This window comes from Salvia miltiorrhiza, chromosome 2 (genome assembly GCF_028751815.1).
Source record: "Salvia miltiorrhiza cultivar Shanhuang (shh) chromosome 2, IMPLAD_Smil_shh, whole genome shotgun sequence".
Classification (NCBI taxonomy): Eukaryota; Viridiplantae; Streptophyta; class Magnoliopsida; order Lamiales; family Lamiaceae; genus Salvia; species Salvia miltiorrhiza.
Window position 1 is genome coordinate 72,365,380 of NC_080388.1, and position 257,238 is coordinate 72,622,617.

The 257,238-nt window shown below is 35.7% G+C and overlaps 38 protein-coding genes and 2 long non-coding RNA genes across 67 annotated transcripts; 19 read left to right on the top strand and 21 right to left on the bottom strand.

Annotated features, from left to right (window-relative positions):
• Positions 1-5,398: 5,398 nt before the first annotated feature.
• On the bottom strand, positions 5,399-7,477 carry LOC131009068 (uncharacterized). 2 transcript variants are annotated; one of them, XM_057936266.1, is made up of 3 exons: positions 7,099-7,475; positions 5,785-6,461; positions 5,399-5,723 (listed from the first exon to the last, which is right to left on the bottom strand). In XM_057936266.1, the coding sequence occupies exons 1-2, from the start codon at positions 7,277-7,279 to the stop codon at positions 5,806-5,808; spliced, it is 837 nt and encodes a 278-aa protein (XP_057792249.1). In that variant the 5' UTR covers positions 7,280-7,475; the 3' UTR covers positions 5,399-5,723; positions 5,785-5,805. The 2 variants fall into 2 exon arrangements, with proteins under 2 accessions (XP_057792249.1, XP_057792248.1); XM_057936265.1 differs by having other exon boundaries at positions 5,404-6,461; positions 7,099-7,477.
• A 2,089-nt stretch (positions 7,478-9,566) lies between these two features.
• Positions 9,567-11,296, top strand: LOC131009069 (dormancy-associated protein homolog 3). Of its 2 annotated transcripts, none has more exons than XM_057936267.1 (3): positions 9,567-9,853; positions 10,204-10,368; positions 11,002-11,296. In XM_057936267.1, exons 1-3 carry the CDS (start codon positions 9,739-9,741, stop codon positions 11,106-11,108), a joined length of 387 nt encoding a protein of 128 aa, XP_057792250.1. In that variant the 5' UTR covers positions 9,567-9,738; the 3' UTR covers positions 11,109-11,296. The 2 variants fall into 2 exon arrangements, with proteins under 2 accessions (XP_057792250.1, XP_057792252.1); XM_057936269.1 differs by having other exon boundaries at positions 9,570-9,853; positions 11,005-11,296.
• Positions 11,297-13,091: 1,795 nt separating this feature from the next.
• On the top strand, positions 13,092-16,585 carry LOC131009070 (folate-binding protein 1). 2 transcript variants are annotated; one of them, XM_057936270.1, is made up of 5 exons: positions 13,092-13,399; positions 14,473-14,831; positions 15,120-15,442; positions 15,835-16,009; positions 16,241-16,585. In XM_057936270.1, the coding sequence occupies exons 1-4, from the start codon at positions 13,327-13,329 to the stop codon at positions 15,968-15,970; spliced, it is 891 nt and encodes a 296-aa protein (XP_057792253.1). In that variant the 5' UTR covers positions 13,092-13,326; the 3' UTR covers positions 15,971-16,009; positions 16,241-16,585. The 2 variants fall into 2 exon arrangements, with proteins under 2 accessions (XP_057792253.1, XP_057792254.1); XM_057936271.1 differs by having other exon boundaries at positions 13,130-13,399; positions 16,254-16,585.
• A 295-nt stretch (positions 16,586-16,880) lies between these two features.
• Positions 16,881-18,624, bottom strand: LOC131009071 (60S ribosomal protein L22-2-like). The gene is made up of 3 exons (XM_057936272.1): positions 18,481-18,624; positions 18,120-18,392; positions 16,881-17,198 (listed from the first exon to the last, which is right to left on the bottom strand). The coding sequence occupies exons 2-3, from the start codon at positions 18,368-18,370 to the stop codon at positions 17,054-17,056; spliced, it is 396 nt and encodes a 131-aa protein (XP_057792255.1). The 5' UTR covers positions 18,371-18,392; positions 18,481-18,624; the 3' UTR covers positions 16,881-17,053.
• An 840-nt stretch (positions 18,625-19,464) lies between these two features.
• On the top strand, positions 19,465-24,820 carry LOC131009073 (serine/arginine-rich splicing factor SR30). Of its 2 annotated transcripts, XR_009096392.1 has the most exons (15): positions 19,471-19,628; positions 19,899-19,987; positions 21,604-21,669; positions 21,792-21,866; positions 21,954-22,059; positions 22,138-22,184; positions 22,303-22,360; positions 22,484-22,533; positions 22,644-22,700; positions 22,764-22,873; positions 22,950-23,051; positions 23,813-23,943; positions 24,324-24,360; positions 24,505-24,588; positions 24,671-24,820. XR_009096392.1 is itself a non-coding variant. In XM_057936277.1 (14 exons), the coding sequence occupies exons 2-14, from the start codon at positions 19,904-19,906 to the stop codon at positions 24,683-24,685; spliced, it is 891 nt and encodes a 296-aa protein (XP_057792260.1). In that variant the 5' UTR covers positions 19,465-19,628; positions 19,899-19,903; the 3' UTR covers positions 24,686-24,820. The 2 variants fall into 2 exon arrangements, 1 of the variants encoding a protein (XP_057792260.1); XM_057936277.1 differs by lacking the exon at positions 23,813-23,943 and having other exon boundaries at positions 19,465-19,628.
• Positions 24,821-24,969: 149 nt separating this feature from the next.
• On the bottom strand, positions 24,970-29,843 carry LOC131009072 (E3 ubiquitin-protein ligase IPI1-like). 4 transcript variants are annotated; one of them, XM_057936276.1, is made up of 6 exons: positions 29,392-29,843; positions 27,538-27,707; positions 27,046-27,104; positions 26,233-26,252; positions 25,766-26,141; positions 24,970-25,658 (listed from the first exon to the last, which is right to left on the bottom strand). In XM_057936276.1, the coding sequence occupies exons 1-6, from the start codon at positions 29,552-29,554 to the stop codon at positions 25,193-25,195; spliced, it is 1,254 nt and encodes a 417-aa protein (XP_057792259.1). In that variant the 5' UTR covers positions 29,555-29,843; the 3' UTR covers positions 24,970-25,192. The 4 variants fall into 4 exon arrangements, with proteins under 4 accessions (XP_057792259.1, XP_057792257.1, XP_057792256.1 ...); XM_057936274.1 differs by having other exon boundaries at positions 26,227-26,252; XM_057936273.1 differs by having other exon boundaries at positions 26,227-26,252; positions 27,046-27,107; positions 29,392-29,823.
• Positions 29,844-32,700: 2,857 nt separating this feature from the next.
• Positions 32,701-35,795, top strand: LOC131009074 (serine/threonine-protein phosphatase PP1 isozyme 9-like). Its single transcript, XM_057936278.1, has 4 exons — positions 32,701-33,100; positions 34,032-34,591; positions 34,935-35,114; positions 35,266-35,795. Exons 1-4 carry the CDS (start codon positions 32,911-32,913, stop codon positions 35,287-35,289), a joined length of 954 nt encoding a protein of 317 aa, XP_057792261.1. The 5' UTR covers positions 32,701-32,910; the 3' UTR covers positions 35,290-35,795.
• Positions 35,796-38,919: 3,124 nt separating this feature from the next.
• On the bottom strand, positions 38,920-39,905 carry LOC131009075 (uncharacterized). Of its 2 annotated transcripts, none has more exons than XR_009096393.1 (2): positions 39,370-39,905; positions 38,920-39,243 (listed from the first exon to the last, which is right to left on the bottom strand). It is a non-coding gene; the product is annotated as an uncharacterized LOC131009075 (long non-coding RNA). The 2 variants fall into 2 exon arrangements; XR_009096394.1 differs by having other exon boundaries at positions 38,920-39,266.
• A 1,249-nt stretch (positions 39,906-41,154) lies between these two features.
• Positions 41,155-47,249, bottom strand: LOC131009076 (bidirectional sugar transporter SWEET17-like). Its single transcript, XM_057936279.1, has 6 exons — positions 47,030-47,249; positions 46,866-46,902; positions 46,584-46,794; positions 45,972-46,133; positions 45,345-45,464; positions 41,155-41,836 (listed from the first exon to the last, which is right to left on the bottom strand). Exons 1-6 carry the CDS (start codon positions 47,061-47,063, stop codon positions 41,681-41,683), a joined length of 720 nt encoding a protein of 239 aa, XP_057792262.1. The 5' UTR covers positions 47,064-47,249; the 3' UTR covers positions 41,155-41,680.
• Positions 47,250-56,535: 9,286 nt separating this feature from the next.
• Positions 56,536-62,860, bottom strand: LOC131009077 (F-box/LRR-repeat protein 3). Of its 2 annotated transcripts, XR_009096395.1 has the most exons (8): positions 61,967-62,860; positions 61,743-61,868; positions 60,894-60,998; positions 60,397-60,793; positions 60,133-60,262; positions 59,756-60,050; positions 57,744-59,446; positions 56,536-57,622 (listed from the first exon to the last, which is right to left on the bottom strand). XR_009096395.1 is itself a non-coding variant. In XM_057936280.1 (7 exons), the coding sequence occupies exons 1-7, from the start codon at positions 62,576-62,578 to the stop codon at positions 59,201-59,203; spliced, it is 1,911 nt and encodes a 636-aa protein (XP_057792263.1). In that variant the 5' UTR covers positions 62,579-62,860; the 3' UTR covers positions 56,536-59,200. The 2 variants fall into 2 exon arrangements, 1 of the variants encoding a protein (XP_057792263.1); XM_057936280.1 differs by having other exon boundaries at positions 56,536-59,446.
• Positions 62,861-64,749: 1,889 nt separating this feature from the next.
• On the top strand, positions 64,750-65,513 carry LOC131009956 (uncharacterized). The gene is made up of 2 exons (XM_057937352.1): positions 64,750-64,765; positions 64,816-65,513. Exons 1-2 carry the CDS (start codon positions 64,750-64,752, stop codon positions 65,511-65,513), a joined length of 714 nt encoding a protein of 237 aa, XP_057793335.1.
• Positions 65,514-67,355: 1,842 nt separating this feature from the next.
• Positions 67,356-68,890, bottom strand: LOC131009078 (protodermal factor 1). Its single transcript, XM_057936281.1, has 3 exons — positions 68,569-68,890; positions 68,057-68,498; positions 67,356-67,914 (listed from the first exon to the last, which is right to left on the bottom strand). The coding sequence occupies exons 1-3, from the start codon at positions 68,708-68,710 to the stop codon at positions 67,548-67,550; spliced, it is 951 nt and encodes a 316-aa protein (XP_057792264.1). The 5' UTR covers positions 68,711-68,890; the 3' UTR covers positions 67,356-67,547.
• Positions 68,891-86,008: 17,118 nt separating this feature from the next.
• Positions 86,009-89,943, bottom strand: LOC131009079 (phosphatidylglycerophosphate phosphatase 1, chloroplastic/mitochondrial-like). Of its 5 annotated transcripts, none has more exons than XR_009096396.1 (6): positions 89,058-89,900; positions 88,898-88,975; positions 88,670-88,743; positions 88,452-88,559; positions 86,622-87,396; positions 86,009-86,235 (listed from the first exon to the last, which is right to left on the bottom strand). XR_009096396.1 is itself a non-coding variant. In XM_057936283.1 (5 exons), the coding sequence occupies exons 1-5, from the start codon at positions 89,695-89,697 to the stop codon at positions 87,283-87,285; spliced, it is 1,014 nt and encodes a 337-aa protein (XP_057792266.1). In that variant the 5' UTR covers positions 89,698-89,943; the 3' UTR covers positions 86,009-87,282. The 5 variants fall into 5 exon arrangements, 3 of the variants coding, with proteins under 3 accessions (XP_057792266.1, XP_057792267.1, XP_057792265.1); XR_009096397.1 differs by lacking the exons at positions 86,009-86,235; positions 86,622-87,396 and adding exons at positions 87,431-87,785; positions 87,879-87,979; XM_057936283.1 differs by having other exon boundaries at positions 86,009-87,396; positions 89,058-89,943.
• A 3,564-nt stretch (positions 89,944-93,507) lies between these two features.
• Positions 93,508-95,025, top strand: LOC131009080 (xyloglucan endotransglucosylase protein 7-like). The gene is made up of 3 exons (XM_057936285.1): positions 93,508-93,977; positions 94,118-94,311; positions 94,408-95,025. Exons 1-3 carry the CDS (start codon positions 93,699-93,701, stop codon positions 94,799-94,801), a joined length of 867 nt encoding a protein of 288 aa, XP_057792268.1. The 5' UTR covers positions 93,508-93,698; the 3' UTR covers positions 94,802-95,025.
• A 6,646-nt stretch (positions 95,026-101,671) lies between these two features.
• LOC131009082 (xyloglucan endotransglucosylase/hydrolase protein 24-like) lies at positions 101,672-103,021 on the top strand. The gene is made up of 3 exons (XM_057936286.1): positions 101,672-102,041; positions 102,121-102,314; positions 102,399-103,021. The coding sequence occupies exons 1-3, from the start codon at positions 101,673-101,675 to the stop codon at positions 102,796-102,798; spliced, it is 963 nt and encodes a 320-aa protein (XP_057792269.1). The 5' UTR covers position 101,672; the 3' UTR covers positions 102,799-103,021.
• A 6,030-nt stretch (positions 103,022-109,051) lies between these two features.
• On the bottom strand, positions 109,052-110,605 carry LOC131009084 (uncharacterized). Its single transcript, XM_057936288.1, has 3 exons — positions 110,375-110,605; positions 110,179-110,286; positions 109,052-110,100 (listed from the first exon to the last, which is right to left on the bottom strand). Exons 1-3 carry the CDS (start codon positions 110,561-110,563, stop codon positions 109,717-109,719), a joined length of 681 nt encoding a protein of 226 aa, XP_057792271.1. The 5' UTR covers positions 110,564-110,605; the 3' UTR covers positions 109,052-109,716.
• A 2,061-nt stretch (positions 110,606-112,666) lies between these two features.
• Positions 112,667-114,215, bottom strand: LOC131009085 (uncharacterized). Its single transcript, XR_009096398.1, has 3 exons — positions 113,795-114,215; positions 113,632-113,685; positions 112,667-112,951 (listed from the first exon to the last, which is right to left on the bottom strand). It is a non-coding gene; the product is annotated as an uncharacterized LOC131009085 (long non-coding RNA).
• Positions 114,216-114,910: 695 nt separating this feature from the next.
• On the top strand, positions 114,911-116,941 carry LOC131009083 (xyloglucan endotransglucosylase/hydrolase protein 24-like). Its single transcript, XM_057936287.1, has 3 exons — positions 114,911-115,351; positions 115,442-115,635; positions 116,453-116,941. The coding sequence occupies exons 1-3, from the start codon at positions 115,022-115,024 to the stop codon at positions 116,808-116,810; spliced, it is 882 nt and encodes a 293-aa protein (XP_057792270.1). The 5' UTR covers positions 114,911-115,021; the 3' UTR covers positions 116,811-116,941.
• A 1,067-nt stretch (positions 116,942-118,008) lies between these two features.
• LOC131009957 (ATP-dependent DNA helicase PIF1-like) lies at positions 118,009-119,580 on the top strand. Its single transcript, XM_057937354.1, has one exon. It carries the CDS (start codon positions 118,009-118,011, stop codon positions 119,578-119,580), a length of 1,572 nt encoding a protein of 523 aa, XP_057793337.1.
• Positions 119,581-119,805: 225 nt separating this feature from the next.
• LOC131009086 (integrin-linked protein kinase 1-like) lies at positions 119,806-125,400 on the bottom strand. Its single transcript, XM_057936290.1, has 12 exons — positions 124,866-125,400; positions 124,027-124,101; positions 123,780-123,875; positions 123,426-123,511; positions 123,193-123,313; positions 122,926-123,005; positions 122,433-122,495; positions 122,193-122,311; positions 121,800-121,885; positions 121,118-121,239; positions 120,706-120,817; positions 119,806-120,251 (listed from the first exon to the last, which is right to left on the bottom strand). Exons 1-12 carry the CDS (start codon positions 125,184-125,186, stop codon positions 120,150-120,152), a joined length of 1,383 nt encoding a protein of 460 aa, XP_057792273.1. The 5' UTR covers positions 125,187-125,400; the 3' UTR covers positions 119,806-120,149.
• Positions 125,401-128,028: 2,628 nt separating this feature from the next.
• LOC131009087 (serine/threonine-protein phosphatase 5) lies at positions 128,029-135,511 on the top strand. 2 transcript variants are annotated; one of them, XM_057936291.1, is made up of 13 exons: positions 128,088-128,405; positions 128,545-128,714; positions 128,815-128,886; positions 129,819-129,969; positions 130,743-130,946; positions 131,766-131,874; positions 131,972-132,089; positions 132,598-132,745; positions 133,192-133,440; positions 134,092-134,217; positions 134,326-134,426; positions 134,892-134,966; positions 135,173-135,511. In XM_057936291.1, the coding sequence occupies exons 1-13, from the start codon at positions 128,321-128,323 to the stop codon at positions 135,230-135,232; spliced, it is 1,668 nt and encodes a 555-aa protein (XP_057792274.1). In that variant the 5' UTR covers positions 128,088-128,320; the 3' UTR covers positions 135,233-135,511. The 2 variants fall into 2 exon arrangements, with proteins under 2 accessions (XP_057792275.1, XP_057792274.1); XM_057936292.1 differs by lacking the exon at positions 130,743-130,946 and having other exon boundaries at positions 128,029-128,405.
• Positions 135,512-135,723: 212 nt separating this feature from the next.
• On the top strand, positions 135,724-137,717 carry LOC131009088 (receptor like protein 29). The gene has a single exon (XM_057936293.1). The coding sequence runs from the start codon at positions 136,143-136,145 to the stop codon at positions 137,514-137,516; it is 1,374 nt and encodes a 457-aa protein (XP_057792276.1). The 5' UTR covers positions 135,724-136,142; the 3' UTR covers positions 137,517-137,717.
• A 4,771-nt stretch (positions 137,718-142,488) lies between these two features.
• LOC131009958 (zinc finger BED domain-containing protein DAYSLEEPER-like) lies at positions 142,489-143,556 on the bottom strand. Its single transcript, XM_057937355.1, has 2 exons — positions 143,493-143,556; positions 142,489-143,025 (listed from the first exon to the last, which is right to left on the bottom strand). The coding sequence occupies exon 2, from the start codon at positions 143,020-143,022 to the stop codon at positions 142,489-142,491; it is 534 nt and encodes a 177-aa protein (XP_057793338.1). The 5' UTR covers positions 143,023-143,025; positions 143,493-143,556.
• Positions 143,557-145,877: 2,321 nt separating this feature from the next.
• On the top strand, positions 145,878-149,360 carry LOC131009089 (ubiquinone biosynthesis O-methyltransferase, mitochondrial). Of its 5 annotated transcripts, none has more exons than XM_057936295.1 (10): positions 145,878-146,208; positions 146,334-146,423; positions 146,577-146,655; positions 146,905-146,982; positions 147,472-147,552; positions 147,948-147,997; positions 148,214-148,394; positions 148,796-148,876; positions 148,964-149,076; positions 149,180-149,360. In XM_057936295.1, the coding sequence occupies exons 1-9, from the start codon at positions 145,964-145,966 to the stop codon at positions 149,069-149,071; spliced, it is 993 nt and encodes a 330-aa protein (XP_057792278.1). In that variant the 5' UTR covers positions 145,878-145,963; the 3' UTR covers positions 149,072-149,076; positions 149,180-149,360. The 5 variants fall into 5 exon arrangements, with proteins under 5 accessions (XP_057792278.1, XP_057792280.1, XP_057792277.1 ...); XM_057936297.1 differs by having other exon boundaries at positions 147,472-147,520; positions 148,245-148,394; XM_057936294.1 differs by having other exon boundaries at positions 145,896-146,208; positions 149,177-149,360.
• Positions 149,361-151,268: 1,908 nt separating this feature from the next.
• LOC131009090 (citrate synthase, glyoxysomal-like) lies at positions 151,269-155,880 on the top strand. Its single transcript, XM_057936299.1, has 13 exons — positions 151,269-151,732; positions 151,990-152,170; positions 152,537-152,622; positions 152,973-153,077; positions 153,402-153,464; positions 153,623-153,732; positions 153,944-154,063; positions 154,141-154,216; positions 154,380-154,453; positions 154,554-154,674; positions 154,912-155,009; positions 155,097-155,220; positions 155,542-155,880. Exons 1-13 carry the CDS (start codon positions 151,493-151,495, stop codon positions 155,671-155,673), a joined length of 1,530 nt encoding a protein of 509 aa, XP_057792282.1. The 5' UTR covers positions 151,269-151,492; the 3' UTR covers positions 155,674-155,880.
• Positions 155,881-156,375: 495 nt separating this feature from the next.
• On the bottom strand, positions 156,376-158,193 carry LOC131009091 (pentatricopeptide repeat-containing protein At2g01860). Its single transcript, XM_057936300.1, has one exon. The coding sequence runs from the start codon at positions 157,861-157,863 to the stop codon at positions 156,460-156,462; it is 1,404 nt and encodes a 467-aa protein (XP_057792283.1). The 5' UTR covers positions 157,864-158,193; the 3' UTR covers positions 156,376-156,459.
• A 934-nt stretch (positions 158,194-159,127) lies between these two features.
• On the bottom strand, positions 159,128-167,663 carry LOC131009092 (probable LRR receptor-like serine/threonine-protein kinase At1g07650). Of its 2 annotated transcripts, XM_057936301.1 has the most exons (24): positions 167,360-167,663; positions 167,083-167,254; positions 166,235-166,306; positions 166,048-166,116; positions 165,863-165,934; positions 165,613-165,684; positions 165,436-165,507; positions 165,161-165,232; positions 164,944-165,015; positions 164,795-164,866; positions 164,636-164,707; positions 164,361-164,432; positions 164,201-164,269; positions 163,885-163,950; positions 163,761-163,799; positions 163,586-163,644; positions 162,729-163,105; positions 162,426-162,621; positions 161,632-161,769; positions 161,049-161,167; positions 160,711-160,921; positions 160,381-160,621; positions 159,833-159,983; positions 159,128-159,662 (listed from the first exon to the last, which is right to left on the bottom strand). In XM_057936301.1, exons 1-24 carry the CDS (start codon positions 167,454-167,456, stop codon positions 159,285-159,287), a joined length of 3,030 nt encoding a protein of 1,009 aa, XP_057792284.1. In that variant the 5' UTR covers positions 167,457-167,663; the 3' UTR covers positions 159,128-159,284. The 2 variants fall into 2 exon arrangements, with proteins under 2 accessions (XP_057792284.1, XP_057792285.1); XM_057936302.1 differs by lacking the exons at positions 165,863-165,934; positions 166,048-166,116; positions 166,235-166,306; positions 167,083-167,254; positions 167,360-167,663 and having other exon boundaries at positions 165,436-165,481; positions 165,613-165,675.
• Positions 167,664-168,761: 1,098 nt separating this feature from the next.
• LOC131009093 (protein trichome birefringence-like 43) lies at positions 168,762-174,327 on the bottom strand. The gene is made up of 5 exons (XM_057936303.1): positions 173,885-174,327; positions 172,898-173,069; positions 172,637-172,812; positions 171,750-171,908; positions 168,762-169,205 (listed from the first exon to the last, which is right to left on the bottom strand). Exons 1-5 carry the CDS (start codon positions 174,136-174,138, stop codon positions 168,932-168,934), a joined length of 1,035 nt encoding a protein of 344 aa, XP_057792286.1. The 5' UTR covers positions 174,139-174,327; the 3' UTR covers positions 168,762-168,931.
• A 1,730-nt stretch (positions 174,328-176,057) lies between these two features.
• Positions 176,058-178,369, bottom strand: LOC131009095 (heat shock 22 kDa protein, chloroplastic-like). Of its 2 annotated transcripts, none has more exons than XM_057936308.1 (6): positions 178,118-178,368; positions 177,431-177,544; positions 177,118-177,346; positions 176,887-177,001; positions 176,616-176,777; positions 176,058-176,287 (listed from the first exon to the last, which is right to left on the bottom strand). In XM_057936308.1, exons 1-6 carry the CDS (start codon positions 178,214-178,216, stop codon positions 176,218-176,220), a joined length of 789 nt encoding a protein of 262 aa, XP_057792291.1. In that variant the 5' UTR covers positions 178,217-178,368; the 3' UTR covers positions 176,058-176,217. The 2 variants fall into 2 exon arrangements, 1 of the variants encoding a protein (XP_057792291.1); XR_009096399.1 differs by having other exon boundaries at positions 176,263-176,468; positions 176,510-176,777; positions 178,118-178,369.
• LOC131009094 (pentatricopeptide repeat-containing protein At4g33990-like) lies at positions 178,118-182,540 on the bottom strand. Of its 4 annotated transcripts, XM_057936307.1 has the most exons (4): positions 182,468-182,540; positions 181,189-181,964; positions 179,415-181,020; positions 178,118-178,256 (listed from the first exon to the last, which is right to left on the bottom strand). In XM_057936307.1, the coding sequence occupies exons 1-3, from the start codon at positions 182,473-182,475 to the stop codon at positions 179,513-179,515; spliced, it is 2,292 nt and encodes a 763-aa protein (XP_057792290.1). In that variant the 5' UTR covers positions 182,476-182,540; the 3' UTR covers positions 178,118-178,256; positions 179,415-179,512. The 4 variants fall into 4 exon arrangements, with proteins under 4 accessions (XP_057792290.1, XP_057792289.1, XP_057792287.1 ...); XM_057936306.1 differs by having other exon boundaries at positions 179,415-181,964; XM_057936304.1 differs by lacking the exon at positions 182,468-182,540 and having other exon boundaries at positions 179,415-181,999.
• Positions 182,541-183,092: 552 nt separating this feature from the next.
• Positions 183,093-185,381, top strand: LOC131009097 (heat stress transcription factor A-4a-like). The gene is made up of 2 exons (XM_057936309.1): positions 183,093-183,856; positions 184,180-185,381. The coding sequence occupies exons 1-2, from the start codon at positions 183,641-183,643 to the stop codon at positions 185,239-185,241; spliced, it is 1,278 nt and encodes a 425-aa protein (XP_057792292.1). The 5' UTR covers positions 183,093-183,640; the 3' UTR covers positions 185,242-185,381.
• A 1,305-nt stretch (positions 185,382-186,686) lies between these two features.
• Positions 186,687-194,594, top strand: LOC131009099 (probable sugar phosphate/phosphate translocator At1g06470). Of its 2 annotated transcripts, none has more exons than XM_057936311.1 (13): positions 186,687-186,991; positions 187,245-187,997; positions 188,109-188,275; positions 189,054-189,139; positions 189,793-189,842; positions 191,119-191,186; positions 192,002-192,102; positions 192,262-192,274; positions 192,415-192,599; positions 192,918-193,004; positions 193,237-193,331; positions 193,839-193,968; positions 194,272-194,594. In XM_057936311.1, the coding sequence occupies exons 2-12, from the start codon at positions 187,462-187,464 to the stop codon at positions 193,960-193,962; spliced, it is 1,512 nt and encodes a 503-aa protein (XP_057792294.1). In that variant the 5' UTR covers positions 186,687-186,991; positions 187,245-187,461; the 3' UTR covers positions 193,963-193,968; positions 194,272-194,594. The 2 variants fall into 2 exon arrangements, with proteins under 2 accessions (XP_057792294.1, XP_057792295.1); XM_057936312.1 differs by having other exon boundaries at positions 186,687-186,951.
• Positions 194,595-195,650: 1,056 nt separating this feature from the next.
• On the bottom strand, positions 195,651-197,978 carry LOC131009100 (magnesium transporter MRS2-4-like). 2 transcript variants are annotated; one of them, XM_057936314.1, is made up of 5 exons: positions 197,581-197,978; positions 196,946-197,316; positions 196,392-196,622; positions 195,887-196,190; positions 195,651-195,782 (listed from the first exon to the last, which is right to left on the bottom strand). In XM_057936314.1, exons 1-4 carry the CDS (start codon positions 197,906-197,908, stop codon positions 195,912-195,914), a joined length of 1,209 nt encoding a protein of 402 aa, XP_057792297.1. In that variant the 5' UTR covers positions 197,909-197,978; the 3' UTR covers positions 195,651-195,782; positions 195,887-195,911. The 2 variants fall into 2 exon arrangements, with proteins under 2 accessions (XP_057792297.1, XP_057792296.1); XM_057936313.1 differs by lacking the exon at positions 195,651-195,782 and having other exon boundaries at positions 195,810-196,190.
• A 7,096-nt stretch (positions 197,979-205,074) lies between these two features.
• LOC131009101 (magnesium transporter MRS2-4-like) lies at positions 205,075-208,190 on the bottom strand. Its single transcript, XM_057936315.1, has 5 exons — positions 207,946-208,190; positions 206,827-207,161; positions 206,207-206,577; positions 205,651-205,887; positions 205,075-205,445 (listed from the first exon to the last, which is right to left on the bottom strand). The coding sequence occupies exons 2-5, from the start codon at positions 207,119-207,121 to the stop codon at positions 205,167-205,169; spliced, it is 1,182 nt and encodes a 393-aa protein (XP_057792298.1). The 5' UTR covers positions 207,122-207,161; positions 207,946-208,190; the 3' UTR covers positions 205,075-205,166.
• Positions 208,191-210,414: 2,224 nt separating this feature from the next.
• LOC131009098 (cytochrome P450 CYP72A219-like) lies at positions 210,415-213,578 on the top strand. The gene is made up of 5 exons (XM_057936310.1): positions 210,415-210,732; positions 210,865-211,079; positions 211,161-211,405; positions 211,648-212,029; positions 212,910-213,578. Exons 1-5 carry the CDS (start codon positions 210,459-210,461, stop codon positions 213,336-213,338), a joined length of 1,545 nt encoding a protein of 514 aa, XP_057792293.1. The 5' UTR covers positions 210,415-210,458; the 3' UTR covers positions 213,339-213,578.
• Positions 213,579-215,681: 2,103 nt separating this feature from the next.
• On the top strand, positions 215,682-219,900 carry LOC131009102 (cytochrome P450 CYP72A219-like). Its single transcript, XM_057936316.1, has 5 exons — positions 215,682-215,988; positions 217,460-217,674; positions 217,742-217,986; positions 218,413-218,794; positions 219,356-219,900. Exons 1-5 carry the CDS (start codon positions 215,892-215,894, stop codon positions 219,770-219,772), a joined length of 1,356 nt encoding a protein of 451 aa, XP_057792299.1. The 5' UTR covers positions 215,682-215,891; the 3' UTR covers positions 219,773-219,900.
• Positions 219,901-220,770: 870 nt separating this feature from the next.
• LOC131009103 ((-)-isopiperitenol/(-)-carveol dehydrogenase, mitochondrial-like) lies at positions 220,771-221,565 on the top strand (the record flags this gene model as incomplete). The annotated part of the gene is given in 1 exon segment (XM_057936317.1): positions 220,771-221,565. A coding segment is annotated over 1 exon segment (795 nt), but the record flags the coding sequence as incomplete, so codon positions are not given.
• A 1,582-nt stretch (positions 221,566-223,147) lies between these two features.
• Positions 223,148-225,587, top strand: LOC131009105 (cytochrome P450 CYP72A219-like). Its single transcript, XM_057936319.1, has 5 exons — positions 223,148-223,584; positions 223,648-223,865; positions 224,294-224,538; positions 224,622-225,003; positions 225,078-225,587. The coding sequence occupies exons 1-5, from the start codon at positions 223,314-223,316 to the stop codon at positions 225,507-225,509; spliced, it is 1,548 nt and encodes a 515-aa protein (XP_057792302.1). The 5' UTR covers positions 223,148-223,313; the 3' UTR covers positions 225,510-225,587.
• Positions 225,588-225,670: 83 nt separating this feature from the next.
• On the bottom strand, positions 225,671-229,585 carry LOC131009104 (putative late blight resistance protein homolog R1B-16). 3 transcript variants are annotated; one of them, XR_009096401.1, is made up of 3 exons: positions 227,662-229,585; positions 226,436-227,180; positions 225,671-226,284 (listed from the first exon to the last, which is right to left on the bottom strand). XR_009096401.1 is itself a non-coding variant. In XM_057936318.1 (2 exons), the coding sequence occupies exons 1-2, from the start codon at positions 229,364-229,366 to the stop codon at positions 227,146-227,148; spliced, it is 1,740 nt and encodes a 579-aa protein (XP_057792301.1). In that variant the 5' UTR covers positions 229,367-229,585; the 3' UTR covers positions 225,671-227,145. The 3 variants fall into 3 exon arrangements, 1 of the variants encoding a protein (XP_057792301.1); XR_009096400.1 differs by having other exon boundaries at positions 227,641-229,585; XM_057936318.1 differs by having other exon boundaries at positions 225,671-227,180.
• Positions 229,586-232,477: 2,892 nt separating this feature from the next.
• LOC131009959 (uncharacterized) lies at positions 232,478-233,462 on the bottom strand. Its single transcript, XM_057937356.1, has 4 exons — positions 233,445-233,462; positions 232,953-233,231; positions 232,610-232,807; positions 232,478-232,546 (listed from the first exon to the last, which is right to left on the bottom strand). The coding sequence occupies exons 1-4, from the start codon at positions 233,460-233,462 to the stop codon at positions 232,478-232,480; spliced, it is 564 nt and encodes a 187-aa protein (XP_057793339.1).
• Positions 233,463-257,238: the final 23,776 nt, after the last annotated feature.

Consider the following 257,238-nt stretch of genomic DNA (forward strand, 5'->3'; position numbering starts at 1 on the left):
TATTCGCTAGATATTTAAATATATAATTCAAACTATCAGTCATTTTCAATTCTATTATGAAATATTAATTTTGACCAATTCATATTCAAACTATATATACAAAAAGCTATGCAAATCATTCCTCGTTCCAAACAATTTTTTTGGTAGGATTTGTTCATTTTCCCTAAACAAAAGAATAAAATGAGCTTTAATTTTTATGCAATTTATAATAGGGGTTATAGCCAAAAAATATACGAACTTTGATAAAAGTTGCAATTTTCACCTGAACTTTTAAATTGGCCAAAATATACCTGAACTTATATTTTTTGTTGTAAATTTCACCTCGACGGAGTTCAATCATTGCAAGTTCAGGTGAAATTTACAACAAAAAATATAAGTTCAGGTATATTTTGGCTAATTTGAAAGTTCAGGTGAAAATTGCAACTTTTATCAAAGTTCGTATATTTTTTGGCTATAATCCCTTTATAAAATTAATAACTTCAATAACCATTTTTGAGGTGTTAATTAAAATCAAAAGAAATGTATAAAATAAAAAGAGATAATGCTAATTAAGTGGGACTAAACGTGAGCTAGCAATGCCATGATTAGAGCCGGCAAAATCGACCCGGCCCGACGGGCCGGGCCGGCCCGCCCGTGTTTAGGGTTGGGCTGGGCTGTACAAAATATAGGCCCAAAAAAACCCGGGCCTAAAAAGCCCGCCCAGTGAGCCCGCCGGGCTGACCGGGCTTTGGGTTAAAAAGCCCGGGGTTTTCGGGCCTAAAAGCCCGCCCACTCTTTTATTTTTATTTTTTATTTTTTTTTGATATTATAGTATAATTTCTTACTTTCTTTCACTAAATTTCCCGTAAAGTCTCCTTACTCTCCTTTCATTCCAAGTCCAAAGTTCAAACTTCAAACAAAGTTCAAAGTTTAAACATTCTCACTAATTGATTAGCGATCATCTGTATATGGAGTCATAGACTATAGAGAGACAATGCAGTTTATATTTTAGTATTAAAAATTACAGAGTGCTATATATTTTTTACAGAGTGCAATCTTTTATATAGAGAGAGACTGAGTGCTATATATTTTTTAGATGCATTCAAATTAACTAATGCATTTGCTGTAATAATTTCTTGTAAAAAAGACATTAGATTTGCTGTAATATACTAACGATTAGACTTGGAAGTCAAAAATTAAAATTTGCTAATGAGTTGCTGCTAATGATTTCTTGATTTTTATACAATAAAATCATTAGCAAAATCAAAAATGTTAATTTGCTGTAATGAAATCAAAAATAGTTAATTAGACTTGCAAGTCAAAAAATATACTAATGAATTATTATTTGAATTTATTTTAGTTTATTTAATTTTTTGTAAAAAAATAGGATTTAGTGAAAAAAAATTAATGGGTGGGTTTGGCCCGACCGCCCGATGGCCCGGTCGAGGCTGGGCTGGGCTTGAAAATCGGAAGCCCGGTCGATTTCGGGCCGGGCCGACCCGGCCCGGTAAATCTCGAAAGCCCGCTGGGTCGGGCCGGGCCGGCCCGCCCGATTTGCCAGCTCTAGCCATGATTCATGAATGATACTTAGACACGTATCATATATTTTCTCTCTCTCTCTCTCTCTCTCTCTCTCTCTATATATATATATATATATATATATATCAGGATGGTGTCCATAATTTTGTGTGTGTCATGTTCCGCTATTATATTAATTACTTTAATAATATTTTTTATAAAAATCAATTTTATTATAATATAATTAATAATACTTAACTATTATTTCAAAAAATTGAAAAAGAAATTATAGCCTAACTTTGGATTTATGAACCCTAATAACGCATTATTAACTAATAAAAATAAAATCAAATAATAAAAAAACTATTGCATTTCCTAATTGAATGGAATAAATCCTGGTTAATGATACAAAATTAAATTAAGGAATATACAATTGAAATTGAGGAAAAAAAGATAAAAGAACCAAAAAAGAAATAATTGAAAGTGGGACGTCGTGCATTGGATGATCTGAAGTACTCCCTCCGTCCCATTTATCTTGGCACTTTCTAAAAAATAGTATGTAGACCTTACATTCTCTACACACATCAAATAAGTGGTTCCTACCCACTTTACACTCTTAACACCTTATTCTTAATCTTGTGATCAAAGCAAATGTGCCAAGATAAGTGGAAGGGAGAGAGTATATACCATATTAAATTACTAAACACCTTTTAAAAATAAAATAAAAAGATATAATATTTATCTCAAAATTTATTATATACACGCATGTCAAATATAGATATTTGTATTATTGTCTTTATCATCCTCATGTAATAGCTATATATATAAAAATCTATGTAGCTGTAGTTGTGGCTAGGCACAAACTAGTTAGATATAAAAATTTTGGATTCATTTAATTTATTTTTTAAATAAAAAATAGTCATTTTACTATATTATCTATATTTTTTTATCTTTTTATTTTTTTGTAATTTTTTATTTTTATTTTGAATAAAAATAATAAAGAATAGCTACAATATGAACAATACAATAAACTTACTAAACTTTTTTTTTTTGAAAAATATTGCTTAAATACTTTTTTCTATTTAACTAGTTTATATATATATGGCAAGTATACAAACTAAATAAATACAAAAATGTTCATAATATGCAATTAAATAAACACACAAAATGGAGCCCGTGACCCACTTTAACATAACATATATAAAAACAAAAAATATCTTATTATGCGAACCGCTCGCATACTCTGATAAAAAACTTATAAATATTTTAGTATGCAATAAAAAAATTATAAATATTTTATTAAAATATGTAAATGATCCGCACTATGCGAATGCCCGTACCCAAAAGAACTTTCTCTTTAAAAAATTATGCAATACGAACTCAATTACAACTCTATAACAAAGAATTAAGAGTCGGTAGATTTGTAACATTTATATATAGTACAACTTCATAATTAATAGCACAATATGTTGGGCACTGAGCATGTCTCCCCACAACGTATAACACAATAAAAGGATCATGAAATTATGGAACCTAAGATTCTAGTGTCTCACATTATTCGTGATTTTTTCCATATAAAGTCAACGACTCAATTATTTTTCTATATTATTACATATAGAGCTATTTTCATGCTACACATTAATAACTTGTTAGTTGAACTTCAAATTGTATTAGTAGTTATGTGGAATTATATGTCATAAATACTTTGCCTAACTCAGAATTGGATCATGGGGCATCTGGCATTAAAGATCCAATTTTTCTTTTACTGACCACTGATTAACTCCTTCTAAAATTGGTTTTGAAATTTTCTTATGATAATAAATTACACACCCAAAATTAGACTCGTATAATTAATTAAATATTTGTGAATACATACGTACCAATGGCACCACAAACACCTATGTACTAAATCAGTACATATAAATAATTTATTTCTATTGAATATTTAGGTAAAATGTTCCTTGAATTCTGATGAGGTGATATAATTTTAAATAGGTGCTTCAACTACTTATGTTGCCCTCTGGAAAAGTAATTAATGGCTTATAAAGTACAAACAAATTGTAAAAAAATAAAATAAATAAAGGCCATATATACCTCTATATATTTTACACTTGAAAATGATTTTAGGAACAACTACAATTCATATATATTTTCAGTTTATATTCTCAATGTCTTGATTAAGATTTTAGAATCTAACCAAAATATTAATTCCGTTTGTATCTCGATATTTTGAATTAAAAACATAATACCTAATGAAACCAAACCGAACCAATAATGTATAGATTTTCTTTAATTTTCTAGGATGTTAAAGTTATGCACATGATTCCTTTTATTTAGAATATTATTTTGTTCTTCATTTGTACTACCTAATTCAATATGATTGCATTTTTTTTCTCACAATGTTAATTTTTCATAAAGTTGTTTGCTATTATTGGGAATTCACATGTTAACTAAATTTTATTGATTTTTTTTAGAAAAATGAAGTGGCTGCGTGTGTATACATTAATGTTTGATTGAGTTAGGCACTCCAATAGTATGCCTTGAGAATAGGGAATGGGACTTTCAATAGATATTTATTTAAGAAAATTTAGCTAGTGAACTCTAGCATAGGCGTGGAGGAAACTGCTTTTAGTGTGTGTGTGTGTGGGTACATATATTGCCATATCTAATTGATTTATGAAATAATTATGCTTTCGAGCTTCAACTTAATCAATGCTTGAAACAAGTTGCTTTAATTCTACTAGGGTTGGTACTGACGAATAGGGGTGGAAAATCGGGTTGCGGGTATCGGGTATACCCTCACCCGTCCCGATACCCGCGCGGGTATCGGGTACCCGATACCCGCAAAATTCGGGTGGAGGGTCGGGTGCGGGTATCGCATCCTCAAAAATTGCGGGTAGAGGGTACCCTCGGGTATACCCGCGGATACCCGCATTACCCGCAAATAACATTATAAAATTAAAATTAAATAATTTTATTAGATTTTACTTTTAGGAATTAACCCCCAAATCCCCAAAACTCCTCCTAGCCCTATTTTTTCGTCTCTTTCTTATGGATAATTTTATTTATTATTTATTCGTCACAGGTTTTATGGATAATCGATGAAATAGAAAGGATATTTTCAATTTTTTTTGTGAAATGCGGGACAAAATACCCTCTCGCGGGACAAAATACCCTCCAACGGGACCAAAAACCCGCAAAATTACAATTAAAAAAAAATCGCGGGACTATGAGGGTACCCTCATACCCGCAGCGGGTATCCGCTGCGGGTATTCGGGTACCCGCATCGGGGAAGAGGATCGGGTGAGGGTGCCGTTTTCGGCAGTTTTCGTCCCGCGGGTAGGGTACCCACGGGTACCCGATTTTCCACCCCTACAGTGACGAAAGTCTATTTAAAATTGAAATTTCCCATTATATAGGTGAGAACTTGTAGAAACTTCCATTTTCGTAGTAGTACTATATAAGGATCGTTTACTTTGAAATATTAGCCTTAATAGACAAAATTAGCATAGGTAGTCCCTTATTTACTTAGATGAATTGAAACTTAGGGATATCACAGTCCTTTATTATTTCTATTACTTAAGCTAGTTTTGATTGATTCATATCTCTTTGAGAGATTGGAGCAATCCTACAGTCGAGGATAAAAATACTCAATCAGATATTTTGTCAATCCATGAAAATAGGTCATCGTTTGTCATTTTCATTATGAACCCATCACTTTTTAATTTGTGGGGCCCTTTCTCTCACTAACTCTCTAGTTTATAAAATTAATGGAGTCATTTTTTCACTCACTAAATATACAACTAATTTTTTCTTTAAATTTGTATTGTCCTGCTTCAAACATGTTTTCGTAAACGGAAGGAGCATATAATAAATGATAGAATAAATTTCGCGATTCAAGTAATGTAAACCAATCAAATGAAGCTTCAAAATATATTAAGTGATTGCAACTTTATCCTTATATATAATTAGCATTTTTTGCCTTTTGATTTTGAAAGTGAGTGAAAACTACATTTAACCATAGATTAACCTGGACATTTTTATCCACCTAAGCATCAAAACAATAGGTGGAAAATTAAAAAAATTGAAATACTTCCTCTTAGAAGACTAGTCTATCTTTGTGGATCGTTGCAATAAAACAATGTTTTGCACAAACAGGGAGAAGAGTTTGATGGCAGCAAGAAGATGACATACAACAAGGACACAGTTCATATCAACCAGCAAATCTGTGCAGGAAATTGAAGACATCATGTGATTTATAATACTGAGGAAACAAAAGAAATGAACCTGAACATTTAGATGTAAAAGTCACCCAAGTTTTTGTACTAATGAGAGGCCACAAACGAGCACGACGGCGTAGATGGTAAAGTCCATAGACACTGCTCCAAGAACCTTCTGCATTAGCAGCCCCAACTCCAGAGCTCTCCCCAGTTGATCAGCCAAATCATTTCCACCAGCAGTAGGCGCGCTACTCCTCCTCCTCCCCGTCCTTGAATCAATACCCCGTGCTCCCAGAATAAGGCGACCAAGGACAATGGTCATGTTCGTTAACAAAAGCAGATAGAAGGGTCTGAGAAGTATGATGCCTCGGAAGCCCCCTACAGGAAGCCCCATATATGACGCGATTACTAAAACAGCAGCTGCTATAGAGCAAAACATACGAGTATTCTCTGAAGCTGCAACAGCGGATCTAATCTGGCCGGGTGTAAACAAGCTATGATGGGTCTGCTCAAGTTGGCGATCTTGTGCAGGTCTGTTATCGGATGATGGGATTTGAGATGATTCTTCATTGGTATCATGTAAGGGCTCGAGTGATCTAGATGGACTGCTCCCAGCATTATAACTATTGAGTTGAGGAGGCTCCACCGCCAGATCAGAGACAGCGTGGTTCGGCCCTTGTTCTTGTACAGATTCTTCATTTGGTAGCAATGAATTAGAGGCTGCATCTTCATGTGGAGAAGAATCTGCGACATCATTATGCAAAAATCTGAGTAAGAGCAAATAAGCACTCAAAGACAAATCAGTAAGCCAAGTTGCAACTCCAATTTAGACATGGAGAAAGCATCAATATGCAAAAACATCAACATCATCATCATCAGTTTAAACCCTAGAAGCTGTTTCCAATTAATCTGATACAAAAACTGCCGGTCTATCTGTGCTTTAATTTCCATATGCAGCAGCTTACTTCGAAACAACACCGAAATCCATTGGTCTAGATATGAAAGTTTCGAATTCCAAAGAGTAACAACAATTATAAAAGGTTGCATCTACATAAATCAACTAAATACCATTCTACAAAAGGATTTTGTAAATCGCATTTCATTATTTTCATCAACTCTAAAAGGTGGAATAGAAAACAAGCCCAATCAATATGTACCAGAGGAAAACACGAACAAATTTAATACTACCAATAGAAAGACCCTAAATAAAAAAACAAAACAAACAAACCCAATCCAAAAGAAGAAATAAAAGTTGGGCGAAAAATTGCATCAATTTCCGGCTCAAAACAACTCATTCAAAATTAGCCAAAAAAAAAACTGAACTCGAAACAAGGTTAAACACTACCAATTATAGAGAAAAGGGAAAATTAGCGGGGGATACCAGTGGCCGGGATTTGGGCAGGGGAAGACGTGGAAGAAATGGATTGGTCGGGGTCTGGCGGCAGGGACTGGATGCGGCCAGAGATTAGGGCGAGGCGGTCGGATCCCCGCTCGATTATACGACGTCGCCGCGCCTCCCTGGCGACGTGGTTGGGTCCTCCTGTTGTTGCCGCCGTCGCCATGGATTCCGGTGACCTAATTGAACTCAGTTGACTAATTATTTACTATATTCAGAGAGATTGCGCAGCGGTGATCTACTTGACTAGTTTTCTCCTTTATTCTCTTGAGATGAGATGAAAAAAAAAAAAAAAAAAAAAAAAAAAAACATAATTTAGTTAGTTGTAAGTTGTAAGTTGTAACTCTTCCAAGTTTGGGAGCCCAATCATAGTTGGGCCTCCATCTTATTTGATGTTCTATTTAGACACGTTTTCATAAACTACCATAAATATCTCGATAACTCAAGTTCTACACAAATTGGAATATTTTCAGATGCATCATAGAGATGATGACAACTATATTCATAAGTTTTATTTAGCTGAGGCACCCACTTTTGTGTGGGGTAGTGGTCTCGTCTGTATGCACATAGTTTTTCCATCTTTATGTGATGTAGATGTCTCGTTTACGTACGAATTACTTATTTGATTATATAATAGATAATTCTTGTAATTTTTTTCAAAAAAAGAAAAAAGAAAAAGGAATACCATTTTTGCCTCTAAACACTAAACTTATTAGTTACTTATCACACGTACATGCCCAAAGGTTAATATTTGAGCTGCTCAGCCCAACTCGGCAACTCTAATCCACAAGGCAAAGTCACGGCGGCCCATTATGTTGGGGGCAACTGTGACACCCACAATTAAGGATGTTTTGGCTAAATTTATTTTAAGGAAATTATTAAATGTTTTTTAGAGCTTAGTTTGTCAAGAGTTAATAAGATAGTATAGTTTTCCAAATGTTTAAAAGTTACTATTAGTATTTGAATAATTGAGCTTATAAGTTAGAGAAAGAAAATCATTGTTAGAGAAAGAAAATAAAAAAAGGAAGAACTTGAAATTATATATGATGAAAATAATAAATTATAGTTAAATAATATTCGTAAAATAATTCCTCTAAAAAAATATTCGTAAAATAATTGTTGCATATAAAAAATTATGAAAAATAAGTTGGGAAAGAGCCGAAGACGAACTTATTTTTTGATGAGCTTATAAGCTATTGAAGCTTATTTTATAACTTATAAATTATTTATGAACGTATTTTATCAAACACTTTAAAGAAGCTTAACTTATAAGCTAGCTTAACACCTACTTGATAGATTGTACTCCCTTCGTCCCAAATCTTCTGTCTGAGCATCCCATTTATAATGTATCAATCCAAAAAAGAAAATAATTTACTTTATTTATTATTTTTATCTATTTTCTCATTTACTTTATATCTTTATACTTTTTCATCACTCTCTATCTCTATTTTCATACACTTTCTCTTTTACTTTATCTATATTTTTTTAATTTGCTTATTCCATTTTTTTGGGACTTTATTATTGGGACGGAGAGAGTGTATTGTTAGAATATACTCCTTCCGTCCCTGAAATAAGTTCATCTTTTTCCTTTTTGGGACGTCCCCCAAATAAGTTCCTCTTTTTTTCTTTCCATTTTTGGACAACTACCCCACCACTAATAATACTTTATTTATTCTTATTTTCACTTTTTCACCATTCTCAATACTAATTACTCCCTCCGTCCCAATAAAAGTGGCCACTTTTTTTTGGGCACGGAGATTAAGAAGGAGATTGTTATGTTTTAATTGAGTGTGACCCACCAAAATTAGTGAGTAATTTTTAGAAAGTGGCCTACAATTGTTGACCAAATTAGTGAGTAATTTTGGCATTTTTAGAAAGTGGCCTACAATTGTTGACCAAATTAGTGAGTAATTATTGACTTAATTAAAGTAAACTTTTGTCATTTTTAAAAAGTAGCCACTTTTAATGGGACACTCAAAAAGGAAATGTGGCCACTTTTTTTATTGGGACAGAGGGAGTATAACACTTTTTCACCTTTTCACTTTTTCACTTTTTCACTTTTTTCTCCACTATCAATACACTTTATCACTTTTTCTTAAAACCCGTGCCGTCTCCAAAGAGGAACTTATTTTGGGGACGGATGGAGTAAATAAATATTTAGAAGATTCCAAAACTTTTATTGGGAGGCTGACTATGCTGTTAGAATTTATGATTACAGACGAGTGAGGATAACGAGTCCAATTATTAGGGAGATTTTAGACTTAAAAGTCCTCTATAAGCGTTTTACTAGTCACCTCACGTGACATGCTCCACATTGGCTCATCAAATACCGCCACGTTGGCGCCTAGCATTCGGCACTTAAACATCTCGCATCGATCTTATCTACTCCTCACGTGATCGATCGACCGTCCACGTCGCATTTATATCCCCAGATCTGATCCAATGGCTGCCATCTCGTCCCAATCCAAAATATCTGCTCGACTTTTAACGCCTCCGCCCTTTTAAATAGCACCACCATCGCATCCTGGGTTTTAGCAGCCGGCCGAAAACCTCAGTCTCAGTGACTCGGTAGCTTGCAAGCTCTTCGTGCGCTTGATTTGCTAACTTGCGCTGTTCGTGCGAACCATGGGGTTGCTTGACCACCTCTGGGACGACACCGTCGCCGGTCCCCGGCCGGATAGCGGCCTCGGGAAACTGAGAAAACACTCCACTTTTAGCGCGCGATCCAACTCCGGCAAGGGTACGGATCTCTTGCTATCTTGCGCCGCGACTTCGAACATTCATCTATGATTCTCTAAGCACGCTGATAACTTGAACAATCTGATCGGCTTAATTATGCGCCTTTTAATCGTAATTTGGGTGATAAAATGAGCGGGAACTAGAAATAAACTATATATAGTGTTTTTTTTCGTTCGGATGTTTCATTTCGTAGCATCGATAACTTTTTTGTGTTAGCTAGGAAGTTTGTCAGCTTTCATTAGTTAATTTGTTGAGATTTGAGATTATGCGTGAATACTTAGTTTAATCCTTGGTTTTTTTTTTTGTTTTTTTCCTTCTTCTAAAATTTGATCGTGTTTTGATCTGAATCAGAAGTTGAGAACAGCAACATACAATCGTTGGGAGGGGAGGCTGCGGACGATGCAACTCGAGTGACGAGGAGCATAATGATTGTGAAGCCGCTGCAGGCGAGCCTGCAGAAAGATTCGCCGCCGGTTTCCCCCGCCGGAAGCACACCGCCGGTGTCCCCTTTTGGCGGTGAGCTCCTCGGATCAATTCCTTTTTTAGCTAGCTAGTACTAGTATTTATTGCTACACATTTTTAATTATGTCGATACTCAAAAATTCAATCGCTATATGGTCTCTCTAGAAGAATCCAACGAGGGTAAATAGGTCATTTGCAATCTAGGAGGGGTAATGTGGTCTTATGATAACTCAAAATTTTATGACAATAATAATAATAATAATAAGTTGATAATGCAAGGGCCCGACGTGTTGGTTGAGTTAGGTACAATCATTTGGTGTTATTATGAGTGGAGTCTTCGAGATAGTGACATTATTTATTTTGTGGAACATTACGTGTATCGCACTGCTTTGCTAAATAATAGCCCAGTCTATTATGTATATATGGTTAAACTTTATAGTATGTTTATTTTGAAATAAACCCTCTTATATTCATGCATACCACCTACTAAATAGAATATGTAACCTAAATCTTAATTATACTATTTATAGTAAATTAAACCATCACAGTTTCATCCTCTTATTCTCCTGCTATAATATATTTTTATAGTAAAAGATATCCGAGTTAAACAATTCACACTTTATCCCATACTTCATCGAACGAAAAACCCTTATGCTCATATGAATTAGTGATTATGGTGATTTGCAGGAGGAGGAAGAGAAGCATTCCGGTTCAGGCGGGGGTCGGGGTCGTTTTCATTTGAGAAGGCTAGTGGAGTGGGACCAAGGAGCCCTCCTCCTCCTTACGACCTCTGAGCTGAGCATGTTTGTTTGAGTGAGAGATGAATATCTGTGGAAAAAGTTTTGTATATATGTAATGTGGGGCGTGTGGAAAGCTAGCTAGCTTGTTTGATGCAACTATGGAGCTTATGAGTTTAGGTAGTCAGACTTCTTGTGCCTCTTGTTTGCGGATTTCCTCTTTTATATAAGCATATTTAGCAAAATCTGAATGCCACTTTTTGCCTAGCAATGGTTTGGTCGCATCAGATTCTATATATCGCATAACTAGTTTTTTGTTGCATTAATTGTTGAGTTAATCTTTGTCAGTTTGAGTCACTATCTCATCTTGTGAGGGTTTTTGATGTAGTTTTAGAATCTGTAGGTAATGTCATATCTCGATAATCCGGTGTTGGGATAATTAAATTTATTAGTGAAATCGTAGGTTCTAGAATAATTCGAACTGAAATCGTTGACATACCAAGTGTGAGCTAATCCCTCCATAATTTGTTTCAAACGATCACTTACCTACTGTGGGCATACATAATGTGTCCATCATGATGTGATAATTGTAATTATAGTAAGATAATTTTAATTAGAGTAAGATTTATTAAAATTGTCACATCAGTGGTGGACACGTTATGCTTGTCCATGGTGGGTAGGATCGGTTCTGTTATGTTCGACATGTAAATTTAATGGCAAGTTTAACCGGCATTTAGGATTTGCAAGTAATAAATGAGGGTTTGAACGGTGGAAAACTGTTATGAATTTACAGTTCCGTTTGGATTAAAAAAAGAAGAGCGCATCAGAAATTTTGTTGTGTCCCCAAAACTTCCTTCAATAATTGCATTAATTTTCTTTTGTTTTTTCTCTCTTTTTGTATATTCTCATTTATTTTCTTATTTTATTTTAAAAAATCTTGTAGTTCGATTAACAAGAAAATATTTAAAATATTATATATCCATAGATCATATGTAAAAATATTAATGAATTTAAAATTTGAAAATTAAAAACGTTTGAAGTTCAAACTAAATTACTTTTATCTCTCCTCTTTGAGTTAAAAATATTTCTTGCCTATCTTCTTTAATATATTTTTTTCTTCTTTTCTAATATTATTTTTTTGTTTTGTTTTATTTTTCTTTAGTTCCTTTTGGTTTATTTCTTTTGTTTATTTGCACGATTTTATTTTTCTGTTTGATTTTTATTGAATTATAATTGTGGAAGTATTTGTACTATTTTTTTGTTATATTTTTTAAAATTAATTACTTAAATACATATCAAAACGGTGGTAAACTACAACTTACTTAAATCACACGAGTTAACATAAAAGAATATATATTAATCACTACATAATCAAATTATAATGATTGTTAGTTGGTTGATTTTTATAAAACGAAATTCATTGTGATCGAAAAAGTTATTTTTCGAGTTACCCAAATTCATTCATACTTATCTATTTTCATACATTTTAATTTTATAAAAGACTATGTTTTCTTTCAATAAGACAATGCAAAAATAAAAAAGAAAATGACACCACTAACAAATTTGACTACTAATACAAATTTTATACGACAAATTAAACTATATATCTACATGAAACTTAATAAATATATGACCACAAGTAATCGTTTTGTTGATTTCCCTATTAAATACTTATATAAAGGATTGAGTAATTATAAAATATAAAGTGGACATTCTCGTAGGAGATCACCTTATCATACAATTTAATTAATGATTCATATCGCACATTTATTTAAAATTATCTTATACCTTTTAAAAAAAATGTTTATTTATTTATTTTATATTTGTTTCATACAATCACTATTTAAAATACCAAATTACTAAAAATTGAAAATTTTGATTCCTGCATCGCACACGATAGTTTTTATAGAAGTAATATAAAGCGAAATGCTCAGTGAAGAAAATACTAGTAATATAAATTTCAATTTCGATAGTTTTTAAGTTTTTATAAAATAAAAGCAGTATAAAGTGAAACGATTCGGTGAAGAAAATACTAGTAATATAAATTTCAGTTTCGATAATTTTTTGACAATTGACCAATTTAGGGTTTATTTTTAATTTTTAAGCAATAGTGACTATGATTATGACTGTATGAGGCAGTGAATTTTTCCCCAAATTCGAAAAACAACCAGTCAAGGCCATGGTCAGCTTGCACGATAGTCTCTTCGCGATTCCTTTGTAGTTTATGCCTCAAATTCAATACTGAACTCAAGAAAATAGATAATCGAATATTGTAATGAGGAGATTGCACCATTTCTGCATCTTCTTCTTCCTCAACTCCATCAATTTTTGGTTCCTCTGCGCCTATGGTGAGTGTTATTTTGCCCTTATTCGATCTTCACTTGATTTCAGGTGGTTGATTTTTTCTATGGAAATATGTACTTATGTTTGTGGAGCCTGTCGCGTTTAATGGCTATTGTTTTTATTCTGAAACGATGTGTGAAGTGCAAGTACGAATTATGTTTTCTGATTCAAGTTGTTCATCTGGTTCCCAAATCTCAATATAATGAAATTCTTAGGGATTGCGTGATTCGATGATGAGGCTCAAGATCGTTGATTTATGATATGCCTAGTTAGCTGTTATTATGTTGATTCTGTTGGGATGTAGTGTTAGCATATTGTTGCATCTGTGTACTAGAAGAGAGTGAATGCACTTCTTTCAAGAAAAAAAAAAAGGATGGAGAAATGGATAGAGTAGTTGGGTTTTAGGGTTTTAACTTCCAGCATTCAAAGATTGTAACATATAAGAATGCAATGATCCAAAAGCATATTAATTTTCTATATACGACATTACTTGTCGTATTTCCATGACGCGATCAATTTTCCTCCAGAATGTTGCTGTATTGTGAAAACGTGATAAGTTGCACGCTATCTTCTAAAATCGAAAGTGTACCATGCACTATTTATTTATCATTTGTCGTCTATGTAGTGGGAAGAGTCATGGCTAGTATTGAACACAATCTAGTACTTCTTTTGTGTTGGATAAAGATCACATGTTTGCCAGAGCAAGAGTAAATATCAGTGCATGAGGGTTGTCTCCTAAACCTGAGAGCTAAGAGAGATAATCAGATCCTTCAGCTCCTATGACTTATTAACATTATCATGAGAAAAATCAATTGATCAAATATTCTTTGTTGGTAAATGAGGCAAGATTAGGAAGTCTCCTGCATAAACAGAAGTCTCAATGAAGCAATGTATTGTTTGTTAAATATTTAAGGGGTTAAGAGACTCTAGAACAGTAACGTTAGATGAACATCGTCCAAGAATATAACCAGAAATTTTTTGTAGGGAAAATTATGTTTCTAAATGGAATGAAAAAACATCAAAAAGCTCAATTAATTATGTACAAGTGCATTATTAATTTGGGTTGATCTTGGTGCAGGTAAAACTAGTGAAGTTTGCATTTCTCCTGGTGGTCGATTCCCCCCATTTTCAAATGTAGGCAAGCCCCCCAAGAAAGCAAGCAAAGGTCCCAGAGATCTTACACTTTGCAGGGTTTTCCGCAAAAAGACATGCTGTGATGTAACTCAAACTCACCCTGCTTTGCTATCCATCAGGAGACTTGCATCATCTGGAGAAGCTAGCCAAGAGTGCTTGCAACTATGGGAATTCTTGGAATGTTCAATCTGCGACCCAAGGGTGGGGGTACAACGAGGACCTCCTAACATCTGTGCATCCTTTTGTGATAGGGTTTATGAAGCATGCTCAACAGCATACTTTGCTATGGATGGAAAGACACAGGTTTTTTTGTACTTTCAGTTATTTTACATTTTTTGCAATTTCCTCATACTCTGATCTATTATATGGGCCTATGCTTTGAAGTTATCCAAAATATAGTTAAACCTCTCATGCAAGAGCTCAGGGTGCTTTAGTGTTAGCTTGGCTTTGCTAAAAGTGATAGTATTAGTACACAATGTTGGTATATTGAACGATGGTTTGGGAATAATAGTACTATTTCGTTTTAAATGTTAACCTGGCTTTAATTTATAAATTTGAAGTAAATTTGCTGATTGGACAATCATTTTTCAGGTACTAGCACCATGCGGAGTAGGTGACTTTGTTTGTGGTAGAGCTTCAGAGTGGGTCTCTAATGGAACTGAGCTCTGCAATGCTGCAGGTTTCTCTGTCAAGCCTCTCGATGATCCTGAAGAATCATCATGCTATGGTGGGAAGGGTAGTCTCGATTATATTGCAAATTCCTGGAAATCTTCACGTTCCGAGATTGTACGCAGAGAACAGAAAACTGAGGTTGTCCAAGATTTTATGCAATTAATTGCTGATATGCCATTAAGCGAGAGAATTTCTTGGGCTGTTGGAGGAATGGTACTTACAGCTGGACTTCTGTTTGCAAGGTCAGCATTATTTTTAGGGATTTATTTATAATTTCTGCATATTTCTGAGACACCACACACACAAACTCTGAATCTTGAATGTAGCCCTTTAATGTTACATTAAGAATTCTAAAAGAATCTGCAATCATGAGTGGAATTACCTCATTCAGAAACGGAAGAAAAAAACAAACTTCCGCTGCTTCTAAAGCATCTTCAATTAGGTCAAAATACTGCATTCTTCCTTTAACCCTGATATCAACCTCATGCTAGTGTATTGGGATTGTAATGTCTTTTGTTCTTTATTGATGTAAAATTCTAGTAATACTGATACACATAAATAAATCAGTATTAGTCCTCCATAAGAATATTGAAGTATTATTATGCTGATCATATTAGTTCAACTGATGATGCAGTCGAAGGAAGACCACCGGTCAACGCCAGAAGCAAGCAGCCATCCAGCGCACGGCAATTGCAAGGAGACTAGGAACGAGGATTTCCCCTCCTGCATCCCCTGTTAGCCACGGAAACAGAAAGACTGTCGGAAAATGAGTGCAAAACATATCTGTATATACTTTTCCTTTGTTACAGGTGAGTAGGTTACACAACATGCCAGCCCATCCTTCTTCCTCTTTGCAATTTTGGCTATAGAACATATTCTAGATTTGTAATACCCCTTGTTTAGTCTCCTTTTGCAATGCTAATTTTCTTTCATCATACATGAACAACATCTTTCACTTCGGGTATTAGTAAGTGCTTAGTCAATATTCTACTTGCACGTTTTCTCAAGATTACATAGACTAAACATAGCTCATCTTTCAGTGCTCTTGAACAGGGCACTCATACTAACTGGAAGCGTGAGATCTACATTCGACTTTGCTGATTATTACATGACTTGAAGATCACCACCACCCTCCCGGTTTTAAAGAAATCATGTTCTGAAGCATGGAGGAGCTGTGTTTGAACAGCAGACCTATTTACTTGATTTGTAGGAAATGAGAGTGGCCCTAAAATGATCTTTGGTGTAATATGCTGAGCTTTGTTCAATAGATAATGTCTCGTGCCATTGTCGTAAACCAGCTAGACAAAGTAGAGTGTTGTGAGTGTTGTTTTAAAGTGACATTTAAGTGGATGATGCCCAAGTTAACGAAGTTTTGCTTTATGATCTTTTCTCTTCACAAACAATTCCTCTCTTGCTCTAAAATTTATGATAGCATGTAACAGTACCAATCAAGTTATGATTTTATAATACGTAATCAATTTTGGTTCTAAACGCTTCTTTAAAATGAATGATAGATTCTTATCCACAACAAGAAATTAGATTTTTGTTGCTGTGATATAATTACTTGATTGAGATACACAACAAAATGTCATTTACGTTGCCATTAAAAGCTAACCTCAACCAGCACAAACAAATAGAACAGATTGATAAGAACTTCAAAAGGTGCAGAAAAATTGTAAATGATCAAAACTTTGATGATACTCTACATTCCATTTCCAATCCAGGAATAACACTAGTTCTAGTAGTAAAATTGTTTAACCAAGATAAAAGAATGGGTTTGACGTCTGAAAGCCGAACTTTAAGCAAAAAAAAAACCCTTGGGAATAATGAGAAGGTTAAGCTTAACACTCCGATTAATCCTCCTCCTCAGCCTCATTCTCGGCAATGTTGAAGTATCTCAATTCATAGACACTTCGGTCAGTGTTCGAAGCTATCACCCGGAGCCAGTCCCGCACATTGTTCTTCTTTAGATATTTTTTTGTTAAATACTTCAGGTACCTGCAAAATGTAACCAAGCATTTATAGTGGTTAGAAGTTAGAACATAAAAGTAGACAATAGGACGAAGTCAAGTCTTCGGAAGGAAAAAATAATCCTTCAGAATACATTGTTTCTAAATCTATTTAATATGATAACTAACTATTAATCCTTCACACAGCTCCCAAAAGAACTCAAATCTATCCAACTAAAAAGAACCCAACCCCATAGTTTTTCGTTATCTCCACTCAGATTGTCACAGCAGACTTCCTGATCAGAATACATTTAGGAGTATTAAAGCATAATAACTCTCAGCCAGAAATATTAACACATCTCTCAGATAGCCAAATATACTACTTCTTCCATCCTGTAAAATAGTCTTTCCATTTTGGAAAGTCTACTGCTCCACAGCAAATCAATAAATATTACCCTCAATATATCAAATTTATTCCCCGAATTACCCAATAAGGAATCCAAACATCAGTCTATGTTAAGATATTTCACAGGTTGGCATCCAAAAACATTGGCAGCACTCAGACTATGATTAAAAGCTCACACACCATGAACTAAGAATAACTAAGATTCTCATTGTTTTGACCATGGTGTGGAGTTCATAGGCTATAGTTGTCTCAACAAAATCAAAATAACAGGATTCTAACTAAAATTATGGATCCTAAAAAGTGACCATACCACAATCTGTATTAATATATCAGAGAACAACGAGCATCTAATATCATAATAATATGCCTTGTAATGACCCACTTTGCCAGCACCCGATCCAGCAGGGGCGTTTAATATATCAGAAAACACTTCAATATTTCCAAGAACGACTAAACTCAAGACCATCTTATTCTGTCGAGGCGTTTCTATTAATCTAAGTCATTACACAAGCACATTCCTCGCCAAAAAAGTTGAACAAAGATTGTACACAAATAAAAATTTACCTTTTGGAGAAGGCGGTGGCGTCGGTGGCGGTGACGGAGATCTTTGTCTTGTCGCGGGTGACGGTGACGGAGTCGCCGAGGGCACCGGCCTTGCCGCCGACCTTGATGCGCTCCTGGAGGAATTTTTCCAGTGAGGCGATCTCCATAATCTTATCATCCACCGGCTTCTTGCAATCGATCACGAACGTCGTCGCCTTCTTCTTCCCTCCCCCTTTCTGGGCCCCGCCACTCCCTGCTCCTCCTTTACTCATCCTATCACCACCCAAACAACAACTGCATTTTCCAAAAATGAACAGTCTGAGCGAAAAGAAGACGCGAATCGTACAGAAAATAACAATCGAAAAAGGAAAAATGAGCTCACCTTTGATCGGAGCAGCGGCGACCACAGCGAGAATGATGACGATTGATAAATTAGGGTTTTATGTAGAGAGGTTTATGTGGGTGTGAGTTCTCAGTTGGGCCTAAATGCTTGGGCTGCGGGATGGAAGTAATTCTGTTGCTTCAATTTGATTTTTAGCCCTTTATAAAAAAAAATTGATTTTCAGCCCAATTCGTCTAAAAAAATTGAATTACCTGTGCAAATAAAAGCCCATATATTAAACATAAGGATATGTTTATTATCTTTGTTGATGCATTTTGTTTAAGTGTTAATTTCCTATAAATCATTGTACAATGCTTATTAATTTAATTTGTTGATACGAATTTTAAAATTGAGTGTGACAAATATACTTATTAATTTAATTTGATTTTTCTAGTTTTGGTACAAATTAAATTTAGGCTAAACTTATTATTGACATGTCAAGCCAAATTTTTTTATTTTAAGAGCATGTTGTTGCTCTAGTCGTGTCAACCAAGAATAATTATATACCACATTAATTATTCAATCAACAATGTGTGATAAAAAAAATTACTCACTCCATCCACTAATTGTTGGCCTATTTGTCTTTTTGGTCCGTCCATCAATTTATGTCCTATTTATTTTGGATAAATTTATATTCATATTTTAATCAAAATTGTGGGTCCCTTTAATAAATTGTGGCCTAATTGCATTGACTTTAATAAATTGTGGGTCCATTTCTCCACTCAACTAATAAAAATACACTTTTTCTTAAAACTCGTGTTTTGCCTCCTAGGTCAACAATTAGTGGACGGAGGGAGTACCATGTATTTAGTTAACAATGTCAACAATAAATTTTGTTAATAATTAAATTAAATTAATAAGTTAATAATTATTATAATAAAATATTAATTTTGAATTTTGATGAAAATGTAGTAATCTATGCACATTTAATAAAATAAAATAAAATAAAAAGAGAGGTGAGGTGTGAAACGATGACCTCATCAAATCAAGAAGAGGCCGTCACTCAATACATACAACTTTCGTCTCATTCCCCTTCACTCTCGAACATTCTACGCTTTCATACTCGCTCTCTACTATCTGCCTCCGTTGCTCAAAACCCAAAGATTTCTCCGTCTCTCTCATTTATATTTGATTCGATTATACGCAATGTAATTTCAATTGTTAACTCTTCTGCTGAAAGTTCTTTTTTTTTTGGGTGTTTGTGTGTGTATCCTGTCAATGTAATGCACATTGGTTACTCTTTAGAATTTGGTTCTTGATATCTTTGATGATGGAATTCAGTTTTAGACCTATCTTCCGGCGTTGAATTCAATTTATTGAAAATGATATTTGCTGCTTTCTAGGGTTCATGTGCAGTTGATATATGAGTGTTTGTGTATTTATGTATTTTAAGTTATGGATGTCTTCATCTTTTTCAGCAAAGATGGGCCGATCAAGCAGAACAATTTATGTCGGCAATCTTCCTGGTGATGTTCGCCAGAGTGAAGTTGAAGATATATTTTACAAGGTTTAGCTATATGTGATTGATTTTCTGATTGCATGTTTGGGTTTTTTCGATTTTGTTCGAGGGGACGGGTGGTGGACCAGTGGTGATAAGGGGACCAAGGGGTGTCATAAATGTTGGCCTTTTTTAATCAATATTATTCTAATATGTTGTTTGTTGTAGTCTCCTGTGGATTATATGTTAATATGTTATTATCTTGGGCAATTGCATTGCAGCCGTGGACAGTGAAACCATAAACTATGAAGTAGTAATGTAGCATTTCAGCTGATAAAATAGCTCTCATTTTCCATTGGGACCGATCGATTTTCTGTAGACAAGTTTAGCTGCTTTCATAAGGGTGTGACCTAATATAGGTTCATTGACCCTGGAGTTGCTTCTATCCAGTACTATTTTCTATTAAAGTCTGTGGTAACTCTTAAAACATTCTGAGAAGGTTCATGGAGTCTGAATTTCATTCCACCTAGTTCTTTGTCCTCTCTTTGCTTTCTTCCAAGCCTTAGAACATCCATGATTCTTCTACTGAAACAATTAAAATTGATTATCTAGCACTAAGGCTTATATTTTCTCCCTTTTAAAATCATGTGCAGTTTTGAAAGTACTTTGATCAACAAAGTGCTAAGTCATTTTTACTTTTTGTTCAAAGAACTTTTATGATTAAAAATCACCAGCTAACTTTCTCAGTTCAAAGAATGGTATAAATGAAAATAAATAATCAGTAAAATCCTTGTGATGTTATGTTTTGTTTTTGGATAGTATGTGGTGACTAAATGCTGACATTGTAGCAGAAATAAATTTTATAGCACACTAACGGGAAGTGTTTGGTATTGAAACCTTTTTTTTTTCCTTGTTTTTATATGAAAAGTTTCACCATAACATGTGCTTTGCTATGAGAGTTTTTGAATAACTTCTCAGAAACATTATTGCCAATTTCCATTACTTTGAATGCACAGTATGTGTAGAAGGAATGCGCTGAATCTATTTGAAACCTTAGTGTTTTCTTATAGCTGCCTCATGATAACATAATATGCTTGTCTATACATGTACCTCATATACATATTCAATTGTATGTAATATGTTGAAATGCATATTCACATGTTAGTGCAAATATGTTTATGCATATTTTCATTTATACTTATTCATAACAAATAGAAAAACTGTTTAATAGTATGTATATACTTTGCTCTGATAAAAGAATTATTTGCAAATGTTAGAAATAAAAATGCACATATAGTAGGTACATTCATTAACATCCCTACAAACTTTGCCCATCAAGATTATCCCCAAAAATTTTCTTTCACATCAACGTAGATCGTCTGATTTTTATTACATCACATCAAAAATTTATTTGTTACTACTTGTAACCTGAAAAGTATAATAGAGGTCAAGCAATGGCATCATTTATTTATTTTCTCTTCCCTTAAGAACCATTTCTGTTCCCTAAGTTATCACCAGTTGCTGGTCAAACCTCTGCTCTTCTCTTTGGATGCAATCAGCTGAAACATAGTCTCATGCTGGATTCTGGTTCATGATAATTAGTTGTTTGGATTATATTTTTTCATTGTTGGTTTGGTTTATGAATTTTTTTGTGCTTAATATTTATCTTTGCTTCTTTCCTCCAGTATGGGCCTATTGTTGATATAGATTTGAAAATGCCTCCAAGACCTCCTGGCTATGCTTTTGTTGAGGTAAGCACCATTTGGAGCCAGCAAACTAGCTCTAATCAGTTACTGGTATTCAGAAGATAGAACTTACCCATTTAGATGCTGGGCTGGTTTGTCAAAGATTCTCAAATGGTTTTGTCTTCCAGTTTGGAAGTTCTCGCGATGCTGATGATGCCATACGTGGCCGTGATGGTTACGATTTTGATGGATGTCGTTTACGGGTCAGTTATATACTAGTTCTATCATGATAAACTTGCTCGGTCATGTGCCTCATAACTTATCTTACGTCTGTCTTTCTGTCTATGCAGGTTGAGCTAGCTCATGGAGGGAGAGGATCATCATCATATGACCGTCACAGTAGCTACACCAGTGGAAGTAGTCGTGGTGGAGTTTCAAAGCGTTCTGACTATCGGGGTAATATCAGTTGCATAATAGTTCGCTTCAATTTTATTATTTCCTTGCTGACATCCAGTAACACTCTTGACGTTTCAGTGCTGGTCACTGGACTTCCTTCTTCTGCTTCTTGGCAAGACTTGAAGGTAATGTTTGCTTTTTCTTTCTCTTTTGTCTATCATTGTGTATCGACTCTCTCCTATAATTACAATTTACAAGTGTATATGCTAATGCTAGTATCTTATTTGCTGCTTATGATCTTAGGATCACATGCGTCGAGCTGGAGATGTTTGTTTCTCTCAAGTTTACCGTGATCGTGATGGTGAGAAATTATCTCTTCTAAAACTACTAGCTTTGCAGAACATGGGTTAAATGTTGCCAGATAAAAGTCATAACTTATGTGGTTGTGCTGGTGATGTGTACCTATATATTATAATGTATTCAGGCATGCGTGGAGTTGTTGACTATGCAAACTATGATGACATGAAATATGCGGTGGGTCTAATAACATCTCTGTTTACTTGCTCATTTTGGTAATTTTTTTAATCTTCTTCCCCCTTTATCTTTGCGGCCTATCTTTGTGATCTGTTGGTTTTCTTGTGTAGATAAGGAAGCTTGATGATTCTCTCTTCCGCAACCAATTTTCAAGGGCATATATAAGGGTGCGTTTGAAGAAGCTTCAGTTATGATTTTCTTTGCCGTTACTGATGCATCTTAACGTCTAGGTGGAGGAGTATGACAGGAGACGTAGTTACTCCAGGAGTCCTAGTAAGAGTCCTTACTCAAGAAGCAGAAGCATCTCTCGCAGCCCTGATTATCGGGACCGGAGTAGAAGGTTACTCTCTTTCATAATTTTGACATGTTATTTTGTACCCAAGTATTTATCTTTGCCTCCTAAATTTACCGTGCAGTGCTTCTCCAAGGATGAAAGGTTCTCATCGAGTTATGTCTAGATCTCGTTCAAGGTCTGTTGCATCCAAGTCAGAATCTGGGTCTCCTCGCTCTGTATCAAGGTATTGACTCATTTTGTAAGAGTCCAATTTAGCCTTTCTCCGCCAATACATAAGAATTGGTATCAACATGATGGATGTGAAATCAAATTAGTGTACAAATAGCTGGTTGATCAGACAAAAGGGGAGCGCTTTGATTATCTGTTTATAGAATATATGTAGCTACTACACAGATTGTAGATCATTTATATCAATAAGACAGTCAATTACACTGAGATGAATCAACTTCCTCCGTCCTGTAAGAGTGTATCACATTTTCCATTCGTCCGTCCCATAAGAGTGTATGACTTCCATTTTAGTACATGGCCCCACTTTATCTTTTTAACTACAACCACTCATTTCTACATAACCCCACAATCAATTCAACCATAACCACTGATTTCCACTCAACACATTATCTACCAACTTTTTCTTAAAACAACGTCATCCCATATGTGATACACTCTTACGGGACAGAGGGAGTATCTCTTTTTTACTTCCAAACCATCTATCTTTTTGGAAGAAAACACTGAAAAGAAATAAAAGAACTCCTGATGAGTGGGAAGTTTATGAGAAAATGGGTTTTATTAATTATTGGTTTGATTGTTGTTCAGTTTGGGGAGTTGAATTTAGATTTTTGTTTACATGTCTTTGCGATTTCCTCCCCGTCTGGTTCCATTGTGGTTCCAATCTTTTGAACTCAATGAAGAGGGTTTTGGTTAAAACGATATGTAGGGTTTAAGGATATGGTACTATGATTATGAAGACTGCCTTTTTGTTTCTAGATTTGGCTTTTCGTGGCGATCTGGGATTGCATGTTAGGGACTTGATGGCTTACGGTGCTCAGTTTCTTGCGACTCATTTCTTTCTGGCAATAAGCTGCAAGTTGATGAGCACCCGCAGCGAAACCCAGATGGTAAATTTCATTTTAGTATGCTATATTAACAAAAGCTGTGAGGAAAACTAAGTTGATGGATGAAATCTGGATTGCGTCCAGAACTTGACCTATTTGAGCTCGCGTTAGTTTTCTAGGTTGATGTGCATTAAATGGAAGTTGGATCAATGGGTAGAATTATTATCTAGATTTTCCTATTAGCATAAAGTAGGTGCTTCAGGATGGGGTAGTCTGTTCACTTATAAACTAGGGTGTGATGTTACGGCGCATGCTCAGTCAGGTGACATCTAAATACTTCCATATTACCTCACATTTTGAATGTGATAAATGCTTTTTGCTTGAGTTGAGGTTTAAAATGTTTCTCTCTGAAGTTTTGAATTTACCGTTCATAAAAATTGCAGATCCCCAAGGAAATCTAGTCCTGCAGCGTCACCCCCAGTACGTATAATTTCTACCACCTCATCATCTTTGTAATACAAAACCTTGAATAATTTTTCCCAACCCCCAAGCATCCCCAGCAAGATAGTTACTGGGAATGATCAATCATGGTTAGTATCCTTTTACTAACTTTTGATGGTGCAGCCCCATCAATCCGGGCATGGAAGTGCCAGTATGAGCCGGAGCCGGAGCCTCAGCAGGAGCATATCGAGATCAAGATCTAGATCGGTATCCTAATTTCCCCCGGATCAGTGTCTTTTTCGTCAGTTTGTGAATTATTGTGATCGTGTGTTAATTTTGTGGTTGGCAGGTGCATCCTGGTTGAACTGCATTTGTGGGGTAATGAATTTTGTATAGTTTTGTCAATGACTGGCAGCCGAATGTGTCTAGTTTTATCAAACAATGACTTGAAATGTGATGTTATTTATATCTTTAGCTACAATCGGATTGATTTGGTTCAGTCAGATTAATGGCGAAAATAGGCCTACCAGTAGTTCTATGACTCAAACAATGATTATATTTACCTTTTTTCATCCAAACTCTTCTGTCAACTTTTATCTCTTATGAAGTTTGTGATTCTTGACACAAGTTGATTGTGAAAATCCCAAATGATTTTAAGTGTCGAGAAACATGTGTTATTTACCTCAACGGCATAGAAACAAGAGGAAGCAAACTCCATCACACAAACTTGTGCAGTGCCGCACCCATCATAGTTTTAGACATTATAGACCGACTGTAGTAGCTCAAGCATATACGATTTAGGTTCTCAGTTTTCAGTTGTGAGCCACAGGCATCAGAGTTTCATGGCAACCATGATAATGCGATATCACGCTTAGGTTCGATTTTGAGATGGCATCCTCTCAGACCCATGCCTCTGCCGGAAATTGCTTGGTCTAACACCGGGATCGGACCCACCGGCTGAAGGGTGGTGGAAAGGCGCCCATATTGAATCCCTGTCAACCTGGTTCAAAGGAAAGCCGGCCTGCTGCTCGCGGTGGTCGCGCTCCCAACCGTGAAAGTGGTCGCGCTCGGCATCTTGAAAACTTCTTCCGGATGGGTTCGACGAAAAGAAGTAAAATCCACCAGAGTGATCCGATGATGAGGCAACTTGAGGCAAACCCCTATGGCTGCCGGATCTTCGTCCGCTGGAAACAAGAGAGGCGCGTGCCACTGGTGCACTACTGGATTGCTGGAAATACGCTTGAACGGGAGGAGGACGGTCACGGGGCCGAGCAACTGGACCGGGGTAAGGTGGAAGCACTGATGAAGTGATAGAGCTGGGAGCTCTACTAGCGGAGCTGTTACAAAACATGCCAATAAAATTTCAAATAGCATAAGCTGAGTTAACAAATTGATAAGAAATCCCAAGTTGATACCAAAATAAAAAAATTGATGAATAACTAACCTGTGACCAACAATGAAAGGATGCATGCCAGGTCTTGGAATATCAGAATTCCTAGCTGTCCTCTGAGTGACAGATGGAATAGGTGGTAGATCTGCACTACCAATTCGGTTGCTTGCGGCGAAATGAGAAGAGTGATCCCAATTGTTGTGATAATGGGCATCCATTGAAGGGAAAGCATACGAGTTCGGTACTTCACTTGGAGCAGACAGCCCACTCCAGTGATTACTAAAACTAGACCCATCAGATACATTCCCACTTGATGTGGAAGAAGATGGATGAATTGGCCCAAAATATGCAATATACGGACAAGGATGAGATGTAGAGGAGACGGGTGTATGTTCCGCAAAGATAGCATGATGTCCGAGAAGGTCATGATCTACAAAACAAATCAGCATCCTATTATTACAAACTTCAAAGTAAGCCTTAACAGAATAACAGTTACTTGAGGAATGAAATCTTACACGCACTTGATGGGAATTCTCCTTCACTGCAAATAAAAACAAATAACCAAAGCCTTGTTAGCTAAGTAGCTACACAGAAAAAGATTACAGATGAACTGACAGCCAACAAATGTAACATTAATGAAAAAGAGATGCAAAAGGTCAAAAATCCACAGAAAAATTGAGATTGAATAGTCTCTAGCATCTGCCATAATACTGGCACAATTTATTTGGATTGACAAGAATGAAGAAATGTTTAGTACGTCTGCAATGACATATTAAGATTATACATATCAGCATGTTCTAATTGTAGATAAATATTCCAACTACATGAGAAAGGGAGAACCATACTATATGCAATAGTAGGTGTGTTTAATATATGAAGATTTCCAGAACCTTTTTAAAATGCAGAACATATATAGCTGGCAGAAAATCGGCTGAAGGAAATTCTGCGAACACAAGCCTAACTGAAATAGATATAATTCACTAAAGGTTTCATAAAATCTAGTGCAGGCACAAATGTCACTCAAAAGATATGGTTATTCCAGCCACTAGTGATTTTAACATAGCAAAAGTTCATCATTCTCATAGCCAACAACCAACATGCTCTTTCAGGAACTATAAAATCATATTCCCGACTCCATAAAATCCAGTTATAGTACACTCATGTGCTACCAGTTCCCAGCTAGAACAAATAGCATAGATAACAAACATTCAAAAGAAAATGGAATCTAAAAGTGGTTAAAAAGGGGTACCACCTGTACTTGAACACCAAAAATAGACATACTTCAAAAGTTGAGAATTGTCAACAATTAACTCATAAGGTTAGAAGAGGCTTACTCAAAAGATGATGGAAGCCTAGTCAAACCACTGAAAGGACACCAGTGAACTCCAAACGACTGCTGAATCAAAGAAAACAAGATTACTTAAATATAAATTCTAAATCTGAATTTAAGACTAATCACTGTGGAGAACAAGTAAAAGTGGACAAAGGATAGAACTCAAATACACCACCACCATATTTTACAAGTCGCATAATCCAGCAAATTAGCACATTCAAATAATCCAAAAACATGCAAGAAGTTGATGGCATGCAACAATGTAATCATAGAGCTGATTACATGCAAAAACATATTCATAGAGATGATGAAACTAAAGAAGTATATCGCCCGTGATAGCACAGAGATAAAAAGCTCCAGACTATGCTACTTGAGATTCAAAGGGCTGAGCATTTACTTGACGAAGGACAATAAATGATAATTCGCAACAGCAAATATATATATATATATATATATATACCCTCACAATCATAAATCAAATTCCGAAAATTACCATTTCAGAATAACTTAGATCGTACAGATCCTCATCATGTGCCAAATCATCCATGCTAAACTCAGGCAACTGACGACCACCATTTGCATAAAGCCATTGTCCTTTCTCAATTTTCCGGCAGTTAGGGCACTGCATTGCCCCCTTTATGTTAAATGCTGAACCTATGCAATCTGCCAGATCACACACAATGAAATGAATATCAGCGGCGACATTCTGATTTTTGAAACACTCATCAATCTGAGTGTACATCTCATGCTTCACATGAGACTAGGAATAGGTGCCACACACACACACACACTCACAAAGGGAGAGAGAGAGAGAGAGGATGCAATGAGTTAAAAGAACCATTATTGTTGAAAAATGTTTTCAAAAGATGAAGTAAAAATGAAAGTGAGGCATGAAGCTTGTAGCAATCACAAGTAAGGAAATCAGAGCGGCCAGCAAGCACCTGAATTGTTTCCTGATCCGAAAAAACTCATTAAAATCATATAAATACAGGAGCTTCTCATGCTTTACCAAGCAACAGTTTAGAAGTATCTCCATTATTCTAAATTTTAGGCTACATTAATTAGAAGAGGACAAACAGGAATGACCATTTTCTATAATGTTCTGAAAGATGTCATACTGATGATATCAGGCAATATAATCATAAGTCTTACAAGGAAAATTACCCAAATAGTATAATAACGTAAGCTAGTGGTATTGTCAATTTACTACAATGTACATTATTGTTCAAATAGGTGTTTCAAACGAAATGAAAAACTTGTTTGGCGATAATCAAAAATATCTATATAAGGCATTTCATAACAAAATTTCTTTACAAATACTCGAAAAGAATGATAGGTAGAAAAATAAAATAACCAAGATTTCCTATTACTTATTCTTTGTTTGCTAAGGCCGTTTACAGCAATTATTTATCTCTATCTCTGTTCCATTGTCTAATCTAAATCCAAAATAGAGATTTTTCTCTATTTCATAGAAAACAAAGGTAAGACTTCAAGAGAAGGATTTATGCCTTAATCTTCGTAATAGGCAGATTCGTAGGAACAGCGTAAACCTTGCATCATATTCAATAATTTCGAGATCCAGCAATTGAACTGCATTACTTTAAACTCTCTATTACCATCATCACTCCATAGAGAAAGATTTAGTGTAGTCATCGGTATATACACACTTCAGTCACACCAAAACATATTAGTACATCCTAACCACCACTCTTCTTCGTAGACTATTAGTGATTAGTAGACAAATGAACATATAACGAATCATCCACCACCACGATCACTCCAATCCACAAGATGCCAATAATCATCAATTATAATATAAATCAATGAATAACACCATTATTCATCGGGGAGAGCCTTAGAATGAAAGGTACATTCAGGTGTCTCTGTATTACTTCGATAAATCTGAAATGCTAAATTACACCATGCAGTGGATTTCTACACAGCCCCAATTCTCTCTGCCTGATGCCAAGTAAGCTTTGTTTTTCAATTCAATATGTCATCGTCACGGCTAGTTTTCGGTCTATCCGAAGAACTGAAATTCACATGAGAACTTGACTGCCCAGTTCCTAAAACAGGTCAGCTAAACCCATGAAAGTAAACCCATCAAAGAATACTCCAAACTAACTGCATAATTATGTGCTCCTTTTTCCAAATTTCTAATATCAGCATCTTCTAAGATGATTTTCTCACCTAAACTAAATTAGAAATCAAGCGCTCTCCCAAAAATTATTTACACCAAAAAGCTAGGGGAAAAAAGAAGAAATTCAACAGTTGTAATGGAGTCAGGCAGATAAAAAGCGGTCAGATCTTAATCATCACGGAGCAAATTGCAAAATTCATCACCCACCGAGATGAAATTGATGGCCGCATTGAAGCTTCGCCCAAGATCTATCTCCGGCATCCGTCACCACATCCAAGCAAATCGAGCACGGCACTGCTGCGGCTGACGCCTTTCCTCCTCCGCCGCCACCATCCCCGTCGTCGAGAAGATCCGCATCGCCCAACCCCATAATTTGATATATTATAATCCGAAATTCGCAGAAAACACACCACTCTAATTCGATCTAGCAATCAACTGCTATCGCTAGCAATTTTTTTTTTGTTGAAATTAGATGAAGTTTGAACCAACTTATTAACGAATTCAGATGAAAATTAGATAGGAATTTGGAACAGGTTGTGAGACGTAAAGGAGATGAGGAGAAATTGTGAACCACTTTATTTTATGTTTTCTTCTTTGTTTCAATATTGTCGTAATATTTATCCCGTTAAATTTGGGAGTGACATACTTTTGTCTGTTTCGCGTTGTAAGAAAATGAATGAGGTCAATAAGCTCGGCGCTTTTACCAAACACACTAATTCTGTTGCCTCATAACTTCACCTAATATTTTGTTATGTCAACTCAATAAATTTTGCTTATTTCACTTGGAATTTAAAGTCATAGTCATAGAAACTACTTATATTAAAAAAAATAGAAATTAAATTATTAAAAAAAAATCTTAAAGTTTGTGAAAAAATTATTCCTCGGTCTCATTTACCATGGTCATTGCCATTTTAGATTGTGCCATTTCACGAAAAATTATGGACACCACCACTCTCTATTATTTTTATTCTTTGATTCATCTTCTTCTTAATAATCGTGCTAAAAAATAAATAATCATACCTAATGGGATGGTGGAAATACTAGACAAGTCATAAAAGTTTGTGAAAGTTAGGAGTGTGCACAGAACTTTTAGTCTTTTTATTCCATTTATAGTTGTTGAATACTTGAATGGATTGTCTAATTGTTGGATATGTTGAATTATATTTTATAATATAAATTTAGTATTTATTTGATAATTTGACCAATATTATATTGTTTTCATCCCATTTGGCTTCTCATATTTTTTCATTACGTACAGTATAATTTAACATATCTCCTTTTTGAATAACTACACTATAGTCGCCTAGTACTAGAAAATTTGGTTTCAATTTACTCCCTTCGTTCACAAAGATTGTGTGCTTATTACTATATTCATCCGTCCACAAAGATTGTGTGTGTTTTTTTTTAAATTTTTTTTATACTTTAAACCTCATTCATACTCAATATTTACAAAATATTCACTCTTTACTTTTACCATTTAGTGGGCCCAATACTATCATTTAACATTAAAATCATATCTTTTAATTTTTTATTAAAACACGTACCCTCCACTCCACCACACACTCTTTGTGGACGGATGAAGTATCATTTTATGTGTGTGGTGGGGGGGGGGAGGCTCACTTCATTTATAAACACTAACCCAAAATATAATATATTATTCTCAATACATCAACTTATTTCCATGTCACATATGATCCACCACTTTTATCTCTCTTTTTTCACTCATAATATATCCAACTACTTTTATTAAAACTCGGACCACTTTCTCTTAAGATTAATTATTTTTATAGTTATATATGTGTGAAATTAATGATCAAGATCTCAAAAATATACTCCCTCCGTTCCATGGATGTCCCATAAAGATAGTCCACTTTTTTAATTAATACTATATAAAAATATTTTTTATACTAAATTAACCTTATTTAATATACTTCACTTAAATGTGAAAATGATGTGTGAAAATAATAAATAAGGGTATAAAAGATAAAAACATAAAGATTAAATACATTTTCTTAATATGTGTGAAAAGTGGGAGGGGACTAAAATAGTGGGACGGAGATAGTATTTTTTTATTTAATGATCATTATTAGTTAGCTAAAATTTATATTAAAAATTTATAAATTTTTTAATATATATTATACGACTTCGACTTTTTTTCTGAATATATTTTATGTATCCATGAGGACGGTAGAAATGAGAGGGACTGACTAGTCTGATGAAGGGGTAATACTATTCATTTGAATGATCGTCTCAAACACACTTAAATTTATTATTTTTTTTATAATAAATTTGCAGCAAGAGTTTACATCAAATTTGATGAATTAGTTATTCCATTAAACTTTAGTGAATTTATTACTTCAATTTATACACATTACTCAACCAAATCACAATATTATTTTTTATAGAAGGATGGAGTATGATTTATGAGGAAGATGCAAAGCAGTTGAATGGTTCAAAAGAGGGGCAGAACGGGAAATTGTGTGGGTTGACTAAAATTGAGCGGAATCGCACAACAGCTCGTGGACTGCACGTGCCGCCCCTAATTCCTAATTTCCATTTTTTTGGTCAAACCGCGGTTGCCCATTTAAACTCTTTTCTTTAGCTGATTTTCCTTTTATTTTTACTTTTCTAAATCTTTAATGGATATGATTATTTATGCTGTCATTCTAACTTTTAAATGGAATAATGTATACGTGGTTGCTCGCATTCTTAATTTATCTCGGAAGCTATTGTTTTGTATACTTCTTGCATTCACAGAATCACAATAAGCGTGATGTAGAAGCAAAATAGATCCTGACATTTTAAGGGTTCTAGATGAAAATGAAAAAGATCCTTAAAAAAGAGAGATTTTAAGATATTTTTTTAAATAGAGTTAATACTATTGGACTTACTTTTTTTTGAGACCCTCCTAAATTTTAGAGGCTCTGGCTCATTACCCCTTTGACCTAATGAAAAGGTCCACTCTGTGTGGATATAAGTTTTGAAAATAAAAATAAAAAATATGTATATGAATTTATGTAATAATATTGATGAATATATGCTAATAAAAACCCAATTCTTCCATCGTGATAAAACTTCCAATCCACAAAATAAAGTTATAGAAAATAGGAACGCCACTAAAGTAGAGGCAATCAATTTAAAATAATATTCCCTCCGTCCCGCGAAGCATGATACAATTTCCTTTTTGGTCTGTCCCACGAAGAATGACACGTTTCTAAAAATGACAAAAAATTTACTCTTTATTCACATTTTCACTTTTTCACCTACCACACTTAACACACAAAATACCAATTTCTTAATTCTCGTGCCGAAAAGAAGTGTATCATGCTTCATGGGACGGAGGGAGTACTAGTATTATTTTATCCTTGTATTTTTTTAGTATAGTAGAGAAAATATTATTCTGGCATGTCTATAATTGATAAGAAAAACAAATTGCAACTGGGTAAAACATTTTAAGAAAAAGGGCAGAAATAATAATGAAAATAAAAAGAGTGAAATTGCAAAATAAAACGGGGAGAGCACTCATAATTGACAGGAAAATGTTAAATGCCCAAATTGACCGAACGATAATAGTAATCACTTTTCGATTATGCACGCACCAAACCAAATCCATTCTTGATTCTTCTCTCTCACATAACCCACCATCAATTTGAAATTTTGATGATAACCCTTTTTCATTTCTGCGCCTATCTAATCTGAGGGAGATTGAATTGAAATTCACCCAAAATGATGACAATAGAAGGAAATATGGATAAGGGGGTGTTGGATGACATAATTGGGCGGCTGTTGGAAGGCAAAGGAGGGAAACAGGTGCAGCTTTCGGAGGCGGAGATCCGCCAGCTCTGCGTCAACGCTCGCCAAATTTTCCTCTCCGAGCCCAACCTCCTTCAACTCCGCGCCCCTATTAGGATCTGCGGTCTCTCTCTTCTTTTTCCTCTTTTATGATCAAATTTTGCATGTATCTGGTGTTGGAATTCAATTGTAAAGTGGGGTTTTGGGCTTGCTTCATGCAATTCATTAATGATGATTCTTTTTATGCTGGATTTGTCAATATTTTTGATTGACATGCTAGACGTTTGATTATGGAGTAATTCTGTGACTTAGCTTTTGTTAGTAATGAAGAGGTAATTTAGTTTCTTATAGAAAGCCATTGACTAGGGATTGGTGGTGATCGTGATGATTTGGAAGAATTTATATGCAGTTTAAGGATTTCAGTTTGTTTCTACACGGTTAATGGTTTTGAGGAACTGTGTAAATCACTTTGCAATTTATAAGATCATTTGTAAAGGAAAAAGAAATCATCAGAGTGCGTAGCAGTCGTGTGCAAAATCAGTTATGCTAATTCATCAATATATGTTGTGTAAGTCATATGATTAGTTTGTTAAGATTTCTTCCCCTTATAAGACAGAAACTAGCAGTTTATGTTTCTGGACAGCCTCACCTAACTACTCATGTTAAACGTTTTTGTAAAGACAAGGATGAATGAAAAATAATTGCTAGTAACACCAATTGGGCTCTGGCCTCCACCCGTGTATGTCGGCTTTGGGTTTTTCAATGGTGATCACAATTAACTTGCCTTTTCCATGTCAAAATGTTCACTCTTTCCTTGCACATGATGGACATCATTCATTAATTGAACACATGCATTTTATTCTAGGAATGAGATTATGAACTGAATACGAGTCATGGACTTGGTGCATCAACTAAATTGAGAATGTCACTCTTAGTTGCTCAATATACTCAGCAGTCACACATAAACCATTATGTTTACAGTTGCGCCATATTAGTTGTTGCTCAATGCTTCTCAATTTTGCTTTATGCTGGTAAATGAAATAGCTTTCTTACAGGAGACATACATGGCCAGTACCAGGACCTATTAAGGCTCTTCGAATATGGTGGGTACCCTCCTGGCGCAAATTACCTATTTCTAGGAGATTATGTTGATCGAGGCAAGCAGAGTTTGGAAACAATATGCTTACTACTGGCTTACAAGATAAGGTATCCAGACAGAGTATACCTTTTAAGGGGAAACCATGAAGATGCCAAGATTAACCGTATTTATGGATTTTATGATGAATGTAAGAGGCGGTTCAATGTTCGGCTGTGGAAGATATTTACCGAGTGCTTTAATTGCTTGCCTGTCTCTGCCCTCATAGATGAAAAGATACTTTGCATGCATGGAGGACTTTCTCCTGACCTCAAACGATTGGACCAGATTAATGAGATTACTAGGCCGACTGACATTCCAGATAGTGGTCTCCTCTGTGATTTGCTTTGGTCTGATCCTGATCCTAGGATACGTGGTTGGACTGATAGTGATAGAGGTGTTTCATGTGTTTTTGGGGCAGATGTAGTTGCAGAATTCTTACAAAAAAATGATTTGGACCTCATTTGCCGCGGTCATCAGGTATAAGACTATCTATCTTCTTTAACTTTCAGGCTCTTTTTCTTTCTCGTCATTCTTGTATCTGTTAGTTGAAGTACTAGATGCACTGTAGATTTCGATAACGAAAGATATTGCAATGAAACATCATTGTTTGCCTATTATCGGCATTAAGCACATGTGCTCATAATTGGTTGTAAATGCTTACTCTCTTTTCCTTGGATATTGTTGGGCTTCTAGTTAATTACTCAAAACTAGATCATTGATTCTAAAGCCACTGGAAGTTTAACATATAGCTTAGAATTTTCTGTGTCACGCTGCTGTTAAAATGTTTTCCGAATGAAGATTTACCACATGCTAAATGCAGGTGGTGGAGGATGGGTATGAATTCTTTGCCAAAAGAAGACTGGTTACCATATTCTCCGCTCCAAATTATGGTGGAGAGTTTGACAACGTAGGTGCTCTTTTGAGTGTGGACGAATCACTAGTGTGCTCTTTTGAGATATTGAAACCCCTGTTAGTCAATCCAAAGATGCCTTTGAAAAAGGTACGATGATTCCTCTTCTCCCTATATATCCCAAAACACTTATAAACAACCTTATTTACATGCTTATACTGGGCAAAGAACTCTATTGACTTGGTTTCGAGGTCTTGAAGGTCTAGCTTTTGATAATTTCTTTCCGCATCTTTATTGGCAGCCCCCTAAAATTGGAGCGGCCTGATGCACCACGAAATGCATTTACAAGTTTGTTTCAGTGAATGGGTGGAACGTAAAGCTTGAATTTCTTTGTTGATAAGCTGTCTCGTGGACAATGTTTGATGCTCGTAGCTTAGAAAACTTGGAAGCCGGGAACTTGAGGAGAATCCGTTACCAACGTATTGCCAGGCAAAAGAGATCTGTAAACTGGAGGACCGAGCTGTTTCCCTTTCATCGAATTAGAACCCTCTTAGATTTGGGATAATTTAAAGCTTTGTGTTTGTTTACAACTTACTGCAAATGCTAATGTGATTTCTAGCATCATTTGTACATCCATTCTGACTACAGGTATGGGTCTTTGTTTGGTAGTCTGATCTTCAATGCAGCAATAGCAAGTTTATGTTCTCTAAACTTGGAAGAAGATGAAACAATTTCCCTTTTCCTGTGTTGCTTTCTGTTTAGATACTTTCCTAGTGAATATTTGTATATACATTTTTTTGCATTTAATATACAATACCATGGTGAACTCTCTCTTTTTTTTTTCTTCTCTCTCTTCCCCAATAGTTTCCTTTCTTTCTCTTGGAAAATCCATCCGATCGAGGTATTCGGTTTCCGATTCGGGTCGTTATAATGTTTATTTGGGCTCCATTCGATAGTTATATCACGCATACAAGTTTAAATAGATGGGTTACACTGAGTAAAATGAGGGTTATGTATAGAATCATTTTATTTAAATTTCTCAAATTCAGATAATGAAATAATGAATAGGGTGAGTCCGGAAACATTAAATTATTAAAATATATTTTTATAGGGTGAGTTTGAAATTCGAATGCTCACCCCTACTGTTTGATTTTGGACTACTTTTAGACTAAGGAAGGCTAATTGAGCTTTTTATTGTATGTGCTAAATTATTTTGACGCAAATTTTATCTCGTTCGAATTTGGGATGACCCGTGACGGATGAATATTCATTTTTCTTCGATTTTCTCTCTGACAAAATATTTTCTCTCTCTCACAAAAAATTCTCTCTCTAGTTTATAAGTTCAATTATCCAAACACTTTGACAACTTATAAGCTTTTAAAAATTACTCCCTCCGTCCCATTATTGAAGACCCACTTTCCTTATTGGGGTGTCCCAATAATAAAGACTCACTTCCAAATAAGGAAAGAATTAGACATTAAAATACACTAATTAATTTAACCTTAATTACACTATAAATAAGAAACAAAAAAAAAACCCTATCTTGTTTCCTACTCTCTCGGCCTCTCCGCCTCTCTCTCTCTCTCAAGTTCTCTCGGCCTCTCCGCCTCTCTCACTCTCTGAAACCCTAGGATTCCTCCGTCCTCAGCCTCCATCCGCGCCGCCCTCTTCTGAAACCTAAGATTCCGCCGTCCTCACTCTCTATCCGCGCCGCCCTCCTCCGAAACCCTAATCGGCCTCCGTCCTCAGCCTCCATCCGCGCCGCCCTCCTCCAAAACCCCAATCGGCCTCTCCGCCTCTCTCTGGAACCCTAGATCTATGCGTTTATGGCCGATAATAGCAGTTGGTTGGCATATTTGAACTCTGAATTCGTCCCCGATTCGGAGGACGAAGAATTCTTTCATAATATACCTCCGTTGCCGTCGCCGCCGTCTGGTTTTTTCTATGATGGGAGCGGCGGAGTCCAGGGTTCTGAGGAGTCCGCCGGTGGTGCTTTGATGGAGGATTCGAGGGTTCCAAGGAGTCCGAGCGGGAAGAGGTCGTCAGCGGCGACTGGTGGCTCCGGTGCTCCCCCTTGTTGCGAAGGATGGTCTATACCATGTTTCTGGGATTGAAAGGGTGAGATCTTTCTTTTTTGTTGCGATATTTGTGATCGTATATGCGTTGTTGGTATGAGGGGTGTGACCCTCTGTGTTGTTTCCATGAGTGCGATTGTGGTAAATTGACTGAATGCTGAGATGATGAAGTTGCTGCTCATTTTTTTTTCGAATTTGTGGTAGATGGACTGAATGAACTTTAGGTTTAATAAAAAATCAACCAAAATAAATAATCTGGATTAAAAAAAATTAATTAAATTAAATGAATTAAATTTTTCGAATTTTTTGGAAATTAAATTCAAAATTGAAGTAAAGCATTAATTAAATAGAAAGATTCCAAAATTAATCACCTACACTAATAGTGGTGGGCCACAACACTTTAACAACTAATTTACCTCTCCTTAATCTCCGTGCCCAAAAAACCTATGTCTTAAATAATGGGACGGAGGGAGTACATCTTATAAGCTCCAAGCTCTTTAAAATAAGCTTAGCCAAACACCCTCACTTGAACTTGAAGCCATTCAATTATTTTAGTTAGTTTACGTGTACTATCGATCCTATGATGGATGCTATGAACAACTTTGAAGATTGTAACTATCGATCCTATGACCGAAGCAGGATGCTCAATACCTTTAACCTGGAACAAATGTTTGTTTGGGACGTACTGATTCCAATCAGTGGCTTTCCTGTGATGAATCCAGCTGCTGCAACGAAGGAATACTTGAGGTCCCTTCAACCTAGGTCCCTTCAACCTCACATCGAATAGCTCTTGGAGTCAGCCGTGCTCCTCAAGTTACTGTACAAGACAGTCGAAGCAGAGAAGAATACTTGAGGCTGAGGTAGGAAATTATATCTGAGCTAATGATTACAACCAAAACTCCATTTCCAGTTTTTGTTTTTACATACATGAGGTTGAGGCAGGAAATACTATCTCAACTCATAACAATGTTTTAACATTTCTGGCAAGAGTAGAATAGCGATAACTCTGTGTCATGCTCACAAATGATAAAAGAAGCTATCACAGTCAGTTTTAATTTGGGGAAAAACGAGTCAAAAATTTAATAAATTTAAAGTTCATGTATTTATAACTATATTTTAAAGTTCATGTTAAATACTAAATAAAATAAAGTTCATGTATTTATAACTACGATTTAAAGTTCATGTATTTATACACTAATTACAAAGATGAAATTATATAGTTGAAGGCCTATCAAATGAACAATCAAGATCTTGACAAAATCTTTTTTTATCTAATGAACACTATTATCTATTTAAAATTTTCACCAAAATATCTAGATATTTTTTTCTTTTAAATTTTCTATTAGTGTAAAAATTGTTTTTGGAACTTTTAATTACTTTTTAAAGATCGGTATTTCACAACATATTTTTTGAGACGCCAATTAGTTGTAAATCCACAAACTATTAGTGAATTAATTTCAGTATTTTTTCAACTCTATAAAGTTGTAATGTCAATACATAATCTTAATCAATTCTGAAATTCGCATTGAATTTTAATTTTACCCAAATAAGAAATGACATAACAAAATTAAAGCAGATACAATAAACACATATTATATTAATAAATGGACAAATAAATTTGATCAAATTCAGCCAACAAACAATTAAAATTTCAAGTCAAAATAATAAATGATGTTGCCGGAAAAAAAAAAATTACAGTTGCAATTTAGGTGTAAAAATAATTTTATGTCATTCTATTATATAGATAAAATGAAATTTTAAATTGTAACATTATGAATAGGGTGAGAAAATTCTAACACATGATTTAAATAGAATTATTGTTGATATTATCATCGAATTCTTAAAAAAACAATAAATGAAAGATTTCCCAACATTTCAAATAAGGTCGTTTTATGAAAGAAATTGTGCATTAATAAACCGTAGTTTGTAAAAGAAACACAAGAGAACTAAACACACATAGTAAACTTGGGATGACAAAAACCGGTCTCCATCTCCGGAGTGGTAAGATCCATGTCCGCCGCCTTGGCCGCCTCGAGGACTCGACCAGTTAGGCCGACTCCGACGACCCCGGCTAACGTGCCGGCCGTGTTCGAAATCCCCATCACTACCTCTACATACCTCGGAGCCACATCCATGTGATTCACGGTAAATAGCTCTCCCCAGCGATAGGAACCCCAGTGCAATCGACGAGCAGAACATGGCCCCTGTTGGTGATTCTTGACATCATCTAATGATACCCAGTGGAAAATACAATCAAGGATAAGATCTAGATTTACAATTGATTCATGTGTAGAGATTACAAACACACAACAACAGTTAGAATAACTTACTTGTTGTGTAGCAAACAATCTTGTAGCAATTCTTCTAACAATCCTGCAGTTGAATCCACTACTATCATGTATCCACGCATATTGCAGATTCGATGCAGGAACAATTCCCGATGCATCATTCAATCACTAGGAAATCTCCGATTAAATTCTGTAGTGCTCTAAGTGTTTTCTTTCTTGTGTTTTCAATTGTCTGACAAAAGAAATATATTCCTATTATTATAGGAATAAACACACGCCTATTATTACCATAGGTAAATAGGCCAGACTTTTCTTTTGTCTTCAATTAATTAATTCAATAGTCCAACTATTTAATAATTAATAAAAGCTTATTAGAATATATTTAATATATCCTAATTTAGTCCATATATCTTTTCAATCTCTCACTTGGACTAGCATTATATTAAACACCAAGCACTATCTTTGCACCCTTGAGCGAATCAACTATACACATAAAGTGTGACCCTATAGGTCTCCATTATCGACGATAATCTGATTAAAGTCTACACAAAACTCCTAGACTGCGTTGTGTAGCGAACGCAATACTCATACCACATTCACAAAACATTTATTAAATAGAACAAAAGTGCCATAAATCCATTCAACACTTATAATTAAAATTTCTCAATAGACTATCTACATCAAAAAATATTTCATGAGAATTTCCTAGTCCTTTGATAAAGTTGATGAATAGCACTAAGAGCGTCCGCAATGGGCTTACCTGATAGCCTACTTGATAGTGGTTGTGTTATTGAGTAAGTAGTGTTGCATTGGGGTTACTTGATAGCCTACTTGATTTTTTTAGTTTTTAAAGAGGAGAGAGAAATTTTTAAAGAGGAGAAGAGAATTAAAAAAAAAAAAAAAAAGGAAATTACTCGTGCATACTCGAGTAGCACTCACCTGCAATGCCCTACTCAAGTGCACTACTATACTCGAGTAGGCACTCGAGTAATGCGTTAGTGATGCTCTAAGCAACAAGGAACATTACCACAACACTCTCATTAATCCCATCTAATCTTGCAACCCTTTGCTCCTAAGGTCTGTATTATTAAAATCTAGTTGGTGCTTGATTGATTAAAGCTTCATTGCAAATTTAAACATAGATGATAGATTTTAAAAGCCATCAACAATTGAAATAAGTTTTGAACAATTGAGTGCTTATTTTGACATAATTTATTTGCGGCTGATCAACTTGCCTCTAATCAACTCTGAGCGATTGTCTAACGGCTCAATAGTAGAGTAAAACCTTTTTTAAATAATACTTTATAAATTAATAATTTTTAAAACAAATAAATTTCTTAAAATAATAAGTTTCTGACTTGGACCAGTTCAAAAATAAAATCAAAATAGAAACATAATAAAATAGTACTTAGTAACTTTTTGAATGCCCCTTTATAAATTACTACATATATAGGTCTCATCAATATTATAAAATTCTAATTCTTAAAATATTACATTATGTATCATATAAGGCTTTAATTACACATTTGATTGGTCATAGATAATTTTTGGATACTGTTTAGATGATAAAAGCTTCTAGCCATAGTTGTGGTTTATAATCTTAAACTATTTTTGTATATTGATATGAGATTTATATAGTAATTTCATTATGTAACATACATGAATATATTTAATTAGCTATAATGTCTTAATTGATACATTAATATATATGTTTAATTAGTTACATTGAATTTGTAGATGCGTGAAAATATATCATTAGATACAATGAATTGGTAGAGACATGAAAATATTTATACAATGAATTGTTAAATACATGAATTTTGTTTTGCTGAATCTATTTAATTTAAATACAATAAGACATTATCTACTATGTGTTTTTACACACTTGATCTAAATAATAATTTCTGAAAATAAGAAAACACTCTATAAATTAATAAATTACTATTAATTTATCAATATATTAATATCTCTCTAAATTAATAAAATTATTAATCTATTAATTTCTAGAGGTTTTACTATAATTTTTGTGGATGATCGTTTCATAAGTTCACACGTTATACTCGGTATACTAGTCAAAGATTTTTTGTTGTGCACCATAAAATAAATTTTCTTCTATTAAACAAGAGCATATATATTTGTTTGTATATATACTTTTGACAAACCCACGACACACATTCGATCTTACAATCAATACAAAAATATGTATAGACAGCAAAATATACAAAAATATGGAATTTTAAAAGGGCACTCACATGAATTCTATTCTTCTACTCTCTTTCATCTCTCACATAACTATTTTTTAATAAAAAAAATAATAATAATGTCTGATTTTCTTAGAAATATAAAGTGGAACTCAACAGTTTGAAGAACGTGGAAGGAGGGATTCTTTGTGTGAAATTTGATTAGTATCAAAATCGGGTGGAAATTTATCTGAATTTTTAGGGTTTCTGTAAATGGCATAAAGCACCAGCTGCAGAGCTCCTAACACAAATCCTATTGAATTTGGAACCTGCATGCATCAACATATATAAAATTAATTATAATTACAATCATAATAATAATAATAATAATAATAATAATAATAATAATAATAATAATAATAATAATAATAATAATAATAATAATAATAATAATAATAGGATACTACAAAAAAATTATACTAGTGACATGAGCCTTGATAGCTATTATGTGTGTCATAAAAACTAATGGCGTATCATGATATAGCTAATCACTTAATTAGACTTTCAAATGCCACTAACTTTTATGACAAGAATATTAGCTACCAAGTCTCATGTCACTAATAGATTTTTTTTATGTAATGAATTTATTGATAGTATGTATTAATGTGCATATTTCACAGAGATTGATTATAGATAAGATTTATATTAATTCCATACTAGCTAGCTTTATAAGAAGAGAAAGTGGGATCAGTAGAATAACTGCAAAAGGCCTAAAGCAAAATGGTGAGAAATTATAGAGTTTTTTAAGTTGACAATTACTTTACATGATTTACATGATTGAGTACATGAATGATTGAGTATTTTTATCCTCAAAAATAGAATATTTCCAATCACATCTTTTTCATCCGATAAGAATTAAACAAATTTATCAAAGGCTTTAGGATATTCAAAAATTACAATCCATAAAAATAAACAAAAAAATTAGTCTTATTATTTTTATTTATCAAGATTAATCCTCCAAGTAAACGCCCCTAAACTTATCATCGTTTATGGTGAGCCATTTATATATGTAGTTATTGATATTGTGAACGACTTTTATCAAAATGTTAATTCAAATTTCCAATTATTCAGGACAATGATTATTTACTAGGCCCAATTTTCTTTGTACATATGCAGCAAAAAGTTTATTTTTCCATATGCTACCAAAATAATACTATATGATAGCTCTCTCTCTCTCACACACACACACTGATGATAGGGAAGTGCCGTGTTGAAGTCCTTATCATGCTAGCTGTGCTACCAGTCAATTTCAAGAACGATTTTAAAAAAAAACGTGATAGTTTAAGAGGTGGATTTTCAATCTCCAAACTATATATGGGTCCATCATTTTGTAATGCCATAGATTATGTTTCAAAATAATAGATATTGACACCAGCTAACACATTGGTGGGCTCACTTCATTTATGAAGTGCGTAAATAATAAGTAATCCCTCCGTTCTATTACTTTTGAGCACATAAATTAAAAAATGTGTAAAAAATAGATAAAGTGAGTTGATAAAAATTATTTAAATATTAGATATAGAGGAAGAATCTATTGTAAAAAAAATGAATGAGACATTTGTAATGAAACGCTCATTATGGAAAGTGGAACATTTATAATGGGACGGAGGGAGTATATATTATGAATCATTTTAAATTCTTAGAGTGTGAAGACATATGGCGAATTCATTTCTTTGATAAATAAATTTATGACTAAAGGTTTATAATTCAAAGGTTTTTTTTTAATTCACAACTTTTTTTATAATTAATTCATAATATTTCATAACAAATTTGTAGTATATCATGGGACTTGGACAATACATATAAATGAGTTTGAAGAAAAGGGCTTATGGGATTCAAATTCTAGACCTATCACATATTAGATTTTATTGTTCAAATATATCCTCGAAATGATACAAAAAAGAAAAAAAAAATTTCACTATCCTTACATCAAAAAATAGTATCACATGTTTAATTATTTATGGTTTATCTTCTCACTAATCATTGGTCGCAATATCGGATTCCATATCAGAAAGTTCAAATTAATTGTGCTGTGCAAAGTTAAATACTTTTTCCATACAATAAATCTATGCAGTCACATTGTGACCACCCACACATTAATATAATAAAGATAATTTTGATTTATTTAATTTATTTTTTTAAATAAAAATAAGATTTAGTTATTTTATTATATTTTCTACACTGTACTTATTTTTTAAATTTTTTTTTTGCATTTTTTATTTTTAATTTATTTTTTAATAAAAATAAAAAAGTTACCAAACAATTGCAAAAAAATAACTATAATGTAGAGAATATGATAAAATAATTAAATCTTATTTTTATTTTAAACAATAAATTAAATAAATTAAATAAATTAAATTATTTTCTACTTAGATAAATTATGGGTAGCCACAATATACCTGTTTAACATTTTATTCTTTATATTTTTAGCTTATACCCAATTGACGACTCCGTCAACTTCAAAATTTTCAATTACTACAGCAGTTAGATGGGGTTTGATTAATTAATTCTCATTTCCCCACCAATATCCATAGTGGGTCCTTCAAGATTATGTAAATCTATTATACCCAAAAAATTAATGTACTAATTAATTAGTGACCTAATATTTTTCCATTGATTTTTCCGCGGCAGAATCTCAGCCGTTGAGAAAAAGCCACTATGTAACATACATCCCCACCATGCTACACAAAAGTCAATTTCAATCAAATGGACAAGCTGCATCACTCATTGTTAATTACAATTTGCCAACACAAAATATTCTGTACATCCGGATTCACCCGTACTCAAATCCTAACCCGTATATTAATTCAAACTCGCATCCTAACACAAATCGTATAAATAATATTATTCAGCTATACAAATGACACTACTTATAATTGACACTATTCAATTATATAAATAATACTGTAACATTTTAAAATATTATAGTGTCATTTTCAATTTTATAGTGTTATTTAAAATATTATAGTATCATTTACAATTTTATATTGTTAATTACAGAAATTGTCATTTATATTTCTAAATAGTGTTATTTACAATGTTATAGAGTCATTTATACGCAAAATCATTTTTGTATAACAAAATAGGAGTCAGAGGATTTTTTAGGACAGTAACTTAGATTGATTTGGAAATTAGGACAATAACTTTTGAACTTGTAAAAATAGGACACTAATTTTTTTTAGAGTAAAAATAGGACACTAATTAATAAGCGTCGTAAAAATAGGACATTTTTCGGCCGATAATTGGCCGAAAAATGTCTTGCGGATGCAACATTTATTAATTAGTGTCCTACTTTACTCTTAAAAAAAATTAGTGTCCTATTTTTACAAGTCCGAAAGTTGTTGTCCTAATTTCCAAATCAATCTAAGTTACTGTCCTAAAAAACCCTCTAACTCACAAAATAGTGTCAATTACATGCAGTGTCATTTGTATAACCGAATAGTGTCATTCACACGATTTGAGGCAGGATGCGGGTCAGGATCTAAGTACGGGTCAACCCGGATGTACGGTACACCCGGGTATACCCAAGACCACCTCGTTAATTTTCTTATATAATATCGAATTATCACAATAATTACTCTTACCATTTAATAAATAAATTATGCAAGATCTTGTTCTACAAACCACACTCATATATTACCTAAATATGTAAATTAAGGTTTAGGATAAATTAACTAACTTACTTATTTACATACGCATGCATTTGTGAGATCTTGTACGTATATTTATAAATCGATATTGATATTGATAATTAAATATTAAAAGTAAAAGACTTACTCCAAGAAACCAGTCTCGCACAAGAACTGCGTAGAAAGTCCAAACCCCACCATTCAAGAAAAGGAAAAATGAGAGAAGAAACGGCATATACTCCGCACTCTTTGTCGTTACCACTGTTTTCTGCATCAATAAATTAATTAATATTCGTTAATTAATTACTATTAACATGGACGAAACATATAAATATAATTATATATCAATTTGAGATGTGACCTATGATCATATACAAAACTAGAACGATAAATTAATGTCTATATATATGCATAGATTAGCCTAATTAGACGTCTTTATTTAACTACTTTGTATGACAATATATAACCCAAAAGAAGTAGTATTAAATTATTGGAAGAAACTTCAAGAGGTGGGCTAGCTTATGAGGTGTACCATATATATTGTACGATGCTTATACGACATCCCAACTCCATAACATATCACGTTAATTTTTTAAGTTGTAGTACTATGCCATGTTCCACCATTCTCTCGATATTATTTGGATTTATATATATTTAAATTTAATTCAGAAAAAATATACTCCTTCAGTCCCAATTCAATAGACTGTAAGGCTTCGACACGGTGATAAAAGATCAATAATTTATAATAAAATATGAGAGAGAAAATCAATCTTACCACGGCTGAAAGAGGTGAAGCATACATGATGATATTGAGGCCTGAGCTTATCAATCCAATGGCATCAATCCTTAGCTCTCCATCCAAAAGGAAATAAGTGGCTACCAAAGCTGCTGCTAAAAACCCAACATCCAATATCCCCACTAGTATTGCTGTCCTAACCTACATATGTGCACACAATTCATATTATTTCCAACTTTCATCACTTAAATTAAACATATACAAAGGATTTATATGGGAAGGGCTAAAATAAAAGCATTTCTTAAGATATAAAATAAGAATTATTTTCAGCCCTTAGATCATCAAGATCTACGGTTAATTCGTAATTCTGTTGGATGAAATTATGGTCCTGAGTTCGAATCCCAAAAGTAGCAAAAATAAATATTTTATCCTTTTGTCATTTCTTTTTTTTCACTATCACTCTTTGAAGTGAAAAGAAGGAAATGAGAAAGAGTGATTCTCTTTTGTAGAAAACGAGGGTAAAAAAGAAGGGAGTAGAAAAAAAATTTGTTATCCCTCATTTTCTCATGATAGTATTACTATTTTTGTCTCGATTCAACAAGTTAGATTATCTCTCATATTTTATTATAAACAACGCGTTTCTTAACTCACCCGTTTGTTAGGAGGAGCGAAGAGAAGGAACAAGGCGACGTATATGATCTCGACGACGGCTCCGAAGCCGTTGACGGTGGCGACGAGGTAGCTGCCGGGCTTGATGATTCCATAGTAAGTCCAGAGAGCAGAATTGAGGAGCGTGCAAATGTAGGGAAGGCTCTCGAATTCCTCCGTCGACTTCTTCTTCACTATTCTCACAAAAGTCTTCCTGCAATTTTATTAATTATATATAATTAATATCTCATTAATTCATTCACATCGATCAACAGATAGACTTACGCCGGAGAAAGAAACATGAGAACTGAGATTACATTCCCTGCAGAAAAAGAACATGTGAATAATTAATCGAAAGTAAGTAAAAATAAATAAAAAAGAAGAGGAATTTAAATGAATAGAATGATTTAATTTTGTGAAGAAATGAATGAATGCATGAATTGTGTTACCTATGACGCCGATAAAGAAAATAAGTGCGTCCATTGTTTGGCGTGAGACGTGAAGAAGAGAGGAAGAAAACGATGAATATATATATATATATATAAGATGCCGTCGGCTGCTTTTGGTAGATATATATAGGAATAGGATGTTGTATTGTACCCTTCTTCTCAACTACCACAACAATATATTATTTCTGCCTTAATTTTTATGCTTCTTTTACTGTTTACTTTTCTGCTTTGCTTCATATATAGGATTCTAAAATATAACGCCACATGTGTATTTTTATTGAATCAAACGTGTTCTAATTAACTAGTGTGAACCTGCCTTTTCCTAATAGTTCTTTTACTAATAGTTCGTTTTGGTTATGAGTGTTTATGCCAGCGAATTGCAATACCAAATTTAATTTTTACCATCATGATAAAATGTATCAATTCTGAGGTTGGTGTACAAAATAAAATAAAATCGGCTAAAATGGGATAACTATATATTTTTATTGAGTTTTAATATATATATAGGGTTGAGTTCAACAGAGAATTATCTTTTTATTCATCATGAACAAATCTATATATTTTACGAACAGATCAACATAAGTAATGAACAGACGTATTTAGTAAAAATAGAGAAAAACTCGCCACCAACAGGATTCGAACCCGGGGCAAATTATTGTTCATGCGGTACATTAATTTGTTCAACAAAATTATAGATCTGTTCGTTTTTATTTTACGAATTCTCTCTGTTGAACCCTTCTCTCTATATATATATATATGAATTTATCTTAATATATTATTTAGAAAAGCTAGCTGCATGTTACTACACACCACTATGGCACTATCTCTTTGTTTGCTCTATACAGGTATTTCCTAAAAAAAAGTCTACATAAAGAGTTACTTTTGTCCCCATCTTCGTAAGTTTATGTTCTCCACTACCAAATAAAAAATTATATGCGTGCTACAAATTAATGCTAAAAAGAATATTATATTAACAATTAATTAGATAAATAATTGGAACATTTAATGGTAGTTAGAAACGCAAAGAAGGTACGTAGCTGTACGTGACCTGTGGGGCTTGAGTTGCATATTTATTTATTTAATATTACTATATAGCAACCACAAATTATTCATGCTATCACTTCAATTTAATTATGTCGACATGAAAGCATATGGTTCACGAGTTTTATTTTATCAATTGTCCGTTGGACATGACATTGTGCACATCACTCATATACTTTAATACAATATTTATAATATTATCAGAGTATTTAATATTTATAAATATTTTATTAAAATATATAATATATTCTAATAATATTATAAATATCTTTTAAAGTATATATGAATGGTAACCAATGGTTTAACCAGAAAAATTTGGAAAAAGATTATTATAGTTGAAAAGGGAAAAATATCTCGAATTAACGTAAATAATTTATGAGTTTTTTTTTTTTTTTAATATTCCAAATGGAAGAAAGGGTCCTATAGAAAAGCTGAACATATTTTTGTTTTATTATCAACTTGTGATTTTTTATATTTTTTTGTAAAAGTTTTTTGTCCACACCGTAACCACTTACCATTCTTAGGTAGAAATGAATAAAGTAATCTCGCTCCTTTGAATTGTTTAATGAATTTAGTTAACTACTTCACTATCGAAAATCAGCGGGGAAAATAAGACTTGACAATGAAAATTGAAAATAAATTGATAGCAGATGAAAATATAAGATAATCATTTATGAATTTTGATCGGAATCTCTACTTATCAAGGGAGTTTATTTGCCTTTTCAACCCTTTGATCGATCATTAAGGATTTTAAAATTGTTGCTATTTCAAAATATCTTCTCAGAATCTAGTTTCATTTATCTTTTACATAATGTGACGTTTCGTGTTTTACTCTATAAATAAATACACCCACATCAAAAATATATGTAGATTAAATCTATTAAATCCAGATCTATCATACAAATCAAACATTAATTTGGAATCAATTATATAATTATATACAAATATTAGTTTTTAAATATTTAAATATTAGTTTTTAAATATTTAAACATTAATTTGGAATCAATTATATAATTATATACAAATATTAGTTTTTAATTATATAATCTATTATAAATACTATATATAAATATATTCAAATATTAGTTTTTAAATATTTAAATATTTCTAAATTCTAACCATATACTCTCATATTGGTCAATTATAATTAATGACTTATTAATTAGGATCTTAATTCGATAGTAATTATCTAATTAGTTAGGTTAATATGTATTTCAGATAATATGGTTCGGATCGAATTGAATTTTAGGAAAATTTCAGATTTTTGGATCAGATCGGATTAGGCAAAAATCCGATTCGAAATCCAAATGCTCACCCTACTGTTTGATTTTGGACTACTTTTAAGGCTAATTGAGCTTTTTATTGCATGTGCTAAATTATTTTGACGCAAATTTTATCTCGTTCGAACTTGGGATGACCCGTGACTGATGGATATGCATTTTGGCGCACTTGAGAATAAATATCCACTTTATTTGAACTTGAAGCCATTTAATTATTTTAGTTAGTTTACGCGTACTACCTTCACTTCTAATTTTCTTTTTTGGATTATGATGAGGAATATTATGCCATGTTCTGTACAAACTATTTTTTTTAATCAAATTTATTTTAATTCAGTAGATCGAAGCAAAGCTTTATTGAAATTTGAAAGGGTGTCGTTGAAATTGTAAAATTTGACCACATATTTAAAGGTATTATATTTGGTAGAGAATTTAGCATAGAATTGTTGATTATCACTAATAAATATATTTTTTATTTTTATAAATAAGAATTTCATTCTTTCTCGTTTCTTCATTTCTTCTTTCCACTCAAGAAGGGATAAATTACCCCTCCATTCTTAGTGTGTCAAACTTTTAGAAAATGAGAGAAAAGATGTTGAAGGATTCATAGAAATTAAGATTTTATTATATATATAGTAGTCGCTCTTTTTTACCCTTAATATTTAGCCTTATTATTGAATATATACTATTAAAAGTTCTAAATATTGGAGGTGATTGAGGAAGTGGGTGTATGTATGAGAGGGGCAAAAATGAAAAGAAAAAACTTTATAGCACGGTTAGAAAAATCCACGTGTCAAAAATCTGGGGTTATGATCATATGAATCTCTCAACCCTCAACCCGCACAAAAATTTCCCTCGCCTTTTGTATTACCGTTAATTTTGAATAAAAATAACGATTAACCAAATTCATACTGCATTCCTAGATGCAATTGAAAGGATATATATACAGATTTTCTAACTGCCGTGCGAGAATTAGTTGTCAATTAGAGAGAGAGAGCAAGAAACAAGAATTCACAGTAATGAGGAGCGACGGAGAGAAGCTGATGATGAGGAACGGCGGAGAGCAGAGCGATGATAAGCTGAAGATCAGGAACGGCGGAGAGCCGAGAGACGATAAGCTGACGTTGAGCGGCGATGAAGACGCCATTACGGATTCTGAAGAAATTGTAGAGATTCCTGCGATGACATTGAAGTGAGTTTACCCATGCATCCATCATCTAAATTCTTGTTTCTTATATATTCAACCCCTTCTTTATCAGTATATATCTAAGTAAAATAATAATAATAATAATAATGAGAAATGTAATATAGCTTATGTCCTAATGAAACGGATGGCGCAAATGCAACACATAGTGGCCGAGAGTAATTTTAATTCATAATTGTGAACATTTTCTTGAAATTATGTGGAGTGAAGGACTCCAAGTGCAGATGGCTGAGAGTTGTGATATTTTCTTGAAATTTAATATATTCTAATGCTGAAGGTATCATGTGAAAACTATAATCTCCTTCTTCATTATCTGTTATAAACATTATTAAGGCTAGAATGGGAAGCTTAATACTCTTGGAACAGCTTGCTTTCCTGAAAAGATTGCTAATAAAATAATTCAGGCAACATACTGAAAGTGGAACACAGACTAATCTGCTTTCTTCAATAATATTCTCTAACACGACAAGCTATGCAGAATGCAAATCTCTTTATCTAGCTTTATAGTTGACTCACTGTGATGGTTTCAGTTGAAGAGTTGTCTGCATTTACATGTATAAGGTTTTGCGATAGCCTGATTGTTTGTTTCCTATGCTAAGGAAAATTTGCGGATAATAAGAAAGTTTATCTTAGAGTCAAATCTGTGTGTGTGTGTAATGTTAGAGTTCTAAAGTTGCTAGTATTTTGGTTTACAAGCTCAGAACAGAATGTAGAGGCTCATGAATAAAAAATCTTTGAGGCAACATCTTCCATTTATTCTTGATCATAATTGTCTTTAATGTAAGCACTGGAACTCTGGAAATAAAAAATACTTTCCTTTCATCCTATTAGTATCATTCATATAGATATATATATAATATACATATGCACCTGCTCATACTGTATGTATGTTTTTTGGTCGTGTCCTTGTGGTATCATCTAGTTGTAGAGTTACATTATTGATTGTGAGACACAAATATAATGGTACTTGTTGAATGTTAATAATAAGCTATCCGATCACATAAGCTAGATAGCTAGGCAGTCAAAGGGACTAGATGGTTTTTGCAAATAGGATTTGGAAAGATCAGTAATCAATATCTAAGTAAAATAATACTAATGATTTTTGATTTTTGCAAAGATCTGTAATCATTTCTTGAATATTTTTTTTTTTGCAGGAGAGGGCCTTCATCACTTCATACGTTTCGAAGCCGATCTCAACGGAATCAGCTGCACGAGCAGACTCCAATGAAAGTCGCTAAGGAAGAAACTGATCTGAGAGACCATGGTAAGGACTTCCCCTATATATACTAGTGTAGGGATCAACTAATTCAATGTATCCTTCTCAAAAAAAAAAAAAAAAAAACTAATTCAATGTATCTACACAGTACATGTATCTATCTATCTATCTATATATATATAAAAGCTCATCCAACTTCACAATTTTTTTCCCGCCCAAAACTAGAGTGTAATTTCTATACCAATCACTATATAGTCCTATATTAAATTTGGTAATTAACAATTAATTAAAGCATTAAATATGATAATTAGTTGATATCATAAATATGTCAATATTGACTAATTCATTCACAAATTAATAGTCGGTTATATGTATACACATGTATATGATCTAATACAGTACATAACATATGTATGTACATATCAATGTACTTATTTTTTGTGATTTATTTCATATAATATAGATAGTTTATAATTAGTACATAACATATGTATATTTATGATGATTTATATATATATTTTGTTTATGGTAATTAGTTCATACCTACAAATATTATAGTATAGTAAGTAATGATTCCTTCAAATATATTCATTGTCCATTATATATAATGTAAGAAAAATGAATTACATTACAACATGAAATATGATAATTTCTCACATAATTTCAAATTTTCAATTGTTCCATTAAAATTCTAATTTTTTTTTTGAAATATTTATACCAATTATATTTGATCTATAGATTCTAAAAGAATAGTTTTCTTTCTCAAGCAATAAATAACTTTTCTACTAATCTCTTTATCTTTATGTCAACACTAATCTTCTTATTTTATTCGTTAATTTTTCTACTAATATTCTTATTGTATGTAAAAGAAAACTATTCTCATAAATAATACTCCCTCCGTCCACTAATTGTTGACCTAGGAGGCAAAACACGGATTTTAAGAAAAAGTGTAGTGAGTGGAGAAAGGGACCCACAAAATATATTGTTTATTAGTTGAGTGGAGAAAAGGACCCACAAAGTGTATTGTTTATTAGTTGAGTGGAGAAAAAGTGTATTGTTTATTGGGACCCACCAATTAAAAAATTATAAAGACTTACTATAAATGGGTAGGACATAAATTGGTGGACGGACCAAAAAGGAAAGTAGGCCAACAATTAGTGGACGGAGGGAGTAAGTTATATTTTTTCTACCAAAATTAACTTACTAATTTTAGATTTTTTTTTTAGTTTGTCTTCATTTCGTCTACTCCAAATCATATTGGTATTTTTTTGTTATAAATTTTCTATTATTTTAATTAAAATATAGTTAATTTTGTATCTCTAAAATATAATAGTTATATAGATATAAACTATGAACCAAAGATTGGCTAAAATAAATTAAAAGTCACTTTAAGATATAAACTATGAACCATTTTTTTGCATTTAGATCATAAAGATCTACAGTGAATTCATCATTTTATTGGATGGTCCTGGCCCCTGGGTTCCAATCCCCTATGAGCCCCCTCCCCCCCCCCCCAAATTCATCACTTTTACTGCAAATGATCACTATCATTGCACCCCGTGCAATACACATGAAATATTTTCGTATTTTCATATCTATATATTGTAGGGGGTGAATCCAACAATTACGGAAGTGACGTCAGTCACGTCTGAATCGACGGGCACTAGCAACCTGAAACCACAAGCAACGTTAGAGCCCTCCGAAGAGCACCGGTGGGGGTGTCGATGGAAGGGCCTCCGACGCTCAAGTCAGTAAACTGATGGAAATATTAAGCGTAAGTAACGTAACGAAATAAATAAATGGTAAAGAGAAGACAATAATAAGTGATGTATCCGAAAGATCGGGGTGTCCCGAAAGTTGGATGAAAGCCAATGAGCGGTGTGGAATAAGGGACGACGGACGTCCGGGCTAGCGGGGCTAGTCGAGCGATCGGAACCTTTGAGAGTTGTGAGCGTGGAGGTGGAACGGAGAGAGCAGGAGATAACGGGAGTTAGTGATCGTGAGTGCAAGAATGAATGTCAGTGACGGCGGATCAAGGGGCGACGGACGTTCGGGCTGGCGGGGCTAGTCGGATGATCGGAACCCTAGAAAGTTGTAAGCGTGGAGGCGGAACGGAAGAGCGGGGAGATCGGGAATGAGAGATCGTGTGCGAGTGCAAGAGTAGATATGAGTGATTGTCCGTCCCTGATTGTGTTAGTGAATTAGTATATATAGGTTACGGGCCTGCAGGGAGGCGGCTAGGGTTAGGATTTACTGGAATGCTCCTTCAAACCCTAGCGGTTCCGATTTCTTAGGGAACGATCTTCCGTGACTCTCGTCTGACCTAGTCACCGATTAACTGTTGAGTTTAGGGTTTTTCCTAGTGGGTTCGCGTATTTCCCGCATATGGGCCTACTTTGAACCTTATGCCACGAATGTGGTATGGATCGCTTTACCGGGTTGGCCCGTTGGGCCGTATAGTTTCGGCTTATACGGATTTTTCCCATTACAAATTGTAGGGGGTGAATCCGACAATTACGGAAGTGACGTCAGTAACGTCTGGATCGATGGGCACTAGCAACCTGAAACCACAAGCAACGTTAGAGCCCTCCGAAGAGCACCGGTGGGGGTGTCGATGGAAGGGCCTCCGACACTCAAGTCAGTGAATCGATATGAATAATAACGTGAGTAACGTAATGACAATAATTAAACGATGGAGAGAAGATAGAAAAAGGATAGTAATAAGGGAGTTCTCCGACTTATCTGGATGATCCAGTAGTCAGAGGTAGAGCTAATGAGCGATATGGATCAAGGGGCGACGGACGTCGGGGCTAGCGGGGCCAGTCGGACGATCGAAACCCTAGAAAGTTGTAAGCGTGGAGGCGGAATGGAAGAGCGGGGATAGCGGGAGTAAGAGATCGTGTGTGAGTGCCAGAGTGAGAATGAATGATTGTCCGTCCCCCCTTATGTCAAATGGGCTGGTGTATATATATGTTATGGGCTCGTAGGGTGACGACTAGGGTTTCCAGAATATTCTTTGAAACTCTTACGGTTCCGACTACCCCGGAAACGACCTTTCATGTCTTCCTATTTTCCCTAGGTATCCAACAACTATTGACTCACGTATGGACTCGCTTCATTGGGTCGGCCCGTTGGGCCGCATAGTTTCGGGTTGCACGGATTCTGTCCATTACATATATATATATATATTATATATATTATATATATATAAGCACAATCATTTTCAAAAATAGTAAATTATTTTTTCCCGCCAAAAATCACTTTACTATTTTTAGAAATAATTATATTTTTAAATTTTAAATGGCATATCATATTTATGTATTGATAATTTTGGATCAACAATTAATAATTAATGTTACAATGGCATAACTCATGACAACACATTAATTTTAATATTTTAACTGAATGTTATTTCTATAGTGACATGTAATAAACTTAAGAAGATTTACTTATATACAATTAATAATATATTATGTTATATAAATGGTATATTCCATACAATATGTGTATATATATATATATATATATATATATATTTATCGATTTTAATCTATAATAGATAAGATATTATAGTCTATGAATGTTCATTAATTTAATCTAATATATATCTATAAAATAATAGTATAGAAGGGGCAAAAACATGCAAATATTCTAAATTATAATTGTTTAAACAAAATAACTCATAATGTCAATATTATATATATGTAATCAAAGTAGTTCATTAAAAGTAATTTGTCACTCACATACACAAACATAAAAGGAATAAATTTTCACCTTTAAAATTTTGAAGACATTATAGAGTAGTAGCTCTTAATCAAGACAAGTGATTTGCTACATTTGTTATCAACTTTATAATTTTTCAATGAAAAATACTAACTAAGATGTGAGTAGGATTAAAAAATTAGAATAAAATCAAATTCGTTATTACAATTTAAACTTATGAAAATGATCAATTTTTTTCATGAAGCGTCTATTTCTATATAAAAAGAAAGCAAAAATGTGAAAATGTCAATTCAAAATGATTTCACTTCATTGAATTTAAAGAAAAATAAATCATTTACTTTCTTAAAAAAAATCTTAAACTTTTATGTTATCTTATGTCATTTTTTTCTCATTCAATTTATATATTCCATTAAAAAATTAATTCATTTTAGCTTCAAATTTATCTTTAAAAAAATCATAAATTCACACGACAAAAGAGTATAAATTTTAGTGTGCTCAAAACAATCATCAAACTTCTTCTCATCTTTATTGTCCTGATACGCGTTAATTTAATTCTTTGATTCACTCTAGCATTAATGTATTGTCAAATGGAGTAATAAATATGGACATGTTAGGAATGTACTTGTATAATTTTCTTTTACAATGATTTTCTTAATCATTTTGCAGAATTCAATCAGCCTATATAAGTGGGACGAATGAAGTATTTTGAAAAAATTCAGAGTAGTATATGATGCATCAAATAATAAAAATTCTAGAAAATCTTTTTTACTACTATGCATAAATAAAGTTTTAGAAAAAAAATTATTTCTTAATAGAAACCTAAAATAAAAACAGATGAATATTTTGATGGATATTTTAACTAGCTAATAATGATAGTTGATAAAAATATGTTGTTAATTGATATTGGTCATTGATTTAACTTACATACAAGTATAAAAAGTCACCTTTATTTAAACAATTATAGTATTAGTGAGATCTCTCTTATATAAGTTTAAAAAATTATCAATATTATATTTTAAGTTATAAAAATATTAGTATAATATAAAAAGACATTCAACATTAAAAAGTATAGATTACTTATACTTTTAAATAATTTAGTTAAATAACTATTACCGGGCAACGCACCGAAGCAAAACTAGTTAGGATTAAATGAAATACATGGAACTTTGACAATAGATTCATGAATCTCAGCAAAAACATTAATCTTCAATACTCCTCCTTAATGTTTTTGCTGGTAATTTCATGCTTCTCTCTCAATAGTTGAAATTTTGATTTCGAAAGGCCTTTAGTGAATATGTCCGCCAACTGCTCCTCAATGCAGCAATACTTCAACTGGATCTCACCTCTTGCTTCCACTTCTCTAATATAGTGATACTTGATCGAGATGTGCTTAGTTCGACTGTGGTACACCGGATTCTTGGTGATCGCAATTGCTGACTTGTTGTCACAGTATAACTCTACCGAACCTTGCTTCTTCTCTCCCATGTCACTCAGAATTCTTTTCAACCAAACTGCTTGTTAATGTGTTTGCTTATATTTTTGAAATTGTTTTACTTTACTTGTAAATGTCTTTGCTATTTTCTAGCTGCTAGGAACAACGAGATCTTAGATGTGGTTATCGAATGGAGTGTCTATGGGTTTCCTTAGACCTCAAAATGCTTGACCACTTAGTCGCAAAGGAAGTGCTGCGGCGGGATTCATTCTTTACGAATACATATGATTTGAATAAAAGTATCAAGCACGGCAAAGTCGCGCTGGAACGGATGATAGATTCAATGAACAGCTTCGAAACTGTCCAAGAGTGTAACCATCGGTCCTATAACCGAAGCAGGATGCTCAATACCTTCAACCTGGATCAAGTGTTTGTTTGGGACGTACTGATTCCAAAGAGTGGCTTTCATGTGATGAATCCAGCTGCTGCAACGAAGGAATACCAGAGGTCCCTTCAACGTCACATCGAAGAGCTTACTGTACAAGACAGTCAAAGCAGAGAAGAATACGGACTTGTCCATGTGAACGACGTACGTGTTCGAGTCTGTGACAGCATAAGAAGCTGCAAAAACCTCCAGAACCAGAACTAGGAGGAAAATCCTTTGTGTCATTGCTGCTCCGGTAGGAAATGAACAAAATATCTGAATAAGCAAAGATTTTTAGCATCATGTCTTGAGCAATTTAAGGCATTCAAACAGATCATAGACAAATATTAAAGGAATTTCCCTTCTTTCTATGGTGCTGTTTATATAATTAACATACCTTGATTTAGCTGGTTATATTGTTGTAAGCAGCTAAGAATCACCAACCACAACATCAAGAATCTCACAGTTTTTGCAGTTCTTTGTCAGAAGCTTTGTGCTTACACTCATACTCTAAATGGAAAGAGACATTTATAGACGAGGCTAGTAAACTAAGGCGTGCGAACCTTATCTCTAATGCACGCCTCGTGTTATAACTAAAAGCTGCAGCAGTTTGAGGCCTTTGAAAGTGTTGACAGCAACTTTATCAAACACAATATCTTAATCATGCCTGTGAAAGGTAAGTGCTTACTAATTTTAGCATAATCAGGCATCCTAACTTCATCAAAAAGCAGCATTAAAAGAGATGGTTAGAAACAATGAAAGGCCTCTCGCAAGCATGCTATGTAGTGGTGATCTGATCAGTGGACAAAATGGACCAGCAGCCATCATACTAGCCTTGCTTCTACTTAAAGACACCCACGAGTTTCCTCATCAGTAGTTTTAATGGATCGAAAAGGCGATCCTCTCGATTGTTTTATGCTCTTTTTTCTTCCTCCTTTAGTAGTGAGGTTGGACCAGTCGACTTCAACTTCATCACCACTCCACAGTAGAGTTGGAAATTTGATCTTATGATTCTCGAGAAATGTCTCTCTGTTTTGCTGCTTAAAGGCTTTTCTGGCATTGAACAGTTTTTTGGTGGATGTTGTTTCATTTGTTCTTGCACAACGATGTTTGAGATCATCCTCATTAACTATAGTTAAAACACTAATCTACAACTCCTTAATTCCCGTGCCGAAACTACACGTGTCAAGATTTGTGGGACGGAGGGAGTATTTATTTATACAGAAATTTTAATTTCTTGTGCATATTTGACATGTGTCGTTTTCTAATTGTTTAATAAATCTACACAATCAAATATTAATTATATATCTATTTAATCTTGAAATTTTATACTATAATTCAATTCCAAAATATAAATAAAATATATAAGTCAATATTTAATTCTTAATTTCCATATGACATGATTTTATAGACTATAAATTTTAATTGCCTACAGTTACATAGCTTATACTCTAGCCATCCCTTAAAATATACTCCATATTTGTTGTTATTTTGATATGTCTCACAAAAAGCGTAGTTTTCAATTTTAAACATCACTTCGCCACAAAAGTGAGTATTTTTTTATTATAATAAAAGTGAGTATTTTTCTCCACTCATACCACATTCACAAAACATTTATTAAATAGAACAAAAGTGCCATAAATCCATTCAACATTTATAATTAAAATTTCTCAATAGAACTACGGACAAGTTTGGTTAGAAAAGTTTCCAAGAAATCAAGTAAATGGAGATGACGCCTTTCTGGCATTATTAATAGACTATCTACATCAAAAAATATTTCATGAGAATTTCCTAGTCCTTTGATAAAGTTGATGAATATCACTAAGCAACAAGTAACATTACACAACACTCTCATTAATCCCATCTAATCTTGCAACCCTTTGCTCCTAAGGTCTGTATTATTTCAGAGGAAAGCAGTCGCCTAAGAAAGGCGCGGAGCTTTACCTTTTTGAGGCACGTGCAGCCTGCTCTGAGGGCGAGCTCGAAACCATGTGCAGATACGTGGACAAGGTCCAGCAGCTTCGCGTCCTGCAGCCGAGTTAAGTTCCCCATTACCATGCACAGCCCCACGTCTGAGATCGCGCACCCACACACATTGATCTGCCACCATCAATTTTCAAATCAAGTATTGACATGAATTAACACTAATATATGTTAGAAAAAGGTGCTACCGCGAAAAACCATTGTTCAACTCTTTTGACATTTATTGAGCCCTCTAAAAAGAAAAGTTGATGTTGATACAAGTCCAATAAAGTCAAACCATTTTCTCACTTTAACCCAACTCAAACGCCATGGGGCCGAGCACTATCTTCATCACTCAAGATCGAAAGCATTACTACAATCCTACTCTTATATTTTAGCATCTTTGAATTTGCAACAAGTTATTACCAAGCATAAATAAGTACATACCTGTTGTAAATTCCTCGAGTAGTAAGCCAAGGCCCAAAATCCCGAGTCATCAATTTCCTCGCAATTTTTTAGATCCAATTCAGCTAATCTCCGGCAACCAGAAGCAAGCTTTGTCAAGCCGGTGGCAGTGATGTTTCGAAGAGCTCGCATCTCAAGGATGGAGAGTTCCTTTAGCGAGCTTAAATACTCCATCCCTTTGTCAGTGACTCCATCACAGTATGACAAATTTAGTGCCTTCAGTTTTTTGCAACCATGCGATATAGCAGCTAAGCCTCCATCACCTATTCCTGCACACCTGAATTTGATGGAGATAAACATATTACACCACAAGCAGTTCTACTAAATACTATTGTTGTTAAGAAATTATAATGTTGTACCTGTATAAATCGAGTTCTTGAATCTTTGAGCAATTTGAAGCCATATAAGACAATCCTTTGTCTGAAATATTAGAACATAGTCCAAGTTTCAAAGACACAAGCTCTGAGCATCTTGACAGATATTTCAAGCCTGCCAAATTCAGCACAAAAAAAGTTTTCAACAAATATTAAGCATAAGTTAATAAGATATAATTAGGGCTCTCATGCAGTTTTGAATAACAAAACAAATGCCTTTATTTTAAAGAAACTACGGTCTATTAGTACCTATGTCATTTATTCCAGAACAATCTGTAAGATCAATCTCCTCGAGAAATCTGCAGTGAGACCCGAGATGGTTGAGACTCCCCTCACTAAGCAAGTTGCAGCATTCCAACTTAAGACACAAGAGATCCCGACAAGAAAGTGCCATAGCTAGTATGGCTGAATCAGTGAGGTCGCTGCAACATGTTAAATCAAGTACCTTTAGATTAACACAGCTCGACACAAGATGCCGGACGCCCGTGTCAGTCACTCTGCATTTTCCAAGTCCCACTTTGGCCAAACATTTGCAGTTGTTGCTGATGATATTTAACATAGAATCCGAAACTCGTGCCCCGTCAATTCTTAGCACTTCCAGGTTCGTCAGGTCCTTGAGCCGGTCGACAAATGACATGGAAAGCTCCTGGTAGTCCAACATCACATTTTACAATAGTTGGTGGCACTTGGCAGAAAAAGATCTTCCCGATAAAACTCTTGGAGATATAAAATAGGACAGCACTTACTGAAAAACAGTAGCTTGCATGAAGCTGCAATAAACGATTATGTCCATTGATAACGGAACATAGTGCGTCCATGCTCAATCTGTCGCATCTTGATATATCCAATACCTGGACACCATACAAGAATCAGAGATTTACAGTTTGACTCATCACACATGTATAATCACATTACTAGTTAGTTAAAACCTCCACATAGGACATGAGGTTTTAATATTTCAGTATAAGAAAATAATTCTCCCGAAAACCATAAATCAAGGTAACATTGAAAACCAGCCACAAGAAGCAAGTGATCCAAGCATAAACAACACATATTTTGAGACCAAAATATAGGTGCTGATGCGAGATGAATCTTGAATTTTTCAAATAGACAAATGTATTACTATAACTATAAATTCAATTTTATTAAGAAGTTATGACAATTCAACCAGCAGCTGGAGACGATCAAATGTCAGCTACACCTTAACTAAGGTTTGATCAGAGATAAAGGATTTGGGAAATGAATTCAAAATCAACAGATATAGGTTAGATGCTCTCATTCTGTTAAGCATACAAGGAATATCATTCTGTTTCTGATTGTCTGTTGACCTTTTCTAGAAAAATTATACTCCATTAATGCGGTCATTTGAGATATTTCCTTCAAATCATCTCCTCAAATGAAAACTATGATAAAACTACAAATTATATCTATACAACCGTTTTAATCGTATGCATATGCAGCACAAATTATACACTGCAAATAAGCAGGAACAACTTATTCTCTTATTCATTATAAAAGTAACTATATATGCAGTTGCCAAGATAGTATTTAACTATGAAATGCTCAATAACTTGTTGCAATAAGTAATTATTAACCTTAAGCGAAGCACATTTATTTGCAATATGCAGCAATCCCATATCATCCACCGATCCACACCCCACCATTTGCAGTGTCTCCAGCCTCTCCATTTCACTAATCCAACGCAGTGACTCGCTCGAAACCTTCATCCAAATCCAAGTCAACATTTCTATCCTAATACCTTAGAAACTGTTATTGACGTAATCAATTACAGATTACATAAAAATCAAAAGCTCTCTACCTTGAGGTAGGAAATATCAAGGCGTTTCAAATGCAGGCATTTATTGGAGAGAAGCTGAATCCCAATGTCGGTTACACCGAAGCACCATCTGAGGGAGAGGCTGCGGAGCTCCGGACATCCGACGGCGACCTTGGCCAGCCCCGCATCGCTGATGTTGAGACACTTGTCGAGATTGAGATCCCTCAGCCCCGCGGCGGACGAGAGCGCCGCCGCCTCCAGATCGCCGAAGGCCGTGCAGTAGGAGACGTCGAGGGTGTGTAGATTGGGGCAGCTCCTGACGAGCGCCCCGAGCGCGTGGGATCGCAGGGCGGTGCAGCGGCCGAGGTGCAGGCGATTGATGCGGCGCGTCCAGGGCAGGATGAGGGAGACGGCGGCGGCGTCGATGCCGGGGCAGACGGAGAGGTCGAGGGAGGCGAGGCGCGGGAGGTTGGGGAGGAGGGAGGGGAGGAAGTCGGGGCGGAGGAGGCGGAGGTGAGTGCGGTGGAGCGAGTCGAGCTTGCGGAAGGCCTTGGATGTTGACCGGAGCGATTTGCGGTCGGAGTCGTCGGGGAGGAGAGAGAGTATCTTGAGGAGGAGATCGTCTGTGAGGACGACGATTGGAGGAGGGTTCATGATGGACTCTCTCAAATCAACTCACTACAATAATCAATACCGTTTTCTTTCACTTCTCGTTTCCGATCACCACCGTAGCATCGACACCGCTATCGATTTCGATGCAATCAATCGAATAATTTAGGTTTCAGCTCAAAATCTGAATCCTGGTTCAGTTCCCGCCGAAGGTGCAGTAGAACATCAACATGAAAGCAAATAAATGGAGTGTGTGTTTGTGCGTGAGAGAGAGAGGGAGTGATAAGTCGTTGTGAGTTTCGAAAGGGAGATGGGAATTGACTGATAGTACATAAACGTACATTTTAGACTCTTCTATTTATTTATTTATTTATTTTATTTTTGATAGCAAACTTCTATTTTATTTTTGTTAAATGGTAATTATTGATTTTTGTGGCAACGGGTGTAAAGTACCCATTTCTTACGTGACATATTAATAGGTAAAAATATTGGTAAGTTGTAAAGTAAAGTAATTTTGTTAAGTTGTTTTTTTTTTTTTTTTTTTTACTTTGGAAGAGTGGAAACGGTGGGGTTTGATCCCGAACCTCACTATTCGTAGACAATTTTGTTAAGTTGTTAAAAATATTTAAAGTATTTTATGTTTTAAATTTAAGTGAAAGATTTAATATATTTTGGATGTTAATATATTTTGAAAGATTTGTTGTAAATTTCACCTGAACTTGCAATGATTGAACTCCGTCGAGGTGAAATTTACAACAAAAAATATAAGTTCAAGTATATTTTGGCTAATTTGAAAGTTCAGGTGAAAATTGCAACTTTTATCAAAGTTCGTGTATTTTTTGGCTATAATCCCTAAAAAAAACCTTATATTTTTCGTACAGAAATATTACACAATTACAAATTGTGTAAATGAAAAACATGCAATAAATACTAATTATAGTACTTTCAATCAAGATATTGAACTATTTATGAATTTTATTTTCATTTAAATTATTAAAGAATGCATTAGATCTCAAATCCATTATTTATGAAAAAAAAATAAAAATTCATTTTCTAACTATAGCTGTTGACCGCTAGTTCGTTTTATAATCAATTTCTGTGATTTTTTGGTTGAGAATCAAATAAAATAATATAGTAGACATGTGGCATTTAAATTCACGTAATAAGTGTATAGTTACATTTTCTACAATGTGATTCATAGATATGATTATCGCTGTCATCGACACTTTAAAGTAATTATGCATAACCTCTAATTTAATTTGATTTATTTGTGGTTCAATTTAACGATTTGGTAATCAAACTTAACTCTTCGGAAACACACATGCATATCATTATTACGCCCATAATCAACCTTATATGATCATTTGAGTAAAGAACAAAAACTAAAATAATAAATGGAGACATAATTACTCTGAATATGAACTTAATTATATATGATTAGTACACGACTGACTCCAATAACATGCAAAATTAAAGTGTAGACGTTAATCTTGCAACATATATATGTGCAAACTAATTTTGTTTTTTAATTTTAAATAAATTAATTATGAGTATCTATGTTCTTCTCCCTCCTTTATTTTCTTAATCCTATTATTTAACTTTTTCTCAAAATTGTTCATTCACAAAAATATGTGTAATATACCTTTTGAATTACAGGTCGTGATAAGAGTTTTAATTAATTTGATATGTGGTATGTAAAAATTAAATTTAAAATAAACCGTATTGTGACATTCAAAGTTTCTAAAATGAATGATAGTATAACTTTAATAGATCATCTAATTTTTATTTGACTCTTACCTTAAGCATAATTTATTTCCATCGATTCAATTCGAAATTGATTTTGTTTTTTTAATATATTACTCCCTCCGTCCCATATGCTTAGGCTTGTTTTTTTTTTTTTTTTTTCTGAATGTCTCATTTATACAGGCTTGTTTCCATAAAAAGTAATGTTTTTTACTCATTTACTATTATATCCTTATTTAATTATTTAATTTACTCCCACTTTAATACATCATTAAATAATATATATGGGTATACTAGGAAATTTACTTATATATTTTCATTTCCAATAATTTTTATTAATCTTTGTGAAAATCTCAATCAGCCTATCCATATGGGACAGAGGGAGTATAGATTTTGCCCCACAAAGATTTGGCATTTTTTGCAATAAATTAAAATTTGGTTCAGAATTTGATAATGCAAGCACATTTCAGTGTATGTGTTATAGAGCTGGTATTGCCAATTTAAATTTTAGTTTTGTGTGATTAGTTCAAAATAATTAGTTTTGAGGGATAGTGAGCAAGAACAGGTGCACCGGTTATCTGACCTTCTCAGCAACTATTGTCTTACAGCTGGGAAATCGGATGTTTGGAAGTGGAAAGCTACTTCGGATTTCACTTTCTCAGTCAAGTCGGCCTACAAGGCTATCTGTTTGATGGCGAATCCCACAAGCACTGGAAGGATGGAGAAGGAGATGTTGACTATCTGGAAAGCCCCAGCCCCCCTTAAGGCTGTTACCACAGCATGGAAATTATTCAAAGGAAGACTTCCTACATGTGATAATCTTCTGAAACGACAGGTTCCAATTCAAAACTCCGAGGCTTTGTGTGTGTGGTGTAAGTTAAAGGAAGAATCGATCGAACACACTTTCTTTACTTGTCAAAATTCGGATGACCTCTGGAAAAAAATCATCCTTTGGCTTGGTCAGCAGACGGTGCTGCACTGTAAGGTGAAAGATCACTACAATGCCTTCACAAATCTGGGGAAAAAGGAGGATCAGCGTTTCCTGCGTGGTGTTTGGATTTGCACGACTTGGGTTTTATGGAAAGAGAGAAATGAATGCAAATTCAATCAAGGCAAGTGGAATGGAGAGAAGCTGTTTGCAGAGATAAAATCGAGACTTTGGGGATGGAAGATGACGTACAAGATGTCGAGTTCTACCTCGGATTTTAGGAACTGGTTCTTGGCAGCTTTCTCGTAGGTTTTTTTGTGCTGGTTTTGGGTGCCTTTTGAACTTGAGTTGATACTCTTGATACTCTTGTTCTCTTGCTTGTATCACGGTACTCCTGGTACCTTTTCGATTTTATATACACCTTATTTCGGATCAAAAAAAGTTCAAAATAATTAGTTGTGATGTTGAGATGCCTCCAATTCTGCTTTGTGGGTTTCGTTCATTTTACATTCGATCTTTTCATGCTTATTAGGATAGGATGTTTAATGTGGAAAAATTAATTGGTGTACATGTTGCAGTCGAGAGGAACAAAAAAAAAAAATAGGTCTCCAGTTTTCTTTGCATTAAATAAGTTCTTGTTACTAATTTTGGCTCTTAATTAACTCCAACTTTGATAAGATTATAGCAAGATTTGGTAAAGGTCATTCTGATTGATGTTTTTCTCTTCTCTATGCGCCTTTCTCTTTCCTTCATTTGTGCAACAAATTATCTGCCCCTAATTTCTACTGTTACTGTCGGAAAAATTGATTGAATTAACTATGTAACCTGCATTTATTTATTTATTTATAAGCTCTTGGTCATTACAATTAAATCTTAAATCTGGATTTATCACTTGCATAATTAACTGTTTCTATTTACACTTTCACTCGGCAAACGTAGACCAAGTAACACAGGTGAATAATGAATACTAGCTAGTACTAGCTAGCTGATGAATTATCTGTTTTTCAAATTTAATTTATGATAGATCTTAACATATCACGTGGCGCTGTTATTGCCTTCATAAAAGTGAACGTGTTCTCTATTTATTGAATCTGTTTGCTCATTTACAGGAATCCATTATTAATGTTTTTACTTGTACGTACTAAAAAATCAGGATATTGTATAACATTAATCCTTAATTTCAATCTCAAAAGTTCATTTGGCTTTTGCTAGTGTTTAGCTACTTGGAGAAGTTGAAAAAAAAATTGTTGGTTGCTCACTTATAACACTTCACACCACTTATATTGAATAATTCAAATATAAGCCTTTCAAAGTGGTTGGCAAAATAAGCTCCTGAAGAGCATATATCTCTAAAAATAAAGCTTCCAAACAAATATTCTCTAAGTTCACCTCTCTTCGATTTTCTCTCTCTAACAAATATTTTATTTTTTTAATAAACAATTCTCTCTATAGCATATAAGCTTAATTATTCAAACACATTAACAATTTAATTAGGATGTGTTTAGTATGCTTAGAAATTATGTGATTAATAATAAAACCAAGATAAATAATATAGAAAAGATGAGATTACTTATCTATCTAGCATAGATAAATAATACTGAGGGTGGATGATGTATTACCTATCAAGGTGAAATAGTAGAATACGATCAGGCCGATGCTTAAACTATCACGGACCGACTTGTTAAATAATATGAGCTACCAAATGCCTGTATTATTTAACAATCTTGACTTATATAGTATACCAAACATACTTTATAAGTTTTTAAGAAACTACATCTTATAAACTTTTGAAACATATTTTAAGTTATTGAAACTTATAAACTTTTTAGAATAAGTTTAGCCAAACACTCCCATTAATTGTCTGCCTAAGAAAGAAGGAGAAACAGTAGGTCAAATTATATTTGTGTTTTCTCACTTGATTTGGCTCTTTGTGGAAATATAGGAAGCATTTTTATCATTTATTTATATCTATCTCTTGCTGGTCTTTAGCCAGTAAAGTATTTATTCATCAGTATTCAGGAATTTAATATCTTCAACTAACAGCAATAATAATGAAAGATGCTCTCCTATATTCCCATGTATCTCTGTCGTTTGCCATAACACAGGAAATTGAAGTAGTCGTTTTTGTTTCTGATTCCACAAACCGAGTAAAAAAAATCATTAATTGAAAATAGCATGCTTAATTAGGATACATCACCACCACCACATCCACAAAACAAATCACTAGATTGATATTTAAAATAAGAAAGCATGATGACATTGGTATCCGTCTTGAAATAAACACAACCCTAAACAAGTGAAACCAGCACACATAAATCAACAATATTTTCTATTTTGATATCATCATGCTCTGGGCCTCATTCTACCCTCATTAGCCATCTTGAAGAGCTGCGCCTGCGCCGCCGCCGCCCTGTTGGAGCTCAGCCCTCTCACGAAGCTATCCCTCACCTGGTTGCTGCTGTAGGGGAACCTCGTGTGCGCCATGGAGTTGAGCAGCGCCGCCGTGCCTTCCCTGTACAGCGCTCCGATGCCGTCGGTGCGCGTGTTCGACAGAGCCTCCAGCAAGTTCATGTTCGCCCCCGCGATCGGCGGGGTGCCCGTGCCGACACCGGCACCGGTGCCGGCGCCGGTCCCGGTTCCGAAGGCGCCGCCCACTGTTCCCAGCCAGCCAAACAGCCCCCATATTAGCTGGGGGTGATTCCTCCAGTAACTGCCAACCGCAAAATTATGAGTGGTCGCTGCTAAAAAAACGCACATACATAACACTACATACATAACAGACATTTTGAAAAACCGTTATGTATGAGCGTATTTTTGTGATATATATATATATAGTGAAAGAAGGTGCTTACGTGCAGGTGAAAGGCGGGGAGTTGGGATCGAAGGAGAACGGAGGCGACGGCACGGCGATGCCGGGGGTCGGCGTGGTCGGGGTGCCCGGGTCGATGGGAGAGGTTGGCGGCGTCCTAACGGTCGGCGTCGGCGTGGAGGGGGTTGGGGTTGGGGTGTAAGGCGTTGTGGGGGTCGGGGTTGGGGTGTAAGGCGTGGTGGGGGTCGGGGTTGGGGTGTAAGGCGTGGTGGGAGTCGGGGTGGGGGTGGAAGGAGGGGAGTTGTAGTACCCTCCTCCCCCGGAAGGGGGTGAAGTGTGGTGGTGGCCTCCGCTCGGGGGGCTGCCGCCGCAGTTGGATGGCGGCGTGCCTCCGTGTGAGGGGGTCGAGCCGCCGCCTCCGTGGGAAGGTGGTCTGTGCGTGGGTGGCGAGCCGCCTCCCGAGCTATACGGAGGAGGGTATGTAACTGTGACAAGAAAATGCAGACATTAATCAGCTCATGAGAGAGAGAGAGAGAGAGAGAATGTGTTACGAACCTGCAGGAGGAGGTTGTGCGTTGGGGTCGGGGGTGTAGTAATTCTTCTGGTCTTCGACGAAAGTGGGAGTGGAAACGACGGGAAGGAGAAAGTTTTGGGATAGCAATGCAGCTAAAGCAGTCCACAGCAACAAGGCCTCCATTTTGGTGAGGTGAGAGAAGGGAGGAAGAGAGTGTTGGTGTTGGGGGAAGATGAGTATGTATTTAAAGAGAAGTGAGAGAGGGAAGTAAATAGAAGCAGGTAAGCAAGTATGGGGGTTAGTTGTGGTGCACTGCGCATTTAAACTCTCATTTAACTCTTCACACACTACTACTGCATATTGATCATGCATCATCAGCTCAGGGCAACTCTCCATTTTATCACCACAGACTTGGCTACGTCTACGTCTACGTCAACTGTGAATTTGCACATCCAATTTTCAAGATTCAAACCCACCATTTTCAGCTAACACATCCGTCCCCATGCATCTCTCTCGCGCCACGTGTTGTTTTCCGAGCCCTCTCCACTTTCGGTCACAATTAGGGCCTGTTTGATTTTCAGTAAAGAATTATGTAGGATATATAATTTGTAACCAGGATATTTAGCGTGGATAATGACAAATTATTAATATTGAGTTGATGTTTGCTATCATGGCTAAATACAGAATATTCTGGTTTAAGTTAATCCTAGGGGGAGGTGGTATTATTAATCCTAAGAAATCTGGATTAATAATACTGGGTGGTGGGATTAAACCGGTCATCCACATTATTACTAAATAATATCAAACACTAGACTGATATGTACTAAATTAGCTAATACAGTGTATTACCGGTACCCAATATCAAATAGATAATTTAGCAGCTTGTGTTTTGTGTTCTAATTAAAAAAAGTGACCAACCCTAATTAGGATAAAAAATGCACAATATATATGCACTGTACATTTGGATTATTATGTTGGCACTTGGTTAATTAAGAAAAGGTGAGTAATTAATTAATTCAAGTAGTAATACATAGGTAGGCCAGCCTATTTTCCCGCCATTTTGTTGTTTTAAAATGTAAGCGTTGAATTATTAATAGTAGATGAATTATGGTATAGTAGTGATTTGGGGTTAATTAACGGTTATGCAACAAAACAATGTTGTTTGGTGTTGTTACTTAAATTAATGTGCACGTTTCATCACGAGGATTTCGTGCTGAATTGAATTCGTGGGCATATATATGCGTCGCCCTTCACAAGTTTTTTCCATGCATGCATATATAACTCGAAGCTTGGATTCTTGTGCTCACATGTTATATTAATTTTGTTAAATCTCCGTCCACGAATTCAAGTCTTATTTCATGCTCTCGTCATAGAAACTAAGAAAGCTGATAAAGATGTTGCAAGTGAAATAAAATAGTAGTTGACTAAAGTGATAAAAGTGTTATGGAATGGATCCACTAGTGATAAAATGTAAATATCTATTATATAATAGGATTAAGCCTTAACCTATGTGGCATATCTAAAATCTCACCATTTCAAAATTTACCATATATAATCTTCATCATTTATTAATTAATTAACTATTACATTCTATATAAAGATTCATTAATCATAATAAATATAATTAATAATAAATGTATATATATAATAATATTAACATTACATATAATCTAAATTAATAAATTTTATTATTTATTTTTTCTAGATAAAAATTAGATTTACATTTCTGATAAGAAAAAAATTATAATCTATATACGATAAATTATTTTAATTGAATGTTAGTGATTACATGTATATTTGTTATTAATTTTATATTTTTCAATAGCGTACATATATATATATATATATATATATATATATATTCTTAATTTTCAATAAAATTAATTTTAAATTAAGTTTGAATTGAGACATGCACGTATATGTAAATTATAAATGGGTCCGGTCATTGATTTACATGTTTGCATAATAAGGCACAAATTCTATAAACTGATTACTTTAAAACAAAATCTTATTTTATGTCTATCAAAATAATTAAAATTTTATTTTTATTTTTTATAAAATAAATCCATACATTTTATTTATATAGGGAAGAAAAATATATTTTTCATTTCTGCAAACTTTATTTGTTTATGTTCGTCCATTACTACAATAATAATAATAATAATAATAATAATAATAATAATAATAATAATAATAATAATAATAATAATAATAATAATAATAATAATATCTATTCTATAATACGATTAGGCCTTAACCTACGTGGCAGGCCTCAAATTCTTTCTTTTCAATCTCAATCTCCAACGTGGCATTTGAGAATCCAATCTATATATTCTCATTCTTACTTTTAAAACAAAAGTCACGCCTCCCTCTTCCTCACGCCTCGCTCTTCCTCACCCCATCGCCGCCGTCCCTGAATCCGGTCGGCGTCGTCTCCCCCTTCACTGTCTCTCTCTTCTCTAAATCCTTTTCTCTCTCTAAAGTCGATTGCACTCTCAGATCGAGCCCTAATTCCCCCCTTAAACTGCCCGCCTCTCTCTCCCTCTAAATTCAGGCGTCGCCGCCGTCCTAAGGGCGGCGTTGCTCCGCCTCATCTCTGACTCCCGCTTCCATTCCTTAATTAGTTCGATTTTGTTTCCACTTCTTAAACTCATGAGAATTCTCCATTCGAAGCAATTAATACAAGAGCCCTAAGATTTCTTTTTCCTATAACCCGTTGTCGTTCCTTCTTCTAGACTTCGGTGAAATAGTCGCCACTGAGCTTGCGGTTCGTCCGCTGCCGAGTCACCGCTGAGCCCTGTAGTTCGTCCACCGTGCTGTCGACCCCCACCCCACTGACGACTTCTCTGTTTTGATACCTCCATTTCCTGATCTGCCGTGATTCTTGCTACACACCTATGGTAAGTATTAAATTAGTTTCCTAATTTAATAACGTGTTTCACTATTTTAAATATAGAATGATTATTATTTTAGAAAGAACAAATTTTGGAAAGAATTTTGGCATCTGCTATCAAGCGTGTTGTGATTGTTCAATGGAAGCAATATGATTTATCAACTCTGATGAGGGGTGAAATATGCAAGGTCCTAAGATCAGGACACGTGGCTTTGCTTGGAATACCAAAGTGGAATACAAAAAATGAGCAGCAGGGAGCAAAGAAGCTGTGAGAAATAGGCAGAGGGAAAAGTCCAGAGCAGAGCTAACCAGAGCAGAGCTTACCAGAGCAGAGTTGGCAGAGCAAAGCTTCCAGAACAGAGCTTCCAGAGCATAGCTTCCAGAGCAGAGCTTCCAGAGCCAGAGCTAACCAGAGTAGAGCTTCCAGAGCAGAGGGCCAGAGTCAAGTTGCCAGAGCAGAGCTGCCAGAGCCAGTGCTAGCCAGAGCAGAGATGCTAGAGCCAGAGCTAACCAGAGCAGAGATGCCAGAGCAAAGCTTCCAGAGTAGAGCTGCCAGAGCAGAGCTTACAGAGCAGAGCTGCCAGAGCCAGAGCTAACCAGAGCAGAGCTTCCAGAGCAGAGGGCCAGAGCCAAGTTGCCAGAGCAGAGCTGCCAGAGCTAAGTCATTAAAGGCAGAGCCAGAGCTAAGTCGCTAGATCCAGAGTCAGAGCTAAGTCGTTAGAGTCGGAGCCCGAGCCAAATCGCCAGATCCAGAGTCAGAGCTAAGCTATTGGAGCCAGAGCGCGGAGCCACACGCCAGAGGCAATTCACCAGAAGGCGGAGCTACTTAGCAGAGTGGAGCCAAAGAGTAGAAGTCTGCCCCAAGGAAGGAAATCCAGAGCTACTAGACAGAGCGGGATGATGAGGACATAATCCAGTTCTGTAATTAGGGGACAACGACCTGACAAGTTATAATCTAATAATAACCTTAATTAGTTTAATGGCGAGCATGCGGAATAGATGACCAAACGAATTTACTACTTTACCCCGACTGTAATGCCTATAAATACCTACGATGATGAAATAAAGCACACGCTCTCTCTTTTACTGCGTTAAGAACTCTTCTCTTTCCTTTCTCTCTAGAGTTTGAACTAATAAAATACATATATAAATAAAATATCTAAATTGTTGAGTTATGTTTGTTAGATAGTTGACAATTGGAGTCATGGTTGAATATAATTTTATATTTGATGATGCTCTCTCAAACTCTAGATGAGATGATGCTCAAAACTTCAGACGAGATGATGCTCTTTCAAGTTTTAGACGAGATGATTCTCTTTCGAATTTTAGACAAGATGATTCTCAGAAGTTAGAGGTGATCTGTCAAGTTTGCGACGAGATGATGCCCACAACTTGGTTGGTCTTAAAACTCCAAATGATACGATGTTCGATAAATCAGTTATGGTCTTTTAAATATCAGGCGAGATTATTTTCATAATTAGTTATGCTTTTAGAAGTTCGGAATTATATGATACTCACAATTTAATTATGATTTTTCAAACTCCATATAAAATTATGGTCAAAAGGCAAAATAAAAAGAAATTGAACAAAATTAATAAATCTTGTAACAACAAATGCAACAAATCAATCCTCCATCATACCTATGTCTAATTTATATGTATTTCTACTCTTTTTTTTTTCTTACGCGTCAACTTTTTATAAAATTTCATATGAAAACTAATCGGTATTTTTATGATCTCAACAAAATTAATAATTTAATTACTAAAAGTTGTTGAGATTAATATAATTTAAAATGTATTACTAATTTAATTTAATTTGATTAATTATATAAATAATTTACATAAAAAAATATTTTATATAATTATCATAAGAATAACATAAAATATATAAATTACAAGAAAATATATACCCGTCGAATTTCGACGGGTAATACACTAGTAGAATATAAAAGTGATAAAGATGTTGTAAGATGAGTCCATTACTAACAAATGATAGTAAATATAGGAAAAAAAGAAGAGTAAAAAAGTACAAAAAATATAATACTAAAATTTTATTTGATGGACAAGTAAGGCTTTAATTCGTGCAAGATCTCAATACTCTTGTTATTCTTGGACAGTTGGACACTTGCATAATAGTGAACAATTTAATTAGCTCGGAATGTAATTTTAAAATTCATATAAAAGTCATGACATTAGATGACATGGCATTGTATACGTATTCGTATACGTGTACAATATTTTATGCTATTAGATTCACTTGATCAGGAACTCGAGCATAATAAGTCTTTAATTGTAAAAAATTGTCAAGATTGTGCTTTTTGCAACTTTTTTTTTTCTTTTCTTTATTTAAAAGATGATCAATAATGATTCTCTATTTACCTCATTAGTAACTCAAACCCTTAGTACATTGATTTGAGGGGAATCGTCCCTTAGTAACTCAAATCCATTGATTGAGGGGAATCGTCTTACCAATTAAACGACCAATTAAATTGTGCTTCCTTGTCTTGTGCTTTTTAAAACTATTAAGTCATGTTTGGCGCTACAACGAAAGAAAAAAGGGTACCTAATATTGCTATCGAAATTTAAGATGATTGTAACTAATTTCTTCTGTGTGAAATCAAGTGAATCTAATAACAAAAGATGTGATACTATATATGTTTGGCACGTATAGTATAAGATGTGATGCTGTGTTGGAGTAAAATGGTGCGAAAATTTCCCTCAAAAAAAAAATGGTGTGAAAACAAAACAAAACAAAATATAAATAATAGCAATGGAGTTGGTTTTCTACAAATCAATTATACATATTTTTTAATTCCTTTTTTTTATCTTCTTATTTGTTGTTTTATTTCTGTCTACAATTGTCAAATTCAACTATATAATTATAAAATATTTAATATGCATACCAAATTAAAGATATGATAAGATTTAATTTGATATATTTTATGTAAATATTTGATATATTTTATGTAAATATTTAATATGCATATCATTTTTTTAACTTGTTTTTGCCTTTTCATAATATTAATTTTTATTGTTACATTTTTTTCCTATTTAATTTAAATATTTTCAATTAAAATTATTTTTTTTACTATAATTATAAATATGATAATTGAATTGATATAGTACTATTATATATAAATATAGAATATAAAAATATTTTCCGTGCATTATGCAAAATGCTAGTTTATATAATATAGTCCTAGTCACGATTTTGGATAAGGTGCGCTCAACCTTTTATTTTACCAAGTTAAAACTGTAATGATTCCATCTAAAATAACATATTCACAAAAGATTATAAAGCACACTGATTTTTTTTACTTGGGGGAGGGGAGTGGTGGGATTTAAAGATTGTAGACAGGAGTTCGCACAGCTTGGTATCTCCTTAGAAACATAAAGCACACTAATCAAAAGTTAATATGGAAAATCTCAATAATATCAAAATATTAATTTTTTGCAACAAAATTACCTAGCAGGCTAGCAGCAGTACTCGTCGTAGTCACATATGTCAAAAAATTATAAAACTCATGTATTTGTATGTAAAATAAAAATATTACTTGATTAGTTTTATTTTTCTGCACGTTGTAGCTATTTTTTTATTACTTTTTTTATTTTTAAAAAAATAAAAAATTGCAATATTAACAAAATAAAAATTTGAGCTCGATCGGTGCCGACTCTAAATTAATTTGATGACTAGGTGCAGACCACGACATGAAAATTAAATTTGAAAAATAAAAAATGAAAACAAAACAAGAAAAGAGTTGCACATAAAAATTAGAATTGATTCAGAGTAAAGGCAGTGGCAGAGAAGTAGTTGAAGGGGCTGAAAAATGATGAAATGGCACTGCCACATTAAATTGGGGTAATAAATGAAGACCAACACCTAAAATCATATTAATAAAAGATTAATTTGTGGGCTTCTTTTTTGTAAATTGAGGAACTCTGGTATGTTTGTATTCAGACAGCTATGCTAGCCATGCTGTTTTCCTCTATGTATTAATGGATTATGAATCAGATTTTCCAGACTATTGTGTGTGTGTGTGTGTGAGAGATGGGATTTTGATTGTATTGAGCTGTCTATTCAATAGCATAATTGGGGTAAGTTGTTGTTGGTGTGTGCTTTAATTGTGTTGTCGTTGGTTATTATTCAAAGTTTTTATTAGCGTATGAAATCATTGAATAACATTTGAGAAACTGTTGGTTTATGAGTGATTATAAGACCAGTAAATGGTGGCTTTGTTATAGACAAAATTTTGCTATTCAAAAACGAAAAAGAATAAATGGCTCAGATCAAATATTGTATAAAATAAGAATAAATTATGTTCATTGGATCATAGTGAATTAATGGTTCAGATCAAATATTTAAATTATTATGATTAATATTTATAAATATATATATATATATATATATATATGTATTTAAATATTTTTAAAAAATTAAAATTATTATGATTAATAAAATTAAAAATAAAATAAAACGGAAATTATTAAAGGTAGTATTGATGTCAGTGATTGAAGTAAAAATAAGGCAAAGGTTGAATTATGCATGTGACGTAAAAGAGAAATGAATATTTAATTTTAAGATTAGTTGAGGGAGATCATCGCTATAATTTGTGTAAATAAGTATTTGCATTTTAGGTGGGTACGTTGATAAATGATGACCACGATAGAGGATAGCTCTGCCTCGCTCTCACCGTGAAACTTATATTACTCGATTTACTTTTTTTTTTTTTGAGATATATATTACTCGATTTACAGTTGAAAGTGTGTTGGTTTATTTTCAGAGAAGTAATGACGAATTCAATTAATTAATGTCTGTACGTTGATAATGATGCCCAATATAAAGAGCTCCCTCTCTCTCTCTCACACACACACACACACACGTTCAAGGATTTATTAGCTTGTAATAACGCTTCAATTTTGTCGGTTTATTTCAGACTAATGGATTTAAATTTGATAATATCTATACCCTGTTAGAACCGGGTACACGATCGAGATATTACAAAATATTTATTTTGAGAAATTACGACTCAAAATAATTGAGAATATTACAAAGTAAATAATTTGAGAAATTACAACTCAAATAATTTGCTACAACTGAAATACACTGTATAAATAAATTATACGTATAAACAAAGTCGAGTCGAGATGAATCTCTTCCCGCAAGAAGATTATCGCCCCGGTAGTGCTCTTCGGTTTGGCGTATCTTCCCCAAAGGTAAAACGACTACGTCTCGTCGGATGTAGCACCACAATCCGGCGAGCTCCGGCGAACTAAATAGGATCAAGAACTGAGCACAAGTGTTTGCAGAGAGAGTTGTTTGTAAATGACAGAATGCAGGATTTTTTGTGGTGTTTTTTCTGCATGCTCTCCATAGGCCTATTTATAGGCATGTGGTGAGTATGAATTCAATTCATTGAATTCAACTCCGGTGGCTGGAAGCTGTAAACGTTGAAGAGGTGGCCGGTGGGCGCAGCTATTGAAGAAAACTTAGCTGCAAAATTGAATACGCATGCAGAAGTCGTAGCAGGCGTGTTTCTGCTACTGCACCTTCTGCTGCTGCTGACAACTGTTGCTGTGTGGGCTGGGTTGCTGCTGAAGTGGGCTGGGCTTGGGAATTAAATTCTGTTGGGCCAAAATAAATTCTGTTGGGCCAATAAATAAAAAGCCCAGTGGAGTTGGTCCAAAAAATAGTTTGGGCCCCAAACACCACCCCAAAGCACCAATTGCCAAGATCCAAGTCCTTGGCCGCGGCCCGTACCCGACCCGCCCGTCCGGCGGCGACGACGTCGTCGTCCGTCCGTCCGTCCGATCGATCGTCGGCGGCGGCGGCGCGCGTGTGTGTGCGCGCGCGAGGCTAGTACTTAGATCAAGCCCACTAGCAAGCCCACAAGTCAATTTATCAACTCCATGTGCTTTGCTATTCTTATACATGAAAAACATCTCTATGTTTTCCAATGTGGGATAACCTAGCATAAATGTTATTTTCCCTCTTCAACATCCAAACTTTGACATACAATATCTCACTCATCGGAAATCGGTTTTGAGACTTCAAGTATATCACGTTGATCTACTCGAGATGTAGATTAACATCCAATCATTATTTTAATTAAATAATAAATATTTAATTAAATAATAATTTCCAGATATGGCATTAAAACCATATTTCCAACAATCCCCCACATGAGTGAGAAAACAGTATGCGAAAGTATACAAACACTTAGCTCAGTCCTCTTAAGATACAACATTGCATTTGGAAAGGTAGCTTGTGGCTTTGAACCTGCCATAGTCAATATTATCGAGTATACCGGCGGCCTAGTGGATTGTGTTCCTTGAACTAGTCCTCCTCGGTGTATACTTAGTCAATAATATTGACACAATATTGCTTCAATCCTTATTCGTTCTCACGTTTGTGTCCATTACTGGCCTTGGAACACCTCTTTGGATTCATAAGTGTTTCAATCGAAGCGGCCCCACTTCACACTTACATAGGTGACTCTTAACTCAAGTATCCTGCTATACTTGTCCTCTTCGAGGAGTTCTAGAGTCATTAAAAGTCAAAGACTTAACCTCACCACGTGCAGGTTTCCGAACACTCACTGTTCTACAAGGAATAGGCAATTCGAGTGTTCAACACACGGATTTTCATAGCTTAGTTGTCCCATTGAACCAAGTTCTTGGGATCCTCCAGTCATCATGGTTGGGTTGCCACTATGATTATCCTTAATTTGTGGACTTCAAACCCATTCCCCCTAACAGTTTATACATCTGATCTCGATGGATACTTTTTGTCAAAGGATCCGCTATGTTATCAATTGATCTTATATAATCAATTGAGATAACTCCACTAGTGATCAAATGTCTCACGGTATTATGACGTCGACGAATATGTCTCGACTTACCGTTATACAAATGATTTTGTGCTCGTCCGATAGCAGCTTGACTATCACAATGAATTATCACGGACGACACAGGTTTCGACCAACATGGAATATCCTCGAGGAAATTTTTAAGCCACTCGGCTTCTTCACCAGCTTTATCCAAAGCTATGAATTCTGATTCCATGGTCGATCTAGCAATACATGTTTGCTTCTTGGATTTCCAAGACACAGCACCACCCCCCACAGTGAATACATAACCGCTCGTTGAAAACGAGTCTTTGGCATCAGATATCCAATTTGCATCACAGTACCCTTCAAGTACAGAGGGCTCCCTAGTATAATGAATCGCATAGTTTTGAGTATATTTCAAATATCTCAAAACCCTTTCAAGAGCTTTCCAATGTTCATTACTAGGGTTAGCTGTAAAGCTGCTCAACTTGTTGACCGAGCATGCTATATCGGGACGAGTGCAATTTGTTAGATACATCAGGCTCCCAATAATCTTCGCATATTCTAACGCGTCAACAGGTTCTCCCTTGTGTACACTCAAATGCACATTAGGTTCCCATGGTGTCTTAGCTATTGGCTTGTCAAAAGCGTTGAATTTCTTTAACACTTTCTCAACGTAGTGAGATTGTGTTATAGTAATACCATCAGGTCTTCTTAGAATTTTAATTCCAAGGATAACATCAGCTAAGCCCATATCTTTCATGCTAAAATTTTTACTTAGCATGCCTTTGGTTTCTTGAATCACTCGGGAATTACTTCCCATGATGAGCATGTCATCTACATAAAGACAAACAATAACATATCCGTTATTAGAATTCTTAATGTAGACACATTTATCGCACTCATTGATTCTGAATCCATTTGACAACATTACACTGTCAAATTTTAAATGCCATTGAAGCGGTGCTTGCTTCAACCCATATAAAGACCTTTGAAGTTTGCATACTTTGTGCTCTTGCCCAGGTACTACAAACCCTTCAGGTTGCTTCATATATATTTCATCTTCCAACTCGCCATACAAGAACGCAGTTTTCACATCCATTTGGTGAATCTCGAGATTGTGCAAGGCAGCAATAGCGAGAAGCATCCGAATAGATGTTAGTCTGATCACAGGTGAATAGGTATCGAAGAAATCGTACCCTTCTTTCTGCCTGAAACCTTGAACGACAAGTCGGGCTTTGTACTTATCTATAGTACCATCAGATTTGTACTTCTTCTTTAGGATCCATTTGCATCCTAAAGCTTTACTTCCAGGTGGTAGATCCACTAACACCCAAGTATGATTCTGCATAATGGAATCAATCTCAATATCGATGGCTTCTTTCCAGAGAGCTGCATCTGAGCCAGACATAGCTTCTTTAATCGTCACCGGTTCGCCATCTAGCATCAAGACAACATAATCCGGTCCATAGACATTAGCTTTTCTAACTCGTTCCCCACGTCTCGGTTCTACATCCATAGGTTTAGACCTTGGTCTTTTCCTATTAGGTGGTACATGATTAGAACCCGTGGCATCATCTACTTGAGTAGAATTACTAGCTACTTCCATAGGTTTAGAACCTGTAGCATCACCATCAACTCCATCATTAGAGTTCGATGTACCTTTATCCTTGTTAGGATAGATATTTTCAAAGAATATAGCATTCCTTGATTCTATCGTTGTCCCAACATGTATATCAGGTATCTCCGATCTGTGCACTATAAAACGATAGGCACTGCTATTAAGTGCATGACCAATGAAGATACAATCCACCGTTTTAGGTCCTATTGTAACTTGCTTTGGTAAAGGTACTTCTACCTTGGCTAAACACCCCCACATTTTGAGGTATTTATACGAAGGTTTCCTTCCTTTCCATAGCTCATAGGGAGTTACATCTTTCCCTTTGAGTGGAATCTTGTTCAAGATATAGTTGGCCGTTAAGACAGCTTCCCCCCACATGTTCTGGGGTAATCCTGAACTAATCAACAAGGCATTCATCATCTCCTTAAGAGTTCGATTCTTGCGTTCAGCAACGCCGTTAGATTGTGGTGAATAAGGAGCCGTCGTTTGATGGATTATACCACTTTCGTTGCATAATTCAGCAAACGGAGCTACATACTCTCCACCTCTATCACTTCGAACCATCTTAATTCGACATCCAAGTTGATTCTCGGCTTCATTTTTGAAGTTTATAAAAACTTCAATAGCCTCATCTTTACTTTTCAATAAGTAAAGGTAACAATACTTTGTGCAATCGTCTATAAAGGTGATAAAGTACTTCTTGCCACCTCTAGTTTGCACGAACTTTAAATCACAAACATCGGTGTGAATAAGTTCCAAAGGTTGAGTGCTCCTTTTTACCGATTTAAACGGTAACTTAGCCATTTTGGCTTCAACACAAACTTCACATTTTTCTTGTGAGTTGTATTCATCAACTTTTAGTAAATTCATTTTTACTAATCTCTTTATAGCATTTAGATTAACATGTCCAAGTCTACAATGCCATAAATCAGAACACTCAATCAAGTAAGCAGAAGAGGTTGTTGCATCTTTATTGATCTTAGCCTTGGCAGGCTTACAAGCTCTTACACCAAGTTTGAAAAGTCCTTCGGAGGCATAGCCTTTCCCTAGGAATTTTCCCCACTTGCGTATTACAACATAGTCAGATTTGAAAAACAATTCAAAATCCTTATTCGTAAGCCTAAAGCCCGAAATTAATTTCTTTCGGACAGTTGGAACGTGTAATACGTCTTTTAATGTGATCTCCACTCCCGACGTGAGTTGAAGAATCACATCTCCCATGCCAAGGACTTTGGATGTCCGCTCGCTCGCCTCCATTATCGTTTTGTTTTCCACTTCCTTGTAGTTGTGGAACAACTCACGATTTATGCATATATGGACGGTAGCGCCGGTGTCCACGAACCAAGCGTTCGGGTTGTCCACATGATTCACCTCGGAGATCATGGCAGCAAAGTCATCGTGGTTCCAATCGTCGAAGTCCTTCTCGACGTTGTTCACGTTGCCATTTGCTTTCTTCCGCTTTGGCTTGCGGCAATCCTTAGCCATGTGACCTTTTTTGTCACAATTATAACATACACCATCAAACTTTGATGGTTGATGTCCGCCTTGCTTCCCTTTACCCTTATTATTAGGGTTAGGGCGACCACGTTTGTTGGAGGGACCGCCTTTCTCGGTGAGATTGGCCTTTGCCTCCATTGAAGCTTTTCCCTTTTGATCACGACTTCTCACGTGATCCTCCATTTGAAGCTTGGATATTAATATCGGCACGGACATCTCCGAGCGCTCATGCTTCAAAAGGTTTTGAAATTTCCTCCAACTAGGAGGTAATTTCTCTATGATGATTGCAACGAGCAATGCATCCGCCAAGGGCATCCCTTCGGCTTGAACCTCATGTGAAAGATTTTGGAACTCTTCCACTTGGTCCATCAATGGCCGGGAGTCGACCATTTTATATTCCAACCATTTGGCGACAATATACTTGGTAGTATTTGCCTTGTCCACTTGATATTTCAGATCAAGGGCCTCCCACAATTGTTTCGCGGTTTCATGAACCTTGAAAACACGGTAGAGCCGTTCGTCCAGAGACATGAGAACGGTGTTACGGCACAAGTAGTCGCCGCGACACCAGTTCATATATCCGGCACGAATTTCTTGGTTTGTCTCCCCTTCCCCTTCACTCGGGGTTGGAGGTTTATCCTCCATTAAGAATCCGGCAAACCCCACGGTTGTGAGGTAGAATAGCATCTTCTCTTGCCAATATTTGAAGTTCTTGCCTGAGAACGTTGATGGTTTCTCGGCAAGACCAATAGTTCTAGATGTTGACGATGAAGCCCCCGTTGATGCAAACGAGGAAAATATTGATGACGTGGTTGAACCGATGGTTGCAGAGGTGGTGGAGCCATCCATATTGACGTCGGTGTGAGCCATTTCTCGAACGTGTATCAACGGCAGAGAAATAATCTTCTTGCGATTGTTAGTACCGGGTACACGATCGAGATATTACAAAATATTTATTTTGAGAAATTACGACTCAAAATAATTGAGAATATTACAAAGTAAATAATTTGAGAAATTACAACTCAAATAATTTGCTACAACTGAAATACACTGTATAAATAAATTATACGTATAAACAAAGTCGAGTCGAGATGAATCTCTTCCCGCAAGAAGATTATCGCCCCGGTAGTGCTCTTCGGTTTGGCGTATCTTCCCCAAAGGTAAAACGACTACGTCTCGTCGGATGTAGCACCACAATCCGGCGAGCTCCGGCGAACTAAATAGGATCAAGAACTGAGCACAAGTGTTTGCAGAGAGAGTTGTTTGTAAATGACAGAATGCAGGATTTTTTGTGGTGTTTTTTCTGCATGCTCTCCATAGGCCTATTTATAGGCATGTGGTGAGTATGAATTCAATTCATTGAATTCAACTCCGGTGGCTGGAAGCTGTAAACGTTGAAGAGGTGGCCGGTGGGCGCAGCTATTGAAGAAAACTTAGCTGCAAAATTGAATACGCATGCAGAAGTCGTAGCAGGCGTGTTTCTGCTACTGCACCTTCTGCTGCTGCTGACAACTGTTGCTGTGTGGGCTGGGTTGCTGCTGAAGTGGGCTGGGCTTGGGAATTAAATTCTGTTGGGCCAAAATAAATTCTGTTGGGCCAATAAATAAAAAGCCCAGTGGAGTTGGTCCAAAAAATAGTTCAATAAATAAAAAGCCCAGTGGAGTTGGTCCAAAAAATAGTTTGGGCCCCAAACACCACCCCAAAGCACCAAGATCCAAGTCCAAGTCCTTGGCCGCGGCCCGTACCCGACCCGCCCGTCCGGCGACGACGACGACGTCGTCCGTCCGATCGATCGATCGTCGGCGGCGCGCGTGTGTGTGTGCGCGCGAGGCTAGTACTTAGATCAAGCCCACTAGCAAGCCCACAAGTCAATTTATCAACTCCATGTGCTTTGCTATTCTTATACATGAAAAACATCTCTATGTTTTCCAATGTGGGATAACATAGCATAAATGTTATTTTCCCTCTTCAACATCCAAACTTTGACATACAATATCTCACTCATCGGAAATCGGTTTTGAGACTTCAAGTATATCACGTTGATCTACTCGAGATGTAGATTAACATCCAATCATTATTTTAATTAAATAATAAATATTTAATTAAATAATAATTTCCAGATATGGCATTAAAACCATATTTCCAACATACCCTTCTATTGAAAATGATGTTTAAGGTTCAATAAGTTGTCTCCTTGTTGATAATGATGGTTAACATTAAAATACTCTCTCTCTCTCTCTCTCTCTCTCTCTCTCACACACACGAGTGACTTTGGAAATGTGGAGTCATGATGGGCTTCAAAATTAATGTCTCAGCCTCTTATATATGGAAAAAAAAATTATCTTACGTTGTTTAGGTAAAGATTTTCTTTTTCTTTTTTTCCGAAGTTGCAATTTTGATGTATATGACTTTCTCTTTTCCCTTTTTTTCGAAGCTACTTATTAAATGGGGCTTCAAAATTAATGTCTCAGCCTCTTATATATGGAAAAAAAAATTTATCTTACGTTGTTTAAAAAGTAAAGATTTTCTTTTTCTTTTTTTCCGAAGTTGCAATTTTGATGTATATGACTTTCTCTTTTCCCTTTTTTTCGAAGCTACTTATTAAATGGTGCTTCCTCCGCCCCACGAATCTTGACAGATTTTGTTTCGATACGGAAATTAAGGAGTTGTAAATTAGTGTTTTAAGTGTGTAGTTAATAAAGTATAAAAGTGATAAAATAGGAAAAAGAAAGTAATAATTATTACCTTATTTGGAAATGTGTCAAGATTCGTCGGACAGCCCAAAAAGAAAAATATGTTAAGATTCGTGGGACGGAGGGAGTATGTGCGATTTGAAACGTCGAGTTAACTTGAAATCGACGGATCAGATCCAACTGGATAGATTGCAAAAATAAGAAAAAAGTAGGATTAATGTTGAAAAAGAAAAAAGAAAAAACCTACAAGACTTAACTTTTATTATCTTTAATGCATGGATGCAATGCAATAATTATGAGTTTTCGCCTATGAACTATCTTTAATGGATGCAATGCAATAATTATGAGTTTTCACCCATGAACCATCTTTAATACTTAACGTCTAAATCATTTTTAACTTGTCAAAACCTACAAAATGGGATTAGTTTACACCACCTAATGAAATGAATTACTGTTTATCAGAATTTAATTTCGTGCTTGATATAATTATTGCTAGCCGTGAAGAATCATCAGCGTACTAATTAAATTTCATCGATTGAGATTTAAATGACAATTATGCCTATCTAATTGGCTAATATAAGCTCTAATTACTATTTCAAATGTCTTCATTTGGGTTAGGGCTTTAATTTGATTTGTTGGTAGCTATCCTATAAACGTGCTCATCCATCTATTCCCACATGTTATAATTTTTTTTTCTTTTTGAGTTGAACAATAATATAGGGGTTTAAGTCTTCTTTGTAAGATGAGTTGAGGTACATTGGACTTGATGCAAATTGTAATTTTGGAGCCCCTACCTATATCCCTTTCTTCTTTTTTTTTTTTATATCGAAACTAATTAATCAATCTATTTGATGTTTATTCTGAATAACTTCATTGGATTAATTGACAGAAATATTTATCTAAAATTTGTATTTTTTACATGATTTTTAGAGGGCCCCTACTTATATCGCTTTCTTTTATCGAAACTAATCAATGTATTTGACGTACATTGGATTTGTTCTGAATAACATCATTGGACTAATTGACAGAAATAACCCAATAGTATTTTTACATAATTTTTAAAAGATTGCAGTTACAATATTCATATTTTTTCCAGAAAAAATTATTCGATGTGTAAACTAAATGACACTATTTTATCTAGAATGCAATCAAGCCAAGTCAAGTTAAATATTATCATGTTCAAACTTGGCTCTTTCACTAATCAAGCTTAGATGATTTGTTTTTAAAATTTAGGTTCACATTTAATTACCAATTATTTTATTTCAAATTTAATTTATTTTGTACATAATAATACAATATATTACTATTAAAAATCAACTACACAAATACTCTTTTTTCTACATCGATATTCTTTTAACTAAACTTTTACCGAGAAAGTTTTAACAAGGGCTAGCATCAAGAGCTCGGTTTGTGATCTTTGAGACTCTTAGCTACTTATTTTCTTCTTTCATAGTAACAGAATTTTATTTGACAAATAAGCTTAAATGGAGGCTTATATAATTATGATTAATCATATTATAAAATTAGAAGTTGTGTCTACTGAATAATTCTTTTTATTTTCAAGTTAAATCGCTTAATGAACTTGCTCACAAGTTCTGTCAAGCTCGTTTGTAGCTAGCTTAAGTAACAAACTTAATTAAACGAGCCCTAATTAATAATTCTTTTAATTTTACCTACAAAGACGATTACTATTTTATTATTGAAATTGAAGAGGTTGTAATTGCAAGATTTTATAATTGATGTTACAATTACAATTACAATTACAACTACAAAATTCATATAAAAGTGACAAATCCTTTACCAAGAAGTAATAACCCATAATCACGAGGTCCATAACCATGGCTTGGGAAGTATTTTTATTTTAGACAAATGTTACTGCATCGGATTTAGAGGCAGTCATAATATTTACAAAAAAATACAAAAACAAAGCAGAATAAAAGTCTCGATGAGATTTAAGAAATTCAAATTTGTGTTAATTTTTATAAGGTGTGATTTCAAGCAGAGGAATAAATGCCCCACCACCTAACTTTCCTCAAAATAAATAAACAAAAGGGAAGAGTAATCCCCAGTATATATGGAAGATCATAATTAGAAGATGAAATGGAAATACATAAATAGAAAAGGACACTACCAAACTATACAAGAATAGAAAGGGCACTACCAAGCTCTATACAAGACCTGCAGAGGAAGAATAAACAGAACTTTTATAAACTATGAAAAAAGAAGAAGAAAGATTCAGTTCTTGTAAGCTCTAAAAGAAAGAAAGATTTCGTGTACACACACGAAATCCCAACCGCGTAGTGATCTTAGAGAAATACGAGTAGCTGGGTTTCACACTTACAAGCAACATGATATTCTCTAAACTATATCAACCATGGAGAAACTTAAATCAAGTCAGTCTCACTAACAAGTAACAACTTTCAAGCATAAGTCCTATCCAACTTTTCCTAACAAGTAGAGCATATGATGTTATTCAATCCACCTTCACAACGACATTTGGTATCTTCAAGACAACTTGAAAGAAGGGCAACGAGAGTGAAAGGTCCAAAGAGACAGATTATAACCTGGAGCACAAGGCAATTCAGCAAGTAGAAAGAAGCAACATCTCGTGTGCTATATTTTTCACGCTCTTGGTCATTTCGCTCATGAGTCTGCTATGTCTGAAAAGAATAACACAGTAGAATCTACATAGCCACATGGCTAAGATGTGGTATGTTGAGAGTCTAAAACCACATATGATATGGTTCAGCTAATGAACAGATACACTCATGTAACAATCTGAGAAGCATTGCAAACAAAGAAAAGTTCCAACATTAACTAACAATTCCAATTACTTATGACTAAAACCATAGAAATAGAAGGAAACAGTAACTGGTCAACCTACTCACACGTTTGATTACGCCTCAACACTTAAACGCAGCAGAAGATATTATGTTATGATCTTAGTATGGGTAAATAAGCACATTACTGATATATTTTATGATCATTCTAAAAGCACTCTCTAATTGATACGAGGTTTAAGGTTTAAGACATTAAGTTGGTTTTTTAGCAACTGTGCGTGATATTAACCTTGGTCCTTCAGGTAACTAACTCATTGAGATTCAAGCAAAGCTGATTAGACAATTTGCCTAAATCCTGCCAATTCAAGAAAATATTTTTTCAAAGACAAAAAAAAGAATATATAAAGAATGAATGATCTTTTCTGTTCATTATTAACGAGAATTTTCAGATGGGTACATCCTTAACACACTTTGCTGGATCCGGGACTAGCTTGTGACTGATAGGCATTATACCCTTTTTCGACCATCGTTGAATAAGGGCCACTTCAAGCAGCCTCACCTGCGTAAATTCTTTTGTCAACATATTTCAAAACGTACAGGTTTTGGAAAGTAAGTAGTATGAAGCAATACATGGACAAAGGGTTTCAAGCTTAGTGCAAGTGCAATAGACTGTGTGTGTGTGTGTGTCTTTTTCAATTTTCTGTTCGTTCATTCATTCCAAACCCGGGAACAGGGAGAGAATAAGAGTGAAAGAACAGATAATAAACCTAAATTCCATTTCACTTTGACAATGTACAAGAGTGTGAAAGAAGTGAAGTTATGATAATATTTCGCTTTGAACATTCACCTGCCCATGAATGACAAACAGTTTCCTTATCCTTAATGTTATGCAATCTGCAATAACTTTGCGGATCCTATTTCTTATATCCCTCAAGTGGCCAGTAAGAGCTGTCAGGGGAAGCCAATGACGGCAGCAGTTCAGACTCCAGAGCGGGAAAATTTATGGTGTGATTAAGGAAATGAGAACATAGGCATTTCAACCTTTGGGCATGCTATAGGTTATTGCAATCAATCTGCTGCCAAAAAGTTACCAAAACCACAGCCATCATGCCTCCCCTAACACGATAATCTCATATTCTCAGCTTTCAGCAACAACAAAGATTGGTTTCAGCAGGATTATGGTAATATTGATGCAAGTGATGGAGTTTAGCCAAACCAACCCTTTCACTATTTTTTAAGACAATTAACATTTAACTATCTAAGGCATCTATTATATACTATTATGTTACTAAAAAAGTATATTTATGCTAATTACAAGTTTTACTTTTAAGCACCAGATGATACTAATCTAAAGATTTTTTTATTAGCCTCCAATATTGTTCTTTTCTCTGTTTATAAAGTTGAAAACAATGCTCCAATATCACCTCGAATGACAAAACAGCTATTGAACACGGATGCAACATAATGAGTTACAAAATTTGTCAGCCATGCCCCAAAAGAAAAGTTAATATTAAAACTCATATCTACAGCTCTATATATTCGACTAACTTGCAAATCACAATCAATCAGAGCTCTTAGGCAGCACAGACAAGAAAATAATTTGAAGTGACCAACCTGCCTCACAATCAAAGGCTCCTCTTCATGACTAAGTGGTTCACTCAGTATTGTCAAAAAACCATTTCTGTTCCCGTAAACAATATCTGTGAAAGGCCGATCACCAACCTAGAATTTGCATACCCAACATACTATAATCAACAGTCCAAATTTTTAAGCAAACCCTAAAAGAAATATCATGATAAAGAAGCAAAAACAATCACGAGATGGGATCTCACCATAATGAGTCTAGAGGATTCACAGCCAAAGGTGTTTTCAATTTCTTCAGCTGTTCCTGCAGGCTTCTTCATCTCTGGGATAATTTGAACAAACAAAAGCAACAAACTCACTAAGTGGTCCAACATCACCAAAAATCCAACAACTTTTCGACATCATTTAATGCTAAACCCAATTAATACACAGAATTATAAAGATAGAGGCTTTGGGAGTAGAATGATAAAACATACTATGCCTTATGACTTTGATGCCAATTGCATCCTCCAGAGCTCCAGCCTTTCTACCATCAGGGTCATACTCAGACAACCCTAAAACAAAAAACCACACACTTAATTAAGCAAACAAATGAAACCTAACCAAAAATCCCCAAATCGTTTCAACAAAAATTACCCGCAGAGTTGCTGAAAACAGCGATATTCGAGCCGAACAAAGATTTACACTGCTCAATAGTCGGTCCAAGAGGCGCCCACAAGCTCAAAGAGTAAGGAACAGTGATAGTGTTATCCTTATCAAACACTACACCTTGAAAACCCCTATTTTTCAGCTCAGCCCAATCAATGTACCTGATATCAGGCACGCCAACATGTGGAATCGCTAACTGCTTGTCTTTCGAGAAAATCCCAAAGGAGCAAGCGATGCCTTCGAAATTAATCCGCTGCCCTAATGCGGCTTTCAATTCAGCCCACCCCATGTTCGAAGAAATGCCTGATTGATTATCCACCCCAAATCCCCGCTCCCTTTCACCCTCCCCGAAATGGGGCTCCTGATTTTCGGCGGAAGAGCAAAAATCCTGCAGGAACTCGCTGTTTTCTTGATGATTATGCTTCTGCTTGCTTTCTTGTTCTTTGCTGCAACTATGCGTGGCGGTTAGTGCGACAACGTTATGATTTGTATACTGGGAATTTCGAGGCCTCGAGTTGATCGTGATCTTGCTAGGAATACGATGATGGGGATTGTGGTGGAAGATATTATTGGGAACAGGATAGTAGCAGCAAGTGTGCCATGAAGAAGAAATTGAAGTGGATTGCATAATTAAATTAACATGGAATTTCTGCGCTTAAATATATATTGTATATGGTGAAAATTGCAAAGCTACAAATTCTCGAATTTGGGAAATGGAGGTGAAGCCAAGAATCCAAGGCATCTGAATTCTGAACCTACCCATGGCGGAATGCTTCCAGGTCCATTGGGCTTCTCGAAATCTCAATTTGAGGCTTTCATTTTTTTTGAGAAATATCACATTTTGAGGCTTACATTTTATTAGCCACATATTTTCATCTTAGTCTTATCGTTAAAGCCTTAAAAGACACGTTTTTTTTTTTTTAATTTTTTTGCTCTTTTTATATTTTACCGAATAAGTGCAGTCGATTATAAAATTCGTTTACTATGGAAGTGGGTCATTTTATGAGGATAAAATTAAACATTTTACATAATTTTGGTGTTAATCTATCTATCTATATAATATATAAAAGATGAGTTTTTCCCTCCATCTTTTCCCTCTCTTCTTCCATCAATTTTTTCATTCTTTTTTTCTTTTAGTTTTTCATAATTTAATTCTTTTGTAAATATTGTCAAATTTAATTCATGATTTTTTTTCAATATACACCTTAAATTTAATACTATTGTATAAAAACATCAAAAATAAATTTAAAATGAATACGTTATGAAAATTTTAAAATATTTTATTTTCTCTTTTTTCATTAAAATTTTATAACTTTTTATTTATGTTTGTATATGAAAATATTTATTATGACGCGTAACTCTATAATAATAATGTGTAAATGCTAATTTTTTTTATTGAATAATTTTTATTATACTTTATACAAAGTTGTTAATATAATTTTTAAATTCAAGATTTTATTGAATAAGTGACGTGAATTATTTTATTTTATTTTTAGAATATATTTTATATTTATTTTAATATATCGTTAATTTCAATGTTCGTCGTGCATCGCACGAATGGACGTTCTAGTTTTGAAATGAAACACTGATTTGGTGGTGTTGGTAGGAATAGTGGAGTAACTCGGTTTATTTGGGTGTGATCCGTGAATTTTATTTTTATAATCTACAATAGTTTACAAAAAGAAAAATGTTTAATTAGTATATTGAAGAATGAAAAAATGTAAATACTTAAATTTACGGTACGCAGTTGATTATTTTCAACTAAATTATAATTTGAGAACTATATTCGTACAAAATATTTTGGGTTTATTGAAGTTAGACGTTACGAATAATTTTATAATTAATAATATTATCATTGTTTTTATTACTTTTCTATGAATAATACTTTCTATTTTTTCGGAATGTTCTTATTAAGAAATAAATAGCTGTACATTACAAAATATAATAAAGATATTTAATGCTCTACTAATTAACATCGTCTTTTGAGTAAAGAGTATACATACGAATGGTGTGGCTCTAGTAAAATTACAATTTTCATAAGAACGTGAGAGTCACTAAGATTATTGTATTTATTGTAAAATTTAATGCATCTGATGTTAAATTTATTATATTAAAAAATAAATAAAAATTTCGTTTAATTTGGGATGCGGACCCAAGTATTGCATTCATCCACCGAGATAATACATGTACCGTAAATCTTAATGATCGAAAGGTTGATAATTTTAAGTATGATAAATTTTTAATAAACTCTTAAATATAAATATAAGTCTAGGAACAATGTTGTAATACAATATAGTTGACCTCATTTCATGAAATGCTTAAGAATATCGATGCAATTATGAAATAAAGAGAGGACACATTATTCAAAAATCTAAAATTTCTGAAACAAGTTTTAAGAAACAAAATACTCCTACGTCAAAAAATATTTGGATCGCTACATTTACTATAATATATAAACGTTGGAAATTATGATAAATGAAATTTTATTTATTAATTAAAAATAATGTATAATATATAAACGAATGTTGATCTAATTCATTCTAAGTTCAAATGAATCCCAAATTCCTTCAAATTCCACCAAAATAAAAAATATTATAATATTATTCTATGAAAAAAAAAATGAGGTTTGTACAAGTAACTATCATTTATCTTTTTATTAGTGGAAAAAAGATGTCTTTCACATCCTATTCGCTTCTCTCCTAGTCAGATAAGTTCAAATAATTCCATAAAAGACATTATCAAAACTTTAAAGGAAATGCTCTCACAAAAAAAATAAAAAAAAAATAAAGGAAATATTCCTAAATTTAAATTGCTTGTAATTTATTCCATCATATATATATATCAAAGTTATAATCAATTCGAATAAGATTTCTTTTAAATTTATATCTTGTCGAAACGGCATGATATTGTGCAGAAAATGTGTTGTGCCCCTGCGCACAGGAGAGGCTTCATATCACACTCTCAAGTCTCATCAAATAAACTAGTGTTACGCCCAAATCAATTTCACTTTTTATAGATCAGTTTGAATTGAATTAATTTCTTAATTTTAAATTACTGAAACCGCCATCGTTTAATATGTTCATATTATCAATTTCAAAAAATAGTAAATTTTTTTATTTGTCTATTTTTTTTAGGGTCTTTGTCTATTCATTTGTCTGTTTATTAATATGCATTTACGTGTTTAATAATGCATATTTTTATAGAAATTAATAGCTCCAGAAAATTGTAAATTTTATTCTTTATTTAAATATATATTTGTGTGTTTAACGATATACGTTTAATACTTAACAGTATATATTTTTATTTTTATTATTAAACGTAAAAAATATGTTTATACTTTTCTTATTAATAAAAATTCATTTAGAACTTTAAAAAATGCAAAAAAAAAACTATTAAATAAACAAGATCAACAGGTGAAATGTAATACTACACTATCTTAGACTTTTAACTATATGATTATTTATCTCTATATATATATTAAAAAAAAATAAAAAGACTGGTAGCAGAAAGGTTCATCGCGCCTTAACCAAATTTGATTTATTCTACCAATGTAAATAAATGTAATAAAAATTATTATACTATATATAGGAAATGCAATTTGCAGATATACTAAGCAGCTGGACGTGTTTGGACCTCCAAGACTTTAACAAATTATTTCAGTCGCCTTTTCACATCTACATTCAAAACATGAAAAAAAAATATAAACACGTCTTTATTATTTTCTTAATAAGAAATTCTTTACTATCGAATTAAAAGAGTTATATCTCAACTTAGTTTGACGGTCATATGGAGTATAACACTTTCATTAATTCTTCGGAAAATAAAATTTGCCCTATCCTACATTTTCCATCTTTTTTTAGAACCTAAAGTGTAACACAAACCGAAAATTGAATTATATCTGCCCAATTTGTACAAATTTTAATTAATGCCCTCGATCGTTACCTCCAATAAGAAGAATAATGTAAAGAAAAATGTCACTTATTTAAATAAATTAGATTTAATTACGCGGTGAAGGTCGATGTCAGCATTGTTTGTTAGAAAACGACTATAGCTAATTTCAATTGGATTCTATCTACATTAAACAGAAAGAAGGCTACGTACAATTATGACCTTTGATTTTTCAAAGTGGTAAATTTACTATATGGCAATAATATTTATTTTATATATTAATTTCGTTTTATAGATGCAAGTAATTAGTCAGGCATCTATATACATGTCAGATTAATACTTCATAATAATATTCAAACACAAGATATATATGATCATTCCTTATCACATACTAACATATATGTAGAAAATTTTCATATTACTAAGTTTTATTAAAGGCAGAATACATTGTATATATACTAGTATTTGACATTGACTGATAAATGAAACACTAATTCAGACAATTTAATTTCTTCCAGCTGTCTGCAGTTGTTAATTAATTTTCCTAACTCTTCCTCCCTCAGATACGTCGATGATCACTACTCCAAAGAATGTCAACTATGCCATCATTTCTCTCTCCCTCTCTATATATAATATCAACCTAAATTACTACCACAAACACAATAACAAGAAACAATTAGGAGGGAAAAAATAAAAAAATTCAAAACCTAGAAAGACAAAAAGCGAGAAGAATTCTTTTCCATGAATTCTTCTATTAGGGCTGCAAAACTTCTCCATGTTCTAGCAGCCACGGCCTTCCTCTTCGCCGCAGCGTCGGCCGGGAACTTCGACCAAGACGTCAGCATCACGTGGGGCGGCCCCCGTGCCCGGATACTCAACGGCGGTCAGCTTCTCACGCTGTCGCTCGACAACATCTCCGGCTCCGGCTTCGAGTCCAAAAATGCATACTTGTTTGCTAGGTTCGACGTGCAGCTCAAGCTCGTACCGGGGAACTCCGCCGGCACCGTCACCACGTTTTTCGTATGTTCGATGATAAAACATTATACGAGTTGCACTGACCAACTCGTATAATGTTTTATTTCGTATTTCACTATAATTAACTTCCCTAGTCCATTAATATATGCCACTCGTATAATGTTTTATTTCGTATTTCACTGCAGTTATCGTCTCAAGGCCCGAATCACGATGAAATCGACTTCGAGTTCTTGGGAAACTCGTCCGGGCAGCCCTACACCATCCACACCAACATTTATACCCAAGGAGTAGGGAATAGGGAGCAACAATTCCGCCCTTGGTTCGACCCAACCACCGCATTCCACACGTACACTATTCTCTGGAACCCTAGTCGCATAATGTAAGAATAGTCAAACGTACTACATAATTTTCAATGATGTCATTCTATACTCGCGTTAAAAACAAACAAATAAACTAATTGGTGCATGCATTACAGCTACATGGTGGACAACATCCCGATTAGGGTTTTCAACAACTACGCGGCGAACGGGGTCTCGTTCCCGGCGGGGCAGGCGATGAGGGTGTACGCGAGCCTGTGGAATGCGGACGACTGGGCGACGCAGGGCGGCAGGGTGAAGACGGATTGGAGCAAGGCGCCCTTCACGGCGTCGTACGCGAAATACAACGCCGTGGGCTGCGTGGTGAGCGCCGCCGGCAACTCCTGCAACGGAAATTTGACCGGACAGCCATGGCAGACGCAGGGGCTCGACGGAAATGGACGGAACCGAATTCGATGGATCCAACAGAAGTATATGATCTACAACTACTGCGCCGATCTTATAAGGTTTCCTCGAGGCCTTCCGAGGGAATGCAAGTTGCCGAGGTTTTAGGTTTCGAGATTTGACTGCGAGTTTTCCGGCCGCCGTGGATCATCCATGCTCGAGTTTTCACTTTAATTTGGAAAAAATAAAAATAAAAATTGTTGATTGATTTGAATATGTATAAAATAAGAGGTACCTGATTAGGTAAACAGCAAAGGCAAATTAATGTGGGAACTGATTTTTTACTTTATTTTGGTTCTGGAATGAGAATTGGATTTGTAATGTTGTTTCAATATATATATATATATATATATATATATATATATATAGGGAAGGGATAAAAAAAGAATGCTAAATGTAGAGAGAATGAAGAATGAATGTGATCCATCAGATTTATTAGATCTCACGGTCAATATCAATTCCTTTTAATGTCATCCGTTTTTTCCATTAAGGCCATTTGTGTAATTTTGTTTTTTTTTTTAATTAACCGTCTCCCGTAAATTTAGGTTGACCGAATCTCATTGTTTTTTGGATTTAATTATGAAGATATCCATCATTACTTCTATATAGTATTTATTTCTTAATCATTCGTCCTTTTTTCGAATTATATATATTTTTTAATTTTTTCTGTTTTTGATATATTTATTGATTTTTCTTGAACTTGTTGTATGTTTCGAATTAATTTTTTTTTTTTTATGATTTTATTGTATGTGCTTAACTAGTTGTAGTGTTTGTTTCTGTTTTCTCGTTTTCATTTATTTTATTTGGTTTGTTTTTTTTGTTTATGAAATTTTATTTGGTTTGTTATTGTGTTTAGTAATTCATGTAGCATTTTATTTTTTTCATTATTTCAAAACCTGTACATATTAATTTGGTTATTTGTATGATAATAAATAATTATATTGTATTTGAATATTGTTCAAAACGTACCAAAATAAGAATTATATTTTTGTGAATACGGATACTAATTTGATGAATAACGTAACTGTTTCTCATAAATTATGAATAAGAAAAATATTAGTTGAATAAAGTAACATTATTCATGAATATATCGTTTTCGAATAAAAATCATATTTATGTGAATAAGGAATAAAGTTTGCTGAATAATTTATATGATACTCATAAATTGTGAATAAAGAACTATTTTGTTGAATAAAGTACCATTTTTCATGAATAATCGTATCTGAATTTTGTTCAAGATTTATCGAATAAAAATCATATTTATGTGAATAAGGAACAAAGTTTGTTGAATAATTTATATGATACTCATAAATTGTGAATAATAAACAAATATGACATGACCAATATGGACCCAATAAAAATTTTTTATTGAATAAAGTAGGATTATTCATGAATATATCGTATTCGAATATTGTTCAATACGGACCCAATAAAAATCATTTTCATGCAAATAAGGACAATATTATACTGAACAAAGTTGAAATACAGTTGAAGAGCTTGACATCCCATGCGGGTGCCCTCACCCAAGTCCAACTCTTAAAAATTTAACAAATATCTAAAGGGAGGCAGCGGCGGCATTGATAGTTTAAATTATCTATTTCCATCAAAACATTGATAGTTTAAATTATCCATGCCAAATCTATACACTAATACGCGATTCGTATTTAATGAATATGTCATATAAGATATAGAATAACAATACAAATTTTCTGAATAAAAACAAATGTTATACAAGTTCACACATAGATGTGAACACAAGTTAAAGAGCGTGACATCCTAGATCGAACGCCGCTAATCGAATATGTACAGAGAAGACAATGGAAATTTTCAGTATAATCAAACTGCTACGGCGGTGCCTGAGCGTTCGTCTGTGCGAGAATCCGGCCATCTTTGGTTAACAGTGCACGCCAGGCGCGGCGGCGCTCGCCCGGAAATATGAATTTTGTCTGTATATATATCCCTAATGTACACCAAAAAAATCGAAGAGAAGATGAAAGTCCGAAGAAACCGTGATCTACCATATTTATCTTCGTGTGTAAATTTCCTAATAACACCTTCTGATCATTAATAATTAAATGCATTTAATGCTACACGTTTTTGTTGACTAAATATTTCAATAAGTTTAATCCGTCCGATTTAGTAGATCTAATGGTGTAGATCAATTCTTTATTCTCTACTAATGTGGGATTCTCTATAGATCCCTCCCATATATATATATATATATATATATATTAAAGTTGTTGAATGTCTAGCTATATCTACTTGAATTAAAGTTGTGGTCTAGGATTAGTTTTGCATTAATACTCTAATTGTAGTATGGGTTAAGTAATTTGTCTCGTAATAATTAATTAATTTCAAATTGATTAATGATATATACAAAGATTTGAAGCTTAATTAAAGGAAAAGGAGAAAAATATTACTGCAAAAATATATGAAAATAAGAATAAAAACAGGAAAAAGCTACTACTCCCTCCGTCCCAGCTTTTAGTATCCAACTTTTCTTTTTTGGCCGTCCCACATTTTAGTATTCATTTCTATTTTTGGTAAAAGTAAGTGAGGCTCTTACTCCACTTTAATTATTTTAACTCTCACATAAAATGTGGTACCCTTTTTCCACTCACAACACATCAATCACTTTATTAAAACTTGTGCCGTTCTTAACTGGATACCAAAAGCCGGGACGGATGGAGTATTAATTAACTTAGGAGTAATTGAAAATGCTAGCTACCAAATATATATATATATATATATATATATATATATATATATATATATATATATATAAACTTAATTAATTATTGATATGTTACGCCAATGAGACCTTGCTCTAGTCGCAAAACTGGAGCACCCAGAGACTCTCATTTGTGAGAGGTCTTGGGTTCAATATGTTTTCCCACTTTTAGTTGGTGTTGTATTCTCGCCTGCATGCGATAGCTTTTCCATAGTTGTGTAGTGTTGAGGTTCCTCCTGCGTGCGGATTAATTATATTTAGATACATTTTGTAATTGTAATTCAAATAAAAAATTATTGATACGTTACAGTCACACTTTTTAAGCAAATTGATGGAGAGAAATGGTCAATTGGGACGAAAAAAACAACTAGTTTTCACACACACATAAAAACATGATGATAATATATGGTAGTGAATTAAAATCAACCTATCATCAATGCATATAAGAAACTTGGCTTCTGACGACGCGTCTCGCGAGCTAATTTCATGACTCAAAAAGTACATGTCATTGACAAAATTGATCGTCTCAATTATAGGTGAGACTGAGGCCGTTGCTATATAAAGAGGGCATATTAATTAATTTGAATTATATAAGCTGCAAAATGAAATGAATAATTGTGAGATCCCTTTGCATATATATCTAACGCCGGCCTTTGCATGACCTTATAAATGTGTGACAAAATGGCAAAAACCCAAAAGCAGTCTCAAGATTTTATATAGGTTGTATCGTACGCGGTTGAATTTCATAATGTGAAAACTGAAAACTGCAACTTATGGTAAATATTATGTTTCATATTATTCATATATGTGGAGCATAGTTTTTTGTTTTTTGGGTTGAAGAGACACAAATTTTTAAGATTACGTGGCAAGTTGACATAATTTTCTAGAACTAGAAATACTCTCTCTGATCTGTTCCATTACAAATATCTCATTTTTCATTATGTGATGTCTCATTACAAATGTCTCATTTCTTTTTTGGCAACACATATTTTCCCTCTATACCTAATATTTAAATAATTTCCACCAATTCCCACTTTATCTACTAATTACACATTTCTTAATTTCTCTACCCAAAAGTAATGAGACGGAGGGAGTACCTTAGAATTCGTTAATTACGTTATTTTCGAGATGTATAAATAAAGTGATAGTAATTAGCTAGCTAGAAAATTATAATCTTGAATAGAATAAAATATCAACTCAACCATTTTTTTTCAAAAACCTAAAAGCTAGTAGGGAGAGGAAGGTGTAAAAAATTATTATTTGAGATAGCACGTAGCAACCAAATGGCAGGCAAAGGCAATCCAATTAAAGCTATTTCCTTTGCGGAAGAGATGCAAAGAAATTAATTTATTGGATTCCAATTAAGATTAAAGATTCTAGCATAAGCTAAAGAAGATGCTGTATAAAGTGATGCGCAATTACATTATCGATTGATAAGTAAATTTGATTTTCAATTGATGATCACATATCTAATTAAGGATATCATAATTTCTAAACTATCATTAGAAGTTAAACTTTGTAATAATATATATACATATATATATATATATATATATACACACTTTAACAATTTTACAATACTAGTTCATTGCAACGCATTTAAAATTAAGTTATGCAAATATTGTTATCTTATAAATTTAAATAAATACAAAGTAATGAAGTGTATATTAAATTACTAAAATATCTTTAAAAGTTAAAATAATTAAGAAAGATAGTAGATTAATAGTAATGATATCCATTCTGTTATCTTATGCAATTCGATTCAAACATTAGTTAGAGATTCGTGAAAGATCCATGAAAGATCAATGAAAGATCACGTATTCTTACAAGCTATCTATGAAATATCTGTAGTCTTTCCTAATTAAGAATTAGCTAATGGATTCAGCACACAAAACTAAGCAAGTTTAGCTATAATAATGGTACGCCTAATCACTGGACAAAAATCATTAATTAATATTGATAAGCTAAGTGCGCGCGATTGTGTGCATATCAACTTTTTTGCCGGCATATATGCACTGACCTGATTGAAGGGATAATAACGTCAAAATACGCGAACTTTGATATATTTTTGATTTTGTATATGAATTATAAAAATACTGCTTCGAAATATATAAATTAACTTTAATTTCTTTCTAATTTTGATCATAATAAACATTTTGGGTGAATAATTTGACAAAGCAGTTTTGTATTCTTGTGAGTGAAATCTACCTAATGTCCAACTACATCATTTAGAACATCCACAATAGTGAGCCCCTTTAAAGGGACTCTTAAGTGGTCCCCGCCACTTAAGAGTCACTTTCCCACAGTGGGGCTCTCTACCTATGAGTTTTCTAATTTTATTTTATGTTTTATATTTACTTTAAATACATTTATAAATTGAATTAAATATTTAATTTAATAACATAAATCATTATAATTTTGAATTTAGCAATAAAAAAAATTATATTAAATTCAAATTTTAAGAGTGCAATAATTTAAAAAATATAATAATTAAACAAAATTATAATAATATAAAACATACCCTAATTAAAAATGTATTCGTTCAGTAAACATAAAATTGAAAAAATAATTTTAAAATCAATAATTAAAAAAATAGAAATTGAAAATTAGAATTAAAACTATTTGGAAGCTAAATTAAATTGATTTTGTATTGAATCCCAAATCAAAAAGTGTATGCTTCTCAACAATGTGTAATACATTATATAAAACGAGAAACTACATTAAATTGATTATGTATTGAATTCCACATCGAGAAGTGCTCCCTCCCTCCCTCCCTCCCTCCAAGCGCGCAACTCCGCGAGCCTGTAAATGCTCTTAAGTCTTATGAAGACTTTTGTTTAAGCCATATAGATAATTTCAACTTAAATTCATTCGTTGAAAATGTTCATCATGTGCAAAATCAAAAAGAAATAAAAGTTCGCGTATTTGGAAAAAGGATTTTAAGTTTACGTGCAATACCAAAAATATATGAAAATTCGTAGATTTTAATGCTATTATCCCTTAACTAAACATGTATTTTCGAACTTTAGCTTGTGCATGGATTGCACATACCTCATGCATGTATCGTTGAATCGTTTTATTTATTTAAAGAAAAAAAAAAAAAAAGAAGAAGCACCAACTAACCTTATACTTATAATACGTAACTTTTTTGTCAGACATATAATGTAAAATTTGAAAATGTCGTAATTAGTACAAACCAAGAAGTAGCTAGTATTCTTGTAATAGAAACATGTTAAAAATTATGTAGAAATGAATTATGTAGAGTTCGGATTCCATCATAGATTAACTAGAATGCTAAATGAACAGTTCAAACTTCAAAATTTAAATGAAGTAATAAACTATGATGTCAAACTTCAAAAGTCAAATTAAGTAAACTATGCATATATAACATCAATTTATCAACAATTTTCAAACAAAGAACATTCAATAACGATTTAGTGGAGGATCACTCGTCGTCTTGGTCTTTTTGTTTAATGTTCCCAGCTACTTGAGGATATTGTAGGTTGGTGATTAATCACAATATTTAAATGCCCTCCAAATATAAGTTGTCCCTCAATCTCCATTATACAGAAATACAAAAACTCATTAAGATTATGAATATAATTGGAAATTTTAAAATGTAATGAATTAATTAAGTACCCTTGTTGTCCATTAAACCAATTTCCATAGCTTTTGCAACACTTGGGCTTCCAGCTTCCTTGTAGGTTCATATATACACTACCAATCAATTTTAAAATTCAATATAGAAGTCGATAGAGCAAATTATACATGATTAATACATAAAACATCTTCGATGAATTAAATTCGTTTTTGCCAATGTGGATTAATAATTTTTTAATGGAACTTGCCACCACGATCATATCATGCTTGCTTCTATTAAACACAAACAGCTGGGAATTCCATGAGTCTGAAGCCTAATAGAGTCAATAATCAACACAGTTTTATTTTTGTGAGAATTAAAAAACAATTAAAATACACTCTTTATATTATCGAAAGATTTACATTCGATCAAGAGGCATTTGCAAAAATGCCCTTTTCTTATAAACACTTGTAAAAATGCCCTTTTTCATAAGTGAAAAAGGGCATTTTTATAAGTGTTTATAAGAAAAGGGCATTTTTGCCTATTAACACTTCGATCAAGCTGTCTGCAAATGCTACTTATTTTAACACCGATAACAGTAGGATGTGCTGATTTACGCGTGACATTATTGAGTTGACAATGCAAAAATACAGCCACGTCTTCCATGGATGTTTCCTTTTCGTCAACTCCAAAAAAATCTATATATACAAACCCTGCGAATGTTGCAGAGGCATCACAGCTCCACAATTCGAAGAAACAAGATGAAAATGGGAGTTTCCAGAAGTCACGGTCTGGTTTGGGTTTCAATGGCGTTGGTGGCGGCATTTGTGGTGCAGGGAAATTTCAACAGAGACGCGGACATCACTTGGGGCGACGGCCGCGCCAAAGTCGTCGACGGCGGCCGTGGCCTGAGCCTCTCCTTGGACCAGTATTCCGGCTCCGGTTTCCAGTCGAAGAATTTCTACTTGTTTGGGAGATTCGACATGCACATGAAACTCGTTCCCGGCAACTCAGCCGGCACCGTCACCACATTCTTCGTAATTCATCCATCCAAACCATTAATTTCATGTTTCTATTCATATATTTGAAAGTTAATCTGGAATTCTGGAATTGCAGTTGGCCTCTGAAGGTCCGAGTCACGACGAGATCGATTTCGAGTTTTTGGGGAATTCCACCGGCGAGCCCTACACGGTTCACACAAATGTGTACTCGCAGGGGAAGGGCGACAAGGAGCAGCAGTTCCGCCTCTGGTTCGACCCCTCCGCCGCCTTCCACAAATACACCATCGTCTGGAACCCTAGCCGCATCATGTAATTCAACTCAATTCAATTTCAATTTCAATTCTACGCCAATGCAATCGATGAATCAATCAATTGATTGAGTAATCAATGCAGATTCCTGGTGGACGAGATTCCGGTGAGAGTGTTCAACAACGACGGGGCGTCGGGGGTGCCGTTCCCGACGAGCAAGCCGATGAGGATCATCTGCAGCCTGTGGAGCGCCGACGACTGGGCGACGCAGGGCGGGAGGGTGAAGACGGATTGGAGCAAAGCTCCGTTCACGGCTCACTACAGGAACATCAAAATCAGCGGCAGGCCGTGCGCCTACGCGGCGGCGTGTGGATCGGGGAATGACAGCTTCAGCAACGAGGCGTGGCAGACGCAGGGGCTCGACGCCAATGGCAGAAACAGAGTGAGATGGGTGCAGCAGAAGCATATGATCTACAATTACTGCACTGATCGTCCCAGGTTCCCGCAGGGAACACCGGTTGAATGCAAGCGATCCAGATTTTGATCCATTTCCTAAATGGATTTTCCTTGAGAGTTTCCTGTCTTCATCGTCTATTCTTTCATTCCTTTCTCTTTATTCTGTAATCTATTTGAAATTCAAACATTTGTCAATGGTCATTACATAAAGAGGTCGACTTGGGTGCAACCAGTTGCATGGTGCAACCGGATTGCACCCAACCCGGTTTTTTCAGAAATAATATATTATTAGCATTTTATTCGGTACAAAATGACGTCGTTTTTGCCATTGAATTTTTCAAAAAAAATAGAATATAAATTACATTATGTCATCCGGCGAGCTACGTCATATTTTTGGTGACCGAAAAATACATACGGGATATATTTGATAAAACTCTGATAGTTTGAGGGTTTAGAGAACATTTTGAAAGTTTCAAGATATTTTTGATAAAACGGGTATACTTCAAGGGTTTTCATGATTTTTACCCATATAATAATTAATCTCAAATTTGATGAACTATCAAATACGATCAAATTAGTGTCAATCGAGTCAATTCAACGAATTTTAAGCCAATTTTATCGGATTGTCAAATTATTCGGATATAGATTAAATAGATTGAATATTTTTCGAATTAAAATATTTCAATCATAACCCTAAACATTATGGATTTCGGTTTAATCGTGCTTGAAATTTTATTTTAAAACAACATACTCCCTCAGTCCCCCAAATAACTTCCTGTTTTTTTTCTTTTTATTTTAGGAAACTATCCTACCACTAATAATACTTTATTTATTCTTACTTTTCAATTTTCACCACTTTCAATACTAATTATAACACATTTTCACAACTTTCAATAATAATTATACACTTTTTCACCATTTTCAATATATTTAATAATTTTTTCTTAAAACTCGTGTCGTCCCCAACTAGGAAGTTATTTTTTTTTTTGAGCAAAGAGAAGAGAGATTTTATTCATCACACGAACACAGAACATGGAGATGACCCACCACAAACGACGGAGGTTCATTCCAAACATGAGTCGTAGAAATATCTCTCGCAGCTTTAGCTAAGCAATGAGCAATAGCGTTTCTAGCACGACGAACATTACACAAACGAATCTCTGGGTTAGAGACTAAAACACGACGGCAAAAATCAGCAAGAACACCTCTTTCATTTATAAGCCCCAAGTTCTTTGAAATGGCGTCACAAGCAACCTTGCTGTCACTCTCCACCCAACCATGCAGATATCCCAAATTCTTCATCCAAGACAAAGCTTCCTTCACCCCCATGAGTTCTCCTTCCACAACATCCCTTCGGCCCATCATCTTCATCGACTTACCAGCCACAAACTCCCCCAAATGGTTCCTAATCCCAATACCAATCCCCATGGAATTGTCATGAGCGAAGAACGCCGCATCCACCCCACATCTCACCCATCCCACCGGAATTGCATGCCAACCAGCACAGGAAAGGTTTGTCGAAGGAGCAGCAGCCAGCGAACCCAAAGAAGAGGATATAGCTCGCGCTTCCAACCAATCCTCTCGACAGTTGGTCGCCATCACCACGGTGCGTCTGGGAACCGGGATAGTTCCTTCCCAAACCGCCTTGTTCCTATCCTTCCAAATATGCCACATAATCATACAAACCTTAGCAGCCAGCACTCCATCATTCAAGTTCATAATGTGGGAGATAGCATTTTTGAAAGAATCACAATTCACCCTCACAGTTGCCAACAATATCGAAAAACCTCCTTCCTCCCAACAACGCTCTGCAAACGGACAAGCAAAAAACACGTGCCACAGGTTTTCAAACCCCACTTTACAGACGCCACATTCTCCGCCCACTTGCATTCCCCGCGACATGAGTTCCGCCTTCGAAGGGAGGTTCATTTTAGCAGCTCTCCACATAAAAGATCTCACCTTCGGTGGAACAGGAAGCTTCCAGATCTTATCCCAAGGCCCCTCCTCACCGTAGCTGGGATTTAAAGTTAGGGAGCTCGCCAAACTATAGGCGGATTTGACCGTATAGCAGCCACTCGCTGAAAAGTGCCAGATAGGCACATCCACCCCAGACGCCGGGCAAAGCGGAATACTTACTATCGCCGCGACATCTTCCTCCGGCAGCAGCTGTTTAATATCCTCAATGCGCTAGGTACCAGTATCCTCATTAATAAGCTCAGCTACACGCAGATCCTCCAGCCCCTGAGGTGGTGGGACCGAGACCCAAAAATTTTGATCCCGACGCAGCCACCAAACATATGCATGCATAAATAAGTTATATTTCAACATCGACTTAAATAATACTACTAATATATTAATTTTTAGAGATATAAAGATGCATTTATCTTTTGTTAAATAATCATCATTTTCTAATTTTACATCTAAACATTTTATATTAATTATTAAATTAAAGACACTATTAGATGAAATGATGAGTATAACTTTCAGAAACAAAATAATAAAGTTGAAAATAAAATAACGAGAAAAATTTAATATAATTAGGCGAACAAATATCTCGGGTCAACCTTATAGAGTTTGAGATATTTTTGGGTCAATCTTATCCAGTGCCGAGCTATCCAGGCTGTAATTTTACTTCGTTGAAAAATTTGAACCATAACTTTCTCAAATTATCGGCTAATCGAATGATCCCCCACGAATATCGAGCTGGATTAACATCTCTAGTACCAATATCCAATTTTTTTTCTTTGATTATTATTGTGATTTTCACTTGGATAATCATCTTTATATAAAAATAAAAGAATTTATAAATAAAATTAATTTAAAGAATAAAAATTAGAAATAAAAATTTATAAAATAAAGATTTTTTTTCTTTCTCTCCTAAAAATATCATTTATTTTGAAAATATTACTAATATTGTAAAATAGCCATTAAAGTATATATTTTTTTTAATGCAAATTATTTTATACCCCCTCCGTCCCATGAAGCATGACCCAGTTCTTTTCGGCACAGAAATTAAGAAATTGGTATTTTGTGTATTAAATGTGGTAGGTGAAAAAGTGAAAAGATAAATAAAATGAATTTTTTTTGCCATTTTTAGAAACAGGTCAAACTTCGTGGGACAAACCAAAAAGAAAACTGAGTCATGCTTCGTGGGTCATACTTTTTTGAAGAGAGAAAATGTTGAGGAAGTACTCTACTGTTATAGATAAAAACAAACTTTGACGTTTCCTTTTTGATTTGTCCCACGAAGCTTGATTTGTTTCTAAAAATGAAAAAAAAATTATCCTTTATTCAGATTTTCACTTTTTCACATATCACACTTAACACACAAATACCAATTTCTTAGTTTTCGTGCCGAAAAAAACTAGGTCATGCTACATGGGACGGATGGAGTATAAAGCAAAGATTACTCTACATAAAAATATCATCTGTTTCGAAAATATTACTAATATTGTAAAATAGCCATTAAAGTATTTTTTTTTAAAATGCGAGTTACTGTATTTTATAATTGTAGGCAATTGTTTTTAATTTATGGATTGAATTACTCAAAATTTAGAAATAAATAATGAAATTAAAAGAGCAGAAACGAAAAATTAAAAAAATTAAAATGAAAGACACATGTTATCAGATGCTAAGTTAATTTTCATTTTTTTCTACTATTTTCTTTTTATTCGCATATATAATTTTTTCCTGTTTGTAACTTATAATAATTAGAAAGTCAACGGTTGATAAATTTCAAGAAAATATAAAATCATATATAAGTGGCAAAAAATGTTAAAGAGCCAAAAGTTAACTCAAGAGAATAAAAAAGAATTTAATCGAAAAGTCTGAACAATCTAAAATGTGTCGAAAAAAAAAAAGAAAAATAAACGGTGAAATCAACTTTCCAAATTTAATACTCTCTCCGTCCCGACCAAGACGCTACATTTGCTTTTCGACACGGGATTTAAGGAATTGTAGATTAATGTTTTAAGTGTCTAATACTCCCTCCGTCCCATTAAAGTTGGCCACGTTCTTTTCGGCACAGAGATTAAGAAAGAGATAGTTAGTGGAGAGTAAATGTGGTCCAACAAAATTAAATAGATAATTAAGTCTTTCTTTAATCTAAATCTGTATCTTCTTCCCCATTTTCCGGCCGACGGCAACACCGGCGCCGGCGACCACGACGCTGCCGACGACAATCACCCCAAATTTTCTGGCTATGCGAGTTAGTTTGTCACCAAAAAAACCAAAACCAAATCAGACCTCAATTTCCTCAAAACCAAATCAGACCCCAATCAAAACCAAACGGCGCCGGCGGTCGTCCCACCGCCGCTAACCCTCCCTGACTTCGATGTTCAACGGCCCCATGTCTCGATTTTCCGCCGCTCGCTCCAACTGGAGCCCTAGGTCCCCAAATCGCGGCCAGGCTTAGATTTTCAGCCCTGTTTCTCACCCCAAAACCAGACGCCGCCGCCTACTCCCTTCCGGCTCCAGCCCTTGCTCCTGACCACCCCTCTTCCAACGATTTTGCCTGAGCTGAGAGAACTAGAGCTCATCAGCCTCACCTCGATCTAGGTGAATACCCCCCAAATTGTGCCACCCTCAGAGAGGGGAAAGGGTCAGCGGTGGCCATGGGGTCGCGGTGCAGACAGAGGGACGACGGCCATGGGGTCGCGGCGCAGACAGAGAGACGGCGGCCATGGGGTCGCGCCACCTCAGATCTGGGCGAACCACCCCTAAATCGCGCGAATCGGAACCCCTGCTCACCGGAGACGACGATAGATTCAGAGGCAAGAGAGGTCGGGGGCGGGGGCGGGGGCGGCGGTCGGCGGCGGTATCGGCCGCCGGAGAAGAAGCAAGAAGGAGAGCCTAGAGAGTGGGCGGCTATGGTTAAGTGTAAATGATGGAAAATTAGACTTAAGTAGGTTAAATTAGGGTTTACTTAGTAACTTAATTAGTAGCTCTAATTAAGTTAAAAGTTTCCTTATTTAGAAAGTGGCCAACTTTAGTGGGACACCCAAAAAGGAAATGTGGCCAACTTTAATGGGACGGAGGGAGTAATAAAGTGATAAAGTAAGAGAGAGAAAATAATAAAGTGATAAAGTAAGAAAGAGAAGGTAATAAAGTGATAAAGTAGGAGAGAGAATGTAATAAAGAAATACTTAATTAGTGTTAATTAAAATTCTTTATTTTTGCCAAATATAGAAATGTATCATCTTCGTTGAAATGACCCGAAAATAAATATGTAGCATCTTGGACGGGACGGAGGGCGTACTAATTAAAATTAATTTAAACTATTAAAATTTATAACCTTTTTCTTTAATAAAATAAAATAAAATGATACTCCATCGCCATTAGTTACACGTAGCTTCTGCTAACAATAACCAAATGGACCACCCTCCCACCGTCATTTAAAATAGTGGTTTCTATCAAATGGTTCACAGTAGCTAGCTACCTACACTCTTATGAATTGAGAAGCTGCCACGAAATTTGAAATTTTGAAGCGCCGACTACTACTTTAATAAGTAGTGTATTCACTATAATAATGTGCAATGACACTCCCAATTCCCAACCCCACCCCATTCTTTATAAACATATACTTCTACCAACAAAATGATAATTTCCCTTTTTTTTTAATATATAGTGCATATGATAAATAAAATTTCACCCTTTAAATTCTTCATTTCTTTTCTACTTTCTTCGTCTCATGAAGTATGATACAGTTCTTTTCAGCACGAGAATTAAGAAATTGGTATTTTATGTGTTAAGTGTGGCACTGTGGTAGGTGAAAAAGTAAAAAGGTGAATAAAGATAATTTTTTGTCATTTTTAGAAACAGGTCAAGCTTCGTGAGACAAACAAAAAAGAAAATTGTGTCATGCTTCGTGGGACAGACACTACAAAAAAAGCGCTGATTACCGACGGCTAAATGCCGTCGGTAAAAAAAGACGGCCGCCGGTAAATAGTGTTACCGGCGGCGATAACGGCGGCAATCTCCCGCCGCTAAACGGTTCGTCGGCAACGACAATAACGGCGGCGAACATCCGCCGTCGGCAGTTAACGGCGGCGCTGCCGCCGGAATTGTCGCCGTTAAACGGCAGAGCCTAGCCGGAGAAATAGCGGCGGCAGACACCGCCGCTAGTTACCGAGGGCTATCTTGCCGTCGGTAGAGAGCCACCGGAGTCCGGCTGACCCTGCCGGAAAACTACCGACGGCGAGTACCGCCGCTAACTAGCGGCGGCGAATCGCCGTCGGTAAAAATCTACCGCCGGCCGGTGGTTCACGCCGGAGGATGGCCGGGTATTTACCGAGGGGAAATTGCCGTCGGTAACTACCGACGGCGTTTTGCCCACGGTAATATTTTTTATTTTATTTTTTTATTTTATTTTATTTTATTTTATTTATTTATTTATTTATTTATTTTATTGTATATTGTATATCCACAATTTATTTCCGTATTTATACGGTATTGCATACTTTAGACGAACTTCCCAGTCGGCGACCCGACTTCCCAGTGGGTCACCCATCTTGCTTGTGCTATGTGTCAAGCACGCTTAACTTTGAAATTCTTTTCGAGTGATCACCAGTACAGAACACTCGTATTATTGATATATCTACATCTATTAATTCATTTAAATGCTATATACTCACTCATATAATTATAATCTTTGAATATGTGGAGATAATACCTTAAATATGTTGTTAATTAGTGAGCGAGTTCGTTTCGGTCCTTATTTTTATCGTCGGTAAAATATTTAATTAATATTTAATAATTAATTAATTAATTAATTAATTAATTTTTTTTTTTTTTTAACATTAATACACCAAAAGTGTTTTAATTTGGTTATTATAATGTGATTTGAATTTATTTGTTTATGTTAAATGCAATCATCATCATCATTGCCATAAATATATAAAACATTTATAGTTTTAATAATTAAAGCACTTGAAATATATAGTTCAATAAAACATAAATTTGAAAAGAAAGTGCAAATGTAATTTTGTTTGAAAACATAAACATAAGTCTAAGCATCATCATCATCATCATCATCGGCATCAGGGTGTGGAGGTGGCGGAGCCTTATACATCATCATAAACGCCTCCAATTGAGCCACGCGGTCCTGCATCTGTTGGCGTTCTGCTTGCTCTGCCGCCATGCGCTCCTCTATCTGTTGGCGTTGTGCTTGCTCTGCCGCCAATCGCTCCTCCAGCGTGGAGATCCGTGTCTCATAAAGCTGCTGAGACACCGCAGAAGTGCCCGTGCTGCGGATAGACCCCCTACTAGCCTGACTCTGCCCGGCACTCCCGACGCCGTAGATCCGTGACCTATCAATTTGCACCACCTCCAAATACACCTCGTCTAGCCGCTCCTGTCGTCCTGTGGCAGCGGCCAGTCGATGAACCTCGGCCTAATACATACATAACAATGCATAATTGTTAGAAAATAAATACATTCACTAAATATTTGAATAAACTTAAACACTTACGTCAATTCTAGCATCTCTCTCCGACGTATAACTTCCGTCGGCGTACGTGTGGAGGCGGAGGAAGGTGGCATAGTTCGGTGCATCCTGGGGAGTACCAGGATCCAAGCTCTGTATATGCATTTATATAAGATAAATAAGTTATATTAGTCAATATATTAATTTAATTTATATACTTAATTATTTGTTAATTACATACCATATACTGCTGCAGGATACGAGTCGACTGGGACCCGCCCACGTGCCTACTGATCCCTGTACCCTCCCCACCGGGCTCGGACATCCGGTTGGCACGAGCTCGAGTTGAAACAGCCTCAACCTCGGGCTGATGCCAGTAATCCCGGAGTCCAGTCCAGAAATCGGGAGTCATCCAGACGGGCCTAGACATCTCTCTCCCTTGGCTGATACACTGCTTGAGAGTTGACTTGTAGTCGCTCATCATGTAAGTATGCATTGGCGATGGACGCCTCAACCTTGGCTTTGTTCTTTATATGATTTTTTAATGTCCTCAAATATCTTTCAAAAGGATACATCCACCGATATTGCACTGGACCAGCCAATCGTGCCTCATCTGCCAAATGAACTGGTAGGTGCTCCATTGAATCAAATAAACTAGGCGGGAAGATACGCTCAAGTTTGCAAAGAGTAACAGCTATCTTCTCACTCAGTATTCTCATGTCATATATGGCCACGTTGCGGGATGTTAATTCTCTGAAGAAGAAACTTAACTCTGTAATTGCCTCCCAAACATTCTTAGGAAGAAGTTCTTTAAATGCAACAGACAGAAGGATTTGCATGAACACGTGACAGTCGTGACTTTTCATGTTGTGCATCTTCAGGGCGTTCATGTCAACGCATCTACTAATATTTGACACGTACCCATCGGGAAACTTAAGACTCTTGATCCATTGGAGTAAGATCTTCTTCTCTTCCCTGTCAAGCGTATAACATGCTTTCGGATACCCTCGAGTTCCATCCACTTTCTTCAACTCTTTCCGCTTGCAGAAGGTGTTCAATTCTTCTCTAGATTTTTCTGTATCTTTTGTCTTCCCCTTCACATTCAGGACAGTATTAAACACGTTATCAAACACATTTTTCTCAATGTGCATAACATCCAGATTATGTCGAATCAAAAGATATCTCCAATAGGGTAGATCCCAAAATATGCTTTTCTTTTTCCACCCTACATCTTGATATTTGGCGAGTTGAGCGTTCCTGCCATCGAAGTCTTCGGTAACCTTCACGAAGCCTAACCCCTCGATTTGATTCAAGATTTGTATTCCTGATCTTTGTTCTGGTGGACCAACATTGCATGTCTTATTCCTCAAGAATGAAGTTTTGTTTCTCCTAAACACATGGTTAGGAGGTAAGAACTTCCGATGATTATCAAACCACGATTGTTTTCCACTCATCGGCAAAGTGAATGCTTCTGTATTCTCCATGCAATGTGGACATGCCAATTTCCCAGCTGTACCCCACCCAGACAACATAGCGTACGCTGGAAAATCACTGATAGTCCATATCAGAGCTGCTCGCATCTGGAAATTTTGCTTCAACGATATGTCGTAAGTGTTCACACCAACCTCCCACAGAGATTTTAACTCGTGTATCAATGGCTGTAAGAATACGTCCAACTTCATCTTTGGGTTTGATGGGCCAGGCACGAGGACTGTGAGGAACATGAATTGTTCTTTCATGCACAACCACGGAGGCAGGTTATACGGCGTGACAATAACTGGCCAAGAAGAATATTGACGCCCTGATTGTGCAAATGGGGCAAAACCATCTGTAGAGAGGCCCAACCTCACATTTCTAATCTCATCGGCGAATCCAGGAAAGACTGAATTCAAATGTTTCCATGCCGGAGAGTCGGCCGGGTGGCGCATTATCCCATCGTCTGTGGAGGTCGCATGCCACCGCATATGTTCAGCAGTTGCAGGAGATGCAAACAATCTCTGCAATCGGGGCGTCAAGGGAAAATAGTGCATCTGTTTAGCGGGCACTTGTTTCTTTCTGCGACTCCCAGATGCACGCAAGCTGTCCTTATATCGTGATTGGTCACAGAACATACAACTATGTAGCTCACTAGTTTCCCCCCAATACAACATGCAGTTATTAACACAGCAATCGATCTTCTCTACTGGCAAACCCAAACCACGTAGATTTCTTTTCGTACTATAGAAGTCTTCTGGACAGTTGTTACCCTCTGGTAAAGCAGCTTTCATCATCGAAGACATCTGATTGTAAGTCCTCTCTGACATGTGGCTTTCAGTCTTTATGCTCATGAATTGAGTCATCCAACTTAATTGTGAGTACGTGTCACATCCTGCGTACAATGGAGTATCCGCTGCATCCAACATATTATAAATCTGTTGAGCGTCATTATTGGGCGGCTGCTCCAGATTTGGAGGATCTTGATAATTACTAGGTCCAGCATGGTCATGCACCATCCTTTCGTAGTTATTATATAATCCATCATCCTCATTCATTATAGCATGTTCTCTCGGCATAGACAGCGGTGCTTCCCCGTGACAAACCCAAACTTTGTAATTCAGGACAAATCCACGCCTACTAACATGTTCTCTGACCGTAGGTACATCTAAATACGCTTGATTCTTGCACTTCTTACACGGGCACCTAATGTTACCTTGTCCATCTGTGTACGCCGTTTGATTGAACGCCCACTCAAGGAAAAACTCAAGCCCCGTTTCAAATGCGGTACGATCATTGTATCTCGCGTACATCCACGTACGATTATCACTCATTCTTGCAAATTCTAATTGAAAAAAACAAATAAAACATAATAAATTACTTGAAATCTAACAAAATTTCGACAGCATAACCCCACTATCCTAACTACCAAGTGCTCGACTCTACCAGCAACTATAGTGACCATAGTGGTCCTAATTTACTAAGCCTATACTAGGTCTACCCGACCCCCCAATGTCGAAGCAATAATACAATACAAATAAAAGCAATAAAAATCATGGTAATTAAATTAAAAACAATCATTTGTAGGGAGAAGATCCTTAAGAAATAATCAATTTCTATCCCAAAGGGAGAAGATCCTTAAGAAATTGATTAAATCTATCCCACAATATATATATATAATAATATAACATTTCATAAACACATAGCACATAACATTGAATTTAACAAAATTATCCAACATATATAAATTATTCTAACAAACAACTTAAACTAATTGATTAAAATTAATATAATTTAAAATTAATCATGCTTCATAATTTAAAATTTAACTAACAACATCATATATTAAATGGATTAATATAATTTAAAATTAATCATGCTTCATATAATTTAATTATAAACAAAATCTATTATAAATTAATTAACTATATATAACAAATAATTAAATCTATTTAATTAATATATAATTAAATACATAAATAAATTCATAATTAAATAATTAAATAAATAAATTAGAGAGCGTACGGTGGTGGTTTCCGGTGGGTGTCGTGAAGAAGGCGGTGAAACGAGGTCGTCGAACTACAATAAATAATATAAGTGAAATTATATAATATATAATTAAAATTAATTAGATATATATATATATATATATAGATCTAGAGAGAGAGAGAGAGAGAGAGAGAGATACCTGCTGGGTCGGCGGCGGTCGGCGGCGGCGGAGGCGGCGGCGAAGGAAGAGCAGCAGCAGCAGGGGAGGGGCTGGGGGGGTAGTTTCTGTTCGCGTGGGGGGGTTGGTTGCGGCGCAGATACTGAAAAAATGGGCAAACCCGCTGCCCTATATTTTAAAGGTTACCGACGGCAAATGCCACCGCTATATAGCGGCGGGGATTTTGCCGCCGCTAAGTCTATAAATTTAATTAAATAATGCGTATTTTAACATTAACGACGGCGACGCCGCCGTTACATACCGGCGGCGAGTTTGCCGTCGGTAACTGGCCGGTAATTTCGAAATTTCGGGTCGCCTGCAATGCCGCCGCCTTGCCGCCGTTATCTACCGACGGCAAAATCGCCGCCGGTAGTTTTCGCCGGTAAATACGCGCTTTTTTGTAGTGAGAGGGAGTATTTGATCTTTACTCATTCTCCCTTTACACTATAAAGGAGGGATAATATTATCCCTCCAAAAATAGTGTGACAATATTATCTCTTATTTATAGTGAAAATAAGGAATGCGTAAGAGTTAAATAGGAAATAAGAGAAAGAAAAAAAAAAATTAAAGGGTGAAATTTTGATTATCCCTTATTTTTTAATACAATTCTCGCGTACATTTGATATACACCCAAATCCATTCAGGTCTAATAACATCATACATATAATTACAACGTGTGATTCTACTACAAACCGTACTTAATCTCTAAAATACAAGTTTTTACAAAATGATGATTCCATTACAAAAATTAATGAATCTACAGTAGCTCTTCTTAATTTAAAAATTAAAAATAATTTTTGTTTTATTCCCTCCGTCCCACGATTCTTGACAAGTTTAGTTTCGGCACGGGAATTAAGGAGTTGTAGATTAGTGTTTTAAGTGTGTAGTTAATAAAGTATAAAAGTGATAAAATAATAATTATTACCTTATTTGAAAACGTATTAAGATTCGTGGGACAGAGGGAGTATAAGTTGAACATTATTTTATCTTTTCCAATATTTGCAAGGAGAGGAAAAGAGAGAGCAGCAAGGTTCTCCCCTGGTCACGGTTGGTCAAAAATGATCCTATTTTAGGCGCCAACCGAATCTAATAATGGGGCATGGCTTCATCATTTACGCGTCCAATTATTCTGTCTGCTCTCTCCAGCCAGCTTCCGCTCCTTGCGATCCAGCTCACCACCATTCCTACTATATATACACTTCACCTTTCATGCAACTCTTTCATCAAACAATGAATCATCTCTCTCTCTCTCTCTCGCATTACAAAATGGCAGCACCATTCCTCTCACAGTTAGTAGCCTTCTTCTCAGCTCTCGCGGCCCTGAGCAGCTTCGCCGCCGCCAATTTCTACGGCGACGCGGAGATCACGTGGGGCGAGGGGCGCGGCAAGATCCTCGAAGGGGGCCGCGGCCTCTCCCTGTCGCTGGACAGATACTCCGGCTCCGGCTTCCAATCCAAGAAGGAGTTTCTCTTCGGCCGATTCGACATGCAGCTCAAACTCATCCCCGGAAACTCCGCCGGAACCGTCACCACTTTCTTCGTCAGTATTCATTCATTCATTTTCCACTTAATTAATTCATTAATCTCCCTCTTATCTTATATATATTCATGATATTGCAATGAAATGCAGCTGTCGTCGCAAGGCCCCGGCCACGACGAGATCGACTTCGAGTTTCTGGGAAATTCGAGCGGGAATCCCTACACCGTTCACACAAACGTGTACTCGCAAGGCAAAGGCGACAAAGAGCAGCAGTTCCATCTCTGGTTCGACCCCACCGCCGCCTTCCACACCTACTCCATCGTCTGGAATCCCAACAAGATCATGTAATTAATTCATCCATTCTCTCTCTTCTCGCTATCTTGTTATCTACGTGGCCTTCTGCCAACATCTTAATCTAGCCGAAAGCATATAGTAATAGAAAATTATAACCATATAGATAAAAATAGTATTTCCTCCGTCCCGCTTCAAATGATTCTATTTCCATTTTGGGTTGTCCTACTTCAAATGATTCATTCTATTTATAAAAATATTTAACACTACTTTTTGGATGGTCTCACCACCATTTTACACCTTTATCACACATTCCTTAATTTCCGTGTCGAAAAATTTAAGGCCATTTGAAGTGGGATTGAGGGAGTAGTTATTTTGGCCGCAACTATTAAGATGTCATTACATATTTACACGATTTACATGAATTTTGTGTGATTTAAGTTGTTACACGAATTTTGATTATAGTGTAACCATAAAATTTTGGTTACACACGAAATTCATGTAAGTATGTAAAGACATAATAGTCCAAAATAATTACTATTTCTGTATCTTTACCTACGTATGAGAAGAAAGGTTGGAATGAGATATAATCTCTTTTTGTTGACTCAAATTTTTTCCGTCCACAAATGTATGACTTTATTTTTCATTTTAATTCGTCTATAAAAATGTATCATAACTTATTTTTAGTAATAATCTGATTAATTTGTGAGTCATTTTTTTCTGCTCATCAACTTAATTAATTTTTTTTTTAAATTTGTATAATTCCTCTTAGGTCATACTAGTATATATTTTCGTGGATAATACAAAGTTTTTTTTCTTTTTTTTTTTTAACAAGATGATCAATAATGATTTCTCATTTTTTGTATGCAGATTCCTAGTGGATAACAGCCCGATCAGAGTGTTCAACAACCACGTGGGGTCCGGCGTGGCTTTCCCGACGAAGCAGGCGATGAGGGTTTACTGCAGCCTGTGGAACGCCGACGACTGGGCGACGCAGGGGGGGCGCGTGAAGACGGACTGGGCCCACGCTCCGTTCACCGCTTACTACCGGAACTTCAAGATCGAGGGCTGCGCCGCCGGGAGTTGGTGCGCCGCTCAGGAGCTGGACGGCAAGGCCAGGAACAGGCTCAGATGGGTTCAGCAGAATCACATGGTTTACAATTACTGCGCAGATTCCAACAGATTCCCTCGGGGAACTTCGCTCGAGTGCAAGCGTTCCAGATTTTAATTCATGGAATGGAAAATCCAATGTATATCTTCATTTTCTGTGTTGTGTGCTCTTCATTTCTTATATTCTTATTCAATTCAATGTAAGCAAGTCCTTTATCAGAATAAATTAAATTAATTCACGTTTTTATCTTAATTTCGGTTGATTATAAATTATTAATATTAATAATTTAGCCTTTCTTTGAATACACTAATGAAAATTGAATTCTTGAAATGATCATGTTGGCGCAAGTTCGTGTGTAATTCAGTGTCGTACAATTTTACGTGTGTCATCATCACTATGTCCTGTTATTTTTAATAATATTTTTTGTGGAATCAAAATTTATTAATAATATTATAAATCATACTTAATTTTTATTTATTAAATAAATAATAATAATATTTTAAAATTGGCGTATATAATGAGCATTTGTTGAAATTCAATAATTTAGAATTTGTTTTGACTTTTTTTAGGAAATAAAATTCTTGTTTAAATTAGAACTAAAAAATCGATTTATTCATGCTCAACACTTTTCCAGCCCTAGAAGAAAAAAGCAGCACCAATCCATGTGATATAAAGTTTTTAAAAATAAAAGAAATTAATTTTTATAAACGTTCCAAAATAATATAAAAAGATAATTTTTTTTGTGGCCAGACGTAGTAGTAGAAGGAGTATTTATTAATGTTTCTTTTTTCTTTTTAATGAGGGCTATAAAGAGAGGGGGAAAGGATACACATTTACCCTAAATATGGGGCCTAAATCGATTAGTAAGCCCAAAATATGGGGCCCAAATCTCTCCAATTGGAGGCCCACAAGAGAGCATCGCTTAAACCTCTTTCCTCCATCTCAGTTCACCCTAAACAGAACCCACCAGATGCATTGCTGAATGTAAAACTGCAGTGACAGTGAATTTAGGAACTAGGAAGCAATCGCGCTTCTGATTGTTGGTTGTTTTTTAATCTATTATAGTGACATTCATAGTCGACCCAGGAGATGCGAGGCTGTGTTTTTGCTGTGAGCAAGAAATAAGGTGAGTTCACTTGTTCAAAATCAGAAACCTAGTTCGTCTCAAATTTGCGGAGTTTTCTAGATTTTAAGAAGAATGGTGGCTTTTGAATTTGATAGTCAGTTATCAAGATTGTTTATTGGCTATATTTTATGACCTAGAGAGAAGTAGAGATTATATATATGCTTAGAGAGAGAAAGAGAGAGTATATAAATGGTTGTCGCTATGAAATTGTGGTGTTTCGCTATAATTGCGTGTCGGAATTTCAGTTCCAAAGCTTCTTCTTACAGTAATGGCAAGAAAAATGGTAGAAGTTGGCCTGGGAATTTGTATTATTTGTCTAAAAACAAAGAGGGTGGAAGACGTTCGAAAGCAGTAAGCAGGCCTAAAAGTAAAACTAATTGGACTGATGAGCAAAATCGAGTCTTGGAAGCTGTTTGCAATGGGAAATCTGTTTTTGTAACAGGCTCTGCTGGGACGGGGAAGACATTTTTGCTTGAGGAAATCATTAGGAAGCTCAAGAAGATCCACGGCCGGTCTGGGGTTTATGTGACTGCTTCGACTGGGGTTGCCGCCTGCGCCCTCCGTGGACAGACTCTGCATTCCTTCTCCGGTGTTGGTTATGGCGAGCTGGGTCGTGAAGGTCTGTTGGAGAGGGTTTTGTCGGATCGAGGGGCGTGCCGGAGGTGGAGGAAGGTTAAGGCATTGGTTATTGATGAAACAAGCATGGTTGATGCTGATCTCTTCGATGGTCTTGCCTATGTTGCGCGGAGATTGAGGGAGGATGTGGAGAGCGCGTCTGGTAATGCGACTTGGGGTGGGATTCAGCTGATTGTGAGTGGTGATTTCTTTCAGTTATCACCCATTGTTGGAAGTAAGAAGGGTGTGAAGAAGGGTGTGAAAAAGGGTGTGAAGAAGGTGTATGCTTTTGAAGCTGATTGTTGGAGCTCGAGTTTTGATCTTCAGATTGAGCTGACCAGAGTTTTCAGGCAGTCGGAAGCGCTGCTGGTGCATCTGCTGCAAGGGATACGCAGGGCAGAAGCCGACCCTGCTGACCTGGAGCTTCTGGTGGAGTGTTGCTCGGTGAGTGAGCCGGACCCTTCTGCTGTGCAGCTCTTTCCGAGGATTGCGGATGTGAATAAGGTGAATAAGGAGAAAATGGAGGAACTGGATGAGGAGGTTCATGTCTACACTGCTCAAGATTCTGGTGGGAGGCAGTGGCTGAAGCAGCTCAAGAGTGGGATTGCTCGTGATGAGCTCGAGATCTGTGTTGGTGCTCGGGTGATGCTGATAAAGAACATAAACCCGTGGCGTAAGCTAGTGAATGGTGCAACTGGAACTGTCTTGGATTTCTGCAGAGTTAGTGAAAAGGGCTATGGGATGTCTGAGGATTGCAGCCATGGAGATGTGCTTCCTTTGGTGAAGTTTGACTCGGGTTTAGAGGCGATAGTCGAACCAGAGACGTGGGAGGTGAGGGACGGAGATAAGGTTGTCGCTACCCGAAGGCAGATCCCCCTCATACTGTCGTGGGCTCTAAGCATTCACAAGTGTCAAGGGATGAGTCTTGACAAGCTTCACACTGACCTCTCTCGAGTTTTTGGCCCCGGGATGGTCTATGTGGCGCTGTCGCGTGTGAGAAGCTTGTCGGGGCTAGGGTTGTCGGGTCTGGAGCCGTCGAAGATCACAGCACATCCCAAGGTTCTGGAGTTCTACCGCAGTTTTGGTGAGGGCCAAAATGAGAGTGATGCAGCCGTTTTAGTGAGCAAAATGAGAGTGGAGAAGTAGTTTTTAAGTTTCTGTTGCAGAATCAGAAATTAGTTTGGGTTTGCTCTGTGGCACCTGCAATTCTTAGGAACATATCTCTGTGTGTCAATGTGATTTTTCTTGGAGGAGTATTATTCCAATTTAATTGATGGGATAATATATAATGTTTTTGTTTCCTTCTAAATTTATACTGTTTCCAATCTTTATATATCACATGTAAAAGAAAAATCAATCAAGCCCAGTCCCTGCTAAAAATAGAATAGATTCCAACTACATGAAAATTTCAAGAATTCATGACATCTTCAAGTAATGTCTTATGCATAAAAGCAAATACTTTCTCCAAAAATAAAGGGATGTGAAGAATAAAAAAAAAAAATGAAAGGAAAAAATACTCTGCATGTACAGAAACTTAATCGAGTATTTTGCTAACAAGTAAAAAGGAGAAGAAAAAAAAACAACAAGAAAATAGGAGGCGAATTTGCCAACCAACGCCATCTCACAAATGATGCGCCTTTATTATTATTCTCTTTTTTCCTTGTTCTTGGTGTCGTCTTGGAAATCTCAGGCTGTATTTCGAAGAAAATAATCACTTATCTAACTGTTGAGCGAGAAGAATTACTCCTGGAAGAAGAAGAAGAATGATCCAACTTCAAGATTGACTCAAATACATGGAGATATTTCAGTGCTTTTGTCTGCAGAAGATGCCATGAACAAAGTTAGTATCCAGGCAAATGAGAAAAATATATCTAAGCATGAATTCAGATGAAGGTATATATATGACAACATATTGTCCAGCTTCGACAGCACACAGTTCGTACTTGTTAGCTGACTAACAAAGCTTTTACATCTATTAAGAATTTCCTAGAACGAAAAGAGTATAATTGAATCATTCACATCTTATGACGCTATTACTTATGCACAGCAGATATTACCCTCAATTTCCGATTTCAAACTACTAGTAGGCAGCATGTTGCCTATAGTAGACTAGTGGAGAGTAAACCTGATCTGTTAGCTTTCTTTTACTCCACGAAGCATAACTCATCACTTAACACAGTAAAGAATAATGATTTTCATTGGATATAGTGCTATGCAAAACCCAGCATCTGGATGTATTTTTCTTTCCAAGGTCAAGAGATAGATCCTTACCTTCCACCGTCTTTTCTGTACAAGAGTTTTGTTTATTGCGTCCAACTTCACAATTATTTCCTTGAAAGTTGGTCTTTTTGATGGTTGCTCATGCCAACAGTCTTCTATTAACCTGTTAAGAAGTCATTATCACCTAGTTGATATCGTAGCACATAAATTAAGCACAGTTTTGGATGAACAAATTTAAAGGTTAAGAGAGGAAAACAGGAATGCTTCATTGAGGGAGGATGTCTGGAAAAAGTTTTAACATGACACGAGAGAGAAATAAATGTAGAAACCAATAATTAAAATCTCTCCTTCTGCAAGATCTAAACTCTTAATATGTATAAAGTTTTCCACTACTACTAACAAAAGAAAACAGGCATCACCCTTTGAACGGAAAAATAAAACTACAGGAAATTGCAAGGCTTACTGTCGCAGTCCATAAGCATAATGTTTAAGTGGAGCTTCAAAAGGTGGACGCTCATTGGCAGCATATGCTTTAGCAACGTCAATGTCTTTCCTTTTAGGAAATGGTGGATGACCCTCAATCATCTGTGGACAAAATATATAGCTTCAATCAGGAATCGAACTGAAGAAAATATTCTTAATTTTTCACAGCAAAACACCAAAATGATATGCCAGATCTTTTTATTCTAGATTAATTTCACATAATCAACTACTAAGTTTAATGTTGAATAACTAATAGATGTTGATATGTGTTGCTAGTATAACATAGATATCTTTTATCTAAAACGGGGAAGTTAGCTGACAAACCAAACATGACCGGGTAAGTGAATTCCTCAAAAACCAATCAAAAACAAGAATTCACCATTCTTTAATCCCTTCAATACTGAGAAAGCATTCCACTATAAATATGCCGAATGCTTGAATATCATGCACTGTACATTGGATGTAACTGATAACTATGAGCAAGTTAAATAATACATCAATTCAGCATTTTTCTTCAGTTAAAATAAAATTCCCTGTTATAAAACATACAACTGGCATGTCTAGATTACTGTAAACAATATGGTTGCTCATACAAGTCCGTGCCATGTCTGCAACATAGCAGCAATATTCAAACCAGAAAGGAGGTGATTCAGAAGCATTACCTCTTGTAATATCAATGCAAATGAAAACACGTCCACCTTAGTATCATATTCTTCATTTCTGAAAACTTCAGGAGCCACGTATCGCCCTAAGTTTGGAAAAGAGTTGGTCAATAATCAATTAGCCAATGTTCAGCACATGATCATTATTAAGATAGTACTCACTGGTACATCTTCTAGATCATGTCTGCAGGAAATTTAAGACTCATGTCGGTCAAACAATAATGTCAATGTGAAGCAACAAGTGGTACAGGCTTCAGCAACAATATTTTAAATAAAGAGTACGGATAATGCTTTAATTTTCCAAATGATCAATAATTTGAAGAAAAACAATTGAAAAGTAAATATTCAGACAAAAAAGAACATATGCCAATCAACTGGAGTCTGGATACTTACAAGATGTCTGTTGCCAAGAGACAGGTTTCTCTTCTTTGATTGTTTTGGCAACTTTCATCAGCTTGCTTAGCCCAAAGTCAGCAACTTTGAGATGACCAGAATCATCCCGCAATATGTTCCTGTCATAATCCTCAATTGATCAAAAAAATTCACCCATAATCTGAACAATATTTAGAGCCAAAGATAAAGTTATTTAAATAAAAAACGACACGGAGAAAAAGGGAAGAAAAGAATACATACGATGGTTCAAGATCTCGATGTATTATGGCTTCAGGCTTGTGCTCATGCAAGTAGTTCATTCCTCTGCATTACAAATCACAAAAGAAGAAGTTGGATAAGCCAGTAAAACACTCTTATACATCAAGGCAACAAAATACCACCATTCTGAAAAATCCCTTAAATTAGACAAAATGATGGGTTTCAGAAGTGTGCATCCTCTTTTTCCTTTTTCAGAAGTAAATAATGTGATTCTGAAATTGACGACAAACATTAGGTATGAAGGAGAAAGTCCTTCACATCTAATACAAGAAGCAAAGCACAAAACACTGACAAAATAAACTAACCTGACCAGTTTTAGATGAAGAAGAAACTTGGAACTTAGTCACTTATGAACTACATATACTATAAATCTACATGCACTTTGCTTCTAATTGGTGGTGAGCCATCATCTGCTAGGTGTAGCTCATGATGTGAAATTAGAAAGTAAGCTTAGTGCAACAGCCTAAACTCTAACCTTGAAATATCTAGGGCAAACTTGATAGCCGTTGTCAACTTTAAAGCATGTCTTCTTTTCAGGTATGCACACAAATCTCCCTGCAAAGAGACTTAACTCAATCATGATTGTTGTTAAAAGAAATTATGAATTAAGAATTTTATTTTGATAGGAAAAGCTCAATACTCTTTTATCATTTTTATTAATTAATTCCAGCAAGAAAATAAAATCCATAATTGAAAGGCTACAATATAAAGTTCAAAGTTTAATAGTTTAACTTAGAGATACCTTCGGGAGATATTCAGTAACAATCATCATTGGAGTACTTTGAGTCACAGCACCAAGAAACTGGACAACATTTGGGTGGCGTATCTTTTGAAGTAGAGCAAGCTCATCCCTGAATGCCTTTCTGCAAACCAACAACTCACCTAGTAAAAAAAACAGATCAATATTCACTAGTACAGAGAAAGGAGACATTCCTAAAGGAAGTAAAATTTATCTTTCACGTAAAACCAACCCACACTTTCTCTTCATCAATGAAAGCTTCCTCAGCAAATTTCTTAACAGCAACCTGAATCCCACGCCATGAGGCAATGCAAAATGTTCCCTGTACCAATTTTGGTTAACAAAAACAAGTGAAAAGTTACAGTTAGGACCATCATTTGACTACAATTCCACAGAGAGTAGCAACTATCTAATCATTTCATTCTGAAATTCTGAAACAAGATCCCAAATTCCAATAAAGGTAAAAACTAGGACTGTCCAACATTTCAAAGAACAATCTGAAGTCATGGGGAAGAGCTTATGCTGTGTCCAAGCTTGTTGTACAATCAAGAGAAGATGCTATCCAAAAAAATAACATAAGAAGATCTTACCTTAGTTATTTCCACGCTGTTGGTGAAGTCTAGCTCTTTTGAATCAATTTCATACTCAGGGACTTCACGAGCATTTTCAACATGCATGGGAGCCATCTAACAAAACATTCAAAAAGATTTGATGACCATAAGATGCAACAGCACATATAAAAGCAAATCTAATAAAGTTATTTATATATAGAGAGAGGAGGAGATGAAGGAGGATCATGAGGAAGAACTCCACACTGGAGAAACATGTGAAACTTACCGGAGGTTTTGCTCCATTTGCCTCTAAAAGCTTTATAATGTCATTGTTTTTGTAGTAAATTGCATCTGCAAGAGGCTATTCAATTAAACCTTGTCATTACCATACCTATTAACGGTTCATCTGACCATCCATAACTAATATATTTGACACATAATGCAGAAAAGGATAGGTATATGTAGCATCTAGTTTCACAGTATAGTAATTATAAATTTTCACTACTTGCCTTTAAAAAAAGAGCATCTTGAGCTCCAGTTGGAATTTGTTTTAAATAAAAAATAAAGTGAACAGAAAAGGTGAAGATGTCTTTCTTCTGTACAAGTACAACAGTAATTTATTCCTTAGGAAGAACGTGGTCCATTAGCAAAAGGCAACTTCTTTTGATGGAAAGACAGGAAATAGACTAACAAAGACAAAAACTAAAGTAAATTGGATATCCGGATAGTACATGTTCATAGTACTGACTATCGTTTTGATGGAGGTGTTCAAATCTCCCAATTTAATGATGTGTTTGGGGCAGAAAAACAAAATGCGGAAAGAGCAACTACAAATTCCTTAGCACTAATTAAACAAACAGCTCCAGCTAAAAGAAACATAATCAGGATTGCTGACAAACCAACACAACATCCAACCAAATTTCGCGTATTTTTTTCAAATTTAACTCACACGCCAATAGTTCCTGTTATAACGAACTGGAACAGCTATGTTATCACTAATTGATAGATTTCCCCTTCTCGCTGAGAGGAGGAAACCTACCAGTAAACATTGGAAGTCACAATTAATGATAAATAAACTACATTGACAATAAGAAATTCACCAATCGCAGAGAATTGTACACATACCGTACTGCCCCAACGATCCTCGACATCGACTTCAGCGCCGCGGCGGAGGAGCAAGTCAACGACGTTCGTCCGCCCCTGGCACGCGGCCACGTGTAAGGCGCTGCGGCCATCGATGTCTCTGAAATTGACGGCGGAGCCGGAATCCAGTAGCTCCTGAATCCCCTCCAAATCGCCCTCGTTCGCCAAGTACATTAACCTGATGCCGGATTCCATGGCGTCCTCCATACTTCCGGGGGCGTCGGAGGCGAGCACGACGTCGTTCTCGGGAGCTCCGGAGGATTGCCTCCCCAATGTGAAACGCCGCTGCAGCTTTGAGTCCATTGACAGCACCGATTTCCGACAAATCTATAAAATATAGTATTATATATTTAGAGAGAGAGAGAGAGAGTTGGAACGCAAAAGGCGTGATTGCTTGAAGAGAAAGGAGAAAAGGAAAACAAGAGGAGACTGTGAGCTTCAAACAGAAGCCATCTCAAAATCTGAGAGTTGGAGAAAGGGATAGGAAACTATTCAAATATCTACGAAATATGATTGCATTTTTCTTTTTTAGTCAATAAAAAACGGTTATATTTAATTGCAATTATGCCTTAATGCCTTATGTAACGCCGTATCAGCATAATATTTGGCTCGAAATTAAATTGGTACGAAATTGAAATAATTTAAAATTAATCCAAATTTATTTTACCATAGAAGGAGTTAATATTGGTTAATTTATGTGATATTTTTTTTTAAAATTAAATATCAAATCGTACCAATTTAATCGAATAAGATATATTATAAAGATCTAGATTATCGTTATCTGCTGCAAATTTTCTTCTTCTTGATATCTACTTCTCTTTAATCTACAAGGCCAACAAATTGATCCTTAAAAATGGTTTAGGTTAGCTAATAATCCTAACTTATATCTAAAACCATTTTTTTTTGTAGCCTTAAAAAAAAGGGTTTAATAAAAATAGTCAACTATGCAAGTTAACCCATCTTCCAAGTAATACTAGTTTCGCCGCTGGAGACCAATCGTGCATTAACGTAGGCTTAATTACATATTGAAGAATCAAATTATAATATAATTATTAATTATTAATTAATTTGCATATGTGTTAATTTAGTGGTAAAATAGTTAATGTTTGAATCTAAAAAGTATTAGATTATCACAGTATCTTGAGACAAAAATTTTGAGCACGAAATTTAAGAAGGTGGAGTAGTATTTAGTGCGTCAAGTGTGGTAGGTGAAAATGTGAAAAAATGAATAAATAAATAAAAAATTGACATATAAGAAAATATATCAAGATAGTTGTGACGGCTAAAAAAATACGAATCAAGATAGTCGGGACCGAGGGAGTATAAAATACTGATACTCGATAAGCAATTAGAAAAGGTTTTGTGTTTGGCAAGTTGGATCACTAATTCTTGAATCCAAGTGGAACTATCAAATTTTGAAACGCACTCACAACTCACAAGTTTCATGTTAGCTAGCTTTTGTTTTAATACTTTTCGCATTGAATGCTGATATTTTTTTAGCAAATTATTGAACGAATGCAAAATGTGTGTGAAATAAGCAAGGATAGTTTTTCTGAGCATTAAATATGAAAATGACAGGTTAAATTGATCTGGTATAAGAATATAAGTACTTCAGTACTTGACGATGTATTTCATGATCAAATAAGTTCTTATTCACTCAATTTATGCTTACATAAAACAACATTTGATTTATAAAATATGATTTGTTTATTAAATTTCCAAGATACAGTTAAGTTAATTAATTGATAATTAGTAGTAGCATTTTATACGAACACAATAGTATTGCTTTTTCTAAAATGGTTCGAGAAATTGGACGATAAATTCTGCCTTTCCATAAATTTAAATTATTAACATTTTTATAGAAGTTAGATATAGAGAAATGATATGCTACATACCTTATGTGAGCACCTTACGTGAGCACCACTCATGTTTAGCTCTCGTTAGCGTTATCTTTTTTGTTTTAGGCATTTATTTTTATTCTAATACTTCATATATTGTTATTGAGATCATTAATTTTATAAATTGCATAAAAATCAAAGTTCAATTTGTTCATATTCCCTTTAACTTCAAATAATTAATAAAAGAATAAATTAGACTTTGATTTTTATTTAATTTATAAAATTAATGATCTCAATAACAATATATGAAGTATTAGAATAAAAATAAATGCCTAAAACAAAAAAGATAACGCTAACGAGAGCTAAACATGAGTGGTGCTCACGTAAGGTGCTCACATAAGGTATGTAGCATATCATTTCTCGTTAGATATAATGTTTGATTAGCTTTTGTTTTTTGCTTTTTTTAGCTGGACGATTAGCTTTAAATGTGAAAAATACACTTTTAGATATATTTTTTCCAATTATTTTATTACTATCATAGATGTGGATTTTGCAACTAGAAATCCGCAGTCTAATATGCCTATTCGGCTAATCCCACCTGAAAATAGGGAGGGCGTTAATTTTTTTAGAGGGTTTTGAGTTGAAAAGCATTAGTATAACTAATAAATGTATGAAATATGTTTCAAATTCCACCTTGTCTCTTTTATTGATGAATTGCGATTTCCACTATGCTTATGTATGATTTTTTTTTTCATTGTATACAAGAAATAATGGTTGCAAATTTTCATGAAAAAAGGTGTTGTTAGACACAAAAGTGTGTTGGGTTGAGTTTATATATATAAAAAAAAATATTGTTTTGTTATTTTTATCGTATACCTTTCTTATTTTGTGATTAATTATTGTCAATTATAGCTTTTCAAATTTATTAAAACATTTAACTTTACAAGTGCTTGAAACACACTCCATATAATACAATATCGGAGGCTTGGAGCTTATAAAATACCTAAAATAAGCTTATATAAACATTCTGACAACGAAAGTAGCTTAATTGCTAAGATGTTTCCCTCTAATGAATAAGTCGGATGTTTGAATCACCACGAGAGAAATAAGGAATTATTATTGATTTTGTCGAAAAAAAAAATCTTATGTAAACACTACATGGTCGATCACTGTATCAACAAATTTAAGATATTATGAGAATTTTCCAAACACTATAAAATTTGCACTTACTCTAAATTATAAGCCCTATTAAGTTTTTGAATATTAGATTTTTATGAAGGCCTCATCTCGTTTTGAGTTTGGTTGGTGGGGGGTATTAGGCTATTTTTTATTTAATATTTAATATTTAATATTTAATATTTAATATTTAATTTATAATTATAATTTGACACTCAACAGTAAACTACTACTCCCGGAATCGTCTAGGGCAGAGACCTGCTTTCCCCTCTTCCTCTCCTTCGTCGTCTTCCATCCCTCCCCTCTTTCACACACACACACACACACACACCGCACACACTGAAAGCTCTCCGGTAATACAAAATCTACTTTCCACAAACAGCAAACAAGACCAATCATTGCAACTCGCTAATTTACTTTATTATGCCCCCTAGCATGGCGACTGAAAATTCCACAAACACTTCACGAGCTGAGGAACTCAAAGTCCAAGCGAATGAAGCCTTCAAAGGTAGTATTGCCAACCACTGTCAAAGTTTTCCCCGTTTGGTTTTCTTTCTAGTGCAACTGTTGGTTTAATGGAAGACAGTTTTGTAATTTTGATTTTGATTTTTTTTGGTTTAGTAATTCATTGATTGTTGCGTTTGCAGCGCATAAATACTCCCAAGCGATTGATTTGTATACGCAAGCGATAGAGTTGAATAATGATAATGCGGTTTACTGGGCTAACCGTGCGTTTGCGCACACTAAGTTGGAGGAGTATGGGAGTGCTATACAGGATGCTACATCTGCTATCGAGATCGATCCGAAGTATTCCAAGGCAAGTACTGTTGGGTTTTGCTTTCTATTTGAGGGAAAGGAAAATTTGTTCCTTTTGAGTATGTGGCTTATTGGAAATGATATTCTTATTGTCAATGCAGGGATATTATAGGCGAGGTGCGGCCTATCTGGCAATGGGGAAATTTAAAGAAGCTCTTAAGGACTTTCAACAAGTGGGGTTTCTTCGTTGATGTGTTTGATTTTCCGGTGTTTGCTGAATTTTTGTTAATTTGGAATAAATCTGTAAGGGCTTTTTGTGCAAGATTTAGGCTTGGTGGTTTTGATTGGGGTTTCTGTGGATTGCATGGGACAAAATTAAGTAAGAGGAACTTGGATTCATCATTAAATAGCTAAATATGGAGTGACAATAAAATTACATATAACTGTGTGCATGCGCGTTGATATGTGACGTACCATTTTTTTTAGGGTTACATATACACTTGTAATGAAATTATCTGATGGTTCTAGTGTTGTTTGTTTTCTATCTATAAACATGCAAGGGCAAATGGCATTAACAAAAGGGACATACCAAATTCATCTAAGAACATGCATCATTATAAGAAAGTGATACGGATTTTCTGTGTTGCCTTTACAGAAATTCTTGTATCACTCAGTTTTCCATTTGAAGGTGATGGATAGTCTATGTTCTTACATATAACATCCAAGATAAAACAAGATGAGAATCTTCTCTTCCACGAAAAATGCTAGGGTAATTTGTTTGTTGTGCTTATATTATAGCAGCAATGATATGGTAATCTAAGTAACAATCACAATAGAAGCACATGGAAGAAGGATTCATAATGTAGGTGTAGCCAAAAATAAGTTTTTATTTGGCTTTTAAGCTAATGACATCATTCTTGATGAATAAGGTTCCGATATTTTTGTTATTCCCAAATAAGTGTTTGGGAGGTTCTGTAGTTTAGAAGTATCTATTGCTTTATGCATTTTTCTCATAGTATTTGTTTTCTCCATTTTTTTATCATTGTATTGTTTCTCCTTTTTAGCCTCTCTTTCAGGCAATATTGTGATTGTATTTTTGTATTTTGATTATGTCTTCTTTTGAGCTAAAAAAGTATTTTCTGATTTTTTAAATTATTTTATTTAGGTCAAAAGACTTTGCCCGAATGATCCTGATGCTACCAAGAAATTAAAGGAGTGTGAGAAGGCGGTCATGAAGCTAAAATTTGAAGAAGCTATTTCTGTACCTGAATCAGAAAGACGTTCAGTAGCTGACTCTATTGATTATCACACAATAGGTGTGTTCTTGTTGATTTATGTTGCTCTTGTAATTTTTCTGCTGATTTCATACCCAGTTATTTATGCAAATTCAACTCTTTTCAAACTTTTCCCTTCTTATTTGATCAGCTTTGAATATATTGCTACAGATTAAATTTTCTCTTTAGCCAATTCCTGCTCTATGTTGCTAAAAGAGCAATGTCTTCCTTTGAACTACATTATGGGGGAAACAAGTAGTTTCATCTGTTCTAACTGTCATTCTATGATAATTTGTAATGTTATTCTGATATGCAATTCATCCTGTGTCTGTCTTTGGAGTTTTGCTGTTTAGATTTGTTGTCTTGTTTTATCTTTCATATAACGTTATATCTCTACAGAAAATATATCAAGATAGTTCCATCAGACTGAAGCATCTTTGCTACCTTCAGGATGTCTACTATTTTTCATGCTTGTACTTCATGATTATGGTAGTTATTGAAAGATTAATGCTATAGGATTTATCGAGGTTCCTTTTATCTGAGAATTGTACTTTTACACATTTCATGTATCATGGATATACTACACTATAGGTGTGAACTCATGGAGGTTAATAGGGATTAATGTGTATTAGTATGCTACTGGGTATGTTAGTACAAGATAGTTATAAAAAGTGGACAAGTGTTGGGTTGAAGACAGACCTTGTGTAAAAACTGGGAGAAAGGCATTGAACTTGCACGTTTCATGTTGACAAGTATGTAATGTACATTGGTAACTCTTATACTTACTAGTACATTACCTATTTTATCATTTATAGGGACTAGTCCAGGCTCATCTTATGTTTCCCTGAAAGTTACTGCTGTAGCAGCGGCAGTAGCACTACTGGCAGTATATGTTGCGACTAAAGCAGCCATAGCAGTGGCAACAACAGCTATGGCGATTGTATTGGTGGTCTTGGGAACATGTTGGCAAGGTCGCTGCAAAGACAGTGTCTTTACCAAGGGTCGAACACTTGACTTAGGTTAGACCTTTTAAGATCAAATGAAGCATTAAGAATAAATAAAAAAGTGACAATGTCATAAAATTTTAGTCTATACGTAGTAAGTTACAATACGTGATATACATCAGAAAGTCAGCAGTAGGACTACATTTTTTATACTGAGGTGGTTTACCAGTTTGCTTCTCTGGTTCCTGTAGGATTGCTGACCGAAAGTGTTTCTTTCTTATGACTGACATAATCAATTGTACCACTGTCCTGTGTCCTAAAGAATTTGAACATAGATCTTTTCTCGAGATGAACCTAAATATGTATCATGTATGTCCTGAATAATTTTTCTCTGAAGGGCGCAGCTAAGCTGGTGAGATTGCAGATTTTTTTAAATGATGTATATGCATTTGTTGCTTACTGCCATGTCCGATTTGGTGCATGTCAGACAAGTGTCTTGGACATTCTCTTAGCTTCTAACTCTTAGCTTATATTACTTTAACTATAATGACTGACTCTGCTTTGGGATTCCTCATCCATTTGTATTTAACTCCTTTTTTCAGTAATAAAATTTTCATCTTGTCTGACAGGTAACAGTTATAAAAGGAAAACCAGCCAATTAACTATGTTATGTTGCTCGTTAATTAACCAGACAATTTGGAACCAATAAAAGGAAAACCAGCCAATTTGATTTTTTTAAATAATAATCATTGATAGGTTATGTTGCTAAATGTTTGTTTGGAGCTCATTTTGACTTTTTGTACATAGTTAAAAGGGATATGATAACTTGCTAGACATGCTAAAAAGCAATAAAACCAGCCAATTGACTGTGTTTTTGTGTTTTATTTCAACTAGAGGTTGAGTCACAATATGCTGGAGCAAGAATAGAGGGGGATGTTGTTACATTAGATTTTGTCAAGAAAATGCTGGATGACTTCAAGAATCAGAAGTGCCTACACAAAAGGTATACTGCTATAGAAGTATTTTTATTTTATTAATATTTCTTGTATTTTTGAAAGCAGGTTATTTGAATATAAGTATGAGAATTTTTTTGGTTACAGATATGCATGCCAGATTGTGCTGCAAATAAGAGATTTGTTGCGAGAATTGCCATCTCTCGTTGATATTCATGTTCCTGATGGCAAACATTTCACTGTATGCGGTGATGTACATGGTCAGGTAGTACGGATCCTTTATTGTATAAGCCTCACCCCTTTAGTTTGTAACTGTCATAAGTGCCTGTATGACTGCAACACTTCTTTATTCTGTCTTGTACATTTGCTGTCCAGGCTTTCATTTGCTCAAGCATCACATTCCATGGACATGTAGTTATGAAGTGCAATATGGATGGGTGTGCTATATGTACACTAGTGTGCTAAGCCATTTATTCAGCTTTTCATTTCCATTTATGTGGTTGCTTGTGTCTTTAATAAATGCTGCATTTGGAAATCATTCATCCATAAACTCCAATAAAGGAAATCTTAAGGTTGCTTTGTTCTTCTTAACTGTTATTTTGATGGTTAATTTTCTAGGTTCTTCTGTGGTTTCAGTTTGAGGTGATCGAATGATATCTTTTTCCCTTATTCTTGTCACAAACGATGACATGAGAGGCTTCTGCTGGATTTTTATTCATTATGTGTGACCTTTCAGAACTGATTTTTGTTAACGACTCATATTGTGTTTGCAGTTTTATGATTTGATAAATATATTTGAGCTCAATGGACTTCCTTCCGAAGACAATCCCTATCTGTTCAATGGAGACTTCGTAGATAGGGGTTCATTTTCATTAGAGGTTATACTGACACTGTTTGCCTTCAAGTGCATGTGCCCGTCAGGTATCCACGCATCTTTTACTAATTGCATTCTTATATGTCTGAGCTACTTTCAAGTTATCTGTTTGTTTAAGTACAGGAGAATCCCTTTTTTAGGTTAGTTTGTTGTTTGTGTATGCATTATGCATGGTTATTACACTATCCCTACAAACGGTCCTGTTGATCAACTAAATGCTGAGTAGTTCTAAGTGTAAAGGCAGCATGAAAAGGAGCCTAGAAAGTCGCAAAATCTGCAAATTATCATTGTGGATGAGTGTATCATCTTTTTACCATTTTGAGCTAAAATGAATGCTTATAATCTCCCTGAAGTGGTGGTTCTTGAATTACATTTTATCTGTTCCGTATATTTTTGTTTAGATTATTTATTTCAGTGTAGTCGTAAATATTCTCTCTGTCTGCATTACAACATGTAGCATTACTTCTGACATATCTGTTTATTCTAATTTCAGCTATATACCTTTCTCGAGGGAACCATGAAAGCAAGAGCATGAATAAGATTTATGGTTTTGAGGGTGAAGTTAGATCCAAATTGAATGATACATTTGTGGAACTATTTGCGGAAGTGTTCTGTTGCTTACCTTTGGCTCATGTCATAAATAAAAAAGTTTTTGTCGTCCATGGAGGTCTTTTCAGTGTTGATGGAGTGAAGCTATCTGACATCAGATCAATTGACCGTTTCTGCGAGCCTCCTGAAGAGGGTAAGCTTGAAATGCAACATTTCAGTTCGTTAATTTTTTGTGTTCTGTTTGTAGTACTCGTGTGGCCTTTTAAATTTCTTTATCAATAGCGTTGATGAAATTCATGAGGATTTTTTCTGCCTCGAAATAAGTCTGCCACTTCACATTATCCGGAAAAAGTTATAAAGCATATTTTATGGGGGAAGATGGAAAAGGTAGAAGAGAGTTTGTCTTCTTCCAGTAGGTATCTTAGATCATTTATGAAAACATCTGCTCTTGTATCGGCTATTCTTTGATGCCTAATGATCTTTCCTGGGTTTTGGATCTTAATTAATTGTCTAGCTTCATTTCTGTTGATATCTCGTTTGTCTGCTTTTCTTTTGAGTTCCCACCTCACTTTAAATCATAATAAAATGCATTTTATTCAGATTCTTAGTCTTGTGACTGACATTTTCATTAATATTATCTTGTGCTTAAATTTTGGTAGCTCAATGTTGCTAGCATTTTTCTACATGAGCTTTCATCTTGATAAAGGTTATCATACTCTTAGCTTGACAAAGCACTAGCTGAAATCTGAAACAACAAAACTTCATTTGCTTCATGTTATTATCTCAATCAGCAAGGGTGGGTTATTTATGTAATTTTGATGCATTATCTGTCAATGTTATCCAGGGTTGATGTGTGAATTGCTGTGGAGCGATCCGCAACCTCAGCTTGGGAGGGGACCAAGCAAGCGTGGTGTTGGTCTTTCATTCGGTGGAGATGTAACAAAAAGATTTTTGCAGGACAACAACCTAGGTGAATTTTATTTCTTTCACGTGAACAACCACCTATTCATTCACTAGCTCTGCTGGTTGTGCTATATTCCAAAACAAAACATCATTTGCTAGACATGTTATTTTACAGATTTAGTAGTGCGGTCACATGAAGTTAAGGATGAGGGTTACGAGATTGAGCATGATGGTAAACTCATTACTGTATTCTCTGCTCCAAATTATTGTGATCAGGTAATGTAGTTTGTTAATCCATCTTATTTTTATAGCCCGTTTTGAGTCTCTATATTCTACTCATTGAATGGTTCACAGTAATCGAGCTGGATAATTTGTTTTGGTGAACTCTTTTTTGGAGGGTGTGCGGTGTGTGTATACATTATATTTGTTTGCTTTGAAGTGTCATGTAGGAGAGATATCCCATGAACAGTTGTGAATTAGACCAAAACTTCAACTTTCTTTGCATCACTTGTAAGTAAACGGAAAAATTTAGGAATCTCATGATTTTGTTAACTCAAGTATGGATAATTGTGGGATGCTCTTTCCATAGTGTCTTACTACTCTCCTCGTTGCATTAGCTTAACTTTATATGCAAATAATGATATGCTGAAAGTCGCCCTCACTGCTGACACTCAAGTTATTGCGACGAATTTGCTCTGTTCAGAAATAACTGCATCTGAATTTCTTTATATCTTTCCGCAGATGGGAAACAAAGGCGCATTTATTCGTTTTGAAGCACCAGATCTGAAACCCAATATTGCAACTTTCTCAGCAGTGGTTAGTAGCTTCTCTCCTTCACGTGCCCTCTGAACCACAAAATTTACAAGAATGAAATATGAAACCTTGTCTTTCTTTTGTTCATTTACTATTACTTATTTGCAAACAAAGGAAATTTGTTGAGCATCATTGTTGCATCTTTAATGTTTTAGTATAAATGCATCCTTTTCTTTAATTACTAACCTTTTCTTTTGTATAAATTGCAGCCGCACCCCGATGTCAAACCAATGGCATACGCAAACAACTTCCTAAGAATGTTCTCGTAATCCTCGAGCTCTGCTTATTACCTTTCTACTTTCTCGTTTTAGTGCAAGACACTCTTCTTGCTTCCCAAAAGTGCAGAATCTCGAAGGGCTGAGGACTCGGTTTAATCAATCAAACGATAACATGTGTACATTGGACGAAATTGCTATTTTGGTTGAAAAATGTGTGCTGAGTTGCTAAAGGTTGCAACTAGGTGTACCATGTACAACATGATCCTTCTTTCTCTGTATTTACATTAATTTTGTGTATGATTAATATAACCTTTGGTTGTTTCTGTTACCTATCTAAAGCTACTGTGTTGCTCAAATTTAGGATGCCTCATTAATCTAATGGTTGAAGCTGTACAGTAAAATGACTGTCGAAATTATTGTGTTAGGTGAAAATTTAGGGACATTTGGTCTACTACTAGGTTTGTTTCATAGAGGGTAGAAAGTTATTGTAGTAGAGTAAATCTTGAGATAAATCCTCAAAATGGCAAAAGGAATCATGATAAGCCCCTTGGCTCCTTTCACTTCCATAGTTGAGTTTTTTTTTCTTTTAATTCCTCCATGCATTTCATTTTCTTTTCTTTTCCTCCTTTATTTGATGTTTGCCATTGTCATCATCATCAACTCTGATAAAATGTAACATGTCCTATTTTTCCCCTGCCCTTTTTCTCACTCATCCCTCATAGTAATTCTCAAGAAACATCACTTGGCCCTACCTTTTTGGCTTCAATTTTATCACTCAAGCTCTTGACCCCACCCATCATTTCAATCAAATCTTGGCTCTCGACTCCATTTACTCTCTCCCTCTCTCTCTCTCTAACTTTGAATCAAATGTGATCAATCAAACAACTTCCCATGTTAAAACAGTTCTCAGTCCATTAGCCTAACAGCAGCAGCAGCAGTCAAGACAAAGTGGAAACCAAAAATGCTCTCTTTATTCCCATTTCCCCTTCACCTCCTGCTGCTATTAATCTGTTTCCCAGTCTTCTCCACCAATCAGCAATCTCTAGCACCAGACAGCTCCATGAATCGCCACGAACTCGAAACCTTGTACAAGATCATGGAGAGCCTCTCGGCCGATGAGGACTGGCGAGCCGCCTACCCGAACCCCTGCCAGCCGGGTTCGGGCTGGACGGGGATCGAGTGCAAGCATTCGACACTCGACAACCTCCTCCACGTCACCCGGCTCGACCTGGGCACCTTTCCCAATCCAGCTTGCAAGAACTCTGCCACATTCCCTCCAGAAATCTTCCACCTCCCAAACCTTGATGCAGTCTTCATCTTCCAATGCTTCACCAACGCCCCGGCACGAATCTCGATCCCTCCGAACAAGCTGCCGCCGGCCTCCCCTCTCCAGCAGCTCAGCTTGAGATCAAACTCTGCTCTCATCGGCACAATCCCACCTCAAATCTCCACCCTCAAATCCCTCCAAATCCTCACATTGTCCCAAAACCGGCTAACCGGGCCAATCCCGGTCGAGATCTTCACCTCCAGCTCCCTCCTGCACCTTGACTTGAGCTACAACACCCTCACAGGCACAATCCCACCAGAAGTAGGCAATCTTGGAAAGCTTGTAGGCCTTGACTTGAGCTACAACAAGCTGACCGGGGCGATCCCGCCCACCATAGGCGAGCTTCGGATTCTCCAGAAGCTCGACCTCAGCTCCAACCTCCTCACCGGAACCATCCCAGACTCCATCCACGAGCTGCAGTCTCTAGTTTTCTTGGCACTCAGCAACAACAGATTGCATGGTGCCTTCCCCAAAGGCCTCATCAACCTCCACAGCTTGCAGTATTTCTTGATGGACAACAATCCGATGTCCGTTTCCCTGCCCGAGGAATTCGGGCAGCTCAAGAAGCTGCAAGAGCTCCGCCTCTCCAACTCCGGCTACTCCGGCACCATCCCTTCTGCATACTCCCAGCTCCTCAACCTCAGCTCTCTCTCACTGCAGAACAACAGACTATCAGGCACAATCCCAGATGGATTCACCAACCTCTCCCACATTTACCACTTGAACTTGAGCAGGAACTTTCTACAAGGTGTTGTGCCTTTCAACTCAACCTTCTTGAAAAGGCTGGGGAGGAACTTGGACCTCAGTGGCAACTCAGGGCTGTGTTTCAGCCCATCTGCCGCCGCCGATGATGTCATCATCGGTGTCGGTGTCTGTGGCAACAATGACAGAATCAGCAGCAAACCGGTGAAGAAATCTGAAGCTGCATTGCTGCACTGTTCCACTCTGCTCTTTGTTAGTCTTTGCTTCACCATTCTATCATTTCATCACACAATTTATTATTTCTAGTTCATACATATGTTTAGGTCAGCCTTGGTTTTCATTGTCCATCTGTCTGTCCCATGTTTAGTTAAATTTTAAAGGGCAATGGATGTTTGATTTGATAGAAGTGTATGTTGGACTGAAGCAGCTAATCCATTCCACAATTTGACTGTGCATGGCTTAGATATCATAATATATACAACAATGAAGGTCATTAGCATTTTCCAAGAGAATGTCTGGAAATTCTCATCATCATCATCATCATCCACCATTTTTGCACTGGCAGTTAGTCCAGGCTAAAGAATTCACCCCAGCTTCTACTGTGTCTTAGGAATTTTCAGATTACTGTCTGATATGATATCAGCATTTACTTTTTCCTGCCAGAAAACAAAAGCTCAAGGTTTCTTGATCCCCATAAGCAATACTAGTATATTATTATTAAAATTATTTTTTAAGAAATTTGAGGGGCATTCTGATGCTGCTGTGTGTGATTAAACAAGACCACTGAACACAAGGACACTAACTGGATCCCACAAATTCAAAATTTACTCTCAACTTTTCAAAACATTTCCCCCCTTTTCTTTATGGTACAAAAAGATGCATCTTCTGTTGTAGCATTGGCCCATTATTTTGCTTCTCATTCCATGAATACTATCTGGGTAATGAGTGATCAGTCATTTTCTTAAGTACCTGAGAATTTAACACTGTCAAAATCTTAGGTTATTTTCAACCATTTTCATAAATGCCAAGATTCTTGATGGCAATTGGGGGATATATAATAAAAGACCTTTTAATATAATTAATTAACAAGATAGCTAAAATAATTATGTGACACATCACATCAAATCAAGGTGTTTTTTATGGTTTCTAGGGAGAAGATAGCAAAAAAAAAGAGAGTCTTTTTAATTGGGAATAAAAGGAATGTATAGAATAGTATATAGCTCAATGCCACCATGAACTTGGTTGTGCTGTTTGTATATACATTTCTCAGAGTTATAGAGAGAGGATCTTGGAGTGAGAGAAAAGAATCTAATTAACAATATAAAAAATTAAATTGGGCAGAAAGCATAGAGATGCCTGAACCTTAATAGCTACCCTATTCATCCACACTCCAAAGTAAAAGATACCTCAGTCTAAACTGTAAAAACCATATGTAGACTGCCCCAACACAAGACATGAAGAAGATTGAAATAGCAGCAAATTCCCTATACACTGTTTGCTTTCTTGTTTTTCGTGACCATTTGTTTTGGATTAATTACTTAATTTTTTTTCTAGGAGTTTTATAATTCTGATTAACCTAATTAGTCCAGCATGGGAGTTTAACACCACATCCACTAATTACAGTACTGTATATATATTTGAAGGTTGAAGAATTTGGTAAATGATGATGTATGCAACATTATGATTTTTGATCATTTTTGAAGCAATAATATGTCAATTGATGGGATTAATTTAGCAAATTGTGATTAGGAAAGAGATGGGGTAAATATTCTCCCTTCCCTATTGGTCTGAAGAGAACAGGAACTATAAAACAAAAAACTAGTAGAGAACCCCCTTCCACTCTTGCCTTTTTCTTTATTTTTTTGGTTTTTTGTTTTTATTTCCAATTAGAGTGAGAGCAGTGTCACTCAGTATGTTTGGTACACTAAATTACTATAAAATACTATTCTCATGTAGTAAGCTTAATGAGATGTCTATTCCACAAAGTGATCGCTTCTTGTACCCAAACAGAAGCCTTCCCACGCGTCAAACACAACAATAATGCAAACTGACACAGTGAGGGAGAGAGAGAGAGGTAGCATATAGTATGTAACATTTGAAACATCCATGTATTATATATATATATATATATATATATATATATAGGGAGAAGTTCAAATAAGAACCACTAATAAAATAAGAACGGAGAATCATTTTAAGCCATTCGATCATCAAGATCTACAGTGGATGCATCATCTTGGTGGATGGATGCAGATGCTGGGTTCGAATCCTGAAGGGAGCAAAAAATTATTTTTTTCGGATGCATTAAATTTAATAGCGGATGCATTAATTTGTATAACAGATGCAGTAATTTTATTGGTTCTTATGTTCTCACGATAATTGTGGTTCTCACTATAACCGCACCCTATATATATACTACATATATATATATATATATATATATATTACCTCATTCGTCCTACTTCGAGTGTCCTGTTTGTTTCCGTCACTGTAATTTTTTTAAAATCTAATTGAATTATTAAGTGGTGTAATGTAGAGTTGAAAAAGTGATGTGAGCTCTAAAAATTCTCACTTTTTGAGACTAATTCTTTTTCATAAAAGAAAAATAAGACATTTGAAGTAGGATAACCCAAAAAAAAATAAGACACTTGAAATAGGACGGATGTAGTATATTAGTATATACATATAGGAATGAGTTCTAATAAAACAAAAGTTATAGGGATGACTTCTATAAACTAACACAATACCATAATTCTTATTGCATTTTATAATAATTGTATTTGCATTATTATAGTATTTCCTGTTCTATATACTATGATTTTTCTACACTGAACGCACATTAATATGGATTTATGTAGTGTTTGATATTATGGGTTTAAAAGCAGGATAAGTTAAATTAATATGGATTTATGTAGTGTTTGATATTTATGTGTTACTAATATGGTCAACTCCAGGTTTATCCCAAGACCCTAACTTATTTTGTGGGATTAACCCACACTAATTATCCCACCTCCCCCATGGGATTAACCCACACTAATTATTCCACCCCCTCCATAGGCTACTAATTTAGGTATTTGATATGTTAATCCAACATATTTCAATGGATACCAAACACTTTTTGGGATTAATTACCAATGATATCAAACACCCATTTGAGATTAGAAATCATGACTAATCCACACTAAATTATCAGGATAATTTATATCCTGATTAATCCAATACTGAAAATCAAACGGGCCCATAGTCTACAGTTAGTTGTGTGAAAAATGTAAAAATGCAAATATAGGTGTTATGAAATGCAATAAGAACTATGTTATTGTGCATTACGAAATTTGGTTCTTACTTTTTACAATAGCTTTGATTTTTATGTTAACCTAACCCTATATATATTATAAATATATACGATATAGTGAAAGAGAACAAAAACTATTTTCAGTGCTATTCAATCAATAAAATCTACGATGAATGTATTTCATTGATTGATAAATGTAGTAACTGGTTAAAAATTCTACAAATGTAGTGATTTTATACGTTCGCTCGATGTTCTCACGAAATAATATACTCCCTCCGTCCACAAAAATTGTGTGTTTATTACTATTTTCGTCCGTCTACAAAGATTGTGTGTTTTCCTTTTTTAGAAACCTCCTTTATACTTTAAACCTCATTCACACTCAATATTTACAAAATACCACTCATTACTTTTATAATTTGGTGGGTCCAATCCTACCGTTTAACACTAAATTCACAACCATAATCTATATATATGTATATGTATAATTTCATATAATTGGCATATACTAATATTGTTGTTAAGGTAAAAGACATGAACCACCGCTAATTTACAATTGATTCGTGAGATTGATGTACTCCAAAAAATTTATAACCTAAAACAATTTCACCATTGCTATGCTACATATTTCTTTGCCAAAAAGTAGTAACAATTTGTCTTCAAATTAATTTATGTAATTTGCAACATTTATGCACACATGCAAAAACTATCCAAATATATATTGTTGGCACAAGATTTTGGGGCCCTTAGCAATTTGATGAGATGTCAATTTTGTAAGGAGCCATCACTTTCTGAAAAGATTATAGGCAATGAGAAACAACAATGGAAACTGAAGAATGCTAACCACTTCTAACCTTTGAGGGCAAATAAAAAGTGATGTTCAATCCTAGAGAGAGAGAGAGACATTATGTGTGTGTGAGAGAGAGGGAGAAGAAATGTTTGTAGTCGTTGAAACACGCATGTGAACAAATAAGGGAGTAAATGTATTTTGTCGATGTCGATTTATAAACTTGGTATAAATTATTGGGAATTGGGATTTGGGAGTTGGGACCGAACACCATTTATTTACTTATATACACTCTCCGTCCCACGAATCTTTACACGTTTTTTTTAGGTTGTCTCACGAATCTTGACACATTTTCAAATAAACAGCCACATTGTGGTCACCCACAATTTACCTAAATAAAAAATAATTTAATTTATTCAACTTATTTTTAAAAATAAAAATAAAATTTAGTTATCTTATCATAGTCTCTACACTGTAATTATTTTTTTGTAATTTTTTGGTAACTTTTTTATTTTTATTAAAAAATAAATTAAAAATAAAAAATGTAAAAAAAATTTAAAAAAATAAGTACAATGTAGAGAATATAGTAAAATAACTAAATTAAATAAATCTAGATTTTCCTGATTATACTAGTGTGTGGGTGGCCACAATGTAGCAGCATAGATTTATTGTTTCAAATAAGGTAACTTCTCTCTCTTACTTTGTCACTTTTATCACTTTTATACTTTATTAACTACACACTTAAAACACTAATTTACAATAACTTAATTTCCGTGCTGAAATCAAACGTGTCAAAATTCGTGAGACGGAGAGAGTATTTATAATAGAATAAAATAATAAAATTGATATATTATGAAAACAATGTCACAATCAGGAAAAAAAAAAATTCACGATAGTGAAAAAACACCCGCCTCAACTAAAAGTTACGTTCGAATTTACATATTTTTTCCACATCCATCATTAGGGATGGCAATGGGCCGGATCTGGACCGGATCCTGCTTGGTCCAGATCCAGATCCATGTTTTTTTACTTAGATCCAGATCCGGTCCAGATCCATTGGATCCAAAAAAATGGGATCCAGACCCAGATCCATAAGATCCACAGGGTCTCGGGTCCAGACCCAGATCCATATCATTTTTCTAAAAAAAAAATTCTAAGCTAATTAAACATTAAAATAAAAATCATAACAATTGTCTAAAGTTTCAACAATCATTCAAGAATCCAATGTGGTCCACCATTGACAAAGGATACTCATGTATCACTATCATACTAATCAACTCCTTCCTTGAAACATCTTGATCAAAGTTGGCAGGCTTTTCCTTTTCCTTCAATTCCAAGATAGTGCACCCATCAGCTTCAGTTTTAATCTTCAATTGTGTTTGACCAACTCCAACTCGCAAGTGCTTTCCCGAACACACTTTCTTTGCATGCTTAAGAAGATGAGAAGTTCCCGTGGAAACTTTGTATGACAAAACAGCTTTGCAATATTTGCACTTCGCCTTTGTAACACCCTTCTCCACAATCTTATCAAAGTGGTCCCAAGCTTCAGAAGTGACTTTCTTACTTGTTTTTATAGTAACACCACTAATTGGATCTGCTTCATTTTCTTTCGAAACCTCGGTGGTATTGTTATCTCGTTCAAGGTCAACAAAGCCTTCAACCACGCCGGCTGCCCCATCATTTGGTATTTGAGACTGAACAGTTTCACTATTTGAATTAATGGATTGTTCTTCCATTTTCTACAATAAAGCAAAAATGAACACAATTATTTCATAGTCAATTCCATCAAGTTAAGCAAAAGTTCTCAACTGCATTATATGATGATTTTCTGTACAAGTTACACACATAATTAGCTCAATAATATTGTTATTGTTCTTTCCACAAAATATACTTACTGATAAACACAACTCAAATATATAATGCACATCATAAACCATAACATAACATTGCATTAACCACAACACAAGTAGCAGAATCATCTCATCAAAATCAAGAGCACAGCATATGCCACCAATTGCTAAATAAAGATTAGCTAACAAAACATCACTAGGCAACAACAACTCCACATCACATGTTCCAGATATTATTCTTAAATACAAATGCATCATCAACTTATCATCTATCGATATACAAGAATTGATACACAAATTTGAATAGACAACAAAAGTAACAAAAGTAACAAAAGTAAAGCTGAATGAAGGTTTACCTGATGAGAGGATGAGCAGCGGCCGGAGAGGAGCGGTCGCCGGTCGGAGAGGACGAGCAGCGGCCGGAGATGGATTGGCGTTGCCTTGCGCTGCTCTGCTCACACCGAGAACCTGCTCGGCTGCTCTGCAGCAGAGCCTCCGCTCAAGTCCACAGATTTCGGGTGGGGGAAAGGCCGAGACCGGAGGTGGACGAAGGTGGACGGAGATGGAGCGGCCGTAGATGGATTGGCGTTGCCTGCTGCTCACGCTGCTCTGCTCACGCTGCTGCTCTCAGGTGGGGAAGGCCGGAGGGGCTGATTCGGAGGTGCACGGCCGCCGGCCGGAGGATAGGCGAGCGGCGCGGGTGGCGTGGAGGATAGGTGAGCGGCGCAGGTGAGGTGAGAGTCAGACCGTGAGATGATTAGATGAAGTAGGGTTTTGATTTTGAAATTGAATTGTAAAAGTTAGATATGTTTAGGGTTGAATAAAATTAAAAAAATAAAAATATTATATCTATAATATTACCGGGTCCAGATCCGGATCTGGACCGGATCTGGACCGGATCTGGGTTTTATACCTTCTACTCCAGATCCGGATCCGGTTTTTTAGAGAGTGGTCCAGATCCGGTCCAGATCCGCCGGGTCCAAATTTTGCAAGGTCCAGATCCGGAAAAAAGGGTCTGGATCCGCGGATCTGGACCGGGTCCCGGATCCATTGCCATCCCTATCCATCATTCAAAAGTCAAACAAATTTTACATTTCGTATGCATTAAATTTGGTCTGTAAATTTTTGAAGGTGAAATCATGGGGTATTAAATTTCAATAGAAATGAAAAATAGAAGAAGTGAAAATGACTGAAATTGAAGGCGAGAAGAAGTCATGAAAGACAAAAGATGGAGCACAGAAGCTCACGTGGGAAAGGGAAACTGACTTATTTTAGTACTTGCTGGTCTCCCCACTCTAACAATAATCAATTGCTTTCATTTATTTTTCTGTTTCTATTTTAATGGACAAATTAAAATGTTTTCTCGGTGAGTCTTAAATTGTCACTGACTTTGTACTTCATGTGTATTTTTTGAAATTCGTATCGTTTAATTTTTTACCATTTATTTTGGTTTTATCACATATAGTAATGTTTACATTCAAGGGTTATTTCAATCAATCAACTAATAAATATTTATTTTTTATTATAAAAATAAAAAGTAGCTACTAATATAATTTTATTATTATTATTATTATTATTATTATTATTATTATTATTATTATAATAATAATAGTTCGCAACAAAGGACAAACTATGAAGCTCCTTAGTTGTGAACTATTAAGGACAAAATAATAATTTATGTGAATAATATTTTTATATCTTCATGGCTATTGTTTATCTTTACAATAACAAGCTAGATATTTTGATATATTCTCTTTAATTTATTACTTCCATCGTTTCATTTAATTTGGCCTAGTTTCCTTCTCGAGCCATTCCCATTTGATTTAGTCTGTTTTATTTTTGAGTAAGAAACTATCGCTACAATAGATATGAACTCATATATTTTATATTAATATTTTATTTTCTTAAACAATCGTGCCCAAATAGGGATGGCAGTGGATCTTGGACCCGGTCTAGATCCGTGGATCCAGATCCGTTTTTATGGATCTGGATCTCAGTTTTGAAAACGGATCTGGATCTGGATCTTGAAATTTTAGATCCGGATCCGGCCCAGATCCGACCCGTGGATCCGTTTTATTTTATATATATATATTTTATATTTTATATTTAGTTTACTAATAATATTAACTAAATTAAAAATAATAAATAAATTATATTCCAAAGAATAAAAACTAAAAGTAATTAGATAAAAGTATTTTGTGTTATATTTTTCATGATAGAAATTAGATGTTGTTGATTTTGTGAAATTTTTTTAATTTAATTTAAAAATAGTAGATCCATGGATCTGGACCCGTGGACCCGCGGATCTGACGGATCTGGATCTGGATCCAAAATTTTCAGATCCACGGATCTGGATCTGGATCTGGATCTAGTATATAAAAACGGATCTAGATCTGGTATTGGCCAGACCCGGTCCAAATCCGGCCCGTTGCCATCCCTATGCCCAAAAAGAATTAGGTCAAGAGTGGTGAGACAAATTGAGTACTAATTTATTAAAATTTAAAATTAGGGATTGTAACTTGTAATTCTATTATTATTATTAATATTATTATTATTATTATGAGAGGTTACAGTGACATTTTTCTTTTCTTTTTTTTTGAAACGATTATAGTGACAAGTCACATTATTGAGTCAATGGTTCAAAGTAATACACGTTTGGTATTGGGGCCCGTTGGTATATGATTTTCAGTAGGCCCACTAAGTAACCATATGCCCGGCCCACTTTCAGTTATTGTTAAATTGTGGCCCGGCCCATTATCTCTCTCCTTTCCCACAGTGACGCTGCGGTGCTCGAGAAAGCCTCCGGCATCTTCTTTCATTTGCGACGATGATGTCTAAGCATATTCTAGCCCGACTCCGACCCCTAACCCGGCCCGCTTGTCGTAGTTCACAGCCCGCGAACTACACGACCCATGAATTTCATCATAAGCTCCAAAGTCGGCGTTACTCGGATTCTCCGCTTCCATCTCCGGCCGCTCCGGCTCCTACTCCTCCACCGTCGGCTAAGATATATTCAAAAAGCTCTTTGAATGAAGCTGAGCTGAAGAAGTTCGCCGCCATTTCTGAGACATGGTTTTCTTTTTTCTTAAGAGAAGAATTGAGTCTCTTTTTTTTGCGTGTGTTAATTTTGGAGATTTTGCTCGATTATGTTTTGTTGATTTATCAATTTGTTTAATTTCTTGCTGAATTGATGTTAGGTGGGATGCTGAAGGACCGTTCAAGCCATTGCATGTGATGAATCCGACGAGACTTGCGTTTATTAGGTCCATGTTGTGCCGGCATTTTGGGTAATTTTAGTATGCTATTGCATATTTAGTTGTTTCTGCAAATAGATTTTTACTATGCAAATCGGCAGAAATTGTGATTATTTCTTCCCCCACTTTGATGTAATTACTACTAGGGTAAAAAAATTGGGTATTGTTTAATGCAACATGTTTCAGGAAGGATCCAAGCTGTTCGAGGCCATTTGAAGGATTGAAGTTTGTGGATGTTGGTTGTGGAGGAGGGATTCTATCTGAGGTATAATTTTTTAACCACTTTGGTAATCTTCAAAGTTGGTATGATTCATTAATAGGCATTTGGAGATCGTATCTCTGGGATAGTAGGAGCTTATTGACTATTGTTCTTCTATTAGTTATTGTTGTTGAATTGGTTATTAATGGAGGTAAACTTGTTAATCTTAACATGTATGTTTAGCTTTTGCTAGTATTCGTTCGAGTCCTAGGATGACTCGTTTCTGGCCTTCATTTTTATTTTATCATATTTCAGCCTTTAGCTCGCATGGGCGCACATGTTACAGGAGTTGATGCTGTGGAAAAGAATATCAAGATTGCCCAGCTTCATGCGGTATGTCTTATTTGAGGAGGAAAAGGAGAATTTAATAAGTCACGGTGCATTCCACACTCATGTACAAGGGCATTGTGTCTTGTACGGTTTTATTGTGAAAATTCATGCCATCTAGTTTAGTCTGCAACCATATATGAATTACAGACAACTAAAACATGGGATGCAAACCAATTCAATAGCTGTAAAGATAGTGGTGGATAATTGTACTTTGAGAAATTTGAAATGGAATGCATTCTATCCAGCAATATTTTCACAAAGCTGTAAGTCTGTAACTGTGGAACAAAAACTGATTTAAGAATGTAGAATGATAATAACTTTGAATTCCTGGCTTGTTGAACTTCTTGATGCATAATCTGCATGACATTATGGGAATGAACTGAAATTATTACATTTTGTAAACCTGTTTCCTTATACTTCAAAAGTGCATGTATATAACAACAACAAGAAACTTCTATTGTTTATGTCAGTGAGAGTGTATATATTTTGCAGGATTTGGATCCAACAACTTCCTCTATTGACTATCTTTGTACAACAGCTGGTATATGTCGTACTTATGTGTTCACTGTGAAGGTTAAAACAATTGATCAACTATTTGTGTTTCTTTTATATATTTCACTCACTCTCTTGAGCATGGAAACTTGTGTGTTTTTATATTTGCTTATGTCTCGGTAAAGCTCATGTAGTTATTTATTGCTATCATTTGGGGCAGTTTGACAAAAAGTATTTTCTCATTATGTATCAAGGAATGTTAGTGCTAGACTAAAATATGACATATAACTAAGTATGTCTTTGTAGTTTTATCACTTTATGTCATGCTGTTAATCTACCCTTGGTATGGGCATTGTATGTGTTAGGGCATTTTCTGGGAATTGACATCTATACCTTTGTAGATCTATTATTTGATTCATTTATATGGACCTCTAAACCTATTCTTCTAAGCTGATGCGACAGCTATGCTTTGACAGAAAAATTGGTGGAAGAGCAGAGGAAATTTGATGCTGTACTTGCACTTGAGGTATGTTATTAATGCTTTGGATGGAGTATTTACACTGGTCTGATTGTCAACATTAATAGGATATTTTGATCTTCCATCTAATTTTCTGTAAATCCATATCATCTGCTCTTTCATGATATATGATGATTGAGTCGATGCACTCTTCTAGAATGTAATATTGAAATCTATTCATCTATATTTGTCACTTTTCCGTGCTCCTTGGATTGTGGATGTCAGATGCACACCTGATTGTTTACATGCTATCCAGGTAATCGAGCATGTGGCAGATCCTGCTGATTTCTGCAAATCGCTGTCAGCTTTGACCGAATCTGGTGGAGCTACTCTGATCTCAACGATAAATCGATCAATGAGAGCATATGCAACAGCTATCGTTGTGGCAGAATATGTCTTACGTTGGGTATGCTACTACTTTTCCATATTGCTCACTGTGGTTAAGGCTTGCTTATTCACCATGATGATGACATTCCTGCAAAATAAAAATAAAAAAAATCATGAATTTATTTCTTACATTCATGCATATTGAAATATCAGTGCCTGTGAATTTAACTTTTCATCTATAATACATATCTCCTCTGAAAGGAGTGGTCCAAGTCTTCAAAAGTTAGACTAGGATAACAGTCAGACATGAGTTGGGGGTTGGCACGTGTGAGTTTTATTTTGACTTGTCTGATCTTGTTTAGATTCTTGGGGGATGTCTATTACACGATTGTAATTATGTTGGCAAGTTATGCTTCATAAACTCGAATGATGTGGAAGTTTAGTTTATGCACACTGTCTTAACATGTGTAAATCTCTCAGCTACCAGCGGGCACACATGACTGGTCGAGCTTTCTCACCCCAGAAGAGCTAGTCCTAATTCTTCAGCGAGCTTCAATTTCTGTAAGTCGGAAGCAAATCTCCATACCCTCTGATGTAGTCTTTTCTTTTCTTCACGAGATGTAAACTGCTGCTTGCATTCTCTTCCAGGTCCAAGAGATGGCTGGGTTCGTCTACAACCCACTGACAGGGCGATGGTCTCTCTCTGATGATATCGGTGTAAATTTCATTGCATACGGTACAAAGAACCACGAATAGATCAGGTGAAACATTGCGTACCACTATGTTTCTTTCTCATATTCAAATTTTGTTTCCTCTCTTTTATCTCAGTGACATCTCTCATTTTTTGTACAACTGTGGCAGCAGGAATGTTTTGAGGTTTGAAAGAAGTGTTCAGTGTTCGAAGATATACCAGTTTTTTTCTTTTATGGTTGTTAGTAACAGAGTATAAAGCTAATGATTTGTTTATTTAATAATGTTGGAACTTTTTTCTTCTGTTTATGGAGAAGTTTTCTCATATTTCAAAGAAAACGAGCTGAATTTTTCATATGGTATAGCCGTGTAGGCTGAGGATGGTACTGGTATTTTTAAATTGGGGCAAAAACTTGTGTGAATTTATCCTAATTAAATCAATTAGGTTTCAACAATCTCAATTAGGGTTTATTATTTTTTAATTAGAGGTTATCAAATTAGAATTTATTAATATTAATTAGAGTTTAATTATAGTAACATTCAGATGCATTGTAATAATGGAATGTGTCTCATTAATTGGTGCGGCTGCTGTTTCTGTTTCAAGACTCAAGTGGCCATAAACATGTTTTACAATTGAAACAATTGATATGTGCTTACAAACATGATTTTATTTTCTTTAATACTAGTACTATTTTATACTTGAAATATTACGTACTGTATATATCACATATTCTGAAGGCCAAATATACTAATTTTACCCAGTAATATATCTTGTTTTCAAATCTAGCCCAATAAATAACAATTGAATCTCACACTTAAAATATGCTCAATAAATTCAAATTATTTTTCAAATAAACAAAATCTATCCTGGCTCTACAATATGGCACTCCAATTGTAGATTTAAGAATAATGATATTATTGAATTAAATTAGTACATTTTGGGGGTCGTTCGTTAGAAGGATTAGATTAGATTAGATTAATTTTATGATATTTTGTTCAATTAGGTGAATATTCATTCTCGGTACAAAGCCACGTATGAATAGTCTTGGCTTATAGGTCTTGGCCTATCTTTATGATAAAATTAATCTCAGATAATCTTGTGCTAATTCAATTTCGGCAATCGAAACGAGACAACATATACAGTTCTGATCACAGTCAGTTAGTACGTTGCATGATTTTTTAAAGTTGGGAAAGTATATAATTTATTATCATAAAATTCGACCATCTTGTTGATAATATCGCAATTTTTTTTATAAATTTCAACATTTTTGCAATTCTGTTACAAGGCCCAGTCCAAATTTTGATATCGAAAAATTCAGACGACGTCAACCCAAATTTTGATATCATAAAATACACGTGTAATATGAAAATATTAGGCTCATGAAAATATTGCAAAAAGTATTACACATAATTTTCTAATTTAATAATTTTAAATGCTAGTATGGCATTGCTCAAAAAGAGATCAAGCGTTGTAACAACAATTAATATTTTGCCGTATACGCTTTAACAAACTCCAAAAAACTAATGTCATCTTCTTTTAATTGTTTAGCTGAAAAAACATTAATTTGCCGTTTCATATAATTTGTTGAGCTACTTTTTGAATTCGAATTAAATGTAAAGCATGTTATTTATTGAAAGATAGTAATAGGATTTGCATGGATGATTATTACCAACTGGCCTTATAAGATGATAAAGGATAATATAGTGCGCATCCCAACACACTCTCTTCCTTTTTTATTTAAAAATAAAAATAGTTGATTGCGTTCCATGCTGCAAATTGGGCTCTCTCCTTGTCACGCTAGATTATGTCCTTCCACAAATTTATCAAATAAATCAATACTTGTATTTTAGTGGTAATCCATCCACTCGTTTATTAAAGGCATATGTCAAGAATAGTACCGTTATATATATATATATATATATATATATATATATATATATAAATACTTGAATATGTCACTTTTATATTGTCCGGCGAGATAATGCATTATTGTCCGAAGAAATAATATTATCTGATTGAGTTATATATTATCTCATTGATTAATTAATTAATAAAATATATAATTGTCTGACGAGATAATACATTATTGTCTGATGAGATCACATAGGATGATATATTGGTCTACCAAAAAATTCACTTTTCTACTACAACAATGTCAAATAATTCATCAAAAATAAGTAGATTTTAATATATTTTTATCAAAATAAATATTTTTATTTATTAATTATCAAAAATGAGTATTTTAAATTTTTGAGCCATATTTATGTTGCTTTAGCGTATGGGAACACCTATCCAAACCAAGTTAGTTGTTTTCTATTTTTCTTCCTCTTTCCATAATTCCATCCATGCGTTGAAGCGCGAAGCCGCGAAGAGCAGCTCTCTCTCTCTCTCTCTCTCACACACACACACACACACACAAGCGCGATCTGGTTATTGAAGCCTCTGTGTCGAACTGTTTGATTAAGAGCCAACAGCTCAAGGAAGAAATGGACGGTGTCGATCATTCAACACTTGCTCGAGGCCGCTTGGCGGTGCTCTCAGCTCACCTCTCAGCTTCATTTGATCAATCCGGCGCCGGAATTCTGGAATCCTCTGGCTGTTCCGCCGTCGTGGCACCGCCGCCGTATCTGAAGGGATCGTTAACTCTAATTGATGAGCGTACTGGCAACAAGTACCAGGTTCAGGTCTCCGAGGAAGGCACCGTCAAAGCCACCGACCTCAAAAAGGTTTTCTTATTTTGAAATTGAAGCCCTTCTACTTTCGTTCTCGTTATGATTGGAAAGAAGCGTAGTAGCAATGCGAAGTGATTACTTCATTTACTTCGTACAGAATTGTTACCGCTAAAATTCTTATTCCCGCGGGAAGTTGTTGGAAGTGTGTGTGTGTGAACGTTAATCACTCCAACGGTTAATTTGAATAATCCTTTCGTTGCTAGTATAAGTATTTCATTGATACATAATAATAATTCAAGTGAGTGTTACAGATAACCACCGGAAAGAATGACAAGGGGCTCAAGCTTTATGATCCAGGATACCTTAACACTGCCCCAGTGCGGTCATCGATCTGCTATATTGATGGAGATGAAGGGATTCTTAGATACAGGGGTTATCCGATTGAGGAGCTGGCTGAGGGGAGTTCCTTTCTGGAAGTGGCTTATCTTTTGAGTAAGCGTTACACTTTTGCTAGTAGGTTTCTTCTGTGTTTTCATCTGAGGGAATTGCCTAATTGCAGTAATGACGCTTCCTTAAGAACTCGATAGATATTTGCTGATTTGATTGACCATATAACTCATGATTTTGTTGATTTATATGTGAGGTATCCCTACCTTACTTCATAGATTCTTTTGATTAACTGATGGTGCTGTATGATATGTAATACATTTACAGTAACTCTCTTTTGGTTGGTACTTGCATGTCTTCTTACAAGGTCTACGTGTTCCATTCACTGGCTAGTCAATTTGATTTTCGACATTGGTTGCTTTTTCACCTTTTCTGCATTAAAGTTTGATGAATTCTTCTTTTTCTGAGTAGTGTATGGAAATTTACCATCTGAAGGTCAGTTGGCAGATTGGGAGTTTTCCATCTCACAGCATTCAGCTGTTCCTCAAGGAGTATTGGTATTTTTCTCTAAGTTGTCTTCTTTTTCCTGCAACTGTTGAATGGAACAATCATCTTCAGATATTCTCTTTCCTTTTAGTCATACTACTTTGATGTGTCTGAAAGTCTGCTCCAACCTCTGCATGTCAATACATAGTTTTGTATGTGTGTATGTGCTGTGTTTTCTATTATATTTAGAGTACCTTGCTTTTGAAAAAGATAGCATTTTTAGTATAACCCAACCCTATATATATATATATATATATATATATATATATATATATATATATATCGATAGAATACTGTTCAATCCTAGTGGGGTTTGTACATGAAAATAGAGTTTCTAAAGGTATTTCACCATATTTGGCAGGACATCATACAAGCAATGCCCCATGATGCTCACCCAATGGGTGTTCTTGTTAGTGCTATGAGTGCCCTTTCAGTCTTTCATCCAGACGCAAATCCAGCTTTACGAGTAAGCCTTTTCTATTTTATTTTTTGGATATAGAGTACTTACAGTTTTCTTCTTTATTTAATACATTTACCCTTCTGCAATATGGACTTTGTGCTTTAAGATACTGTCAGAAAGTGCTATTGGATTTTTGGGAAACCAGCTTTGAGATTGTCCGTGGCATCAAATCGTTAATTTTTATTTTTGTTTTTCCTTATATCAGCTTTTGACTTGCTTAAAACTCCGTCAATGAATGAATAATTTTGGTGGTGTTGCCATGATTGAAAAGTTCATCTTCTCGAAATAATATTATTCTGTTTGTTTATTCATCAATGATATTTGACACAGGGCCAAGATATATACAAGTCTAAGCAAGTGAGAGACAAACAAATTGTCCGCATACTTGGGAAGGTGATGCCATTTTCTTCCTTCACTTCAGCTAATAGCTGTAATACTCATATCATGTCTACAGTCTGCATGCTTATTTGCTTTGAAATAAGTCACAATATTGTACAGCTGATCAAGAGATTTGGTGGAAGAAATATTAAAAGCTTATAAATTATTTTCAGGCTCCAACAATTGCTGCAGCTGCTTATTTGAGAATGGCAGGGAGGCCACCTGTCCTTCCGTCCAGCAACCTCTCATACTCAGAGAACTTCTTATATATGCTTGATTCATTGTATGCACTCATTCCTTCTTGTTTTCCAGATATTTTTAGTCTTTAAGATTGATATCAAGTTAATATATCCTACTTTAATGTACTGACTTCCTATATTCTGGCTCAGGGGTAGTGTACTTATAGGCACTGCAGTGTGTTAGTGCATTAGCAAATGTTTAATTTCGTTGAAGCTTAGGTGATGATCCAACTAATGTTTTGATGTAAAAAACAGGGGCAATAGGTCTTATAAACCAAATCCTCGGCTTGCTCGTACATTGGATATTCTTTTCATATTACATGCAGAACATGAGATGAATTGCTCCACTGCAGCTGCAAGGCACCTTGCTTCAAGGTTATATCCCATGTCTTCTTGAACAATGAAAAAATGTAGTGCTGTCGTTTGTAACTTATGTAAAGCTGCTTCTACAGTGGTGTTGATGTGTATACAGCCCTTGCTGGTGCAGTTGGAGCTCTCTATGGTCCTCTTCATGGTGGAGCAAATGAGGTACTTATCTTTTACTTCTACGAAACTACTTCATAGGAAGTTTTTGGTGTTTCAATCAATGAAACATGAATTAATTAGTTAGGGTAACACAGTATCTGAGTATGATTATTAACTGTTCAAGTTGCATTAAAATCCAAAATTTTCTTGTTTGTTTACTTTGTAGGCTGTGCTTAAGATGTTGAGTGATATTGGAAGCGTAGAGAATATTCCTGATTTCATCGAAGGTGTAAAGAACAGGTTGGTATCCTTCTATGCTTACCATCTCTTTTATGACAACCAGTAAAAGGTTCATGGGTGGGTTTAATGTTATGTATTACTAAAATGCCATAATCTCTAGGAAGCGTAAGATGTCTGGTTTTGGGCACCGTGTTTATAAGAACTATGATCCGCGAGCGAAGGTCATCAAGAAACTTGCCGAGGAAGTATTTTCAATTGTTGGCAGGGATCCTCTTATAGAGGTGGGTCCATTATACAGTGAAGTTTGAGCATTGCTTTTATGTATAAATATAAAACTGCGATTGATCCTCAAATGCGGTTGGAATTGCTGAATTGGAATAGTTCTTTTATGAGAACCTTATTCATACACAATGCATTTATTGCTTGAAAAATCAAGAGTGCAACAGCAACTGGATAGTCCTTGTAAATTTGAGATGCTTAGTGCTGGATCTTAACAATCAGTTTAATGTCATTTGCAGGTGGCCATAGCCTTGGAAAAAGCTGCACTATCTGATGAGTACTTTGTGAAGAGGAAGTTGTATCCTAATGTTGACTTTTATTCTGGCTTAATATACAGGTACTATTACTGACATTCTCTGTGGCTCCATTTTCATTTTGCAATCATTTTGGTATCTTCATAGTGTATTCTCCATCTTGTGTTCAGGGCTATGGGTTTCCCAACCGAGTTTTTTCCTGTTTTGTTTGCAATTCCTCGAATGGCTGGCTATCTATCTCATTGGCGAGAGTCCCTGGATGATCCTGATACAAAGATAATGAGACCAGCACAGGTAATCTTTGCCTGGCTCTTTCTTAAGTTCTTCCTTTGGGACATTGCAGCTATAGGACTCTCTCCTTGTTATAGACAAGCTAGAATGTAGCACAGTTTCTTCCCGATTTCATTGTTTTCCTAAATTTTACGTAATTTGTCCTTGGAATAAAGAGAACTGCTTTACTGAAAGTTGGTGAAAAACTTCTTGTTTCACTGCATCTTTCCCATCTTGATGATTTCCAAGACAAACACAGTCCTCCAAGAGGGCGCCCTGTTTTCTGATGGTCGTTAAGGCGGTTTATACAATGCTACTGCATTTTGATCTTGGTTTCATTTCCAGGTGTACACTGGCGTCTGGCTACGGCAATACATGCCATTACAAGAACGGAAGATTTCCAGAGAAGAAGATAAACTTGGTCAGGTGGCAGTCTCCAACGCAACGAGGAGGCGTTTGGCTGGTTCTGGAGCATAGTCTTTTAAAACTCTGCATCAGATAGTCTGTTTTCTCACTGGTAGAAATAAGTATCGATCTTACAGGATCGTTGTGTTTTTCATCACCGGTCGGTTGAAGTCATCTTTGGTGTGATATCTATAAAGCATTTCACAACAAAAAACTGTAGCAGTACTCTTGCTAAGAATTTTTTTATTATCAAATAATAGTCACCAAAATTATGGACCATCATTATGTTGCCTTCATTCTGATTGTTGTTCTGTATGCAGGGTAGGGCTCTAAACGAGCCAACCCGAGCCGAATACTAGCCGGCTTGAGCGCGATTCGTTTAAATATTTGAGTGTTTTGAGTTCGGCTCGAGCTCAACTCGAGCTTCTGACTTATTAATTGAGTTTGACTCGTCACCCAATTACTGAGCTCGAGTTTGGTTTGAGCTCAACTCATTTAAGTGCTCGTGAACTAACTTGATTGAAGGCTCGATTGAAAGGCTATCAAATGGACTTCCACAAAGAGCGGCTTATAACAAACAAATTCAAACATGCTTGTGAGTCCAGCAAGCCGAGCACAATCAGACTCGAGCTCGGCTTTGAGCGGCTTTTTTGTGGATGGAGAGAGTAATTCATTAATTCACTAATGGTTCGACTCTTTTCGTTGGTCCCATTCCATCTCAATTTATGCATGTTGTCTCGGGCTTCTTTATCTTTTATAGAACTTCCATAAAAGAATACAATTCATATAATCATATTGGCAGACACTTCAAATCCAAAACATCACACCATAAAATTTCACAAAATAGATCTACATCAACTACATCATTCTCTCCATCTCTATCTTGAATCCGGCCATCTCAGCCTCACGGCATATTTCCTTACACTTGGCAAGCCTCCCAGAAGCCATGAAAATCCCAATCACTCCCCTGTAAATATCATACGTCGGAGCAAAACCACACTCCTTCAGTTTAGCAAAGTATCTCCCAGCCCTCGACAGATCATTGGAAGCAACAAAAAGCCTCATCAATACGCGATACGCTGGGAGATCAATCGGGCAATTCGAGGCCTCCATCTCCCAGACAACAGCCATTGCATCCCTATACCTACCCTCCACAAACCGGCTGTGGATCAGAGCCGTGTACATCACCACACCGGGAATCCTACCGGACTCCTTCACCCAATCATACAGCGCCTCCACAACGTCAAACTTCCCCAGCCTCGTGCAGACTTTCATGATAGCCGTGCAGTCCTGCTGGCTCAGCACGAGATCCTCCCTCCTCGCGAGCTCCTCCAGCAATGGCAGCGCGAGCATCCTCTTATCAGGGCACTTCCCGAGTTCAAGAATCACTTTAGCATACACGCTGGGGCTCAACACTCTCTTGCTTTTCTTAGCAGCTGACAGAAGCCTGCAGGCGAGCCTGGTGTTCCCTCCTCTCACGAAACCTCTCACAACTGCCTCGTAGACGCTCTGGCTGGCCAAGCTCAGGAACTTATCCAACTCAAACGGCATCTTCAACTCGTGCGCCCTTGCCATGACCTCAACCGTGGAGGCAAGGGTCCGATCATCGGGGAAGAGATGAGGCTGGTTCTGAGCCCAGCAGAGCACATGTAAGGCTCGGCCGGGAAGTCCCATATGCCCCAACTCCCTCACTGTCAGCGACAACGACCCTTTTCGGAGAAGCCGGCTCCATTGGTTGAGAACTGTGGACACATTGTCATCAGGGGGGAGGCTCTTGATCTCCCTGGCTAAACCGATCAAGAAAGACGGGTTCTTGTAAATCTGATTCGACACAGGCTGCCTTGAAACAGCAACATGAGTTCTAATCAGTTTCTTGGGCGTGGGAACTCCCAAAGGTCGAATCTTGTGAGGAAGCGGGAGAGGCAGAGGCCGCTGCCTGTCCAAATTTCCGGGCTTCTGAGGGACTCTGCCTTGGAAAAGGGATGAAATGGCCTCGATTTCATCTGGCTCCCATGATATATTTCCATCATAACTATCACTACCATCGATTTCATCACAACCGTCGGGATCCTCGACGCGATGAATCGGAGGGTGGAAGTCCGGCGGAGCCTCAGTGTGCCGGCGATGGCGAAGGTTCTTCGGAAGCTGCAGCTTTTTGTGGTTGTGTTTTTTGGTGCGGGAGCGCGATGCGAATGTTACTCCGTGTGAAAATCTGCTGCAGTGGAACGGATGGGAAGACGTGTAGCAGATTAAGCTCTCCATCCATCAAAATCGGAAGCAATCAGGGAAGTTGCTGCTGTATTGGATCAGCCCGATGGTTTCTAACAGGCATTTCGTCGAACATCTGGTATACGGAGAAATCTGTAGATTGTATGCACTTCCGATTGGATATCTCTGACTCTGTAGAAACCGTATTGAGCCTGAAAAATCTCACAAAAATGTGTTTGTGTGTGACTGAGATAGGGAGAGATGATCAACGGAATCTCCAAAATTTTCAATTACTTCGCTTTCATGATTTCATCGTCCAAGCGTTTCTATGTTGTTCCATAAAGTTTTACGTTGTAGTACCGACTTCGAGTCCTCAACTATCTTATCCACTTTACTTTCTTTTTCTTTTTTCTTTAATTCATTTTTTCTTAAAAAAAAAAACAAAATTAGTGACGTTTTTTTAATTAATGACGGAATAATATTTCAAGTACTACTTGTGAGCCCTATCGTGAATACCACATGTTTTCAACATTAGATTTTATTATATTTTTTTCTCTTCTACCTTAGAAATTATGATTATGCTTATTAAATATACAAATTATACTAATAATCAAAGTCTTGTTTATTATTTTAATTTCTCTTTTCGAAGTAAAATAATTGATTTGTCTATAATTTATATATTTAATGTTCATAATCATAATTTATGAGGTATAACGGAAAATATCTATACTATATTAAAAAGTCAAGATTTCAATTTGAAATCAAATTGATTTCAAAATTGTGTGACAATTTTGTAGTTATAATAAAAACTTAAAAGTTTATTTGTAAACTATATTTTTGTTTTTTATTTCTTTTTTCTTTATCTTCTTATTTTATTTCTTTCTCAAATTGTGAAAGTTGACTAACTATAAAATATTTAAGATGTATATGAAATTAAAGATAATAATAATAGCTTTAATTTGATATATTTTATATAAATATTTGATTTAAAATGTAAAAATTATATTTATTTAAAGATTAATTTTTTAAAAAAAAATTATCTCATCTCTCATCTTTTTTGAATAATCTATTTTTCAATTTATTTTTATTTTCATTTTCTTTTTTTTAACCTTTTTTTGTCTTTTCATAATATCAATTTTTATTATTATGAATTCTTCTATATTTATTTTTATTTTTTCAATATTCAGCTCAAATATATTTTCAGGTAAAATTATTATTTTTTATTTTATTTATAAATATGATAATAGAGCTGGTATCAATTTTATATAAATATAGAAATTTAAAAATTATTTTTATGCATTGTACAAGGTGGAAATGCTGGTTAGAAAGAAAATGTCAACATATATCTGTTAGTTAACGAACTTAACTGCAATCTGCATACAAACCTTAGTTTTACAAATGCTGAAAAGCATGAGCTTTATTCTACAAAGTGTGGAATGAGACATAAATCAAGTATTCTATAAAGTAGTAAATAATCATTGCTTGTTTTGTGCATTTGTTTGAACAATATCACTCTCACCCCTGTCTAATTTTGCCACGAATGAATCGGAACACGCACCAGTACTTGTTGTCGAACTCTGACTTACACTGCGGCTCTCCCAGAAGTGCTTTCTTATGGCCTTGAATTTCGAATCACCGGTCGATAACCCGGCACCGGAGACCGGACCCGGGACAGCAGTTTGGCCTTGAAGCATACTCACCACCTGAGACATCATTGGCCTCAGACTTGGGGCTTCGTTCGTGCACATAAGGGCCACGTTGAGCATCACCGTAGCCTCCTCGGACGAGTACTCGTGCCCCAACTCCCGATCAACGAGCTCCAACACGCTACCTCTCTCGTGCAAAACATAGGCCTAATGAAAGCAGAGCAAATCAACTCTGGGGGATTATAGCTGAAGGATTGCATGATCGGAGGAGTTCAAAATTATTCAATCTATCAACGTACGTGGTGGATTAGTCTTATTATTTTTATCTATTTAAGCTATCACCAGAAGAAGACAAGGAGACAAGTTATGAGGAGTACCAAGTCAAGAAGATATAGACAGTCTTCCTTTGGCATGTAGCTTGTGTTGCTTTTGCCGCTGGCTATTTCCAAGGCTACGACGCCAAAGCTGTACACGTCTGCTTTGTCCGTCAGATGACCACGCATTGCATATTCCGGAGCCATATATCCTCTGCATTCCGTATCAGAAACGACGACTTGCTGTCAAAACTTGGTGTTTAATGGTCATATAGTGCACAAAACGATATGTGGAGCAATACATGATTTCTTAGGGGGCGTCTACTTCGAGTGATAGGATAGATTGATAGAACATAGGATTGAGTATTTGAAGGATAAGATGGTGAAACAAGTTCAAAAATAATCAATCACATCAAAGTAAATGGTAGATTAACTTGAATCATTTGTATCTATTAATCCATCTTATCACTCAAAGTAAACGCCCCCTTAGTACATTATGACTTGAAATGTGCTGGCAAAACTATCGGTTTATTAGACAACATTTAACAGACAGATTCATAATATAGAATCAGAAAGGTAAAATCTTGGAAATTTTAGAAAGATGGGCTTACATAGTTCCAGCAATTCTTGTACTTATATGTGTGTTTCCATCCTCGTGAAGCTTTGCGAGGCCAAAATCAGATATTTTTGCGTTTAGATCTTTGTCGAGTAGAACATTGCTAGTCTTGATGTCTCTGTGGACTATTTTCAGTCTCGACTCCTCATGAAGGTAAGTTAATCCCCTAGCTATGCCAAGGCAAATCTTCATTCTCGTCGGCCAGTCTAACTTCAGTTTTTTCATTGTTCTATCCCCTGTAATAGAATAAAATCAGAAGCTGCCAATCAAATGGTTTAGTAGAATTAAACACTTAGATCTTGGGAAATTAGAGTATGATCCTCACCGAAAAGGGATCGTGACAGACTATTATTTTCCAGATACTCGTAGACTAGCATTAACTGATTTCCTTCAACACAACATCCATAAAGCTTTACTAGGTTAGGGTGTTGCAATGCAGTAATCATTCCTATTTCATTGACAAATTCCCGTGTTCCTTGTTTAGACTTAGACGAGAGCTGCTTCACTGCTATTATGGTTCCATCTGATAATAGACCCTGCATGATGGAATGATAGGAGACACTATGACATCTACATTACGAGAGGTTCACATAACTATACAACCACGCAATATGCTGGAAACATTTTAAAGAACGAGAAGTAATGAGAGAAAACAACGCGCACCTTGTAAACCGGACCAAAACCACCCTCACCAATCTTGTTAGCTGGATCAAGGTTCCCAGTCGCGGCCTTGATATGTCTTAACGTGAACATACCTGTTCGTAGATCAACGCCTCTAAGCTCTGACCATGAAAGATATGGTCATCAGAAAATGAGAAAATCTCTTGTGCTGAGATGTTACAGATGCAATAATTAGGGCATTGCTTGAAAAGCTATTTCTGTGCATAAGCCACATATGGTTGCAAAGCTATTGAGTTTCAGTCAGTATGAAGCTAATTTCGTTTGAGAAATTAAAGCATCCCAGCAGTTGTAATAGAAATGAAGTATAAGTTACAATTTTATAAAGAGTAACAGGAATCTGAGAGCCTCCTTGTTAAAAAATTAACTATATCTAAAGGATATTCTCATCTAATTAATCATTTCAAGAACCTCCCATGCTATTCATACTGAAAAATGCATGTCTTGATATCGTGCTGATAGATATAGATATAAGTTAATTATATCCTGTCCGAATTCTTTTATCCAATCTACGCCAGCAATGTAAAATACGCATAATGTGAGCAAATAGTAACTTTGGAGGAAGTACCTTTATAAGCAGAGATTTTTCTTCCAAGGAATCCTTTCTTACGCAAGATACCTAGAATGAGAAGGAGAACAGAAACTGCTCCAGCTAATATCCCAGCCATCATAACAGATTTAACTTTCTTGTGGCGAACTCTAAAATCTGCAGAACCAAAATGTTATAAAACTCAAGCAAGTTAAAAAGTGTAAAGGCTTTTTCCGTTTTCTTCAGTAACTGCTTTCATTTGTATTCATGTTTTGATTGTAACTTCATGACTTAGAGATGAGATTCTGTGACCAAACACTGTATTAAACTTCTTTTGATGCTATAGTCTTGACAAAATTTGCTTGCCATAGAGCTATCGGTGCCTATTGTAACTACAAAATTTGACTGTATGCATGCAAGTTGACATATTATGCAGTTCGGATTACATTTTCTGTGAAGGTGAAAATCGTTTTTTTAAATTGAGAGAATGGCATGGAGAGACTTCTAAGCTCAACATTAAGACACCAGTATCCTATAGATCATAGTGTTTCAAATTCAGTTCTAATTTATGGTAGCAATGTTTTGGTAGGAATGTGCAAAATCTGAAACTGATAGTGGAGAGAGAGGCCAAACATATGCTTATGTATGAGCGTCATGTCCACTGGAAGATAACAACACCTCTCTGACTTCAGCAGTAGTAGCTGGTCAGATATAATTGCGGTGGCAAGTTCTTATGATATTAGCACAAGGTCATCTTATCGAGAGACAAGCAGTGACACATAAAAAGAAGTGACGATAATTATTTTTCTTAAAATAAGACAGAAACAGCATACCGGGGTCTACTGATATAGCTGATATCAAAGGACCGTAATTTCCTCTGTCTGGGACGGCTTGCGTTCCTCGTCCTGCCCAGTACAGATGGATCTTCAGAGTATGGTTTTTAACTACTGCAGTGAAGGTCTTTATAACGGGCTTCCCAGCCCCACCGGCATCAGCTGCAATGTCAAAATCCTTCAATACCAGGTTTTCCTGCACTCATGATATATTAAAAACACATTAAATAATCTTAGGGTGAATAATTTCAACTAGGATGCGTGCATCTGCATTCATATAACGTTGGATGGGACAGCATTTACCTGCAAATAGACATCAAATAATCGCTTGCCAAGGCTGGTAAATGTACTGTCATTTGTGAATACAATTTCAGCAAAGTGAAGTTCCACCGTGTAGTTTCCATTCATGAGGCAAAGACCATAGTAAGTGAGAGAGAGAGGAGATACACGAGCTGTTCTATAGAGTTCTGATACAGGGCCAGTGAAATTATGTAGAGCATAGCTATTGGCCATAATGTACGTATCGGATTCAACACTGTTATCCATGAAGTTCCCGGTGCTGCTAAAAGCCCAATTCTCCCTCGAATAAAACATTGCTCTGGCTTCTAAATCAGCTTCGTAATCTGTCCTATCATCGATAGTTATTTCTTGGCCGCCACAATTAATGTGAAGTGAGTAATCTGTTGGTAGACAGTAGAGAAAAGATATTCATAATCTATTCCAATTTGTATGAATGAACAAGCATCTAATGAAATGGTAAATAACTCATCTGTTCTCAATGAAGTTCATAACTTGATGCAAGGATATGTGAAACAGATAGTAGCAATTATAAAACTTAAGAGATTATGGCTTTAAAATAACTCAAAGTACAATGAAAAGTGTATTAGAGGTCCAAGTAACTTTGATAAAGATCGTCTCGTAGATACCAAACACTATCTTTAGGATTACTGATCTTTCAAATGTTAGATTATGTTATCAATTGAAAAAATAGGGAACATTCTATATGCTCAGTTTCTTCTTATCAAGTAATCAATGATATAATGCTAGTAGCTCAATGATTAACATAAAGCATTCTCCTTCATTAACCATAATATGTCAATATACCAATTTGATTATGGGTTCAATTTATTTTAAAATACAGAAAGTGAAGATTCACTCACACTGAAGTCTTGTATCCTGGCATGGAAAATCTTGCTTCAAACATGAGTTAACTCCACCACTTGACAAAATGGAAAATGAAGATCATGTATGGATCTTGAGTTTTTTTTTAAAATGTGCAATCTTTTGAGTCTAGATTCATTTCATAAAAAAAAAAAACGTAACATGTAATCTTACAACTGAGTAGCTGCTGCTGAGTAGCTCTCCACAAGGTTTCTGGAGCAACACAAGCACGAGAATATAAGGTTGGACTATGGCCGGAGAAATGATCGGCAGAAGAAAAACAAATTTAAATACTTACACACTCCCCCGTTGGCATTCAATCGGAGAAGAGTTGTCCAATGTGAAATTGTTATAAGAGAAGTCTCTGCAACATCATAATAATATAAGTGAAATTGCTAAAGACCTTAACTATACCAAAGATTAGTCATCTGCAACCAAATGGTGAACTCACTAATGCAATTGCACATTATTGAAAATGACATAAGGAATTTATCATTTTCAAGAGTGGTGTTCAAGTTTAAAAGATGCCATTTAAAGAAATTAGTGTCAGATTAGACACACCCACTATGCGGTGATATACTAAAGCACATATGATAATGAAGAAAGATTCTCACACATCCTCCTTGTTTCTTGATAAAATCCACTCAGGAACTTGTCCAGTAAGTCTATTTCCAGTCAAATATCTACAGCACACAACAATAGTTGTTGATTTAGCAACCAAATACGAAAATTAAACGAACACAAAGCCAGGAACTAAAAAGAGTACGAACTTACATATAATTAACTTTTGCAAGACCGGCAAAAGATGCAGGAATTTCTCCAGTCAAATAATTAAAACTGAGGTCCCTACATTTCAAAGAATAATAGACAAAAGTGAAATTTGGAACGTTGCAGCATTATTTTCGATACCATATACCATAGATTAAAACTTACCATAAGAAAAATATTAGAAGCATTAGAAAGGTGCATAATATGAAATAGTTTTGGCAGCTTAACTATCTATTGTGTAGATTAAAAGGAAATAATGATTGAAAGTCTCAAACACTTACAGAGTCTTCAATGTTGCCAAGTTTCCGAGAAACTCGGGGATCTCACCCTGTATTAAGCAATTTCTCAGTATCCTGTGTATCAGAGTTGATTTCAAATGATCCAGAGTTGAAGCAGTTTAGTAAAATCAAGAGCAGGGGAAAAACTATTATAATACTCACAGTACTTTGATGGACTTCATATTGCTTATGAGAGGAAAAGGAGATTGTTCACCTTTCAAATCAGTGATCCTCCTGAATGTCATAAGAGGATAAACTATTATTCCACAACCCAAAAACAAGGATCGGAAAGATAATTCCGAACTACTCACAAGTCAGTCAAGTTTGTAAGAGCAGAAATAGAAGAAGGGATTGGCCCCTGAAGGGAGCAACCCATCATGAATCTGCGACAAGGCAAAAATTAACCATGTTGAGAACTAGGACCTTATAAATAAAAAACAGTCTCATAGAATTCTGTACAGCTTTTCATGTAATTAGAAAATCATATGACCAACAATGCCAACTCAAACAAAAGATAAGGCCACTTACATTCTTTCGATTCGTTTCCATTGACTGATAAAATCTGGTATCTTTCCTGTGAAGTTGTTGTCACTTAACCACCTACATAATTGAATAATTCCAACGTAAAATACAAATCCTTGCACAAGGGACCCAAAAAAAAAAGGATTTCTTGCATCCCCAGGAAGAGTAGCAGACAACCATACATATGAAAGGTACTTATTACTGTACTTTCGGTTTTTTGAACAAAAAAGATACACCCCCCCCCCCCCCCCCCCCAAAAAAAAAAAAGAGAAGGTACTTACAAATCAACTAACTTAGTCATCTTGGCTAATCCCATGGGTAAGTTTCCTGTAAATGCATTTGATGAGAGAACACTGAAAATATTGTATATGCAACCGAAACAAACCAATTAGGACATTCTTCGCAGAAGAAAGAACTAAACTTTATTCATCAGAAGCAGTATATTGAAAGAAAATTACAGTCTCTGCATATTGACTAAGAGTCCAATTTCCGAAGGAATGGGCCCATAAAATTGATTCACTTCAAGACTCCTGCACATAATGTCTCAACATCAGTTTGAAGTAAAAATGGAATAAAATCTGGCTGAACAAATAAATATTCAAGAAAAATGACCAACAAATGATGTTGAAGAACTAAAAACAATGATGTTACGTCCAAGTTGAGATAACAAAGAAAGGAAAAAAGAAAAGTTGCGGAATATTATCGTACAGGTTTACGAGAGTGGTAATTCTGGTAATGACAACCGGAAATGGACCAGATAATCTGTTATTCATTAAAAGCCTGCGTATGTTTGGCGCAAACAGAGTAAAAACAATTAATAGTTAAGAATATGTGTAGATGAATTACACCTGAGGCATACAGGGATAAAGTAAGAGCAGAAAGCTTAGAATTACAGTTTAGCCAATTGCATATTTTCCCACTGAAGAGGTATAGAACCGCTTAGGCAATTGCGACTAAGATCCCTGCACAAGACAGATGGAGCAACATCACTACTTGAAGTAAATTGCAATTCTTATTCTTCACACACTAACAAATTCAAAAAAATGAAAGTATAGCTTTGATCTTATAATAATGACTTACAAACTTTTAAGGTAGCGAAGCCTGGTAAATTCTGGTGGAACTACTCCAGTAAGATTCTGTCCTTTCAATGCCCTGCGGTAATTTAACTTGGAAATGATTGATATAAACAGCTACAACTAAGCAGCATGCACTACCAGCTTTTACATACTGAACATTTGAGTTGGTAACAATGATAATACATAATTTAAATATAAAATCTCTCTAGATCGCCCGGAACATGGAAGAGGCATACATAAGTTAGAAGCAGCTTTTCTGAAATGTGTTTTAACAGTTGATGCATAAGGGAATTCCAGCTAATATGAGAAACCTATACACTTCATTTTAAAATTGACATTTCCGGTGTCTTTGCATGCAACTAAGTGCACAATATAATCTATTCATTTTCGGTGCTAACAACTAAGTTGATAATGCTTCAAATTGATAACTGCGAAGTAGGAAACATTCTACTTAGAGTACTCTAATTCTTACATACATCTTAGTTGCTGTACAAGAACAATCTGTTGATCCGAAACACAGCTAGATAGGTCAACCTACAGCTTGCCATGCTCTAAGCTGTATCCCGGAACATGATCACAGAACATTACTCGTTTAATTATACCCTAGCACCACATCCCCACTCCCACCGTGACCGGAGAAATTGACAGTCAGAAAACCATACAGAGCCAGACCACAAATCTAAGACCAAAAGCTCAGTAACTTAATAATAACACAGATTTCCATGTTTTGGCACCATAAATAACACTCTGCACACAGCTCCACATCCTAATAACACATGTAACTAACAGGAACCTTCAACCACATATTTTCAGAAGAACAAAAAGGGAAAAAAACAGAGTTAGAAATCATACATTCCAACAATACGGCAAGTAGTATTGTGATCGAAAGAGCAGTCACAAGTGATAAAACTCTCAAAGCCTTTTACATGATTGGCAGTCCAAGTCCCTTCTCCACTACATGGATCCTTGCTAAAATCCCAATCTTTCTTCCCCAACTTTCTCCCTATCTCTTTCAGTGCTTCCACTGCCATTCAAGAACGCCAACTTCAACTATCAGTCCTTCTGCCCCCACCAAAAATCAAATCTTGAATTGCAAAACATAGATAAATTTAGAAAAATCTATGATCACCTTCGTCTTGGAGGAGCTGCTGTCCAGCAGCTAAAGCCCGCATTGCGAGGAAAAAGTAAAATGAAGATATAAACACAACACTCAACAATTTTTCCATTTCACTACTGAGCTTGCAGCAGCCAGTAGAATGTTATGCCTCTCAGAACATTCCTCGAGCACCTTAGAGTCATCCAGTCAACTGAAGTCAAGTGAAATCCACTGATATTTTCACACAAGGAAGCAGATTCAGACAATGCCAGAGGAGCCTTGGCTAAATTAATAAATTTTTGAAAGGGACGTAAGTTATAATGTCGGTAGATTTGTAGTAGCCATCAAGATATGAGCTTTGTAACGTAACATTGTTTGCGTTGACACTTATAGACTTATAGTTACTTTTTCAGGCACTCTCATGTGCAACCGGTTGCATCGTGCAACTGATTTCCGAATGACACTACTTCAACATACAAATGACACTTGAAGATCTTCAATCAAATGTCATTTGTATGTTTAAGTAATGACATTCAGAAATGTTCAAATGTCATTTCTCGAATGAAGTAGTTCATTCTGGAAACTAGTTGGACGGTGCAACCGGATGCACAAGAGTATTTGTGTTACTTTTTCTTATGGTCAATTATTTTAATTTTACTATTTTTTTTTTGCTTAATTACTCAGTGGCGAATTATATATTTTTGTATTTACAAGATTTATACTTCAATTAATTGAGAATTGTATTGCGTAATTAAAGACCGCTAGTTTTTTGGAATGTGAATATTTAGTTATCAATACTAACTTCTACCATGTTTTATTACGAATAACAATAAGTTTTTATTATGAATTTTAAGTCGCAATATGAAAATCAAGTCACATATACTACTAGCTTAAACTAGATTTTAATTTTGTAAAATATTTTTTTCTATAAATGATCAAAATTACAATTAATTGATCTCCTATCAAAAATGTATGACTCGTCCGTACACACTCACTGAGAAAGAAATGAGACGTTAGCCTAGTGGTAGGAGGTTAGCCTACCACTAGTGATATATTTTCTATTTGTGTGCATGTGTTGGCTTAGTGATAGGAGGTTAATGTCAAGATCTTAAGATCTTAGGTTCGAATCCTCCATTGCGCGGTCTTTAAATTTCTTTATTTACTTATGTAATTTATCAAAAAAAAAAGACGTTGATATAAACATTGTCAAAAAAAGATCATGTATTCTAGCACTGGTAGACTAAAATTCAAAAGCCCATCCACAACATACACCTAATCCAAAAGCCACGTACTGACCACTCATCTTTTCTATAAAAGCATGCATAGTATTGAACGATAAAATTATGCATGTTTTTATGAGACGAAGAGAGTACAACAAAAAGTATTGGTTCTCAAAAAAAAAATATATAAACTTCAGATCTCGTGCTTTCTAATATTTAATCCTCAACTATAAATTGAATATATATGCAAAACAAAGTATACAAATATACTATAAATTGAATATATATGCAAAACAAAGTATACAAATATGCATTTTTTTTTGGTGCAACAAATATGCATGATAATAATTTCAATTTTAATAATAATAGTATTGCAGTTGAGAAATTAAGAGGATTTGATGATGGGGTAATTGATCATTGCATTTAAGAATTCATTCCAAATATCAGGAACTCCACTGAGACACCAATGGGTGCAGTCCAAATCCCTGTGGCCTCCATGCCCATAAACTGATGGGTGCCCATCTATTCTCAGCTGCGACAGTCTTGTGATGTCTAGTAAATAGACATCTTTGCCCATTCCTCTCACAACTTTCTCCAGCACCGCCTCTGCTGGATGAGGGCTTCCTGGTCTTTTCACTGGTGTTGTATGCCCCGTGCACCTTTTCATAACATAATACAATTCCAGATTAATTAGCTCCAATAATTAGTATAGGTAAACGTCGCATATTAATTTGCTCACTTCTTTATTTCAATATAAATATTTAACAACTCAGATATACAGTACAAAATATGTACACTCCTAATATGAAACAATGGTGTCAAATGGCCACATTGAACATGCAAACACAATATTTGGCCACTAATTGAAAAAACACAAATTATGGCCATTAATTAGGTAATATGCCTAATATACCCCTAATTGGGCGGACTGGGTAGGGTCAGGAGCGCGGGTCGCGTGCCGGGTAGGATCAGGCACGCGGGTCGGGTTAGGCACTTATGGCACTATTAGTGCCATAAGTGCCAACGAAATTTTTTTTTACTCCCCCTGCCCTGTCTACCCCCAGACCCCGACCCCACCCACCCCAAGCCAAAAAGAACTTTTTAAACACTTCCCCTAGGGTTTAGATATTCCATTTAGGGTTTAGATTATCCATTTAGGGTTTAGATGATGCTGTTGTTTCTATATTTGTTCTGCATGTTTGACACTAATAGTGTCATAAGTGCTAAAAAGACCATTTTACTTTATTTTATTTTGGATTTTCGTTGGCACTTATGGCACTATTAGTGCCATAAAATAAAATAACAAAAGTAAATTTTGATTTATTTTTATCTAGGGGGAGTAAATTTTTTTTTTGTTTTTGGCTTGGGGGTGGGGTGGGGTCGGGGGTCTGGGGGGTAGACAGGGCAGTGGGAGTAAAAAAAAAAATCCGTTGGCACTTATGACACTAATAGTGCCATAAGTGCCTAACTCGACCCGCGTGTCTGATCCTACCCGGCACGCGACCCGCGCTCCTGACCCTACCAAGTTCGCCCAATTAAAGGCAAAAACGTCCCAAAGCTATAAAAATGACCAAAATTTATGTTTTTTCAATGAATGGCCATAATTTGTGTTTTATGATCCATTTTGGCTATTCCAAAATTTTACTCCTCCTATATTACTATGAGACAAATTTAGGAGTTGAATCTATCCCTCTTGTTTATATTATTACTAACCATTTATATAATTAACCAAAAATAAAAATCAGTGACGGCTCTCTCATTAAATTCTGAGAAGTATGTATAACTAGCTAGATTGCAAGTTGCAGTGATCTATTTATAGATCTTCATATATATTTTGCTTCAACATTATTGCTAGGGTGAGCATCGGTTCGGTTAGGTGCAAAACCGAATCAAAAATCCAAAACCAAAAATCGAACCGATGATTAAAATTGGAACCGAACCGCACCAATTGGAGGTGCCAAACCGAACCGGTAAAACCGTCGGTTTAGGTTCGGTTTACCGAACCAATGCAAAAAAAAAACTTTTTTTTCAAAAAAATAATACTCCCTCCGTCCGCCAAAAGTATGGCACTTTGGCTGGGCACGGAGATTAATAAAATTGGTGATGATGTTGATGTAGTGGAGAAAGGGTCCCACCACTTTTTGAGATGTGTGGTGGAGATTGAATTTGGGATGAGTTTTTTGTAAATAAAGAGTGTTTTTAAGGATAAAATATAAAGGTGGATGGTGGGACCATGGCTTAAAAAGGAAAGTGGAATACTTTTTGCGGACGCCAAATATAGTAATTGTGCCATACTTTTGGCGGACGGAGGGAGTAATTAAAAACCTGTAAAATAATGTAAAAATATAAATATATAATTTATGAAAAAACCAATTAATATATTATATAAAATATATAAAATATAAATATATAAACCAATTAAAAATTAAAAAATTGAATATATATATATATATATTATAAAATATAAATATATAATAAAATAATAATATTTATCGGTTCGGTTCGGTTCGGTTTAAAATTAACCGAACCAAAAACTGAAAACCAAAACCGAACCGAAACTTATCGGTTTTTAATTTTTGGAACCAAACCGAAAACCGAACTGCACCAAATTAAAACGGTTCGGTTCGGTTTCTGCTCACCCCTAATTATTGCATCAATCCAAAAGTGGTATATACATATATATAGTTATAAATTATATGTCAAGATTTCAATTAATATTGTCATTTGGCAAAAATTATACTCTATAAATAAGGATTATTGGCGTCTAAATACACAAATTTTGAGGGTAGTCTGGTCTTACCACAAATATCAATTTCTAGATATTTAAACTCTATAAAAACCCTACGATTTTGAAGTTTAGTACTTTGTAAATCATCTCAAAACAATGTCGTTTAGAGTCGTTTTTAAAATGTTTAATGAGTACACATCAATATTTTGACTTGTCAAATCAGCTTTAATTTGAGCCAAAATTAAATATATGATATAATTGCTATAATATTAAAATTCATGTATTTTTTTTTTACTCATTTCAAAATTTACGTGCAAAATCAAACTACTCTCAAGATTAAGTATTTAAATGCTAATTACCTCATAAATAATTCGTATGTATGTGAGAGCAGGAAGAAAAGGTTTCCTAAAAAAATTAGTAATCTTATAAGAAACAAAAGTGTGTGTTTACACAAAATGGATATATATAAATATACCTGTCATGATCAGGAGAAACACCCTGAAAAAAGACTTGAGTTTTAGTTGGATCAATATTTGCATCGATCCACTTAGCCCATGTATTCAGTGCTTCCTCATATGCAACCATGCGATCTATGTCTTTCACCGTCGTATTTCCGTACACCACCCAATCCCAACTGACACAGAATGTTAATTTTCGAGTCTTTAAAATTGCAAAACAATGAAGATTTAAATAAATAAATTGAGAGATAAATTATAATGACTATTCTGTAGCTTTCTTTTACCTTTAAGTAGGAATGAAGGGGGAAAATAAGGGTTAATTATAGCTTAGAGTATGAATTTTTAACGAATTTCACTTTATAGTCTCAATTTTGATTTATTTCTTGCATAACCCAAACTTTGAGAAATTATTTAATTATGACAATCACACCAAACTATGATAATTATTTTTCTTTATCAAAATTATATCTAAAACGATGACCGCTCGCCACAAAATTAATTAGAGTCTAATATATTCTACACTTAAGGGGGTTCCTAACGAGAAGTAGTCCATCGTCATCAGACCACTAGTCATGTGGTCGGAAATCACGCTTGCAAGTTAGTGCAACGACGCTTGATTCCGACAACACCGGTGGCTCAATGACGATGGGTTACCTATCGTTAAAATTTTTATTTTAGCGTAAAATATATTTGGCTCTAATTTCATGGTAATTGATCATCATTTCATCCTGTAATTTCGGTAAAGAAAGGTACTATCATAATTTTAGTGGAATTTGTAGTTATAATAAAATAATATTTCAAAATTAAAGCTATATAAAATAAATAAATCAAAGTTGAATCGCTATATATTAAAATTCATTGAAATTTCGATATATGGACCCAAAAAAGGAAATAATTTACGTACGGTTGTTTCCTGCCAGCGTGGAGCCACCAATGCCAAGAGTCGAAAATAACATAGTCCATTCCTCCCCATATTTGGGAAGAGCTTATTGAATCCAGCATTAGCACCCTTCCTCTTCTCTCATTCTTTATATCTACCAAGAATGCATTTCGATAGAACTTTATCGACACATCGTAATCCTACACACACACACACACACCATAATCATAATTAATACAAGTATGAAAAAAAAGTACAGAAGAAATTAAATAAAAATTTACTTACCGGAAATGTGAAAGTAGAGAGGCCTTGTAGGGTTTTGGAAGTGTACTTAGCATTAGGTACAGCTACATGAAGCATGCATGTCAGTGATTGCCACTGATTGAGGCTTAGATAATCTCCAACAAACATGAGCTGTTTGCCCTTTAATTTTCTCAAAAATTCCACACCATTCAACCTACATTAATAATTCAATTATTTATATAAATATACATGAAACAAATTCACATGCATGCAGTCTAAATTTCATATGGAGTATTACTTAATTAATTTAGAAAACATGCGTGATGTAGAAGTCTTTTTCATGTACAATTCAATATTATCAAACTATTAAACCACGGGTATGAAAATAACGTTTTACCAGAAATTAATGAAAATTTTAATTAATTTAGAGGCGTACACGGAATTCCTCCACAAACAATCCAATACACAAATTATTGTGGGTAAACCGAATAATCAATTAATTAATGAACAATCAACTTGCTACACCTATGAGATAATTTGGTTAATTTCGGGAAATTAGTCATTGATTTATATAAAGCAATTATTGAGAAGCACCACACAAAATGGTCCAAAAGCAATTTTACTTGTTGTCTATTTTAAGAGTCCCATCACATTCAAAAATGAAAACTACGACGTTAATGTCATGTCTATCTCTCATATTTAATCTACGTTTCTCTATATCATGTTCGAAATGTTCGGAAATGGATGAAATAAAAATCAATTTTAAAATATAAATTAAGAACCACGTACTTAATTAAAATCACTTAAATTCATCATTTTACTGAACGGATTCGTCGTTCTGAGTTCAATTCTCTTTCACTATTTTGAATTCATCATTTTTCATAGCAAATTCATCGTGTTTGGACCATATATCGACTTAGGTAGGGGCGGAGAGAGAGAGAGAGACAAAAACCGTTATTGTCATGCAAAGCAAAAATATGAAGATAAAAACTTTGCATTAAATAATAGAAGAAAAATGATGAAAGTGACCGGGGCAAAAGGCAGCCGGCGGCGGAGGGCTGCCATTTGTAGTTGGTGTAGTTGGTGTCGGGGCGGCCTTTGCGGCGGCAATCGAACTGCTCTTCGATGAAAGGGCACTGCGAAGACTGGTAGTAAGGATAGGAGCTGTCCAAAACCCAATCGCCGTCGAATATATCACACCCTTTCTGCGCAACTTTTGCATCCACCTTCAATACAGCAACCGCCACTACTAGCAGTAATGCACCCACCAATGCCAACCCCATTGCTCTCTCTCTCTCTCTCTCTCTCTCTCTGTATTGTATATGTATGTATGTGTATGTGTGGTATATATAGAAGATGAATGTGTTTTCATGGGTGATAAAGTGGGAAAATGATATTATGGAGTGATTAAGAAAGGAGGCAAGCAACTTGGCTGGAAAATCTGCTCTTTTCGACCAATTGCGAAAGTCGTGTTTAGATTTTTCGGAATTATTTGGCTTTCGAGTATTCAGATTACTTAATTTTTTTAGTTGGATTATTAGCCTGTAAATACATGAACTTTTTATATTTTCTGAAATTTAACTTGACTTTTATTTTTAGCCCACAAATACACGAACTTAGCATTTTTTCTGATTTTTGACATCGACATGAAAAAACTCTATTTATTGCTAAGGTGGAGGCTGAAATACATAACGTGGACTATGAAATATGTACTTGAATAGAGTAATTTGATTCATTATTTTGATTAGAGAGTGAATGACATGGTATACCGACCTTCACATTAATAGTAAATTAAAATTTTTTTCTTGTCGATGTCAAAAATCAGAAAAAATGCTAAGTTCGCGTATTTGTGGGCTAAAAATAAAAGTCATGTTAAATTTCAGAAAATATAAAAAGTTCGTGTATTTACAGGCTAATAACCCTTTTTAGTTTAATTATTTTGATTTTTTTTTCTTTGATTGTGGACAGTTGACCTCACCCTTAATTACAAATTAAGAGGAGTTACTTTCACAAATAGACTAGTCCATTTTATTTCTAGGGATTATTAATTTGGCCAGCAAGAAGCAGATTCCTCTTATCTAATGTTTGGTAAATAATCAGGAAACTGAAATTATGATTGCACTATAGATCTGATTTAAATTGGTCATATAAAGAATGTGTTAATAATGATTAAATTATTGTTAAAATGCATAAAATATATGCTATCACATTTCTATTACTAACACAAATAAGCTTTAACTAATTAGATACGAAAGTATATGTTCCTCTCATTTTGTATAGATGAGAGACCAAACTATGAACGCCAATCACATTCCTGTAAGTCAATCTATATTTACCAAGATAAATTTGAAATTATTAATTAACATATATATAAAATAAAATAAAATAAATGTAAAATCAATCATTCAAATTAAGCGTAATCTTAAAAATAATTTACTACAAATGATTACAGTAAAAGTTTTTTTTTGTATCATCTTCGAGAGCAAACAAACTAATCAAATTAATACTTCTAAATGACTAAATCACAAAAAAAAAATAAAAAAAAATCATAGCAACATTTTACATTTTGGAATTTGTCAAGATTTAAATTTTATCAACTCATAAATACAACAATATTTGTATCTTGATTTTAACTATTTTAGAGAAATATTATTATATTAATAATAGTAATAATTAAGAACAATGAACTACTTAACAAACATAATGTACAATTGGAATACAACGAAGTAAAGTATTAATGAATAATAATTACATAGTTTTCTAGAAGATCCAACTTTGGATTTTAATTACAAAAATAATAAGAAAAGAAAAACTCGAATTGCCGAAATTGAAAATAATTAAATTTGCAAATATTAAAGCTCAATTTTTTTTTTTTTTGTTTGAGTTAAAGAAAAACTTTAACACCTCAGATCTCAGTATTATTCATTAAAGCTAAATTATTTTGATATATCAATTGTAAGATTCCTGCGATAGTAGGGATATATATGTAACTTGTAAGAAGACCCAATCAAAGAGACGATTGGAAATCATTAAATTTGCAAACATGGCAATTTTTTTTTTTGTAAAGATCGTCTCTTTTATTGAGTCTTTCACGTTTATAGGTCACTTCTTTCGATTTACTAACAATGTATTAGCAAAATAGTGATTCATATATGAAAAGAAGAAGAAATTGAGAATGCTAATTTCTTTGACACAAGGCATGTAGATAAATAGTAGTTGCTAATAAGCAAGTGTAAATATACTGGTACAGAAGTTCCAGAATGGTATATATTCATCTCTTTATGTAACTTTACTTACTTTGCAATGCTGCAAATACACATAGCTATTTGGTAACGCAGAATAGTTTTATCTGTATATTTAACCTACATGTATGCCTTCCTCAGCCACCGTAGCCCTGAAAGTTTGGGAATCGTAACGCGAAGCAGCCCATCCCTGCACCACAAACAAATTCTCATCAGACTCAAATTTGACAGCAGAAATGGAACACAAATAGAATTGCCAGATTTTGAGTCCCACTCTTGTTTCCTTAGGCTTTTCAAAGATTAATGCTAGAATCTATGGTTTTACCTGATCTCACAAATTTATCTAAAACTATAATATATAACTGGTAAAAGTGTAAATGGCAATAAAAGAAATTCTGCCTTAAATGAGCATGTGTAAATGGTACTTATATCAGAGTGATTTGTTCTTTGGTATGCAACACACATCTCTGTGTTACTATAATAATGACTTCAACACATGAATAAAAGCTGAAACTTACTGAATTTCTGCTGAAACATTATCCTTCATTGTGTTACTAGGAAGTGGCCAAACGATTCGATATGGCCCCCGTGAAATCTCCCTTCTGTGATAAGTCATGATCGGCTTGTTAGAACATAGTGCTCCACATGACCGGTTTAACCGGTTGCCGCTTATAACCAAGCTGTCACAGAATGATTCACCATTAGCCCTCAGCTATGAGATGAGCAATGACTCAATGCAACATTCATATCTTTCCTTTCATGACGAAGACAAAATCCATGACATCTTACCTTTGGTCATCAACCTCTACCTTCACATTGTCATTACTAACACCGGGGATTTCTAATGTGATGACATAATTGAATCCAGATTCTACAACATCCATTCTCGGTGACCACTCAGATCCTGTAGGATGATAAGGTAAAATCCAGAAAACAATGTATAATTTTCTTTAAATCAGTTGGTTACAAACTACGCATGAATTGCTAAGTTTAACCAATCCAACCAACTAGTTTACTCACCTGTTTGTGCAACATTACGAGCTTTTTCCATAGAGTTGAACACTGGTTTCCCTTCTTCTCTAGTTGGCCTTGCATACACAGGACCTTCTGAAGCATCGATGCTTTTGAAAGGTGGAAGACCAGGTTCCACTCGAGCAGGTCTAGCATACGATGGTGCATCAAGAGAAGTAGACCCCTTCTTTCCAGAATCCGTGGATTGCGAAGGCATGCTGGGTTGCACGTAGTTGCCCTGCATAACATGAAAAAGGATTATGTTGCGACACCCTTTTTAGATGGATCAACATGAAAATAGCTGCATATATATCTAGGAGACCTGTTCATTTATAGCCTGTCTCATGTGGTAACCTTGAGAATCTGAGCCTTGCCGAGCAAAGTACATCCTGTTGTCGTATCTTCGGATAACAGAGTTCAGACTGTTGCTACACCTCTAAAAATGGCCATGCAAGTGAAGAGGTGGAAAACTTTTAACATATTTTCATATGTGATAAGAAGAGGGAAGAAGCATGAAACATATCAATATCCTCTTGTAAGTTGTAACCCTACTGAGATGAAATATAGAAAAAATAAAAGTATTGACATTCTTTTGAGATCTACGGTGTGTTTCTGTTTTAACCTGTTTAACATATAGAATGCTTAGAACTAATCCGCAAACTTTCAGATACAAATAATTTCTATATGCAGAATTCCAACGGCAAGCTCTCTCCTTTTTTGTAGAAATGGAACAACAATATATTCAAAATTTCATCATAAACGCATTTAAGCATACATTTTCCTTATAATTCTTATTCTGAACAGAGCTCCCTCTCTCCTCCATAAGAAGATACACAAGAATCACATATCTAATTTACCAACAAAAGAGGCTAAAACTTGAACCCTAAATAAAGAGAATTAGCATTCAATATCAAGAATTTATTCAGTAAAACTTCTAAATCCTCTTGAATTTAATTGCATAGATCAAACTCCGTAAAATATATAGCAAAAATTCAGAAACTGCAATTACCATGGGGAAAACGTGCGTGGCAGTGGCTGATATATCTTCATGAGAAGCTAGATGGGCTGCGATAACATTCGCTCTTCTTCTCACAGCTTGACTCTCCATTCCACAAACACTTTGGACAACCTAACCACACTGCAAAGTTCTGCTGAAGGAATTGCTCAATTTAAGATGAGGGTGTCGAGATATTTTTGCTATTGTGATGTGAAATGTAGATTTTTTGTGAACCAACAATTTGAGCACAGAAAAGCAGCATTGACTCATTGAGAGGCAAAAAGGGGTGTGTGTGAGACAGTGAGAGAGAGAAAAAATCTCCCTCCAAAAATATCGAGACTGAGACATTCTTGAAGCTACGTGACGTGTCTCTTTCTTGTTCCGAAAATTTCAGTGAATTATCCGTTGGAAAATTGAGTAATTTGGAAATAAGTTATCAAAATACTCCTACAAATATGTATGTTCTTTAAGTTGGATTATCAAAACTTACATTATATCTTGCCTCAAAAAAAAAAAAAAAAAAATACGTGCATTATATGGATGTGAAAATCGAAATATACTTTAAGCATAATATGTTACTAAATTCACTGTTACTAGGTAACTTGTCTAGTAAAACAGTGAGAGGAAAAGTTTGTAGGATCATTTCCAAATAAGGAAATGTCATAATTTTCAAAGACATACTGATATATTAATAAAGTCACAATTGTTAGGGGCAGAGAGAGTATGAAATAAAATTTTCAAACAACTACGACTAATGACTTATGAAACAACTACGTCCAGTAATCCAGTTTAACACTTTTTTTAAACATAGTGTTAAAAAAGTAGATATCACAATTTTATAAAAAAATCAATTTTATGTTAAATAATTGTTATAAATGAATACATGTAACATTAAAAAATTCTCTCAGAATTGGTTCTACAAGACCACGGTAAACAAGGGTCTCTCATTTCAATACTTTCTGCTCCAAATGCATACGTTTATTTCAAGAAACAGAGCACCAAAAATAAGTCGCACCAACAAGAAATTGCTGAAATAGTACTTCATTTCAAGAGAGAGAGAGCAACAAAATAAGCTAAAACTGTCACATTCATCCACCATAATCCAGGCACAAAGAAGATATTAATTTCACAGCCGATCTCTTAAATAATTTATGTGCCTTCCTCTCGTCGTTTCAGAACTTGGGAGTTGCAACAAAAGCATTTGAATGAAGTATCTTTTACATTTTGACCCCATATCTCAGATAATTGAAACATCTTTCTGCAGGTGGAAGCAATACAACCACAACAACAACGAGATCAGCATCCTTACCTCGCACTGAATATATACAACACCAGATTTATCGGGGTCTTAGTGTCTTCTTGAATGGAGAATGATATCAATGGGGAGTTTAGACGTCAATCAACATGTCACCAATAATCACCACATGAACAAAGCCCATCTTTGAAGTGGTGAAAGCGATTAGAATCCCTTACGATAATCTCCCTTTCTGTGAGTTTTGATATGAGCTTCGTGACGTTATGACAGTCCCCACATACACGCAGATTCTTGTATATCCTGATACAAGTTTTAGGTGGTGTATTGAGAATTCCAAACACAATAGCCAACCTCTCACTGTGGTTTGCAAGGATATTTTCTTTCTCATCTGCTTCAACATCCTGTAGTACAAAACTAGTGTCTGGGATATAACCAAGGCCTTTTATCTTAGCATTTAGCATTCCCAGTTCTTTAAGTATCTCTCCATACTGTGGGTGAGACTGATTACCTGAATAAAAGACTTCGACCCTGCTATTCAGTTCAATTGAGCTCCACCCTGGAGTCTTCCACAAGCCCCTATCCCGAGCCAGCGATCTCACTTCATTCACCCCTTCCCATCGCCCAAAGTTTGCATAAAGATTTGACAACAAAACATAGTGCCCAGCATCTTGTGAATCAAGTTCAAACAAGTGACTCGAGGCTTTTCTACCCATCTCCACATTTCCATGGATTCTACAAGCACCAAGTAGAGCTCCCCATACTGACGCATCCGGTTTCATAGGCATGCTCTCAATGAAATTATATGCAGTTTCTAAAAGTCCAGCCCTACCAAACATGTCTACCATACAACCATAGTGCTTCAAAGTAGGTATGATTTCATATTCTTGCTGCATCACTTGAAAACACCATTTTCCCTGATCAACCAAACCGGAATGGCTACAAGCATTCAATAAAGACAAAAAGGTCACGTGATCTGGCTTCACTCCTTCGTTTAACATTTCCTCAAAGAATTTCAAGGATGTCTCGCCGAGTCCATGAAGTCCGTGACATGAGATTATGGCATTCCAAGGTACAGAGGTTTCCCTAGATACCTGATAAAATAAGGATATCACTTCACTCAGCCTCCCACATTTTCCATATAGGTCTATAAGACAAGTACTCACGAAGACATCCAACTCAAGGTTTTCCTTGAGCACCTGACCATGGATTTTCATTCCATCTCTCAGAGCTCCAAGATGCGCATAAGCCGGTAAAATGGCGACCCAGGTCCCTTGGTTAGGTTTCAAATCCTCATGTTCTTTCATCATATGGTATACCTCAACAGCATCAGCAGCAAGACCATTTTGAGCATAGCCCGTGATCATTGTATTCCATGAGATTACATCTTTACGAGAAATCCTCTCAAAAACCTTTCGTGCAGAATCAGTAATGCCTAATTTGGCATACATGTCAATAACTCCATTTCCAATCACAATATCTTCTGTAATCCAACACTTCCTTGTGATGAATCCATGAACAGATTTGACGGATAAAGGATCCTTCATTTGAGCAACGCATGAAGACAAGCTGACTAGAGTCAGCAAATCTGGTTGAACCTTATTCAATTGCATCCGATGGAAGAGCTTGATTGCAACATCTGGGTGATTATTTTGCTCATATGCTGCAATTACGGAGTTCCATGACACTATATCTCTAACATACATGTGATCAAAGACATTTGGGACACATTTTAACTCACCAAGTTTGGCATACATATTAATCAAGGCATTGGAAACAAATACACGAAACTCCAAACCATGCTTTATGACAAACAAATGGATCAGTATACCTCGTAATAAGTCATTCAGTTGCGCACACACTGAGAGAATAGTAGCAACAGTCATTGAATCCATCTTCACTCCCTCAAGTATCATGTCATCCAAGATACTTAATGCCTCTTTAGCATTACCATTCTGGAAATACCCAGAAATCATAGAATTCCAACATCCTGTATCACGAGATGGCATATCCTTGAAAATTGTATAGGCCCTATCAGCAAATCCAAAACGGCAATACATATGCACCAAGGAAGCAGCCACAAACACATCCCACTCAAACCCTGATTTCAAAATACGGCAGTGCAAGCTTGCCCCATCAGGTAAAGCACTACAAGCTTTCAACACAGGTGGGAAGGTATGAAAATCAGGTCTAACATCAGTTCTTGACAGCATCTCCGATACACATTTCACAGCTTTATTTGACTGGCGGTTTCGGACATAAGCTGATATCATCGAGTTCCAAGTGTAAGAATCCTTGTCTCGGACTTGCTCAAAAGTATCTCGAGACAAGGAAACATTGCCAAAATAGGAATACATATTGATAAGCCTGGTGGCGACAAAAGAGCTTTTAGCTTTCCCTGATATAGTAAGAAGAGCATGAAGGCACTTGACGTCCTCAGATTTTGTGCAAGCTCTAAATAGCCCCTCAACATCAATCTCTCTGTTTCTTTCATCATTGCCATTAGACAAATTGCCGGTGCAGCTCACACCGTAACAACGTAAGAGGTAACAACTTGATCTTGACAGATATTCTAAGGAAATCCCATCCTTACAGACGGGTAGCAGTCTGCAAACAAAATAAATAATTAAAATGATGCACATCCGAGATAGCAGAAACCAAAACCTAATTATAATTGCAAGTTTTGCAGTGCCAATCATATCAGCATAAAGAAACTTCCGTTAATTATTCAAGGACATCTAAAAGTTAATCAGCTTCAAAACATATCAACCTCTCATTTGAAAATTTCATTTTGGACCGTTAAACATAGAAATCAAACTACCTCCACCACAGAACGGGATTGATAATTATTCCATTGGTTATAACATAGCTTCATTTCAAAATCTGTTATTGAAATTATAAACGTATTTAATCTACATTTCCAGAAAACCTCAAAATAAGAGAGTGAGAAAGTATCAAATTCAACTAACGGAAAAGCCGACGTAAAATTGTTTCCAACCTAAATTGTCCCAAAAAAACCAGCTGAAACTCCTTTCTCGAGAACAGTCATTTACATGCAAGATGCAGATAAATATTCGCAAGATAGATTAAGCAAAAGCGTAATCGCATACCTCAACATTCATTTAAGATTAAATGCCCCGCAAAATAGCAATCCTGCGATGAGAAACCATTTGTTAGGGTTTATTGTTTAAACAGATAAATTGGGGGTTTAACATTGGCGCGATACTGGGAGAAAATCAAAAGTAGCCTATGCTGATTGGTGAGGCATACTGGGCTGCGTGATATTGGGCTTTAACCCAATAGAGAAGGAGCCCAATAACTGGGTTCGGATGTTAAAATATCAAATCTTATATTTATGGGTAATTATATTCTTAACCCCTATTTTACTCAGTATAATCTCATTTAAAATAATAATAATAATAATAATAATAATAAATAATTATTTAACATACTAATTTACCCTATAACATATAGCTTTACTTTATATTCAATGTAGATGACGCATAATTAGTACTTACCCAGTGAAAATTAAAATTTAACAATAAATATAACGGCTCTAGATGAATGTTTTCCCACCCAAATTAATAAGAAATTAATGGGAGTCTGATTCACAGCTGAAGATTTCATGACTGCGTCTCTCTTCCCCGTCACCTCATTCTCCTCACCAAAGTTGAATTCAACGACACCAACCATTAATAAATATAAATATAATAATAACCAAATCAAAAGCAGCGCATCTTTGAATTTTCAACTGCATTTTCCAAAAGATTTGAAAGAAAAACAAGGTTCACCAATGCTATGCTACTGTTTCCTCACAATCGATATTTCTCAAGGAGCTGTTGATAGTCAAGTCTGCGCTTCTTTTTTCCCTTGCATTGATTGATTACGCCCAAATCGTCAAAATTTCAAATTTTGACCATCGCACCAATCTGCATTTATTCTTCTCACCTCTGGGGTTTGGCTTTCTTTTTCTCCAAGAATCCCGTGTCTTTCAATCTCCCTACTTTTCTTGATTTTGTTATCCCTCAGTTTGCAGTCCACGAGCGCAAGAGATATAATTTTGAAAACCCTTTATTTTTCTATTCTTGTTTATGATTTCAGCTGCAGATTAGAATTGATTCTTGTTATACCATACTTATAGAGTGTTACTAGAAGGAAAAAGATTTGTATTTTAGCTGGAATATTGAGGATTTTGGGGTTTAATTTTGTATTGATAACTGTAATTGCTACTGTTTGTTATTTGGATGAGAAGTATAGCAGCATAGGATTGCTGAGAGAGAGAGATGGATGGATCAAATGGTAGCTCTGGTTCGCCTGCGCCTTTTCTGTTGAAAACATATGAGATGGTGGATGATTCTCTAACTAATGCTGTTGTATCTTGGAGTCGCAGAGGGCATAGTTTTGTGGTTTGGAATCCACCTGAGTTTGCTAGAGATTTGCTGCCTAAGTATTTCAAGCACAACAATTTTTCCAGCTTCATCAGACAACTCAATACATATGTAAGCCTCTTTGCTGCTTATTGCCATTTCTTAGATCAATCATCTTTCAAATTATCATGATAGTTAACCTCTTTGTATTGCTCAATCACTTGTGATCTGTGTTTGTGTGTGTGTATGTTTGTTTGCAATGTATTTAGATGCTTAGTAACTGGAGAGACACACAAGACAAATTGCAGATTTCTTGTAATTGTTTGGTGTTTGATTGACAATGAATGCACCTGAAATAAATGAACATGTGGTTTAGGAATTCAACTGGTTTATGTGACTATGTAGATGTTATGGATGTCTGAGATGATCTGACTAGAATTTCTTTCAACTTTTAGGGCTTTAGAAAGGTTGATCCTGATCAGTGGGAGTTTGCGAATGAAGAGTTTATCCGCGGGCAAAGGCATCTACTGAAGAACATCCACAGGCGAAAACCTATCCACAGCCATTCGGGTCATGGGAATGCAGCTCCGGTGACCGACTCAGAGAGAGAGGAGTTGGAGAAGGAGATTGAAAAGTTGAAGCAAGAAAGAGTTTCCCTCGAGACAGAGGTGGAGAGGTATAGACAGGAGAATCGAGGATATGAGCACGAGCTGAGATCGCTGGGGCAGACATTGCAGAGCATTGATCAAAGGCAGCGGCAGCTGGTGGTTAACTTGGCTCATTTGTTGCAGAGCCCTAGCATGGACCAGTCCGAATCCCCAAACAAGAAGAGAAGGCTGCTTGCGCTGCACTACTTACAAGACGAAGCCAATCTAAGGGAGAACCGATTGATCAGAGAGAATTCAAGCCCTTCGTCTCTTCCATTGTTGGACCTGAAAGAAGTGGAGAAGTTGGAGTCATCTCTAACTTTCTGGGAGAAATTCCTTCGCGGGATTGACCAAATCCCTTCAGAAAACGTGCTTGATTTCGCTGGAGTGATGAATGGAGGTGGAGCATCTCCATCCTCACCTAGGGATTCTGATATCAACGTCCCACCTTGCACGCCTGAGTGCATTACCCCGGGATCACCCTCACATGAGTGTTGCTCTGCATCTTCGGGTTATGTTGAAAGCCTAGCAATACCATCCATCCGCTTGGATCCTGACTCGAGGCACAACAAGCCATCAGGTGTCGACATGAACATGAGTCCGGATGCTGGATCAGCTGAGGATCAGCAAGGGAGTGGCACTTATGATCAGTCTGTGCCTGCTAATGATATGTTCTGGCAACAGTTTCTGACGGAGGCTCCTGCTTCGTCTGTGTTGCAGTTAGAGCGGAGAGAGTTGTATGATAGGACGACGGATCCTAGTAGATTTGCAGATGAACACAAGCCTTGGTGGATTGTGGATGGCCTCACCCAACACATGGGACATCTCACTCAAGCTGAGAGGACCTCACGCGGTTCTTTCGTAGTTTAGTATCGCCTTAGAAGATGCTGTGATGGTATATATTAGATGATGGATATGGTTTTCTTGTACTAGATTTTGCTTGTTCTACCTGTTTTCTTTTTGCTCTTGTGTATCATGAGACTGCATATATATAGGTTTATTGTGCCTTATTTGATGAGTATATACTATTTATCCTCTCTTTATTTATGTACAGACAATGAAGTGCAGATGAGTTGGTAAGACGTTTTTGTCACCACAAAGGGAAAATAAGAAGTCCTCGTTTAATAGAAGAAATAAAGGGGAAAAAATGGTGGTTGCCTTGTTGAAGTTGGTAGGTATGGTGTTCGAGTTGGGCTGAGTTTGTGAACTTTGTGGTTAAAGATTAGCATGAGTCTAGATGCCATCTAGTATAATTTTTTATCAAGTTTGTAATATAGAGTTTTTTGAAAATATTAAATAATTAAATCAATATTTTTTTCTTCTTCTTTAATTCAACTAATATAGTGAATTCTACGAGTGTTTGGTGATTTGAACTAAATCCCTACATATAATAAACTAAATTTAATGAATTTTCTTTTTTCAGAGAGAAATGTAATATATTAATTCATGTCATGATAGAAAATTATACTTTCAAATCATTTCATCCTGAAAACCGTGGTAATGATCTGTCTTGTTTAGCAGTTTAAGTCTAAGATAAAATAAGTTGAATATACAATTTATTTTATAATGTATAATTACAAAATAAAGAAATTGATACTCTCCCGTCTCGTTGTTCGTATCTCATTTTTCTTATTGGGTTATCTCATTTTCTAAAAAGGGGCCAAATTAGTGGACAAGAACATCTTAATTTCTGCACTCACACAATTTAACTCCACTATTTATAACATTTTAATTTTCGTGCTTAAAAGAAATGTGACGAACAATGTAACAGAGGAAATAATACTTTTACTAGCGAATACGAGCGATATAAGTCTAAATAGACCACATATGTGGAAGGCAAACTAAACATTCAAATTCAAATAACCCATACTCATTGGCGGCAAAACAAATGCTAAACTTTAACATTACTTTTTTTTTTGAAATAAAAAACTTTTTTTTGAGTAATGAAATAAAAAACTTTAACATTACTTAAAACACACGAGCAACATGAAATACTAACAGGAATGAACAGTGTGAAACATGCACCTAAATTTTCATTTGAAGTATTTGTGGTCATTTTGAAATAGGTACTCTTGGTTGTTTCTAGTAAATTTATAGCTTTCTTTTGAAATGGACAGTAAATTTATAGTTACCACTTATCAGAATATTTGATCACAAAATTTGTACTATTAGAGATCTTTAGATGAGTAATTTGTCTTCCTCTACTTCTTTTTATTAATTATATTGAAGAGATTTTAACGAGGCTCAACTCTACACGAATTGATGTGAGAATTGTTATATCCGTGAGTTATTAGGTTTATTTTATCATATACTAATATAATGTAATGAAGCTTTTATTTTTCGCTCAACAAAAGAGCAATCGGGTTTCGTAGACTGGAAACAAACAAACGTTCGTTACCAGAAAATATTGAGCAGTTTAACTGCCGACAGCTGTTCATCCACCGATCAAGACATTTCACCAAAATCAGCAAAGTGCCAACACATAGATCCAATCGATCCTTCAAAGTTGAAACCCGTTTTCTCTATCTCCCTCAAGCAACACCCAATTAAAAGAAAGATCCAAAAAGCTAAATAAAGCGGGTCACTTTTCGATCCATCTCTGCTTGTCGTCGTTATTTCTGTATGCTTCTCATTCTTGATCTTGATCTCCGTAGTTCAAATTTACATTTTTAGTTATGGGCATGAATTTTTGTTTATGGAGTTAGGCCCAGATTTGAATTGTTAGTTAGTCGTTGCTTCCAATTTAAGTAAAGAAAGTTGGCGGTTTTTATGTGTGGTATTTGGTGTGATGATTGACTAGAGTTTGAATTTCTGGTACTATCCTATTTTTGGGGGAAAATGTCTGATTAGTTTCTGTGTACTGTTTTGTGTAGTTTTTTTTAAGCTGGCAGCGGAGGAGTTGTGAAACCACGTCTATCACACTGGTTCAGATTGGGGATTATTATTTTTATAGGGGGATTCGTTAGTTCTGAGATTTAAAGTACTGATTTATCGATATCAGTTTGTTGAAGAAGTGGCTGAGTGGGAAGCATTCATTATGTTGTGTAGAGTTTAGCATTTAAATGGCTAGTAAAGAAAGTGGTGAAGGCAATGGTAGAGAGCAATTCAGAAAGTGTTGAGGAAGGCAGAAGTGATGAGCTAAAGGATAGTGTTAAGAGAGTAGGGATCAGGCGGGAACCTTCCTTCTCGGGTTGGTGTGATGAAGATGGAATCCCACAATCAGCTCTATTGCGAAATGAGGGCGTGAATGAGGAAGACTTTGATTTTGAGTTGCCTTTGGTTCAGTCACAAATGTCAGAAAAAGGAACTGTAGACAGAGAGAGATTCTATTCAAGTAAATCTCACCATAGGATGGAACACAGTGGAGGCAGTGGTGATGCTTCCACTAATGGTTTGAGAAATCAAAATGAGTATGTGCCTTTTGACGTTGAAAGTCAGCACGATGCTGAAAGATATTCCGGTAGCAACAAGGACCTTAATCATTCCGGTAGCAACAAGGACCTTAATCATGTTGATGGCAATGGCATATATAGGAAAAAACTGGAGAACCCAGTTTCTGTTGCCGATGTGCTGAAGACATTGTTCTTTATACTGGTTTGGTACACGTTCAGTACATTCCTGACACTGTAAGTGCTCTTTTTCTTTATTGTTTATGGATTTCTTATTGCCTTGATTCTGGTTGTTGGTTCTCAAGAACGTGCCTTTTACTTATTATTTATACCTATCTATTGGAGCAGGTATAATAAAACTTTATTAGGGGATCATATGGGGAAATTCCCTGCGCCGCTGTTAATGAATACCATTCACTTTTCCATGCAAGCTGTTTTGTCAAAGGGCATTACGTGGTTTTGGTCCGACAGATTTCAACCGTCTAATATGTCATGGAGGGATTACTTTGTAAGAGGTAGGAAACCAGTTCAGTGCACATTTATTTTGTATCTATTGCTTGTATGACGTCCACATGATTCATATATAGTTAGTCCGCTCATTTTCCTGATCATATCTGTAATAGTCATATTGTTGTAGTTGCCTTAAGTCTTTTTGTGACCAAGTTTTCTCTTTATCTTTCTGAAAATGCAAAAATGATAAAAGCTGCCAAGCACTAAAGGAAAAATGAAAAGAAAGGACAGAGGCGGGGTCTATTTCGCAGGACACAAACTAAGTTTTTGTTTTTTGCATATAGTGACTAGTGAATATTGAATTACAAGCCGTGTGGATGAGTTCATTCTTTATTGTGTAGATGCGTAAATTGATAAAATTAAAAAATACATAAGATAGGTAGATTTAATATACAAAAGCTAGGATGAATAAGTTATAAAAACATATTCAGTCCATTTAGGGCTTATATTAGTATTGGAGCATGCTATCAGCAGGACCTTTAGCTACTTTTTCATAGTCTTGATGCTATTATTTGTGTCAGACATTCTGGCATGGGTTTTCCCAGATGGAGCTGCTTGCTGTCTTTGCCTTCAAAAATTCTTTATTGGACATAGCCCTAAGACTTCATGAATAAGCAAGCTTGCTTTTCTGAAGAAATTATGCTTCTTCATGCTCATAAAAGGAGAAGCATAAATTACTAATTCTTTACAGAAAATAATTTTATTTTTTCTCCTTTTCTTAATTTGCTAGAATCATTAACTTCTCTGACAACTAATGCTACAGATGGCCTTTGCCTTTCACAGTTGTACCAACAGCTCTCAGCACTGCAATGGACGTAAACCTAAGTAACCTATCACTGGTTTTCATCTCCGTTACATTCGCCACTATGGTTTGTCATTCTTCTTTATCAGATTAATTATTTATATCATTTTTGAAGGACCACTTGGTTTATGGTGTTTGAGCATTTCTTCTGGTGGGATCCTGTTCAAATCTCATCAAGTGTATGGTAACACATGTAAACAGATGAATCAGTTAACTAAACAAGGAATATGGAGAACTGAGAAATGAAGTGAATGATAGTAGTCAAATTTGTTCAAACTTGAGGAGAGCCGAAAGCAAATTTGAGATGTTATGCAGAAATTCATAGAATATCATACTTCAGAACTCATAAACAAGACCTAATGTGTAGCCTTGGACATGGCTTATACAAATATCATATAGGACCAATTGAAAGACCTAAAACTGCAAGAAACGAGCTATACTGAGAATCATCAGTGAAATAGGAAAGGGTTGAAAAGTAAGAGACCTGGTGGTTTCTTCCTGTCTGGATCCTCAAATTTTCTGCGTATTGCTTATAAGTTACTGGTGTGGATTTAGTTTAAGCTTAGCACAGAAGGCCGCATAGGCTTCACTTCACAGTCTGAAACATAGCTAAATATATTGTGTCCTGACTTATTTTGGAGTGACTTCTTTCCTATTGCTGGTAATTCTTTTATCCTCTTGGGCATGCTTAGATAACAAAGTTATTATTCTTGCTTGCAGTGTAAATCTGCAGCACCGATATTTCTCCTTCTTTTTGCCTTTGCTTTCAGGTATTTCTCCATAAACCAGCCTGTTTGGTCTTCTCTCTCTGTGAAACAAAATTGGTTCTAATCATCTCCTGCACCATATACAACTTCGTTCAGTTTCAACTAAATATTGTTTATGAAACTGACATAGTTTTTAAGTAATATAAGGGATCTAAATTGCAGAATTCTGCAAGGTTAATTTGCAATGTTTAGACAAGTTCGTTTAGAAGCTTGCTTAATGATTTCTATCAATGATTATATTACGCAATATATGCCACTGATAGTTACTCTTGCTGATGAGATTTTCATACCGACACTCTGTTTCATTTATCACTAATTTTGTTAACAACAGATCATGCACTTGACTGCACTCATTTGCATGTACATGAATACGTTATACTTGCGTAAGTTGAGTAGTTGTATGAATAAGGTATCTGCCGGTTATCCGAGATTCTCGCATCAGTGATTTATCCTTGCATAAGGTAGTCATTTGCGTGAACATGAATACTTTATACTTGCATAGGTTAAGTAGTTGTATGAATAAGATATCTCCCGATTATGCGAGATTCTTGCATGAATGATTTGCAATTTGTGAAAAAACAGGATTCAATTATTAATTGTAACCACTGTATTAAATGGATCAAGGGTGATTATTAGGTCTTAGTTCTCATTAAAGATTTAGCTCTCTTTTGATCCACGCCCTCCATATATACATATATTTGAATTGGAACGTCAACCAGATACATGCTTGGTTAGATTACTGATTAAGATGGAAAAAGCAAAAGTTGGAAGGACAAACTAATTATATGTTTGGTCAGGTAAGGATGAAAGAAGGGATTAGCCTGGGATAAATAATAATCAAAACATTAGTTTGGTGATAAATTTGAATGAGATCTGAGAATTATCTGTTGCACTTCGGAGAATACATGGAAAAAGAAGTATTGTAGCTTTTACTGTTGAACGACTGGGATCAGAGATTCAGTAGGCTAATATGTTATAGTTTAAGGTAGTAAGGCCATGAAATTTCTTGTAGATTAAATAGTAGCATAAAGTAGGGCTCAAGGTTATTGTGCGTTCATGTTTAAAATTACACAGAATATCTTGACATTTATTTCTGTCTTAATACAGATGCATTTTTATTAAAATTTGATATTATTCAAAGTACTCTAATTTCTTATTTTTGTTGGTGATATTTAAGATTGTTATCATAAGTTTTTCTTTTACTTGCCTACTTTTGCTGTAAACTGCATACAATTTTAATATTATGAACTGGCTTTTGACAAAAAAATTGTTTTATAAGATTGGAGTCACCAAGCTTTAAGCTGCTCGGTATCATGTCTGTCATTTCTGTGGGGATACTATTAACAGGTAAGATAATCCATGACATCCTTCCTATTGCAATTTTTTGTCTTGTTGTGAAGATTTTGGTACATTAGAGAATACAGACCAGAACGAATGGAGAGACTTGGATACTAATACATGTCAATTAACTGTGATTCTATAATTCTATTGTGTATTCACAAGTTTGGGATGGATGAATATCATCTTTTACCGACTTTATTCTGCACGTCGATGATTGTGGGTGAAAGTTCAAGAAGCTAGCATTTGCTTTTGTTTTACTTCTGTGCATGCCCATGTTTAAGTATTTAAGTCTGATTTTCGAAATGGTCATTTAAAATTTTCTCCAGCATAATGCTACACGAAATCCTATATGTTAGAAACCAATATATTTATTTGCCATTGAAATTTTACGGTTTTCAATTTTCTTCTGCTGCTGGATCTTATTACTCAAGATGATAAATGAAATTATTTCCTTGTTTCTTATTTCTGTTATGTAGAATTTAGCTGCTAATTATAAAAAAATACTTGTTTGTTCTAGCCTCGGTGCCGTGGTTTGTCGATCTTATGGGTGCAGACTTACTTCTATCTGCAAAATCTTCCTTTGTTAAAAATCTTATTTGAGTGCAATAGTAACATTGGAATTAAATCTTGGCCTGGACTGAATGGCATTCTAGCCTATTACAGAATTAGAAGAAATAAACAATAATGAACAGCTAATATGTTTCTGTATGAAGATGAATGCCTTGTTACTTCAGAATGGCAAGTACTAAAATCACGATAGATTCAGCCTTAATCATTTGCGTCGTAATTTTTCTTTCCAACATCTTTGTACTGTAATGCAGTTGCAAGAGAGGCAGAATTTGAGTTTTGGGGTTTCATATTCGTTATGCTTGCTGCTGTCATGTCTGGGTTTCGGTGGACAATGACACAAATACTTCTCCAGGTATAAGCTGCATTATACCTGACTCAACTGATTCAGTCTCGGTGTCTGAATAATTTTGTTCTTGTTTATGTTTTATTACCTATATATGGTCTCATGGTTGTGTTCCTTTCTTTTGTTTTTTAACAATTGGTACATGATGATATCAAAAATGGAATGAAGAAAGAAACCTATGGTAAGTGGTTGTATAAACTCTCTCTACAACATTACCTTGGCAAGGCTTATAGAATTGGATCATTTCTTTTAAGATCCTGCTTGTCGTTGACTTTAATGTGTGATCCTATTAAGTTTATGACATCTCTGTTCCTTTTCTAGGTCTTAAAAATCCACTTACTTTGATGAGCTATGTGACCCCTATAATGGCAATTGCAACTGGTGTTCTTTCTTTGATGCTGGATCCATGGCATGAATTGAGAAAGAACGATTACTTTAATAGCTCATCGCATATTCTGAGAAGTAGTTTGCTAATGTTGTTTGGTGGCACTCTGGCTTTCTTCATGGTAAAATTTTTTAAACCAATGTACTGGGTATGGTGATGGCATACTTCCCTAGTAATTTTATCTTTTGATTCTTTTCCATAATTTCTCTGAACCATCCAAATGGATACTCATTACTCACTTAGTCACTTCTTTCCCTATAAAAAATCCCATTCTCTTACTTGGTATCAGCTAGAGATGTCGACTTTCCATTCTCCGCATTTTCTCCAAAGTTATAGGTCAAAAGGCTAATTGTGAACCATTCTTAAACATCAATTAGTTGTTTTTTGCGTTCTTCAGTTTAAATCTCTTTCATCTGACAAAAGCTTGATACTATTGCAGGTATTAACAGAATATGTTCTTGTGTCTGTAACAAGTGCAGTAACAGTTACAATAGCAGGGGTTGTGAAGGAAGCTGTTACTATTTTGGTATGATAAAAATTACCTTACTACTAATATCCTACAGTTCGGTAGAAACTGCTAATGTGATAATTCATTTGGCAAATATAAGGATTTATGACATTGGACAGTGGAGAGTTCTCTTATATATTTGAGGAACCATTGTTCTTGAAATTTTTTTAAATAAAAAAAACAAGAAAATCCTGTCTCACGGATTTATTCGGCTTGTTCAACTGATTATGAGACTTTAATATGTTTTCAGGTGGCCGTGCTGTATTTCCATGACCAGTTCACCTGGTTGAAAGGGCTAGGCCTTCTGACGATAATGGTTGGTGTCAGTTTGTTTAACTGGTACAAGTAAGTAATCATGACTTCACTCTGTTTTTTCCTGTTTCCTGTTCTAGCCAATGGTCTTAAGCTCAGCCAAATATATGTCTAGATTTGGAATTGCTGCTGTGAATGATTTTTCTCCAAATCTGGTTGCTATTATGTTTCCTTCACTGTTTCTTGATCTATGGAAGTCACTACCCTGTTGAGGAAGAATAATGCTCTGTTTATTTATGTAGCTACCGGGTTATTATTTACTTAGCTTGAACTCATGATTCCTGACAATATTTAGTACCACAGCACAACTTTGAACTTGCTGAGGGATATGGCTTTTAATTTTTGAGCACCCTAGTTTTAAGAAACACGAACAGTTCTTCGATTAGGTTGTAGCAGAAATTTATGTTCTGGCACTGTGGCAGATATAGTTCACAATTTCTCCTTTCATCTGTCTGTTAAAAGTTTGTGTTTCATTTATTAACAATAAATTAATCCATTACGGGACTCTCATCCATCTATTTGATTTTATGTGCCTATCAGGTATGATAAGTTACAGAAGGGAGAAAATTCTGTTGATTTGCCAACAGAGAATGCAACTTCAAAATACGCTATCCTCGATGAGATGGATGAGGAAGAAGATAGCCCTTTAAATCGGAGTCAGTGAACTCGAGTAAGCTCATTACTGATTGCTCAACTAAGCACTTTTACAATCATCCATTAGTTGTTATACTTTTTATTCCTTCTCTTTCTTCAATCACATAAAACAATGAAATAAATAGGAATTCATCTAGATGACTTTTAGCATGTTATGTTTAATCGGGGGTTAGTTATATCAAAAGCTACTAGTAGTATATACTTTCAATGTTGTCGTCTTTCTCTGCGATCCTTGTAGTTTATTTCATGGTGGAGAACTAGGAACCTTAGCTTCGATTTTATGAACGGGGCAAGAGGATTTCATCTTTGATTGTGGCAGGTCGCACGAATCATGGCCTCCTGGTGCGAGCCTCGGATTTTCTTATGAGTACTCATGCATCTTTGATTCAATTCTAGGAAGGATTTGGATGTTTGACTACTGGAATTTTTGATGATTTAGTCACTGCTCATGAGATAATTCTCTGAAAATGATAAATAAAACAATTTTTTATCATAAAATTTGCTTGCCACATTCATTAAGAATTCTTAGTCAAGAGTATTCATTATATTTTTGTCGATGTTCAGTTTCTGGTTGTATTCTATCTTGTATAACTACGACTGTATATTACTTTTTCTTGATTTGATATTGGAATTCTTAGTCAAGAGTTTTTTTTTTTCTTTTTTTTTAAGTCTACCACAGTGATAAATTATTTGTTAAATCAACCAACCATCTCAAAAACTAGTACGGAGACACTTATATTTCTACTTCTTGACACAAAGAACTGTCTCAATAAACTAGTACTCCCTCCGTCCCAACTCCCAATAATGAAGACACACTTCATTTGGGCACGGAGGTTAACGCGAAATAGTTTAGGAAATAAAGTGTTGTGGCCCATATCATTAGTGCATTTGATTCAGGAGTTAATTAGGGGCTTTATTTACTTTTATTTTAAATTTATTTTGGAAATATAAAATTTTAAATTAATAAAATTTGAATTTTTTAATTTAATTAATATTTATTTATTTATTTTGCAGAATTAACTGTTATTTGAGTTTTTTAAACATCTCTAACTCTCTCTCTCTCTCTGCATCTGTCTCTCTCCTTCCTCACAAGTAAAATAAAGAAATTTGAAGACCGTACGACGATGGACTCGAATTCAAAAACTCAGACTGTGAGCGTTAATCACCTATCGTTAGGTTAATACACGCATACTATAAATAAAACTGAACACCGGAGTATTTAGAAATGTTTAATTTTCAGAGACATGACTATCTGTCTCAAAAACGATTTTAGGGACTTTTCTAACTGTCTTAACGAAGACTTCCGAAACCAACCATCTCAAGAATGTAATTTTACCATTCTTCATCACTCAATTCTTCTTTGTTGACCAACATAGCAATGAAAATTCCAATACCAAGGGAAATCAAAAATATCCACGAAGACGAAAATTCAAACTCTTGTACTCATATTATATAATAACGATGGCTCCATTCTTTTATTGCAGTAATGTTTTCATATATAATTTGTCTACAAAGTAAAGAAACAATGAATCTACTCTACATAATACTGGCAATTCCTTGTGGTGTTGTAGCATCAATATACGCATGGAAGTTCTTCTAATGCCTAATGGTGAGGTTCCTCTGTACAGAGAAACTCATTGCTTATCTTGCTACTATTTCAGTTCATGTTTAACATGCATGAGACAGACGCGGATAAGATTCAAAAGTGAAAGGATAAGTGAGTACCATTTTCTCTTTCTCTTTGGACTACATTCAAAATGATTATCAACTTATCGATTTGTTTGATAAGATCTGTGAATATATGTTGTTTCTGTCATCCTCCATTGAGGCTTGCTTATGTTGTTTGCTATGCAACAGTGCGATAAGAGGAGTGATCGATCATCATCATCATACATGAAGAGTACAAACTCAAAACACAAATTCATCAATCCAAATTAAATTGTTGCTGTCAACCTCTTGTTAAGACCCAAGAAGTCTCTTCCAACGGGCGTATCCCAAAACTACAAAGAATAGCAGCAGACACGCAACCGTCATAAGCCCAACAACTTGCCAGAATACCCCTTTGGTGTCGTAAAGCTTGATTTTAATATTCATGCCATACATCCCAGCTATACCAGTTTCTACTGCAATGGCAAAGGAGGCAATCAGAAATATCAACTTCAGCTGCATCATTTCGTTGCGTCGACCGTTAAGTTGGATAGTTACATAATCTTCTGTGTCACCGATATGTTCTCGTAACTACAGGAGAACAAGAGATTATCAATATTATTTCGAATCAACAAAAAGACTAGACTTTCCAACTTCATCAACAAGAGATTATCAATATTATGTTCTCTACATCATGAGTTTTTTTTAGGGAAACACCTCATTACCATATAGAAACCAAAACTAAAACTAGCACACCCATGATTAAGAATGAAAAAAAGTGCCGATACTCACAGAGAGAATTTTACTGCGGGTGCTTTCAAATAGCATGAAGTAGTCTTCAAGCAAGATTTCTAGGTCCTGTACATCCTCATAATTGTTGCCACTTCTGGGTCGGCAGAGTGCAGCAGGAACAATGTCATTTGATGCATATCTCCATTGTTGAGTCTGTATCCAGTTCCGAGTTAGGTGTAGTTGGGCCATATCTCCATTGTCGTCTAAAAGATGTTCGATTTCATCCCTCACCTATTACCGCGAGGCGAGATAGATTTAGAGCAAGGATCCATCGTTAACAAACCTTAAACAAGATAACTGACATGCAAACCACATGATGTTTGACAAGGTACGTACACAGTGAAAGGAGAAGCTACAGGTTCAATTGCCACATAATATTTGCCTAGCACTAGAACCTCTCATTCTCATGATGGATAAAATGCAAAAACTATTATTGATATGAAGGAACATTAATTCACCACATGCATAAGCTGCATCATCTCGATCGAAGGGTTAATATAATTATATGACGATCTGGCTACAAAAAATAACAAGAGAGAAATTATTTGAGTTACCTTATGCACCCGTGCAAGCAAACGAGTGAGATTGCTTTTGAAAGTCCGCATATACTCAAGATTCTTGGTGCTAACACTTTTGGTTACTTCATCTAAAGCAGGGTAAACATTCCTCTCAACTTGAGAGACACTAGATTCTAAATATCCGTATGTAACCTTTAATGCTATTTCCAACACCTGGAACTCAAAAGGCAGTAGTAGTTCATCTTCAGAAGCTTCTGGATGTTGTCGATTCTTAGAAGATAAATGCCGCGTTAGCTGATCCACAAATACCAGAACCTCTTGTTGAAGAGGATCGAGTAACATTACTTCTTCTGCTGAGACTAATGCTCTTATAAATTCCAAACTAAGGATCATACATTTTTCTCTAGCTACATAAAAGGAAAAGGAAACGACTTGTATAAGTAGTGACAATCAACCACTTGGTCAAATTTTGTAGCATGAATTATCACTATCCATAACCAAGTGAGAGGTGGAATTCATGTCATTGACTTCACTTCTGTAACATCAAAACCAACACATGCAGACCAAAATTGCACAACTAAACACACATCGCCCAACACCCACGCAAAAAGCACTAAGAGTTGGCCTCATAAAACCAACTAAAAAGGAGAAAATTTTGCCAAAAGTTATACCAATAATGCCGGAAGGATGATAGAAGATTGGCCCCAGAAGCCCTAAATCCCTGGCGGGAATGGAAAAGCGCTTGATGATGACGCTCTTATCGCACTCGATAGTTTCTGATTGCCCTAGGCTATCTATCCGCATCCAAAGATGCTTGCTGACCCACTTCTTCTTTCCACATGCCTTGCTTGTAGTGCTCGCCTGCTCCATCGCCAGACGAGGAGGACGAGAAGGAGGCAACATAGTCCAGACCATCTTCTTCCGTTTCTTCCCACATGCCTTGCTTGTAGTGCTCGCCAGCTCCATCGACATAACCATCTTCTTCCAAGGTCTGCCCATATATCTTCTGTATCAACGCTGTTTTATAGGTCCTATCAGGGTGGTAAAGGCCTGCCCATATATCTTCTGTTTTATACTCCCTCCGTCCACTAATTAAAGGCCTATATGAAAAAACACGGGTTTTAAGAAAAAGTGTATTTTTATTAATTGAGTGGAGAAAGGGTCCCACTTTTTTATAAAGAATCTTTGACTTTTTGATTAAATAATGAATAAAAACTTACCAAAAATAGGTAGGCCTTGTTTTTGTGGACGGATCAAAAAGGCAAGTAGGCCTTGAATTGGTGGATGAAGGGAGTAGGTGTTTTATAGGAACTATATATCAGCGTGGGAAAGGACTCCCCGTATCTTTTGTTTCATGCAATTGTATCTTCAGTTAGTTACGGGTCCTATCAGCGTATCAAATTTACCTCATAGTTAGTTACGGGGTCCTATCAGCGTACCAAATTTATCTGATTGGTTTGCTTTGGTTTATTTTGTATGCCAATACAATTTAATTTAATTTATTGAATTATAAAATTATATTTTATGATTTAATTTAATTGGTCACTGTGAAAGAAACAATAACCAAGTTACAACAAAGATATAGAATATTCAGATTTATTGATGAATACCGCAAGAAAAATAAAATTTACCTGTTTTCTGTTGTGCCTATCTCACTACAAGAAACTGCGCGAATAGCGACGGAAAATTCCGTCGCTAATCCCTAATTTTCCGTCGCTATTTTTAATCACCGACGGACGGCCGACGGAGGCCGTCTGTCGCCGTAAAATAGGTCGCTAAACCGAATACCGACGGAATTTTGGTCCGTCGCTATGTTAGCGACGGAAATAACGACGGTTCGTCCGTCGGCGGAAAAACGACGACGAAGGCGTCGTCAGTCAATAGCGACGGAAATAGCGACGGAAATAGCGACGGGTGGCGGCGCCGGAAGCTGGCTGGTGGCGAGGGCTGGAATCTGGCGGGTGGTGGCGCCGGAAGCTGGCTGGTGGTGGAGGCCGGAATCTGGCGTCTCACGCCGGCGAGGGCTGGCTGGTGGCGGCGCCGGTCCAACGCAGGGAGAACTCGGCTAAGTCTTTCGGCGCCGGTCCAATGCAGGCTGCAAGTGGCGAGAACGCGAGGAGGACGCAGGTGGGGGAGAGGGAGAACGGCGATGGCGGAGATTATGGGCCGGTCGCCGGCGATTGAGAATCAAATGGGGGAATTTTGAAGACCAAGGCTGGATTTTCAGAACTTGGGCGAGAAAAAAATGGAGAATGGGGCGGAAAAACTGATGGAGGAGGCTGCCCAAGTAATTCACGTTTTAGGGCTCACCGACGGATTCCATTCCGTCGTTATCATTTAATTTAAAATTTGATTAAATAAAAAACGTGCTATTTAACGACGGATACGGTTCCGTCGGTAGTACCGACGGATCGTATTCCGTCGTTATTTTCTATTTTAAATTTAAAATAGTAATTAATAAATACCTAGCGACGGATTTATTTCTGTCGTTAAGTTTTCCATCGGTAGTCCGTCGTTAAATCCGTCGCTAATTTCACGTAAAAATTTTTTTAATTTTTTTTTAAATTTCCGTCGTTAAGTCCGTCGTTGTTCCATCGTTATGTCATTCCGTCGTTGTTCCGTCGTTAAATCCGTCGGTGTGTTACGACGGAAATAATTCCGTCGGTAAATCCGTCGGTGTCCGAGAGCTTTTCTTGTAGTGTCTGTTGCATCTGAACCTAAGGAAAAAAACAAATGGTGTAGCGGTGGCCGATCCAGTCTTAGCTAGCCTAGTGGGTGAATCCCCACTTCTCATGTATTAGGTATAGTGTTCGAATCTTTTAATATGCAAAATTTATCTTTTATTTTTTATGCTTTATTTCTTTTTCTTTTTTTTTTATATTTCTTTAGAAATAAAATTTATAGTAATAAATAAATTGTGATATATTGGATAATTGTTGTTTATGAAGATTTTTGCTTATATCAAATACTCCATCCGTCCACGAAAGAACTTCCTATCTTTCCTTTTTGGCACGTCCACAAAAGAACTTCCTACCTATTTTTGGACTATACCCCACCACTTATAATCCTCTTACTTTTCACTTTTCACTTTTCACAACTCTCAATATTAATTATAACACATTTTCACCACTCCCAATACACTCAATTACCTTTTATCCACTCTCAATACACTCAACAATATTTTTTCTTAAAACCCGTGTCACTCCCTCCTAGGAAGTTCTTTCATGGACGGAGGGAGTATTACTTTTGCTCATATTAAAGTATTATTTAATAGAAATATGACTTCTTGTAATAACTAATACTATTACTTTTGTTCATGTCAAATATTACCTTTGCTTATATCAAATAATAAATACTCTATCCGTCCCACAAAGCTTGACCGACTTGTTTTTAAAAATGGCAAAAAAATTACCATTTATTCACATTTTCACTTTTTCACCTACCACACTTAACACACAAAATATCAATATCTTAATTCATGTGCAGAAAAGAACTAGGTCATGCTTCATGCCTTCATGGGACAAAAGGAGTATAAAATATTACTTAATAAAAATATAACTTCTTCTAATAGCTAATACTATTACTTTTGCTTATATTAAATACTTACTTATTAGAAATACGACTTTTGCTAGTATAAAATATTACTTTTGCTCGTATAAAATATATTACTTCCTCTAATATGAAATACTCCCTCCGTCCACTAATTGTTGTCCTAGGTGAAGTGTAAATTTACACTTCACCTAGGACAACAATTAGTGGACGGAGGGAGTATTTCTTTTGCTTATATCAAATATTGCATAACAGAAATATGACTTTTTTTAATATTTGTATCAAATATTAACTTTTTATATTTTTTTTTCAACTTTTTTTTTTCTGTTTCATTGCGTTTTTTCATAATTTATCTTTTTTTATATATAAAAAAGAAGACGTTAGATCAATTTTTAGTTGAGGTGTTTTATTTATATTTAAATTTTATATTTTTTCACAAAAATTTGTGACATATTTCATAAAATTAAACAAAATTTCACTAAAATATAAATAAGATATTTTAATAAAATAAAATAAGAGTTTTATCTAGAGAAATATGACTCTTAATAATACAAAAGTAATTAGATTCTCATTGAACTTGAATGTGATGGAATCGGTAGTATCGTAATTTCATTCTTTTTGAAATTATGATTGTTTTAAATAACAAATACTACTTTTACGCATATCAAATATTACTTAATAGAAATATGACTTCTTAATCTAAAAAAAAAAAATATATCACTTATTCTAATAACAAATATTACTTTTGCTCGTATCGAATATTACTTAATGTATAGTATGACTTATTCTAACAACAAATATTATTTTTGCTCATATCAAATAAAAAATTTGTTTATATCAAATATTACTTTTGCTCATATCAAATAACAAATATAAATATTACTTTTTCTAATAACAAATATGTATTACTTTTAAATATTACTTTTGCTCATATCAAATATTACATAACCAAAATATGATTTCTTCCGTTTCAAAAAAAGAAATATGACTTTTTCAAATAACAAATATTACTTTTGCTAATATCAAATATTAATTTTGCTCATATCAAATATATTACTTAATAGAAATATGATACAAACATTATTTTTGCTCATATCAGATATTATTTAACAGAAATATGACCTTTTCTACTATATTACTTTTGCTTATATCAAATATTACTTTGCTCTTATAAAATATCAATTCTTCTAATAACAAATACTATTATTTTTGCTCATATCAAATACTATTAATTTTTCTCATATAAAATGTACTTTTTCTAATTATAAATGTTACTTTTGCTCATATCAAATACTCCCTCCGTCCGCCAAAAGTATTCCACAATTACTATATTTGGCGTCCGCAAAAAGTATTCCACTTTCCTTTTTAAGTCATGGTCCCACCATCCACCTTTATATTTTAACCTTACAAACATTCTTTATTTACAAAAACCCACCTCAAATTCAATCTCAACCACACATCTCATAAAGTGGTGGGACCCTTTCTCCACTACATCAATATCATCACACATTTTATTAAACTCCGTGCCCGGCCAAAGTGGAATACTTTTGGCGGACGGAGGGAGTATTATTTAAAACAAATATGATCTCTTATAATAGTAAATATGAGTTTTCATAATAGCAAGCATATAGAATTACTTAATATCAAATAAGACTTTATGCGCAATATTTTTTAAGAGAATAAAAAGCAAAACTTATTCTTAAACAAGACTTTTATTTAAATATGAATTAGATTTTTCCCAAAATCAAATAAGACTTTTCTTTAGAGCAAATAATATATTTTTATTTGTAAATTAAACTTTTGTTTAAGTGTGAATTAAAGTTTTCATAAAATTAAATACTAAGATTTTTCATAAGATTAAATATTTTTTTATTAATAACAGATATTAACTTTATTCCAATTTCTAAATCAAATATAACCAAGTGGTATGACAAATCTAGCATATACAATTCCATATTAAGTTTTTATAAAACTTCATCAAGAACTGATATAACAAAATATTTATATATTCAAACATTTAATTAACAAAAGTGGTTGGAATTAATATAATTTGAAATGCACCATCAATTTATATTGATCAAATTAAATTAAAAAAAGAAATATTGATAGAATTAAAAAAAAAATCATACTTAGAAAAGCAAGTAAAATAAATTTGTTTTAGTTGAACGAAATTAGTACTATTACAAAACTGTTTTTTTTTTTTTTAAGATTTCTTTTATACAAGAAAATGCAACAATAAAATAGAAATTATATAAACGTAATACATTTAAGAAAAAAAATATTAATGTAAATACAATACTGTTTTTTTTTTTTAAAATGGCAGATATTATATACTCCATGTTGCAAATATTGTGCGATACTTTGAATATGATGTTCTTTGTGTCGTAAAAAGTTACGACATACTCCCTCCGTCCCCAAAATAAGTTCCTCTTTGGGGACGGCACGAGTTTTAAGGAAAAATGGTAAAGTGTATTGATAGTGGAAAAAAATATGTTATAATTAATATTGGGAGTGGTGAAAAAGTGAAAAAATGTTATAATTAGTATTGAGAGTGGTGAAAAAGTGAAAAGTAAGAATAAATAAAGTATTATTAGTGGTGGGGTAGTTGTCTAAAAATGGAAAGAAAGAAAGAGGAACTTATTTGGGGGACGTCCCAAAAAGGAAAAAGAGGAACTTATTTCAGGGACGGAGTGAGTATAAGTTGTAATGTCATAAGAAAGAGTAGCAAAGTATGATATGCCGTATAGTACGTTGCATAATGACATGCGGCACTACCACTAATGATGCACATTGTGTCGCAAATTTTATATGACAATTATTTTGGTGATTCAATAAGCGTCATTAGTGTTTCGTCACAAATGGAAAAAAAAAAGTGTCATTTGTGTTTCGTCACAAATGAAAAAAAAAAGTCGAAAAATTGCTACATTTATCTTTTGTGATACAATTTAAATTGACTTTGAAAGTGTCGCATGTTAGCTTTTACGACATTAAATCAATTGTTAGCGGCACATTTTTTGTGTCACAAAAAGGTACTTTTGTCGTAGAACATGTCGCAAATTAGCGGACGTCAATTTATATAATGACGTGGAATGTGTCGTGAATGTTATCCGACATTAAATTTATTGTTGCACAAAGTGTCGTTAAATTATAAATTATACGACAATTAATTTAATGTTGCACAAAATGTCATATACATTGCCATTAGTTTTAATCAGCTATAAAGCTTGTTTATAGTTGTTTCGATCAGTTTCTCACATGGTACACTCCTATTGGTTGAGATCACCAACAAAACAATCAAGAAACATCACACGCGTGCCAAACATGTAAGACTTCTCCTTTCTATGTATTTGGAACATATGAGCATTTCGAGAAACAAAGTGAAAACAGAGAAATCCCATTTGAGAATTTAATGTATTTGCTTTCTGAGAATTTCAGCCTTAGTTTTCAGTTCTCATGCACATAATACTCTTTGGTACTATACATGACACCACTATACTTGACGGTTACACTAGGTACTATATATGACACCACTTTACTTACGGTTCGCGGAGGGCATAGGGCGCAGCTTTCCGCACTTATCATTGGTTCTGCAATTAGCAACACACCAACCTATCTTAAGACTGCAATGGTCCATACAGTCACCGAAGCATTTATCGTATGCAGACTCGTCTTTTGTTGTTGAGTTGGGTGATACTGAGGAGGATGCCATAATGATTATCACAATAACAACAAAATATTTTAGTAAAGCCATATTGGTTATGATGTTCTTAAACATTCATACATATATATATATATATATATATATAAATATGCATTGATCACATGTAAATCTCCCCAAAGCACATATTTCGCTCACAGCAATTGTAAATCTTTAGTTAGTTACTCCCCAAAGCAGATATTTCGCTCACATTGATTGTATCTTCAGTTAGTCACGGGTCCTTCCCATCAGCGTACCAAATTTTTTTGGTTTATTTTCTATACTAAGGCAATTTCATTTAATTTATTGAATTATAAAATTATATTTTATGATTTAATTTAATTTTAGTGTCCAAACGCACCAAATCCAAGCACGAACACTCTTTCATGTTATCTTGAAAGAACTCTTTTGTCTGGTTTGGAACCGATCCTGTGCTGTATTTATCTTGAATCCAATTTCAAGGAAATGCAGCAAAAGGGCGACAAGTTTGGGATGAACTTGCAGGATGTGGTTGAAGAGTGTAAGGTTTTCTACATTGCAGGACAGGAGACAACGGCGGCCTTGCTCGTGTGGACGATGATTCTACTGGGCAAGCACATGGATTGGCAAGGCCGTGCACGAGAAGAGATTCATGGAGCCTTTGGAGGCCGACGGCCGGATTTCCAAGGTTCCTCTGTACAGAGAAACTCATTGCTTATCTTGCTACTATTTCAGTTCATGTTTAACATGCATGAGACAGACGCGGATAAGATTCAAAAGTGAAAGGATAAGTGAGTACCATTTTCTCTTTCTCTTTGGACTACATTCAAAATGATTATCAACTTATCGATTTGTTTGATAAGATCTGTGAATATATATGTTGTTTCTGTCATCCTCCATTGAGGCTTGCTTATGTTGTTTGCTATGCAACAGTGCGATAAGAGGAGTTATCGATCATCATCATACATGAAGAGTACAAACTCAAAACACAAATTTATCAATCCAAATTAAATTGTTGCTGTCAACCTGTTATTAAGACCCAAGAAGTCTCTTCCAACGGGCGTATCCCAAAACTACAAAGAATAGCAGCAGACACGCAACCGTCATAAGCCCAACAACTTGCCAGAATACCCCTTTGGTGTCGTAAAGCTTGATTTTAATATTCATGCCATACATCCCAGCTATACCAGTTTCTACTGCAATGGCAAAGGAGGCAATCAGAAATATCAACTTCAGCTGCATCATTTCGTTGCGTCGACCGTTAAGTTGGATAGTTACATAATCTTCTGTGTCACCGATATGTTCTCGTAACTACAGGAGAACAAGAGATTATCAATATTATTTCGAATCAACAAAAAGACTAGACTTTCCAACTTCATCAACAGGGGATTTAGCAATAAAAAAGAGTCGAATGATATACAGTTTTTTTTTAGGGAAACACCTCATTACCAGATAGAAACCAAAACTAAAACTAGCACACCCATGATTAAGAATGATAAAAAGTGCCGATACTCACAGAGAGAATTTTATTGCGGGTGCTTTCAAATAGCATGAAGTAGTCTTCAAGCAAGATTTCTAGGTCCTGTACATCCTCATAATTGTTGCCACTTCTGGGTCGGCAGAGATGAGGTGAAGCAGGAACAATGTCATTTGATGCATATCTCCATTGTTGAGTCTGTATCCAGTTCCGAGTTAGGTGTAGTTGGGCCATATCTCCATTGTCGTCTAAAAGATGTTCGATTTCATCCCTCACCTATTACCGCGAGGCGAGATAGATTTAGAGAAAGGATCCATCGTTAACAAACTTTAAACAAGATAAATGACATGCAAACCACATGATATTTGACAAGGTGAAGCTAGGTTCAATTGCCACATAATATTTGCCTAACACTAGAACCTCTCATTCTCATGATGGATAAAATGCAAAAACTATTTATGTATATATATATTATTGATATGAAAGAACATTAATTCACCACATGCATAAGCTGCATCATCTCGATCGAAGGGTTAATATAATTATATGACAATCTGGCTACAAAAAATAACAAGAGAGAAATTATTTGAGTTACCTTATGCACCCGTGCAAGCAAACGAGTGAGATTGCTTTTGAAAGTCCGCATATACTCAAGATTCTTGGTGCTAACACTTTTGGTTACTTCATCTAAAGCAGGGTAAACATTCCTCTCAACTTGAGAGACACTAGATTCTAAATATCCGTATGTAACCTTTAATGCTATTTCCAACACCTGGAACTCAAAAGGCAGTAGTAGTTCATCTTCAGAAGCTTCTGGATGTTGTCGATTCTTAGAAGATAAATGCCGCGTTAGCTGATCCACAAATACCAGAACCTCTTGTTGAAGAGGATCGAGTAACATTACTTCTTCTGCTGAGACTAATGCTCTTATAAATTCCAAACTAAGGATCATACATTTTTCCCTAGCTACAAAAAAGGAAAATTAGCAACCAAAAATCAGTGAGAGGTGGAATTCATGTCATTGACTTCACTTTTGTAACATCAAAACCAACACATGCAGACCAAGATTGCACAACTAAACACACATCGCCCAACACCCACCCAAAAAGCACTAAGAGTTGATAGAAGATTTTGCCAAAAGTTATAACAATAATGCCGAAAAGTTATACCAAAAAAGCACTAAGAGTTGATAGAAGATTTTGCCAAAAGTTATACCAATAATGCCGAAAGGATGATAGAAGATTGGCCCCAGAAGCCCTAAATCCCTGGCGGGAATGGAGAAGCGCTTGATGATGACGCTCTTATCGCACTCGATAGCTTCTGATTGCCCTAGGCTATCTATCCGCATCCAAAGATGCTTGCTGACCCACTTCTTCTTCCCACATGCCTTGCTTGTAGTGCTCACCAGCTCCATCACCGGACGAGGAGGAGCCGTTGTAGTGCTCGCCAGCTCCATCGCCGGACGAGGAGGAGCCGAGACCATCTTCTTCCGTCGGAAAGGCCTGCCCATATCGGAAAGGTCTGCCCATATATCTTCTGCTTTATAGGTCCTATGAGCATATTAATTCCAGTTAGTTACGAATTCTATTTATGATAATGTATCCACATACTTTTGCGATCTCCAAATTTATCTGAATCAATTATAAACAATTCGAACGCTCATGGTATGGATGAAGTAACTTTCTGCATAAAAAATTATGTAAACCGTGAGATGGTCAAATATCCATATCTATCTATCTAAAGACTAGTTTGTGCACAAGCTGTTTTCCAGCCAAAGCACACTTGCTTTTGGGGTGATTCTATTCATAGCCCCCATTTTACTCTTTATAGCCCCATATATAAATAATAATAATAATAACAACATTTTCATAGATAATATAGTTCAACATTTACTAAAATTTTTTTGGGGGCATTCAATACATTTTAGACATTTTTTACTAAAATACAAATATAATAATAATAATAATAATAATAACAACATTTTCCTAGATAATATAGTTCAACATTTACTAAAAATTTTTTTGGGGGCATTCAATACATTTTAGACATTTTTTACTAAAATACAAATATAATAATAATAATAATAACAACATTTTTAGACATATTATAAATTAAAAAAAAAAAATCAAAATTGGGGGGGCTCTAGCCCCCCTGGCTACGCCCCTGTGTTGGATCATCTTTATCTGCTGACTAATCTGATTCCATGCACGAGCCCAAATTTGAATTTTAATCTACTAAGCCCTATTTACCATCTATAAGATTATGGTTATCTGCTAATTTTTAATCTTTCCATTGTGCAATTTTAGATTTGTAATTCTTATGTCCTATTATTACCTGTTGCAGACGCAGGCGCCAAGGACGGAGAAGGGGGGGCGAATCGGGGCCACAGGGGCTGAGCGAAGGCGGCGACACGTGATGAGGGAGATTGGGAGACGAAGCCGACGACGAAGGCAACACAGAGAGGCCGGAGACGTGAGAGAGAGAGAGAGAGAGAGAGAGAGAGCGGCGTTATAGCAGATGCGAGAGTGAGAAGGGAGAAACCACGGTGCAAAGGAGGTTTTACATTTTGGGCTCTTTGTTTATTAGTGGCCCAAATTGTTATAATTAATTTGTATGAGTTGGGCTGTTTATAGTTTTTATTGTTCTTTTGAATTTATATGGATAAATATTTGATTATTATTTTTATATAATTGTTTACGAATAATTTAATTTTATAATTTTAACGATGTAATATTGTAACTGAGTGAAATTTATTTGTATCATTGAATTTGTAATTTAAATATTAGAGAATTGAGATGAATATCACACAATTAATCAAAAATATGATATGTCAATTAATATTCTAAATTAAATTTTTGATGTGAACATATATATTTTTATCTTTTCATTACAAATGAATATACTATCATACTACTTAACAACTTATACATTTTCAATCTATAAACACAACTATACAACGATCTAATAATAATATGTGTTTTGAGAAAGTAGTTTTTTTTTTTTTTTTTTTTTTTGAGAAGGTTTTGAGAATGTAGCAACTAGCAATGTAAATCAAAATTCATTTAGTTAATCAATATGTGAATTACATTATTTTTGTACAAGATATCTAATTATTCATCTTCACTTATTTATAATAATATTAGTAAAATAAATAATTACAAAGATATAAACCATAGAAATGAAAAATAAGATGATTTGATTCAAAAATGGGTGCATGAATAGTATTTTTTATAATTTTACGATTTAATTATTTATTAGTTAAAAAGGATTGGATTCCAACTTTGGAAATAAACAAATAATTCATGAGTTAACTAAACAATTTAATGAAAAAAAATAATTCATGGATCCAAATATTTGGAGAAACATGAGAGATGAGTATAGAAAATTTAAGGTGTTTAATAATGTGGTAGGTGTCGCTCCACAAAAATATGATTTTCTTCTAAAAATGAAGAGTTTTGTATTTATTGTGTATAATTATATATTAGAGCATAATTCATGTCAATCCTCCATCACAATGCGAACCGTGGCTTCGGGCGTCGCCTTGATTTGACCCGTCATTTCCTTGCCCCGCTCTGTCTAGTTCATTTATATAACATAAATCACATTTAAACTAACAAAAAATCATACTTTCATCAACAATTTAACACATCAATTTTATACCTCATTAACACTCCAAATTTACCAAAAAAATCCAATCGTTTAACACATCAAAATTGATGGGTCTTTTATCCGCTCAATTATCAATTATTAGATCGCATTGTAATTTTCGTGGATAAAGAGAGTATTTTATTATTATTATTATATATATATAATATTATTTTTTACATCATTATATTTATTTTTTTACATATATTTATATATTGATTAGTTTATATAATGATTATTCGTGTATACAAGCAAAAAATTTGGATGCAAGAATTCGATTAACCAATACATGTACACTAAAAAAAAACAAAATATTTCTAGATACTCCACATTGTATGCAATGTGGAGTATCTAGAAATATTTTGTTTTTAGAGACATGACTATGTGCCTCAAAAACGATTTTTAGGGACTTTTCTAACTGTCTTAACAAAGACTTTTGAAACCCACCATCTCAAGAATGTTGTTTTTTGCATAAACAAGTTATTACTCAGCAGTAAAAGATCGTACGAAAAACTAAAACTAAAAAGGAAAAAGATTTTTAGACGCCAAGTGTCTTAGACACCTTCACAAAAATCAGTTTTTTCTTGATTTTTAATTTGACCGATTTTTTGCTATTTAGTGATTTGTATAAAATATTATTTTCAAAAATATATTCAATCGATTTTATTATTATTTTTTATTTTTATATTTTTTAATATATTATTTTTCCAAGTTCACTAATTTTTTATATAAAATATATAAAAATTGAAAATAATAACAAAATCGATTGAATATATTTTTGGAAATGATATTTTAGACAAATCACTAAATAACAAAAAATTAGTCAAATTAAACATCAAGCAAAAACCGATTTTTTATGAAGGTGTCTAGGACACCTGGTGTCCAAAAATCACTCTCCAACTAAAAATACGTACATAAAAAGTATGCTATAAATGAGCTAGCTTTTTAGCTCAATTTCGCAAAGATTCAATTCTGAAAATAAAATGCTTTATAAACAATTTAATAACATGTCATGTCATTTCTAGAGGCTCTAACGCTGAATTTTACCATTCTTCATTTCTCAATTCTTCTCTGTTGACCAAAATAGCAATGAAAATTCCACGAAGACGAAAATTCAAACTCTTCCACTCACATAAATAACGATGGCTCTATTATTTTATTGCAGTAATCTTTTCATAATTTCTGTACAAACTAAAGAAGCAATGAATCTACTCTACTTAATACTGGCAATTCCTTGTGGTGTTGTAGCATCAATATACGCATGGAGGTTCTTGAAGTGGGCGTGGCTTACGCCGAAGAAGCTCGAAAAATCCCTCCGGCAGCAGGGTTTCAATGGCAATCCTTACAAATTCCTGCTTGGAGACTTGAATGAAATCATGAAGATGGAGAAAGAATCTCTCTCCAATCCCATCTCTTTCTCCGATGATTTCCTACCTCGAATCATGCCCTTCGTGCACAAAACTCTTACTAACTACGGTACATATATCACCTTTTTACGAAGGGTTAATTGGTTGTAAATCCACAGACTATTAGTAAATTCTGATTTTTCTCATAGAATATGGAAAAAACTATATGTTTTTTGAATTTACAGCGAATTAACCCTTTCAGGCAAGAACTCTTTTGTCTGGTTTGGAACCGATCCTGCTGTATTTATCTGGGATCTTGACATGATCAGAGAGATTCTGTCGAAACCTCTCATCTTCCAGAAGCCGAGTAATCCAACAGGCGAAGTCTTGGCGAAAGGATTAGTGAGCTACGAAGGCGATAAATGGGCTAAGCATAGGAGGTTGATCAATCCTGCATTTCATCTTGAAAAAATAAAGGTAATCTTCTTCTAAATACTACTTGCTTCCACATTCCATTTGTTTTATCAACTGTTTCTTGAAGTAAAACTGCTGATGCAGAAAATGGCTCCATCATTCTACATGAGTTGTTGTGACATGTTGAGTGAATGGGAAAAGATGGTACCAAGTGAAGGAGCATTTGAGTTAGATGTGTGGCCTTATCTCCAAACCTTAACCAGTGATGCTATTTCGCGCACTGCATTTGGCAGTAGCTACGAACAAGGAAGGAAGATATTCGAGCTTCAGAAAGAGCTAGCTTCCCTTCTCATGAAGGCGACTATCTCATTTTTCATCCCCGGATTCAGGTGGAGTCTCTTGCTCCTTTAGGGGCGTTTACTTTTGACAGTTAGCTTAAATAGATAAAAATAGTATAGACGAATCTATCATTTACTAAAAAGGGTAAATTTCAATATATCCAGGATAAAAATACTCAATGGACAATCATTCATTTTATCAGTCATGCAGAGTAAACGTCTCCTTAGAAGTCTGTTGATTCTTGAAATAAGACGAGCATCTGTGATGCTCTATTTGTGCATTTGAACTGCAGGTACTTGCCGACGAGGACGAATAGAAGGATAGACCATATAAGGAAGGAAGTGGAATCACTCTTGCTTGATCTGATTGATAAAAGAATGAAGGCGATTGAAGCAGGGGAAGCCATTACTGATAACCTATTGGATACATTGCTTGAATCCAATTTCAAGGAAATACAACAAAAGGGTAACAAGTTTGGAATGAGCTTGCAGGATGTGGTTGAAGAGTGTAAGCTTTTCTACATTGCCGGACAGGAGACAACCGTGGCCTTGCTCGTGTGGACTATGATTCTACTTGGCAAGCACACGGATTGGCAGGACCGCGCACGAGAGGAGATTCGCGGAGCCTTTGGAGGCAGACAGCCGGATTTCGAAGGCCTAAATGCCCTCAAAACTGTAAGATCTCTACAACTTTCTCATCAACATGGAAATTGTCATGTGTTGTTGGGTGAATATTAGTTTATACTCGAACTATTTTCGCAGTATCATTTATATTTTAAACTATCAAAATTGTTTTTCAAAAAAATGAATTGTGATTTTGCATCAATTTTGTCATCCGTCTATTTTTCGGCTCCATAAAATTGATATGCTCACCGAATGCCACAATGAATTTGACATTATTCTTTTTTTTAACTTACATGCCCAAAATGACTTCATTTGTGCCTTACTAACTGAACATTGTAAAATTCAACTTGGCATTTTTTTAATTAGTAAGGAACATAACAACGTTGTTTTTTCCCGTTCAATAAAAAAAAAAAAAATCTAAATACTATTGTTTCCAAAATCTAGAATTGGATGGAGTGCAAAATTGATACAAAATCGACAATTCGTGTTTTAAAAAAACATTTTCAATACTTCAGACGAGGGTTATTAATTGCATAAAGTTTAGCAATTCATGAACTGTACTCCCTCCGTCCATGATATCGTTTTCATTTTTATCATTTTAGTCCGTCCTTAATATCATTTCTACTTCTATTTATAGCAGTAAGGTCCACATAACACTTTATTTTCCTCCACACATTTATAGTAAGACCGAAACTCCACTCACACCAATACCCGTTTTTATATCAATTATTATCCACCATTTTCTTAAAACCCGTGCCGTCCATAATGTTGAAACGATATCGTAGACATATAGAATATATGAACTTTAATTTTGGTACTAAAAACTCAAAAGTTTAATGCGTAATCCATGATCAATTGACTAAAGTTTGTGTATTTAGAAGCTTCCCTGTGTTATTTTATTCATAATCATATGATCAAATTAATGTTGCAGGTAAGCATGATTCTTGATGAGGTTGTAAGGTTATATCCACCGGTATTCATGGTTGGTCGGAGAACTCACAAGGAAACTGCAATCGGAGATCTGATCATACCTGCCGGAGTGAACCTCATACTGCCTTCACTTCAGCTGCACCACCACCGCCAAATATGGGGCGACGACGCAGACGAGTTCAAACCAGAGCGTTTTAGTGAAGGAGTTTCTTCCAAGGCCAAGGGGCAGCAGCTTAAGGATTTCCCTTTTGGTTGGGGACCTCGGATTTGCATTGGCCAAAACTTTGCTATTTTAGAAGCTAAAATGGCAGTAGCCATGATCTTGCAGCGTTACTCCTTTGAGCTTTCACCATCTTATTCTCATGCCCCTACCGCTGTGCTGTTTCTTCAACCCCAACACGGCGCCCACTTAATTCTGCGCAGATTATAGTTAGCTACGCTTCAAAGTTTTCATTAATTTGTTGATTGTGGTATTTTATAAACATTGTGTGTGAATGGAGTTTAAAGTATAAAGGGGATTTCTAAAATAAGAAAACACACAATCTTTGTGGACGGACGAAAATAGTAATAAACACATCATCTTCGTCGGATGGAGTATATTTTTGTGGAAGATGAATATTAGTACAAGTTTGGATTTTTTTAATAGCTATGCTTTTGGGGTTATTCGCAATTTAGGCTCAATGTTTGAAACATAACAATAAGGACCCAACGTTATCATTCATTACATAAGTTAGTATTTTATATGGTGTAAATTTAATAATTTAGAATTACAATACAAATGATTTATTTAATAGTTTTATTAAAAATTTAATTTTGCTAGAATTCTTGAAATTAAAATAACTATCTAAAAATAAATCGTAGATAATGAACATGAATGTTTACCGTCTGAACTTTTGAGACAGAAATCAATTGTGTCTTAATACAGGAGTATTTTAGATAGAGTCACTTTTTATATTTGTGGACTATTAATTATCAATTATATTGTTGAATTTGAATTGTGTCTATTAATGCACAAACTTTTAGTAATTCATAAAGTGCATACATATGAACTTTATTCTGGTATTACAATACATAAACTTCCCATTTGTTCTGATTTTACCACGAAACTAAGATTCTAAATTTTCCAAATAGAGTAATGCATGTTTTTTTTTTTTTTTTTGCATTGTTTTAATCTGAATTTTCGCCATGTTTTAGTTTGTTTCTTCAAACATTTTCAAACTGATCATTGATTTTATTTCGATATTTTTTTGATTGATTGATTGATTTTGAAATGGATTTAAATTTAAATTTGAGGATTTTAATTAGTTTAGTGGTAAACTAAAACAAATTGAAAATTTATGTATTGTTATACTAAAATTAAAATTAAGGTGTAATTCATGAATTGATTAAAAGTTTGTGTATTTACTGGCTTACCCTTTGTTATTATTTTTTTGAAATGTTGCAGGTAAGCATGATTCTCGATGAGGTTCTAAGGTTATATCCACCGGTAGTCATGGTTGGTCGGAAAACTCACAAGGAAACTACAATCGGAGATCTGATCATACCTGCCGGAGTGAACCTCCTACTGCCTTCACTTCAGGTGCACCACCACCGCGAAATATGGGGCGACGACGCAGACGAGTTCAAGCCACAGCGTTTTAGTGAAGGGGTTTCTACCAAGGCCAAGGGGACCTCGGATTTGCATTGGCCAAAACTTTTCTATTTTAGAAGCTAAAATGGCAGTAGCCATGATCTTGCAGCGTTACTCCTTTGAGCTTTCACCATCGTATTCTCATGCTCCTACCGCTGTGCTGTTTCTTCAACCCCAACACGGCGCCCACTTGATTTTGCGAAGATTGTATGAAATGAGTGATTGAGATTGAATAAATAATAATTTTTTTTGGTAAATAAAAAGCACTTGTAAGGATAAATGATAAGAAAAATGTGTGGGATCGTATCTTTAAAAGGAAAGTAGCATATTTTTTACGAACGCCAAAAATAACAAAAAGTGACGTACTTTTGGCGGATGGAGAAAACATTATTTATAAGGTCAAAAGTCTTGGGTTCGAATCCTCTATAGTGCGATATTTAACTCCATTATTTATAAGGTCAAATGTCTTGGGTTCGAATCCTCTATAGTGCGACATTTAATATTGTTAATTTATCAAAAAAAGTGGGAGATAAAGAGAGATGGCGCCATGGACGACTTCGGCTCGCGGCCACTTTCTCCACCCATGTTTGGGCCGAGTTGGACGCTTCAACTGTTGTTTCACTCTTTCATTCGTGTAGCCCAAACAAGACGCACAATTAGTTACCAGGATTCAGCTTATCCCATAGTATACAGGTCCGATAAACTCACATCCATCGTGAGAGCAACCGCTCTCACCTTGGACATAATGTTTCAGTGATTTCTTGTTCAATGCTTCCACTGCTCCTAGATATATATTTTTTAAATGTTGTTAGAATGAATCAATTGGGATATCCTAATTTTAAATTTAATTGCAATATTTTCTAAGTTGGTGTTGGTTTGGTTTTTGAGCTACGAGTTTGGGTCGCTTGTGACATTTTACTACTATTAATTTGATGATACGTAAGTTGTTTTTGTTGTTCTTTTGGACAAAAGTCATGTTATTTCTAGAGGCTCTAACGCTGAATTTTACCATTCTTCATCTCTGAATTTTGACCAACATAGCAACGAAAATTCCAATACCAAAGAAGATTAAACATATCCACAAAGACGAAAATTCAAACTCTCCCACTCATATTACCGATGGCTCCATTCTTTTATGGCAGTAATCTTTTCATAGTTTCTGTACAAAGTAAAGAAGCAATGAATCTACTCTTCACATTACTGGCAATTCCTTGAGGTGTTGTAGCATCAATATACGCATGGAGGTTCTTGAAATGGGCGTGGCTTACACCGAAGAAGCTCGAAAAATCCCTCAGGCAGCAAGGTTTCAATGGCAATCCTTACAAATTCCTGCTTGGAGACTTGAATGAAATCATGAAGATGGAAGAATCAGTCTCCAACGCCATCTCTTTCTCCGATGATTTCGTACCTCGAATCATGCCCTTTGTGCACAAAACCCTTACTAACTATGGTACATATATCATCTTTTTATCAAGATTTAATTCATAGACTATTGATTTAATTTGTCCATATTTAATTAGTTGGTAAATATATATATATATATATATATATATATAAGTTTTGTTTATTTTCGGTAATAAGATTCTAATGCCACGTAGGATTCGATTTAATTGGAATCTTAATTTTGGATTAACAGCCAATTAATTATGAACTATGCACGGAAAAATATTTTTAATTTTTATATTTATATAAAATTAACACTAATTCAATTATTATACTTATTAATATAAAAAAAATTATTTTAATTAAATATATTTGAATTGAATATTGAAAAAATAAAAAAGAATTCACAATTATAAATTTTGATATTATGAAAAACAAAAACAAAAAAAATAAGTTAAAAATATAAAAAATAAAATACTAATTAAAAAGAGTTAAAAATATATTTATTTAAAAAAGATGAGAGAGGAGAGAGAAATTTATAAAACTTTAATATTTAAACAAATTTAATTTTTACATTTTAAATCAAATATTTTCATAAAATATATATCATATTAAAGCTCTTATCGTGATCTTTAATTTGATATGCATATTAAATATTTTATAATTAATCGAATTTCACAATTTTGGAAAGAAATGTAACAACAAATAAGAAGTTAAAGAAAATGAAAATAAAAGGAAAAGTATATAGTTTAAACATAAACCTTCAATTTTATTATAACTACAAAATTGCCAGTCAATTTTGAAATTGATTTCAAATTGGAAACTCCCTTTTTAATATAGTATAGATAACTATATAAGCACAATAAAAATAAATAAAAATTACTATGTGTATTTTCTTAGATTATAAATTTATCACAAGAGATAATGAAAAATTATTTATACTAATATAAAAAGTATCTTGGGCATAAAATATAGATGGCTTATTATATCCATATTACCTAATAGGCAATCTATATGTTAACAAGTTACCATGATATTCATAATTGTTAAAAACTATTAATTTATAACATTAACGAGACGATTCTCCTAAAAATTATAATTTTATTATTTTATGAAATTTGATTATTTTTTAAACTGGCCTAAGTTGGGAACAAAGAAATTTATTAGTTTATAGAGTTCATTAATTTATTTAAATATTATTTTAAAGAGATTTTACTATATATAGTTACAGAGTCAAATAGACCAAATTGCTAATTTAAAATTAAAATATAATAAATGTTATATTTATATACAGTATATCTTTAATTTTTATCATATCAAATAACAATAGTTATGCGTACAATGTATTCTCTTTCTGCTAGTCCCTTTAAATATCTCATTTATTTTTCCTCATTTTCTACAAAATAAAATTTCACCAAATTCCCGTTCTAGAAAATGAGGGAAAAAAAATAATGAAAAGGATAAATTTATAACCTAAGTAAACACACCATACATGATACAGATAATCTTGATTTGTATTGACTCAAAGTTAATTTCAGGCAAGAACTCTTTTGTCTGGTTTGGAACCGTTCCTTCTGTATATATCTGGGATCTTGACAAGATCAGAGAGATTCTGTCGAAACCTCTCATCTTCCAGAAGCTGAGCAATCCAATAATCGAAGGCTTGGTGACAGGATTACTGAGCTACGAAGGCGATAAGTGGGCTAAACATAGGAGGTTGATCAATCCTGCATTTCATCTTGAAAAGATAAAGGTAATCTTCTGCTGATGAATACTTGCTTACACATTCCATTTGCTCATCAACTGTTTCTTCAATGCAGAAAATGGTTCCATCATTCTACATGAGTTGTTGTGACATGTTGAGTGAATGGGAAAAGATGGTACCAAGTGAAGGAGCATTTGAGTTAGATGTGTGGCCTTATCTTCAAACCTTAACGAGTGATGCTATTTCGCGCACTGCATTTGGCAGTAGCTACGAACAAGGAAGGAAGATATTCGAGCTTCAGAAAGAGCTAGGTGCCCTTCTCATGAAGACGACTATCTCTGTTTTCATCCCCGGATTCAGGTGGAGTAATTTGCGCGATTACTTCTGACAATCAGCTTAAATAGATAAAAATAGTATAGACGAATCCATTATTTACTAAAAAGGGTAAATTTTACTCTCTCCATCCCCTATATTTATGCATATCTTTCCTTTTTGGTACGTCCTCCAAAATTATGCATAGTCTATTTTTGGACACTACGTCACACATAATTTTTACAATTTTACCCTTCTAACTTAAACCATTTACCCACAATCTATTTCAAACAATTTTTTATTAAAACTCGTGTCATTATCAATCATGCATATTTATAGGGAACAGAGGGAATAGTATATTGAAGATAAGAACCCTCAATCATTCATCTTATCAGTCATGAAAAGTAAACCCTTTCTTAGAAGTTTGTTGATTCTTGCAATAAGACAAGCATTTCTGATGGATTTGAACTGCAGGTACTTGCCAACAAGGAGGAATAGAAGGATGAAGCATATAAAGAAGGAAGTGGAGTCACTCTTGCTTGTTCTGATCGATAAAAGAATGAAGGCGATTGAAGCAGGGGAGGCCATTACTGATAACTTATTGGATACGTTGCTTGAATCCAATTTCAAGGAAATGCAGCAAAAGGGAAACAAGTTTGGGATGAGCTTGCAGGATGTGGTCGAAGAGTGTAAGCTTTTCTACGTTGCAGGACAAGAGACAACCTCGACCTTGCTCGCGTGGACAATGATTCTACTGGGCAAGCACACAGATTGGCAGGGCCGCGCAAGAGAGGAGATTCGCGCAGCCTTTGGAGGCCGACAGCCGGATTTCCAAGGCCTAAATGCCCTCAAAACTGTAAGATCTTTGCAACTTTTGAGAATGTTTTGAATTATCAATTTTTTTTTTAAATCATCCACCTATTTTTGGGCTCCAAAAAATTGACGCTCGCTGGATGTCACAATAAATTTAGAATTATTCTTTTTATAATTTACGTGATACAAAATAACACCATTTTGTACCTTACTAAATAATTAAATACTGTGAAATCCAATATAATTAGTTAGACACAAAACGACTTTGTCTTGTTAAGTTATAAAAAAAAAAATGAACAAGTATAATTACACCGAGGTATACAGTGGACCAAACAACTTTTCGAAGTTGAGAACTGGAAGGGGGGTTTATGATAAAATCATAACAAAACAAATTGAAAGTTTATATATTGTCATATTAAAATTAAAGCTTATGTAGTTATATATAATTTATTAATTGACTAAAAATTTATATATTCACATGCCAAATTAATATTCCCTTCAGAATATAACTCACAAATCACAATACAAAAATAATGCGGGGTTTAAAATGATATTCACCCTTTATTATTTTATCCATACTCATATATATAATCAAATGTTGCAGGTAAGCATGATCCTCGATGAGGTTTTGAGGTTATATCCACCGGTATTCTCGATGGCTCGGAAAACTCACAAGGAAACTGCAATCGGAGATCTGATCATACCTGCCGGAGTGAACCTTGTACTGCCTTCACTTCAGGTGCACCACCACCGCCAAATATGGGGCGACGATGCAGACGAGTTTAAACCGGAGCGTTTTAGTGCCAAGGCTAAGGGGCAGCAGCTTAAGGATTTCCCTTTTGGTTGGGGCCCTCGGATTTGCATTGGCCAAAACTTTGCTATTTTAGAAGCCAAAATGGCAGTAGCCATGATCTTGCAGCGTTACTCCTTTGAGCTTTCACCGTCTTATTCTCATGCTTTTACCGCTGTGCTGTTTCTTCAACCCAAACACGGCGCCCACTTAATTCTTCGCAGATTATAGGCTTCAAAGATTGGGGTTATTTGATGATGAATATTTACAAATATGGAATTTAATACCCAATCTTTGGGGTTATTTGCAATTCGGATCAAATTCGTTGAAATGTAGTAATGAAGAACCAACTTTACCATTCGTTCCATTTTAGACCTACTATATATATACGCATTTTTGTTCGTTAAATTGAATTTGAGATTTAGATGTTTGTTTGGCGCTAAACACAAAATTGATTGAAAAGGTTAATTGAAACCCAAAATTACACCATCACGCTGACACTCAATTCAATTACTTAATTATCAGACATTCAACGATGAAATTAAGGATGCAAGAGGACCTCCGGGCTATGGACTTTAGAAATCTTAATCAATTTTAAGTCTCAATAATGTCTAAATCACAACTTTAATCTCACATACAAAAATTTATAGGTTTAAACTGCAAGATGATATATCCATCATAAAAACTTCGTGTTCGAATGATTGAAAATAATTCTCCATTCAAATATACTCCCTCTGTCCCACAAGAGTGTGCACCATTTTTGATCACACGAGTTTTAATAAAAAGTTAGATGAACGTATTGAGAGTTGAAAAAATGATTCAATTTATTATAAAATAAGAATAAGAAATAAGGAGTTAGTGGTGGAATAGTGTTTCAAAATGGCAAATGCACATTTTCATGCATCCCAAAAAAATAAATAAAGGCGCATTCTTATGAGACAGCGGGAGTATATATTAATAAATTCATTGAGGTCTATAGCCACTATAAGTGTACGTACAACGTAAATTTTAACTACTTGAGCTAAAACAATTCAACCACGTGAGCTATAATGCCGCCGCAAAGTTTGTTTTTTTCTCTTTTCGTCGGCGTATGTTGTTGCTTTATGTTCTTTGAAACATAATTGTTGTTTAATAAAAGTTACTAATACATATAGATATTTTTCTATCTATCTTTCTGTCTGCCTATATATATATACACATTCTTTTATCAACAAATCAAGTGAATATCATAATAAATGAAGCTTGAAGGCAAAGTAGCAATTGTAACAGGCGGCGCCAGCGGCATAGGCGAGACCACCGCCCACCTTTTCGCCCAGTACGGCGCCCGCGCGGTGGTGATCGCCGACATCGAAGCCGAGAAGGGCCGCGCCGTGGCCGAATCCATCGGCCTGCAGCGCTGCAGCTACGTCCACTGCGACGTCGCTGACGAGGAACAGGTTAAGTCCATGGTAGATTGGACCGCCACAACGTACGGCGGCCTCGACATAATGTTCAGCAACGCCGGCACCGGTAGCAGCTCCGCTCAAGCTATCTTGGAGATGGACCTGTCGGAATACGATCGCGTCATGCGTGTGAACGCGCGCAGCATGGCCGTGTGCGTGAAGCAGGCGGCGCGCAAGATGGTGGAGCTAGGCACTAGGGGCGCTATTATCTGCACCAGCAGTGCGGCGGCGGAGAGAGGCGCAGTCAACGTCACGGACTACGTGATGTCGAAGCGCGCGGTGTTGGGGCTGGTGCGGTCGGCGAGCATGCAGCTGGGGGCGCACGGGATTAGGGTTAACAGCGTATCGCCTGGGGCGGTGCTGACGCCGCTTGCCGCAAAGGCGGGGCTTGTGACGGCCGTTGATGTGGAGAATTATGTCGGGAGGTTCACCAGCTTGAAAGGAGTGGCGCTCAAGGCAGAGAATGTGGCGGAAGCGGTGGCGTTTCTGGCTTCAGATGAGGCGGCGTTTGTGACGGGGGTTGATTTGGGGGTGGATGGTGGAATGATTTGCATGCCATTCGACCTCATCAAATCAAACTAATGGGAATTCGATGTCTGAATAAATATATATGCTGATGAAATATCAGGCCTCAAAATCGAATAAAATGTATTAATAAATAATACTCCCTCCGTCCACGAAATGAGTACCCATTTGGGGGTGGCACGGGTTTTAATAAATTGATTAAAGTGTGTGAGTGGAATAAGGGACCCACTTTTATTGTGAGTGGGATGTGTGGGGTACACTTACCAAAAAAGGAAATGGGTACTCATTTGATGGACGGACCAAAAAGGAAATATGGGTACTCATTTCGTGGACGGAGGGAGTAATAAATTAAGATTAAGAAACCATGGCTTTTAAAGTCGGGGTGTATGCTCTTAATCGTAATAATATTATAAGTTCAAATTCACCAACATTTGGATTTTCATGATCAAACTTGTACTATAAGATGATATCGGGATGGTGTGGCTTTTTCTTTGATTAATTCCAAATCATCACTAATGTGTTAACAATATAAAATGCAACTAAAAAAATAATATTATCACTTTTCAAAATTAATATTTTCGTTAAAAAAAATCAAGAAATTCTCATCAATTTAAAAAAAAAATGAGAATAAAAAATAAACATATTAACTAATATAATTTTCGATTGTTAATATATATATATATATATATATACATAAATATTTATAAATAATAGTAATATTAATGGTCAAAATTTAATTATTAAAAAAATAAAAAAATAAAGATCGTTAAATTCGATCCTTAATGCTGCATTTTTTAATAGTGCTCAATCATCGAATATTCATAGATGAAATTAACGATACCAGAGGACCTCCGGGCAACAGACTTTAAAAATTCTTAATCAATTTTAAGTTTCAATGTTACATGAAATCACAACTTTAATCTCATATACAAAAATTATATGTTTAAATTGCAAGAAATGTTAAAGTTGGGTCTTTGATTGCTACATTTTAAAAATTGGGTATAAATTGTAAATGACCCCAAAAATTGAGTACCAAATCTTGAATAACCCTAAAAAATAACATATCTTTCGTATTTTAAAAGGAGTATTGTTTATTTTGTATAATAAAATAAGTGTATAAAATATTTAAAAAATTAAATAAGTTCAAAATTAATTAATTAATTAATGAATCAAAATAAATATTCCATTCGTCTCAGCTTTGAATCCATCTTTTCATTTTAATCTGTCCCGTATGATACTATTATTTTAGTAAAAGTAGATAAAACCCTTGCTCCACTTTAACACTCTCATAAATTCATAAATGTGATACTCTTATTTCACTCACAATACATTCAATCATTTTATTAAAATTCGTGTTATTTTCAAATAGATTCTAAAAATTGGGATGGAGGGACTAATAAATTAATCTATATTATTCCAACATTTCTATACTATCAACTGATAATGTACAATACAAAAATACAAAATTTCGTGTCATTCTCAAATACATCTAACAATTGGGATGAAGGAAGTAATAAATTAATCTATATTATTTCAATATTTATTACTATCAACCGATAATATACAACACAAAAATACAAAACTTCAAATATGCATTAAATAGCGGATACACAAACGTTAATTAACTACAATTTGAGAGGTAAGTGACAAGTGATCACCTTTCCCAACGATCACCGAAAGCAACTTGGAATTTTTGTATGCTCCCTCAAAAAAAGATTCCACAAACTACTTCGTGTCCTTTTCTGCTCCCATGATCTACAAATTCAAACCATTAGAGTGCTCTGTTTCAGGCCAAAGCTTGAAAAATGGATTTTATCATCTGCTTACAGACACTCTCCACCATTGTAGCATTCACATATGTGTGCAAAATCTTGAATTGGGTTTGGTTCAGACCAAGAAACCTGGAAAAACGCCTCCGGCGGCAGGGTTTCACCGGAAATTCCTACAGGGTTTTGTACGGAGACTTGAAAGACATGAGATTGATGAACAAAGAAGCCTCGTCCAAACCTCTCGATTTTTCCCATGATTTTGTACACAGAATTATGCCCATCTTCCACTTTTCTCTCAAGAAATATGGTATGCTCTAAAATCTCAATTTCAATTTGGTTATGAATTTTGTGATGAATATTGAAACCGCAGGTGAGAATTGTTTCGTGTGGTTCGGACCAAGCCCTGCAATTCTTGTGATGAACCCAGAAAGTGTAAGAGAAGTTGTCTCGAAAAGTAATGTTTTCCAGAAGCCTCCTGGTCGCCCCTTTATTAGATTGATGAGCAAAGGATTAGTTACACTCGAAACGGATAAATGGGCCAAGCATAGGAGATTGATCAATCCTGCATTTCATGTTCATAAACTTGAGGTGATTTCTTGGTAGTTATGTTGAAATATTACTAGGGTGTTTATTTTAAAGAGCTTATAAGATGTAGTTTCATAAGAGATTATAAGTTATTAAAGTATTTGAACAATTAAGCTTATAAGCTATAGAGAAAAAATCTTTGTTAGAGTGAGAAAATCGAATAGAGATGACGATATAGAGAAAAAATCTTTGTTAGAGTGAGAAAATCGAATAGAGATGACGATAAAAAATCATAGTTGAATTATTTTTTATAAAATGAGTGTTGCTTATAAGATAATGAGAAAATAAGTTGAGGTAGATAAATTTATTTTTTGAGAGCTTATAAGCTCTTGGAACTTATTTTGACAAACACTTTGAATAAGCTTATAAGCTCAGCCAAACACTCTTTGTGTATAGAAAGATTTTGATTTATGTCTCTTTGATACAAACAGCATATGGTTCCATCATTCTACTTGAGCTGTGATGAAATGTTGAGCAAATGGGATAAGATTGTGGGAAAAGAAGGATGCTGTGAGGTGGATGTGTGGCCTCATCTTCAGACATTGACGAGCGATGTGATTTCAAGAACTGCGTTTGGGAGCAGCTATTTGGAGGGAAGAAAGATATTTGAACTACAAAAGGAATTAGCCAAACATGTCATGGAAGGAAATCGCTCTGTTTACATCCCGGGATATAGGTGCACTTCTTGATTTCATCACATCCATCTTTGTTTATTTATTGATTGATTATTTTTCACGTTTTGTTATACACTTTGAGCAGATTTTTGCCAACGAAAGTGAATAGGAGAGTGAAAACGATCATGAAGGAAGTGCAAACGTCCATGCTCGACATAATCAACACAAGAAGCAGAGCAATGGAAGCAGGGGAAGCTAGCAAGGAAGACTTACTGGGAATACTGCTCGAATCGAATTCCAAAGAAATCGAACAACATGGAAGTAAGCACGGAATGAGCATGGACGAAGTGATTGAAGAATGCAAGCTCTTCTACTTTGCAGGCCAGGAGACAACCGCGTCTCTGCTCGTTTGGACAATGATTCTACTGAGCAAGCACGAGGACTGGCAGAGTCGCGCCAGGGACGAGGTTCTGCAAGTTTTCAAGAGAGGAGAATCTGATTATCAAGAACTGAACAACCTCAAAATTGTAAGTATTTTGAGGTCTTCTCTTTTTTGGCCTAATGTTGTTGCTGGAATAACTTCTATGGCAAATGTGTGCAGCTAGGCATGATCTTGCATGAGGTGCTACGGCTCTACCCACCGGGACTTGTGCTCTTGCGATTTACTCCCAATGAATGTAGATTAGGAAATGTGAATCTGCCGGCAGGGGTGCAGCTTATGCTGCCCTTGATTTTGTTGCATCACGACCCTAAAATATGGGGAGACGACGCGAAGGAATTCAGACCGGAGAGGTTTAGAGATGGCGTGCCCAAGGCGGCTCAGGGGGCGGGGCAGCTGGCCTACTTCCCCTTCGGGTGGGGGCCGAGGATATGCATTGCGCAGAACTTTGCTATGTTGGAAGCTAAAATGGCGATGGCTATGATTTTGCAGCATTACTCGTTTGAGCTTTCGCCGTCGTATTCGCATGCGCCTCATCAAATGGTGGCGCTCCAACCTCAACACGGCGCGCATTTGATTCTTAAGAAACTATAAGGTTTGCAAAGAGTCACATGAACTGTGATTTGTGAGAATATGATATAGAGGAAAATAATTACTACTCCTTCCGTTTCATTAGGCTTGTCTTATTTCTTTTGTGCACAGTTATTAAGAAGAGCATAATTAGAATAGTAAAAGTGTGTAAAGGTGTGTGGTCGTATTATTTGTAGCGTAAAATCATTACCAACTATAGAAACAGAACAAGATTAATGACACAATCCAAAAAGGAAAACATGACAAGATCAATGGGAGGGATGCAGTACAAATGTATTTGAAAAATACTAGAAATGCGTTTACTTTGATGGATAAATTTATTATGAAAAAATAAGGGATAATAAAAATTTATGCCTCTAAATATATGTCTCGTTTCTTTTTTTTCACATTTTATATAAAAGAAAAGTTCATTATTTTTTCTTCTTTATTTTCACTTTTAAAAAGGGATAATATTATCACACCAAAAATGGAGGGATAATATTATCCCTCAAAGTGAAAATAAGGAAGGAAAATGATGAACTTCTATTTTGTATAAAATGTTGGAGAAAAAAAGGAGGTATTTAAATGCATAATTTTTTGTTATTTTTTTTTCATGATAAATTTATCCATCAAAATAAATGCACCCTAAAGAAACGGCTAAAATTTTGAACTTTATTTATGTTCAAATCAACACAAACCGAAAAACAATCTTCGTCAAATGTCAGACGATCGTGCATCCAATGATCGAAATATTCACAGAGATCGACATTACTTCCAGCGCCAACAGAGTCTTCCAATACTGAAACATAATCACGAAACTCAACAACAAAATCGGAAAAAATTGAAGAAACGTGCAGATACTACAGAAAAATCAAATTATCAATATCACTTTCCTCATATTTAGGATTTTTATGTACTATTTTTTGTTTTTATTCACATTAATTACTTACCGGACGATGCGTACAATGAACTTGAAGGGCGTAGTTTCCGTGGCCACGTTGTTCGTCTTGGATCCTTTTGACACACTCCACAAGAGATTTGTTAGCATAATCAACATTAATCAATTCAAGTGTTGGAATATCTCCAATGTCATTTGGGATGTTGCTCAATCGAGAACAATCAAAAACCACTAGGCACTTGAGCCTTGGGAAATGGCTTCCTTCGGTGACCCATTTCTTCAAATTACATTTATCAATCTCCAAAAACTCCAGACTTGGAAACTGGTCTTCCTTAGTTTCCCATGTACGGCCTCTGCAAGCATCATTTCTCAATTTGAGCACTTGAAGATTAGGCAGAGAGCCAACAGTATCCATAAATTCCCAAGGAAATCGACAACCGCTCAAGGTTAACTTTCTCAGCGACTCTGGAAAAACAGGGCGGGTAAAAACATAGTCAGCCTCCATAACTAGTTTCAGCTTTTCAAGATGATGCAGAAAGACAAGATTCTGGAGCTGGTAGTTTTCTCTCAATTTGCTTCCAAAATAAGTGATTCCTAGCTTTCTCACATTGGGAATCATTTCTGTAATCTCTTTGGTACATACGAACCTTCTTCCTACCGAAAGCTCCAGCAGTCTATTCAGAGGAGAAGCCACTCCTTCTGGATCAGGCAGAGGGCTATAAAAGGATACAATATGAGTCAATAATGGCATCGTCCAGATCTCTAATGGTAAATATACCACATCCTCTGAGTAACTCCTAAATATGTTCTCCAGATCCTGTGAGAAACGCCTAAATCTGTTCCCCGGATCCTCTGAGTAACTCCTAAATCTGTTCTCCAGATCCTGTGAGAAACGCCTAAATCTGTTCTCCGGATCCTCTGAGTAACTCCTAAATATGTTCTCCAGAACCTGTGAGAAACGCCTAAATCTGTTCTCCGGATCCTCTGAGTAACTCCTAAATCTGTTCTCCAGATCCTGTGAGAAACGCCTAAATCTGTTCTCCGGATCCTCTGAGTAACTCCTAAATATGTTCTCCAGAACCTGTGAGAAACGCCTAAATCTGTTCTCCGGATCCTCTGAGTAACTCCTAAATCTGTTCTCCAGATCCTGTGAGAAACGCCTAAATCTGTTCTCCAGAACCTGTGAGAAACGCCTAAATCTGTTCTCCGGATCCTCTGAGTAACTCCTAAATGTGTTCTCCAGATCCTGTGAGAAACGCCTAAATCTGTTCTCCGGACTTTTCCCCGGACAGATGATCAATGTCCGGAGATTCCGAAGCCTGGATATGGCTGCTGGAATCTCATTTAGACACGCGAAAGCAAGGTACCTCAAGTGAAACAGGTCAAATACTTGAGCAGGCAACGGGTGCTCATTACAATCATCCACCACATCCAACACCCTCAACAATTTGAACACTTGTAGGGCGTCTAACGAACTTGCACTAATAAGTCGAGAGCATATAACAGAGCGGAGGGTTGAGCCATATGTTCTTGCAAGGAGAATCAGATCAGGCTGAGCCATACTCACGCGGTGCTGAATGTTTTCTTCCTCGGCTCTTCTTCTGCAAATCTCACGTACCATATCATGGAGACCGCAGCTTTTGATTTTGCCATCAGACTTCCTCTTTTTCACCAAAACTAGACTTCTCTTGACCAGATCCTCCAAATACTCAATGGTCTCCTCTTCCACTTCCACAAATCCTTCAGCAGTCCACAACTTTATGAGCTTTGAGGCACGAATCTCGTAATCTTCGGGGAAGGCTCCCATGTAGAGGAAGCATGACCTCAAATGATGAGGCAAGTTGGTGTAACTCAAAGATATTATCTTCTCCAACTCCCCAGCTGAGCCTACCTTCTCTGCAACTTGTTTCCATGAGAATCGAGTCTCACTCACTGTGGATAACATACCTGCAACTAGCACAATTGCAAGGGGCAATCCTCCGCACCTTCTGGCAATCTCCACTCCGATCTCCTCCAAATGAGATGGACAATCTTTGCTCGGAAACACCTTCTTCTTGAGCAGATCCCAGCTTTGATGCTGATCCATGAAACGCATCTGATGAAAATGACTGCTAGAGTAAGAAGCCACATCCACTAACCTCGTGGTTATCACAATTCGACTCCCATTACCGTCATCAGGAAAATAAATGTTAACATCATCCCAAGCGTTTTGACTCCACATATCATCCAATACGATGAGGTACTTCCTTCCCTTCAAGATTTTGTGGACTTTTACCTCCAAACACTCACTGCTCTGTTCAAATCTTTCAATGCCGACTTCTTCAAAGCAAGCTAAGAGATCGGAATAGATATTTTGGGCCTTGTAATCTTGTGATACTGTGACCCAAGCACGAATCTCGAAAGTTTCCGTGATCGACGGATGGTGATAAACCTTCTGAGCCAGTGTTGTCTTCCCGATTCCTCCCATCCCCACGATTGGGATGATCTGGCGACTGGATGATCCTCCGGTGAGCGAATCGACGATTTTTAGCAGATCCTCGTCAAGACCGACCGTGATGCCACCGGCGAGCTGCTGCATTGACGATGAAATCCTCACAGTAGGGCTATCATCATCACCAAGCGCCGCCGAGTCTTCTGTTGTGAAGTCCGCTGCCTCTCGGGAAATTGAGTTGATCTCCTCCATCGTCTTTTCTAGGTCATGATGAAGATGATGAGGGTTGTTTGTAGTCGAATAATGATGATTCCATATTTGGTCGTACATGAAATGCTCGATCATATCTTCTGCCTCGTTGGCGGAGGCCCTGATTCTTGCTTCCAAGCTGCTGGCTTGCATTGGAAACTTGTCCAAAGCTTCTCGCAAGAAAATAACTTTTTCACGTAGCAGGGTGATTTGTTGTTCTTCATTGTGGGAGATGAGGAATTGGTCGTGATTGAGGATTCGGTGTATTGTTTGGGCTAGTGAAGAGAGAGCAGCGTAGGCCATGATTGAAGAAAATTGGTTTGTTTCACAGGCTTGAGCAAATCAAACGAGGGAGATAACAAGTGATGGTGGCTTAGGGAGAAGGAGGAAGAAACGTTGAGGGAGAGGAGGAGATGCTGATGACCAACTCAAATATACACCCGCGTTGACGTAGTATAGTGCAAGTGCAACAATAAACCTGCTTTCTAATGATATTACTACAAGGTATAAATGATACTTAAAATTTAAAGTATCATTTATACGTTTAAATAGTATCATTGAAAAACCGATTTCATCGTAAAGTATCATTTGTACGTTGAAATAGTATCATTTAAAAGACGATTTTCACCGTGAAATCGATTTCATTGATGTTTTTGTGAAAATTAAATTATTTGATGTTTCTTTATAAAAAAAATACAAATTATATTAATAAATTAAAATCGTTGACTTTTTTTTTCTTTCTAAAACCAATCGCTTGGATAATAATAATAATAATCATAATAATAATACCCTGGGTAAGTGAAGCATTGGGGGCCACCAATATGTAAGCATCTTGGAAAAGATTTACACCCACGTTATGTTGTTACTTTGACTTTAATTTGAGTAAGTTTACTTCCATCTTCTAATACATTTTTATAAAACTATCATTATCCAAACCCCATAATTAAATTTAAACTTGGAGATGATCATATTGCTGGCGAAAGCAACAAAAGTAATAATAGTAGTAAGAGTTGATCCGGTCTCTACATCAACCATTGATTAAGAATGATAAAAGTGCCCGTACAAAAAAAAAAAAACAACTCATATAGAGAATTTTATTGCGGGTGCTTTCAAATAGCATGAAGTAGTCTTCAAGCAAGATTTCTAGGTCGTTAAGTCGGCAGAGATGAGGTGGAGCAGGAACAATGTCATTTGATGCATATCTCCATTGTTGAGTCTGTATCCAGTTCCGAGTTAGGTGTAGTTGGGAATCATTTCTGTAATCTATTATGTTAATGGTCTTGTATCGGTGTGACAATTTTAGAGTTTGCAAATTTTTTATTACTTCTTCCGTCTATAAAACTTCTTCATTTTTTCGTACTTTGGTTTGTTTTCAAGATATTTTATTAATTTATTTTTAGAAATAATTCTACTAATTAATACTCCCTCCGTCCACCAATTAAAGGTCTACTTGCCTTTTTGGTCCGTCCACAAAAACAAGGCCTACCTATTTTTGGTAAATTTTTATTCATTATTTAATCAAAAAGTCAAAGATTCTTTTAATTAAACAAGTAGATTAACCTAATTAATCTACCTACCATTTTCTCGAAAAAATTAATCTACCTATCAATTACTCCTACTTTCATTAATTCCACCTACCATATTCCCATTTCACTCTCGATTAAATCCATCGAATACATCTTCAAAATCCAAAAACCCTAGCCTCCTCCTCCTGTTTTTCATTCTTCGTTCTTCGTTGAAATTTCTCGCAAACCCTAGCCGCCTCCTTCTCCATCTTCGGTCCATAATGTCTGAGTGGGATCACATCCCTACACCACCTACTGTCGACTTCACTCTTGATGCTCCCACCGTCCATTCGACGCCCCCTACTTACCCTTTTTCTTTCGATACCCCCTCTATATTGTTGGAGGGTTATGAAACCCTCCTCTGATTTCAGCGAGTTTGTCCCTGAAACAAACAAGCAAGAATCGAGTACATCTCTTCTCAGCGTTGACGGAGTAGAGATGGCGGATCTCGCCGCTGACGAGGAAGAGACGCCGGTTGTTGTCGCCAATGACGAGAAAGAGACGGCGGCTGTTGTCGCCAATAACGAATCCGAGGTTGAATCGAGCACCGGCGGACTCGCCGTTGATGGCGTAGAGACGCCTCCCTCTGCCGACCCGCTGTCTTGGAAGTATGGGCTCAGTCAACCCCTTATCAACATCATCATGTTGATATATTTCCCGGGTTTGCGTAATGTTTACTAATCAGGTGATATCTCTTCATATTCTTGGGCGATCTATGATTTCTGATGTTATTCTTGGGCGATCTTTGAATTCTGATGCTATTTGAGGGCGATCTGTGATTGCTGATGTTATCTTGAGTGATCTCTGATTTCCGATGTTATTCTTGGGCGATCTGTGATTTCTGACCTTTTTCTTGCGTGATTTGTGATTTCTGATGAAAGTTCTTGGGTGATCTGTACTTTCTGATGTTATTCTTGGTATTGGCCCTGGATCTAGGAGGTTTTATCTCTGTGTTGGTATTCTTGCTGCCCTATGATGTTATTCTTGGTTGTTGCTTCTATGTTCTTGTTGGTTGTTGCTGCCCTATGATGTTTTATTTTTTCTGAGGGTTTAGATAAGGCCACCACTAGGAATTCAGTGCCTAGTTCTTGGAGGTTTTATCTCTGTGTTGGTATTCTTGCTGCCCTATGATGTTATTCTTGGTTGTTGCTTCTACGTTCTTGTTGGTTGTTGCTGCCCTATGATGATTTATTTTTTCTGAGGGTTTAGATAAGGCCACCACTAGGAATTCAGTGCCTAGTTCTTGGAGGTTTTATCTCTGTGTTGGTATTCTTGCTGCCCTATGATTTGATTGTTGGTTGTTGCTTCTACGTTCTTGTTGGTTGTTGCTGCCCTATGATGTTTTATTTTTTCTGAGGGTTTAGATAAGGCCACCACTAGGAATTCAGTGCCTAGTTCTTGGAGGTTTTATCTCTGTGTTGGTATTCTTGCTGCCCTATGATTTGATTGCTGGTTGTTGCTGATATGTTCTTGTTGGTTGTTGCTGCCCTATGATGTTTTATTTTTTCTGAAGGTTTAGATAAAGCCACCACTAGGATTTCAGTGCATAGTTCTTGGAGGTTTTATCTATGATGCATAATCTTTACATAAGCCACCACTATGATGCATAATCTTTACATAATCTTCACCTGCACAGTCTATGATGCATAATCTTTACATAATCTTTACAAAATGAGATCCAAAAAACCAATACTAGACCTTAGCAAAAGCCAAAATGCTGCATCATGAACCCAATGTCATAATTTGTGCCTGCATCCACTTGAAACTGCATCACATGTTCTAGGCTATCCTTGAGTAGTCCTTCATCAATTTCTATGCATTCTGGAAGCATTCCCAATCTCAAAAGTCTTTATTTGTTTATGTGTGAAATCTTGTAGTCATTGCTTCCTTTAGCTTTCATAATCTCAGTTAAACACCCCTGCAATGTCAAGAAGACATTGTTTAGTGTAACTGATGAAAGCTCTTGGAAAAATGTGATTACATTCTGCACTAAGTCTTCAACTGTTATTGCTATCTTGTCATCCTGCAATGATTGTGTAGCCCTAAAAAAACTTAAGTCATTCACATTAAGATCAGAGGAGTTGGCTGGTTGGCAGACTAGGTCAATCTTGAATCCATCACTGTTGGCAGCAGCTATAAAATTTGGATCATCTTTCTTGAAATGAGGTCTTGCATTATCCTGCTGAATCATGATATGTTGTATCCCATCTGATTTTGGTCATTTCTCTTTGATTGCTGGTATAACCTGAAAAAGTTGAGGGCTATATGATGAACCTGAAAATGGTCTGATAGTTGAAATAACTGAATGATGATATGAGCATTACCTGTTTGATTATGCATTCTTTGGTAACCTCTTTGGTTATTGACTGAATTGGCTTGACTTCTAAGACCCCATTTGCTCTGTTTTTCGATTTTCTCTTGGTTGGCTCGACTGTTGTAAATGGAAAGATCCCAATCTTTCCATCGAATAATTCTTGCCCATCTGCTGAATATTGTGGCCTACTGACAGCGCACATAAACATCACTTTTGTGATGAAACGTTTGGACTTTGTTGCTCTATATAGGTCTGTTTCATCAGGGAGTAGGTAATATCTGTCCGATGTCTTAGTCATATAGAACCATTTCTCATCTATATGAACAACATTGTGCATGCTTTGATAACTGTACCTTGCGATTGATGCATCATACACAACATTGCTTAATTAATACTTCATCCTTGCTATCTTGTTCACATCAGTCAAGAGTGGTTTGATTGCATTTGTATGTGGTCGTAGTTCCTTAAGTTTTATCCACTTCCCAAGTAAGCTTTTACTAACCTGAAGCTTGACAGCCATTTTACGTATAGTAGACCTCTCTAGAATGGACAATGATTTTACTTTCTCAATATCCAATTGTTTCATATCTTTATGTATCAAACCTTTGCGAGGTGTTGTGAACAGTTCATGGGTACCTGACTTAATCATTTCTTTTGTTTTGCTCCAGACACGGCGTACTGTTCGGCTCCGTATTCCATACAACGAAGCTGCCTCCTTTTGTACTCCATCCTACAATTTCCCGTTGCTGCTTTGTGCAAGAAGCCAATGAGCCAAAGCATTTTTCTCTTCTGAAGTTAGGACTTTTCTTTTGCTTGTGAACTCCATTTGTGTAAATTTTCCCTTAACTGTGTAAGATGAATTAGTGCTATAATAGTGATATGTCCTTGTGTTTAAATAGAATCTGAATTTCAGAATTTGGAGGGAGTCGAAAATTTGTGGCCTTCCCTTCATAAATTTTCAGGAATTGAAAATTTATGTGATTGCTGTATTTGTTTGTTGTAAATGATGGGTCCCTTTTTAATAAAAAAAAACGGCTGCCTCTTAATGAGGAAAGAGAAATTAAAAACTTAATCAATTCTCTAATTGTTTGCACTTTATAAAAAAGTGAGACCCTCTCTCCAGTCAAGTAATAAAAATACACTTTTTCTTAAAATTCGTGTTTTTTTTCATATAGGCTTTTAATTGGTGGACGGAGTAGTATTATTCTTACAATCATTACTTTTTATGGAATTCAGAGACAAGCTATTTCACTCTTTATTCTCTCTCTTGCCTTTTCTGAGTTTTCTCTTCTCTCACAATCACAGACAAGCTATATCACTCTGTTCATCCCCTCTCTCTGGCGTCTCCTCCGTCCGTCCGGGGAGCGTCGCCGGTCCTCGCCGCCTCCGGCGCGGGGAGGCCGGAGTCTCTCTCGCTCTCCTTCTTCATTTCATCCTCTTCCCCCAATTTCTCAAATTAGAACTACCTAGGTTTTCTTTAAATTTTCCCTTCAATTCCATTCCTCCGGTGAACTCCGTCGTCGCACCGCTGCCGTCTTCCCCGTCTCAGGTAACTCCTTCTCTTTCTCTCTCTCTGCCCCCTCCCGATTCCCCTCTCTCTAACTTCTCTCTCTCCCCTCTCCACTCATTGTAGCAGCTGAGAATCAGAGTTCGGAATTCGTGATTCAGATCTCGCGATTCTGTCGCGGCAATGGAGTTGCAGAATCCAGCGCAGGAGATGGACGTGCCGACAACCATCACCATTAAGGGGATTTTGGGGTTGTTGTTGTTGAATACGGATCTGAAGGAGAACGAGAATAGAGTAATTTCGCTGGGGATTGGGGATCCGACTGTGTATTCTTATAGGTTTGTCCAGAAATCAGTCTTCCATACTTCTCTCCTGATGAGTTGAGTTCTGTGCCGATCCTGTCCCAGGTGTTGTGCTAGAGGCGCTAAACGCTGAGGTATGCTATTATTTACATTACAGAGTCTTTAGCAGCTCTCTCTATTTTTTTGTCCACAAAAATATTCTCTTGGCACTATATTGCCGATAGTTATGTTCTTCATGAATCCACTTCGAGTAGTGAATAAGAGGGTGTTTGGCTAAGCTTATTTTAAAGAGCTTATAAGATGTTTTAAGAGCTTATAAAATGTAATTTTTAAGAGCTTATAAGTTGTCAAAATGTTTGGATAATTGAGCTTATAAGCTAGATAGAGATTTTTTTGTTAGAGAGAAAATATTTTTTTAGTAAGAAAAAACCGAAGAAAAATAAACTTGAATGATATATAATAAAAATAATAAATTATAGTTAAAAAATATTTGTAAAATGATTGTTGTATATGAGATTATAAAAAAATAAGTTAGGATAGATAAACTTATTTTTTGGGGAGCTTATAAGCTATTGAAACTTATTTTTGGAGCTTATAAGTTGCTTGGGAACTTATTTTGCCAAACACTTTGGTGGAGCTTATAAGCTCCTCACCTATTTGAAGAGTTTATAAGCTCAGCCAAACACCCTCTAAGTATAAAATTTTGTACAGATAAAGGCTTTATTTGCATATTTTTTCTAATTTCTGTGCTTTAGACTTCAAGATTTAGGAAATTATTTCATCCTTGTTACTGAGTGTTACAGATGTTGCTCGTTTATGCTGATTAATGTTCAATATCTTTACTATGCTACTGCCATCACTATTTGAAAGATTTGATTTGTGTTGACAGTCAATCATAGAGCGTAGAATATCAGGGGAGAACACCACTGAATTCTCTTTCACTGATGCAGAATAAGGAAAATGATAAGGGTGGACAACATGTTAATGGTGATGTATCCAACAACTTATCTGATAATTCAAAGATGTCGAGTTTGCTTCATTAATTTCAGTTTTTATGTTAATGATATTTTCCCTTCTTGCAGGATGCTTGTTTTGCAGAGAGCTTACTCAAGGTTGTAGATCATGTAAGCTTTTCTTAGTTAGATGAATGATTTTCTTGATCTGTTTCTGTGTAGATGTTGTCGGTTGAAAATCAAGAAAATCACTGCCGACCCTACTATTGGTGATGTCGATCACTGTCGTTCCGCCATTGGTGTTGCACGAGGTAAGGCCCATGTAAGCACTGTCGTCATTTATTTATTTATTCTTGCCTTTTTCGTTTCCATCTTCCCTATCTGCTTTTGAGGATTAATATTAGATAAATAAAAATATTAAGGCTACTTCCTTGCCAAGGCCCTTGATAATTTCTTCTTTCCTATTCTCTTTTTTCTCTTTTTTTTCTTTTTCGTTTTCTAGTTGGGGTTCCTTTTATGGGTCGAATTTCTGTTCTGGAATGCTTTCATGTTGCAATTCTAAATTCCTTTGGCATTTTCATCCATGTATTTCTGATGCCATTCCAATTTCCAAGAATGATTTCCAGGCAAAGATACAATTTTTTAGACTCCCAAATGCTGAATATCTCTGCATGTGCATGGATATTGGTAATGTTGCACGCTTCATACAAGAAACAGAATTTTAATTTAATTTATTTTATGTTTTTGTTAATTTAGGTTGTGTGTGCTTAATGATAGCATTGTGTGAACGAATCAATGAGCCATACATCTGCTCTGGGGAGTCTTTACCTAACCTGCATAATTTGGGGAAGTCACCCAAAACTCCTTTATTTACCTAACTGTGCATAATTTGGGGAAGTTACGCAAGACTCCTTTTTTTACTAACACAATTCATCTTATTATAATTGAAACTTTGTACCACGATGCCTATATATATACTTGAAAATTAAATTAAATCATAAAATAATTTTATAATTCAATAAATTAAATTAAATTGTATTAGTATAGAAAATAAATCAAAGTAAACCAAGCGTATTAATATCTGGTCATGGAACTTATAAATCAGGCGAATTGTTTATAATTAATTCAGATAAATTTGGAGATTGCAAAAATATCCGGATACATTATCATAAAGAGAATTCGTAACTAATTGAAAGTAAATACGCTGGTAGAAGCTATAAAACAGAAGATACAATTGTGTGAACGGATCAATGAGCGATACATCTGCTCTGTGGAGTCTTTACCTAACCTGATTGTGCATAATTTGGGAAAGTCACGCAAGACTCCTATTTTTACCTAACTGTGCAATGTGCATAATTTGGGAAAATCACGTAAGACTCATTTTCTTTTTAATTTGGATGTCCATATATTTGATCAGTGTGTATATATATATATATATATATAGGAAGATTAAAATAAGAACGTTTCTTAAAATATAAATTAGGAACAATTTTCAGCCCTTAGATCATCAAGATCTACGGTTGATTCATCACTTTGTTGGATAAATTCATGGTCCTGAGTTCGAATCTCAAAGGTAGCAAAAAATTATTTTTCACAATTCATACCTTTATACATAAAATTCATGCATTTTTGCTGGTTCGTAATTCTTAAAATAAGAGTGGTTTATTGAATAACCGCCCCCTATATATATATATATATATATATATATATATATATATATGAATGTTTAAGAACATCATAACCAGGATGACTTTATTAAAATATTTTATTGCTATTGTGATAGTCGTTATGGCATCATCAATATCACCCAACTCACCAAAAAAAGATGAGTCTTCATACAATAAATGTGTCCATGACTGTATGTCCAATTGCGGTCTTAAGATAGGTACGTGCTTCGCTAAATGTGAGAATTATGAGCACTGCAGAAAGCTGTGCCCTCCGTCATCTATGTCATCTGCTAATCGTAAGTAATGTGGTGTCATATATAGTACCTAGTATAACTGTCAAGTATAGTAGTATTATGTATATTACCTAGTATAGATAACGGTTAATAACTGTCACGTAAACTTACATTTCTTGACAGTTATACATATGTATGCTTGACGGTTTGAAACCATCATATATTATTATATAATACATGGCACTCATGTATTATATAATATTTGATGGTTAAAAAGCGTCAAAAAAAATATTGTGAGTGTAGTAGAAAAATATTACTGAGTATATATTATAAAATATTTGACGGTTAAAAAGAGTCGAGAAAAATATTATGAGTGTCGTAGAAAAATATTACTGAGTGTCATGTATTATATAATATTTGACGGTTAAAAAGCGTTGAGAAAAATATTATGAGTGTCGTAGAAAAATATTATGAGTGTCGTGTAGTATATAATACATGATGGTTTCAAACCGTCAAGTATACATGTATAACTGTCAAGAAAGGTAAATTTACATGACAGTTATACTAGGTACTATACATGACACCACTATACTTGACGATTATATTAGGTACTATATATGACACCACTTTACTTAAGGGTTCGTGGAGGGCACAAATGACGGAGGGCGCAGCTTTCCGCAGTGATCATAGTTTCCACATTTAGCAAAGCACTTACCTATCTTAATACCGCAATTGGATATACAGTCATGGATACATTTATTGTATGAAGACAAATATTTTTTTGGTGAGTTGGGTGATATTGAGGATGCCATAACGACTATCACAATAACAATAAAGTATTTTAATAAAGTCATCTTGATTATGATGTTCTTAAACATTCAGACATATATATATATATATATATATATATACTGATCAAACATATGTGCATCCAAATTAGTAAGAAAATGAGTCTTGCGCGACTTTCCCAAATTATGCACATTGCACGGTTAGGTTAAAAAAGGAGTCTTGTGTGACTTCCCCAAATTATGCACAGTCAGGTTAGGTAAAGACTCCCCAGAACAGATGTATGGCTCATTGATCCGTTCACGCAATTTTATCTTTTATTTTATAGCTCTTATTAGTGTATTGCTTCCAATTAGTTATGAATTCTATTTATGATAATGTATCCAGATACTTTTGCGATCTCGAAATTTATCTGAATCAATTATAAACAATTCGTCTGGCCTTATTTGTAGGTCCCATCACCAGATATTAATACGTTTGGTTTGCTTTGGTTTATTTTCTATACTAATACAATTTAATTTAATTTATAGAATTATATTTTATGATTTAATTTTAGCGTCCAATCGCACGAACGTTCTTGGTATGGATGAAGTAACTTTTGCACAAAAAGTTATGTAAACCGTGAGATTGTCAAATATCCATATTCAAGTTTATATATAATGACATTTCTAAATTCTATTAATCAATGAGGTAATTATGAAAATAGTTATTTTAATATTGTAAAACTAAGTTCTAACTATAACTAAAATATATATTTTTATTCTAAATAGATAATTTTATTCTTAGTGAAAGTACTCTTAAATTAATACTTTCTTCATCCCTCAAATGTTTTCTTAAAGGAACACAAGTTTTATTAAAGTTAGTTGTGTATTTAACGTTGGTGATTGGAGAGGTAAGGTGGGCTTGGTGAATTCTTGAAGTGTTTGGGGAACTAATTGTTAACATCTAACATTACTTTATCCGATAAAAAAAAAGTTGTGTATTTAATGAATGGAGAATGAATTCCATAAAAAGTAATGATTGTAAAGATAATGTTAATTAGTAGAATTATTTCTAAAAGTAAATTAATAAAATATTTTGAAAACGAACCAAAGTACGAAAAAATGAAGATGTTTAAGAGACGGAAGAAGTGATGAAAAACTTGCGAACTCTAAAATTGTCACACCGATTACAACATATCTCATTTGTGCATTTATATAGCATTAGTGTTCAAAAATGCTTTTTAATAATAATGACTGTTTTTTACATTTTATTTTAATGGGTTAACTGCACCAAAATACACAAACTTTAGTCATTTTTTTATTTTTCATATATGAATTTTAAATCATGAATATTGTAACTCATTCAATTTTTTCATAAAAATTCAATTATGGCATCTTGAAATTTGACGTGTCATTTAACATGGGTGCGTTTTGGGCTATTTTGCAATTTTTTCAATTATTTTTTGGATTTTTTTGCAATTTTTGAGTTATATTTACATGCAATTTGAAACTTTTACATGCAATTTATTGAAAATTTTACTTTACTTATATTTGCAATGCGATTTTTTTTCATTATTTTTGGGCTCTTTTGCAATTTTTGAAGAACTTCATTATTGAAACTTTTACTTTGACTTATATTTGCAATGCAATATTTAATTTGTGAATGTTCTTTTTTTTTTTTTTTTTCAATTTGATTGGTCACATATATTAAAATATATATAAATATAACAGACGTATCCTTCACGAATCGCACCCTATAATTTTTGAAAATCCGTATCCCCGCATTCGAATCGTATCGCTCCCGCACCCGCCCCCTCACACCTGTGCAACATAGCAGCCCAATATTTCTTTCTTCTCGGCACTTTCATCATAATTGCTTGGATTCAGACCACGTCTAGGCAGAATGTGCACACCTCATGGCAAACGTGCGCAGCTTCACCAAGTTCACCACGGCTTCACCACTTCAAAACTCTTCTCAAAATCAATCATTTTCTCCAAAACCTATCAAATACCATCAAAATTCATATAAGATCATAATCATATCCTAAAGATGATATTTAATACGAATTAAACACATAAAACATACCAAAATCCCCCAAATAAATGCGTATAAATACGCCCAATCAAATCCCCCCACACTTAAACAAAGCTCGCCCTCGAGCACTAAGACTCAAAACAGCGAGAACAAAGCTTTGGCAACAATATGATAGATAATATTCAAAGTTTTGATCAAGATACAATCATCCACAAACCACTAACCATGCTCTTGTTCAGAAAATTATTCCATGTTCTTCATTCAAGTCAAAATTGTGCAAATTTCAATCCTGCCTCACCAAGTTCACTCAATTTCTCTCAAAAGACAAAAATGGACATAATAGATTCACACAATTCAAAACTTTATGCCTTCAAACACAGTTTGCCCTTATGTCACTATCTCCACCAAAATATGGAACCAATGCACAAATCAAAAAATCTTGCAATTTGGTTGTAATGGGGCTAGGGTACGTAAAGGTGGGATAAACAAGAAAAGGGGATCAAAGAGGCTCAATATGACTAAAAACATGCAAACACACCAGATTTTCGGTTAATGAAACTCTAGAGTAACTCCTCAAGATATCCACAATCCTCAAAAAGGTGTGCTCAACTCCAACATATACATATAGGGCATAAAAATGAAAGATATTATACACAACAAGCCTTTTATTTTCTTTGCACTTTTGCACTTTTTCTTCCCTTCTCTTTTTCTGTTTTTTTTTTTTTGGTTCAACAGTATATATATACCCCCATAGAATCAATGAACCATCACTCAACACACTAAAAAGATAGGAGTACTCATCTCGTGATAACCTAGTGTATTCACATGTTTTCAAGGGACAAAAACAGGCTAAAACAGGCTTAGGCTCAATATATGTGAGTTTTAATTAAACAAAAAAGGAGCAATTGAGGCACAAACGGGCTCACTAAGGGAGTAGTGAAGATTCGGATAATATGTTCAAGCCAAATAATGGTTATTCCTAAATGCCTTAATCATTTTCATACATTAAGTTCTCAAACTCAGTTTTGACTATGGCAATAGGGCAAACTAGAAATTCGGCATTAAAGTTCGAATCAACACTCATCAAAGAAACAATAAGAGCTAGTCATGTGTGCTCATTAAGGTTCAATCCTCACAATTTAGTAGGCTTCAAGTATTTTGATCAAATTTTGCACGTTTTTCTCATACAAGAATACCTACAAACATATGCACGATTTAATCACAAGAGCAACAGCCTATCATACCAAATCCAATATTATAATCTTAACTCTTCACATCATCCATTATAAAAATTGCCAAAGGACTCGAAACTGACTCGAAAACCAACAGAGCAACAAGGTAAAAACAAACAAAACAAAGAACAAAAACACCCCCCCACACTTGGACAACACAATGTCCTCATTGTGTGAGAGTATGACAGATCAAAAGGAAACAACAGCGAACAACTTAAAAGAAAACAGAAGCTTCAAAAACGACAAGCAAAAATGAGAGAAACTTCCCTGAACAGTAATCAAGATGGTGGAGGAGGGCGCAGTCCTAAATCTTGCTCCACTGCTGCCAATCGTGTGCTCAAATCCACCGCCCATTGCGGTGGATGAGTGTCCAAGTGGGTGCACAAATCAGCGCGCAAGGTATGAAGCTGTGGCAGGAACCAGGGTGTAGGAATAGTGGAATCGGCAGTGTAGCTGGATGGACCTGCACAAGAAGATGAAGGAGCAGTGCTCGGGCCCACAATGCCCGGCTGAGTCAACTGAAAAGAGCCGGAGCTCGCCAAATATTCTAGACCCATGGCCTGAAAATCAAAAACGGTGAAAGTAGAGATAGGCATATGAATGGGCCAACGAAATGTGTGGTGCAAAGCACGAGCTAACCGTGTGACTAACCCCCCAAGTGCAATGCGTCCTACCAACCTATTGGCGCACGCGCGCCATTGTGAAGCTACCCAATACCCACAATTGACTTTCACTTGCCTTCGCATGCAATCCAACAGAAAAATTTCACTATGAGTAACAATATGCATTGAATCCACACGTCCAAACAGATTATAGGAAAGAAAGCGATGACACAAACGCAAAGCGGGATCAGAGATGTTCGCACTACGGGAGCAGCCCTTCCTGTAAACTAACTCGGTGGAAAGGGCAGCCCATGTTGCATCAATGGATGTAGAGAAATCAACAGGTAAGCACAGAGGGCAGACACATACTCATCACTAACCATAGACTCGTCTGTTTCAAATCCTAACCATACATTCAAATCATTCACAGACATATGATGCCAATCCTGATTCAGTAAAAATGAAATAGCCTGAGGATGATCTAGAGGCAAAAGCGAACTGAACTGGAATGAAGAAATAAAATCTAGCACCAACCGGAAATAAAGAGGCGCATCGCAAGTCAAGAATGGTGACCACCCAATACTTGCGAAATGCCTTTTTATTTCCTCATTAACCCCTAAAACGTGCATATCATTCCAATCAAACAAACGAGGAGCAGTCAGCGGGCGTTTTAAGGAGTGGAAAAAGAGATCAAGACTCGGTGGAGCAGAATTGGATCTCATATGTAAAACGACCAGCAACAAATTCGGCGCGAGGTAGCGCGAGGTATGAATGCAATGTAAAACGCCCGCTGACTGCTCCTCGTTTGTTTGATTGGAATGATATGCACGTTTTAGGGGTTAATGAGGAAATAAAAAGGCATTTCGCAAGTATTGGGTGGTCACCATTCTTGACTTGCGATGCACATCTTTATTTCCGGTTGGTGCTAGATTTTATTTCTTCATTCCAGTTCAGTTCGCTTTTGCCTCTAGATCATCCTCAGGCTATTTCATTTTTACTGAATCAGGATTGACATCATATGTCTGTGAATGATTTGAATGTATGGTTAGGATTTGAAACAGACGAGTCTATGGTTAGTGATGAGTATGTGTCTGCCCTCTGTGCTTTACCTGTTGATTTCTCTACATCCATTGATGCAATATGGGCTGCCCTTTCCACCGAGTTAGTTTACAGGAAGGGCTGCTCCCGTAGTGCGAACATCTCTGACCCCGCTTTGCGTTTGTGTCATCGCTTTCTTTCCTATAATCTGTTTGGACGTGTGGATTCAATGCATATTGTTACTCATAGTGAAATTTTTCTGTTGGATTACATGCGAAGGCAAGTGAAAGTCAATTGTGGGTATTGGGTAGCTTCACAATGGCGCGCGTGCGCCAATAGGTTGGTAGGACGCATTGCACTTGGGGGGTTAGCTCATGCTTTGCACCACACATTTCGTTGGCCCATTCATATGCCTATCTCTACTTTCACCGTTTTTGATTTTCAGGCCATGGGTCTAGTATATTTCGCGAGCTCCGGCTCTTTTAAGTTGACTCAGCCGGGCATTGTGGGCCCGAGCACTGCTCCTTCATCTTCTTGTGCAGGTCCATCCAGCCACACTGCCGACTCCACTATTCCTCCACAGCTTCATACCTTGCGCGCTGATTTGTGCACCCACTTGGACACTCATCCATCGCAATGGGCGGTGGATTTGAGCACACGATTGGCAGCAGTGGAGCAAGATCTAGGACTGCGCCCTCCTCCACCATCTTGATTACTGTTCAGGAAAATTTCTCTCCTTTTTGCTTGTCGTTTTTGAAGCTTCTGTTTTCTTTTAAGTTGTTCGCTGTTGTTTCCTTTTGATCTGTCATACTCTCACACAATAAGGACATTGTGTTGTCCAAGTATGGGGGGGTGTTTTTGTTCTTTGTTTTGTTTGTTTTTGCCTTGTTGCTCTGTTGGTTTTCGAGTCCTTTGGCAATTTTTATGATGGATGATGTGAAGAGTTAAGATTATGATATTGGATTTGGTATGATAGGCTGTTGCTCTTGTGATTAAATCGTGCATATGTTTGTAGGTATTCTTGTATGAGAAAAACGTGTAAAATTTGATCAAAATACCTACTAAATTGTGAGGATTGAGCCTTAATGAGCACACATGACTAGCTCTTATTGTTTCTTTGATGAGTGTTGATTCGAACTTTAATGCCGAATTTCTGGTTTGCCCTATTGTCAGAGTCAAGACTGAGTTTGAGAACTTAATGCATGAAAATGATTAAGGCATTTAGGAATAACCATTATTTGGCCTGAACATATTATCCGAATCTTCACTATTCCCTTAGTGAGCCCGTTTGTGCCTCAATTGCTCCTTTTTTTGTTTAATTAAAACTCACATATATTGAGTCTAAGCCTGTTTTAGCCTGCTTTTGTCCCTTGAAAACATGTTAATACACTAGGTTATGACGAGATGAGTACTCCTATCTTTTTAGTGTGTTGAGTGATGGTTCATTGATTCTATGGGGGTATATATATACTGTTGAACCAAAAAAAAAAAAACAGAAAAAGAGAAGGGAAGAAAAAGTGCAAAAGTGCAAAGAAAATAAAAGGCTTGTTGTGTATAATATCTTTCATTTTTATGCCCTATATGTATATGTTGGAGTTGAGCACACCTTTTTGAGGATTGTGGATATCTTGAGGAGTTACTCTAGAGTTTCATTAACCGAAAATCTGGTGTGTTTGCATGTTTTTAGTCATATTGAGCCTCTTTGATCCCCTTTTCTTGTTTATCCCACCTTTACGTACCCTAGCCCCATTACAACCAAATTGCAAGATCTTTTGATTTGTGCATTGGTTCCATATTTTGGTGGAGATAGTGACATAAGGGCAAACTGTGTTTGAAGGCATAAAGTTTTGAATTGTGTGAATCTATTATGTCCATTTTTGTCTTTTGAGAGAAATTGAGTGAACTTGGTGAGGCAGGATTGAAATTTGCACAATTTTGACTTGAATGAAGAACATGGAATAATTTTCTGAACAAGAGCATGGTTAGTGGTTTGTGGATGATTGTATCTTGATCAAAACTTTGAATATTATCTATCATATTGTTGCCAATTCGTATTAAATATCATCTTTAGGATATGATTATGATCTTATATGAATTTTGATGGTATTTGATAGGTTTTGGAGAAAATGATTGATTTTGAGAAGAGTTTTGAAGTGGTGAAGCCGTGGTGAACTTGGTGAAGCTGCGCACGTTTGCCATGAGGTGTGCACATACTGCCTAGACGTGGTCTGAATCCAAGCAATTATGATGAAAGTGCCGAGAAGAAAGAAATGTTGGGCTGCCATGTTTGATTTGGGCTGAATTATTTCCTCTTTTTGATCAAAAGCCCATGCGCCACTTTTCTATTGTTTCTTTAGTTTGTTTTTGGGCTTATACGCCACTTATGTAGTGGCCTAATTAGATTAGGTTAGTTTTATTTATTTCCTTAGTTATTAGTAGTATATATTAGGAGTTAAAATCACTTTTTATCATCATCACAATTCACGCCACTTTTACATTAGAATTCAACCGCAACTTTGGAGCAGGCTGGACGCATATCTTGGAGCAATTCAAGTTTCTTTTATTTCTTTTATTATTCTTTGCAATTTATTTATTTATTTCTTGTGTTATTTAATTATGTTTTCTAGCTAAATTCGTTTATTCCGACAACGATTAGGGAAGTACTAGCGAAATTATTCTGTGAGATCTAATTGTTCTTATACTTTATTTTATGCTTGCATCTGCAATTCTCCATGTTTAATGATATTAATTATTTTAATCCTTTAGATAGTTGCAAATATTTATTGGGTTAGAATTAATTATATAGCCAATTGAACCGGCCATCCGTAATTGTGGTTTAGGTTTGATTAGTGGTAAATTGACACATCAAGGTCAAGGGAAAAGCAGTCTTAATTCAATAATCCCGCGTCAGAGTTTATTGGTTTTGAATCGGGTTTCTCTAGATATTAATGTTGTCGTCTCATTAAACCTATAGAGCGTCTCTTACGGTTGCCAGTCGATTAGGGTAGTAATTAGTGAAGCGTCTTGCTGATTACCGAATAATTAAGGAGAAATAAGATCACGTCAGAAGCGTCTTCGGTGGTTATAACTGGTTTGTTTGCATGATTTAAAGTCATTTTTGCATCCATGATCGGAATAATTAAGCTAGGGTGGACTTAATTGATTACTGGAATTCTTTTATTAATTGTTGGATTTTTTATTCATTTTTTGGTTAATTGGAAAAATTGGTTTATTTGGATTTTATTTATTTACTTTTAAATTTAGTATTTTATCAATTTTAATCTCAAATTTCGTGGGTTACTTGCAGGTAAGGCTGGGAATCGGGTCGGGTTCGGGTACCCTACCCGAAAAAATCGGGTACCCGAATCCGAAAATTGACCAAAACCCACACCCGATCCCAAATACCCTAATATTCTGAAATCGGGTACCCTAATACCCGAGTCGGGTATCCGATTCGGGTATTCGGGTACCCGAAATACCTGATAGTTTTTACAAAAGCAGCAGCAAATTCAGGCGAAAAGCTGACCAAATTCGATGACCAAATTCATACACCAAATCAGACCAAATTCATACACCAAATCGGATATTTCGATGACCAAATTCATACAGAAAAGCTGACCAAATTCGATGACCAAATTCATACACAAAATCAGACCAAATTCATACACCAAATCAGACCAAATTCGATGACCAAATTCGATAACACATACAGATCTGTATTTAAAAAAAAAAAAAAAGAAGAAGAAGAAGAAGAGGAAGAGGAAGAAGACGGGCGGCGAGGGGCGCCGCTGGGTCGGGGCGGGGCGGCGAGGGCTCACGTTATGCTCGTAGTTGGAGAAGGCTCGCGGCGGTCCGGCGGGTAGGTGGAGAAGGCTCGCGGCGAGAGAGAGAGTTGAATAGAGAGAGAATTGAGAATCTGAATTTCAGAATTTGAGTCGGTGGACTCAATGAGAGAGAGAGTTGAATAGTCAATTAACTTTAAATAATATAATTGATTAAATAAAATATATATATAATAATAAAAAATTCGGGTATTCGGGTATACCCGATACCCGATCGGGTATACCCGATACCCGATTTTCAGACCACCCTAATACCCGAACCCGACCCGATACCCTAATTTTTCGGGTATCGGGTACCCTATACCCGATTTTTTCGGGTCGGGTAGTCGGGTACCCGATACCCGATACCCTATCTTCCCACCCCTACTTGCAGGCTTTAATTAGAGAAATTCTCGCCAGTCTCTTGGGAGACGATTTTGCTTACTGCTGTTTGCGCAGTGTGGGCATACCGGCTGACTGCCAGATATTTTTGGTGTAAAACGACGCACCAAATTTTAGGAAATAAAATTTTTTGTCGGATATTATATGGGTTTATGGAGTGATTTTATGTGGGTATTAAAACCATATGTTATGGTTGGGTGCATTTAAACCAACTCAAAGTCATACACGACTTGTTAAGGAAATAACCTTAAATTCACGAAATTAAATGCTCCGTACACGGTTGCTGGTGGGTAGTTAATGAAGGATACTAACCAAATGTTCATTCATCAGACATTTGAACAAGAAAGAAGAAGAAAATCCTCTCAATACACATACACGGCTCGTATACGGTTGCTCATAATTTCAAAAAAAATTCATCTAAAGGCTTATATTACATAAGGTATGTGAAATAATTTTTTTTTTAAATTTCGACTGTACACGGTTAGTGTTCTTGAGTACACGGTTTGATTTTTAGTGATTTTTTGTTGTTTATTTCGATAATTATGTTATATATATGACTTATTACATATTTTGGATTAAAAAACGGCCTCAAAACACACTCTGTACGTAAATTACCTTATTTTTGAACTCTTAGTGTTCTGCCGTACGCGGTTAGGGTTTTCCCGTACACGGTTGTGTACACGGAGGTTGATTTTGCTGTACACGGTTGGGTTGAATATGATTTTGATGTTATTTCTAGCATGTTTGTATATTTAGTTCATGTATTGGGGAACACGGTTTCCTGTTTGTGTATTTAAATGTTGTATTTTCTTTGTTTTGAAGCAGATATCGTTTCAAGCAATCGTTATACGGTACAGTGGTCAGTGGAAATTAACCGAGTATGAAGGCGACAATGAGGTTGTCGTGTACGTGTCTAAGGAAGAGCTTTGTCATGCGAAGTTGATGCAAGAGGTACACGATCAATTAAACGAGGATGGACGATTCACTTATATGCTTTTCTACATATCGACCACGGACGAATGTCGAAAAATAAAAGTGGCTTTGAAGGCCGATTCAGATTTGAACCGGCTGATTTTCGAGCAGAAGAAATATCCTGTTGTTTACGTGATCGAGAAGGGCAAACAATCTGCGGCTCCGGTTCCTCAGAATCAGGAGCGGGTATATTATGAGGGACATCGTTCTACTGTGTTTCCTATCGAGACAGACGTTGGAAGAAGTAGGGACGATTCATCGTCGCAGGAGGAGGAAAACGAGTCCGAGTCTTCGGATGAGGAAGAAGAGGCGATACTACGCAGAGAGATATTGGATTCAGTGTCGACTAAACAGGAAGCGTTGAGACAAACAGGGCCTCAGAATTTCACATCGGATGATCAGCCCGATGTCGAGCCTCGTGGCGAAGTTCAGCAGTTTGAGGCACGTGACTGGGGGGATTCCAGTCCTCGATTTTGACGATGCGCCGACATTAGGTTGGGAGGATTCTAACGTATTGGAGAGCGGGATATTATCAGTGGGGGCTCTATTCCGGTCGAAGGATGATTTGGCGATCGCTGTTGGCCTGTACCATATGGAGAATCACGTGGAGTGCGCCGTGGATCGTTCCAGTACGACTCATTTGTGGTTTGTTTGCAAGCATGACAACGATTGTCCGTTCATGCTGCGAGCCGTTCAGAGTGCATCGATCTAGAGAGTGATCAAGGTGGTGATGGATCATACCTGCCACACGGATTTGAATCGCACTGCCCCGAGACAGATTTCGGCGAGGGTTGTTGGAAGATATTTTGCATGGAAGAACTCGCAACCGTGCACGGTGACACGGTTCAGTATTTGGCCGTGTGCGGTACACGGTTCCGAGTTCATCCGTGCACGGGTGCGTGCACGATTTGGAGAAACGGTACACGGTTAGGGTCTAACCGTGTACAGAGCCCATTCAGCCCTTGTTCACCCCAAAAACACCAACAAGGGATAAAATCAAGTGTATTTTAACAAACCAACAACCATGCCAAACACAAAAATAGCAAACCACCAAACATAAGCACATTGCTTCAACTAACAGTCATCAAAATCACAAAAAATTGTTTGTACTAGTCACTAATCACGAACGGCAAAGAATAGGGGGAAGATCCGCACACAACTCCCATATCCTAACAGCTATAATCTCTCGATACTTTTTTACTTGTGCCCTAGTCTGCAGCTGCTCCCGTCTTGGTGTGCCACCAAGCAAACGATTCAGATAAGCACATGCAAACACACCGCAACTTATACTATCTTCTTGGACGAATTGCTTACTGTGTGGCTCCATGACGAACCACATCTTCATATCTGGAGTGTGCACAAACCTACTGGGATTATCTGCATAATAACCCACCGTGTGCAACAATCTAGGCATCAGGCGAGTGATTGGCTTCATTGCATTTATTCGACGTTGTCGTGAACCTTCCACATGTGACAGTGAGTCGTACACTCTCACCTCCCATCTGGCGATAGATATAACCACAGTACACCAATGACTCTTATCGACATTGCAAATAGCAAAAATCTGTAGCATAATATGATAAATATTTAGAAACGTTACGTATTTCAGTTAGAAAATTCCAAAATAAGTTTATATTATACTTACCTCACTCGCTTCCAACCAAGGCCATGCATGGGCTGAATCAGTTCCATGAAACATGGAGATCAGCTTTTTGGGCACCAACCACTCCTCGTATGCATGTCGCTCCCGTATGTCGTTCCAATCTGGCACATTCGGATGCAACGAAGCGAACTCTCTGACGAGGGTCTCCTACAATCACAAAAAAAAATCATGATTAATTTCTAGGTAATTTTATATACATAAACACAAATTATTCTACCAAAAACTTACATAAAATTCCAGAAAAGCTATCGGCGTTCTAGCCCGTGTCGCACCTGCAGTGAGCTTCGTCTGCCCCCGAGCTATCCACTCCTAATTGATTCTAAGCCGTCGGAGAGCCTTCAGATTCCAGAGGTCTAAGATCTGCTTTAAAAAAATCATGACTAATTATCGACAACGCAAATCTTAAGAAACACAATAATATCAAATTATTATACCTCCTCGTCGAACTCCTTGCGAGGATCCATAATCCGGTGGAATAGCTCCTGGGTCATCACAAAGCCCGTCTCCAGCACTGTAACAAAAGCACCCGGCGGCGCTGCCATAAACTCCTTGAAGCCCCGCTTCTTCGCTTTCATCACCCCCTTACCATACGGCAACCCCGGGTCAATCACATATGGACTCTGCACTGCAGCAGACGACCTAAGCAAGCGGCGAGGCCTCTCTCTAGCATCCGCCGCCTCCTCTGATGAAGTCCAGGTAAAATTCAAATCATCATCTACATCCCCCGGCCTAGGCACTATGACTCCCTCGAGGGCGATCCTCTCCGTGCACTGAATGCCTATGGCTCCCATGAGGCCGATCCTCATCAAATGATAGCCTCTGACTCGAAATGTGGGAAGTAGACCGTCTGTGACTGGGTCTCGGCTGGTCATACTACTCTCTCGGCTGAGGATCGCGTGCAACATTGGCTCGGCTGGATGATGATCTATGCATCCTCGAAGAAGATCGCCGACCGAAGATATCCTTCACAGCGGCCACGACCTTCCGTGTAATTTTGGCAACCAGTCCATGCTCGGAGTCGTCGTCTACAATCGCCCGCCGCACCTCATGGATCACGGTCCGGATCTGCTCTCGTGTCACGCTATCAGTGACACGGGCAATCAAGTCCTCGTCACGTCGCCTCCAATAATCAGCATCTGGATCTGCTCGAGGCCCTGAATCATCAAACTCCTGCGGCCTGGGCCGCTTCGACGGGCTACCAGTCGGATCAACATACGTCTGTCTATGCCGCTCAACATGGACAGGCTGTTTCTCACGAGCCTTCTCTGCTCGTGAGCTACTCCTCGGCACAGGAGGAGGCCTAACAGGACGAGGCGATTCCGGTACATGTGGCTGTGTCAAGCCGGCATATCTCCCCTGAGGCTGATACCGTACAGCAAATGGGTCGGGACATCTCAGGGTCTGCAAATACCATGAATCATTCTCGTCCTCGACCGGTTCGAGTGTCCGGTGACAAATGTCCTGCACAAAGATGAATCGATCATTTTTCATTATTCGTTAATCATAACATAATAAAAGGATTGAAACTGTAAAAAAACAACAATAATTACCTCATCAACATCGAAAAAGTGGGCGAAGTCAGAAGCCGACTTCCAAGTCGTCCAGTTGATCAATCGTGGCATCTGGAAGCCCGAGTCTAGAGCCCCACACGCGCGGCCCAACCTCAGAACGACCTCATACGACCAAATCTGTAATGCCCATACGGGCCCATAGAAGTGGTACATCCTCCTATTCCCGGTAATCTCCGAGGGATGCTTCTTCAACACACTCATCCCATGGCACAAAATCTGGAATGCGTAAGAGCCCCACGGGAAGTCGATCCATGCCTGATCCTCGTCGACCAGTGCCCACACCCAATCGTGCACGTATTTATAATCTCGACAGAAAATGAGATCATACGCCACGAGAATATTGGCCACCCTCAAATAATCCTCGCCACTATTGCCCAAATTGCGGTTAACGAACCGCTTGCGCAGATCCTTCACTTCCACCCTCTTGCCTCTAAAAACTCGGTGCCATAGACTCTGTTTCCAAACACGGTGATCCACATTAGGATCAAAACCCTGCGGGGATGGCCCGAAGCACAACCCCGTCACCAGACAATACTCCAACGCGCCGAAATACTCCAACGCGCCGAATCGAATGTCGTGTCCACCAACGTGGAACCACTTCTCCCACGGACCGAATTCTGGGTCATACAACTCCCGTGCAAGAAGATGGTGCAGTGCGACATTCGCACTATCCTGCCTCTTCAACTTAAGTAACTGCCCAAACGGACCTCCCTTAAATTCTTCAAAACATCGGTAATGTGTCAGACAGGTCTCCACTTCCTTCAATGTTTTGTCCCTAATGTAGTGATTGATTCGTCCGACATAACCTTGCATGTGCGGACATAACCAAAGATGCCTCGGAGGCTGCAATTAATTCAAAATGATGATTAGTATAAAAATATCAACCGTGTACAATTCTAGACCAACCGTGTACAACCGTGTATAACCGTGTACGAATGAACAAACCGTGTACAACCGTTATACTAATCATCATTTTGAATTAATTGCAGCCTCCGATGCATCTTTGGTTACGTCCGCACATGCAAGGTTATGCCAGACGAATCAATCACTACATTAGGGACAAAACATTGAAGGAAGTGGAGACCTGTCTGACGCATTACCGATGTTTTGAAGAATTTAAGGAGGTCCGTTTGGGCAGTTACTTAAGTTGAAGAGGCAGGATAATGCGAATGCCGCACTGCACCATCTTCTTGCACGGGAGCTGTATGACCTAGAATTCGGTCCGTGGGAGAAGTGGTTCCACGTTGGTGGACACGACATTCGATTCGGCGCATTGGAGTATTATCTGGTGACGGGGTTGTGCTTCGGGCCATCCCCGTAGGGTTTTGATCCTAATGTGGATCACCGTGTTGGAAAACAGAGTCTATGGCACCGAGTTTTTAGAGGCAAGAGAGTGGAAGTGAAGGATCTGCGCAAGCGGTTCGTTAACCGCAATTTGGGCAATAGTGGCGAGGATTATTTGAGGGTGGCTAATATTCTCGTGGCGTATGATCTCATTTTCTGTCGAGATTATAAATACGTGCACGATTGGGTGTGGGCACTGGTCGAGGAGGATCAGGCATGGATCGACTTCCCGTGGGGCTCTTACGCATTCCAGATTTTGTGCCATGGGATGAGTGTGTTGAAGAAGCATCCCTCGGAGATTACCGGGAATAGGAGGACGTACCACTTCTATGGGCCCGTATGGGCATTACAGATTTGGTCGTATGAGGTCGTTCTGAGGTTGGGCCGCGCGTGTGGGGCTCTAGACTCGGGCTTCCAGATGCCACGATTGATCAACTGGACGACTTGGAAGTCAGCTTCTGACTTCGCCCACTTTTTCGATGTTGATGAGGTAATTATTGTTGTTTTTTACAGTTTCAATCCTTTTATTATGTTATGATTAACGAATAATGAAAAATGATCGATTCATATTTGTGCAGGACATTTGTCACCGGACACTCGAACCGGTCGAGAACGAGAATGATTCATGGTATTTGCAGACCCTGAGATGTCCCGACCCATTTGCTGTACGATATCAGCCTCATGGGAGATATGCCGGCTTGACACAGCCACTTGTACCGGAATCGCCTCCTCCTGTGCCGAGGAGTAGCTCACGAGCAGAGAAGGCTCGTGGGAAGCAGCCTGTCCATGTTGAGCGGCATAGACAGACGTATGTTGATCCGACTGGTAGCCCGTCGAAGCGGCCCAGGCCGCAGGAGTTTGATGATTCAGGGCCTCGAGCAGATCCAGATGCTGATTATTGGAGGCGACGTGACGAGGACTTGATTGCCCGTGTCACTGAGAGCGTGACACGGGAGCAGATCCGGACCGTGATCCATGAGGTGCGGCGGGCGATTGTAGACGACGACTCCGAGCATGGACTGGTTGCCAAAATTACACGGAAGGTCGTGGCCGCTGTGAAGGATATCTTCGGTCGGCGATCTTCTTCGAGGAGGCATAGATCATCATCCAGCCGAGCCAGTGTTGCACGCGATCCTCAGCCGAGAGAGTAGTATGACCAGCCGAGACCCAGTCACAGACGGTCTACTTCCCGCATTCTGAGTCAGAGGCTATCATTTGATGAGGATCGGCCTCATGGGAGCCATAGGCATTCAGTGCACGGAGAGGATCGCCCTCGAGGGAGTCATAGTCGATCAGAGCGTGGAGAGGATCGGCCTCGTGGCAGTCAGAGGCCATCAGAGCGTGGAAAGGATCGGCTTCATGGGAGTCAGAGACGATCTGCCTAACGTCATAGTGAGAGGCAGCTATCTTTGAGGCGATCTGCATCACATCACAGTGGTCGCCCAGAGACAGCTGCTGGGTATCATAGTCCAGAGACCCCTGTGCCTAGGCCGGGGGATGTAGATGATGATTTGAATTTTACCTGGACTTCATCAGAGGAGGCGGCGGATGCTAGAGAGAGGCCTCGCCGCTTGCTTAGGTCGTCTGCTGCAGTGCAGAGTCCGTATGTGATTGACCCGGGGTTGCCGTATGGTAAGGGGGTGATGAAGGCGAAGAAGCGGGGCTTCAAGGAGTTTATGGCAGCGCCGCCGGGTGCATTTGTTACAGTGCTGGAGATGGGCTTTGTGATGACCCAGGAGCTATTCCACCGGATTATGGATCCTCGCGAGGAGTTCGACGGGGAGGTATAATAATTTGATATTATTGTGTTTCTTAAGATTTGCGTTGTCGATAATTAGTCATGATTTTTTTAAAGCAGATCTTAGACCTCTGAAATCTGAAGGCTCTCCGACAGCTTAGAATCAATCAGGAGTGGATAGCTCGGGGGCAGACGAAGCTCACTGCAAGTGTGACACGGGCTAGAACGCCGATAGCTTTTCTGAAATTTTATGTAAGTTTTTGGTAGAATAATTTGTGTTTATGTATATAAAATTACCTAGAAATTAATCATGATTTTTTTTTGTGATTGTAGGAGACCCTCGTCAGAGAGTTCGCTTCGTTGCATCCGAATGTGCCAGATTGGAATGACATACGGGAGCGACATGCATACGAGGAGTGGGTGGTGCCCGAAAAGCTGATCTCCTTGTTTCATGGAACTAATTCAGCCCATGCATGGCCTTGGTTGGAAGCGAGTGAGGTAAGTATAATATAAACATATTTTGGAATTTTCTAAATGAAATACGTAACGTTTCTAAATATTTATCATATTGTGTTACAGATTTTTGCTATTTGCAATGTCGATAAGAGTTATTGGTGTACTGTGGTTATATCTATCTCCAGATGGGAGGTGAGAGTGTACGACTCACTGTCACATGTGGAAGGTTCACGACAACGTCGAATAAATGCAATGAAGCCAATCACTCGCCTGATGCCTAGATTGTTGCACACGGTGGGTTATTATGCAGATAATCCCAGTAGGTTTGTGCACACTCCAGATATGGAGATGCGGTTCGTCATGGAGCCACACAGTAAGCAATTCGTCCAAGAAGATAGTATAAGTTGCGGTGTGTTTGCATGTGCTTATCTGAATCGTTTGCTTGGTGGCACACCAAGACGGGAGTAGCTGCAGACTAGGGCACAAGTAAAAAAGTATCGAGAGATTATAGCTGTTAGGATATGGGAGTTGTGTGCGGATCTTCCCCCTATTCTTTGCCGTTCGTGATTAGTGACTAGTACAAACAATTTTTTGTAATTTTGATGACTGTTAGTTGAAGCAATGTGCTTATGTTTGGTGGTTTGCTATTTTTGTGTTTGGCATGTTGTTGGTTTGTTAAAATACACTTGATTTTATCCCTTGTTGCTAGAAATAACATCAAAATCATATTCAACCCAACCGTGTACAGCAAAATCAACCTCCGTGTACACAACCGTGTACGGGAAAACCCTAACCGTGTACGGCAGAACACTAAGAGTTCAAAAATAAGGCAATTTACGTACAGAGTGTGTTTTGAGGCCGTTTTTTAGTCCAAAATATGTAATAAGTCATATATATAACATAATTATCGAAATAAACAACAAAAAATCACTAAAAATCAAAACGTGTACAACCGTGTACTCAAGAACACTAACCGTGTACAGTCGAAATTTAAAAAAAAAATTATTTCACATACCTTATGTAATATAAGCCTTTAGATGAATTTTTTTTGAAATTATGAGCAACCGTATACGAGCCGTGTATGTGTATTGAGAGGATTTTCTTCTTCTTTCTTGTTCAAATGTCTGATGAATGAACATTTGGTTGGTATCCTTCATTAACTACCCACCAGCAACCGTGTACGGAGCATTTAATTTAAAAGTAAATAAATAAAATCCAAATAAACCAATTTTTCCAATTAACCAAAAAATGAATAAAAAATCCAACAATTAATAAAAGAATTCCAGTAATCAATTAAGTCCACCCTAGCTTAATTATTCCGATCATGGATGCAAAAATGACTTTAAATCATGCAAACAAACCAGTTATAACCACCGAAGACGCTTCTGACGTGATCTTATTTCTCCTTAATTATTCGGTAATCAGCAAGACGCTTCACTAATTACTACCCTAATCGACTGGCAACCGTAAGAGACGCTCTATAGGTTTAATGAGACGACAACATTAATATCTAGAGAAACCCGATTCAAAACCAATAAACTCTGACGCGGGATTATTGAATTAAGACTGTTTTTCCCTTGACCCTGATGTGTCAATTTACCACTAATCAAACCTAAACCACAATTACGGATGGCCGGTTCAATTGGCTATATAATTAATTCTAACCCAATAAATATTTGCAACTATCTAAAGGATTAAAATAATTAATATCATTAAACATGGAGAATTGCAGATGCAAGCATAAAATAAAGTATAAGAACAATTAGATCTCACAGAATAATTTCGCTAGTACTTCCCTAATCGTTGTCGGAATAAACGAATTTAGCTAGAAAACATAATTAAATAACACAAGAAATAAATAAATAAATTGCAAAGAATAATAAAAGAAATAAAAGAAACTTGAATTGCTCCAAGATATGCGTCCAGCCTGCTCCAAAGTTGCGGCTGAATTCTAATGTAAAAGTGGCGTGAATTGTGATGATGATAAAAAGTG

Bases quoted from the DNA above. Each gene is read 5' to 3' on its own strand.
- LOC131009099 (XM_057936311.1), top strand. From the start codon at position 187,462: ATGGTAGAGAGCAATTCAGAAAGTGTTGAGGAAGGCAGAAGTGATGAG. The intron at 188,276-189,053 runs GTAGGAAACCAG...TGCCTTTCACAG, and splicing joins GAGGGATTACTTTGTAAGAG to TTGTACCAACAGCTCTCAGC. The intron at 193,332-193,838 runs GTAAGTAATCAT...TGTGCCTATCAG, and splicing joins AGTTTGTTTAACTGGTACAA to GTATGATAAGTTACAGAAGG.
- LOC131009959 (XM_057937356.1), bottom strand. The intron at 232,808-232,952 runs GTAATGCTCATA...ATGATTCAGCAG, and splicing joins AAGAATGCATAATCAAACAG to GATAATGCAAGACCTCATTT. The intron at 232,547-232,609 runs GTAATCACATTT...TTGACATTGCAG, and splicing joins TTGAAGACTTAGTGCAGAAT to GGGTGTTTAACTGAGATTAT.
- LOC131009084 (XM_057936288.1), bottom strand. From the start codon at position 110,563: ATGTCTAGGCCCGTCTGGATGACTCCCGATTTCTGGACTGGACTCCGG. The intron at 110,287-110,374 runs GTATGTAATTAA...ATGCATATACAG, and splicing joins GTATCCTGCAGCAGTATATG to AGCTTGGATCCTGGTACTCC. The intron at 110,101-110,178 runs GTAAGTGTTTAA...TGTATGTATTAG, and splicing joins AGAGAGATGCTAGAATTGAC to GCCGAGGTTCATCGACTGGC.
- LOC131009080 (XM_057936285.1), top strand. From the start codon at position 93,699: ATGAATTCTTCTATTAGGGCTGCAAAACTTCTCCATGTTCTAGCAGCC. The intron at 93,978-94,117 runs GTATGTTCGATG...ATTTCACTGCAG, and splicing joins GCACCGTCACCACGTTTTTC to TTATCGTCTCAAGGCCCGAA. The intron at 94,312-94,407 runs GTAAGAATAGTC...CATGCATTACAG, and splicing joins TGGAACCCTAGTCGCATAAT to CTACATGGTGGACAACATCC.
- LOC131009097 (XM_057936309.1), top strand. From the start codon at position 183,641: ATGGATGGATCAAATGGTAGCTCTGGTTCGCCTGCGCCTTTTCTGTTG. The intron at 183,857-184,179 runs GTAAGCCTCTTT...TTCAACTTTTAG, and splicing joins TCAGACAACTCAATACATAT to GGCTTTAGAAAGGTTGATCC.
- LOC131009089 (XM_057936295.1), top strand. From the start codon at position 145,964: ATGATGTCTAAGCATATTCTAGCCCGACTCCGACCCCTAACCCGGCCC. The intron at 147,553-147,947 runs GTTAAAACAATT...ATGCTTTGACAG, and splicing joins CTTATGTGTTCACTGTGAAG to AAAAATTGGTGGAAGAGCAG. The intron at 148,395-148,795 runs GTATGCTACTAC...TAAATCTCTCAG, and splicing joins CAGAATATGTCTTACGTTGG to CTACCAGCGGGCACACATGA.
- LOC131009094 (XM_057936304.1), bottom strand. From the start codon at position 181,999: ATGTGCATCATTTTAATTATTTATTTTGTTTGCAGACTGCTACCCGTC.
- LOC131009087 (XM_057936291.1), top strand. From the start codon at position 128,321: ATGCCCCCTAGCATGGCGACTGAAAATTCCACAAACACTTCACGAGCT. The intron at 128,887-129,818 runs GTGGGGTTTCTT...TATTTTATTTAG, and splicing joins CTCTTAAGGACTTTCAACAA to GTCAAAAGACTTTGCCCGAA. The intron at 132,090-132,597 runs GTAGTACGGATC...TTGTGTTTGCAG, and splicing joins GCGGTGATGTACATGGTCAG to TTTTATGATTTGATAAATAT.
- LOC131009958 (XM_057937355.1), bottom strand. From the start codon at position 143,022: ATGGAAGAACAATCCATTAATTCAAATAGTGAAACTGTTCAGTCTCAA.
- LOC131009092 (XM_057936301.1), bottom strand. From the start codon at position 167,456: ATGGAAAAATTGTTGAGTGTTGTGTTTATATCTTCATTTTACTTTTTC. The intron at 162,622-162,728 runs GTAAATGCTGTC...TCATGAGTGCAG, and splicing joins TATTTGATGTCTATTTGCAG to GAAAACCTGGTATTGAAGGA. The intron at 161,168-161,631 runs GTACTTCCTCCA...TTTCATGGTCAG, and splicing joins AAAAATCTCTGCTTATAAAG to AGCTTAGAGGCGTTGATCTA.
- LOC131009105 (XM_057936319.1), top strand. From the start codon at position 223,314: ATGGATTTTATCATCTGCTTACAGACACTCTCCACCATTGTAGCATTC. The intron at 224,539-224,621 runs GTGCACTTCTTG...CACTTTGAGCAG, and splicing joins GTTTACATCCCGGGATATAG to ATTTTTGCCAACGAAAGTGA. The intron at 225,004-225,077 runs GTAAGTATTTTG...AAATGTGTGCAG, and splicing joins AACTGAACAACCTCAAAATT to CTAGGCATGATCTTGCATGA.
- LOC131009082 (XM_057936286.1), top strand. From the start codon at position 101,673: ATGTTTCCTTTTCGTCAACTCCAAAAAAATCTATATATACAAACCCTG. The intron at 102,042-102,120 runs GTAATTCATCCA...CTGGAATTGCAG, and splicing joins GCACCGTCACCACATTCTTC to TTGGCCTCTGAAGGTCCGAG. The intron at 102,315-102,398 runs GTAATTCAACTC...TAATCAATGCAG, and splicing joins TGGAACCCTAGCCGCATCAT to ATTCCTGGTGGACGAGATTC.
- LOC131009957 (XM_057937354.1), top strand. From the start codon at position 118,009: ATGGTTGTCGCTATGAAATTGTGGTGTTTCGCTATAATTGCGTGTCGG.
- LOC131009086 (XM_057936290.1), bottom strand. From the start codon at position 125,186: ATGGACTCAAAGCTGCAGCGGCGTTTCACATTGGGGAGGCAATCCTCC. The intron at 123,006-123,192 runs GTATCTCTAAGT...GTCTCTTTGCAG, and splicing joins TTACTGAATATCTCCCGAAG to GGAGATTTGTGTGCATACCT. The intron at 120,252-120,705 runs GTAAGGATCTAT...CATCTTCTGCAG, and splicing joins TACAGAAAAGACGGTGGAAG to ACAAAAGCACTGAAATATCT.
- LOC131009069 (XM_057936267.1), top strand. From the start codon at position 9,739: ATGGGGTTGCTTGACCACCTCTGGGACGACACCGTCGCCGGTCCCCGG. The intron at 9,854-10,203 runs GTACGGATCTCT...GATCTGAATCAG, and splicing joins GCGATCCAACTCCGGCAAGG to AAGTTGAGAACAGCAACATA. The intron at 10,369-11,001 runs GTGAGCTCCTCG...GGTGATTTGCAG, and splicing joins GCCGGTGTCCCCTTTTGGCG to GAGGAGGAAGAGAAGCATTC.
- LOC131009083 (XM_057936287.1), top strand. From the start codon at position 115,022: ATGCAACTCTTTCATCAAACAATGAATCATCTCTCTCTCTCTCTCTCG. The intron at 115,352-115,441 runs GTCAGTATTCAT...AATGAAATGCAG, and splicing joins GAACCGTCACCACTTTCTTC to CTGTCGTCGCAAGGCCCCGG. The intron at 115,636-116,452 runs GTAATTAATTCA...TTTTGTATGCAG, and splicing joins TGGAATCCCAACAAGATCAT to ATTCCTAGTGGATAACAGCC.
- LOC131009095 (XM_057936308.1), bottom strand. From the start codon at position 178,216: ATGGAGAGTCAAGCTGTGAGAAGAAGAGCGAATGTTATCGCAGCCCAT. The intron at 177,347-177,430 runs GTCTCCTAGATA...CATGTTATGCAG, and splicing joins GACAGGCTATAAATGAACAG to GGCAACTACGTGCAACCCAG. The intron at 176,288-176,615 runs GTAAGTTTCAGC...TTTGTGGTGCAG, and splicing joins AATGTTTCAGCAGAAATTCA to GGATGGGCTGCTTCGCGTTA.
- LOC131009072 (XM_057936273.1), bottom strand. From the start codon at position 29,554: ATGGGGTTGGGCGATGCGGATCTTCTCGACGACGGGGATGGTGGCGGC. The intron at 26,253-27,045 runs GTAAGCCTCTTC...TTTTATTTGCAG, and splicing joins AGGCTTCCATCATCTTTTGA to TGAAGGAGAATTCCCATCAA. The intron at 26,142-26,226 runs GTAAGATTTCAT...TTTGTTTTGTAG, and splicing joins AGAATTCCCATCAAGTGCGT to ATCATGACCTTCTCGGACAT.
- LOC131009068 (XM_057936266.1), bottom strand. From the start codon at position 7,279: ATGGCGACGGCGGCAACAACAGGAGGACCCAACCACGTCGCCAGGGAG. The intron at 6,462-7,098 runs GTATCCCCCGCT...ATGATGTCGCAG, and splicing joins TGCCCAAATCCCGGCCACTG to ATTCTTCTCCACATGAAGAT.
- LOC131009100 (XM_057936314.1), bottom strand. From the start codon at position 197,908: ATGGGCAGACCTTGGAAGAAGATGGTTATGTCGATGGAGCTGGCGAGC. The intron at 196,623-196,945 runs GTAACTCAAATA...TCGCGGTAATAG, and splicing joins TGCTTGCACGGGTGCATAAG to GTGAGGGATGAAATCGAACA. The intron at 196,191-196,391 runs GTGAGTATCGGC...GTTCTCCTGTAG, and splicing joins CCCGCAGTAAAATTCTCTCT to TTACGAGAACATATCGGTGA.
- LOC131009073 (XM_057936277.1), top strand. From the start codon at position 19,904: ATGGGCCGATCAAGCAGAACAATTTATGTCGGCAATCTTCCTGGTGAT. The intron at 21,670-21,791 runs GTAAGCACCATT...TTTGTCTTCCAG, and splicing joins CTGGCTATGCTTTTGTTGAG to TTTGGAAGTTCTCGCGATGC. The intron at 22,060-22,137 runs GTAATATCAGTT...TTGACGTTTCAG, and splicing joins AAAGCGTTCTGACTATCGGG to TGCTGGTCACTGGACTTCCT.
- LOC131009091 (XM_057936300.1), bottom strand. From the start codon at position 157,863: ATGGAGAGCTTAATCTGCTACACGTCTTCCCATCCGTTCCACTGCAGC.
- LOC131009078 (XM_057936281.1), bottom strand. From the start codon at position 68,710: ATGGAGGCCTTGTTGCTGTGGACTGCTTTAGCTGCATTGCTATCCCAA. The intron at 68,499-68,568 runs GTTCGTAACACA...TTCTTGTCACAG, and splicing joins CGCACAACCTCCTCCTGCAG to TTACATACCCTCCTCCGTAT. The intron at 67,915-68,056 runs GTAAGCACCTTC...TGCGGTTGGCAG, and splicing joins TCCCCGCCTTTCACCTGCAC to TTACTGGAGGAATCACCCCC.
- LOC131009098 (XM_057936310.1), top strand. From the start codon at position 210,459: ATGAATCTACTCTACTTAATACTGGCAATTCCTTGTGGTGTTGTAGCA. The intron at 210,733-210,864 runs GTACATATATCA...TAACCCTTTCAG, and splicing joins CAAAACTCTTACTAACTACG to GCAAGAACTCTTTTGTCTGG. The intron at 211,080-211,160 runs GTAATCTTCTTC...CTGCTGATGCAG, and splicing joins TTCATCTTGAAAAAATAAAG to AAAATGGCTCCATCATTCTA.
- LOC131009088 (XM_057936293.1), top strand. From the start codon at position 136,143: ATGCTCTCTTTATTCCCATTTCCCCTTCACCTCCTGCTGCTATTAATC.
- LOC131009101 (XM_057936315.1), bottom strand. From the start codon at position 207,121: ATGGGCAGGCCTTTCCGACGGAAGAAGATGGTCTCGGCTCCTCCTCGT. The intron at 206,578-206,826 runs GTATAACTTTTG...CCTTTTTTGTAG, and splicing joins TCATCCTTTCGGCATTATTG to CTAGGGAAAAATGTATGATC. The intron at 205,446-205,650 runs GTGAGTATCGGC...GTTCTCCTGTAG, and splicing joins CCCGCAATAAAATTCTCTCT to TTACGAGAACATATCGGTGA.
- LOC131009077 (XM_057936280.1), bottom strand. From the start codon at position 62,578: ATGAACCCTCCTCCAATCGTCGTCCTCACAGACGATCTCCTCCTCAAG. The intron at 60,263-60,396 runs GTACTAATAGAC...TGAATTTGGCAG, and splicing joins TTCTGGAATAAATGACATAG to GCTTGAAATATCTGTCAAGA. The intron at 60,051-60,132 runs GTACAACATTAT...CATCAAATTCAG, and splicing joins CAAGAACTCGATTTATACAG to GTGTGCAGGAATAGGTGATG.
- LOC131009079 (XM_057936282.1), bottom strand. From the start codon at position 89,697: ATGCAATCCACTTCAATTTCTTCTTCATGGCACACTTGCTGCTACTAT. The intron at 88,976-89,057 runs GTAATTTTTGTT...TTTTTGTTTTAG, and splicing joins TGTTTTCAGCAACTCTGCGG to GGTTGTCTGAGTATGACCCT. The intron at 88,560-88,669 runs GTGAGATCCCAT...TGCAAATTCTAG, and splicing joins AATCCTCTAGACTCATTATG to GTTGGTGATCGGCCTTTCAC.
- LOC131009090 (XM_057936299.1), top strand. From the start codon at position 151,493: ATGGACGGTGTCGATCATTCAACACTTGCTCGAGGCCGCTTGGCGGTG. The intron at 152,623-152,972 runs GTATTTTTCTCT...CATATTTGGCAG, and splicing joins CTGTTCCTCAAGGAGTATTG to GACATCATACAAGCAATGCC. The intron at 155,221-155,541 runs GTAATCTTTGCC...TTTCATTTCCAG, and splicing joins AGATAATGAGACCAGCACAG to GTGTACACTGGCGTCTGGCT.
- LOC131009070 (XM_057936270.1), top strand. From the start codon at position 13,327: ATGAGGAGATTGCACCATTTCTGCATCTTCTTCTTCCTCAACTCCATC. The intron at 14,832-15,119 runs GTTTTTTTGTAC...ATCATTTTTCAG, and splicing joins CTATGGATGGAAAGACACAG to GTACTAGCACCATGCGGAGT. The intron at 15,443-15,834 runs GTCAGCATTATT...CTGATGATGCAG, and splicing joins GCTGGACTTCTGTTTGCAAG to TCGAAGGAAGACCACCGGTC.
- LOC131009071 (XM_057936272.1), bottom strand. From the start codon at position 18,370: ATGAGTAAAGGAGGAGCAGGGAGTGGCGGGGCCCAGAAAGGGGGAGGG. The intron at 17,199-18,119 runs GTAAATTTTTAT...TACATTTTGCAG, and splicing joins GCCACCGCCTTCTCCAAAAG to GTACCTGAAGTATTTAACAA.
- LOC131009093 (XM_057936303.1), bottom strand. From the start codon at position 174,138: ATGGGGTTGGCATTGGTGGGTGCATTACTGCTAGTAGTGGCGGTTGCT. The intron at 173,070-173,884 runs GTCACTTTCATC...TTATTAATGTAG, and splicing joins GCCGGCTGCCTTTTGCCCCG to GTTGAATGGTGTGGAATTTT. The intron at 169,206-171,749 runs GTATATTTATAT...TGTTATGAAAAG, and splicing joins GTTTCTCCTGATCATGACAG to GTGCACGGGGCATACAACAC.
- LOC131009076 (XM_057936279.1), bottom strand. From the start codon at position 47,063: ATGGACGCACTTATTTTCTTTATCGGCGTCATAG. The intron at 46,903-47,029 runs GTAACACAATTC...CTTTTTCTGCAG, and splicing joins TTTCTTTATCGGCGTCATAG to GGAATGTAATCTCAGTTCTC. The intron at 45,465-45,971 runs GTAAGATTGATT...TTATTGATGCAG, and splicing joins CTTCACCTCTTTCAGCCGTG to AAAACAGTGGTAACGACAAA.
- LOC131009104 (XM_057936318.1), bottom strand. From the start codon at position 229,366: ATGGCCTACGCTGCTCTCTCTTCACTAGCCCAAACAATACACCGAATC. The intron at 227,181-227,661 runs GTCCGGAGAACA...GAACATATTTAG, and splicing joins GATCATCTGTCCGGGGAAAA to GAGTTACTCAGAGGATGTGG.
- LOC131009074 (XM_057936278.1), top strand. From the start codon at position 32,911: ATGATGACAATAGAAGGAAATATGGATAAGGGGGTGTTGGATGACATA. The intron at 34,592-34,934 runs GTATAAGACTAT...TGCTAAATGCAG, and splicing joins TCATTTGCCGCGGTCATCAG to GTGGTGGAGGATGGGTATGA. The intron at 35,115-35,265 runs GTACGATGATTC...CTTTATTGGCAG, and splicing joins CAAAGATGCCTTTGAAAAAG to CCCCCTAAAATTGGAGCGGC.
- LOC131009102 (XM_057936316.1), top strand. From the start codon at position 215,892: ATGAAGATGGAAGAATCAGTCTCCAACGCCATCTCTTTCTCCGATGAT. The intron at 217,675-217,741 runs GTAATCTTCTGC...TCTTCAATGCAG, and splicing joins TTCATCTTGAAAAGATAAAG to AAAATGGTTCCATCATTCTA. The intron at 217,987-218,412 runs GTGGAGTAATTT...TTTGAACTGCAG, and splicing joins GTTTTCATCCCCGGATTCAG to GTACTTGCCAACAAGGAGGA.